The following is a 258,355-nucleotide window of genomic DNA, read 5'->3' on the forward strand; positions in this document are numbered from 1 at the left end:
CATGAATATACGAACACGTGAATTCTTACGCACGCTCTGTAATGCATGTTATCACCATCTTATGAATCAATATCAATAAATGAATCGATTAATAATTGACCTGTAATGCACAACCCTTTATCAATACGCTGCTGGGTGAGAAGCTTCCCCTCATGCCTTTCAGTCATGGAGGTTGTCAGATCATACTTCACCACACTGGTCACTGCGGGTGCCGTTAAACAGGTTCATATATCGCTTGGGGTAGCAGGGTTCATGGCGCAGTGTGTGACGTCCTCCATGAGCTTAAGAATTGGTGTTAAAGAAATGACGCATCATTACACCCCGTAAATAAGGCCAATTATTTACACAGGAAAGTGTCACTGAGTCTCAATGCCATCTTTCAGAGGAGGGTCCTGCAATCTGATGTTGGGCCAAATTGACATTGAGGAAGCGTTTGGCTTGAAGGAGAGAAACGGAGGAAACCCGGAGCAAAACCTCACACGAGTGGGAGTGACACTCACCATTGCCATCCCCTGGCTATTTCCAAGTCCTGTAGTCACGCGATGAACCCACACATGCAGAGGCAAGCTTCTCTGCATGTATTCATGCATCCTAGGCAACCGAAACGACTTTGAAGCAATGGAGAAGACCACTGGTAGAGAGTAGATGGACATCATTCACCGCATTTGGCACTGCATACGTACGTAGAGGGGATAAGGAGATTCGGAACGCAGAGATTCAGACGGGTGGCTAGATAAGATGGAGAGAGAGAACAGAATTTATTCAAAGCGACGGCACCAACACAAGACGGCAGACAGTGGAAGCCGTTCAAGTCAGCGCTATCGTCGCTGCTGAGCGGACGAAACGGAGTTTAAGATGCGACTCTTACTGGTAGCAACCTCCTGGTTACACCAGCCCACAGGGGATTATTGTGTCCGTCGTGCAGGGAGGGGCTGGGTGGGGAGGGAGGGGGGGCTGGGTGGGGAGGGAGGGAGGGGAGGGTGGGGAGGGGCTGGGTGGGGAGGGGAGGGTGGGGAGGGGAGGGTGGGTGAGGGGCTGGGTGGGAGGGGTGGGGCTGGGTGGGGAGGGGAGGGGCTGGTCATCCCGTGGTCCCCTTATAAAACTCAACGTTTAACCTACTCACGCCGGCTTGTGCCCGCCCTCACAGTCCGGCATATTTGCGGAATACACCACGCCGCCGTTGACCCTGGCCATTGACCGAGAAACCCAACGTTCCTACCAGCTCCCTCCGCAGGAATGTGTTTCGACTGGGTCACGCGTGGTGGATTTTATCCAAGCAATGAGAGAGCAATTACCACCTTGCTAAATGCTCCTCTAAGACATTCCGGTCAACGATAAGAGTGGATGTTTTACCGGCTCAAACAAGCAAACGCGTTTGGTGATGAACTCCAGTGGTGGCGCTACGGCAAAGCGAAGCAAGCAATCGCTTGGGCCCAAGTAGCTCAGTCGGCTCTTAGTTCGTGAATAAAGTCGGGGTGAACCAAATTACAGCTCACATTTTAATCCGAATAATCATTAAAAAAGAGAAAAACTACCATTTAAAAAGGGTTGCTTGTGTTGCAATCGAAACGTCATATTCCATCATTCCATTTATTTTCTTTCTACGTGATTTTACCGAAAGAACCAAAAAGTATCTCATCTCTCTCTTCTAAACCTCCGTTATTGTGTCTCTACATCTGTAAATCCACGTCTGTGTATGTGTTCTCCCATTTGACTGAATGTCCATCTCGCTCACGACTCGTTTGTCACCTCACCCGGAGTTGACAGCACAACGTGGGGAGCCTCCACACCGAGCTCAATGCACTTTACCTGGTAAGATACACAAACATGTTGTGTTGTTTCATTTGCATATTGTTCTTAAATGATTTATTTACATTTCCTATACTCGGCGCTCCGATCGTGTTGCTGTATTGTTTGTAGTTGTAACGTTCTAACATTTTGTGAAAAAAGGGCATTCTAGCTCATCGGATTTCTCCAGCATGAACACACATTCTGATTCTGTCTCCTTAAGGGCGCCCGATGCACCAGCACCACCGCCTGGGAACGAACTCACATTCGGCAATAATACCGCTTTTAAAAGTGAAACAAATATATATACATCGGCAACGTCTCGTGTAATGTGGTCCTTCTTCACAGCACAATGAGGACCAGTCCAGTCAATAAAATCACGAGCCGTGGTGCTGGCTGGGTTCTGGGACGCGACTTGGAGTGAGTAATGCGTGTTGGGTTCCATTTCCTGGCGAACTGACACCGAGCTCGCAGTAAACTCAACACCGCACTGCGCACTCCGCCTACTGAAGTGGCTTGCTTTCTTCTCATGTCGCAGGCTTAGAGGGCATTCATTATTCACGCCGCCACACCCGTCGTGATGTCAGGATCGAGGTGGGGCGAGTGCCGTGAAGTTCAAGGCGGGCGGACGCCTTGAACCTGCGAGCGGATTGTATTCCGCGTTGAAGAGCAGGAGCGATGCACGCCAATGGGTGAATCGTGAGCAAAAAAGTCAGGGGTAGAGTTGTGGGGCGAAGTATGCTAACCAAGCCGGCCTACAACCCAGGCGTCGGCAAGCAAAATAACAAATAGAGACAATTTTTTTCGAATTTGGTAAAAAACAACCTTAGTATTTCAAGAGCCGCAATGCAATTTGAATACGAGACCTGTGGTCTTTCATGAATAACGTCTACAAGCAGTCCTTAAAGTGCCGCAGTTTGCCGACCCCTGGTCATGGTAACTCTGGACTCATGGTTAACTGGACTTCCATGGTAAACTGAACTTCCATGGTAAACTGGACTTCCATGGTAAACTGGACTCCCGTGGTAAACTGGACTAACATGGGGATCTGAATTCCCATGGTAAAATGTTCTTTTTTGTTAATGGACTTCCATGGTAAACTGGATTCCCATGATGAACTGGTCTTCCATGGTAAACTGAACTTCCATGGTAAACTGTATTCCCATGATGAACTGGTCTTCCATGGTAAACTGGACTTCCATGGTAAACTGTATTCCCATGATGAACTGGTCTTCCATGGTAAACTGGACTCTCGTGGTAAACTGGACTAACATGTGGATCTGAATTTCCATGGTAAAATGTTCTTTTTTTGTAAATGGACTCCCACGGTAAACTGGACTCCCATTTTCTTGGTTCTTGCGGTAAAGTCACGTAGAAGGGAAGTAATAAAATAATAAAAATAAAACATAATAAAATCAAATAATTCTATTATGTTTTATTTTTATTATTTTATTAATAATTCTCAGAATTATTTGATTTTATTATGTTTTATTTTTATTATTTTATTAATTCTCAGAATTATTTGATTTTATTATGTTTTATTTTTATTATTTTATTACTTCGCTTTTACGTGACTTTACCGAAAGAACCAAGAAGATGAATCCCTGCAGTCACGAAAGCTTTAAATCAAAATTTGGACTCCCATTATCAACTGGACTCCAATGATGAATTGGACTCCCGTTGTAAATTGCACGAGATATTTTTTTCCACAGCATTATTCACGAATGTGTTGAGTTTTTATTGTCATTCGCGAATGACATTGGTAATGACGTCACGTGTAAATGTCTGAAAAGCTCTGATGAAGTCATGATCGCGTCACTAACAAACACGTTAGATGACGTCATATCAGGAGCGTGCATGGCTGACGTCACGCACTCGACGACGTCACGACCACCCCCCCGTTAACATCAACGTCCGCTGGGAGAGAAAGAGAGAGCACCGTGCGTGATGACGTCACGAGCCGACGTCTCCCCACCGCCCCTCCCGACGTGATGGCGTCACCGGCGGTACAGTAAGGTCGGCGCGACGCGGTGACGTAACCGCGTCACGCCGTGTTGTGACGGGTGACGTCATCGGGCAGCATGGCGGCGCGCTTGGCCGCACGTGTGGCGGTCACGGGCCTGAGCCGGGCGGGAGGAGGTCGCAGCCTCCTGGGGCCCGCGGCGCTCCCCGTCCGCCGCCTCTGCAGGTGCGAGCCCCGAGCTCATTGGGGGGCCCCAGTGTCGATTGTGGGGGGGCCCAGTGTCGATTATGGGGGGCAGGAACGAGGCAAAACCTAGCCCCAGAACGCTCCCACACTCATTGACATTTGTTTTGTTTTGTTATTTCCCGAGTTAAGGGCCCACTGAACTGTGTAGCTATTTTTTTTAGAAGCGACCTGGCAGTCACGAGTGATATAGCTCAGCGAAGTGGCTTATCGTGTGGACATGTGTCGCAGCCACATACTGTACTCTTAAGCGGATGTTTTTGTTAAATGTGGAGGGGGAGAAAACACAGGAGGACCTGGAGAGAAAAAATCTCCACGGGGATCACAGAGAGAGAGACACGCAAACTCCAAATATACAACAGGCATCGTCAGGGTTGGGATCTAACCCAAGCCCTCCTGTATACCGGGCGAGGTAGTTAACATCTCGACACCATGAATCTCGCTCAATGTTGAACTGAGAAGGTATCTCGGTCGCCAAGTGAATGCACCCCCCCCCACCTCCCCCCGTGGTCTAAGCTATTGGTGGAAACTCCACATTCATGTGGCGGGCGACACCGTCTGTGCAGGGTAATCACGAGTGATTTGCCACACAATGGTGGTCGTTTTTCAGGGTGCTTCAAAAATGTTTTAACACTTCGGAGATTTTGCAACAATACCACGAAGAAATGTGCCGCCTCCGGGCTCTGTAGACCACCTGGAGAAGATTCCAGGCACGTTGTTGACAATGATGGCGAACAAGTGGAGACTGACTTTTTGAAGCTATTAACTATACATTTGTTATCATGTTACAGTGTATTATGCGTTCTTCCATTAAAAACGATAGTCGCATATAAGTGTTAACACTTTTTTGAAGCAACCTGTATAGACAATTTCGCGCGATGATGAGATGAGTCTTTATACCCACGTTGAAATCTCCGCAAGTGCCCGGCTCATTACGCCCTGGTGGCGTGGAGAGATATCAGGCACGTCAGGTCTGTGCCGGCCTTCATTCGGTGCTTGCAAACGGCATTTGCCCCCATCAAGTCCAACAAGGCCATACGGTGAAACGTCTCTGGTTAAGGGGTTGTGTATCCTGTAGATGTGCAGTGTTTGGTCTGTGTACGGGTCTTCAGTACGAGATCTTCGGGAAGGTGTACGTATGTGCAGCTACTCAGCTCAATGGGCTTCACTCGGGAAATCAACTTCTGATTGTGTGCACAGGTCCTGGAGTAAGGAGGAGTCGGTGTGCGTATCTGTATACATCTAAGTCTAGATTGAAAACTAATTTCCGTAGAACTGATTTTTTATGTTTAGCTTGTCCTCCGCATCTCCGATTAGCACGGTTGGCTATGTACGGTGCGAAAGAAGTTCCTACAGTACATACAAGGTTCTGTATGCGCGTGCATGTGCGTACACGTCCCCTGGGCGAGGGCTTGTGGTTTCAGAGTCTGCCGTGCGCCGTCTCTCGTCACCCACAGGCCGTTGAGCGGCGCCAGCCCGTCGGACGACGACCTCTACGAGAAGACGACGGTGACGATGCTGCAGCGAGACTCGCCCAACACGATGTTCGTGGACAGCTACGGCCTGCACGGGTTCACCGTGAACGGCAATCGCGTGATCGGTCCGTGCGCCATCATCCCCCATGCCATCATCCAGTGGAACGTGAGCACGCACCCCCCCAGCCGTGTCTGTGAAAAAGAGCTTTATAGCTCATCGGATTCCTCCAGATAAATGTTCTGATTCTGACAAAATTTTGCAGGGGATTTCTTCTCGCCCTTTGGTTTCTCGCCACCACAGAACATTCCAGAAAATCGAACTGGTCAAGTGTCCCAATCCAGGTCCCGAGTCTTGTCAGTCAGAATGCAATGGATTAATAATATATTTGATATTTCCTCTTCTGCATTGGTGGAGAGCCCCCGTGAGTAACACGAACATTTTGGTTTCTTCACTCAGGTTGGAAGCTGGAAGGATATCAGTGAAGAAAGCTTATCATTGTTTTACCTTCTGGAGCCCCGAATAGGTGAGGATTCAACAAGTGAATAAAGAAGTCGCTCGCACGCTTCCTTGCATTTACCTTAAGTCGTGATGCCTGCTGTTTATTACATTTTGCCGTCAAGTGTTTCTCCGCTGAAATGAGCATTGAGGTGGGGTGCACATCTCTGTTGGTGGTTCAGAGCCAGTAAAGTAAATTCTACATTCTTAAAATGGCAAACGATCTTTAGGGAGGACCACTGTTGACTCTCCACGAAGTGGCACTCATTTTATGAACTCGGACGGTAAGCTGGGAGATTCAATCCACAGCCAGAGTTTAGCATTCCGCCAACAGCTCCACCTGGCCACAGTCCAGATATCAGAGCAATGTTTGTTAAAGTCAAGAGCCTCACTTTAGACACTCAGCATCATCACCACCAATGGCAGCTCCGATTTGCAGATCCCATTTACACTTTCGTGCTCCATTCTACTTCCAAGTCTCTTGCCCGGTCTTGGCACGGAATGCCCAGCGTAGTGTCTCGTGTCGCGCGGGTGAGCAGAAATCCTCGTGTTGGGGACGGGCGACCGAGTGGAGCGTCTGGACCCGCAGCTGCTGCGCTTCATGACGCGGCAGGGAGTCGCCGTGGAGGTGCAGGACACGGTAAGTGCTCGTGCCGGCTTTCCCTCCGACTACCAAAAAATTTACGATGCATTTTTCAACTCGTGCGGCTACGCTGTCAGATCATATCGTACGGTTTTGGATTTCGGTGGTTGTAGGATGTCCAGCGACTAGTGTTACCAATCCACTACGCACTCCACACCATTCCCCCCGCATGTGCCTTGCAACACTTTGTAGAGTTTGACAGCAGGTTCAGCTCAACTCAGATCACGAAAACTATCCCCTACGCAGAGCGCCCCTTCCTCAGCCACTCGATAGCGACGGTAGCTCCTCCACCACCCAAGAGTCGCTCATCCACAGTGCCGCTACAGGTTGAGAAGAGGAAGGCTGATTGGGCCTGTGCTTGGGATTTGCGGGCATTGGGAATGGCTCCACTAAAAAAAAAACCACCCCTTCATCCATCGTCACGGTGTCCCCCACGGAACTCCCCTGAAATGCACGCCGATGCTGCCATCAGCACCACGAGGATTTCCCCACTTCAATAAAAATAGCTAACACTCACAGCCGGTTGACGGGATCGAGCCCACGGCTGTATGTACGTGCTTATCGGGAGCGGAGGCTGGACTGTTCCACTTTCTCCGAAGCTGCGTTCCTCCATCTCCTGCTGCGTCGTCCCTGCATTGAGCTGCCCACCTGGGGTGCAGTCTCGCACTCTAAGCCCCCAGTCTCCGTGCTGCTTTTATAGTGCTGCCCCCCCTTAGTGCTAACCCCCCTTACCCAGTGACAGTCCCCCTGTCTCATGGGTAATTGGGACTTGACAGTCATTGGCTCACCTTGTGGGATGACGGTCCATTTAATGAGAACCGAATGCCCGTTGGATTGCATGGCGTGCTTTTCCAATCACCATTTAACTGGAGCCTCTCGTACCCATTGAGTCTGTGACAGTCAAGCATCAGTCGCCGGTTCTCTGGCTGCCCTCTAGAAGCTTGTCAATTTTTTGTTTTTGTCTCTTACATTGAACTACGTTAAATGTGGCTAAGGACGGGCATTCGCGCACCGTGTAACTTTCGTAATCGCGTTATGGAAGACGTCCCGATTATAAAATAGATTTTTTTTATTCCCCCCCCCTCCCCCCGATGTTTGGAACCGCTAATTAATTTCCGGGACGTTTTGTAACCCAGTCGATATGGTAGTGCCTCCATCAGCCCAGAGATGATTAGATAATGTATGTTTGGGTTGGCTCGCGTAAATATAAATGTGTCATTAAACCCGCCACCACCCGTCACAGCCAAAAAGGTTTGTCACATAATAAAACATGCCATTACATTACCAGTCCAGCACACGGGTGTGTTGGAGAGTAAATCCATTGTAATTTATGACCACGTTAACCCTTCCCCCCCACCTCTGATCTTCACATGTGATTGGATCACAAGTGATGGCATCACATTTACCCCCTACATTTAAGACCAAAACAGGAGGATGTATCCACAAATCTGCCTGTCGCCTGATGATACTGGTTGTGATTACTGGCGAAACGTCGTAATCAAATTGTAATTGTGGGTTTACTCTCCAACACACCCGTGTGCTGTACCGGTACCGAATTGGCACGTTCTGTTTACGTGACAACCCTTACTAATTGGCTGTGTCGGGTGGTGGCGTGTTCAACGACACATTTATACATTTACGCGATCTAACCCAAAAAAACCTCTAATATGGTTGATATTGGTTGCGAAAGCCTTCGTGTTTAAAGCGATGATTCTGTGACTGGCTGATGGCGCCCCCTGCTGCCCCCCCCACCCCCGCACCGTGCCGTGTGCTGCTTCCAGGGCCACGCGTGCTCCACATTCAACTTCCTCGTCAACGATCGCCGCCTGGTGGCTGCTGGACTCATCCCGCCCACGCAGTTGGCGTGACCCGCGGTCGACGTGCGGCAAGGAGGGGGGGAGGCCATGGGGAACCGCGGTGGCTAGGAGATGTTAACTCTAGATTTGAAGCTTTCGTGACTGCAAGGATTCATTCTCTTTATTTTTTCGGTAAAGTCACGTAGGTAAAAAAAACTAAAAATTAATAAAAATAAAATAATAAAAATCACGACGTTTTGGAGTCAACACAAGTCTCCGTCATCACGTGGGACCGTCACAGCCAGATTTGCTGTATCAATTTTAATTTAATTTTTTTACCTACGTGGCTTTACCGAAAAACTAAGAGTAGGAGATGTTAACTCCCTCGCCTGATATGCAGGCGGTCGTGGGTTCCATCTGGGGGACCCTGCTGACGCCTGCGGTGTATTTGGAGTTTGCGTGCATTTCTCTCCCAGTGGCCACGTTGATTTTCCTCCCGGTCCTCTGGTTTTTCCCCTCCACATTTAGAATCAATGTTGCGTTTAGAGGATTTGGCTGCTATACATTTCCACATGATGATAAGCCGCTTCGTTGAGCTATCATTTGTGGCAACCAGGTCGTGTTTGAAATAGAGCTGTATAGCCATTTGGGCCTTACCTGTTAATTTTTATATATATATATATAGAACGCTGCATCACGCTGTTGGTCTGAGCCAGGTTAAGTTTAATTTTGGGGGGGGGGCAGGGCTATTTATGGTGTACGGGGCCCCCCCTCTTTGTATTTTAAGTTAATTCCCTTGACTGTTTTACCAACACCCATACCCCGGTGCCACACGGTTATTTCAGTTCCGGTTTTTAAACATTCATGTACAAATTGTTAACCTAAATCAATCAACGGTAAAAGGAACAAAACTATTTAAAGTTTGGAAAATAACTTGGAGTAACACATTGTGATACTTTGGCTCAAATAACAAAATTACACAACAATAATTTTTCTATGTATATTTTTTTGGGGTCTCTCAAAAGCGGAGGGCCCGGGTTGCAGCCTCGAATGGCCAGGACTGCGATAATCTGGCCCTGGCTGTGGTATCCAACCTGGGCTTCATTGTAAAGGAAACTATCCTTGTGTGGAATGCGGGTTAATACAACTGTCGATTATCCGGATTAAACAATAACACGGATACATTGCAAACACACGTGTGAGTTAGGCTATGAGGAGGTATTCGTTGGTTACCTCTGTATAATGGGGGGGGGGGGGCGAAGACATAATGCATCGTCTCAATTTATTGCTTCTCAAAGTGAATCGGTTCACTTGTTTGCTGTCACGTGGGCACCGAGTCGCTGACGACCCCCGACGAGTGTGGAGCGGCTGGCAGGTCAATCGGTGTGCGCGCAAAAGAAATATGTTTCACAAGCAGCACGGTTCATTCACAACCCGGATAGTCTGCCTGCGGAGTAATCGACAAGTTGACCGTGCGTGCTACAAGCATGCGTGCGGGACGTCGCGTTCATGAAAATGTGCGGCGTGTCGATTTGAGCCGTCGAAACGCTGCGCGGTACCGTGTGCCCAATGTTTACGACCCTAAAAAAAGCGACAACTGAACGGCGGTGCAGGAGTCTCGGGGAGTTTTGCGGTTTATGGATGGAACGAGTCAAGGAGCTCATCTCTGGCCGATGTTTGACTTTGAAACGAGGAGGAAATGGAGGTGATTAAAATATCTCACGCCACACGATCACCTGTTATGCATTTTTGGTGAGGCGACGGTGTGTTGGATTGTATTCGTGTTTGGCAAGATCTTAACGTATGATCACTTGGCGTATGTATGTTGAACTTCTTTCACACCGTACATAGCCAACCGTGCGAATCGGAGGTGCATATACAGTATGTGTGCGTTATGGAGGATGTTTACTTTGTGTCCTTGCCATGCTCAGCAAACTCGGGGGTGGGGTGGGCCCACACATTGACATCTTACCCACGCGGTCTCCCGCAAAGATGCGTGTTTTGAGTGTTATTTTTTTACATTTGTGTTGTGTCGAGCGTGAACATTTAGACTCGTGGTTGCCATCTGGGTTTATGAATTAATTAGAACATTCTTGAGTTGTGAGCACGTGAAGTTTCAGCCGGTGGCGGCTCGTGGCTATGGTTTGAGGAGGCTCGGGTTACCCGTTGGTAGGGTGATTCATTCGCAGGTGTAACGTGAAGGCATCTCGTGAGATGGTGCTGCATCAGTGCCGGGCTCCCACCACGCCAGTTCTCCAGAAAGAGTTTGTAATCGGCATTGTGGCGGTAATGCTGAGCACGCAACTGCAGCTTTCCCGATTCCAGTTACTCGGTACCCTTAAAAGAAAACAACAACATTAGACAAGGTCTTATTTGCAATATTCGGTCTGGGGTTAAATCCAAGTTTGACTTCAAAATTGTACGGGGAAAAAAACCCCCATTAATAACAACTTTGGATAACAAAAGCTAACAAGGTGAAATTGCACTTAAGATCTGAGTGAATAATATAATCAATTCTCCAGAATCAGTATTAAGTAGTCCCCAAATATTAAATTCGTCATAGATACAAGCACAGTTTCGACAATGTTAACGTTTCAGCAACTCGCACATTCTGAATGCACGTGCGGCAGCTGTGTTGGCCCAGTGGCACAAGAGCAGCTGGTAGGAGCATTCGTGGATTAAACTGCTTCTTGTGTTTAGTTTGTTGCGCGGTTGGCTACGTACGGTGGTGCGAAAGCAGTTCAACACATGTATGTATAATCAGATAGTCCGGCTGTAGACACCCGTGGACAAACCTCGCTGGGTAGCATGACCCCTCACTCTAACCCTAGCACCCACGAATTGTATCCCGTCCGTGCCTCCTTGGGTGAATTGGGCCCAGTCACCCACAGCCCTGAGCTGGCGGGGCTCCGGCTGCAAACCTGGGAGTGGGAGGTGGTGGGAGGAGGAGGTGGTGGGAGGAGGTGGTGGTGGGAGGAGGTGGTGGTGGGAGGAGGTGGTGGTGGTGGTGGCAGGTGGTGGTGGTGGTGGGAGGAGGTGGTGGTGGGAGGAGGAGGTGGTGGTGGTGGGAGGAGGTGGTGGGAGGAGGTGGTGGTGGGAGGAGGAGGTGGTGGTGGTGGGAGGAGGAGGAGGTGGTGGTGGTAGTGGTGGGAGGAGGTGGTGGTGGGAGGAGGTGGTGGTGGTGGTGGGAGGAGGTGGTGGTGGTGGGAGGAGGTGGTGGGAGGAGGAGGTGGTGGTGGTGGTAGGAGGAGGAGGTGGTGGTGGTGGTGGGAGCAGGAGGTGGTGGTGGGAGGAGGAGGAGGAGGTGGTGGTGGTGGGAGGAGGTGGTGGGAGGAGGAGGAGGTGGTGGTGGGAGGAGGAGGTGGTGGTGGTGGGAGGTGGTGGTGGTGGGAGGAGGTGGTGGTGGTGGTGGGAGGAGGTGGTGGGAGGAGGAGGTGGTGGTGGGAGGAAGTGGTGGGAGGAGGTGGTGGTGGCAGGAGGAGGTGGTGGTGGAGGGAGGAGGAGGAGGTTGTGCGCTCCGTGGATAAATCAAACGGCAGCCCCCGCGGCCACAACAAAAGCCACAAACACCGTGGCCACGAAATCCAATCGGCAAGCGGCACCGGGCCCCCACCAAGGTGATGCGGCCGTGAATTATTAAGCCCCCCCCCCCATCCTCACAACAAGCCTTGGTGCCTTGGTGCCAGGAGAAAGTGAGCTGATTACCAAGCCGTGCGCAGTGGAGTGGAGGGTGGTGGGGGGGGGCATTGTGACCGTGTCCGGTCGTGGGTGCCAAGCCAGAGAACAGACCTCGCAGTGTGATTCTCTCTTCTCCGTGCGGCATTCCAGTTGCCTTCCACACGCAACAAAGACAAACAAACAAAAACCCATCCTTTATAAAAGGCGATTGGACAAAACAGCCCTCTTCCCACCCCCCTCGTGAATCACTTTGAATGCACGGTTGGATTGAAGGCCTCATCGGCGGGGGTTGACTGAGCCGTGGCCGCATTGTTTGGGGCAGCGGAGGAGAGAAGGGGGTTTCGGGGTGACCTTCCCGCTTGTTGAGCGAAGGTCGTCGGACTGGAAGCGTCGACGGAACAGCCTCGGGGCTTGTAGAGTGGTCGAGACCCACTGATGTTATAGTACTCGCCCCAGGGGTCGGCAGACCTGCGGCTCCTTAAGGGGCCGTCCATAAATGACGTCACGCACCTGGGGGGGGGGGGGGGGGTCAGACATTTGTGACGATGTGTAACGAGGGGGGGGGTTTGAGAAATGTGACGTCACATCAAAATGCGCAACTTTAAATTAATATAGACAACACGTTTTACTTAATTAAATATACTTTTTAATACATGTTTTATCCTATAACATCAGAGTGCAGCGCCACATTAAATACGCACTACAATGACAATAGTTTAAATCGATTTGAAGCATGTTTTTTTTGGGGGGGGGCAGATCTTTGTGACGTCATATTTGAGGGAGGGGGGGTCTGACTTTTTGTGACGCCGTGTAACGAGAGGGGGGGGGGGGGGGGTCAAAAATCGTCCAAAATCGCGTGACGTCATTTATGGACGGCCCCATGAGGACCGCTTCGGTTCTCGTCTAATAATTTACTCTTCTTCGCTCCCTGTGGAGCATCATGCCGCAACGAGACCAAGCCGGACGGTCTTTAGCAGCGTCCCCTTGGGGCTGCTTCGTGACGTTCTTCATCAAGGACCCATCGTCTCGTATCCACCACCACCACGGCACATTGCGGCTCTTGAAATGTAGATTTGCTTTTACCGAATAACGACAAAAATGTCTTATTCTTTTTCCGACCCCTGTACTGGCCCCACTGAGGTTACTTAGCAAACACTCCCAATAATTAGCCTTAGAAAAGACCAACACGAGTGAGACTAGAAACAATAACATCATGAAATTAAACTTATAATTAGATGAAACCTAAGGGGTAGGGACATTATAGTTAACTTTGGCAGGCAATACTACCTCAGCCGGCATCTTCATTAATAATGAAGATGATTGAAGGGCATATTGGTTAAGGGACATCAATAATATGGTTAAAAGACATTAATAATGCATTTCAGTCAAAAAAGGATAATTAGGAAATAATATAGTTAAGTAAAATAACATGAATTAATAATAAATCTCAATGCACTCTTAAATGGTTGCAATTATGACGTTGATTATTATCCACAGTTCCATCCAGTGGAGGCCCTTCCACGCGCAGTGGCGTGAGCGAGCGATTGCAGGGCTGCACCTTGACCACCGTAATTCACCTTCAGTAAAGATTTATATTTCGTTAGCAGTTACTCTGAATAATGCCTTAAACTCGGAAACATCCGCTTTAGAGTTTTTGGCTGCTATAAATGTGCACGTGATTAGCCACTTCGTTTGGCTTTTATTTGCGGCCAGGTCGCTTCTGAAAAAGAGAACTTCAGTGGGCATTACCTGATAAAATAAAAAAATATATATAAACTAGTTCAGTTTTAGTTTAGATGCTCAGTTGAGCAAAGGAGGCCCGTGTGTTGCGATAGCCAGCTGCCTTCTATAACGACGCACGGCATCTCCGTTGGTGCTAAGATGCGGGTTGGGGGGGGGGGGTGGAAACTGAAGGAATAAGGCGACGAGTCCGTATCAATTTCTCTCAACCTGGGGGATGGCGGGGTAGGTGGGGGCATCACCGCGTGTGGTGTCACATCCTCCGTGCACCGTCAGTCTCCCCCGCGGCATCCACGCGGCACCCGGCGACTCAGAACCAGCGGTGGATCGTGCATCCACGTGGTGCGCCACCCGGCCCGACCTCTCCAGCCTGCCGGCCCGCGCTGCGCGAACGGAGAGGACACGAGAGGACCATGGAGGCTGCTCCCTCGTCCGGCAGGGGAATTCGCGACGGCAAAAACGCAGGTGACACCGCGGTGCTCGACGCGAGCGGTGACGGAAACGCATTCCGGTATACGTGCGTGTGGTTGTGTGTGTGCGTATGTCGAATTGTTGTTGACTCGTCACACGCCCGCCGTCCAGGTCTGGCAAACCGAGCTCCGCACATCTCCCGAGGGAGGCGGCCCTCTCTCGGCGTGCCCCGAAAGCGCGACCGCACCGCCGCCTGCGACCTGACCCCCTGGCCGGTAGACGCGCGGCACGAAGAGGAGGCTGCTGCTGCCGCCGAGGTGCCGTTCGCCAACGCCGCCGCAGCCGCCTGCGACCTGACCCCCTGGCCAGGAGACACGCGACACGAAGAGGCTGACGCCGCCGAGGTGCCGTTCGCCAACGCAGCCGCCGGAGACGCGCCCGCGGAGACGCGAGGCGAGGAGAGCAGCGCGGAGCGGCTGTGCGTGTTCTCACCGTACCTCCATCGCGCGCGATATTTGCCCCAATTATTTTTTATTGTACGTACGTCCGTTGAACTTCTTTCGCACCGTACGTAGCCGTCCGTGATAGTCGGAGGCGCGTGTGGGGGTGAAGGTAAACAAACTAAACGCAAAACACAGTTCCAAATAAATGAGTTTTCAATCTGCGCATTGCTCCACATGGCTTCCTAATATCGGGAGGAAGAGCGTTCCAGACGGCCGCAGAAGCGCATCAGAAAGCGCGCGATGCGGTGACCGCCTTTGTCCGATGGACACCCACAAACTGCTGCTGCTGCTGCGAGGATGACCACCAGAGTTTTTGTGGTTTATGCTCCTTGACGAGATCAGCACGGTATTGTGGTTCATTTGTGGCAAGCACTTTGTGTGTAATGAGTGCGACCTTACAATGTAAATGTTTATCCTGACCTGCCTTCAAACACATTCCTGCGGAGGGAGCTGGTAGGAAAGTTGGGTTGCTCGGTCAATGGCCAGGGTCAACGGCGGCGTGGTGTATTCCGCAAATATGGCCGACTGTGAGGGCGGGCACAAGCCGGCGTGAGTAGATTAAACGTTGAGTTTTATAAGGGCACCACGGGGTGACCAGCCCCTCCCCACCCAGCCCCACCCCTCCCACCCTCCCCACCCAGCCCCTCCCCACCCTCCCCTCTCCACCCAGCCCGACCCCTCCCATTTTTGGATGCACGACGGACGGACGGACACAATAATCCCCTGTGGGCTGGTGGAACCAGGTGGTTCCTACCAGTATAATTGGCCTAGGTAAACATAAACTTGCGTTCAGTTTATTGTCCTTCTCCCACACCTCCGGTACGGCTGGCTATGTACGGTGAAAAAGAAATTCAACACGCACGCATACATAATCTACTGTTGATAATTGGTTCTTTACCCTTCTATCTGGCAACAAAACTGACACCTTTTTGCAAGGAGTCATGTTTGCATAGACCGCAATACCTGCAGTCATAATACAAACAAAAGAACATAACTCTGATAATGTGCACTGTCCCTGAAGTTGATTGGTCCACACCCGAGACAGCTTTCCTTCGAGCCTAGTCTCATATGGGTTGGACCAGATGACGCCAAAAGGCACACAACTCAAGGACAATGCACCATCAGAGTATGAGAGCTCGGGGCAAGCATCTACACTATGGGGACCTCATTTGCCAGTAAAAATATGATAATTGGTTCTTTACCCTTCTATCTGGCAACAAAACTGACACCTTTTTGCAAGGAGTCATGTTTGCATAGACCGCAATACCTGCAGTCATAATACAAACAAAAGAACATAACTCTGATAATGTGCACTGTCCCTGAAGTTGATTGGTCCACACCCGAGACAGCTTTCCTTCGAGCCTAGTCTCATATGGGTTGGACCAGATGACGCCAAAAGGCACACAACTCAAGGACAATGCACCATCAGAGTATGAGAGCTCGGGGCTAGCATCTACACTATGGGGACCTCATTTGCCAGTAAAAATATGATAATTGGTTCTTTACCCTTCTATCTGGCAACAAAACTGACACCTTTTTGCAAGGAGTCATGTTTGCATAGACCGCAATACCTGCAGTCATAATACAAACAAAAGAACATAACTCTGATAATGTGCACTGTCCCTGAAGTTGATTGGTCCACACCCGAGACAGCTTTCCTTCGAGCCTAGTCTCATATGGGTTGGACCAGATGACGCCAAAAGGCACACAACTCAAGGACAATGCACCATCAGAGTATGAGAGCTCGAGGCAAGCATCTACACTATGGGGACCTCATTTGCCAGTAAAAATATGATAATTGGTTCTTTACCCTTCTATCTGGCAACAAAACTGACACCTTTTTGCAAGGAGTCATGTTTGCATAGACCGCAATACCTGCAGTCATAATACAAACAAAAGAACATAACTCTGATAATGTGCACTGTCCCTGAAGTTGATTGGTCCACACCCGAGACAGCTTTCCTTCGAGCCTAGTCTCATATGGGTTGAACCAGATGACGCCAAAAGGCACACAACTCAAGGACAATGCACCATCAGAGTATGAGAGCTCGGGGCAAGCATCTACACTATGGGGACCTCATTTGCCAGTAAAAATATGATAATTGGTTCTTTACCCTTCTATCTGGCAACAAAACTGACACCTTTTTGCAAGGAGTCATGTTTGCATAGACCGCAATACCTGCAGTCATAATACAAACAAAAGAACATAACTCTGATAATGTGCACTGTCCCTGAAGTTGATTGGTCCACACCCGAGACAGCTTTCCTTCGAGCCTAGTCTCATATGGGTTGGACCAGATGACGCCAAAAGGCACACAACTCAAGGACAATGCACCATCAGAGTATGAGAGCTCGGGGCTAGCATCTACACTATGGGGACCTCATTTGCCAGTAAAAATATGATAATTGGTTCTTTACCCTTCTATCTGGCAACAAAACTGACACCTTTTTGCAAGGAGTCATGTTTGCATAGACCGCAATACCTGCAGTCATAATACAAACAAAAAAACATAACTCTGATAATGTGCACTGTCCCTGAAGTTGATTGGTCCACACCCGAGACAGCTTTCCTTCGAGCCTAGTCTCATATGGGTTGGACCAGATGACGCCAAAAGGCACACAACTCAAGGACAATGCACCATCAGAGTATGAGAGCTCGAGGCAAGCATCTACACTATGGGGACCTCATTTGCCAGTAAAAATATGATAATTGGTTCTTTACCCTTCTATCTGGCAACAAAACTGACACCTTTTTGCAAGGAGTCATGTTTGCATAGACCGCAATACCTGCAGTCATAATACAAACAAAAGAACATAACTCTGATAATGTGCACTGTCCCTGAAGTTGATTGGTCCACACCCGAGACAGCTTTCCTTCGAGCCTAGTCTCATATGGGTTGGACCAGATGACGCCAAAAGGCACACAACTCAAGGACAATGCACCATCAGAGTATGAGAGCTCGGGGCAAGCATCTACACTATGGGGACCTCATTTGCCAGTAAAAATATGATAATTGGTTCTTTACCCTTCTATCTGGCAACAAAACTGACACCTTTTTGCAAGGAGTCATGTTTGCATAGACCGCAATACCTGCAGTCATAATACAAACAAAAGAACATAACTCTGATAATGTGCACTGTCCCTGAAGTTGATTGGTCCACACCCGAGACAGCTTTCCTTCGAGCCTAGTCTCATATGGGTTGGACCAGATGACGCCAAAAGGCACACAACTCAAGGACAATGCACCATCAGAGTATGAGAGCTCGGGGCAAGCATCTACACTATGGGGACCTCATTTGCCAGTAAAAATATGATAATTGGTTCTTTACCCTTCTATCTGGCAACAAAACTGACACCTTTTTGCAAGGAGTCATGTTTGCATAGACCGCAATACCTGCAGTCATAATACAAACAAAAGAACATAACTCTGATAATGTGCACTGTCCCTGAAGTTGATTGGTCCACACCCGAGACAGCTTTCCTTCGAGCCTAGTCTCATATGGGTTGGACCAGATGACGCCAAAAGGCACACAACTCAAGGACAATGCACCATCAGAGTATGAGAGCTCGGGGCAAGCATCTACACTATGGGGACCTCATTTGCCAGTAAAAATATGATAATTGGTTCTTTACCCTTCTATCTGGCAACAAAACTGACACCTTTTTGCAAGGAGTCATGTTTGCATAGACCGCAATACCTGCAGTCATAATACAAACAAAAGAACATAACTCTGATAATGTGCACTGTCCCTGAAGTTGATTGGTCCACACCCGAGACAGCTTTCCTTCGAGCCTAGTCTCATATGGGTTGGACCAGATGACGCCAAAAGGCACACAACTCAAGGACAATGCACCATCAGAGTATGAGAGCTCGGGGCAAGCATCTACACTATGGGGACCTCATTTGCCAGTAAAAATATGATAATTGGTTCTTTACCCTTCTATCTGGCAACAAAACTGACACCTTTTTGCAAGGAGTCAACTTCAGGGACAGTGCACATTATCAGAGTTATGTTCTTTTGTTTGTATTATGACTGCAGGTATTGCGGTCTATGCAAACATGCCAGATAGAAGGGTAAAGAACCAATTATCATATTTTTACTGGCAAATGAGGTCCCCATAGTGTAGATGCTTGCCCCGAGCTCTCATACTCTGATGGTGCATTGTCCTTGAGTTGTGTGCCTTTTGGCGTCATCTGGTCCAACCCATATGAGACTAGGCTCGAAGGAAAGCTGTCTCGGGTGTGGACCAATCAACTTCAGGGACAGTGCACATTATCAGAGTTATGTTCTTTTGTTTGTATTATGACTGCAGGTATTGCGGTCTATGCAAACATGACTCCTTGCAAAAAGGTGTCAGTTTTGTTGCCAGATAGAAGGGTAAAGAACCAATTATCATATTTTTACTGGCAAATGAGGTCCCCATAGTGTAGATGCTTGCCCCGAGCTCTCATACTCTGATGGTGCATTGTCCTTGAGTTGTGTGCCTTTTGGCGTCATCTGGTCCAACCCATATGAGACTAGGCTCGAAGGAAAGCTGTCTCGGGTGTGGACCAATCAACTTCAGGGACAGTGCACATTATCAGAGTTATGTTCTTTTGTTTGTATTATGACTGCAGGTATTGCGGTCTATGCAAACATGACTCCTTGCAAAAAGGTGTCAGTTTTGTTGCCAGATAGAAGGGTAAAGAACCAATTATCATATTTTTACTGGCAAATGAGGTCCCCATAGTATAATCTACTGTTGTTTGTGATGGTAACCCTTCCACAATGACTTTTGCTAGATTACAAACTTGTTATTTACCTACCTGCTTGGCATACATCGTCTACGCATGCTCCAGCGAGATGTAATGCCATCTTATTATGCTTATCCATGGATATGTAGCATGCACACCTGTTAACCCACACGGTTTACTCCGTACGCTTATGCAGGGAAATTGAGTGTTCAGGTCCATACGGCGTACAGCCGTTTCAATACGGGCAAAAAAAGTGTATGTTTGTGTTTCTCCCTTGTGATGGGACTTTATAGGATGAACGTTGAGATGTATAAGGGGCACGGGGTGACCAATACGGTCTGAATTGGTCTGTAGCAAGCTCGGCACTGATCAGGGGTTGACAGCTATGAGCATGTATGTGGTCATTGTCTCAATATATCTTCATTATGTTTTGCCTGCTTATTGACATTCCTTCATATATTGATGAGCGATTGCAAGGACAATGCATACGTTATCAAAGCATGTTCGTCTGCATGTTTTATCAAAAGCACGTGTGGTTCACGCAGACGTGATGCCTTGTGATAATTTATATGATAGGTGTCTATTTGGCGTTTGAACATCTCAAAAGCTCCTGTATTCTGGAGCGGGCAGCGTCAAGCGTGTCCTTCATTCCATCTGCATTTGCGAGATGGCACGGTGCAGGAGCCCGCTTAAAAACGACGCTCCGTCATCTCGGCGCACGGGAAGTCCTCATCGTGCACACACACGAGTGTGCACCAGTGCCGGATGAAGCTAGTGCGAGGCCTGTAGCATATGTTGTAAAGGGGCCCAAAAAAAACCACGTAAATATTAAAACACAACATTGTTTACTTGCACAGTAAAATAATTGTAGTTTTTCATTTGCTATAGAGCAACAGATAATACGACAAATCGCTAACCTTAAACACCCAGTTGTTCATAAAGTTGAAGGCAGTATAGTACTATAGCAATAGAGCAAGTGCAGAATCACTGAACCCGAATTGATAACTTGAAAGCATTTAGCGCGGGGCCCTTGAAAGTGCGGGGCCCGTAGCTACTACACGTGTAGTAGCTACTACACGTGTAGTAGCTACTACACGTGTAGTAGCTACTACACGTGTAGCAGCTACTACACGTGTTGTAGCTACTTTTACTACTAGGATCATCCGGCACTGGTCTGCACGTATCACCCTCCACTCCGTTCCCTCCTCCTCCTCACAGGGGTACAACACAGACAGCTGCCTCCACGCGTCCACGGCAGACGGAGCCGTCCGCCAAACCTCGGCCGCTGCCGGGTCCGGACCCTCCCACGTGCTGCGAGCCCGGCGCCATCTCCAGCCTGCGCTTCAGTCGCAACTTCACCTTCTCGTTCTTCGAGCTGCCCTACGAGCCCGGCTTGCGGCGCGAAGCTCGACGCAGCCGCGAAGTGCGGGTGCTCATGAACCGGGTGTTGCACTAGGGAGCTGTGGGGCAGATCTGTGGACGCTACCACAGGTCGCTTTGTTCGTCGCGTGTGACTTTGCTCGTTTTATGGAATCCCGATTGTGGCATCGTGGGGTCCACCTGTTCGCGTGTGACTTTGCTCGTTAGTTCCACGATTTTGAAAAATCCCGATTGTGGCATCGTGGGTCACTTTGTTCATCGCGTGTGACTTTGCTGGTTCGTTCCTCGATTTCTTGAATCCCGATTGTGGCATCGTGGGGCCCACCTGTTCGCTTGTGACTTTGCTCGTTAGTTCCTGATTTTTAAAAATCCCGATTGTGGCATCGTGGGTCACTTTGTTCGTCGCGTGTGACTTTGCTGGTTCGTTCGATTTCTTGAATCCCGATTGTGGCATCGTGGGTCCACCTGTTCGCTTGTGACTTTGCTTGTTAGTTCCTCGATTTTTTTAAAATCCCGATTGTTGCATCGTGGGTCGCTTTGTTCGTCGCGTGTGACTTTGCTCGTTTTCTTGAATCCCGATGGTGGCATCGTGGGGCAACTCGTTGGCTTATGACTTTACTCGTTCGTTCCTCGATTATTTTCTTGAATCTCGATTGTGGAATCTGGAGCAACGGAGAAAAGCAAACGGCGCGAAGGAGATGGGCAAAAATGAGAGACGTAAACGAGATAAAAATTAAGACTACAAAAAATAGGAAGCTGAATCATTACGTGTGAAAGAAGAGTCTGGCCCTTTTATTTATGCACAAGGTTAAGGTCTTTATTTCACGGCACGGGTCCACACCTTCATCTTCGCTTTCTCCCGCAACGCCACGAACTCCGCCTCCCACTCACTCTTTTAACATCTTCCTGACTCTGCCGCTCGTCGCACTCCATCTCCACCAAATCATTGCCTCTCTTACCCTCAACTGGCCTCACCCTCTCACCTGACGCTCACCCAACCCTCCAGCTCTTTTCCCTTTTAAATTCTCCCCCCAATTATCTTGCTCCCCGCGCCCTAACCGATCAGAGCGTAGTGTTTACTCCCGCCTTCTTAATATCTCGCAGGGATTGTGTGGGGCAATCGCTACACATGCTTACTGGTTACGATGGAACCATCTTCGATTAGCACGGTTGGCTACGTACGGTGCGAGACACGTTCAACATATATCAATAAATAATTCCTGTCTTGTACATGCTTCGGTTGTTTTCTGGATTGTTGAACATGAGTTTAAAACTTTGTTAAAGACTCAACCCAAATTTTAACTTTTATTTTGTACGTAACTATGCCGTGAATCCTAGGGTGTCGGCCATCCATGTAAACATTTGTTAATTTAAAAAAAAGTCCTCATAAGATCATTACAACACTGAAGTGACATCACTTTCATATGTATTGATAATCAGTACAATGACAGCAGAGATATGCAGCAGGGTCCCTGTGAATGTATTGGGTTTGTCACTGAGAAATATTTAAGCTCATGTTACAGCCCAGAATACAGCAATGTCTGTACCTATTAATCAACCCACACCTCTAAAATAATTACTAAAATGTTGCTTTAATATACTCGATCAATAAGTAGTAATCCTAGTCAAACTCAAGGCTATACCATTGCAATTAAAATATCATAAAGACGCCTAATACAGTACATACAAGATCAATGTTTAAACTACCATTGCAAGCCAGTGTACTCTAGTACAATGTTGACATTTAAACAATATATTCATTTGTGAATGTATTAGTGTATTGTACCGAATGCCTAAATGTACGCAGTTTATCGCCGATAGGGTCAATGAATTAGTTTAAATCTCACAAAGTTAAACATTTGCGCCACCAATCCCTTAAATAAACTACTTAAGAGGATGCAATCCAAAACAATAACAACGATGGTAAAGAACACACTTACTCTATCCTGGCCTCTTGACGAAGTTTGAAGCACCCAAAGTGAGACAATATTAGAATTTCAGATGCCCTCTGATGATGTCAGTGGTGCGACTGCGATACGGTTTTTTTCCCTTTTCATGTCATAAGATAAAGCATCCATTCGGATATTTTGCACAGCAGTGTGACTGTTAGAAAATGGCTCACTGAAGCAAATATTAAATAACTACTTGTGAAATCCTACGTGACCTCTCATCCACACAATAGGTGGCAGCACTTTCCCAATCTACTCTGTTACAGAGCAGTGTTCATCACACGACAATCAAACCGATTACTTTCATTCTCCGAGATAGAATTTAGCCAAATTAAGTGCAGAACCAAATTTAATGTAATGTCCTTTTGTGGAGTCACTGGTGACCAGGCTGAAGATATGAACTCACTACACTTGAGAGCCTGGTTTGTATGCATGTTGAACTTCGGGGGGTTCGGGAAAGGACAAATAAACACAAAAGCAGTTCTTAATCACAAGTAGCTGCCGAAATTTAACCCTGGTTTTCAGCAGTGACAGCTTGGCACTCTTAACCTCTGAACCACCCAGGCTTCTTGGCTGTTATATTTAGAATACATCACTCGAGAGCCCGAATGAAGGTTTCTTTAGTTGTTCTATTATGAATGAAGCTTCAACTCACAAAGACACGTGAATGGAGACGCATGAATACCTAACTAGATCTGTTTGTGCTTATGGATCCATCTTGTCTTAAGCACAATACCTAACAACACCCTGAGCTTACAACCACTCAGTGTATTGAGCTAAAGATTTAAAAAACAATGAATGCCAGAACAAAACACTTTAAATACGCACAAAATCAATTTATTCTTTACACCACGCATGAATTGTTAAAATATAAAAACAAAAACTGAAAAAAATCACTCATTCACATTGCGCGACCTGCTTGTTCACCGTGTGGACATCAAAACAATTTGCATTTGTACAAAACTCGGCACCCGGCCACATACTATACACTTTACAATTAGTCACATGCTCTTTGCTTAGACACTGAGCTGGGCCAACACAAACGTGGGTCTTGTTACGCAGTGGTGTGCTGCAGAGTGGAATTCTGTAAATGTCAGACTGGGTTGAGTCAGAATGGACACATCCTGTCATCCAGTTCGGTCAAAATCTATCAGCGTGAACATTTCACACTTTCAGGACTTTAACTAATATTTGTAGAGTCCACAGTTATGGAGCAAGTACTTTGTGTGATGCATTACAATCACAGCAAGGAATGTGTCCACAACTGTGAATACAATTTCAACCAATACCTATGACTTTACTGACACCATACAGCCGAGCAGTGTAATTAGTGGTCTGACCAATACGACAGCATGAACATGTCGTGCGTTTGGAATTGGTGTGAATTGGAATGCAGAGGATCATTCTGTAAACAGCCTTCATGTGTCCGGGGGAGGAATGAAAAACCATTAATAAAATAATGGTACATTTGCCACAACATACACACATACATTAAAAACACTGCTGACTTGTGTACCATGGTTAGGTCACGTATTCAGAGACAATGACCCTGTTTGTACCTGTGGGCTTTTTTGTGTGCAACATTTACCAACAACACTTTTACAAAACCACTTTGACAAAACCACTTGAAGCACTGAAACTGGCATGTGAGTGATGAAGAAGGCAAATCATTCAGACCCGACACTGAGCTTCAGCAGCCAACCGTTGCAAGGAATGTAATGACATTTTCACCATACAACATACAGCAAACACGACAATTGCTAAATCACATCAAAGCACCATGGGCCAGAATTGGCTTCAACTCCAGCAACCTCTGTAAAGAAAGCGCATGGAACCTTGAGCCTGCCTCCTGGGCACTCTTGACAACGCTACGAGTAAAATTAAAACTGAAAAATATCTTATGCAAATAAAAATGTCCCTATTTTCACACCTATAGCTTGAGAAACTTCCAATTCTGAGAATGGAATTATTTATGAGGCCTACTGAAGTCGTGCACTGTGATTTAAGCATGCTAATTACAGTGCACTTCCTTATTAGAAGTTTCTATAATTGGATGAATTGCATCATATTTAGCTTATTCACTGCATCTGATGTGCACATATTTAAAAATCTATATAAAGGACATACGTTTTTATCCTGGCTACGAGTAGGGCAAATTGTTTTGGAACGACAAATAAATTTGAAGCCATACCAAATCTGAAAGGACATTAACTTTGTATCCTTCATCAAATCCCTAAATAATTTTGAAATGAACAAATAACAATTATTTGAACAAAAAGTGAAATGGAAACCTTGTACTATATACTGATCTGTAAAAAAAGCATTTTATAATGACCGCTGACCAACGTGTACTTGTATTTATCAAACACTCAATCCGCGCTGTCACAGTGCCAAGATACTTTCTTTTCAGCTGGCAATTGGTTGGGCAGGCCTTCCACCTGGAGGCCGTGGTGCAGTTGAGGCTCGTTATCGACCTTGCTCAACACAGAATGGCCGAAAATGTAAATGCCTTGCACGTGCAAGCGTGTAGTATGAAGTATGTGTTCTTACTACAGGTGATGAGGGTTGCAGCGTCAATACTGGCGGGGCGCGGTTTTCTCTGCTTAAATCACCCGGAATACATCCAATCTCATCAGACCTTGGAAGCTAAGCAGGCTTGAGAGCCTGAAGAGTGCTTGGGTGACCAACACGCATGAACCGGGTGTTATACGCTGCTATGGGGCTACAATATGGGCAGAAGAGGACAAAGCAGCAAAATCAACTGCTATGCCGTACAACGCTCCCACAATTAGGCTTCCCACCTTCACGAACCGGCACTGACCGGCGTGATAAAAGTATGGTCAAATAACCCCAAGATTTGCAAGGGGTGGAGGCCCACATGCAGCATAGGACAGACATGGACACGGTGTGTCCACCGCCTGGCATGTTGAGCAGGCGCCGTCACTTCCACGGCTTGACGGTGCCCGCGGAGCTGATCATTGACCGTGCGCTGATACTGCCGGCCGTCGAGGGGGCCTTGGAGGAGGCGGCGCTGCCCAGGGACCTTGAGGTGGATGCGCGACTGAACTGGCCTGCAAGCACGCACACACGCCACGAAAACGGACACCCACAGCTTCGCGCGGTTGCCTTGGCAGGGCCAGACTAAATAATTTTGCGGGCCTTATACGGCCCGCGGGCCGGACGTTCCCCACCCCTGGTACTCTAGAACTACCAATGTCCCCCAGCTATCCGTGCTGTTGAGTCCCTACCACTGTTGAAGTAGAGGCTCAGGAGCCTCCATTTATTCTCATTATTTCTGTAAAAATATCGTAAGCCTAACAATTAACGTAAAATACGCAAGAGACTTACTGCTGGTGTCGGACAAGGTGAAGCCGTCATCCAGGTAGTGTCGGATGCGCTCCAGGTCATCGTATCCAAAGCGCTGCTTGTTTCCAGCAGGCACTGGGCTGTCCGGCACGACAGGGGTCACCGGGGAAGTGTAGGAATTGGAGGGGCGGGGCGGTCTCGCTTTCCGGTTGGGTGGCGCCAGCAGTTGGGGCGGAAGGGAGCCGGTCGTCAGGCCTGTAGGAAACTTCTGTGCTAGCACCTTTAGACCTGTGACGAGGGGAAAAGTGAAAGGGGAACCAAGGTTCGTTACCTAAGGGAGACGTGTCCGTGACTAAATCCTCCGGTATGCACCCAATTTTCTAATATTTCGGAAGATAAGCATGCCCGAGAGCCTTGGATAGTGCTTGGATGGGCGACCAGCATGCATACAAGTGTGTAGTAGGCTTGCTTTTCGTTGTCAGCAGGGGGCAGTACAGCAAAAACACATTCCTGCGGAGGGAGCTGGTAGGAACGTTGGGTTGCTCGGTCAATGGCCAGAGTCAACGGCGGCGTGGTGTATTCCGCAAATATGCCCGACTGTGAGGGCGGGCACAAGCCGGCGTTGAGTTTTATAAGGGCACCACGGGGTGACCAGCCCCTCCCCACTCAGCCCCACCCCCCCCACCCAGCCCCTCCCCACCCAGCCCCTCCCTCCCCACCCAGCCCCTCCCTCCAAACCCAGCACCTCCATGCAACGACGTACACAATAATCCCCTGTGGGCTGGTATAACCAGGAGGTTCCTACCAGTATTAACTGTTACGTTAGCATATACTTCAACATCTATATGGTATTCATAGGCCATCTAAAACATGACCTGTTTAAGGCAATGTTTAGAGTAAAACCAGTACATATATCCATATTTTACATCTAAACTGAAAAAACATTTCGGACTGCTTTTTGTGTTTAGTCTGTTCCCTCCCCCGCACCTCCAATTAGCATGGTTGGCTACATACGTTGCAAAATTAGTTCAACTTACACATTCGTGAGATAACTAGAATGGCAGTCATGCCACTGTGACATTGCTATAGCATGCTGGTAAGCATAGGGGCATGACCACACACGAGAATTGTAAAAAAAAATTGGCTGCATTTTTTGTTTGATATCAGCAACACCTATTAAATGAAAAAAAAATAAACCGGTTAGGCGAAACCAATTCCGATTAAACATTCATGTACAAAGCAGTTTAAATCTACACCTAAACTCGTTCGAAATCATAACCTCAAAGCAGCGTTTAGCATGATTTAGTTTTACGTTTGAGTAAAAATGAATTGTGGCGAAGCCTCACCTCCGGAAAGAACGTAGAGGTTTTCAAAACCTCTTTCACACATTGTCGTGGCTGCCACCGTCGCAATCCTCTCATCTTCATCATAAACAATGATGATTTTTCCCGTAACATTTTTCTGGAAAGAAAACGTTTAAGGAAACTGCAAGTCGCTACTTGCCTGTTTTTATTATTACCACTTCGTTTTAACAAGGCACACAACACTTAAAGGCTATGTTTTCTGATTTGAAGGTGGTTAAATAACTCCCGCAGAAGGACATGCATTTAAGGTATGCCGAATGGACCTGAAAACTCTATTTTCCAGTATAATACGAGTAAGCCGTATGGGTTGACAGGTATGCAGTAATATATTCGTGATCAATGCAATGGTAAACGGTTGTGTTGTTGAGCGCTTAACTGCAAATTTGCAGTCAATAATGATGCGATATATTTTTGTTAGTTTCTTGAATTCAAGAAAATGAAAAATGTAAAACATGAGAAGATTGTTATAAAATGGCGATAAAATAAAAAAGGTACACACAAGGCACACATCGTGAATAGATTTTAGGGGCTTTAATGACCACTACGAAAGGGCCCGCTCAATGTAGACGTTGCATAGCAACAAAAGGATACATATTCAAGCATCTCCTTGGTGTATTGATTAAAACTCCGGGACAGCATGGCACTTGGGTAGCTGGCCGCTGAAATGGCAGGAGGCAGAGGGAAGACAATTTAAACACACACATACGGCGTTGTGAAAAGCACAGCTAACAACTTGTTGTATTTGTCATGAGAGTTCAAGCTATAAAGGCAACAGGCACACGTTGTCACGGCTTTCAGTCCTTCTGTCATGGCTCAAAGAACCAGTCACATGGCACTGCTACTATAGAGCTGCATACAATTCTACCACTAGATTTGAGGTTCCATAAAGCCTCATGGTTCATGAAAGTCCTATTTGTCATTTACCCATGCTCAAATTCATTTGCTTTCACACTCCCATTATTATAACATCATATGACTTTCCTGTTGTGTTCTAATTTTGTATGTAATTCTTTTCCAAATGTAGGTGCATTGTCCATTCCAATGCTAGTTATTTCATGATGTATAGTGGTGACATCCTGTTTATATTTTTTTACTTGAGATGTAAATCTGTTTTTTTATAATGAAGCTAAATGCTACCACTTCACGAATTAGACTTTTTATGTTAACGGTCTGGTTTTATTTATATTTCATTAACTTTATTTTCTCTAAAATGATTTACGTGCAAGTAGGATTGCCCCAACCTTTTGTCAAATCCTGTGTTAAAATTTCTTCTGGCAGTAACATCCTTGACATTATGGGGTTTCCCATGAGAATGATTATCATCGTCAAAATACTATAAGAATAGGTTATACCCTTTCTGGCAATAAAACAGGTGTTAAGATCTTAAAACATCAAACATGATTTTTTTTTAAAAAGGTTTCAGTTTGGTGTTTTAACATCTTAACACCTGTTTTAGCATATTAACACCTGTTTTATTGCCAGAAAGGGTAAAACCTATTCAAATATTTTGATACTGGCAAGGGAGGTTTCCATGATCAAAATACTGATTTACCCAGGAAAATATTCCGTGTAATTTGGCAACTTCGGAGCATGACGCCATGACACAATAGCCTACACTTGCAAATTACATCACGGAAACTGTCATGTCCACTGTGAGGCAGTTAAAAACACCCGCAGTACAACCAGGGCGGCCGCTGGGTTGAACTGTGACCTTCTGCAACAAGAGGCGAATGCATTCCCTCCGCTTGGCCACGTCACTGCCCATACATTTCATTTTAACCTTTTCTACATTTGGGCTCCTCCGTGTACATTGTCTAAATGAGATCAATACACTCTATACCACAATAATGGGTGACTTCATTGCACAATTAGGTAAGTGATGAGATGAGAGGACTGGTAACTTTGGCATTGGATATCAGAACAAAAGAGAATGCCTAACTAGAGTTCACAGCCAGCAGAGACATCAAGATGAATACATGTTTCAACAGGAGCCTGACAATTGGACAAAGAGGAGCCTGGACATTGGACGCATGAATCGTATTATAGACAGCAAGTTCCCGCGAATGATGTACACTAAGCACAACGCTGCTCACCGCCTATGATGTGACACTGCTCGTAGGCATCTCTGTCACGCAGGTCCATCAGCAGGTACGGGCAGTCAGGGTAGGGTTGATCCTCGGAAGCCTCACTCCGCTTCTGCTGCCGAGACGGTGACAGTGGCTGCTGCTTCTCTGCGGAGCCGTTCGTCCCTGTCAGGTCCATCTCCCCGAGCCCACTGATCACACTGTGAATCCCACCACCACACAGGGCCCATCAGCTTGAGTCGATGACCACTCTGAATTTCTACACTGTTCATTTTTGGAGCCGCGTGTCGTATATATATATATATATATGCATGTGCGCATATCCTTTGTTTGTGCCTGAAGGGCTGTGTTAGTATTTTCTGGAAGCTATACATTCTACTGGGTACCTTTGCAAAGATTTGTACAAAATTGCTACAATATGAATTTAACTCCTGAGGTGCAGTAAAAGGAAGTTGCGATGGATGGCAGATATGCAGGATGGAGGAGGGCAGATTTACAGAAATAGATAATACAGTGGCACCCAGTGGACAGTGAGCAAGAAAAATACCTAAAAAGCCAGATGGTGGAAAACTTTAAGAGCAGACCGCCACGGTCAGATTTCAAATCTGCAACAAATGCAAGGTCTATCAGGAGCATGGCGACGATGTCAAGATGTAGTGGCATCAATAGCATTGACCATGGTGACCTCTTGACCCTATTACTAAATCCAACACTACAAATACTAACACTTGGTTCGTAACAAGAGCCTCTATTCTATCTACGTGGGCTAGTGTGGGCACACCCAGAGCGCGCAGGCAAAAGCTGACCTCTGCAGTGTGGAGCGAGCAGTGACCACAACCGCGTCGCCTGCGCTCGGCATGTCGAGGCGGTCTGTCTGAGTGCACGACGGTCCTGAGAACAAATCCCCACAAAGACCGGGCAGCGTCAACCTCCTTCATCACATTCCACAACCACAAATAGCACTGCAACACGGCGCTAAGTAAGAGACTATGCAGCAATGAAGCTTCATGTGGAAATAATTTTAACTACGTTTAATTGGTACATGTAATTTGAAATCCAACATGTAGGCATGTAACAATGTGCCTTCCCCCCAAGATTCGATGAATTGTCACAATTTAGTCTTGAGATTCAACCCGACAATCAGTTATTATATTAAACATTATGAACGTTGCACCTATAGTGGTTGCATTACATTATACAATTAAATACAACATATACGAGTTTAAAATAAATTATTTTTACACGCTCAATTCCTTACAAAAATCATGAGTCTAAAAAGTGATTTAAATAAAGAATCGAGGCATGATATTACGCCTATCGACATGTATATTTCACCTTCCATTTGCATGATCTCCTCCAATGTGGGATCTTCAGCAAGCGAAGCAACTTGCAGAACCTGCAGGAATAATCAAGTGGGTCAAACCTCATTGTTTCAAACCCTGGTAATGGAAGGTAAAATGTAAGTAAAGTCATAATTAAAAGCAGACTTAAAAAATATATTTAAATTAAAAAAGTCAACATTTACATTTTAGCACAAAAATATATATTACACTGAATTTCAATGAAATAAAAATTACACATTTCGTCTGAAATGGAAATATACTTTGACTCACAATCTGTGCAAATGTTGTGATCTTCATTCTTTTGAAAAGCTCGCCGGGGCGGTAGCGATAATCTGCACGACAAACACTGAATATTTAAATACATCATTATCACAAGAAAAAACTTTACCACAAACGTAAAATTAAGGCGTTTGTTATCAATCACATAAATTTGGAAATGCTTCGCTTATTGAACACACAATACTACCCACCATGCTATTACATTATAAATAAACCCTAAACTTGAAGGAGAAAACTGACAATGTCTAAACGTAAGTTTTCGTACGAAAGTAAATATGAACCGTTGGAAGTCTTGGCAGTATCCACATGAATCGCTGACACGCAGGTTCTCTGTGTGTATCCACGAATTAGAGATACGATTTTTGGGCCAACTCACACCCTCCTTTATACTTATAAGTGATGGCGAGGTTCAACCATGCACAATTTGATTAGTCAGATAATCCTTCCTTTTTACCCTTGGGAGTCCAATTACCCTTTCATCTTATTGTTTCTGAAATACGGTTCAGATTATTATAAAGGACATCCAACCTCCTGCAGGAATCCATTGGCCCCTTCTGTCCCTATTTATCTCACGTACAAAAACTCATGGAGTGCTGCATAGCGAGGTGTTAGTCTTGTGGATGCTGAAAAGTACCACAAAATGTTGTCTCTATGTGTGTGCTAAATCATACATTTCAGTAATGCGTGGCAGCAACCACATCCATCACTGACAAGCAGCACCCGCCAAAGCCAACACATAGAATAGTGAGTGTAGTGCGGAGCTCCCTGGACTACTCTATCTTGATAAAATTCCAAATAAGGTGGAGCACACAAGATAGCCTGTAACTAACCCTACCCAAAGATTGTAAGTTATCGGCTGCTGCTATGTGTTTTCACAATTACCAGGTGTGTCTTCAGTGTCAGGTAGCATAAGTCACAGGTGGCCAACGGCTGAAATGGGTTCTTGGTCAATTGATCTATGATCAGCAGTGGCTTCCATTGTGCCACTATCATCGCTGTAGTTGAATTGCTTGTAGGAAGTGGAAGAAATAAAGTCTTTCCCCAAGTTCACAACTTCTAATCATGTCATGAATGGCACTTGCTGCCAGATTAACACTTAAGAAATTCAACTCAGCATCCTTCTTCAAAGCCATATATATTAATCCTTAGCAACCACTGGCATCTCACAAGACACTGATGATCTTAAGTCCTGTCCACTCCTGGAGAGTTCATAGCCTGCAACTGCTTAGCAGTTCCAACAGATCCTGCACATTGTGGTTGCCAGGTTGGTCATCTTAGTCCTCTTTGAAGACAGGTACTATTTCTGTTTGGCGAGACCTGTGACAGCACACTACCACGAGCAGTAGCCTAAAAGAGTGGATTTGGCAGCTGGTGAGGAAGGAAAGGCCAGCTAGCAAGATTGCCGGGACTGCTGTTGGTGTAGGTGGTACAGGAATCACCAAACACGTAATAAATACAATAAATTACAATACATAACACATCATATAACAAGCAAAATTTTGCATATATGTGGATTCTGTAACTCTGAAACGCATGTTTGTAGGCAGTATTTAATCAGGAATAATAGTGTATGACTTACTGGTCCTCATATCTTCCAATTTCTCCATATACTTGGTGAGGCTGCTTCCTGAAATTAATAAAATATAAAACGATACGAATAAGCATGATTGTGTTTACAAAATAAGCATGAACATGATGTAACTGTTCACTACTAACCAAACCTTAGAAGTCAGATATACTTATGGATGGTTTTAGTGTCCCAATAATTTACACTCAAACATACCGTATATTGTATAATGGCAATGACATGAAATAAAATTGCGTCCATTTTAGGTGTTGGGCAATGTACCTTTCCATTCGATATTTGGTGGAGGTTTGCTGATGTATAAAGAAGAATATAGCTCATCGCCAAGTGCTGCATTTAATCAGATTTGTCAAAAAGTTACTTATAATTGCACCATATTAAAACTATTTTCACTCACCTCTCTCATTTTGCCCTCATACTTATTTTCCCTTCCAGTAACCATGGCCATATAAAAACATAGTCAAGCTTTGCTTGAGGTGTGGGGGTGGGGGATTGCATCTTCCCCTTCCATGTCTGTAATTCTCTACCCCATATGCTCCACAATGCTGAATGTTGCTGCTCTGTTTCAAGACCTTTCTCAAAGCCTAACTTTTCTACACTGCCAGATTTTGATTTGAAGCTTTCGTGACTGCAGGAATCCATACTCTTTCGTTCTTTCGGTAAAGTCACGTAGTTAAAAATAAAATACAATTAAAACAAATCACGACGTTTCGATCGCGACCGCTTGTGTTGAGATCGAAACGTCGTGATTTGTTTGAATTTTATTTTATTTCTAACTACGTGACTTTACCGAAAGAACCAAAGAGTACACTGCCAGATATTACAATTATCAAAAAAAACTACAAACATTTTTTTAATTTCACAAGGTAAGGCCCACTGAGCTATACAACTCTTTTTTCAGAAGCGACCTGGCCACAAATGACAGCTCAACGAAGTGGCTTATCATCACGTGGAAATATATATGCATGTCGATTCTAAATGTGGAGGACTCAGATAAAAATCTCTGCGACCACAGGGACAGAGACTGGGTGGGGAGGGTGGGTGGGGAGGGTGGGGCTGGGTGGAGGGTGGGTGGGGAGGGAGGGTGGGGCTGGGTGGGGGGTGGGAGAGGTGGGGCTGGGTGGGGAGGGGCTGGTCACCCCGTGGTGCCCTTATAAAACTCAACGTTTAACCTACTCACGCCGGCTTGTGCCCGCCCTCACAGTTGGGCATATTTGCGGAATACACCACGCCGCCGTTGACCGTGGCCATTGACCGAGCAACCCAACGTTCCTATCAGCTCCCTCCGCAGGAATGTGTTTAAATTTCGAGTATACGGTACTGTACTGCATTATTATCATTGATCGTAGCATAGTGTAGCTGTGCCCAGTGCACACTCCTCCACGCACACTCCACTAACGGATACTCGAGGCAGTTAAGTGTCAAGCACCACTGTGCATTTAATGAACTCGGTCATCTGTTCAAACAAAAACACACAACTCACTACTCTCGACATGATTCCTAGCTGCTGAATAGGGAAGCTGGGCATACAAAAAGATATATAATCGGTTAACGTTTGAGGCAATGGACCTTAGAGTTGAGAGCAAAGGGGCAGTGAAGACTCACAGTTGGGTATCACACTTAATATCGTGATTACTTTAGTTGTGCCTATATATGTCAATACACAAAATGCTGAGCATTTTAACATTAATATTCAAAATACAAGAGCACACTTTGTCAGAACGTTTGTATCGCAGCAATAGAACGCAACACCTAAAACACATCGTGTAACGATAGCACAGCACTGCACTGTGGTTGAAAGTGAAGCCGCTTGGAACGATGATTGAGGGATATTTAGCAAAAAAACCCACAGCGGCTCATTTGTGCAAACCATACGCTTTGGAAATTAAGTGGATTAAGCACATCATTAAATTATTGTACAAGCACATTTACAGTATTGAGTTAATTGCAAGGTAGTCTGTGAAGGCAAAATCAATTGTTTCCAATTAAGCCCGTGTTCTCTAAACGTTTACCGTATTCTCCAGATTGTAAGACGCTTCCCATATCTGTCAACCCATTATCAGTGCCCTACATTATTACTGACAATTCAGACTTTATTGGTCACCCCGTGTCCTATTAAATCTCAACGTTCATCCTACAGTCCCATCACAAGGGAGAAACACAAACAAATATATATTTTAAATGCCCCTTTTGAAACGACTGTACGCCTTGGACCTGAAAACTCAATTTACCTGTTGACAGGTTTGCGCTTCTAAAAGAAAACACCTCAAATGTTGCGTCCAGTGTCAATACGTTTTACAAACATTGGCACAACAACAACCGCCATTCGCCACGAAGGCGTCACCTCAGCTCTTGTGCCAGGCTAGGTGCACCTTTGAGGCCACAACGTGAAGTGTGGAAGGCTCTCACAGACCCAGGTGTTATTATTACTTGAAGGAGATATATGACTGCCACACATACACACTTAAAGGTGTATAAGACTCGTCCACAGACTTTTGTTTTTAAAATATAAGGGCTAGAAGTTGGTCTTATAACCCAGACAGAATACCCTACGCATATCAAAGAGAGCATTGATTCGTGTAACATGTAACAATCATCATAATTTTATAAAAATAAAAAAAACGGTGTAACTGTCACGTGTTTAAATTGTAACATGTAACAACTATCATTTGCGCAATTAGTCTTAAGGGAGAAATAACTTCATAAAAATAAAAAAACGGTGTAACTGTCACGTGTTTAAATTGATCCGGCGTGGGCTTCTACAAACTCTTATCGATTGCATAGATACGATTTTTTTTCACGACCACCAATTATAAAAAATATATAATTTTTAGGCGCAATTGACCACACAATAAACCACCTCATTTCAACGGCCCAGCACTCGAAAACTACACCAAGCCCTCTCTCGCCATGGCTAAGCAGGCATCGCACATTAACAATTTAGCCCGTGAACATAGTTCTGCCATAAGTAAGAAGGCGAGGGTGGAATAATTACGAGTTCAACGCGGTTTTATCGCGTTATTTGACGATTACAACCAACGGCTCTGGCGCTCTTACCCGTGTCCAGCTTAGACTTGACATTCTTATACTTGGGGTTCTGCGGCACTCGCTTGTTGAGGATCTGAAACGACAGGAGATGTGCCCAATCGTTGTAACTCTTGCACGTGAAAGGAAGGGGAAGAATAAGTAGAGAAACCCAAACAAACTCAACTCACGTTCGGGTTGCCGAGCGCCCGCATGGAGCCGACTCGCGACATCGTGCGGACCCTGGACGGGCTTCAAAAACCACAGCGCGGATAAGCCCCAGCCCAACCGATCCTCGCACGCCATTGGTCAAGACTCGACTCCGCCCTCGAACGCAGCGCGCGCGCCATTGGTCAACATCGGAACGCCTTCGGCGGTGCAGCCAATCGCGAGCGCTCGCACTGACGCCCCGTGCCTATGCGCACTACGGTGTCGAGAAGGAGCGGGCCGAGCCGCTCGTTGCTAGGCGCCGCGCACCTCGCAGTGAGAGCGCCGCTGATTGGTTGCGAGTTGCGAGGCATGCCGACTGGGGGCGTGACCACGCTTCCGCATAGCAACGGCACGGCGCCAAGAGGCCCGCCAGTGCTGCCCCCCCCCCACTAATACTGCCCCCTCCCCCCCACTAATACTGCCCCCTCACCCCCACCAGTGCTGCCCCCCCACCAATACTACCCCCTCCCCCCCACTAATACTGCCCCCTCACCCCCACCAGCGTTGCCCCCCCCCCACAAGTGCTGCCCCCCCCACCAATACTACCCCCTCCCCCCCACTAATACTGCCCCCTCACCCCCACTAATACTGCCCCCTCACCCCCACCAGTGCTGCCCCCCCACCAATACTACCCCCTCCCCCCCACTAATACTGCCCCCTCACCCCCACCAGCGTTGCCCCCCCCCCCACAAGTGCTGCCCCCCCCCACCAATACTACCCCCTCCCCCCCACTAATACTGCCCCCTCACCCCCACCAGTGCTGCCCCCCCCCACCAGTACTGCCCCCTCCCCCCCACAAGTGCTCCCCCCCACTAAGACTGCCCCCTCACCCCCACCAGAGTTGCCCCCCACAATGTTGGTGTACGGTGTTTTTTCTGCAATATTTTGCTGTCTTTTCTTGGATTTCTGTTTGCACTTAGTCACATATTCACTTTAAGATGTTTTTGTTCATGTTTTTGTTTTTTGTTTGTTGCGGTTGCACCCGATTCAAGAGCCGAATGGCTCACAGGGCTATATACCTAATACATGCACTTGAACTTGAAGTACTGCCCCCTCCCCCCCACAAGTGCTGCCCCCCCCCCACCAGTACTGCCCCCTCCCCCCCACCAGTACTGCCCCCTCCCCCCCACAAGTGCTGCCCCCTCCCCCCCACCAGTACAGCCCCCTCCCCCCCACAAGTGCTGCCCCCCCCCCCACCAGTACAGCCCCCTCCCCCCCACAAGTGCTGCCCCCCCCCCCCACCAGTACTGTCATGCACCTGGGGGGGGGGGGTCAGACATTTGTGACGATGTGTGACGAGGGGGGGGGAGGTTGAGAAATGTGACGTCACATCAAAATGCGAAACTTTAAATAAATATAGACAACACGTTCTACTTAATTAAATTGAAGTTTTCAATAAATGTTTTCTCTTACAACATCAGAGTGCAGCGCCACATTAAATACGCACTACAATGACAATAGTTTAAAGCGATTTGAAGCATGTTTATTTGGGGGGGGGCAAAGCTTTGTGACGTCATATTTGAGTGGGGGGGGGTCTGACTTTTTGTGACGCCATGTGACGAAGGGGGGGGGGGTCAAAAATCGTCCAAAATCGCGTGACGTCATTTATGGACGGCCTCTTACCCCCTGTGGCCCCTAGTCTCTTACCATGCTGATTCCCCTGTCGTTACCCCCTGCGACCGCTAGTGCTGTCTCTACACACGTGCATCGCCGCTGCTTCGTCTCCTTCGTATCTGTGGGATGGCGCGTTGCGTCGTCAATGACGTTCGCTTGTCACGCTCTGCTCTGGTTGTGTGTGAACACCGCAGCCGCTCGTCATTATATTATTGGCTGAACACATCTGTAGTAAAAAAACAACAACAACAACAACAACCCCCAACGGTAGGATCCTCTTGAAAATAAAACACAAAATAGTCCGACGACTCACAGTGTGGCTTCCAGGATTAAGATAGCTAAGTGCGTTATACTGGTAGGAACCTCCTGGTTACACCAGCCCACAGGGGATTATTGTGTCCGTCCGTCGTGCATCCAAAAATGGGAGGGCTGGGGCTGGGTGAAGAGGGGAGGGTGGGGAGGGGCCGGGTGGGGAGGGTGGGGAGGGGCTGGGTGGGGAGGGTGGGGCTGGGTGGGGAGAGGAGGGTGGGGAGGGGCTGGGTGGAGAGGGAGGGGCTGGGTGGGGAGGGTGGGAGGGGTGGGGCTGGGTGGGGAGGGGCTGCTCACCCCGTGGTGCCCTTATAAAACTCAACGTTTAACCTACTCACGTCCGGCTTGTGTAGCAGCTACACGTGTAGTAGCTACTACACGTGCAGCAGCTACTACACGTGCAGCAGCTGCTACACGTGCAGCAGCTACTGCACGTGTAGCAGCTACTACTACTACTACACGTGCTGTAGCTACTACACGTGTAGCAGCTACTACACGTGCAGCAGCTACTACACGTGTAGTAGCTACTACTACACGTGTAGTAGCTACTACTACACGTGCAGCAGCTACTACACGTGCAGCAGCTACTACACGTGCAGCAGCTACTACACGTGCAGCAGCTACTACTACTACACGTGTAGTAGCTACTACTACTACTACACGTGCTGTAGCTACTACACGTGCAGCAGCTACTACACGTGTAGTAGCTACTACACGTGTAGTAGCTACACAATGTAGCAGCTACTGCTACATTGTGTAGCAGTAGCAACCAGAGGTGTGGACTCGAGTCATGTGACTTGGACTCGAGTCAGACTCGAGTCATGAATTTGATGACTTGAGACTCGACTTGGACTTGCATAACAATGACTTTGTCCCACCTCTGAGGTGTGGACTCGAGTCATGTGACTTGGACTCGAGTCAGACTCGAGTCATGAATTTGATGACTTGAGACTCGACTTGGACTTGCATAACAATGACTTTGTCCCACCTCTGGTAGCAACTACACATGTAGTAGCTGCTACTACTACTACTGCACGTGCAGCAGCTGCTTTTGCTACCGGGATCACCCGGCAGTGACGCCGGCGAGCGCGGGTATCGCGTGGGAGTTAAAACTTCGCCTGCACGGGAACCCGCGCCGCGGGCGCAGCAGTATAAATAGCGCGTGACGCGGCTGCCCCCTCACATCGGAAGCAGGAACGGGGCAACAGCAGCAGCAGCAGCAACAGCAACAGCAGCAGCCACAGCAGCAGCAACAGCAGCCACAGCAGCAACAGCAGCAGCAGTAGGCGTAGCAGCAGCAGCAACAACAACAACGACGAGGACGACTGCGGCGTGTAGCGTGCCCGTACTAATCCACACTTAGCTCTCTTTCTCGCTCTACCTTTAGGGAACAGCAACCACTCGTTTTGGTTTGTTGTTTGTTTAAATAGCGGCCGCGTACGTTCGCCACATCGCTGCGTGTGTGTACATTCGACACTCCCCCACCCCCTATCCCCTAAAAGAAACCTACAGAGTCGCTGCCGAAGCGTCCGTGAAGAAGAGGAAGAAGAAGGAGGAGGAGGGGGAGGACCCTTGCGCTTGATGTCAGCTGTGCGCGGCCATGCGTCTGTGAGTGAACGCTTCCGAATTTCGCGAAAAGTTCGTCATCGATGGGACCTGGGCTACTACCCTCCCCCACCTCACACATCCCCCTCGTGTTCACGCGGTGCTGGTATCGTTGTGATTATTGCACGTAACGCGTTGGGGAGGGTGGCCTGCGTGTTACTCTTCAATCGCTACTGATCCACAGCGGGTTGTCGTGTCGTGAACTTGACTCGTTTGAGTTGTCCACCCGCGTCGAAGGGGCTCTCCGTCGGACCGACTCCTATCGTCTCGTCCGTGTCGTGCTCGAACCTCTCGATTGCAGGTGGCAATGGGAAACAACTTCACCCGAATCGCTCAACGCAATCGCCCCTGGTCTCCATTCACCCACGCTGCGTGTGTCGCAAACACTCACTGCTCTCTCTCCTCTCCTCGCTTCCTTCTTCCCACGTGTTGCTCCACGTGTTGCGGGGCCCGTAGCTACGACACGTGTAGTAGCTACGACACGTGTAGTAGCTACGACACGTGTAGTAGCTACGACACGTGTAGTAGCTACGACACGTGTAGTAGCTACGACACGTGTAGTAGCTACGACACGTGTAGTAGCTACGACACGTGTAGTAGCTACGACACGTGTAGTAGCTACGACACGTGTAGTAGCTACGACACGTGTAGCCAACACAATGAGGGGTGGGGTGGCTCCATTGGTAGCCGAGACGTTCACGACTTCACTTCGTATGCGACGAGGTCGTGGGTGCGTTTCCGACCCTGTCGTCTGCTGTAATTGTTTTAAGTTTGTAATTGTTGTAAGTTTGTAATTATGAGACATCTCCTTTACCAGTGGCAAAATATAGTAATAGGTTTTTACCCTTTCAACTGGTACAAAAACTGACACCTTTATACAAGACATTATGTTTGCAATAACCACAACACAAGCAGTCCAAAATGCAAACAAAAAGAAACAACTCTGATAATTATATGCACTGTCCTTGAATATCATCAGAGTTGTTTATTTTTGTTTTGCATTTTGACTGCTTGTGTTGTGCTTATTGCAAACACGATGCCTTGTTTAAAGGTCAGTTTTTGTACCAGTTGAAAGGGTAAAAACCTATTACTAAAGTTTGTAATTGTTGTAAGTTTGTGCGTCTGTCTCTCTCCCAGGTGGCCGCGTGGTTTTTCCTCCGGGGAGTCCCTGTGGGTTTCCCCACCTCCGCATGTAGAGACGTGCGTTTAAAGAGTTTTTGGCTGCATTAATTTCCACGTGGTGATGGACCACTTTCGCTGAGCCATCGTTTGTGATGGGAAGCTCGCTTCTGAACAAAAGCCATTAACGCTCAGTGGGTCTTACCTGGTAAAATAAACAATTGTTTTAGTTTTGTTATAGTTTGCAATCCCCCCCCCCCCCTTCGTCTCAACAGTGGCTGTTCTCAAATTCTTACAATCTAACTCGTAGTCTAGAAACGTATGAACTCGTCTTATTACCACGTTGATAGTGCTGTTTGTTGCTGGTAGCTTTGGAGTTTGGTGGCCTGTGCCTTCCGCAACCATTACTTTTTTAAAAAGCCTCGGCGTTACACGCGGTCTCGTGAAATGCAGAGAGTTTCTGCTCGGTGCCTATCCGTGGTCTCTGCGTGGATGTTTTGTGTTTAACCTTCAACCCCAGTGCCTTGACCCGTACGTACCAGCGGTCATTGTTCGTGACTTCACGTGGGCACAAAGTGCACCTTTTAGCCCGACTCAAAAGTCGCCGTGTTCCATTCCACGCCCCCCCCCCCCCCCACTATTGATGGTTATTGTTTTCACCTTTATCTTTGTCAGGGTAAACCATAAAGTTTTTTTCAGCAATAACGCCCACGAAAACTGCAGTTAAAGTGAACCTTTTAAAAACCACCATTGGTAATTCGTAGAGTGATAGAAACCCCCCCCCCCCCCCCCCCCCCGTCTAGATGGATGATCGTGTTTAGGAAAATAAAGCAGATTTTTTAAAACCCTGATAGGGCTTGGATGGGCGACAACATCATGCCGTAACAAGTGTGTTGTAGACTACGGAGCAGCTAACAAAAATCGTTATACTCTACGGATATGTTCCAGCGCCTATGCTACGCGTATTCACCAACCGGCACTGACCAGCGTGGTGAAATATGGTCAAATAAACTTTGGCTCAGCATAACTTATCCAACTGGAATGAGCGAATATAATTTATCTTCGGATTGATTAAACATGAGGTCTCGGTCAAAGGCACCTTAGCGCAATGATGTAACTTCTAGGATTGTTTAAATCTAGTTTTTCTAATGAAAAACAGGTTAAAAACCAGTTACTGGATTGCCGCACTCATTGAAATGTCAAATCACGAATCGAATAGAGTTGCCCTGGTGTAATGGTTGGCACACCGGACTTGCAATCCAGAAGTTTCCGGTCTGATTCGACCTCCTGGCACGGTTCACTACCAGGTTGACTTAAGTTATAAGCCATAAAATATACAGAATGTCCATGTACAGTCCTTTTGTTAATCTATTTTTTTCTGGACCGAGGGCTTCGTCAGGATGTGCAGTTAATTGGCCATACTTCACAACGGCAAATGCAAGCTTGTGAAAGAGGAGAGCAAAGTTGTGGTAGCATAGAAGTGCAATGCAATAATGGGTTTCGTTATACTGACTTCTACTGCACACAATGTAGGCATACAACAGCCGGGAACACCTATTTAATATAAAAAAAATCATACTTTGATGCTGGCAAAAAGGTCCCATTTTGTAGCTGCTCACCCGAGCTATGAAATGCTCCGGTGGTGCATTGTCTTTTGCCTTTTGGCGTTCTCTGGTCTCACACTGGTGAGACGAGGTCATAAAGAAGGCTGTCTCTGGTGTAGGCCAATCAGTTTCAAAGACAATGCTTATATTATTAGAGCGTGTTTGTTGGCATGCTCTCACCACAAGTACGTGTGGTTAGTGCTGACTTGATTCCGTGCAAAATGTTCTATTTGGTGTTTGAACATCTTAACACCTGTTTTATTGCCAGGATGGGTAAAACCTATTCTTATTTTTTCATATTTATTAATGCTTTTGTTGCCCATCCAAGCACTAACCAGGCTGATGAGATCGGGCACATTTCTGGTGATTTGGTCAAAGGGGCCAGCACATTTTTACCCATTTTTAGCGATTGAGTTCTGCCGCTCCTAGATCCATCTGTCCCATACTTCTCACGAGTCTCATGTGTGCCAGGCTGGGCGAATGGTGGCTGCATGTGTGCTTGCTGGCTGTGCCACTCATCGCTATCTACCTGAGCGTCCCAGCGCCGCCGCTCACACCGCCGCTCCTGCAGTGGCGTGCTGGCGGGCACGTGTATCACCACGGCACACAGCGCATCTTCTACAGAGGTGAGCCCTCGTTCTGCTCACAGTTACTACCTCTTCATCCTCTATAATCCAGCCACGCCAGGGCCACCTCGCTGAACCAAGCCCAGTGTGACTCGGGAGATGCCGGATTGTGTTTTTGTTAGAGGTGTGAGCCATGCTGGCTACGTCACATGTGATTAATGTATTGAGACGCGTTTGAATTACTGGCATCATAATGCATAATTAACTCCACCCCTGTTCCTGTTTTGCCCCAAGCCAGATTCAGATGGTGTGTGAATCACGTGCAGATACAGAAAGATTTTTAAGTCGCTGCCTATTTTTCATTATTTGTTTCATTTGTTGCTGCGGCCTGCGCAGATGACCCGGGTGTCTTGGGAGTGGATGACATTGTGATTCTTCTGCACGGATTTCCCACCTCGAGCTACGACTGGAGGAAGGTGCTTTTGCATCAAGGCATATTCCATGCATCTACATGATAAGCAGATATTCTGAACTTGTGTGTTTGTCCAGAGAACTCCTCTCGTATCACATCACCGATTTCAATGTGTCTTTTGAAAAACGATGTAAAAGGAGTAAACTGTATTCTTTAAAGTATTTACTCTTGACCCAATAGTTATGCTAATTTTACTTACTGGTTCAAGTTCGGCTTATCTGCTCGACCATTTTTAATATACTTTTTAATCACACGAACCACATTTTTAAATCGGTGAATGTGTGTGCCCGGTTTAATCTCACAGCAGCTTTCTATTAGTTATCTATGTGGGTTTATGGCAAGCTGCATTCGATGTAGTGCCCAATGAGAGATATTTTAGCACTGTCATGAATGGTGATGTTTGGTAATGCAGAAAAGCCTCACGACTCGGTCTTAATACTTTCTAAAGAGGGGTCCTGCCTTGGGAAATTTGTCCATTATTTTCAAGAGTGCATATGGGAGGAAACTGGAATACCTGGAGAGAGCCATCTACACAAAGGCAATAATACTCAAAAGATCTGCATACGTAGGTTCATGAGCCCATTTTGTGTACCGAGTTTTTCTCATGAGTGAGTTTGACAAAAGCATGAACTGCCACACCCTACATAACTTTTACATTTATTGTTATCTTTTCCCCCAATTTTATCTCGATCGTGCTATAAGCATAATGTCACGAGATGAAGTTTCCATTATGGAAACTTTCTTGCCAGTTTATAAATATAAGAATAGGTTTTACACTTTCTGGCAATAAAACAGGTGTTAAAATGTCAAAAGCACCAAACCGTTTTCTTTCTGTCTCTAGTGTGGACCAATCGGTTTCTAAGACGATGCATCTATTATCGGAGCATGTTTCTTGTTTGCATGTTCACCACAAGTACATGTGGTTAATGCAGACAGGATTCCTTGAAAAAAAGATTGTGTGTATGTGTACCTGTGTGTTTGTGTTCATGTGTACATGGGTTCATGCATGTGTGTGTTCAAGTGTGCCTGTGTGTATTCATGTGAACAGAAAAGTCTTATTTTGACGGTGAACGCCACGTTCACGGATTTAACACCAGTTTTATTGCCAGAAAGGGTAAAACCATTTTTTATGCGAAGTATCAATTCGGGTCTCTCGCAGAACGGTGCCACAATTCGTGTTCGGGAACGGCTCGCAGAAGTGGATTTCACAGAGCTACCTCTGATATTGCTTTAAGTAACCTCTGTTCCACAAGTTAGGGAGCAGAATATTCTACCTGCTCTGCAGGTGGATATAACAGTCAAACCAATATTTTACATTCTCAGAACTGAGATTTAGCCACATTAAGTTCAGAAGGAAATTTAATGTGATGCTTTCTTGTGCACCTGATGGTACTTAATGGTGTTCTATCAGTCATGATAATGAAATAGAAACTTTATCACATCCAGTCGTCGTGGAATATTCATGCACGTCGTATACGAGTCTTCTAAATTAACTTTGCTCCTGTGCATGTTGACACACACCGACATCCTACAATTGACTGTGAACGTGGACAGCAGAGGACAATGCAGCAAAATGAATTGTTGCATTGTGTATATGCTCCCTCTTCTATACTCTCCACCTTTATCGACCTGCACTGCTCATCTTGGTCAAATAACCCCCACTTCCCACACAGTGTAGGAAGCCCAGAGTCCATCAGTAGATTGACAAAGTGATTTACATGTACACTGTTTTTTACGTTGGTAAAATTGGTCACCGGGGTTGTTTGTAGGAAAGACCACGCGGACGTTAAGGGAAAGCAGTCCATTGACCAATTCGGTGCCTTGTGTCTCCCCACACCTTCGTCAGATATGGGAACCGCTGACGCAGCGATTCAGCCGTGTGATCGCTCTGGACTTCCTGGGATTTGGTTTCAGCGACAAGCCGGTATGTCACATAATTACCTGCTATGAACACATGGATCACAAACATGGACGGACATTGACAGAGCATTAATCCTCTTAATCGACGAAATCGTTCCAATTTTTGATATAAAGCCTACAAGCTCGCAAAGCCGTAGGGTCCTCACGACCACAGTCACGAGTGTGACGTGAGCCTACCCTAATTCCCGCGCTCTCCCCGCGACGCATCTCTCTCTCGCGCCACACTCTCACCCTTGCAGCGCCCGCATGCTTACACGCTGGAGGAGCAGGCCGACATTGTGCAGGGCCTCGCGGTGATGCTGGGCCTCGCCAACCGCCGCCTGCACGTCCTGGCGCACGACTACGGCATCACCGTGGCACAGGAGCTGCTGGCGAGGTGCTGACCGAAACGCACGCGTTCAGATTATGTCGATTATTTGGCCGTTGTAAATGTCCACGCGATAAGCCACTCTATTGAGCTGTCATTTGTGGCCAGGTCGCTTCTGAAAACGATGCTAGTAGCTCGGTGGGTTTTACCTGGTAAAATGAAAAGATTCGGTGATTAGCTTACCTTTCCCATACTTTGCATTCCTATTGTTTTTTTTATTGTTTGTAACTTTCTGACCCACCCCTACTGGACATCTGTGAAAAAGAACTTTATTGCTCATCGGATTCCTCTAGTATGAATAAATATTCGGATTCTGACTCGTCAGCCGATTCTCTGCCCTTCGCTGGCATTCCGTTGCTCTTCGTAGGCATGCAATGTCCCCGTGCTGAACACCACTTTCCTTTACTGGCTGCAACGTTTTCTCACCGGCTGCACCACCCCCCTCGCGTGCAGCCACTATCGAATTCTTACTAAACATGACCTCTGACCACCTGCAATCCTCCCCTCTCAAGCCCACAACCTCCGCTTGCTGGTGGCAATAACCTCTCACCGGCTGCAACTCCCCTCACATGCACCTCCAGCGTTTCCCTCCTGCCACAACGTCGTCTCAATGACTAAAACATCTCCTCACTATTTGCAATCCTTCCTTTACAAATATAACTTTTCTTGGCTTATCGAAATCTCCGCTGTTTGTTTCACCACATCCCTTCACTGCCCGACGAGTACACGTTTACTTTGTGGTCACCGGTGAGCAGTAAACCCTCGCTTTAGCTCCCTCTGGATCATTTACCCCAAGCCTGTTTCACGTCGTTTGCTCTCGGGGTTGTGCACAGTGTATGTTACATTCACACAAAAACACTTTTCTCTGTGACTGCTATTGTGGCTTTGGGGTATTTGTTAATATCAATTGTCATTTTTATTTATCCAAGAAAGCCTTGCTGAGTCTCAATACTTATTAGGAGCATTCTGCAAATTAGCCAGTTCTGTTTTAATCAATGCTTTTATCCTCATCAGCATTTTTTATTGTTTATTTAGTGTTTCACACCTGCACGCCAGTCTTCGTATTGTACCTAAAATATTAAACGTTCAAACTTCCCGATGTATAACATCATGAGAACTGTCTAAACACTCCCAGCATGCTTTCTTGGGGAAATTAAAGGCAATTTAAAAGTAACTTTTAACACGTAGATGGTATGCGTCCATGAAGTCAACAGTGGTGCAAGGGTCACAAGTCTTCCTGCCTCTGTCCACAGAGCTGTATAAATGAGCACACCACAGTTCGTCAATTGGCAGGTCGCTTGTGGTTACTTTTACCTCTTGGAAGCGGCCTGGCAGTGTTGGCGAGTAGGCAAAGTACACTCGAGCAGGGGTCCACAACCCCCTGTTAGGAACTGGGCCGCACAGCAGGAGGTGAGCGGTGAGCGAGCGAAGCTTCATCATCTGTATTGACAGCCGCTCCCCATCGCTCGCATTACCATCTGAGCTCCGCCTCCTGTCAGATCAGTGGCGGCATTAGATTCTCAACGGAGCGTGAACCATACTGTAAACTGCGTATGCGAGGGATCTAGGTTGGGCGCTCCTTATGCGAAGTCAGAATCTGACACTTATTTTAGTCCACGTGTGGCCTGCACATTATTTTATTTGCCACTTCCATCCGCGCCTATTTTCCGCACCGCGCGCTTGTCTCGGTCACAGTTTTGGTAAGCCCACAAGCTTGACCCTAGCCAAAATCAGAAAAAACAAACGTTGCTGGAGTGCTTCTTTGAAAAGGGGGAAAGACCCAATGATGACCCCCCCTCCCACCCCCCCCCCCCCCCCCCCCCCCCCGTGAAAAAAAAAAATTTGTCTTCCACGAAACCGGTCCCTGGTGCCAAAAAGGGTTGGGGACCGCTGCTTGACTAGAGTCTCTAGGGCTCCCTCTAGTGGAGGCCCATCTGCCAGCAGTGGTGTTAGCAATTGCAAGGATGCACCTTTAACTTTTTTATAATGACTTGTGTGAGAACATGCGAGGTTTAATTATAGTCTTTCATTTTAAATAAGGCATGAAGATGGAACTCCTGGACACCTACTGTTCAAAAGTGTCTGCTTTTCTAACGGAGGTAAGAGAGTACACATTTCTACCATAGCTTTTTTCTGAAATTCAAAAGCAGCATTCCGAAGTGCCTTCACTACCACGTTTTCAATCCTCTTATATTGCTAGCCATTACACAATACGGTAACATCGACACTCACAAATTAAATAGCATTTCGAGTACACAAAGTAGCAGGGAAGAGATGCATGCTTGTCACTGGCCTGAATGTGAAATTTCTGCTGGCTCTGAACCGCCCCATACTTGTGTAGAGGAGTAGTGGAGAGTGGTGGCGTCGTGTGCGCTGTCCGGTGCGGTGACCTCACGGGACGTGGGGTCGCACGCGCTGGGCAGTGCACGTGACATCACCCCTCCGAGGGTATATAAGGGAGACCCCGTAACGTAAGCGGGGTCACTATAGGAACGGGGATAGTAAACAGGGTGAAGAGGGAACCAGGGATAGTGAGAGGGAGCAAATAGGGAGTCTGGGGAGAAGCCGGTGGTAGCCGAAGAGGTGCTTCTCTCTCCGGTCGGTGGAGTCGGCAGACTCCACGATCCGACACGAGAGAGAGACCGGAGCTAGCCGGCAGGGACCCAGACTCAGAGTAGGACCCCTAGCCCCTGGGAGTTGTGTACCCTGTGTAGTTTTGACCAAGAGTAATAAATCCTGGCGGAAGCCCCTAACTTACCTCCGTCTCCGAGTACGTCCGTCGGTAACTTCTCTACACTTGTTTGAACATAAGGTCACATTGACTCTGACCTTGGTTCTGACTTTGACCTGAAGCATGGAGGGGGGGGGGATGCAGTCTTGGAATTACACTGAAACACCGAGAGAGGATCACGTGGATCAGGGAACAGACATAAATTAGAGACCTTATTGATTGTAGGGAAAATAAACTTTCAGCCGGACACATCACCAGCAGGAATGATAGCCGGGGGTCGAGACTAACGATGGCGTGGCGGTTAGAGGCACTGCGGCCGAGAGGATGGAGATGGAGTGATGAGGACACCTTATGTCCAGCGTAGGTGCATCGCAAGACCGTGAGAGATGGGGTGACAGCTTGAGTGGTGGCTAGACCATGGTTGATGATGGTGATCGATTTTAATGTCACTGGACGTATTGAAAAAGAGCTTTATAGCCTAAATTTCGATTTGAAGCTTTCGTGACTGCAGGGATTCATATTCTTGGTTCTTTCGCTTTATAGCCTCATCGTATTCCTCCAGGATAAATAAAGATTCAGATTCTGAATTGCTTCGCATAATTCCTGAAGCCACTAGAGGTGCTACATTCGCCACAGTGGTAACTTGTGGAACCTATGGAATAATTACCCCAGATGTGAATTGCTAGCTGATTTGTTCACTGTCGGTGTACAGAAAGGTACAGTGGTAACACTGCATTGTCAAGAGAGCATTACAGTGGAGTGTCTGAAAGTCACTTGAAAGTCTTTGTCTCATTAACACCGCTTCAGTCTCGTGTCGAACATCCCATGGCACACAGCCTCAGTGCGTATCGGTGTACGTACGGGAAAAGATCATTTGGTTGATTGAGTTGCGTCTTCCCCTTCTACCTCAACACGTTCGTCAATAACGTATCGTAGACGATGTTTTGGGCATCGCCAATAATTCTGCTAAACCTGAATGTCGATTTAATGCTTTCTGTTACATTTGCAACCTTTTTTTCTTAATACAGTATTTATATCGCTCCGATCTTTGCACATGTACGTGATATTTTGAAAATTGAATAAGCTAACTTCCAGATGATCTGATATAAACAATAAGAATAAACACTAAAGTAATACCAACGTAATCGGCTACTTAAATTCGTCAAATACAATCTTTGTTTTCATGATAGTGCCTAAATTGTATGATATAGTGCCTAAAATGTGACCGTATCTCTATCAACCAAGTTATTTGGTGATGTAGCTGCATTGATCAGTGGGGTGCACAAGCACAAATGACAAAATACTCAACAGTTTTACATTCTAGATTTGAAGTTTTCGTGACTGCAAGGATCCTTACTCTTTGGTTCTTTCGGTAAAGTCGCGTAGATGAAAATAAAAATAACTAAATTAAATCGCGACGTTTCGGAGGCAGCGCAAGCTTCTGTCATCAGGAGGGACAACCCACAGCAAAAGAAAACAGAATTATAATTACTGTAGTGAGTACTACAGTCATTCTGTGGTTGTCCCACCTGATGACGGAAGCTTGTGTTGCCTCCGAAACGTCGTGATTTAATTTAGTTATTTTTATTTTCACCTACGTGATTTTACCGAAAGAACCAAAGAGTACCAGTTTAATACTTTTTTTGCCCTTTGTTCACATTGCAGGCCTATTTCCGGAAACAAATCACCCCCGGCTATCGCAGGAGGTATGTCGCACACGCTCGCCACCGAGTCTCGCGAGAAGTCGTAACACTAATACTGGCACGCCGTGTCGTGTAGGGGTCACAAGCCTATTGGAGTGAGCTAAGCTGCTGTGGATGATTCTACATCAACATAGTAAAAAAAAATTCGCCCCAAAAACGTCAAATATGGCCCAGAGTGCAGAACTACATGGGAAGAACAGGAGGAGATGGGACGGACCGAGCAAAGGAAAAGGAGAGAAGGGAAAATCGGTTCAGGGAGTCTCTTAAAGCAGATTGACATTTACAATACATTTGTGTGTTTTTCTTTCTTTCTTCAGCGTATGGAAGAGCTTTATTTGATTGATGTGAGAGAAACACTCTATACGGAACATATAAAATAAAGAAGCCTATTGCAGAAACTTCAAACGTAGCTCTGGGACATCATATTCCAGGCTTTGTTCCCCAAGCACAGGGTGGTGCACTGCTTGCCGCAGTCACCGAGGACTGAAGATGTTTAGTTTGACGAGTTACAAATTGTCTATCCATCGCGTAAGAGATGCGTCGTCTGATTACGGATATGAGAGAACTCGAGACGGGACTCCAGTAAAGTGACGTTCCCTTCCAGGGTCTGTCCCGTCATATGGCGCATCGAATGACTCGCTGAGAAAATTTGCGATGGGAATGTTTCTTAATGCCATGACACAATTGCGGTAGGGTGCTCTGGAAATTCCAGGCGAATTCGGGGGTGTGAGATGCCCTGGTACGTTCCTTTTGTCAATAAAACCCCTGTTATTTAAATTTTAACCAAATATAGCCCATTTCCAGCACCTAATGATCATTTTTTGAGTACTCAAACGTTCATGTTGTCTTTAAAACATGAATCTCGTTAAACATTAAGATTCAGCGAAACATAAGAATTAATATAATCTAACATAAAGAACTTGATCCTGAGGATGTGGTGGAGCAGTACTCTCCAGTAGTTTCTGAACTATAGTACGACAGCGGGAGTAAACTGTGAATGCCATATAAGCATCGCGAGGAAACAAAGCCAGGAAACAAGACGATAAAGCTTGACACGCTCTCAATGTTTAAACAGAGTGGAACAACGTGGACGTCCAGAATGAACGCCTCCATTCGCGACCCAAACATCGCACCCTCCCGGCTCTGACACTGCTCATCGAAATCACTGCTGGAACCATCAAACGCATCAGAACACCGACAGGCCAATGCACTACATCTCTTTCATGAATGGATAATGAAAGACAAACCGCGGGAGTGAAATGTTGGACATGCAACCCAAACTGTGTGGACCATATAGTAATCCCCCCCCTCCCCATATTCTGCGCTCCTTAAACGGAGGAGGACTAGCAAAAGTTCACCAACTCTCCCCTGAAGCCCTCTCGTCTTGGCGAGCAGACCTCAACATTGCCATTTACCTCCTGAATGTATTGCTGCCATGTTCAAGTATAGAATAGAATGTTTAAACCTTATGAGTGCGATTTTCAATGTTTTCCATGTTTGGTGGTCACCATAAAAAAACCCTGTTATGTGCGGCACGCGATTTGTCCGCTCGCGTGATTCCGAAGGTAAATCTGTGCTCTGCGATCTGCGCATTTGGTTCTGTTGCAGATCTTGAACGAGGAGTTCGTGCTCTCGCCGGTGCTGATGAGGTTGATGAACTTCATCTTCTTTAAACAAGGGCGAGTTTTTTTTTATTATTATTATCCGATGACGTTGAACTATGCTGCAGGACGGTGCAGTAGTTCGCGCGCTGCCCTCTGAAAGCTGACGATCCAGAGTTCGATTCTGGGCCGCGGCTCCCAGCAGTGGCGAGCGATGTGTGTGAACTGGTGCTGTGTGGTCTTCCCCTCTTCACCAGGAGAAGGCGGTACCGCAATTGGACGAATCGCCGTCTGTTTGCAACTGTACGGGGATTGAGCGTTGCCCCCTCGCGTGCGTGGGTTTTCTCCGGGTGCTCTGGTTTTATCCCACTTTAACAAAAAAAAAGCCCATTTAACTGTTATAAAAACAGCTTAAATGTAAAACCCAATGCAGGGACCAGCCTGAAAAAAGTCCTCCAACTGGGTGTGAGCGTCCTGGGTGGTAAAAGAGTGAAGTATATCGCACTCATCCGTATCCCTTTACGCCTTAACGAGCCGCACGTCTCGGCGGGCCAGAGCTCGGTGGCCCACTTTCACAAGATCCGTTGCGGGCCGCATATGGCCCCATGGTCAGCCAGTTGCAGAATCCTGTCATTAGGCACCTTCAATTTGAGGGTTGTGATGGCAGCAGGAGTGCCGCGGTGGTAGATTTTAACTACCTCGCCTGGTATACAAGAGGTCGTGGGTTTGATCCCGACCTTAACGCCTACTGTATATTTGGAGTTTGCATGTCTCTCTCTTCCTGGTCGTGTGAATTTTTATCCAGGGTTCTCTTTTTTTTTTTTCCCCTCCGCGTTTAGAAACGTGGATTTAGAACATTTGCCTACTAAACATTTCCACGTAATAAGCCACTTCGTTGAGCTATCAATTCTGGCTCGGTCGCTTCTAAAAATGAGCTATATAGCTCGGTGGGCTTTACCTGGTAAAATGCAAATAGTGTAGTTTCGGCAGCACGGCAGCGTATTTACATTGATGTGATCTCACCCGCAGACTCCGGGAGGTGTTTAGCCCCTACACCCAGCCCACCGACCCCGAGTTCTGGGACATGTGGGTCGCCCTGCGCTTCAACGACGGGCATCTCGTCGTCAGCAGGTCGGTAGATACATCCTCCGTTTACTTTACTGTTTAATGAGGTGGGAAACCCCATTGAGATCCATGGCGAGTGCCTATTAGGTGACCTGGTGTAATGTGAGTTGAGTGTTTGGCGAGTGCGAGTGGTGTTGGGTGACTGAGTGTTTGGAGAGTGCGAGTCTCAGGCGCATCATGTCGGGAAGATGTCTGGTGAGGCTGTGGTGCATGGCAATGAGTCGTAATGGTTTCAGGTGAATGGTGTCTGTGGAGACTGAGGCATGTAGTGATTTGAGCAAAGTTGGCGTACCAAATAAAGTAAACGCTCAAATCCATGACCATATGTTTCTGTGCAGTCATTGCTGGTGGGTTGAGACCATCAACTTCACCTTTAAAACCTGTTTGAATCGCTGGCAACCAAATCCCACATTCAAACCCAAAGATCTCAACGGTTTCGGCTCGCCGTTATGATATGGGCATTAACCTCTTTAAGTAACCCGCCCCAATTGAGGCTCTTTCAAATATCGGTGTTGTGAGGCAGCGGTAACAGGCAGCAGCGGCGGCAGGTTGTACCCACCCTACCCACATTCGTGTTAAATCTGTACCCATTTATTAAAGGGGCGGGGGTGCCCAAAACTAATCTAAAAACTACGCGTTATTTTGTCGCTTAAGCAAACTAAGTAAAGTGGTTGGTCTTCAGAAGGTTAAGTCGGTTTGGGTTGTAAACATCGCTGGAAGGGGGATACTTGGCCGGTGGTCGAGACCGATGACGGAATGGCAGCCAAAGAAGAGGAACGCCGAACACCGAGATGCACAGGAGAGAAGAATTGTTGCACCACAGGACCATGAGGGATGGTGATGGCATGGGGGGAAGCCTTCATCCAGCAGTGGATAGACCATGGCTGTTGCTGCCACTGCTTTACTGCTGTTAGAATGTACAATGTCATCAACTGAATTGACCGCATCACCCCTCTGCTTCCCCCGCCCCCCCCACATATGGTCGTGCTGCCCCTACCGGTGCATTCCTAATTTTGGCACCGCTGGAAAGTGGCGATGCCGGGCGTGTGTGTGGTGAACTTTGACCTGTGTTGTGCCGTGTGCAGTCTGTTGCAGTACATCCAGCAGCGGTGGCAGAACCGGGCACGCTGGGTTGATGCCCTCATCGTCACCAGGGTGCCGTGTGAGTTGGCGATTTTCCACCGAACCCTGCCCTTCCCCCCCCCCCCCTGTTGGTGTGCACCACAGGCCACCTGTAATCCAGCACTGTTATAGGGGTGGTTGTTGGGTTGCGCAAATTTGTGAAATCCCCTCCCTACCTTACCCCCATGGGCGTCGAGGTCACCATCTCTTGGCTTTCCGGGGTAAAATGGCAATACACTGCACCTCCGATTACCGCGTTTGGCTACATACAGTGCGAAAAGAAAATCAACATACATACAAGGTTCTGTATGTGCGAGTGTGCGTACAGTTATACATACATACAGTACAGAAAATGGATTATCATCTGTATATTTGTATGGGGGAGTGTTAGCCCCCTCCCACGCGCGAGTTTTCTCCCAGGTCCTCCGGTTTTCTCCTCCCACATGTATAAACCCTCATTCCTGGAGTTGGTAAAACATCCCAATTTTGGATGGCAGAGCTCGGAAATGTTGACCGCCGGTTCTGGCTGCCCTCCCCGCTTGTCTAGTTTCCCGTGCCGCTGAATCACGATTTCTCTCAGAGCGAACAAAAACTGCGTGGTACAAAATCTAAATCGTTATTAATTATAAATTAATTGTAATTTTTACTGTTTTCTGTGCCCTCTCATCCAGTGCACTTTATTTATGGACCAGCAGACCCTGTGAATCCACACCCAGAATTCGTCAACCACTATCGGTGAGTATGGCATTGACGGAGCAATCCACCTTCCTCATGCTCACTTACTTGCATTATCATCCTCAGATTCCTCCGTATTGAAAAACTACAGCGTAACTTTGCCCTCTGCCGACAAACTAAACCCATTTGCAGGTTGGTGCTGTGGAACGCATTGTTCCACATCAGAATAGTTGTCACTTGTGGTGCACGAGACTAGATTACCCTTATGGTTATGGAATAGTCGAGATATGTGATGTAAAGTGCTTTTAAATATGTATCCCTGTTCTCTGTTTTGCTCTTCCCAATTTCATTTGTGCTGTCACGGGATGTACGTTTTAAACGGTTCACAACTCTTTTAGAGCAGTGCATCACCCCCCCATATGTTAAATAACCGGCCTCTGGAAGGAGACTTCTTAAAACTCTGCAAGATCTCTTTAAGTCGCCTTATTTATCCACAGATTAGGAGGTGCACGTTCCCACATTCCCTGCTCACAGATGAATCTTAATCACATGACGGCAAAACGGATGTTTTTATTATCAGAGCTGCAATTGTATGTGATGGGTGTTTCCACCACAGCATTGGAGACTGGGCTGAGACGTTCAACTTGTTAAAATTGAAAAACCTGTTTTCAATTAACGGTTGGCTGAAGCCCAGATTGATGGTCACGTTGGTGGTAATGATGACCGTGGTGGTGCTGATGCTGAGTGTGGTGTTAATGACTAACGCTGGTGTTGGAGAGCGGTAGTTTAGTGGTTAGCGCGCTGCGCTATGAACCCGGCAACCCGAGTTGGGTTCCCGCTCGCGGTCAACACCAGTGCCGATTATCTGAACCGGTCCTGGGCCTCCCCTAGGTCGACTCGGCCTTAAATTAGAACCTGGTGCGTGTAAACATCGCCACTGGGGAGACGAAGGCGATTGGGCGTGGTGCTGGCCACACCCACCCCCTCGTGTACCGTGCCGGCCTTCATAGGTTCTCGCTAACAGCACCAGTGGCTTCCTGATATCGGAAAGAAGACTGTTCTAGATGGCTGCAGAAATGCATCTGAAAGCGCACGATGCAGGTGACCGTCTTTGTTCAATGGCTCGCCAAAAGCCGCCGCTGCGAGGATGAACCGGAGTTTACACGACGGTTTATGCTCCGTGACGAGATTGGCAAGGTATTGGTGGTTGATTTGTGGCGAGCACTTTGTGTGTGTGTGTGTGTAACAAGCGCGACCTTGCAACATGTTCGAACTGCGGCCGTGTTGCGTGTAGCTCCATGCTGCCGGAGTCGACCGTGAACGTGCTGGGCGCTCACGTGGGCCACTACCCTCAGCTGGAGGACCCGCAGGCCTTCCTCAACGCGTACATCTCCTTCATCAACTCGTTCTGATCCTCGGCGACTCGTCCTGACCCGCATAGCTGGCTGGTGCCTGTGTGCGCGTGTGTGTGTGCGTGAGCGGACGTAATTAGGCGTGTAACGATGCATTAATTAATTAAAGAGCACTTATTTCACCCACAATGCATGCGTCAAATCGCACGTAATCGGGTGTTTTTGGTTTGTCTACGTCGTAAATAATGGGTTCATGCGACCCCCCCCCCCCCCCCCCCAAAACCACTACAGAAGTGGCTCTCAACCTTTTTGGCATAGTGGCCCCCCAAATCAAGACTGCTCCCAACCCCATACGTGCCCCCCCCCCCCCTTTCAGGTTATAAAGGCCACAATATTCAAAGCCTGCGTGTCCTTGCCATCAGTCAACGTGGTTTTAGTCAAGCCTGCGCCCCCATTAAAGGCTTTCGGACCCTTGGAGGGTTGTGAACTCGCGGTTTGAGAACTGCTGTACTAGAGACGCTACATTCAGCACAGCATTTAAAATATTGATTAACGATCGTGAATCTTGAATTTGAATATTTATAATTAATTTAAGTGAATCGCTACATGCCTAACAATTGTGTGTGTACGGACGTGTGAATGTATAGCGGAAGCGGTGACACATTGCTTTGTGAAAATTGTTTCCAACAATATGCAAACACTTTACGAAATGCGGTGGGTTGTGTGTATGACGTGTGTACATGTATGTGTGCATTGTGGGGAGAGGTAGTATAATGGTTATCATGCTGCACTACGAACCCAACGACCAGAGTGCGATTCCCGATTACGGCCAATACCATGTGACGATTATCTGAATCGGTCGTGGGCCTCCCATAGGTCGACTCGGCCTCAAATGAATACCTGGTGCGGTGCGTAAACATCGGCACTGGGGAGAAAGGCAGTAGGGCATGGTGCTGGCCACCCATCCCCTAGTGTGCTGTGCCGGCCTTCATAGGTGCTCGCTAACAGCACTTCCCCCAATAATCTGTTAAGGCTATACGGGGGATCTTTGGTTTTCTTTGCATTTGGCAGCATTTTAACAGTGGTTTGTGCACTGTACTACAATCCTGGATTTAATTACCAGCCATGGATAACATCAGTGGCAAATGTTAGCATAATAATCCATCCTGGCCCTAACAGCAGTAAACTCGGCCTGAAAATGAGTACCTGATGCAATGTGTCAGCTATCAGCCCTGGGTGAGACAAAGGTGGTTTGGTTTAGTGCTGGCCACACCATCTGCCCCCCTCCCCCCATCAGTCTTAATCGATGCTTGCCAACAGCATCTGCTCATACACGTGTAATAAGGTTTAATGTGGGTATGTATTCTTTGTGTGAAAATGATTGGTTGGGGTTGAGTTGTATTTGCATTTATGCTAAAATTACCAATAGGGTGGCATTCATCTCCACTGAGGGCCTTGAGCCAGTGGTACAAATTCCACATTCTTTTTGTACAGGCAAATCTCTCCCGACGACAACTTAATGAAATGTACAACCTCAAACAACACATAGCCTTTGTGTTCTCAGCTCTCCTTAACTCGAAAGTCACTTTAATTTCTTACGTTCTCATGAACAAAGCTTCAAGCTCGTGTGGTTACATCTCAAGATCCACCCCCGTGGGTAAGCAGCTGTAAGATAACCAACTTTGCTTTTCGAGATGCACCTGCCGTGAATGCAGAGTGGCACGTCCATCAGATAAAACGCACTGCGTGGCAGACTGAGAGGGAGCTATGGAAAAAAATCGACAAACATCTCTAACTGCCACTGCATTCAATGGCTGTGGCAAGGATTGCCCCTCAAGAATTGGCCCTTCTAGGCGCTGCAAATTTACACAGCTGACCTCGTGAGGCGCGAAAGAATGGTCTTCTGAGACAAACAGGCCTCGTCATCATCATCAACACTCCGATCAAATTCGGAAGAACCCCGATCGGGGTTATGAGTGGAGGGCTTTACCACAATACTGGCCTCTGCTCCCGGGATTTGGAACCCGGTTGAAGTCGACAGACAACACATTTGGGAAAGCTGCAGAAGGCAGCGTGACCCCTTTTTTAAGTGTGAGCATTTGCGTGAGTGACGCTATCTGTATCATGTAGGCAGAAGCTGTCCTGTGTGTGGGTATAAAGCATGGAATAATAAAAAATGGTGTCCATAAAGGTCTCATCCACGATTAAATAATTATTATTATTCTGGAGCGGTTTAAAACGTGCAATTGGAAATGTCGGCAGCATATTCCTTTACAAGACGTAGGGTTTTTGAAAAAGCGCAAAGCTTCAGTGATCCTGAACGTCTCGCACGCGAGAGGCATTCGAGACTATTGCACGCGAGGTGATGGTGAACACCTGGGGCTCTCGAATTTCTGACGCGGAGCGGGTTGCCAACGCTACGGTGAAAGTGTGGCACGTTTTAAGGGAGGGAGACGTGTGTTTTATAAAAAGTGCCTTCCGTATCGAAATATCTCGAGTGCTGTAGGTAATTTTTTTTGGTATTTCATTGACTTGGTTCAAGCTGCCGTGTACAATTCTGTAATCGTGACTTGGTGCCTTTTATGGATGCCCGTAGATGTTTGAGCACATGTTGTATACCTATTTGGGTTAGAACTGGACAAAAACAACCTCCGAGGGGTATTGCTCATCCAGTTTGCACGCGATTGTACTTGGCGGGGTAGGGGGGTACCTATGTGCATCTGCGGTTACGCGAAAAGAGTTGCAAAAGCCACTTGTGGCTAGTCAACGTAAGCAAAACTCTTTTCACGTAACCAGCATTGGCTCTCGCAACACCGGCACCAAACACAAGCGTTATAACCGAATTAAATTACTTTTTTAATGCTTAATACGAAATTACGTGATTTACTAAGCTCGGTGATGGCTGGTGAGCCACTCTCTGCGCTGCCCTTGCAGTTGCACACTCGGTCGCCCCACGGACTGCCCATTCCGAGGGCCCGTGTCTGCTCGTGCGAAACCTGAACTGGAATTCTTCCATAGTGTCGTAAAAAAACGTTCTAAACCACAACCAAACCACCCCGGGAAGCCGAGCAGGCCAGAGGGGCCCCGTTAGTTACCTGGGTGGGTGACCGCCATCAGCTCGTGTGTGGCCACGTGTTGTACGCGTGGGGTTTCGAGTTGGATTGAGAGGCTTATTGAGTGTTAACCCATTCATTGTGTGTATGCTGGGTTTTCCATTCCGGTATTCATTCTGGTTTCCTTCCACTTGCAAAAACACTCGTTCATGGAACTAACAAACATCTCGATGGTGTGATCCCTTTGAAAAAAAGGTCTGCCTCTGATGCTTTCCTCGATACAGACTGGGGATGGAAAATCGTATAAGGTTTTTTTAATGCAAGTATTTGTTCATCACGTTATGCAAAACCAAAGAGGTGTATTTTTCTGTGTACGGGGTATGGGGGGGAGGCATATGCGGAGACGATGTGTGACGTGTGACATTTGTAATAAACTCTTGGCAATTGACTGCCACTGCTGAGCTGTGCATTACCGTACACTTTGTTGTGCGAGACAGGAGGGGGCAGCACGGTCTCATTTCTTCGGCAGGCTGGACTGTGTGGTAGTTGAAGTGAGCGGTAATAGTGTGGCGGTTAGGGCGTTGCGCTACGCACATTGCGTGACCCGAGTTCGATTCCCGCTCGCGGCCAACGCCACCAACCATACCCACAGGACAATCGGGCAGTTTACTTCCCACAGAGCGCGACTAGTTTACCCACCCCCGAGTGAGAATAATTATGGCCCGAATCGGTCCTTCGTCAATTTTTACTTCCTGTTGCGAGTCGAATGCAAGCGCGCGTCCTCGTGTAAGTCCGTTCAATGTATTTGCAGAGTGGTATAACACAGACCGGTGCACTGGCCCAGATACATCGGTGAAGCCAAAAATCACGGGTCGCTTCACCAGCGTGGTCGACTCCGAATTGACCGTCGGGACAGATGGACACACGCGAGTGGGCAAATAGACCAACAATTGAAGGTGGACAGGAAGAGTAACAAAAAGACGAATGGGTAGAAAAAGGAACGGACAGACACCGACGAACGGAAAGATTGACGGACAGACAGGCGGAGTTGCAAAACGGATGGATGGACAGACGAACGGCGCTGCACGCGATCAGATAGATGGAAGGAGATGCAGACAGATGGAGATCCAGACTCGGATACAGATGGATGCAGATACACGGATGGAAATAAAGTCGTACGGGCGTACATACAAACAGGTGGATGAGCGCGCAGCCGGTTTGGGGCTGCGAAAGGCCAACCGGGATCAACAGTTGGCCCCCAGGCAGGGCTGCCCCCCCACGTGGTGCTGGTGGCTGCCAGGCTGCGTGTGTATGGGACACACGAGCGGCTTCACGCGGCCCGGGGCCCACGCTGGGGCCGCGGCCTCGGGGTGGCCGGGACGACGCTCGTGCCGGGCAGCACCGTCGCCCGCCCCCTCGCGTCCACACGTCCTGCCGGGGGTCGGCAGCAGTGGTCACTTTGTTAAGGACATTTGCGGGCAAAATGTTCTTCCCAACAGCGTGTTTTATACAGGGTGCTTAAAAAAATGTTAACACTTATATGGGACTATCATTTTATTGGAAAACGAATGGATAACATGGTAACAAATGTATGTTAATAGCTTCAAAAAGTCACCCTGTATATGCATGTGTGTATGCATGTGTTGTGATAAACCTTGACGATGATTGGGTGAAAACAATCAAGCATTGTTATGACTACGACCAACCACCGAAGACAGATGCGTGATTGACTGAGACGAGACAAAGTCTAACGAGTCTCAGTGAAGATGCTCTTCCATTCCGATGTTAGGATACTGCTGGATAAATGCGCTTTTAAATCATCTCGATTGAAAACTCATTTCTTTAAAACTGCTTTTTGTGCATAATCACCAATTGCCGTGGCGTCTGTCCCCTCCGTCGTAGTCCCCGCTGCGCTGGCACGCGCGCACCCCGGCCAGCGCCCCGGCTAGCGCCGCCGCCAGCGCCGCCGCCAGCGCCGCCGCCAGCGAGCTGCACGCCATGCCGTGCAGCAGCGGACGGAGCCTGTCGCTGAAGGAGTCTTGCGGAGGGCGCGGCGGCGGCCTCCTCACCGTGTACACCAGCTCGCCGCGTTCTGCGGGGATGTCGCGCGACGGTGTCACGCCAAATGTCACCCCACGATGTCACGCAACGATGCCATGCCATGCCATGTCACCCCACGATGTTACGCCACGATGTCACCCCACGGTGTCACCCTGTAGTTGTCACCCCACAATGTCACCCCATGATGTCACCCCACGATGTCACCCCATGATGTCACCCCACGATATGACCCCACGATGTCACCCCACGATGTCATGCCATGATGTCACCCCACGATGTCACCCCATGATGTCACCCCACGATATGACCCCACGATGTCACCCCACGATGTCACGCAACGATGTCAAGCCACCGGTGTTTTATGCACGATGGTAGTCGCCCTTCCGGGAGCTTAACCAGGTTCAAGTTTGCTGAGCTTTTCAATCATCTGACAATGTCTGCCACATTCTGTTTGATTTGGCCATAGGCCTCTGAGTGCGGCATTTTAAGTTACACGTGAGAAAACATTATTACTGCACATTAACATTTGGTAATCCACTCGATGGCGTCAGCCATTGCTTAGGGTGTAGTGTTCGCCTGTCCTCTATGAGAGTAGGTAATGAAAACTAATGTATAAGAAATACACATTGAAAAGAAATGAAATCTAATTATCGTGGATAATTGAGATGGGCGGGACACGTTAACAAGAAGGGATGTTGGACGATGGTCAAGACTAAAAGCGGTGGCTAGGAGATGTCAACTCCCGTGCCTGGTGTACAGGAGGTCGTGGGTTCCATTCCGACCCTGACGATGCCTGTTGAATATTGGGAGTTTGCGTGTTTCTCTCTCTCATCATCAGCACGGTGGCTAGGAGATGTCAACTCCCGTGCCTGGTGTACAGGAGGTCGTGGGTTCCATTCCGACCCTGACGATGCCTGTTGAATATTGGGTGTTTGCGTGTTTCTCTCTCATCATCAGCACGGTGGCTAGGATATGTCAACTACCTCGCCTGGTATACAGGAGGTCGTGGGTTCCATTCCGACCCTGATGCCTGCTGTATATTTGGAGTTTGCATGTTCTCCCCGTGGTCGCATGGATTTATCCCCGGGTCCTCTAGTTTTTCCCCTCCACATTTAGAATCAACGTGCATTTAGAGTTTTTGGCTGCTATAAATGTCCACTTGATAAGCCACATCGTTGAGCTATCATTTGTGACCACGTCGCTTCTAAAAAGCGAAATATCTCTGTGGGCCTCACCTGGTAAAATAAAAAATAGTTTAGTTTTAGTTTATAAACGCGTCCGAGAAGACGTGAATTGGGGAGATGGAGCGATGAGTTCAGCTGGTGTGCAGGCGTTGGATGGAATTGTTGCATCGCATGATCGTGAAGGGGTGGAGGCAGCCACTTGGGGACAGCCTTCACCCAGCAGTGGATTGATCGCGGCCGAAGATGATGAAGATGACGACGCGAGATGGCCTCCCGTGACTGCGAGCACGGTTCCCATGCGCGACCGTCGCTGTGACAACCACGAGGGGGGTGTGGGGGGGACGTTGCCACCTGCAGCCTCGCGTCGCAGCCTCAGAAGCCCCTTCGCCTTGATCCCCAGGTCCTCGACCTTCATGCTGGCCTTCTGCAGGTTCTGCTTGTAGTTAAGCACCACCTTGTCGAAGGCCAGTACCTTGTCCTGCCCAATGTTCTTCAGCAGCTCTGCTCAGCCAGCGAATGAACAACGGCGACAAGCGGCGGTGCGACAAAACAAACCAAGCTGGCACGCGGGACCCATCAATTATCAGGGGAGCTCCCGCACTGTTGGGGGGTTCGATTGTGCAGGCAGAGAGGGATGCGCTCGTGAAAGAAAACAATAACAATAGACAAACGCGCGCGCAAATGGGCGCTCCCCTCGGACGGACCTCGTTCCACGTGTAGTGACATAGACTCGGTCACGTGGCAGCACAGCGCTGCCTGCTGGCAGGGAAGGGGATCTGCAGCTCGCAGCAGCCAGAGAACCGCTGAACCTCGTATATTTATACCTGACGACGATTGCTTGTGTTGTGATCGAAACGTAATTTATTATAAATTTTTTCTACCTACGTGACTTTACCGAAAGAACCAAAGAGTATGGATTCCTGCAGTCACGAAAACTTCAAAACAAGATAGAGTGCCTCCTACTCTTAGTGTCTCTGAGTCAGTCGCTACACTACGAATTCGAACGCTCGCGAGCGCACGCCGCCGATCTGCGGCGCCGTGTCACCGTCCCCACAAAGATGCGACGTGGACATTTTATGTTTACATCAAGGCCGCTTAGCACAGGGCCCAAAACTCCCGAGAGGGCCTGCGACAAACAGCACCGTTACAGTTGTAATAGATAAGAGTGGAACGCGCTATTGTGAGAATTTGAGGAAAAGTGACGATGGGAGGGAATTCCAAAGTGGAGCAGTGGAGGGGTTGAAGCAGACAGAGAAGTGTGTGTGTACGCATGTTGAACTTCTTTCGCACCGTACGTAGCCAACCGTGCGAATCGGAAGTGCGGGGGAAGGACAACAAACTCAACAGAAAAAGCAGTTCTAAAGAAATGAGTTTTAAATGTAGATGATGATTTAAAAGTCGATAGCTCCCAGTGGCGTCCTAATATCGGATGGAAGAGCATTCCAGACGGCTGCAGAAGCTTATCTGAAAGCGCGCGATGCGGTGACCGCCTTTGCAAAAGTGTTGTGACCTGCAGTGTGGTGGGGTGGGTGAGTGTGTAAGTGAGGAGGTAAGGTGAGTGAGTGAGTGTTTTGCGATCGAAACGTCGTTATATTTGTATTTGTTCTTATTTTTCTATCTACGTGGCTTTTCCGAAAGACCCAAAGAATATGAATTCCTGCGGTCACAAAAGCTTTAAGTCAAGATCTGCACTATGATGGTTGAACAGTCAGGATGAGACAAAACAGTCCATCTCGATCAGCAGGTCCCTCACCATGAGTGGAGGATACGAATGAAGTTCATTGGAACGGTGACCATGGTAACAATGATGGAAGAGTGCATTAATGTAGATAAATTCCAGCTCTAAGAAGTACAATTCTCGGTTTTAGTGTCATGCGATTAACAGTTCTCCCTGCAGCGTGATGGGAGAGTAAGTGCTGTCCCCCAAGTGTCTGTGGCAGAGGTCACTGGAATGGAGCTCAGAAGCAGCTCTGTGATATCCCTTCCACGGGCTGTTCCCCAACACGGAGGGTCGCACCGCTCCAGGAGAGACCTGACGGATTGTTCCTCTTCTAACGAGACACCGCCAGCACCGTCGGGCGGGGAGGGCGGGGGGAGACGAAAACAATCAGGGGCGAGGAAGCCACTCGTGCCACTCACGGCGCCTGGGTTGCCGCGTGGAGCGAGGGGAGGGAGGGGGGAGGAAGGGGAGGTCGTGCCTATGCAGAGGTCGTGCCGCCCCACGTCACGCAGCGCCGATGACACCATCACCGTGCTCGCCTCCTCCTTGTGCTTCTCCCACCACTCAAAGAGGCGCAGGGGGCACGGCCGCTCGTCACCTGCACGACGGAGCGAGCGGCAGAGCGAGCGGGTTGGTAGCGGTTAGCGTAGTGGTTAGCGCGTTGAGCGAGTGAGTGAGCAAGTGGATGTGTGAGTGGGTCAGTGAGTGTAGGCGAGTTGGTGGGTTGGGTAGCCAGTGGTTGGATTGACATGTTGGTGAGTGGGTGACCGAGTGAATGAGTAGGCGAGCGAACAAGTGACTGGGTGGGTGAAGGGGCGGATGAGTGAGTGGATGTGTGAGTGAGCAGGTTGCTTTGGTGGGTTGGGTCGTCAGTCGTCGGATTGGTGGAGTTGGAGAGTCGGTGAGTGGGTGGCCGAGCGAACGTGTGGCGCTCTGCGACGTTTACGAACTGCGCCCCCCCCCCACCACCAAATCGTCTGGAGCTCTGGCCGCCGTCGCGTACCCGTCTCGAGCTGGGGCTCCTCCAAGCTCGGGCGCTTCCCCTCCAGGCGCTTGTCCAGTGCCCACAGCAGGTAGCGGCACTCGCTGTCCGGCAGCACCTCGCCCAGACGCACCACCTGGTGTGGACCGATGTCGTCCTTCACTGCGCACGGAGACACGAGAGGCAGAGAGACACGAGAGACTAAAAACACATTCATCCAGAATGAGTTGGTGGTGCAATGACGGGTGGGGGGGGAGGGCGATTTTAATATTGCCGCCTTATCGATGTTTCCAAAACCCCTTGTCGAGAAAAAAAAACTGAGGAATCCTAGACATTGGAGCCGGAAACTGCCAAGCACCTGGGTTGAAATCCAGGTTTTCATTTTCGACCGCCCACGTGCAAACCCGACACCTCCGGCTTCTCGCTGCGGGCGCCGATTGACTGCACCACGATTCGTCTTCTCGAGTGGTGGGCCGGCCGCGGCTCGGGGAGGTCGGAGACACTGAGCAGGCGCCATCGGGCTCACACCCTTGGTCAACGCGTGTCTCTCTCTCTCTGTGTGTGTGTCCTTCTCGGGGTGGGGGTTCGATAATGACCGTGTTAGAGCAAATAAGCCTGCACCGCAGAGATCTTGGACTCAAATCGTGCGCGTGGGCGCCGGATTTTTTCTCTTTCTCTCTCTGGGTGCTCAGAATAGCCATCTCAGAGCCACTAAAACAACGCTGCAGCATTTCTGGGTTCACATCCAGGCCAATCACTATTCAACGATGTAGTGCAGTGCGCAAGAGCACAATTAGCACACCAAAACCTCGACACTTTCGTCAACAACACGATGGCAGAATGGGGGCAGGGGGGGGGGGGCAGGGGGGGGCAGGGGGGGCAGGGGGGGCCTTCTAAAATTAATTTCTGCATCGCCCCCCCCTGCCCCGAGGGCCATCACCACCACGCACCCGTGACCCTCCACACCGGGGCTCCCACCCACGCCACGAGACCCCCTCCCATCCCACTCCCCCCACGTCCCCTCCACCCCGCTCCGCCGGACGCAGCGATCGCCGGGCGGCTCTCCAACCCCCGTGCGACAAACGAGCAGGATTATCTCTCCGCACGTGTTCCCCCCCCTCCTCCTCCCCATGAAATCCCAAGTTGATGCTAAAAGCCGCTTCGGGCCGCGAGCTCATCTTGCCCTGAAGACGACGCGTCCTGGACACGCGTGCTGGACAGAGGGCGCAAGCTGCTCAATGCCGGACAGGGTTGGAATCTCGCCCAAACTGAGTTGACTTTCGTCGCAGTCATTGATAGGCTGCTAAGCTGCGACCGTGAATTCTCACCGCACAGGGCGGCTGCCCGGATTTGAACAAAGGAATCTCAGCGGTGCGAGCTCGGCGATCTTGACATCTGGTTGGCTACGTACGGCGCGAAAGAAGTTCGGCCGCACGTACGCACAACCCTAACCCGGCCACCTCAAAAGAATGGACTGCTCGAATCAAACCAAGACCCCGAATCGCAAAATTCCATTGAATAGTCGTCGTACCGCGAGCAGCTAATGTTCATTAATGCGCGGGCAGACGAAACCATTAATTAATGGCACACACAACCTCCGGTCATATGAAGTCCGGTAACATCAACTTCAATGAATGCGCAGGCTATATTCGGGACTCTCTCATTAAAACAATTATTTACAGAATTAAACGTAGGAAAATAGCACGTGCGCATTTGCCAGAGTATGGCAGAATCCGACACGGACAGGAAACGTGGCATTGCGCAGGGCATTCAGAACACACTTGGAGCGCGTGTGCGCTCATGTTCCAAATTAATAATCACATTGGACAGAAAGTAAAAAAGAACGGATGGTATAATACAAATAGTAACATGTCGTACGTAAACTTCTATCGCACTTTGCTATCGTTGTAAGGCTGAGTTGACCTACAAACCGGCCAGCCGCTGCTGTGGTAGAGCTACTTGAATGACAATCAGGAATTGAGATTGTTGACAATAGCACTTCTTGGATGTATGCTGAACTTCTTTCGCGCCGTACGTGGCCAAGCGTGCTAATCTTAGTGGGAAGTGCACAGTGTCCCCTGCTCCATAAAACTGTGCCATGCCCACCATTGGCTCGGGTCCACAGCGGATGTGGGTGCCACAGGTACTCATTTGAGGTGGGGAAATGTGTACGACGTTTCCCTTGAGCCCACGTCACGTGGTTTGTAGTGCAACTCGTCCCACTAACGGAGCTACCATCAGTCACCGGGTTTACAATTCATTACAAGTAACATGACTCACTCATTAACATAATACATATACTCTGACTCACTGTGACCAAAATGCATTTACTTAAAACCAGAACTAATGACGTGTAAATTAATTTGCTTTCTCCTGGTATTAAGTGGGTTCCATTATTTGCGTATTTTTTTCTCCAAATTATATTTCAATTGCTCATGACCAAATCACCTGGAACGCGTCCATTTTCATCACATCTCGGAGGCTGGATGACGCCAAAATTGTCATCGGCTCTGGGGATACATTGTGAGCAGCAGAGAGCAGTGCAGTAACAACCAAAACTCCATCGTTGTAATGTACTTCTATGCTCACTCGTCTCGGGGTTGTTTAACAATAACAACAGACAAAGCTGTAACTTGGTTTTTTGTAATCAATTCCGGCGGGATGCGATCGACGAGTGAACGGATGATGCGTGAACGTACAAACGGCACGGCGGCCCAAGTCGCCACGTGGTTACGCCACGTCCCTTCTTACATCTGCGTGTCCTGTTTATGCACGTACGTTGAACTTCTTCCGCTCCGTGCGTAGCCAACCGTGCAAATCGGAGGGGCGGGGGAAGGACAACAAGCTAAACACCTGGGTCGTGACGGGAGCGCGTTACTCCACTCGCTGCGGAGGTGCGTGGGTTCCAACCCAGCGGCCGACACTCATTACTTTATACGCTTTGGTTCTTTGGGTAAAGCCACGTAGGTAGAAAACGACGTTTCGATCGCAATAACAAGCGACCGTCTTCAGGTTGCGATCGAAACGTCGTGATCTATTATTTTTTCGACCTACGTGACTTTACCGAAAGAACCAAAGAGTATGGATTCCTGCAGTCACGAAAGCTTCAAATCAAGACTGATTATTTTAGTCCTGCGGACGTAAAAAAACCTCAATAATGCCGAGTGTTCTCCGCTTCGCAGCGGACGTTAAAGATCGCGTGACGCCGCTCACGAGAGCAGGCCATCGTGTACCCGTGTCAGGGTCCAAATTTGGCAATTTCTAGAAATTACACCGCAAATTCCTCGGTTGTGGTTATACACGCAGCAATCACCGCCCCGTACTACGAGCAGACTAATGCCCCCGGACACTCTTGCAAATGAGACTCATCCTGACCTCTAGAGTTGTCACCCGGTTCAACAAAATGAGCTTGAAACTTCAATTAAAGGGACATTTCCCAAAGCCTGCCCGCAATTAGGGGGCAATGACGTGGCCGCTTTGTAGGGTGCAAAAATAAATAAAAAGAAAACGAAAATACGCCATCCGGGCTGACCTTTCACTTACAAACACTCCTAAGTGCCACGAATTGTCGAAAGGTCACATTTTCCATTAAGGCCCCATTAAAGCGACCAGCGCGGGGCCAGTGAGAAGTTGCCCATGGATGAGATCAGTGCACAGACTACAGACACATTGCCCTTTACATCCTCAATCGGACATACCGAATCATTATCTATCCTGTACCCGAGAGAGGTGGTCTTCTTTGCGGTGGGGAAATACACTCGGGAACGCCGGGAGAGATGAACGAGCTGATCGATAAGCTGCCATCTATCCACTGCTGGACGAAGGCCCTCTTCCCCATGCAGCGTCAACACCTTCCCTCGTGGTGCCGAGGTGCCGCAATTCATCTCGATCCTGCGCACGATTTGACCCCACTGGCTCCTTTTCTCCGCAGGTGGCCATCATCCTGGGCACATTTTCTCCTTTTGGATGCCATTTCATCACCAGTCCTGCCCACCGGCAATGATCCCTTCTCCGCTACCACGCATTCTGTTCAAGCCCACTGACATACCTCAAGAGTTCACATGTCTACAAATTGCATTTGTTCCCTGATCTCTGAGTTCCTATTTCTGTCTTTCGGTGTAATCCCACGCACGCAACTTTTAGATCCATATTTTGTCAGGAGCCCATGCCAAAACTCCACATGGCTGGCCATCGAACAAAGACGGTCACTGCATCGCACCCGTTCGCATGCGCTTCTGCGGCCGTCTGGAACGCTCTTCTTTCCGATATTAGGAAGCCACTGGAGCTATGCACTTTTAAATCATCTCGATTGAAAACTAATTTCTTTAGAACTGCATTTTGTGTTTAGTGTGTTGTCCTTCCCTCGCACCTCCGATTATAATCACGGTTGGCTCCGTACGGTGGGGTGAAATAAGTTCAACATACATACGTACGTACATACGTGTCATAACTGGCAAGATGCACAGATTGAAATTTACTTTTATAGGCACACTGTGAGCTGATTCTTCAACATCAAACTCCGTTAAAAAAAGACACCAAACTGCTTTTCTTTACCTTACTTGATCATTCTTGATTTGAAGCTTTCGTGACTGCAGGAATCCATACTCTTTGGTTCTTTCGGTAAAGTCACGTAGGTAGAAAAAAATAAAATCGCAACGTGTCGGGCGCAACACAAGCGTCCGTCATCTGATAACGGACGCTTGGGTTGCGCCCGAAACGTCGCGATTTATTTGATGTTTTACTTAATAATTTGTATCCTGATCCACTTTGCAATAATTTCCACACTTATACTGAAACTATATTCAGACTATAAACACATTGGACGGCGTCCATGACTTGTCGCTTATTTTGACTCAAATCGTATTCGCCGCATCCTAAATGCACCGATTGGCCAGAGCATAACGCGCACCGACAAACGAGAGTTGGTGGATGACACAAACGCGTGACACTCCCTGCCTCCCCGTGGGCATCGCCATCGTTTGGCTTTCCAGGCTACAATGGCAGCACAGCAAGTGGATGAGTTTCCATCTGTACGGAGGCTGAGTATTCACCTCCCCCCCCCCCCCCTCGCAAGCATGGCGAGGGTTTCTCCGTCTTCCTTCGCCATGCATAAACACTCGTGGACGGAGTTTGCCAAACATCCAAATATAGAACCACAGAGCTTGGGGAATAGTGGGCGCTGGCTCTGGGTTGCCTTCCCCCGCTTGGCTGCGCTTTCACGTGCCTCTGAATCATCCCCTCGCTCCCTGAATCGTTCTCTCTCACTCTCGGAATCATTCCATTTCACTCCCTGAATCATTCTCTCTCACTCCCTGAATCATTCTGTCTGACTCTCTGAATCATTCTCCCACTATCTGAATCATTCTCTCTCACTCTGAATCATTCTCTCTCACTCTGAATCATTCTCCCTCACTCCCTGAATCATTCTCTCTCACTCTGAATCATTCGCTTTCACTCCGAATCATTCCCTCGCTCCCTGAATCATTCTCTCTCACTCTGAATCATTCTGTCACTCTCTGTATCGTTCTCTTTCACTCTCCGAGTCATTATCTCCCTCTATGAGAGTGAACAAATACTGTGCACGTTACAAATGCTAAAGGAGTCATTTCTTATCGTTAGAACTTTTTTAATAAGTACAGTACGTATACACATTTATCCAGCCTACTGATTTTGCACGCAACTTTTATCCTTATCGACCACACTTATTCAGGGAGAAAATCGTAAGAAATCCAATAAATGACACCTCACAGGCCAGACCCAAGTGTTATAGGTTAACACTTGAGGTGGAACGAGTCATACATTTATATCGATTCTTGAGGCCGCCATACACACGTGGAATGATGCGTAAGAATCAATATCACGGATTTGCATGTTGCGTTGCATCGACACTTGCGTTCATATTCCTACAGACACACCACTCACACTCACTCATAGACCAACAGACACAAATCCCCGTATCGCTCAACAGACTGCTGCGACAAGTGCTGATAGCAAGCACCTACAACAACATACACTGGCACACAGATACGCACATACACACAGACGCCACACAACAAACACACCCTAACACATAACAACAACATCAACCGCCATTCGCCACTAAGTGGTCCGTGGCGTCCCCACGGCGCTCGTGCCAGGCTAGGTGCACTCTGATGCTGCCACGTGAAGTGTCGAAGGCTCGCAGTCAGCTCACGGAAGAGACCCTGCAGGTGCCACGGGTTAACAGAGACGACTAATGTCACGTGTGCACCACGTGGCTCCCGACTGTGCGCACCTGCTGCGCTTTAAATACTCAGCAGCAGCAATTAATCAGATAATTAGCAAGCAGGCATCGATCAGCCCACCATTGTATCTGCACCAGATTGAAATCATTTCCGTTACAGCCATGGACAGCTTAACGAACTACGTGGGGGGGGGGGGCGATGTTAAATCGTAGTGTGTGGGCAAGAGGACCTCATATTCTTAGGTTTTTTCGGTAAAGTCACGTAGGTAAAAAAAATAAAAATGTATCAAAGTAAAATAAAATAAAAATCACGACATTTCGGAGGCAACACAAGCTTCCGTCTTCAGGTGGAACTGTTACAGCACGATAGCTGTATCAAGTGATATATCAAGCTTGTGTTGCCTCCGAAACGTCGTGATTTTTATTTTATTTTACTTTTATTATTTTTTTATTTTTTACCTACGTGACTTTACCGAAAAAATTTAAGAATATGAATCCTTGCAGTCACGAAAGCTTCAAATCTAGAAGAGGACCTCACTTCCCTTTCGCACTTGAAGATGAACTGGGGACGTCTCTGACTCCCGGACATCGTAGCTTTTACCCGGACCTGCCCACCATCAGGAATGGCCCTTGATGATTAATAGCGGAGGGGTCCAGGGACCCTGAAAGCACGAAAAATAACCCAGAGCCCTGGCCGACTGAGGGCAGGAGATCAAGAGGATGGCAGAAGGCGAGGGCAGGGGACCCCATGTGAGTGGGACAAGCGCGTGGAAGAAGGAGACGTCTTACAATTACAAATCCTTAATAGCGGAAACACATACTAATTAAATGATTACTAATCGATTGTATAATTACAATACCCCCCCCCTCCTCCGCCTCTGATCTCTGCACCTGATGGGTTCAGTGACGGCGTCGTCCTGCTGCGTCATTACGACCTGCAACGTCTTACAGTCCGGGGAACACACGGGGCACATTGCAGACGTCTTCACGAGATCGTGCACAATCACACGTGGTATATACAATGCTTTGATTACGTGTGTAGTATAACGTCTGGGCCAACGCAGACCCCCAAATGGACTATAACGACCCACGCCAAACGTCGGCATAACGTTGGAAAGTTTGCCGGATTAATAACCTAAAAAAGACAAAATATCCACCGTATAGCCTTAAACAGACTGTTGGGGCAAGTGCTGTTAGCGAGTAGCACCTGTGAAGTCCGGCACGGCACATGAGGGGCTGGGTGGTCAGCACCACACCCGGCCGCCTTTGTCTCCCCAGTGGCGATGTTGGCACAAGCGCACCAGGTACTCATTTGAGGCTGAGTCGACCCTAAGCCGCCCCACACACACAGCTCACGCACCGCATGTATCTGGGGTCAGTTTAACATGTAGGCTTTCGCGAAGAATATTATTCATAATCAACGTTTTTGGGTTTAGATCGCGTTATTTATAAATGTGTCGTAACCCTCCACCACCCGACACGCCCAATCAGTAAAAAAGTGTCACGTTGACAAAAGACAAATAGTTCACTGCTTTAGCCCACCGCTGTGTTGAAGCGTGAAACCACAACATTTACAATTTTTGAGTACGACGTTTCGCTGGTAATTGCATCCAGCATCATCGGGCAATTCGCCAGAATGGGGGCAACTCACCTTCCCCAGCAACGAGGACGAACGTCACGGCCAGCCAGGCACAGGCTGCCGTGGCCACGAGCCTCCCCCGTCCGCCCATCGCCTCCAAACCGACGAGCGCCTCCAAACCACCGCGGACGTTGCGAAAGTGTCGGTTGGAGTCCGGTGCCAGGGCCGGTGGTTGGTGGGGGGGCGGGGGGGGTCACGTGTGGGGTGATGACCCCTCCCAGGGACCCCCCTCCCCTCTCCCAGACGGCCCATACCCTTGCAGGCTACATGTTCCAATGTACTTGAGAAACGTTCGACCCCCCGAGGCTCCAATGGGGGGGGGGGGGGTCATTCTGACCGTGCGACACCGGGCACCTTGCGAGATTGAATGTGATCGGTTTGCAACCGTTCACTTGTGAGCTACGGTTCATCAGCACCGCGACGGGGAGTGGTAAACTTCAATGGGGGGTTGTTAGCCTACCACCCTCCCCCACCCCAGCGTCCCTTGGGGGTGCTACACGAACCCAGCGGGCAGAGAGACCAGCCTCGTGCTGCGGGAGGGTTCACGGGGCTGGCGACGCGAGGCAAAGTTGCGCCTGATGAGAGAAGTTCGCTTCCTCCAGAGGCCGGTGACCGGCACGAGCGGCCCGGATTAGTGCTGTCGTCTCTGCTGAGTGCCTCGTGTCTGCTCGTACGCAGTGCCGGGTGATCCTAGTAGCAAAAGTAGCTACACCTGTAGTCGCTACACATGTAGTAGCTAATACACATGTAGTACATGTGTAGCTACTACACATGTAATTACTACACATGTAGTAGCTACACATGTAGTAGCTACACATGTAGTATCTACATATGTCGTAGCTACACATGTAGTAGTTACGGGCCCCGCACTTTCAAGGGCCCCGCGCTTAATGCTTTCAAACTATCAACTCCGGTTCAGTCATTCTGCACTTGCTCTATTACTATAGTACTATACCGCCTTCAACTTTTACGAACGACTGGGTGTTTAAGGTTAGCGATTTGTCATATTATCTGGCTCTATAGCAAATGAAAAAATACAATTACTTTCCTATGCAAGTAAAAAATGTATGTGTTTTAATATTTATGTTTATTTATTCATTTAGAGCCCCTTTATAAAATATGCTACAGGCCCCACAATAGCTTCATCCGGCACTGCTGGTGTTGGATCCCGACTCTGACGCCTGTTGTGTATTTGGAGTTTGCGGTGTCTCTCGCCCCGTGGTCGCGCGAACTTTTTTCGGGGGATCCTCCGGTTTTCCTCCCCCACATTTAGAAATCAACGTCGCACGATTAGAGCATTTGCCTGCTGCTGCTGCAGCTGCAAATGTCCACGTGGCGATAAGCCGCTCCGTTGAGCTATCATTTGCGGCCACGTCGCTTCTGAAAAGAGCTACACAGGCCAGTGGCGCCCTTACCTGGTAAAATAAAATACAAGATTTAAAGCTTTTGTGACCGCAGGGATTCATATTCTTGGTTCTTTGGTAAAGTCACGTAAAAGGGAAATATAAAATAATAAAAATAAAACATAATAAAATAAAATTCTCCCGACGTTTCGGCCACAACACAAGCAGCCGTCCTCAGGTGAAGACAGAGCTGTCTGAAAGACAGCGCTCCAATGAACACTGCTAAGCTTGGCAGCGTATTTTAAGCTGGGTGGGAGGAGAAGAATTAGTATCTGCTTCAGCACACACCGGTGTGTTGGAGAGTAAAACCCACGACATTTACAATTTGAGGACTCATGAACCTCTTCACACAAAGCACGAAAAGTTGGTTGCAATTAGGCGTTGAATGGCCGCTCCCTGTCCTCCATTGGCGCTCCTGAAGGCAGTTTGTAGGAAATTCCACGTTGCTATGGCGGGGACGTGTACACCCATCGGACGGTCACTGGTTTTTACGATTTTGCATGAAGTTTTCATGACTGCAAGGATCCATACTCGTTGGTTCTTTCGGTAAAGTCACGTAGGTGAAAATAAAAGAAAAATAACTTTTATTTTTATAAAAAATATATTAATAAAAATAGCTTTTATTTTTATTTTATTTTCACCTACGTAACTTTTAAATCCATTCCCCGTGTTTAGTGTACATGCCGTACAACATGTTTGGAATGGAGAGGAGTAGAGTTGGACATACCTCTGGAACCTAACTCGTTCGTAAGCAGATGAGTCCCTTTATACGATTATGTGAATCTTTAAGTCCGTGCTGCGGCCGGACCTGATGATGCAGCTCCTGCTGCTGATGATGACGACGGAAAGAGACAGTGTTGTACTGTACCTCTGTGTGACTCCGGCCCGGCGTACACTTAGCGTCTCATAACAGAATGCGCCGTAACATTTAACGTAACACTCGGTTTATTGGCTTCACTAAATGAGCAAAGACATATCGTGGCATGGTTTAAATTAACATAGCATATTCTTGTCATATTCATATCATAACCAGAACAGCACAATTGTACAATACGCTTAAATGTTTTGTTTTCTTCTATGTACATTTACATTCCGAACAAAAATACACATCTCGTATAATAATGTATATGTTTATATATATACAGGCTTGCGACGGGGGGGGGGGGGGAAGAGGACACGATCACGGTTGGCTACGGTACGGTGCGAAAGAAGTTCAACATAATACAAGGGACATGAGCGAGTCTGCATGTTGGTTACATTTATTTCAACAGTAAGATCGGCCTCTAGGCCGTGACGCGTGGATGTCTGTCTGTGATCATCATCTCAAACTCGGCCAGTCTATAGGAATGACCGTGATGTTATTATATTATTACATTGATATTTTCCCACGATACGATATGAAATGTCAAGGAGCTAACGATACATCGCGATGTCCGTATCGCCCACAACTTTGCGATCGTATTCGCGATGCTGTTGAACTTTGCCGTCATTGTTGTGCTTTGATGTTTTTTTTTCTTGCCGGAAGGAATGACATAGAGAATGAAGATGACTTTAGAAGTCTTGCGACTGCGGTGTTACCGCACGTGGTCTCTTCTCCGACGTGGGATGTGAAAGCTTGAGTGGAGTAACGCAAAGACCCGACAGAGCAAACGACGAGCAGTAGAAATGTGTTTGTTCTAATGATGCCGAACATGTCACGGACGGACGAGATGAATACCAACACGATGATGTATGGTGGGTATCAGCAGCGTGGTGCAAACACAAGAACGTGAATAACAATTGGGAGAAAGGCGAAGTTAGAATTCTGAAACGTGCGATGAGAAAACGAGAGACTCGACTTGGGACATCGAAGACGCCGCAAGAAGCCGGGGAAGAGAGCCAATTAAGCCGCATAAGCTACTCGAACGATTTGGATGCATCTGGGAGAATCTCAACGCGAAGTTGCTGAGCGATATCGTGGGCTAAGGCTCCATTGGCGGAATGCCACGGTCGCCGAATGGCTTTGATGAAAGGCGCTGCTGCAGTCTACTTAACAAAAGTCTAGCAAGATTTAGTGACTGCAGGGATTCATCTTCTTGGTTCTTTCGGTAAAGTCACGTAGAAGGGAAATAATAAAATAATTCTCACGACGTTTCGGCCACAACGCAAGCAGCCGTCCTCAGGTGAAGACCAGGTCTGACCTGGTGAGAATAATTTAATTGTTTCATTATTATTATTTTATTATTGCCCTTCTACGTGACTTTACCGAAAGAACCAAGAAGAAAAGTCTAGCATTGCCATGTGGAATGGTCATCGCGCACATGCTGACACGCTCTGAGTTACGATGATTTAAGCGAAACTACAAATATGATGACGTCATATTTAACTATACCATGCCGTCAATTCGTAAGTTAAAATAATAATCGCTGCTCTGCAGGAATGTTACGGTTAATGTCGATTACCGAAGACACTTTCATTGTAAAGTTTGTAATTTCGTAAATATTTTGTCAGGGAAAATGTGTCTCCATTCTTCGTTACATTTTAAGTAATGTAACACGAGCGACGGTGATCGCTGCGCTACGAACCCGGAGACCCGAGTTCGATTCCCGCTCACGGCCAACAGCGGTGACGATTATCTGAATTGGTCCTGGGCCTCCCCCGAGGTCGATTCTGGGTCCTCCGGTTTCGTTACTCCACTTTTAGAATCGTGCGTTTTAGAAAATTTGGCTGCTGTGAATGTCCACGTGATAAGCCACTTCGTTGAACTATCATTTGTGGCCAGGTCGCTTCTGAAAAAACACAGCTACACAGCTCAATGGGCCTTTTGAAAAAAGCAAAGTTTAAATAGTTTAAGCGGTGCGGTGTGTAAACATCGCCACTAGGGAGACAAAGGCGGCCGGGCGTGGTGTTGGCCACCCATCCCCTCGTGTACCGTGCCGGCCTTTATAGGTGCTCGCTAACAGCACTTGCCCCTACAAGTCTGCTAAGGCTGCACGGGGGATATTTGTCTTTGTTGCGTGGTGACGGAGCAGTTAGGACGCAGAGGTTGGAAGGCGCTCTGTACGGAACGTGAGCATGTGGCCAGCAACGTGGACTTTTTATGTCGATGTTAAAATCATTACTACTATTACCAACGAGTGCATTCACAAGTGCTGATTTGATTGATGAAGGGGGTCACCTGTTACTGGACTAGCTCCTGATAGTGTGTGGGGTGGTGGCGGGTTTATCGATGCGTTTATATTTACGCGATGTAACCCAACACAAACTCTTATTATGCGTAATGATCATCTTGGCGCCGTGCTGTAAACAAGTGATGACCATAACCAACCCATCTCTCTACATGCCTCTCCAGTTATGTGCTATGAAGTAGGGCCATTACCTGAAACGTCGACCTATCACATACCCTCTATTTTCCTTTTCAAGCAGTGCTATTAGACGAATACGTTGCGTTTTCTTTTGTATTTGTGTGTGTGTCTGCGCGCGCGTTAACTATGGAACGGGAGTATGTTCTAGCTACGGAACGTCGACGCATGTAACGCCACTCCGAGCCCGCATCACGCTCGCGTAAAGTAGACATCCCCTACGCTTTGGTTCCGAAAGAACAAAAGAGTATGGATTCCTGCATTCACGCAAGCTTCAAATCAAGACTAGACATCCCTTACCGTGCAACTGCCCTCCCACGTGTGAATTGCCATCGACATCCGAACCCCCTTGGGCCTTCAAACAACCCGGAGGTTCACCGCTCGTCCCACGTTTACCAAGTCACCGCGCCGACGAATGAGGCGGCTTACAAGCCGCACGCGCCTGATGATTGCGAACTGCGTTCGGATGATGATGACGATGGACGCGTGTAAGCATGTATGTGTCTATGTTCGCGTGTGTGTCACACGTGACGTGAGAGCATGCTGCTTCAGATGAAGACAGTGATCTGTGTGTGGGTAATGTATTATCAATGTGTTAGTCTGCATGGGGAACAGGTAGCGTAGCTGTTAGCGCGCTGCGCTATGAACCCAGCGACCCAAGTTCGATTCCCGTTCACGGCCAACACCGGTGACGATTATCTGAACCGATCATGGGTCTCCCCCTAGGTCGACTCAGCCTCAAATGAGTATCTGGTGCGGTGTGCAAAATCATCGCCACTGGGGAGACAAAGGCGGTCGGGCGTGGCCCTGGCCAACCCACCCTTTCGTGTGCCGTTCCGGCCTTCATAGGTGCTCGCTAACAGCACTTGCCCCTGCAGTCTGTTAGGGCTATACGGATGCGGGTGCCGTTGAGCAACTATGAGGCGCGTGCGGCGTGCGTCGCGTGCCCGTTTCCCTTCGCTTGCACTCGAAAGGAAGAGGGCCGACGGCCGACGGAGGGCGCGTGGCTCGTGGTCTGTCGCGAGGATACGCGGGGTTCGAGAAGGCGCCGTTCCGCGTGGTCGACGTTTGCTGCCGCCAGTGGCGACGCGTGCGGGATGATGACGCACCGCCACACCCCGAGAGGGCATCGGGATGGCCGAGTAACTTCGCCGATGAATCGCCGTGGGCGTGTGAATATTTTTTTTCCCGGAGGAGAACAGGAGATCGAAAGAGGGGGGTCACGAATTTAAAACTGTCAACGTGGTTCCATAGCATCCGAACAGACCAAAGCCGGTGTTGGAAATTCCACATTCTTATGGCAAGGCCGAGTAATTTTATTCTACAACCACAGTTGACTTCCCACAACGTAGTACTCGATGTATCGACCCTATACGCATGGACATGAACTAATCTTTATCCGTCGACGTTTTCATTCCACACTGATTCTTTTGGGAGGTGGGGGGGGGGGGTGGAGAGAGGGGGGGGGTACTCTGCTAAAACTTTCTCCGAGTACTTTAATGGACAAGGGAGACAGGAGGAGGCGGTGCACTTCTGATGAATGGGTGAACGGCTCCCTTCCCGTCAGCCCCCTGGAGTAGATGTAGGATTAGACTACTAGAGGTCAGGGGGTTGAAGGTGGACATGGATGGAAGAAGTGGTGATGACATTTTGTTTTGGGGGGGGGGGGTGGAGGGAGACCTTAGGACTCACGACTGAGGGCCGAGTAGCCAAGACAACCCAGGACCTGGAACCTGGAACCCAGGAACGAGGACCTGAAGACCCAGGCCCATGATGAGTGTAATCAAGACAGCCCATGACCCAGCGACCTGACAACCGTGTCCTAGGAAGAACCTTAAGACGATGAAAACAGGGCCCCGGGAGGCCAGGGAGCTCCCTCCCTCCACATCCACCAAGAATCTCCCTCCCCCCCCCCTCTCTCTCTCTCCGGCGTCGCGCTTATTTCCTCCGGCCGATGCGCGCCATGAGCTTGGCGTTGTGTGCCGCCTTGGAGCGCGTGTCGCTCGCCTTGGCGTGGTCGATGAGGATGCTCAGGATGTTGGTGGGGACGTCCAGGGACAGCGCGAACTTGGCGCCCTTCCCGGCCCGCTTGCCTTGCAGGTGCGCGTTGGTCCTCCGCCCCTTCCACTGCGCCGAGCGCCACGAGCCTCCCGCCCTGAGCCCCAGCTGTCGGTCTTCTACCTCGTTCACCTCTTCCTCGTCATCCTCCTCGTCATCCTCCTCCTCCTCGCCGTAGTCGCTCTCCTGGCCGCCGTCGTCGCCACCGCCATCGCCTGCCGCCGCCGCCGCCCTGGATGGCGCGCAGCTTGTGGTGGTAGCCAAACGAGGAGAGGAGGCGGCCGAGTTCCCCGGGCAGGAAGGAAGGGACCCTCCTGGCCCGGACTCACGGGACCCGAGTTCGCGCCCCGACACAGCAGCAGGAGGAGGAGGAGCCAGCGGCAGCACGTGGGAGGCATCGCGCGGGTCGTGCGTGGAGCCAGCGGCTCTCCGCCTGCACAGCGGGGGAGACGAAAGATACAAAGATCCCCCGTATAGTCTTAACAGACTGTAGGGACAAGTGCTGTTAGCGAGCACCTATGAAGGCCAGAACAATACACGAGGGGGTGGGCGGCAAGCACCACGCCCGGCCGCCTTTGTCTCCCCGGTGGCGATTTTTACGCACCGCACCGGGTCCTAATTTGAGGCTGAGTCGACCTAGGGGAGGCCCAGGACCGGTTCAGATAATCATCACCGGTGATGGCCGTGAGCGGGAATCGAACCCGGGTCGCCGGGTTCTTAGCGCAGCGTAGCGCTGACCGCTACACCACCGTTCCCCAAACACACACGCACACGCACAGACGCGTGGCCTCCGTGGGGGTCAGAGGTCCGGCCGGTGGGCGGAGGTGGTGGACGCGGGTGGCCGAGTTGTTGGTGACGTTTTGGAGAGGAGGGGAGGGCTTCAGGACACTCACAGCCCGAGGGTCCCAGGCCAGTGGCGCAGTAACCGCATTCTATCAGCTCAGGGGGTTCGGCATTCGGACAGGTGGGAGGGGAGCCCCAATATTTGATTTGCGCATTTTGCGGAAGCCAAACGTTACCGCGCTAATTGAATTTAAATAAAACGTGGAACGTAAATGAAAGCGTTTTCATAAAAAAAAAACAGACCGCGTTTTAAATGGGTGTGTTGTTCTTTTACACTGTGGAAAACATTCCTCGTGGTGGTTGTCAAGGGAGCCCCTACCCGTTGCTTTGGCCACGTAGGGAGTTGGGGTGGAATGGGGGGGGGGGGCAAGGCACCCCCTGCCCCCCAGCGAGTCACGCTACTGACCTCGGCTCTTTAATCCAGGACCCAAGACAACACAGAACCTGGTGCCTGGAACCCAGCCGCTAGGATGTTCAGACTAAGGACTCAGAAGGCAAAAAACAGGACTTGGAACTCTTCGGATCGAGTGCCCCAGACGACATACGACCTGGGACGTGCAACCCAGGTCACCTCCATAAACCAAGGTGGCCTCCGTGTACATATATACACGCGTGTACATATACACGCGTGTACATATACACGCGTATACATATACACACGCGTGTACATATACACGCGTGTGTACATATATACACACGTGTACATATGTACACGCGTGTCTATGTACACGCGTGCGATGCGCAGCGCCTTTGTCAATCCACTGCTGGACGAGGTCGTCCCTACGCCTTGCGAGCCGTGTGGGTTATTTGACGATGGTGATTAGCGCGGGTTGTGGTGAAGGTGGACAACACAGACGTGAGACGCTTAGAACTACAGTGCAGTACACTACAACAATGGGTGTTGAATGCGCTGCCCTCTGCTGCCAACAACCTGGCCACGGTGGTCGCCCACTGACCAGCGCTGTCAGGTTCAACCCTGCTTAGATTATGACAGAGCGCATCAGGTGGCCAGATGTTAACTACCTCGCCTGGTTTACACGAGGTCGTGTGCTTCAATCCCGACCCTGAAGCCTCTACGTTTTGAGTTTGCGGTGTCTCTCTCCCCGCGGATTGTTCTCCGGGTCCACCTGGTGTTTCCCTTCCACATTTAGAATCAACACGCGATTCGAGTATTTGGCTGCTCTACATTCGTGAGTGTGATTTGAGTGGCTTCCTGTTGTCCGGTGAGCGTTAAGGTGAGTTGTCCACGTCACCCCAGTTTGTAGCAAGGGAGCTGCCCTCTGATCTGACGCTGCGTTCCCACGACCACGATGATAGCGCCGCTTGCTAGGAGGGTTCGGGCACGTGGGCCGAGCTTGGAGTCTCGTGGCAAAGCTGCCGAGGTATGAACCGGGACGGGCTCGCTTTGCTGTGGGAGCTACCCCACGGACATCTGGGCAGCCCTCTAACACATGGGGGTCAAGTCTTGATGTTAACTACCTCGCCTGGTGTACAGGAGGTCGTGTACGATCCCGACTCTGACGCCTGCTGTGTATTTGGAGTTTGTGGTGTCTCTCTCTCTCTCCCCGTGGTCGCGCGGACTTTTTCCTGGGACCTCCGTTTTGTCACCTCCACATTTAGAATCAACAAAACGGGTTGAGAATATTTGGCTGCTGTGCATCTCCACGTGATGATAAGCCACTTCGTTGAGCTATCATTTGTGGCCAGGTCGCCGCTGAAAGATAGTTATTTAGCTCAGTTCGCCTTACCTGGTAAAATAAAATATGGTTAAATTTATATCTTTCTGGGAAAAAAATCTGTGTTAAGATATTCTTGTTTCTTTCGGTACAGTCACGTAGAAGGGAAATAATAAAAATACAAAACAATAACATTCTCACGACGTTTCGACTGCAACACAAGCAATCATTATCAGGTGTGAAATCCACAGCAAGAAAATTTGAAAAAAGTGGCGTTTTTTTCTTAACGTCAGCACCACGGACAGCGATTTGCCAGTTGGTCAGATGGACGAGTCCATCTATGTTCGGCAAGACATCAACTCTGCATCAAGCACACTTATTTATGGCAAAACATGCAAACATTCTCTGATAATCTATGCGCTGTCTTTGAAAATGATTGGCCTACACCAGAGCCAGCCTTCTTGATGCTTTGCAAAAGATATCTCTTTGGTGACTTTACCGACAGACCCAAAGAAAATGAATCCCTGCAGTCACGAAAGCTTTAAGTCAAGATTTATACCTCTTTGGTGTTTGAACTTTTTAACGTCTGTTTCATTTCCAGAAAGGGTAAAAACTATTCTTATTTTTCATCAGTTTAGTTTACAGTTTTACACCGGTCGAGATTGCGCGAAGTTGCGGCTCATTTGGTGATGGAGGCTGCCAGGCAGCGAACGAGGGAGACTTTCATAACGGCCGTGTCAGAGACACCAAGCCGGCACCGCTGATAAGAGCCGTGTGTTTGAACCTCACGGGTTTCTGCTCCGAGTCATGAATAACAAATCACGTCGCTTATTGAACAGCTGGTAAGTGTACAGCCCCTGGGCCAATCCACTGCTGTGGATTGAGGCTTCCCAATGAACACCTTGTTTGACCATACTTCGCCGCGCTGCTGGTCACTGCAGACTCGGCGCAATTGTCACACGCCACTGATGTTAGCCGTGGCCGGGAATTTAACTCTGGCGTCCAGATTCGTAGGGCAGTGCGGTGCTAACCACTGCGCCACGGCCCCACCACTTTGCCGCAGTTAGAGCGATTCCCCTCCGATTATTTTGCAACGGTAATCGAGAATTCCCTGTTCAGAGTGCGACATACATGTGTGTAGGGGAGCGGTGGCGCAGTGATTAGCGCTGCGCTACAAACACGGCGATCCGAGTTCGATACGCGCTCACGGAACAACATCAGTGAAGAATATCTGAACCGGTCCTGAGCCTCCCCATGGTTGACTCAGCCTCAAATGAGTAACCTTGTGCGAAGGGGCAAACATCAGTAATGGGGAGACAGAGTCGGCCGGACGTGGTGCTGGCCACACCCACAAAAGTATGTTAAGGATATACGGGGAATCTTTGTCTTTGTGCAATGGGGTCCCTTGTACAATGTATGTACACGTGTGTGTGTGTGCATATGTGGAGAGTGGTGGTTTAGTAGCGCGCTGCGCTACAAACTCGTCGACCCGAGTTCGATTCCCGCTCACGGCCAACACCGGTGACGATTATCTGAACCGGTCCTGAGCCTCCGCTTGGTCGACTCAGCTTCAAATGAGTACCTGGTGCGTAAAAACATCGCCACTGGGGAGACAAAGGCAGTCGGGTGTGGTGCTGGCCACCCACTCCCTCGTGTGCCGTTCTGGCCTTCATAGGTGCTCGCTAACAGCACCACTGACGATTATTCCGAACCGGTCCTGGGTTGACTCAGCCTCAAATGAGCACCTGGTGCGGGGGGGAGGGGGGCAAACATTGCTAGGAGGGAGACAAAGGCGGTCGGGCGTGGTGCTTGTCCACACACACACACACCCCTCGTGTAGCATGCTGGTCTTGTGTAGGTGCAACTCGCGAGAAGCGCTTTCCGCAAAAAGTGTGCGAGTGAGTGCGTCTCCTTACCTCTTCGCGGCAGTTTCTCCGGTGGCAAGTGGCAGCAGTAGCAGCAGCAGTAGCAGCAGCAGTAGCAGCAGTAGAAGCAGCAGTAGCAGCAGCAGTAGCAGCAGCAGCAGTAGCAGCAGTAACAGCAGCAGTAGCAGCTGCAGGACTCGCGTGGCGATGGGGTTGGCGAGTCGAGAAGCGCCCTGGGAAGTCGGTGGGGCTGCTCCCCCTCGCCACAATCTCTCTCCTCTCTCTCTCTCCCTTCGCTCTCGAGAGCGCTGCTTTTTAAGCTTTCGGCCCCCGTCTCGAGTGATTATGAAGAACGCGGCGAGTGGGTTGGGGGGTTTATTAGCGCCGATACATTGCACCCCCCCCCCCCCCACCATTCCTTCCCAAGGGCTATTTAAAGCTCAGCCTAGACGCGTGCTTTCATCCACCTAACTTCTGTGCCCCCCCCTCCCCCGACCACCTCTCTCTCCTCCCCTCCCTCGAACCTCTCACCTCCAGCTCCTTCCCGACTCTCCCCACTCCCCTTTCATCTCCTTTCCATCCCCTTCTATCGCTTTCCCCATGCACAGCCCCACCCAGGGATGGTGTTTTTTTTTTCCCACTCGCTATTATTCCGGAAACGCTGATGGCTGAGTGAGGTTGGCCCGGGAAGTAGGAATTATCAGCGTAAGGCACTGCTACTACTACCACCGCTAGACTGCAAGGTACACTTACCGCACCTCCGAAAGAAGCTCAACATACACACCTACAAGTTGACAACTATACTGCGTTATTGCGCCATGTGTTTCCTACGATTAGGAAACACATGGCCTGTCCATTTCATGGACAGGTTTTTAAAGTAGCGCAGATAAACTGCGGCGAGCTGGATGCGACGTGCCGACACAATATCCCGGAACGGTGTTTCTCCGCTGTTCCGGCGATAATGAAACGCGTTCTGGCAGCAACCTTCTCCAGGAGCTCAAGGCCACTGTCGAGGTCCGCTGGCCACACCGCACCGCGTCCGAGTGGCCGCATCCCCGCATGTCTCCCAAATCTGAATTCTCGGCCCTCGAAGCATTCTGCACGGCGGAAGGCATCGGGATCTCGCCGGATTTGGAAAGCGAAGCAGGACGTCGAGCCAGGCTCGCACTGCGATTGAGGAAGGGGTGGAGCGGTGAGGACATCGCTCCGTGGCCTGCGTGCACGATACGAACCTCGGCGAGCCGAGTTAGATTCACGGCGTTGTGTGTACGCACGCACGCACGCACGTGTGTTGAACTTATTTCGCACCGGTGGCGAGTGATATCTTGAGGGGTGCTGGATCTCACTCTGCCAACAACCGCCCCCCTCCGTCCCCCGTCCTCTTCACTAACCCGCACTGCCCAGCGCGGTGAAGTATGGACACTGGAGGTTGTGGGTTCGATCCTGACCCTGACCCCTGTTTATTTGGAGTTTGCAAGTTCTCCCCGTGGTGCGCGTGGATCTTTCTCCGGGTCCTCCGATTTTTCCCTCCACTTGTAGAAACATCACGCGTTTCAGAGCATTTGGCTGCTATAAATGTCCACGCGATAAGCCACTTCGTTGAGCTATCATTTGTGGCCAGGTCGCTTCTGAATATAGAGCTACATAGCTCAATGGGCCTTTTGAAAAAAGAAAAGTTTAAATAGTTTAAGCAGTGCGTTGTGTGAACATCAGCACTGGGGAGACAAAGGCGGCCAGGCGTGGTGTTGGCCACCCACTCCCTCGCGTGCTGTGCCGGGCCTTCATAGGTGCTCACTTACAGAACTTGCCCCAACAGTCTGTTTAAGACCATACGGGGGATCTCTGTATCGTTTGTTATACGTGGGTGTGCTTGGGTAGAATGATTACGCTTGCGAGATAATAATGATCAGAAGAAGCCCCTTTGTCAATCCACCGGGATGCCCGCCCTATCGACCGTGGGGTTTGTTTGACCATAACTCGCCACTCTGCACCACCACTGAATGTGCATATCTGTCGATAGCATCTCAATATACAGAGGACCCGCAGAGCTTGGGAAATTGTTGGCGCCCGCTTATCGTGCCGCTTGTCTGCGGTTCCTGGCGCCTCTGCGTCGTCATCTGTCGATACGAGAGTGAGCGAATACTGTGCCGCGTGACAATCTGAGATTTCCCTTATTATATGAGACGGGGTTTTTGAGCGTCATAGTAACGTGGAATGTCATTCAGCGGCTGAGGGGAGAGAGAGCTTGTCCATCGCAATTACAGTCAAATCATCACAAGCTCAAATTAGTATAGAGACGGTTGTCATGTATTAAGTAAAACACTCAGTTTTACATGCAGCGCCATTCATACAAAGCCTCACGGCGCTTCACAACAGGCTGCCAGTAAACAAAAAAACAACCCTTAACATTAAAACTAAGAGGCAAACAACCCACACAGACGGATACGCAAGAGAGAATAAAAGTGGTTTTCAGACGAGTCCTAAAAACCTGGAGTGACGGAGCGTCCCTCAAGGTCTGGGGCAAGGAATTCCACAAACAAGAGCCAGTGCTGGAGATTCCACATTCCTATGGCGGAGGAAAGTACATCCAACCATTTTTAAAACGTTCTCACAAAGTGGTACCTATTGTATCGACCCCGGAGCAACGATGGTGCCGAGGCAATCCCAACAACGATTTGAATTCGCAATTTTCAAAATTGCGAGCCGCGCTCTCTCTCTCTCTCTCCCACTGAGTCATCTATGGTCAGATAATTCACATTTATAGGTGTGAGCTAATCGCAGTGAAGAAGTGTGGACATAGTCTCAGGTGGGGGAGAGTAACGTCCGGCATGTGTAGATAGGAAGCAGCGTTAAACCTCATAATTCCCCAATAACCCTGCCTCTCTGGCATATTCACGGCAATAATATTGAAAGGAAATAAATGCGTTTGCTCAGGACATAGGATTTTAATAAAAATGTTAGCGGTTGTATTTCTACTTCAAATAAAGGTGAAAATATAATTCGCGTAAAATTATTAGACGACGCTATTGGTCATATGCTACGAGGCTTATACATGTATTAATTTAAATATATTTAAAATCATCCAGGATAATGCATTAAAGAGGGCTCTGAGAATGGTGATTGGGTGGGTGGGGATAACGACTCAGAAGGCTTGAGTTCAACTATAAGTTTCAGCCGCCTGTGATTAATCAGAATCAGAATCTTTATTTATACTGCAGGAATCTGATGAGCTATAAAGCTTTTTTTCACAGATGTCCAACAGGGGCACGGGGTCAGAACGCTTCAACAACAAACAATACGAAAACGCGATAGTGATACACAAACATGATCAAGCGTAGTTAGTGGCCGATCACCATTGGCTGCACACAAAATAACCCCGTCACATCCAAATGTCTTTTTTGCACGTAACTTTGGATAACATTCCAACTCTGAAAATAAACAAAAACCGTGTAGGTTGACCGTCATCTGATGAGAATTTCTCTGATCGCGGGGCGCTTGGGAAGAAGGGATTGTTCACTTCGTGGTCTGGATTATTAGTCGCTGGAATAAATCTTTAAAGTAGTTCTGTGGTCTCTGCTTCTACGGTGCCCAGGTGCGCCGCGGTATTTTCTAACTGATCAACAGAGACACGATGAAACCAATTTTTTTTAATTAACAAACACACAGACACACGGACTTCGGCGTCAACCAATTAGACAGACACAGACATTGATTCATATTCTTAGGTTTTTTCGGTAAAGTCACGTAGGTAAAAATTTTAAATTAATAAAAGTAAAATAAAAATAAAATAATTTAATTTTTCTACCTACGTGACTTTACCGAAAAAAACCTAAGAATATGAATCCTTGCAGTCACGAAAGCTTCAAATCACAGACATTGATCCATAATCGTTTTTAGGGGTTAAATCGGCTGGTTTAGATCGCGATATAACCCCAAAAAAACTCTATCATGGATGCTATTGGCCGCGAAAGCCTACGTGTTAAACAGACATCGATATGAAACGATTAGACAGACGCACGTGCGATGCGCACTGACACACAGGAGAGATACGACTCCCCGCCGTGAATGGGCTGAGCCGGGCGCCCGCCCGGGTCGGGGACTCAACCCGAGCTCTAAACAACTGCGGCTCTCATCGAGTCGCCGCGAGGAGGCCCTAGCGAGTCGAGAGTGATCGAGGGGTGAGAGGCCAAACGACGCGATTGTGGACATTCCACATTTCCGTGACGGCACCGAGTCCGCTCGTAGCGGCGCATCGGTGCATGACTTGAACATGAGACGCACACACGAAGGAAAAAAAAACACAATCCCCAGTACAGCCTGAACCGACTGTAGGTGCAAGTGCCGTCAGCCAGAATCTATGAAGGCCAGCACAGCACACGAGGGGGTGGGTGGCCAGCATACAAAGACAAAGATCCCCCGTATAGCCTTAACAGGCTGTTAGGGCAAGTGCTGTTAGCGAGCACCTATGAAGGCCGGAACGGTACACGAGGGGGTGGGTGGCCAGCACCACGCCCGACCGCCTTTGTCTCCTTAGTAGCGATGTTTTCACACAGCGCCTGGTCCTCAATTTAAGCTGGGTCGACCTAGGGGAGGCCCAGAACCGGTTCCAATAATTCTCCACTGTGGTGCATTTCTCGAGAGCAGGAATCGCACTCAAGTCGGCGGGTTCGTAGCGCAGCGCGCTGACCACTGCGCTGCACTACCGCTCCCCGATCGCCGCAACGATCACATGAACACAACCTCCACAACGACACGAGGCATCGACATCTTGCCCCTGTGTGTGTTTCGTTTCGTGCAGCGTGCGACAAGACGGCCGACGAGTTCCCCCACGTTGCCGTGACAGCTCCTTCGTCGGGAAAGAGTTGCCGCCCATCAAAGTTCAGTCGCAGAGTCCAGCCTCGACATTCACCAGCTCCACTGCCCACTCACACCACCCCCACACTCACCAGCCCCACTGCCCCACACTCACCACCCCCACACTCACCAGCTCCACTGCCCCACACTCACCACCCCCACATTCACCTGCTCCAGAGCTCGAGCTCGGTGCGCAGTGAAAGAATACACAAAACTCCACATTCCGCCCAACCAGCGCTCTTCGCTAATTACATTATCAGATGTGGATGCCACTTTCGCCGATAAGACATCGTGAGCGCTGAGGGCCACCACACATTTGAAACCATTGGGCTTTGACAGGCAGCACGATCATGGAGGGGCGGGGGGGTACATTTATATTGCTGTCGGTGGACCGCACGTCAGGGGCCTGCACTCAAGGCCACGGGGAAGGCAACACGCTCTGGACTGCCTACAGCCAGATCGTGTCCCACACACACAGCGGCGAGCCCCGCCTGTGTCTGTACGAGTGTTGAACTTCTCTCGCACCCTACGTCGTCAACCGTGCTGATCGGGGAAGGACAACGAACGCAACACGAGCAGCCGTTGCAGTGGAGATCACTGTCCCTGGGAGCTGCTCCGATCGTTGGGCACGCGGAGTGTGGCCGCGGCACGAACAGAAAAAACACAAAGCAACACCACACAGGGAACCACTTGTTTTCAGCAGCAGCAGCAGCAGCGAGAAATCTACACGACGATACCGGAACATTTGAAAATTAATGGGATTAGTTTTTTCTACATATACGTGGAGACAGTGTGTGGACTAGCGGTGACTTTGCTGTTTTTTCCAGGATGTTTCTGTTGCGTGTAGTCACTTTGAGATGTTCATGTTTTTGTTGTGTTGCGGTTGCACCCGAGTCAAGAGCCGTATGGCTCACAGGGTTATACCTAATGAATGAAAACTGAAAAAAAACTACCGGTGCGTAAACAGGATAGGATCACAACAGAGACAGTCTATACGCCTAGCGACCCAAAGGGGGAATAACCAGGCCAGGGAACTAGGAGGGGAACGATCTGGAGGCTTCGGGAACGTTGCGAAAGAGTTCGAGAAGAGGATGAAGGGGGGGGGGAGGGGCGAGAAGCGAGGTTCAGGGCTGCCGTGGGAGTCGGGGTCATCGCTGTCGTCGCTACGTCCTCAAGTCGTCTCCGCGTCATCGAGTCGACGCTGTGAAGAGATCGAGACATACACGAAGAAACCCTCGACAGTCCGTGCCTCCCAAGTCGTTACACATCTATATCGAGAGAGCCCGAGGATGCACTCATTTGTTATTGGTGACATCGGTTCACTTTTCACTGGAGGCTGAAGGCCCCCCCCCCCTGCCACGTCATGGCGTGTTGGTCGTGAGCTGGTCTGGTTCCCTCTCGTGTTTACTCCATCCCCTCTCAGTCAGTGTCACATGGCGGGGGGGGGGGCGGGGAGTCAGAATCATTTGCTCGGCCAATCTGAATGCGACTACGTTGGTCCGGCACGGCGTGCCGTTACTGATCACGTGAACAGCTCCGCAGTGGAAGTGGACCAGCAAGGTGCACGTCTCGTGGACGTGATCATACCGCACCTCCCGTTGGCGCGGGTGGCTGCGTACGATGCGAAATGAGTCTAACGTATACATAGGTGCATATACGTCCGTTCCTCCCTCCAGTCAGGCAGCCAGCAAGCAAGCAAAACTTGTTTATAATATACCGTACTGTCGTTTGAAGTATGACCGAACGGATTTATGTCAATGTATTTCATCTGTGGTGATCACTTTCTTGTTACGTGTATTTATTTTGTTTGTGTGTCATCTGTGCGAGGGACTGGAGAATTGATGCGGCAGCGTTGTGGGATGCAATTATTATTATAAAAGAACCCCTCGTTGAACGGCGGTCCTCCCTCACCTAAGTCCCACATCAAACTCGCAACACGAAGGGAGCATGAAACGGCCGTGTACAGACAGATGGCAAGACAACACGCTCTCGGCTGCCTCCCGCCAGATAGTGTCCCGTACACAGAGCTCCGTCCGTGTCTGTAGGTATGTTGGACTTCTTTAGCACCGTACGTAGCCAACCACGCGAGTCGGGGAAGGACAACAAACTCAACACAAGTCATCTTTGCGTGATGCACCAACCCCAGCCTCGGCGTTAAGGTGCGTCAATCGCCAAAGACAAAGATCCCCCGTATAGGCTGAACAGAGAGTTGGGGCAAGCGCTGTTAGCGAGTGGTACCGATGAAGGCCGACACGGCGCACGAGGGGGTGGGTGGCCAGCACCACGCCCGGCCGCCTTTGTCTCCCGCGTGGCGATATTTACACACACCCGCACCGGGTACTCATTTGAGGCTGAGTCGACCTAGGGTAGGCCCAGGACCGGTTCAGATAATCGTCACACTGGTGTTGACCTTGAGCGGGAATCGAACTCGGTTCGCCAGGTTTGTCGCGCGGCGCGCTAACCGCTACCCCACCGCTCCCAACCACCACCACCAAGCGACCCCAAACTCCAGATAAATCAGATCATAAACGGCGGACGAGAACGCGCAGCACGACAGCAGCAGCAGCAATACTAATAATCATCTTCATTATCGTCGTGAAAGGTGAACGCGCCTAGGCGCTTCATCTAAACGAGTGGCGCGACCCGCGTGCGCCTGCTGTATATTAACGGCGCGCTTGCTGCCATTAAGCAGGAATATGTCACAGGGCCGCTAAGAGACCCCCCCCCGCCGCCGCCCTCTCCTCCTTCCCCGGGGTCACCACGGTGCACAACACACGCGCAGGTGCCGCTCGCAAAAATTAATTTCTCCGTCTCGACGACGACGACGAGGAGGAGGAGGAGCGTAGTTTATCAGCGGTGGCCGGGGCGCGCCTCTTCTTGAGAGTCACGGCGCAAAGCCCCAAGGGGCGACTTCACCCGGCACCTGCCCCCCACCCCGCCGCCACAGAATATAAATATGCATTCATATAGGAAGAAATCCGATGAGCTATAAAGCTCTTCTTCACAGATGTCCAGGGGGACAGGTGAGCTGCTCCCTCCAGCAGTGGACTTGTCCGTGGGTACCTGCCCGTGGCCTCGTCATTTGCGTTGATTGTATTTGTTAAAATCAAGATCAAATCAAGATTGTATTTGTTATTATTATTGTAGCATGTTTGGATGGGGATGTTTTTTATCGGGTTTAAATCTGTGCTCTGGGGATGCTCTGTGGATTGGTCTCGAGATGTTTGGGCGTTTTCAAAATTAATAACAAAATTAAATATACATTCAACTATTTGGCTATCCACTGCTAGATGAAGGCCTCTCCCCACGCTGTACCAGGCGCAGGGACTATTTGACCATACTTCCCCACGCTGGTGAGTGTTCGTTGCTGAAGGGCTCGCTCGGGTAGAGGAGGAGTCACAGAGGCCGTTGGGATCCTAATGCACTGCGCTAATAGCTGGACCGTCGCTACCATTTGCAATGATACTAAAGTCAATACAATAACAGTAATGATGATGATTGGCTACCGCATCCACTAACGGTGGTGTCGGGGATGCAGGGTTAGGGATTTGGTCACAGCACAATTGGAAGATATAGCGAGCACAGACATCACTTAAGAGGCCGACCCATCATCATCACTTCTCTCTGGGGGTCGATAAAATGTTGGAACTTCCACCCCCAGGCTCAGAGCCACGGAGACGATCGCTTCCCAACGTCGGGTCGAGACGCCCTGGTGACTTTGTGGTGAAAGATCAAGGCGCAGCCCCTGCAATTGCCACGCTCACGCCACTGATTGTAGGAAGGGCCTCCCCCGGCTCTGCACGAGAATGAACTCCACAGGGCCTCCCTAACTAAAAGGGCACTTGGCCCACGCTTCCACGCACGCTGTCCAAACGCCTCGGAAGAGGGGTGGGTGCACCCACACTTGACCCCACCGCACGCGATCTGTCGATCGACTGTGGTGTAGCCATGGACACTGCGGGTTGAACAGAGACGCGGTGGTGGGGGGGGGGGGATGGAATGCAACTTACTCAATGTATCACCTGGGAAAATGAACCGGTGAGTTCTGTGTTCATAGCCCGGCGTGGTAACCGTTGACATCAGTGCTTGAGAGCAGTGTTCTTCACTACTTTTCAGAGGAGGGCGTGGTGTGGGTGGGGTGGCACTTTCGCATTTGTGACCATTGGGGTTTGACAGCAGCAGCATGACGATGATGGGGTGGTGGTGTTTTCACAACGAGCAGGTGGGGGGGGGGGGGGTCGAACACCAGGGACCCGCCAGTTGCACACGGGGTCTTGCAATGAAGAACGGCCGCTTCACGCAGAGTGGCTGCGCGGAGTGGCGCGTGACTTCTGTCTGGAAATTTACAAACCAGGACGTGTGTGCCAAACTTGCTCACGCGCGCATCATGTCCATACGTAGCAGACATATTCGCCTCCGTAAAGCAAAAAGAAACTGGGAAAGTTGTGTTCGTGAGCTTCCAGTAGACGGCTGTTTTAAATGTTATCAGAGTATTGGATGTTTTGAAATATATATATATGTATAAGGTCATGTCTGGTTGTTGATGAAGTGCATCCAATTACATTGCAATCATTTGAAAGGAGTCGTAATGAAGAAAAGAGGACGAACTCTGCGTCACTGTGAGCAGAGACCTGTGGGGTCGGCCCTAGGCGATGATGATGATGACGTAGGAACTACTTATGGAGTCAACCCATTAAATTAACAACACATCTCCAAACTTAATGTGATGGATGTTGTTTGTGTGTCTGTATGTGCGGAGCGATAGTGTAGAGGTTAGCGCGCTGCACTATGAACCCGACGACCCAGGTTCGATTCCCACTCACAGCCAACACCAGTGTGAAGATTATCTGAACCGGTCCTGGGCCTCCCCTGGGTCGACTCAGCCTCAAATGAATACCTGGTGCGATGTTGAAACATCGCCACTAGGGAGACAAAAGCAGCCGGACGTGGTGCTGGCCACCCACCCCCTCGTGTAGGTGCTCGCTAACAGCACTTGCCCCTACAGTTTGTTATTGCTATACGGGGATCTTTGTCTTTGTGCAGTCATTATCTACCGGGCTTGCGACCATAAAACTGTGGCTACATTCGAGAAACGCGTTTTTGTCGCAAATCTCCAAAACTCAAATTTCGACTCCCCCTCCCCTCCCCCCGCTGCAGAAGTTGGTCTTCCTTCCCCAGATCGTGGCACATCACGAGCCTCTTCGTGGGCCACGGCTGTTAACGACGCCGGCGATAAATTATTCCTAGTGCCCTCACTGCTGCCAACGGCAGCCCCCCCCCCCCACTCGCTGGAATTTTATTTGCCATTTAATCAGTGTCCGTGGCCGCGAAAAGGTCTCTGGACAAGAGCGAATTGTCAGGACTGATTGCTCTGCCACTTTCCCCTCCGCGTCACCCCCCCCCCCCCCCCCGGGCCACGCGGAGAGGCCGGCTGCCTGACGTCAAGGCGCCGTTTCTTGATTGTTATCCAATTTGGTGGCCGGGATGCGTGGAGTCGTGCGGTGCCTCTCAACTCAAGCCCGCGACCTCCGAGGGCGCCGGAGAAGAAATTCAATTTAGCCCCGTGGGTGGCCCCCCTCGCAGCGGAGGTCTGCCGGCCAGCGGCCAGCCGCCTGAGCCCGGCAAAAGCTATCAGTCAATCGTTCGAGCAGCCGAGTTCCGATGATACTTTTGCGATTGTGCACGAGAATGGGCGCGTGTGTAAGCAGAACTTTGATCTCTGTCGCCACCATATAAATAACAAATATATTCTTGCCGCCCCCCCCCCACCCCGAAAAAAAGTATATACTTATATGCACAAAAAGTGTTGCTTGCTTTTTGATATCAGGTTGATTGCTTACGTACGGTGCGAAAAAAGTTCAACATTCAAAGATTCCCCGTTTCGCATTAACAGACTGTTGGGGCAAGTGCTGTTAGCGAGCACCTATAAAGGCCGGCACGCGAGGGGGTGGGTGGCCAGCACCACGCCCGGCCGCTTTTGTCTCCCTAGTGGCGATGTTTACACATCGCACCAGGTATTCATTTGAGGCTGAGTCGACCCAGGGAAGGCCAAGGACCGGTTCAGATAATCGTCACCGGTGTTGGCCGTGAGCAGGAATCGAACTCGGGTCGCCGATGTACGACACAGACACACGCCACGACCGCCAAAAGCCTCTAAACTTCTCCATCACTTTAAAAAACAAAGTGGCAATTCCCATCATCGGTGAACCAAGTAGTTCGCCTGCTAGGGCAGCGTGCCACTGAATCCGCCGGAAAACTGGGGCCAAGCAACAACCCCCCTTTGCTAAACCCCGTCGCTTAGTCTCCGCGTACGGCACAGGAGAAGAATGATGATTATGATACATCGCGCGAGGACTGCTCACAAGCCCCGGGCGGCTCGCGGATGAACGGGCAATTGACGGGGGCCACGTGGCCGTGGAGTCCGTTCCTGGGGACACTGCCGAGGGCAGCGCCGCGGCATCGCTCAGACGGCGTCTGCGCCGTTTGGGGGTGGTGGGGGTCGTGGTGGTGAGGGTGGGGGTCGTGGTGGTGGGGGTAGTGGGGGTCGTGGTGGTGGGGGTGGTGGGGGTCGTGGTGGTGGGGGTGGTGGGGGTGGTGGGGGTCGTGGTGGTGGGGGCTGGTGGCGGTTTAGCGCTGTGCCTCGCTGCTATTCTTGCGATGCGACGAAGACGATGATGAGAGCCGCTCGCTAATGGGCTAGGTGGGTGGGGGGATAATAATACAATAATAATGAATATTAAATATGAAAAAAAAGATCATTCTGCCGCGGTGTCACGGTGAGCACGCTGGACTCGCAAATGCACAAACGTCGAAGGTTGCATTCGACCTCCCGGGGCGGCAGTTGAATCCCCCCCCCTCCCTGCCCCCCTCCACCCAGCAACGTGAATGGGTTCCCATCACAGCGAGTCCGATCGGCAGGTCGCGTGTGTGGTGGTGGTGTAAATTGTCGGCGCTCCCACCTCTTCCAAAATGTACAGACGGCGTGGAAGAGTAGGCCAAACACCCTCTAGAGCAGTGGTTCTTAACCTGAGGTGCACGCACCCTCTGGGGGTGTGAGATGCCCTTTCTGGGGGGTGCGAGAAATGCCAGATTATTTTTGGAAGGTAAATCACCTCAACACAAATTATGCATGGACACGAACGTACAACGACTTTGTTTCATCAAACCTATGTCTGTATTTACATTATACCACATTTTAACCATTGAGACGCATAGGGGTACAGGCTGCAGTAAAAAGGTTCAGAGCCACTGCTCTCGAAGGACTGTCACAGAGCGCCCTCCAGCGGAGGCCTCTTCCGCGAGCAGTGACGCGAGCTGAGCAATTGCAGGGCTGCGCCTTTGACCATCGCAAGTGCGAAAGAGCGTCCGGGCAAAATCCTCCCTCTCTCTGCCGACAGACGCGGGCTCAGAGGTTGCGACCGTCATTTGGAGCAACCCCTTTGCATCCAGAGTTCACATTTCAAAGTTGCAACTCGCGCCAGCACGGAGCCGCGGAATGTTTTGCGCGGAACTTGAATCGTGCCGACGGGACGCCCGATATTTTATGGCAATTAACAAAGCCAAGCCACCCGGCAGCGGGCGACGTTGCAAAGTTTTTATTTTTGCATCCTGCCGAAATGCGATGTGTCATAATTACGGGCACTCTCAAAAAATGGACGAGCAATTTTCTCAAATGTGCACGGTCAATTTAAGCTTTTTCGCCCGTCTGGCTGGACATTCGGGATGTAATTATTTACCATCCCAGAAATAGAAATTTGCAACGACAAAAATACAAAGAGAGAGATGAGCGGTAGGGCGTCTGCACCACGAGCTGCCAGTGCACCACCCTGTGCCTCACGATCCAACTGAGATTCGGTGCCTGGCCCGTAGCTCACTTGGTTGAGCAGAGCTCAACATTGTCATTGCCAACCTAAATCATCACCCCCATTATTGATGATGCTAATCGTGAGGATGATGATGATGATTAGCATCATCAACAGCAGCAACAGCAGCATCGGCAAAAGCAGCAGCAGTCATCATCATCAGTAGCAGTATAAACAACATCAACATCATTATTTACATCGTCATAATCTGGATCATCAATTATGTGCATCATCACAATCATGACCAGAATCGGCATCGTCACCCGATTATTCATCATCTGCACCATCAGCCAACTGAATCTGCACCATCGTGAGCTGTTTCATCATCACCTGATTTACCTCCAATTAGCACGGTCGGCTTCGTACGGTGCGAAAGTTCAACACACACACACACACGTCATCATCTTGCACAGTTATCTGCATCGACCATCTGAATCACCATCAGCACCATCAGCGCCATCACCATCAGCACCATCACCATCTGCATCGCACCCCCCCAGGCAACCCCCCTAACTCGCTCCCCCGCCCCCCCCCACCCACGGGTGGTCGGTCTTGGCACTGCGTGAAGAGGCATCGGAAGAGCGAACACATTGGCCCCGCGAGTTAAAACCCGAAGACACATTGTCGTCATCATCATCGCTTGCATTTTTGAGAACGTTCGCAAGAGAGTTTTCAGGTAAATGCGTCGTTTATTCGGTACGCGGTGAACACGTTCAAACGGGTTTTTCATGAAATTAAAATATATATGTACATTTACGTATAAAAACACACGAAAAAATACGAAATGAAAAAGATTCGTGTACATCCATAATAGAGGTTTGTTGGATTAGATTGCATAAATATATAAATGTGTCGTTAAAACCCGCCACCACCCGACACAGCCAAATAGTAACTCTTATTTTAATTACTCACTAGTTTGCTGTGTCGGGCGGTGGCGGGTTTTAACGACACATTCATATATGTGTACGCGATCTACCCCAAAAAAAAACGTTATTATGGATGATACGTGTGAAACTGTTCCGTGGACAATTTCACAACTCCCCCCCCCGCCCCCCAAATTTGGCCTCTTGCCGTATGACTCGGGGCTGGGCGCAAGGCGAGCGGCGACTCGTGGCCGCAAACTCTTTTGCCCGCATCCTCGTGGGCCGACGGTCCAAATTTCTGCGGTGGCGCCTCTGCTCGGGTGTTTCGCGCCGAACAGGAACCAGGCGAATTCTTGAAACGCCCCCAACGTGACCCGGCAATGACCCCAAGCCGCACGCGCCCCGTGTACCACCAGGCTCCTATCCCAACGGCGGCCGCGTCGCTTTGGCGATGCGGGAAGGATGGATGCGTCGCGGTCACCGTGACTGCATCAGCGATTTTATTTGCCACTAGCAGCCCTTTGGCAATCCGCTTAACAACACACCATTCCGATCACGCTGGAGCGTATGACTGTGCTTCAACACGCTGGTTCATACTATGCCACATTGGTGAAGGAGATGGGGTGGGGGGGGTGATCAGGACTGGTTCGAATGTTGCACACAGCTGATATTAGCTCCGGACAGGGTTCCTGGTGCAGTGCGCCTACCGCTGCACCGCCACTCCACCCCACTGAGGCAGCAATGAAGTTTAATCCCAAGCTGTTGACCCAGACTCGCGAAAGTAATCTCTGTTTGCAGAGCCTTAACTGGGTTGAGAATTTTTATATATTTTGAAACCTCATTGGGGAATCATTGGCAATCATGGGAGAACTTCCCGTCTTAAGAATATAGATGCAAGTTGCCGTATAAAAGTTACGTGTTAAAAATACTTCATAAACCGTACCGTGCTGTTCGCAGTGAACTTGGAGCGTTGCAATATACTTTCCATAAAAACTGTGAACGTTATTGATGCGTTTTGCCAAACGTGTGCTCTTTGAGTCTCCCTTCATACCAGAATAATAAAATCCACTCTGCGCATCTTGGCGCTTGGAACCGGGAGGAAAAAAAGAATAACTTAGTGCATTTATTGCAAATAAGGCTTCCTGCAAAATGTAAACCACAGCACAGCAAATCAAAATAAGAATAAAAAACACCGTGGCAAAAGCTCAACGTGTGCGCAACAGCATAGAGGCTCGGCGAGCGATCCAAATCTTAAAGGCGCCTTCGCAACGCTCCGCTATTCCTGAATGACGAGTGCCACGCGGGCCGTAAGGGCTGCCGATCTGGAGCTCAGACCGATTCTCACGGGCGTGGGGAATCGTCACGAGGCGTGGTCACTGCTCGGCGATAGAGACACAACAAGCGATGACATCACTGGCCTTAAGAGCAGCTGGGCACGGGTCGACTCTACGGCTGACGAAGGTCCGCAGGGTTGGTATTGGTCAGATCGGGACTGAAACTGCTCAGTTGTTAAAACAATTTCTTGTCTACGTTGCCATTCTAGAGTGGCCGTGCTGTCGGTGCCCTGCCAGTAGAGGAGGAGGAGTCAATTGTGAACTCTCACAGGGAGATGCAACCTGCCATGTGAGAGAAACGATCCACAGAAGTGGATATCAAAGAACTCCTTCTGAAATCCCTGAAGGTGACCGCTTGACACACGCACACACACACACCATCTGCCCAGCTAAAGAGTCGCGTTTGTTGCAGAGGTGCCAAGCCATTTTCTTATTTGTTAATTTTTCAGAGCTGGCATTTCACCGAATCATGGCGCGGAAGCAAGTTTGACATGAGAGAGCTTTGTGTGCAGTCACTGGTGACCGAGCTGTCCGTCAACTCCGACCTCTGACCGACCTGTGAGCCACCTGGTCATCTCCTAAACTGGCTGGGCGTTTAAATAAACATTGTGTCTGTGCCCGTGCAACACCTGAGCCCAGCACACGCGCTTCCACGTAACTCCTGAAACGAGTAGGTCTTTTTGAAGCCACGCCTTGAACCTGTTGGCACGCCTCACGGTTGTTGGACGTGCGCTGACTTCAGCAACAAAGTGCAGGTCTCCCCTTGCAAACGCGGTTGAAATTAGCACCAGAGTATAGGCCGTTACAATCACTCTTAATAGTAGACGAAAGCACCATAGTTCTTACAATGACGGCGACGACGATGATGAAGGGATGAAGAAGTTTACGAGGCAGGAGCAGCACCTGGAAGGAGAACATTTGAGGTTATAGCACAAACCACGGCATGAAGCTCATGGTTGCCACGAGCGAGTCGATGTGTACAGAGGAAGGGCAAGGCCATATTTAATGCTGTGAACTCATTATTTCTTGGCAAAGACTCGTAATCACAGCTGTGATGACAATCGCCTGATGTCTGTCTCTGTAAACATCCCTTTTTTCGTTTTCCGTACCCGTGCCAGATGTGAACATGCCCGCTTGCTCCCGGCTTCTAAGTTGTGTTTGCTGAAGCTGTAAACAATAATTATGGAACCCCCCTTTGTAAATGCGCTGCTGGGTGAAGCTAGCCCCACACCGTGCAGTTCAAGGGTAAGCGTGGGTTTGGTGAAAGCTGGGGGGGAGAGGCAGTTCTGGTTCAGATATCACGTGCCTCCATCAGTTTGAGTTATGGCCGGGAATCAAACCCAGGTCGCTGGCTCCGGTCTCCTGGTTCTCCGTACGGCTGACGTTGGTGTAGACCAACCACCGTGGCTTTCCATTGCGGCAGTTGAGCCGGACGATTGCGTCAGGAGCAGCGGAGTGCAGTGCGACTTCAAGGTGAGGATCAAAAACACTTCTATTCTAAATCTTTTAAATGTTTTTACTTTACCAGGTAAGTCCCCACTGAGCTATACAGCTCTTTTTCAGGAGCGACCTGGCCATCGCCAATGATTGCTCAACGAAGTCGCTTATCACGTGGAAATTTATAGCAGCCAAAATACTGATTCTAACTGCGGAGGGGAAATGCGGAGGGGAAAACCGGAGGGCCCGAAGAAGAAAAAACGTATTTTGGAGCTACAGGATCTAGGACCGTTGAATTTGCAGCGTTGCCTCCTCCCTTAATTAACCGAGCGGCACGGCTAAGCAACCTGGCGGCTGACCGGCCGGATGAGCGATCGCGGTTACGGGGAGCAACAGCCGGAGCCTCGGTGCCGGCACGCCGCACCAGCTGTTGCGGGCAGCGCCGCACCGAGCCCGTGGCGGCTGCTCGCGGCACCTGCCTCGGGGTGGAGGGGCGGGCATCGGCTCGGGCAGCGCACATGGCCGACTCCGGGCGCGCTCACAAACGGATTCGTCCCGCTGCGGAGAATTATCTCCCGCAGTGGGTTTGTTTATTTTTTAGGTTTTTTAAAATATATATATCGCTACAGGAGCCCCGAACTTTTAAAACTGCCACTTGGAAACGCTATTGTTTTATTCATGCAGTTTCAATGTTAACCGATGGAAAAGTTCTTCCCAACAATTTTCAAACGTTTAATGTGTGTGTGTGTGTGCACCTGTGTGTTATAGTGTGGGGAGCGGTGGTGCGCTGCGCCATGAACCCGGCGACCCGAGTTCGATTCCCGCTCACGGCCAACACCAGCGACGATTATCCGAACCGGTCCTGGGCCTCCGCTAGTTTCGATTCAGCCTCAAATGAGTACCTGTGCGTACCTGCGTGCGTGTGTGGGGGTACGTGTGTGTGTGTTTGGGTATGTGAGCTCTAGGTCAGCTCAGCCTAAAAAAATCCCCACAGGGGAGACAAAGGCGGCCCGGGCATCATGCTGGCCACCCACCACCTCGTGTACCGTGAAGGCCTTCTTAGGTGCTGCTCTCTAACAGCGCTTGCCCCGACAGTCTGTTAAAGCTACACAGGGGGTGGGGGGATCTTTGCCCTTGTTATTTTGTCTGTGCACGTGTGCACGTGCGTAGTCTCTTCCGCTACCGCCATCGTCTGGAGCCCCCTTCACCCACCGATCTGCGCCGTGTACTCCCATCTCCCCCCGACTCAGGTCCAGGCCCAAGACCGTCCCCTTTATTGCTCTGCCTGTGACCGACTGCATAACTCTGAGAAAAGAAATATTCCCAGCGCTTCCGAACGGCTTCTTGAGATGCAGTCGCATTTAGACGCTACGTAACTCCACACTGCAAGATATTGCATATTGATGTGTGGGGAGTGATGGTATTGTGAATGTGTGTGTGTAGCTGGGAGCGGTGGTGTCTTGGTTAGCGCTGCGCTACGAAACCCGGCGGCCCGAGTTCGATTCCCACTCACGGCCTACACCGGCAACAATTATATTTGATCTGAACCGGTCCTGGGCCTCCCCCTAGGTCGACTCAGCCTCAAAAGAGTACCTGGTGCGGTGTGTAAACATCGCCACTGGGGAGACAAAGGCAGCCATGCATGGTGCTGGCCACCCACCCCCTCGTGTGTCGTGACGGTCTTCATAGTTGCTCGCTAACAGCACTTGCCCAAATAGTCTGTTAAGGCTACACAGGGGATATTGTGTAATGTAGAGCGGTGGTGCAGCGGTTAGCTCACTGCGCTACGAACCGGGCCATCTCCAAACAAATAAATCAAACTTTGTTTCTTTAAGTCACCTCTTTTGAAACCAAAGCGCCTGTACATAAATTAGTAACCTCCATTAAGGCCTTAAAACCATGCAATTAAGATAGTAGCCAAGGACCGTCTTTCCAACGATGTTTCTCTTGCTGCTGCTGGTGCTCACGCAACACTGGATCATCCCACGAAAAATAACCACCCAACCAGCTTAACGGGACCATCATCCATGAAAATCTTCAAACAAACTCGACACTACAACTATTGTGTCCCTACGTATCTCTATGAGTCTCTACGCATCTCTATGCAGAGTTCTACGTTGAGATAACCGGGCAAAACCGGCTGACCGGGAACCACCATCCCGCGCAACGGAATGGAACAAACTCGACGGTTCGATCCCCCCCCCTCCCGCACCTGGCGGGGTGAAGCGGCACGCCCGGACGCAGCGCTCCTCACTGTCGAAGCGGTTCTCGTTGCCTCCGCAGCCGCCGTAGATGAACGGCTGGCACTCGTCCTCGCCAAGGTGGTAGAACCACCGCACCGCGTGCTCGTCGCAATCGCCCTCCGACATGGGCAGGCGGCATGCGTCTGCGGGGATGCGCGGGCCGGGGGGGGGGGGGGGAGGGTGGTGGTGGGGTGGGGATGGCCCCGGCGATGTTGTTAACGAGTTAACGGGAATTGGCGGCAGACGCATTTGTCGGCGAAAGCGTTTTTTTTTCTTCTTCTTTCATTCAACAATTTTTTTTTATTTTACCAAGTAATGCCCACTGAGCTGTACAGCTCTTTGAGAAGTGAGCTGGCAACGAATGATAGCTCGAGGAAGTGGCCGATATCATGACGTGGCAATGTGTAGCAGCCAAATACTCTGAGCGCGTCACGTTGATCCGCGTGAACACGGGGAGAGAGAGAGACACGCAAACTCGAAATATACAACAGGCGTCAGGGTCGGGATCGAACCCACGACCTCCTGCATACTAAGCGAGGTAGTTAACATCTCATAGCCATCCGCCTTAGTCGCCCTATGACGACGACAACCGTGGATGGACAGAGATCGTCAAACGCGGGCGCGACGAGAGGACAACAAAATTTAACGAGAGAGAGGAAAGACGCGGAAGGAGGATGGTTTGGGGGGGGGGGAAGCAAGTGCCGGCAACCGCGATTGCATCTCACCTCGCTCGCGCAGGAACTGCAGCTTCTGGGAAATCTCCGTGCTGTTCCACGTGACCTCGGTGTCCGCTGAAACGACAATCGGATCGCACTCCCTACGTCCAGGATTGTGGCGGCATGATCACACAAAAAAACTACCAGGTAAGGCATACTGAGCTTTATATATAGAGATATATAGAGATGTAAAACAATCAGAAGTAACCAGGCCACAAGTGATAGCTGAACGAAGTGGCTTATCACGTGGAAAAGTTTCGCAGCCAAATACTCTTAAACGCACGTTTCTAAATGTGGAGGGAGAAACTGGAGGAGCAGGAGAAAACATTCACGCGACCACGAGAAGAGAGACACGCAAACTCCAAATATACAGATGTCAGGGTTGGGATTGAAGCCACGACCGGATGTTAACTACCTCGCCTGGTATGCAGGCAAGAACTCGTCAAAATCTCACAAGATTTAAAGCAGCGTGGGGCACGGATGCAGGGCAAGGGCTCGTATCTCACAGAGAGGATCGTCCTTGATTTGAAGCACATGGCAGAATGACCAGCCATGGTTCAAGTCTCACTCGGCTGATTAGACACTGAAGGTTCAAAAACCATTCCAGAGCTCGCTTGCATTGACCCAACGTTGATGGAATGATGAATCCCCAGAAGGCTGATTGGGATGTCCAAAATATAAATGTTTGGAGGGACAGACATGTGAAGGAAGCATATTATGGGCTCAGTCATTTTGTTTCAATGCATGACAATCATTCTTGTTGTCCTTCCCACGCACCTCCGATGAGCATGGTTGGCTACGTACGGTGGTGCGAATGGAGCCCAAGGTAAGTACATGCAGCAGAGGGAAAGCACAGCCAGTGGGCTGACTTATAAACCTGAATACGCGCCAGAGAGCGATGGCACTGTGATATGAAAAGAAGCTTGTCACTCAGTAGGCTTTACCTGATAAGATAAAAATACTGTAGATATTTCTTTTGTTAGTTAGTTGCTTATCTTTCCTATACTTTTCACTCCTATTGTGTTGTTGTATTGTTTGCTGTTGTAACGTTCTTGACCTGCTCCAACTGGACATCTGTGAGAGAAAAAAAAGAGGCTCATAGCTCATCGGATTCAAGACGGCCGAGTTGACGGCAACGCCAGAGCCGTCGTGCGGCCCTCCGCGTTCAAACACCTTGCGGCCGGTGGGCTCCCAGCGCCGGCTGGGCCTCCGCCCCGCCCCTGTGCGCCACCACCTCGGTTCGGAAGTGCGCGCCGCCCTCGCTGCCAGCGCCGTCGTCGTTGCCGCCGCCCATGCCCATCACCCGCCCGCGCCGGTAGTCCCCGTCCTGGTCACGCGCGCCAAGACGCCAGCCGCCTCCTCCGCCGTCTTCTCCTGGTGAAGGGAGCCGATGTCAACGGGAAGTTCTTGGCGCACTCTCCCGGTGCCCTGACCACCACAGAGCAAGCTGCTTCCACAGCGGAGACTCTAGCAACAATTACATTTGTCATAATAATGATGAAAATAATAATAAGCTACAGTCCCTGGTCTCTCCGCTGCCGGATGAAGGTCTCTCCACGCCATGACGGGCATGGGCGTGGTTTGATCGTACTTCTCGTGACCGCAGGAACGATACTCAAAGAGTCAACTTGGAGTTTTCTCAACGATTAACGAGCAAGAGGCGACGCTCATTATCCAATCGCGGCCCGAAGCCGGTGGTGGAAACTCCACATTCCTATGGCGGTGGCCTGTTAATCCGTGGGACGAGCAGTGGTGACTTACCGCCGAAAAGCGTTTTTTTATTTTATCGACCCCTCTAGTGAAGCCCCTCTTCCGCCAGGCATCGGCAAACGGCCGCAGCGGCTGCACCTTGAACGTTTTACTATCGCGTATACCGTTCACGTTAAATCAATGACGTGATGAAAAGGTCCGACGTTCATTAAATACATTTTTCGAATGTACATTTTATTCCGTCAGGAATTGTAGCTTCTGGACACGCGTCCCATTTCCCCCCCTCCCGTCCCCTCCTTCTCCTGCCCACTCCCCCGGAGTCTTAAGTCCGTCTCTGGCTGCGGTGAGTCATGGTTCATTATCTCCGTGGCTGTCGCGGTGTGCCGTCGCCACGAGCAGAGGCCGGTGCGCTGAACGTAACGGCAGCGCCGCACTCCCCGTACCTCCGCAAGCTGCAAGACACGCAGGCAGAGAAACGCAACAACGGCCGTGACTCAACCCCAGCGGCGATATTTACGTCCGCCTCATTCATCTCAATCGTTTCATTCAACGGGAATGGCGTACACAGTTTTAAAAATACCATCGCAGCCCGTCACTTACATTTTAAAATGGAATAAAGGGTATTTATGCAACCTGAATGTTCCGAAAGCGTTAGTTCTATAAATAACTATGGGACCCTTTCGTCCGTATCAAGATATTGAATGATGAAAAACAAGGCTTTAGCCTCGAAGCATATTTGTTGGCTTTTTTTTACCACAAGTATGCAAGGTTGCGCAGATGGGACAACCTTTGTAATTGGTGTCTATTTGGCATAAAACATCGCCCGTAATTACCTCAGAAAGGGGTAAAGGTCTTTTTTTCTATCAGTTTATTTTTTCTGTTAATTTACAAAACTGTGAATAAGAAAAAATCTCCTCACACAAGCGCACGGCTGAGATAATTTTTCAATGCTGCGATTCCCGTGAGCGGTCCGTGTGCATCTGTTGCGCGAGTAAATTGTTGATCGCGGTGACGTCGATGGTAATGATGGTGATGTTGTCCATGGATTTAGCCAAACATCCCAATTCTGGAAGCCTTGATACTAAGCATTCATATTAACACCACTACCAGCAGATGCCAACAGTCCCCAATCAAAAGTGGCAAGCCCCAACAATTCAATGCCCCAAAACTATGACAAAGATAAAGATCCCCCGTATAGCCTTAACAGACTGTAGGGGCAAGTGCTGTTAGCGAGCACCTATGAAGGCCGGCATGGCACGAAGGGGCTGGTGGCCAGCACCACGCCCAGCCACCTTTGTCTTCCTAGTGCCGATGTTTACACACCACACCAGGTACTCATTTGAGGCTGAATCGACCTATGGGAGGCCCTAGATCGATTCAGATAATTATCACTGGTGTTGGCCATGAGTGGGAATTGAACTCGAGTTTGCCGGGTTCGTAGCGTAATGTGCTAGCCGCTACACGATCGCTCCCCACACAACAATAACAACAACCGCCATTCGCCACTAAGTGGTGGTGACGTCACCACGACGCTTGTGCCAGGATATGTGCACGTTGAGGCCACACACACGTACACATAGACACATGACTCTCTAGAAAAATACACTCGTGGTCCCGATTGGCTGCCACTTGCTTTAAAAAAAAAAACGTGATCCATCTCTCTACAATTTCAAACCTTTTACAAATACAGATATTTCGATTTAAAGCATTTCGATGTAAAGCTTTCGTGACTGCAGGGATTCATATTCTTGGTTCTTTCGGTAAAGTCACGTAGAAGGGAAATAATAAAATAATAAAAACAAACAAACAAAAATCTCGTTTCGCCAATTCATTTGGTGCTAACAAGTGAAACGCTCATATAATGCACGGACACTAACCCTCGCAGCAGCAGCAGCAGTGACATGTCGACCACGTTGAAGCTCGCGCTCAACGCCGATATCGCGCTTCTCCCGTGCGTCGCACGCCCGGCCACTGCAGAGTGAGAACCCTTCACCTACCCCTCTTCACCCCCCGGCCTTCCTTCCCCCCCCCCCACGCGCGGCATTAACTTTGGCCGTGAACGAAAACCGGGGCCCTGTAATCGGCGTGCAATAGAAGTCATTAGTCAGGGTCTCCCCCTCCGGACACATTAGGGCGCTAATTGGATGATATTTAGCGAGCGGCACTCACGCATCAGTCGCTAATGGTGCCAGAGCGGGGCGGGCGCCTCTCGCGTCTCGGTCCCCGCGAGCATCTCAAACAGCCGCGCAAATTAACCCCCAACCCCCGCGCCCCCCCCCCCCCCAGCGGGGAGAGCCGATGTCTAAAAGCCAAAACAATTAGGGGCACGCGCCCCTGTGGCCCACGAGCCCGGGCCACGCGCCGCGACACGCACGTGCCCGTGCGCGTCAAGGTGGGGGGGGGGGAGCGGCGGAAGGGGGGGGGCTGCTGCCTGCGCGCGCGCGTGAGCACGTGCATCACGCGTGCATCACGCGTGATGCACGTGCGTGCTATGTGTCTGTGTGTACGTGTGTGTGTGCGCGCGTGTGTGGGGGTGTATGTATGTTTGTGTGTGGGGGTGTGTGCGCTCGAGGTTGACTCGGCCTCAAAAATGAGCCACTAGGGAGACAAAGGCGGCCGGGGTGTGGGGCTGGCCTACCCACCCCCCCGCGTGTCGTGCCGGCCTTCACAGGTGCTCGCTCGCAGCACTTGCCCTGACAGTCTGTTAAAGGCTATATGGGGATCTTTGTCTTTGTGATGTATGTCCGTGCTATGTGTCTGTGTATACCTGTGCGTGTGTGTGGGGATATGTGGGTGTGTGTTTGGGTATGTGTGCTCAGGTATGTGTGCGTGAGTTCAGCTGTGTGTGGGTATGTGGGGGGTGGGAGTGTAGGTTCATAGCGCAGCGCGCTATCAACCTACACCCGTCACCCGAGTTCGATTCCCGCTCACGGCCAACACTCGTGAAAAATATATAAACTGGTCCTGGGGCTCTCCGAGGTCAACTCAGCCTCAAATGAGTCCCACTACGGAGACAAAGGCGTGTGGTCCTGGCCATCCACCGCCTCTTGTGCCGTGTCGGCCTTCATAGGAACTCGCGAACAGCACTTGCCCCAACAGTCTATAGAGGAGCTCTTTGTGTAGGTGCCCGTACGTGTACATGCCAGTGTGCTTGTGAACGGTGTGTGTGTGTGCTGCATGTTGCCAGGGTGTATGCAGGGGGTGTGCGCGAGCTCGCGTACGTACTGCAGCGTCCGCTCATCTCTTCACGGAGAATGGAGCGAATCGCCTCCTTCTGCAAAGAGCCAAAGCAAAGAGCAGCAGCAGCAGCATCACACACGGGGGGATTCTCAAAGCGGGCAAAATAAACACGGCGAGCAAATTGAATCCCGCATCACAACAACTACAAATCTTAGGGATTTGTTGGAGGTCAGAGCCGAGGGAGTCGAGTGGGCGGGCGTAAGAGCGCGACGTGAGCGGCACTAACCGGCAGCAGAGGGCTCGAGAGGTGGGCGCCAAACGGCACCTCGACCTCATCGTGGCTCATGGCATCATTTGTGTCGGCACCGGGACAAAACCCCGGGGAGCTTTTTGCACCACACCCGCAGAACTCTCGGTCCGACGGCCGTTGAATGTTTCACATTGGACACGCGACGAATGCCGCGTTGACGAGCGAGGCCGTCTCGCGGACACCGATCGCGCGCGCGCACTCACCGTGATCCCCACTTCTCCTTTGTAGCCGCGATTTCCCACCTTGCCCGAGCTCCCCTTGCATTTGCAACGAGGGAAGAAGGGAGAGGGAGAGAGAGGCGACAAGCAATCGGCAGCTGTGCTCGTTACGAGTCGAAGGCAAATCGCCTCCCGGCTCAAACGGGCGGTTGTACGGCGACCCTGGGACCGGCGAATGGGAATTCCACATTCCTATGGCGGGTGGGGGGGGGTCGGTCGGTCTTCCCACACGACGACCAAGCGGGAAGTTTTTTTCGACACGAATCTGCAGCTGTTTATTTATTTATTATAAACGTTTTTGGGTTAGACCGCGTTATTTATAAATGTGTCTTAACCCTCCACCACCCGACACGGCCAATCAGCAAAAAAGTGTCACGATGACAAAAGACAAATAGTTCACTACTTTAGCCAACCGGTGTGTTGAAGCGTGAAACCACAACATTTAAAATTTTTGAGTACGATGTTTCGCTGGTAATTACATCCAGCATCATCGGGCAATTCGCCAGAATGGTCAGAATGGCGAATTGCCCGATGATGCTGGATGTAATTACCAGCGAAACGTCGTACTCAAACATTTTAAATGTTGTGGTTTCACGCTTCAACACACCGGTGGGCTAAAGTAGTGAACTATTTGTCTTTTTTTAAGGTGACACTTGTTTTACTGATTGGCCGTGTCGGGTGGTGGAGGGTTACGACACATTTATAAATAACGCAATCTAACCCAAAAACGCTTATTATGAATAATATTGGTCGCGAAAGCCTACGTGTTTATTTATTTGTATTTATTCATACCTCACCTCCCCTGTAGCGGATGTCTAGCCACCGTGACAAAAGGGTGTTCAAGATAATTACTCAGTCAGGAAGCGATTGCAGAACGAATATGAATGTCCGACAAATGCGCCGTAGATGATATACACGACAAACGGGAATAAATTAACGCTCACGAGAAAGCTCACTGATGAATGAAGACATGATAATTAATGGTTATTCATGGGTGATCAATTATTGTTGATTGAAGATAATGGCAATTGATTATGATGAATAATTAACAGCAGCAATGTCAAAATTCGTAATCATACCAATTCTCATCCTCACCATCATCATGAGACAATGCATATACTACCAAAGAATGTTTTTTGTTTACATGATCACCACAAGTATATGTGGTTAATGCAGACATGATTCCTTGCAAAAGGTTTCAATTTGGAGTTTTAACATCTTAACACAACTGTTTTATTGCCAGAAAGGGTAAAACCTATTCTTATATACAAGAGAGTGATGTTCACAATAACGATGATGACGACGACGATGATGATTATGATGACAACGATGATGACACTGGTCAACAAAAAAAAAATTCTGGCCTGGACTTTAGCAGCTGTTTTAGACTAATTTCAGGGTGCTGATTCCAAATCTGATCTCAGATTTGCTCTATCACATCATTTTTATGCTATCGGCATACCACATTTTCATTGATTTTACCCGAAATTAACTCTGTCATTCATGATTGAAAGTTGTTGCGAGTCAGTGACTGCTTTAGTGTTAAAATATGGTGCTTTATTTTTAGGATAGTGTGTTTATAATATCATTTTTTATAGATATCCACATTTATTTAATATTTTTCTTCAGCAGTTTTTATTGAAAATGCAATATTTGATATCTGATAGACAAAAACTGATGCCAGATTTGGAATCAGCACCCCAAAATTGCATTAAAACCGTTGGAAAACCTTATGCCAGAAAAGTGTGTTGACCAGTTTGATGATTACGATGATAACTGATGACCATTCTGTTGATTCTTGACGGCTGATGACGATGGTGATGACGACGACGACAATGATCACAATGATGACTGATGATCATTCTGTTGATTGTAGACGGCTGATGACTACAACGGTGATGACGACGACAGGAGTGGACCTCGTGCTCACCTGTTCTCCCTTGCTGCCAGGTTCACCCGGAAGGCCGCTAGCTCCGGTCACGTCCATCCCGGGGGGCCCCACTTTGCCCTGCAGGCAGCGACGTACATCAGGATTGACACCACCGTGCGCAGCACGAAACCAGCAAACAAAATAAGCACAAAGACAAAGATCGTATAGCCTTAACGGACTGTTGGGGCAAGTGCTGTTAGCGAGCACCTACGAAGGCCGGCACGGCACACGGAGGGGTGGGTGTGGTCAGCACCACGCCCTACCGCCTCTGTCTTCACGGTGACAAAGTTTTTACACACCGCACCAGATACTCATTCGAGCCTGAGTCGACCTAGGGGAGGCCCAGGACCGGTTTAGATCATCGCCACTGGCGTTGGCCGTGAACGGGAATCGAACTCGGGTCGCCGGAGGAATCCGATGAGCTATGAAGAACGTTATAACAACAAACAGGATGGCAAAACGACATTTATCGCAGCCAAAATAAAAAAAATCCAATCTCTATGCGTGTTTCTCAACGCGCAGAGACGTCCCCACGTGTAAGTTGCATGCAACCCGGTTGCACAACTTATCGCGGGAGCTGTGCCCCTCCAAGCGGCCGTGTAGAGGCCCTCACCTTCTTGCCCTTGGGGCCTTCCTTCCCGGGCGGCCCCTCGAGCCCCCTCTCTCCGACGCGGCCGACCTCTCCGACTGGCCCTGATGGCCCCGGAGGGCCTGGCAAGCCCGGGTGGCCCTGCAACAGAGAAGGCCGGTGAGGGCCGGACCGTAGCACACATTAGACTCGGGGGAACACTTTTGTTGCGTCCTCCGTTCTCCGTATTCATCGATCCACTGCTGGATGAAGGCCCCGTCCAGCCGCCACTGTGCCACCTATCACGGCCCCACGATGTAATAGCAATTCACGTTGCACCTGAGCTGACTTTCATTGCTCCGTAATAATTTATTCTTGACCACCATCTGCCGTCGTGCCCTCGTAGTGATGTGCCCTGTCCAAGCCCACTCGCCCTTTCTCAAGAGTTCTGAACCATGTCTCTCGATGTAGTAATTCCAAGCATAAGCCATGCATCTCTCCATGCTTCTAAGCCAGGAGGTAGCCGGGCTGCTCGTAATTAGCAATGTAATTATGCATCATCGGTTAATCGGTGAAAATAAAACATAAGACAAATATGTTCTACTCAACGTGTGCCCCGGCACGGAGCGTCGATCACAAAACAAGAATGGGGGGGAGGGGGGGTGGGGGAAGGGGGGGGGGGCAAAAATTCCGCAAGCAAAGGCGAGATCGACGCCGCAGGCAGGGCTTGTGGTGACGAAGGGGGTGGGTTGGGCCTCACTGCTACCAACCAGGTGGAGAGGCTCCAGCGGAGAAGTGAAAGTTTATATGGGGGGGGGGGGGGGGGGGGGATCGGATCGGTAAGGGGGAAGGTAATTAACTTGCAAGTGGAGAAGGGGGATGGGAAAGAGCGGGCGGGGGGGGGGTACAAAGGGGGGGATTTTTTTTTATTGCCTTTGTCCCACATTCACCGCGATTGTGCTAATGGCGTCATAGCGATGACTTTTCCATTCGGATCTATAGCGGAGATTTAGTTGCGACGCTTTGTGTGAAGATAATTCCCTAAAACAAAGTAGGGCATCACAGAGCTACCACCTGATATCCCTTTTGCACCCAGGACTTTTCACGGCCCACCCAGCTACAAACAGTGATATTCGTGGCACGTGCACAGTCAAACGGTTGTGACTCCCACAGAGCCACGCACTTTCTCCGATCGTCTTTTCTTGTGAGCACTCATTCAGCGACGCAGCTGAAGTCCATCAACTCACAACACTGGAGAACCCGGTTTAATCAGAGACGGCCGAAACCTGGATTCTAATCTGCGCTGTCACCTCGGAGCTCTCACCTCCGAGTCACCCAGCCACCTTTAAAACCGATCTCCCACGTGATACACGAATCAAACCACGCACGCACGTGAGATTCGAGTCTTTTTTTGTTATGGTTTGTGCACGTCGCATGGAATTAGTTTCATGTGGCAATAGCAGTCAAGAGATGCACTACAACGCATCACGTTCAAGAAAACAAAAACCTCACAGATTCATGGCATTTCATCGAACTGTGGCATGGAGAAATCGTTGGATGCCTAACATTTAGCGCACTGGTTGCTTGTGGCGTAAGGCATACGAGAATGCCACCTTAGTTTAACAAGTAGGCTTTCGCGGCCAATATTATCCATAAGGGGTTATACTGGGGGTTACACCGCGGAAGTGTAAATGTGACCGCTTTCGAGTGGGCGAGTGGGAAGGGGAGGGTGCGGAGGGGCTGGGTGGGGAGGGTGGGGGAGGGGTGGGGCTGGGTGGGGAGGGGCTGGTCACCCCGTGGTGCCTTTATAAAACTCAACGTTTAACCTACTCACGCCGGCTTGTGCCCGCCCTCACAGTCGGGCATATTTGCGGAATGCACCACGCCGCCGTTGACCCTGGCCATTGACCGAGCAACCCAACGTTCCTACCAGCTCCCTCCGCAGGAATGTGTTATGTGCCTCATGGGCAAACCGCAGCCAATCGCCACCGCCCTGCACCGCATAGACCCCCCGCCTCGAAATCCAACCACAGTGCACGCCACGGAACCGAGCGACTCGCAACACCCGTGGCAGATGCAGCCACCATCGATTTGAGCGGGCAAACGGTGGCGTGTGGCTGTGTGGATAATCATTTAGCAGGCCGTGGACGGCATCGTGAGGCATTGGGAACCTCGGTTGTGTTCAGCGGAGGCACTTAAGACGCCATCCGTTTAGCTTCCCCCTTGAGGAGGCTGTGCTTTTGGCCGTCGGAGCAAAACCCACGAAACCGATGAGTTGCCACACACATATTGGTACAGAGGAAGAAGAAGAAGGGGTGGTGTAGGTTGCTGGTGCCACTTTCTTTGCACACAGTGCCGCAGAGAGCAGCTGACATATATATTAAAAAAGAATCCCGGTAAATATTTAAGCACTATAAATGGACTCGAGGTGGGGCGGGGGGTGGTGGCGGGCGGGGGGGGCGGGAGAGAAGCGAGAAACGTCCGGATCGTTTTAATGAGCGCTCAGCGGTGGTGGCGATGGTGGGCGATGACGCTCGCAGCACCGGCACGCTGCTCGTACTGCAGCGAGACTCGGGGCCCGCGTTTAAAACGGAAAAAACCATTAAAAGAACATCTGCCGACCGGAAAACGCGCTCCGAAGCCCGCAACCGCCCGTGCCCGGAAAAAGAACACCGGCCACAAATTGCTCATCGCCACGAGCCTTCATTTCGTTTCAACGCAACCCCTTTCAACCACAAGTTCAGGAGATTTAAGCGAATGACCTGAATTGAGCGAAAGAAGCCCTCGCAGTCCTTGCGGGCCCTGCGCCGCTCCCTTCCGTGGCGTCGCCGCCTCTGCCGCCGCGTCGTCGTGACGGGCGAGGTGCCAGCTCTTTATTCCGCAAGTAGATTAACAAAAACTTAAACGTTTTTTTATTTATTTAACCAGGTTAAGGCCCACTGAGTTCTTAGCTTATATTCTTTTTTTAAGAAGCGACCTTGCTGCCATCACAAATGATAGCACAGGGAAGCAGCTTATCGTCGCGTGGAAATTCATCGCAGCCAAATACTCGGAACGCACGTTGATTCTAAATGTGTACGGAAAAACCGGAGGACCCCGATTAAAACAAATCCAACGTGACCACGGGGAGAAAGAGAAAAAGACACGCAAACACCAAATATAGAGCAGGCATCGCCAGGGTCGGGATAAAACCCACGGCCACCTGTATGCCACAGCGGCACCCCGTTTGTGTCGGGGGTGGCTGGTAACGTTATCATCGCAGCTCAGATTGCTTATGTACAGGGAGGCCCAAAAGTCAAGACATGGTTCCAATATATTTTGACATCACAAATAGGGTTATTTAATCAATATTTTAACAAACGTTTAAACTGACTACTATTAACATTCACGCGCGCGTGAATTCTCTCTTGAAATTAATTTAGGATAAAACTAAATATTTGACCGCCCTGTGGACCAGGCGAGGGAGGTCACATCTCCTAGCCACCGCAGCACCCCTCGTTAGAGCGGGACCCCCCCCCCCCCCCCCCCCCACGGAGCGGGGCTAGTCCCTCGGCCTGCTCCCGTCGTCCCACCGAGCCAAGTTATGATGCATGTAGATTACGGCCCCCGTGATCCCCTATCACCCCCGCAAAAATGTTGAAGCGTGAGATCTATGAACAATTCCCCCTCCGTACGCACGCACCTTCTCCTCACCCCCCCCCCCCCGGGTGGAATCTATTTTTCGTAATGAACGACACCTGCGTACGTCGGTGAGGGCGGGCGGCTGTGTTTAACCATCAAGCTGCCGGCAGGAAGTACATTTTTAACAAGGACCCCTGTACAGGAAACATATCGGCGGCGGAGACCTTCACGTGCGCCGCCTTCTACTCCGCGAAGGAGCGTGCGGTGTCGTGTCCATCTCTGTCTCCTTGCTGCTGCTGCTGCTGCGGCTGGGGCTCACACCGCACCGCAGATCTCCGGCGTAGAAGGGCCCCACAAAGGGCTACACGGGACCACTGTCCGTCGGACGAATTAAAACTCGAACAATTCACACTCCCCGGTTCAGATTTTGTGTTTTTTTTTGTTCTTAGACTCTGGCCCAGGGCAAACGGCGTCGGCGAGTACGTGGAGGGGAACGCGTGGACTCCAAATATACAGGGATCAAGTGTTGGGATCGAAGCCACGACCTCCTGCATACCAGGCAAAGTAGTTAACATCTCACCGCCACAAGTGCTGATGGCCGGCACGGGACATGAGTAGGCGGGTGACCAACACCACACCTGGCCGCCTCTGTCTCCCCAGAGCTGATGTTTACACACTGCACCAGCTACTCATTTAAGGCTGAGTCGACCTAGAGGAGACCCAGGACCAGTTCAGATGTTCTCCACTGTTATTGACTGTGAAGCGGAAATGAAACCAGGGTCATGGGTTCGTAGGGCAACGCGCTAACCGCTGCACCGCCGCTCCCCGCTATGCACGCGGCACACGCGGACAGGCTCACTGTTGAGTGTGCCCCACGATTCCCTCCGCAGTCAAAGCAGCGCTCCGCCACACCGCGACGCGGTCTAAGTATGCCGTCCTGGCTGCGGCTTACGGTCGTGGCTACGTAATGAGCACACGTGGAAAAAAAAAGTTAAATCTGGCGCAGGCTAAAACAACAAAACGAAAAAAAGAAGCGCACAGCGCAGAGAGAATGAGCGCACACGACAAGGGACGCGGATCTGCGTGCAGGTTTCTTTGGCGAGACCGTCTATAAGAGAAAGAAAAAATAATCACGCCTCTTGCGCCCATTCCGCAAGGCGTCGTCGGTTCCTTGCGGCACTGCCTGCCTTGAAACTAAAGCTCATTATCCGGCAGGCGGGCCAACAGACCCGGCATTATTCTTTCGCGGACACCGAGATACGTAACGACCGAGGACTTAAACAACTATCGGCACGCGGTGCCTGTCGCTGTGGAACCGAATCGGAGTTGAGCGTAACGGCGATCGGAAGCAAATGAGAGAGAGAAAGAGAGCGAGCGAGAAAGTGCGAGAACGAGCGAGCCCCTACGGCAAGATAAGTGCACGGTGACAAATGAAGGGTGGGGGGGAGGGCACGACTTGCACGCGCGACAAAGGAGAGGCGACAGAAATGATGACGAAAATTAAATCTCGACGATGCTGCGGACCCCCACCGCCTCGGACGGCTTAACCCTAGTGGCGACGCTCGCGCTCTTCCGGTTTGTAAAGAAACCTGTGGCTCTCCCGTTCTTGAATTTAAAACGAACAAACAACAACAACAAAACTGATTCGAATTCGAGGTCCGCGGGGGGCCAGAAACATAACAGTTGGGTTCCATTCAACGTTTGCGGGGGCGGGATGAAAATAAACAGCCGCTCTCAACTACGACGCTTCCCCGAATGCCGACCACCCACATCAACGCAGGTTAAGAAACTTACAAAAAAGAAACCAGTCTTGGATCGGAGACGCCAGGGAAATTACGGCGGCTGTCCGTTCGGCGTAATTATCGCGCTTTGCCACGGTGTCCCGCAACGCGATTAATGGGACGAAATGACTGGAGCTCGACTCCCCCCACCACTAACGAGAGGGAGCGGGGGCACGTGGGACACAGCCGTGTCTGGAAATGGCAGAAGGGGCCGCTGCTGCTGCTGCAAGTGTCACTTACCCTTTGTTAAACAGCGGAGAGAGTTATTTCATTCGCTTAATGAAGTTTGGGTCGCACACGAGGTTGGGGAAATGGCGAGAGGCTGGACGGAAATAACGCTTTTAATATAATGTGATGAAATTGTACGTTTAAAAAAAAAGACTTCTTTCATTGACTTAATCGAGGAGTTTGGATCGTGAGGTTGAGACTGTTGAAATATTCAACTGTCAGTGTCTGGATGGTCATTAATTAATTACCCTTTAATTGCCACCGATCTTTTTTTTTTGACACGACTGAGTCCAACTTAAAGTTCAGTTATTAAAAGCGCCACCTTCATGGCCTGCCATTCTAGTGGTCCGTAGCGGCACACCAGTCACTTATTTTCATTATTCTATACGTTTATTTAATTAAAAACAGTGCTCGTGATTAAACCGATTTGAACACTTTCCATATTGCGATGGCAAACTCAGACAGAAGCGTGCGTGCAAGGGCCGCTGTCTCGAATAATATGACCACAACGCTTACCCTTTTCAGACGAGTCTGCCTTGAGCATTGTCTGCGTGCATTATTATAATGATGATTATATTTAGCCGTGTGTCCCGGGTGGCAATCGCTACGTACGTAACACAACATGTAATGACGCGTTTACAGACTATTTCAATTTGACAAAAGGGCTTAGTTCCTCATGGAATTCTCTCCAGAGGCACTGCCCCCCCACCCACCAAATCGTGATCCTCCCTCCCCCCATCCCTACCCTCTGACAGCAGGAGGAGAGGAGGGGGTCCGGGATATTTTTTTCCGGAGTTCATGCGCAAACAGCACCAACTAAAATGAAGCCTTGGTTATACGTGTGTAGAGAAGTTACCGACGGACGTACTCGGAGACGGAGGTATGGTTAGGGGCTTCCGCCAGGGTTTATTACTCTTGGTCAATACTACACAGGGTGCACAACTCCCAGGGGCTAGGGGTCCTACTCTGAGTCTGGGTCCCTGCCGGCTAGCTCCGGTCTCTCTCTCTCGTGTCGGATCGTGGAGTCTGCCGACTCCACCGACCGGAGAGAGAAGCACCTCTTCGGCTACCACCGGCTTCTCCCCAGACTCCCTATTTGATCCCTCTCACTATCCCTGGTTCCCTCTTCACCCTGTTTACTTCCCCCGTTCCTATAGTGACCCCGCTTACGTTACGGGGTCTCCCTTATATACCCTCGGAGGGGTGATGTCACGTGCACTGCCCAGCGCGTGCGACCCCACGTCCCGTGAGGTCACCGCACCGGACAGCGCACACGACGCCACCACTCTCCACTACTCCTCTACATCACCCCCCCCTGTGAAAAAAATTCAGCCGACTCGGCTGTAAACAATATAAAAGTAGAGGAGTCCCAGAACCACAAACCAACATATTCACAACCAACCGACAACATCCAGGCAGCATGACAACAATCAATCAAATTTCAAAACTTTGAAACTCTCATCACGCGCTGCCATCAATACAAAGGCGGAATCCCGATGGCCCAGACAACACACACCAACAAACAACAATTGAACAATTGAGCAGCCCAGACAAAACACACCAAAACGGACAATTGGGCAGTCTTAGACAAAACACGCCAACATAACACAATTGAGCGATGAGGGCTGGAGGCCGACGGCAGCGTTTCCACAGGCCATCAACAGAGCGCACGCCTCCCCATGTGGCACGAATCGCCAGGGCAGGCACCGTGCCAGCTAGTGACAGGCCCCGGGAGAGCCGCAGCAGCCCAGCAGCCCAACGCAGCTCCTGCCAGGCGCGCGCCGGCCCGAGCGGCGGCTCCTGCTGCCCATGCCGCGGCAAGATGCAGAGCCGCGGCGTCGGCATGGCAACGCCCAGGCACCGCGAGGTGCGGGGCCGCGTCGTCGCCGGCGGCCCCCACCGCGATCGCTGCAGGCAAAATAGCAGCCTGGTGCGGCGTCGCCGGCGGCAAAACCCGCATGCACAGCGAGGTGCGGTGCCCCGGCGTGACCCTCGGCCCACCCCGCGGCCGCGGCAACTATAGCAGCCGCGGTGGCGGGCGCGCCAAACCCCGCAGGCACGGCGATGCTCGGAACCGCGGCAACTTCCGCGGCGCGGCATCGTGAGGAGCCGCGGCAGCGATGCACGGGGCCACGGCGACACCCGCAGCGTACCCCGCCAGCGCGGCGATGGCCGGAACCACGGCGGCACCCTCGGCAACTCCCGTGGTGCGGCGAGGTGTGGAGCCCCGGACGTACCTGGGGCTCCCCCGGCGGGCGCAGCATGGTGCGGAGCTGTGGCATCGCCGCTGGCAGACCCCGCGCGCGCGGTGTGGCACGAAGTCGCGGCGGCCCCCACGGTGGACAACGGCGTCGCAGTTGCCATGGCAGCCATGGCGCCGACGTGCGGCGTCGCATGAACAATGGCCGCCACCTGCAGCGTCGCAGTTAAAATGGCGGCCGCCTGAGGCGCCCCAACCAACATGGCCGCCGCTGGCGACGTCGCAGGCAAAATAACCAGCTGGGGCGTCGCGGCGAAGATGGCGGCCGCCTCTCGCGGCGTCCCGGCAGTTGACAGTTGCTCCCATCCCGAGTGCGGACCGGGAGGACCCAACTTCGCCTCCGCGATGTCGAGACGGGCGCAGAGCTGCGCGATCGCCTGCAGGAGCTGCCTCAGCAGGTCTGCAGGGGTGCTCCCCGTCTCCAGCGGTGGTGGCGGCGAGCTGGCACCCCCGCCCGTCGTCTTCTCGGGGCCTGTCACCGGAGCCCCGGACTCCGGGGTCACTGCCGAAGCCTCCTCCCCGCCGTCTTCATCCTCTGATCGTCCCGTCGCTGGGTTCTTGCGCTCCGCTCCCGATGTAAACATTGTAGCAGCAGTGCAGACACTCTGACACCAGTTGTAGAGATGGTTACCGACGGACGTACTCGGAGACGGAGGTATGGTTAGGGGCTTCCGCCAGGGTTTATTACTCTTGGTCAATACTACACAGGGTGCACAACTCCCAGGGGCTAGGGGTCCTACTCTGAGTCTGGGTCCCTGCCGGCTAGCTCCGGTCTCTCTCTCTCGTGTCGGATCGTGGAGTCTGCCGACTCCACCGACCGGAGAGAGAAGCACCTCTTCGGCTACCACCGGCTTCTCCCCAGACTCCCTATTTGATCCCTCTCACTATCCCTGGTTCCCTCTTCACCCTGTTTACTTCCCCCGTTCCTATAGTGACCCCGCTTACGTTACGGGGTCTCCCTTATATACCCTCGGAGGGGTGATGTCACGTGCACTGCCCAGCGCGTGCGACCCCACGTCCCGTGAGGTCACCGCACCGGACAGCGCACACGACGCCACCACTCTCCACTACTCCTCTACACGTGCAATTTTGGTGACGCCATTCGACACGGTCGCAATCAGATCTCCATGGCCACAATTATCTGTCCAGAAAAGTCGCCCTTCGGGTGCACGACTACTCTATTTGTGAATGACGGGCTTACGCGAGCGCTCACAATTCGTGGCCGTGCCACCCCCTCTGCCAACGCGACGGGCAGCCAAACTCAACGCGGGTGATTTTCAGACAAAACCTGCTGCCACTGCGTTTGAACTGCCGTGGCGGCGAGTCCAAATTGAACCGGCCAGAATCCTGGATTTGCAAGCCCAGCGAACCGCGACGGCGATGTCGCCGCCGCCACGTGGCAGCGTCCGTCGTCTGAGCGGGTGACCGAAAAAGAGATCTGGGGGGGGGGGCAGGGTTGGAGGGGGCTCACGCGGACGTGCGAGAGGTAGCTCTCACCTGCAGCCCCTTGTCTCCGAAGGATCCCTTCCTCCCGTCCACTCCCGCGGCGCCCGCCTCTCCCTGCCGATGAACAAAATGGAAATTGACGAGCGGCACGCGCGACCCGCGGCTCCGGACAGCGCGAGACGCACCACCGAAACTTGAGCCCGGTGTCAATAAAGTAAAATAAAATCTTGTCAACAACAACAATAACGTTTGTATGTTTAACTTCTTTCGCACTGTACATAGCCAACCGTGCTAATCGGAGGTGCTATGCTACAATAACGCCCGAATACGGTGCGGAGTTGGAGCCGTTGGGGTCTTAAAATATCTGCAACATTTCCTCCCGTGTTGAAATATTTGAACGATTGTTTCTGAAATATATTTAAACTATTCGTGCAAGGCTGCTGACGTGTATGCCGGTTCGTCATAAACTCCTAGGCTTATACTTTATAATTGTTACAACATTTTTTATTTATTTAACACAAAATCCGACTATTTTAAATTAGACAGTTACTTATGGCCCACCCTGTATAGGTGGCTATGCTGAATGCTGTTTACACGTACGTGTGTGTATGTTTGTCCAGAAAAGTCCTTCTAGGCCGCTTAATCATTTGCAATGAATGAGGAGTTGCTTGAAAGCTTACGATACGCTATTTATCAAAACATGGTTTGCACATCCGAGTAGGATGGTTGGCTACGTACGGTGTGCAAGAATTTCAACATACATACGTACTCGAAGAAACTGATTATTTGGCTTATTCAGCCAATAGGCTCCGATGCTGTTAATCACATCTTGTTGTTTATAAATATTTTCATTCAGTGCAAACCGCGTTTCAGAACCATACAGCAGATAGGAGTAACCCAGCACAATTGAATCTGAACAGGCTTCGAACTGTGTTAATCTTTCCAGCTGTTGTTGATGCGGTGAGCGTTTTGACAGAGTTGTGTTAATAAAATAAATCAACTTCAATCTATGAACCTCTTGACCTCTCACCTTTGGTCCTGATGCCCCTTGTTGCCCGGGTGTTCCCGGAGTACCCAGCATGCCTCGCTCACCCTGCCAAAACACACACACACACACAACCATAAAGATCCCCCATATAGCCTCTCACATACTGACTGTTGGGGCAAGTGCAGTTCGTGAGCACCTATCACAAGCTGTCACGACACCCGAGGGGGTAGTGCGGCCAGCACCACGCCCGGCCGCCTTTGTCTCCCCAGTGTTGATGTTTCCTGGGCCGCAAGGGGCTTGGCTCGGCACGGCTCGGCCGTACGGGTGGGTGAGGGGTTTCGGTGACTCACCGTAATCGGCCTGGCAGTTTAATTGTCTTCTGTTGATGCGACGGTTCGTTTATCTGGCCGTTACGACGATTTGTCAGACTCCACGCGGCATGCATGCGTGCGTGCGTGAGACCGTGAAATGCCCGTTGGCACGCGGCTTAACCGGCAGCGACGGCAATCGCTCGTGGCCACGGCTGCTGGGGGGATGCACGGCAAGGCTGGTGGCAAGAGGCGCGATAAGACGACGAAGCTGGTATTTAGAATGCACGCCGTGTACCCCCCGAAACACCGAGGGGGGCACCCACCCGGCACAATCCGCTCTGTCAACGGAACCCCCCGTTATTTTTCATGAAGAGCAAATTTAACCCGTGTGTGTTGAACTTCTTTCGTGCCGTACGTATCCAGCCGTGCTCATCGGAGGTGCGGGAGGAAGCACAACAAACTCAAAACAAAAAGCAGATCTAAGAAATTCGTTTTCAATCTAGATTTAAATGCGCATAAGCTCCAGTGGCTTCCTAATATGAGCAAAAAGAGCGTTCCAGACGGCCGCAGAAGCGCATCTGAAAGTGCTCGATGCAGTGGCCATCTTTGTTCGAGGGCCAGCCTAAAACTGCTGCCGCGAGGATGACCGAAGTTCGCGTGACGGTTTATCCTCCTTGACGAGACCAGCAAGGTACTGCGGTTTGTCTTTGGCAAGCGCTCTGTGTGTAACAACTGCGAACGCATGGGAAGGTGCAGCCGGGCAATTGCCTGCCTATGCTACTCCTGGCAGAAGAGCTCCATTAGACGGAGCCCTGGAGAGGATCTCTACAGCCTCGAGAGTAATTTTGGCTTCCTCTTCACCACGCGCAACCTACAAATAGACTAATCATGGAGAATCAATTTACACCACTGCTGGGTGGACAGGGGCGCGGGGCGACGTGGGGCGGATTGGAAAAGACTCGCGCCGCTGTTTCCACCGCCGCGCCGGGAGATCAAATCGAACCGGCCACCTCTGGCCTGCGAGTACCAAAGCCTCACCCTCTCTCCTCTCTCCCCCGGCGATCCGCGGCCTCCGGGAAGTCCAGGGTCTCCCTGCACGCAGAACGAGATGGTGGGGGGGCAGGGGGGTGAGTGGGGTGGGACCGGGTGGGGTGGGTGGGGTGGGGGGGGACCGGGGGGTGGGTGGGGGGGACACGGCCGGTTTAACGGACCTCGCCGGAAGCTCCTCCGTGGAGAGAGCGTGCGCCCGGCAGTGGCTGTGCGGTGAGGTGCGGTGCCGGTGCCAGTCACGACAGTGAGGCGGCTACAAACCTTGGCTCCCTTCGCTCCATCCTCGCCGCACCGCCCTTTCATGCCCACGTCGCCCTGCCGGCAAAGATCGCAGATGGTCAGCTCCCGTTGCCGGCGACCCGAACGTATGCCGCAGCAAGATTATTACTCGAGTACAAAATCACCACGTGTGACGATGACAGCAAGCGGATCACTGGTCACAACCCCAGCCCCCACGAACACGGGCAACGTCATCGAGGCCCATTTAATTTAAAAAACTAATTTTTCTACAACTGCTTTTTTGCGTTTAGTTTGTTGTCCTTCCCCATCGCCCCCCTCCACGCCGCCGATTATCGCGGTTGGCTACGTGACGGCGCGAAAGAAGTTCAACGTACGCACGTGCAACATTCAACAATTAAGACAGACACACACGCACCGACACACACAGAAACACCCAACCCCCTACCGGGTGAGTGACGTAGGTATGTCACGTACGTATGGACAAGGCCACGCGGCAGAATGAGATCGCAGGTCCACGCCTCCAGTCCACGCGGTGTCACGAGCGAGGCGGCGTGAGTTTCACGTCGTGCGTCCGTGCAGTGCCGTGTTTGACGTTTCCCGTTGCGTGCATAAAATAAATATACAAATCGTACTGCACGGCATCCACGCCACATCCTGCCAAGTTGCTCGGCACGAGGTGCGACGTTTCACTACACGCGCTTTCTTGCGGACGACGCACGCCGGAGTGCCGAGCGGCGTTTTGTCTTCGTGTGCGAATTTGCGTTTTGCCACTCACATTTTCACCCTTTTCACTGTACATTCCACGCTCCCCCTTCATGCCCTTAAATCCGCTTCGTCCTCGGAGGCCTGGGGTTCCCTGGGGAGCGAAGTGGAGGGAAGCAGGGCACACAGGAGGGGAGGTGACGTGCATCAACGGAGAGTGATTTTTTTTCTCAAAAAAATGTCATCACGTTTCCCCAGGGATGTGTGGTACGTACGGAGTGTGTGGTGCACGTGGTGCGTGTGGTGCGTGCGGTGCGCGAGGTGGGTGACATCGTGACTGTGAATATGAAAACTCACAGCAGTGCCCGGCATTCCCAGCTCTCCTGGTTCACCCTGTCGAAAATCAAGAAGAAGGATGTGAGCAGTCGATCCTCCTTCCAAAATAACCCGGATTAGCATCAATGTCATTTCAGGCAGTCGCCTGAATTCTCTGGGTCAATGTCACCTCTCTAGACCGAGTGGAAACAGGTCACCGCGGTACAGGCCGATAAAAAATGTTATGGACGGCAGGTACATTTAAAGTAACACGCACCTTTGCAAACAATGCAGTTTTGGTCTATTACTCACAAGCATTCGCATCGTACATGGCCAACCGTGCTAACTTGAGGTGCAGTCTCACACGGAAGTATTTCTGAGAAAGGCCTGCCCTGACCCGCATCACGAATGGAGCAAAAGCCCGGAAAGCCACGGAAAGGCCCGCTCCTTAAACCGCCTCAAGTCGTCCGTCAACCCTGGGACGGTGCGAGTGAGGCCACCTCAGGCCGAGCAGTGCCGGCTGCCCTGCGGAAGCGAGTCCTTGAGGTGGCGTTTACCTTGGGACCGCCAACCCCCGCGAGGCCGGGGATTCCTCGTGCTCCCTTGTCTCCATCCTGCCCCTTGCTTCCCTGTGGGCAAAGTTCACGTCAGTTCGGCTATTGAGCATTTACAACTACAAACGTAATTTTTTTTTATACAGGGACTCCTCTACTTACGAACGTTCGACTCACAAACTTTCATAGATACGAACAAACCTGTCCGAACAGTCGCAATAAATGGCGGTGGTGGCATCTAGATCTGCAGAAAAATGAAGAACCCAGTGGCATCTACAACTACAGGAGATGATACAACTTTAAAGCCATGCCGTACAACACGTGTGGAATCGACAGCAGTAAACTCGGACTTACGAACAGACCTCTGGAATTTTTCAATTTAAAGCTTTCGTGACTGCAGGGATTCATCTTCTTGGTTCTTTCGGTAAAGTCACGTAGAAGGGAAGTAATAAAATAATAAAAATAAAACATAATAAAATAATTCTCACGACGTTTCGGCCACAACACAAGCAGCCGAAACGTCGTGAGAATGATTTTATTATGTTTTATTTTTATTATTATTTTATTACTTCCCTTCTACGTGACTTTACCGAGAACCAAGAAGAAGACCTCTGGAACCCAACTCGTTTGTAAGTAGAGGACGACGACCCACCCACCTGCGGTGCCATGGCTCCATGCTCGCCCTTCTCTCCCTTCTTCCCGTCCAGACCTTCGGGGCCGTGGTCGCCCTGCGGCATTTAGAGGCAGAACCGAGGGGACAACGACTGGGGTGAGTGAATGAGCTGAACGAATGCATCCAGTGAATGAGATGAGTAGACAATGAATGAGCCGAGCGAATGAGCTGAACGAATGCATCCAGTGAATGAGATGAGTAGCCAATGAATGAGCCGAGTGAATTAGCTGAACGGATGTGTCCAGTGAATGAGCCCGAGTGGAGCGAATGGATGAGCGAACATTGTAGGCGAGTGAGATAGGTGGGTAAATGGTGAAGGTGAAACGAGGTGAGCAGGCGGGGAGTGAAAGAGGTGAGTGAGGTGAGTTGGGGGGGTGGGGGGGGGGCGCTGACCCTGTCCCCCTTGGCTCCTCTCCTGCCGGGCGGCCCAACCCCAACGCCGTCTCCCTGTCCACACGGAGACGGGGGGGGGGGGGAGTGGGGGGGGGTGAAGGGAGGGGGTGGGGGGAGGGATGGGATGGCAGGGAGGGAGGGAGGCAGGGAGGCAGGGAGGGAGGGAGAGTGGGGGGGAGGGGTGAAGAGAGGGGGTGGGGGGATGAGATGGCAGGGAGGGAGGCAGGGAGGGAGAGTGGGGGGGGGTGAAGGGAGGGGGTTGGGGGGAGGGATGGGAAGGCAGGGAGGGAGGGAGGCAGGCAGGATTACTTTGCGTTGTGCACAACCCAGACTAACACCGACTTCCATCAACGTGGCATTGTCCCGTGGGGTGCGCGCTTTCTTCGCTGTGGGTATCAATCCACCCCCACCGCCATCTCGTTTGCATAGTTTCAATTTATATCCAGAATCCTCCATAATTAGCGTAAATTGTGACTACTCAATTTAAATTTTGAAAACAACAGACTTAAAATGATGTTTTGACTTGGACAATAATAGGTATAACAAGTGCTGTGGAAGACAGCGAATTAAGTTAGATATGCAATTTATCCAATTGGATGTATGTAACTGGAATTAATAAGCACCAGTTAACTTAACTCAGCGATTCCTCCACCCATGGTGTGCACTGGGCCGACCAGACCATGCCATCACACTGTGTTCTATCAGCACACTGCAGTTCAACACTCACCCAAGCACCCACCCACCCTCTCACCCACCCTCTCACTCACCCACCCACCCTCTCACTCACCCACCCACCCTCTCACTCACCCACCCACCCACCCTCTCACTCACCCACCCACCCTCTCACTCACCCTCTCACCCACCCACCCTCTCACTCACCCACCCACCCTCTCACTCACTCATTCACCCTCTCACTCACTCACCCTTTCACTCACCCACCCACCCTCTCACTCACCCACCCACCCTCTCACTCACCCACCCACCCTCTCACTCACCCACCCTCTCACTCACCCACCCTCTCACTCGCTCACTCGCCACACTTCTCCATCTTCTTCCGCCCTCTCACTGAAGAGCGGCACGTAAGTGGCCAGCTCACCGCGCACGAGCAAACATCGAGAGGGTGCGCGGAGAGACGTGGCTACGGGATAACGACCCGGAGATGACGTGGTAACGAGGAGGTGCAGGAGGGACTCACGTCGTCACCCTTGGGTCCAGGACTCCCAGAGTTGCCCTGCCAGGAGAGGGAACAGAAATGTTTGACGACCAGGGAAGTAATACAATTATAAAAATAAAACATAATAAAATAATTATCATGACGTTTCGGCCACAACGCAAGCAGCCGTCCTCAGGTGAAGACCAGATCTGTCTCCCCGACAGACCTGGTCTTCATGTTTTATTTTTATTATTTTATTACTTCCCTTCTATGTGACTTTACCGAAAGAACCAAGAAGATGAATCTCTGCAGTCACGAAAGCTTTAAATCGAAAAATTTTGACGACGTCAAAGGAGCAGTCGCAGAGAAAACGAAACGACCCGACCACACGCCGGAGAGCCGGACAGCAGCGCGGGAAGTTGCTTCGGGAATTCCGATTGTCTTCAATGCGGGACGAGGAGAACAATGATGATGGTGATGATCGAGGTGGTGATGATGATGATGATGAGAAACCCACCTTCTCTCCCCGGTAACCCTTGCTTCCAGACAGGCCCTGCACGCGACACAAGAGCACAGCCCTCTCATCGAGCTCACACGCCCGGGGGAATGACAACGACTAGAAACTAAATGTTGAGGGTATGAGCAAGGATCAGCCGGCGGACGTCGTCGCTGAAACTCACCGGCTCTCCCGCTGGCCCAGGCAGCCCGGGCGTTCCTGGTGCACCCTGGGAAAAGAAAACGAGGGGAGTTGAACAGGTTAAAAAATAAGTTTCCTCTCACACTCTTTTGATTTCACGGGATATGTGAAGTTCATCATTAGCGTGGGCAGAATGAGGTAAACTTTAGGAAATGTTGTGCGTACTAATTGGAATGAAGTGAATGTTATTCGGCTCAGAATTAGGAAAATAACAGGATTTAAATAATGAATTACCCGAGCTCCGCTCAGACCCGTGTCACCCGGAGGTCCCAGGGGACCTGCTCCACTCTCGCCCTGCGATGATGACGCGCACACATTGAGCAACAGGACAAAGACAAAGATCCCGGTATATAGCCTTAACAGACTGTTGGGGCAAGTGCTGTTAGCGAGCAACTACGAAGGCCGCCACGGCACACGAGAGGGTGGGTGGCCAGCACCACGCCCGGCCGCCTTTGTCTCCCCAATGGCGATGTCTTACACACCACACCAGGTACTCATTTAAGGCTGAGTCGACCTAGGGAAGGCCCAGGACAGGTTCAGATAAACGTCACTGGTGGTGGCCGTGAGCTAGAATCGAACGCGTGTCGCCAGGTTTGTAGCGTAGCTCGCTAACCGCTACACTACTGCACCAGTCACACACACGCACACACGTGCAATGCACGCACACAGGCACACATGCACGCACACACACAATCCCATCAGCCTACACGGGTCTAACGAAGTCCCGAACGCGACTGGAGAGGCCTGTCATGCCCAGCTGATTGGATGGTTTCAGTATCGTGCTGGGGACTTGCCTTGACACCTCTCTCCCCAGGGCCTCCCCTTGAGCCCTGTCAGAAGACAAAAAAACACACGAGAAAGATAAACCTCACCTTAACGTTTAAAATGACAAGACAAATTACTACTAATAATGATGAGCATGCAGCGTAAATCATTTTATATAATAACAATAATATAATAAGAGTGTGAAAACTTTGGTAGGGGGTAGGGATTTGGATAGTAATTGTGAAAAATATCATTGTTAACAGAGCGGATAGCAATGATTGCCTGTGTGACAAAATCAGCGGTAATGCGCCCGATGTGTGAGATGAACTTGGATCCACGACGGACAGAGAGTGTCCTTGCCTACAAACATCGGGCCGTTTGCCAGCATTGATTCAAGCAAGCCGATGATGAGCCACTGAATTTCCAATCCGGTCCTGAATTTTGCTCGTGTTAAACCGCCGCTGTTGCAGAGACGCACTCCCAGAAGGCCGTGCGGGCCAATTGGACGTCGGAAAGATATATTATTTATTTTCTCCGTGGAGAGACCAAACGTAAGAAAAATGGCGTCTATGTGTCCGCTGATTGATTTTGTTACGTTTTTGACGAGATGTGTTGCCTCGTCAAACAGAGTCTCTTGAAATGAAAGCAGGTGCTCACCGGACGCCCCGACTGCCCTCGCACTCCGGCCTGCCCCGGGCTTCCATTCTTACCCTGGGGTCCTGGCTCACCCTAAAGAACGTCACACACACACACAAAGACAAAGATCCCTCATATAGTCTTTTCAGGTTGTTGGGCCAAGTGCTGTGAGTGTGTACCGATGATGGCTGGCATGGCAAAACCATCACAGGGTGGCTCAGTGGTCGGATCCAGGATCTTGGCACAGACGAGATCCTGGATAGTATGTATGTATGTTGAACTTCTTTCGCACCGTATGTAGCCAACTGTGCGGGGGTAGGACAACAAACTAAACCCAAAAAGCAGTTCTAAAGAAATGAGTTTTCAATCGAGATGATTTAAAAGTGCGTAGCTGCAGTGGCATCCTAATATTGGAAGGAAGAGCGTTCCACACGGCCGCGGAAGCGCATCTAAAAGCGGGGCGAGAACGACCAGAGATCGCGTCATGGTTTATGCTCCCTGACGAGAACAGCAAGGTATGATGGTTCATTTGTGGCAAGCACTTTGTGCGTAATTAGTGCGACCTTGTAACGTGTTCGTTTGGCAACCGGCAGCCAATGCAGCTCGGCGAGCACTGGACGGACACGGTCGGATCGAGCCGGGTTCCCAAGCGTAATGAGCTGACGGTCTCAGCCCGGTCATCAATGACAGTCGCACACCAACCATCGCCACACCAACCATCGCCACACCAACCATCGCCACACCAACCATCGCCACACCAACCATCGCCACACCAACTCAGATTCATCGTCACCGAGAGGGCCTCACCCGCTCGCCCGGGGTTCCCCGGGGTCCTGGGTTTCCGCCGAAACCTCGCGATCCCGGTGTCCCCACGGGGCCCGGCTTGCCCGGCTGCCCCTCCTCGCCGGTGGGGCCCGGCAGGCCAGCGCCGCCCTGTCCGAGGGGTCACGGTGGGGCGGCACACAGAGCGACAAACGCACGGCTCGCCTGCGCACTCACTCGCTAATTTACTCACTCGCCTGCTCAATGTCTTCATTCACTTACTCGCTTGCTAGCTTCACTCACCACTTCACTAAATCACTTCATGACTCACTCACCGCTTCACTCACTTGCTAGATCACTCACCACTTTACTCACTCACTTCCTCATTCATATGGTCACTCACCGCCTCCATTCACTTGGCCAATTCACTCATTCACTCTCACATTTTCTCATTATTCACTTGCTTTACTTGCGAGCTCTCACGCTTACTCATTTGCTCATTCCTGCACTCACTCATTCACTTGTCTGCCCATCGCCGAATTCGCCTACTTCACTCACTCACACGTTGACTCATTTCACCACACGAACTCACTCACTCACCAACCATCACACCAACCACCCGTTAACTCAGTCACTCACTCACCAAACATCACTCACTCAGTCAATCGCTCCTGCAAACGTGCCTAGAATGATTATCATTATCCGTCGAGGCTTATCCCCGGGGCAAACACGTGCCCGTCTCGTGAATTTGAGGGCCCTGTTGTGAACCTCACCTTAAAGCCAGCAGGGCCAGGGAGGCCATCCGGCCCAGGTTTCCCCACGGTTGCGTCGCCCTGTTTAAAAAAAAAAGAATGCGAAAGAGTCGGGTTGCATTCCATACGCGGGCTCCCAACCCGCCCGTATTGCAATCGATAACTGGTGTCTTTTTTTGGGTGACATCGTCACGTCGGTGTAATGTCAATTATTTGTTGTTGTTGTTGATCGTAACCGTCCACGACCCGACGGCACCAATCAATTCGAGTTGTCACGTCACGTGGGCAAATGCACCAACTTGATTTGGTTCATGAGCAGGACCGCAATATCAAAGGTGAGCACGATTTGACAATTTTGTACGACAAGCAAAATGTGACAACATTTGGAGGGACATATACGCAGTGCCTGAATATATTCCGGAGCTCAGTCCCATAAAATCTCCAGCTGAAATGAAGCCTTGCCTCCACCCCTTGTTGAGGACTTGGGTCATGCAGGCTGAATTGTTTAGACTCAACAGCACCACGGCTCAACCACACTGCAGGTCGCAACACTCCAGCGCTTCTTACCTCGCACCCTTCCACTTTGTAACTCCCTCCTGTCGTCTTTTCCCCCCCCTCCCCCCCGAATCAAAAATCAACAAACTTGTATCGATTAATTATCCCATCAAGAGTGCTGATTGTTGCTCGCCGCTTGGACCTGCGCCCAGACGGTCAGGCTCGGCGCAAAGCGGACTGCGACGTCGCGCCCAAGGTCATCGCGACCAACAACAAGGTCATCGCGACCAACTCCGCCGGCCCCCGCCACAATGCCGCGTCACTTCCACCCTTGTGTAAGATCTCGCGGGTGCGGAGTCAATTCCTGCCCTCCAAGGTGTGCTCATTCCGCTGTGCCACCGTCTGCATGCGTGGCTGACACGTCCTTCTCAGGGCCGCATCGTTTCGATCTCCTGGGCGACTTCATCTTCCGGATTGAGGTCTTCCTCCCGGGGTCACACACCTCTGGCGTGGCCACACCCCACGGTGCCTATCTCTTGTTGACGTGCTCCTCTCTCCTCCACCCTTGCGCAAGTGTCCGGCCCGTTGCAACTCTCCCCTCTCTTGCCACAATTTAGATTTTTACTTTGCGGGCGGCTTTAATGATGGCACCGTGAGTTTCCTAGATGGCCGCTGAGGCCTTTGATTAAGGTAGGCCTCGGGAGTTAGTTGAGCAGTCAACGCAAGGGGGGTGGTTGTGTGTGGGTGAACGTACCCTCTGTCCCCTCTCCCCGTGGCTTCCTTTGGGGCCCTGGAAAGAGACAAAATATTCAGGGGATCTTTAATCGTCGCAGGCTGGAGGTTGGTATTTCCAGGCAAAGTTTGAAAAGGTTCAGAAACACAGTTCGTGAACCAATAATTAGTGACCACAAGAAGAATAGTAACAAAATGTACGTTAGAAAATAAAAACACGCACACGCTAACATCATCATCATCATCATTAAAACTGCCTTCCGTAATAAAGATATGTAACAGACGAATGTGTCGGGCAATGACCCTCAATGATTTATATCGCACTTACCACCGGCCCCGTAAGCCCGGGTTTTCCAAACTCGCCCTGTGACACAGACGAGGATGACGACAAAGATCAGAATGCGTGCGGCGTCTCGTGCCAACAAATACACGTGAGAGTGGGGCGAACGAAAACGGCACCAGAAATCCAGAAAACCTCAAATTCTCAGAACAAACCTCCTCGCCTTTCTTCCCCGGAGGGCCCCGGCTGCCTCTCTCCCCCTGTCGAGAGGAGGAGGGAGGAGGGAGGAGAAAAGTTAGAAAAATAAAACCATGCCGCAACAATCAGAATAATCATCGCGGGAGTGCTTAGCAGATAAAGCGGAAACCCACGGCATTTCACACTCACACCACAGCTCGCAGAAGAGCCTATTCCACCGGGGGTATCAAGCTCGCCCAGAGGATTATGTGAGCCTACTTTGCCCATGCCGGCCAAATGTCACCTAACAAGTGGTAGCATCCACAATTGATATTTGTTTTTTACCCTTTTATCTGGCAACAAAACTGACACCTTTTTATACAAGGAGTCATGTTTGCATTGACCACAATACCTGCGGCCGGAATGCAAACAAAAAACACAACTCTGATAATGTATGCACTGTCCTTGAAATTGATTGGTCCACACCCGAGACAGATTTTCTTAGAGCCCAGTCTCACATGGTGTTGGACCAGATGACGCCACACTTTGCCCCACCGTACGCGAACCTGCCGATCGACCGCGGCGAACACGTTCCGCAGAGAACGCCAAGTTCGCCAGACTCTGCTCGTGCCCAGAATGCTGCTGCGGCAGGAAGACTCCCCGATGACTCACCTTGTCCCCTGGCACCCCCTTGATGCCCGTGCCACCTCCTTCAATCTCAGCCGGCTCTCCCTGAACAAGAAAACAAACATTGCACACTACATCACCGCACGTAGCCTTGTACATCACACACTGCACACTATGTCACCACACGTCACGCACCACACATTCCCACTACCACAACACTGAGCTACATCGCAACTGAAGCAGGTGTGCAGGCATGCGTCTCTGATCCAGAATGATCTGGACACTCGTAAAGTGGGATCTAGTAAATTTTACGAACCCATGAACCTGCTAGGCTGGATGACTTCACAGCGAGTGGGTCTATAAACCTCCGTGGACCTTTGAGTGTTATCCTCCTCGATATGTGTAGGTTTCTCCAGCTACTCCAGTTTCTCATATCCTTAGAATGGAATTACCCAAACATCCCAATACGGTCCCTTACCTGAAAGAGTGAGAAACTCAACGAGGCTGTCATTTATAATTGACATTATTATTGCACGACACATTAAGTCACCACATTCTCGCACAACATTGCATCATTATGACAGTTAGACCTGTGCCTTAGCCCATCACCATCCCGCCGGGGTCAGAGTGACACTTTGGAGCGATGCTAACGAGGGTTGTACTACAGATGAATGGTCTCTGCCACAGGAACATGGAATTTACAACCACTGGTTCAGGGCCACCGGTAGAGATGAGCACCGTCTTTTTAAAAATCAGTCATGATCTGTACCCTGCTGGATGAAGGACTCTCTGAGCTGTCGCCATCTCTCGTTGTGTCATGTATATGTGCCGTGTGTTGAAGGTCTTTCGCATCGTATGTAGCCAATCGTACTAATAGGAGGTGTGGGGGAAGGACAGCAAACTACACGCAAAAAGCAGTTCTAAAGAAATCCGTTTTCAATCTACATTTAAAAGTGCATAGCTCCAGTGACTTCCTAATATCGACAGAAAGAGCATTCCAGACGACCGCAGTAGCGCATCTGAAAGAACGAGCGATGCGCTGACTGTCTTTTGTTCGATGGCCATCCAAAAACACAAAGTGAGTTTTCAATCGAGACGCAGCAATCCATCCAGCTCCTGGCCACAAGCTGGTGTCGTCGTTCCATCTCTTGGGGCCGTGTCCCTCGCCGGCTGCTCCCTCCGTCGTTCGTCTCGACCACCGGCCATCAACCCTTCAGGTGAAGTGCCCGACCCAAGCCCACTCACACTCCGACTAATGCTCCTGCTGCTGTTGTGGAGTGACTCATGCAGCCAGCTATGGCTGCATGAGTTTGGTAGTACATGTTGTTTATGTCGTTTATTGCGAAAATTCGGTCACAGCTCCTATGACCACTGTTTCATTACTTTTATGGCTTTATTTTGGTGATTTTCGAAAAGTTTTTTGCTTTGGCCATGTTTGTTTGTTGTAGTAGAGAGTTAGACTGATGGCCTTAATCTAAGTTGTCTTGTGGTTGTTGTTGTTGTTTGACTTGCATCCCACTGGGATATTTGCACACAGCGTTGGTGTACGGTGATTTTTTCTGCAATATTTTGCTGTCTTTTCTTGGATTTTCTGTTTGCACTCAGTCACATATTCACTTTAAGATGTTTTCTTGTTCATGTTTTTGTTTTTTGTTTGTTGCGGTTGCACCCGATTCAAGAGCCGATTGGCTCACAGGGCTATACCTAATAATTGAACTTTGAACTCACACTTTTACGAACGGCCAATACGATGTCTCTAAACTTGCGCACGTTCCATCGTCAAATGTGGCTCCTCTTCCCGTCACTTGGTGCCATTTCAAGTAGGCATCCGTCTCCATGCTTCTTTGCGCACTTTTTCACCGTTGATTGTTGGGGGTTTTTTCCATTTGCTTTGTCAATGTCCCTGCGTGTATCCGAGCCACGTCATATCAGGTGGCACAACCTGTGACAAGCACCACACCCCTGGCGTAAACTGGACTAAAGCGGAGTGATTTCCGAATGGGGTTGAATCGTAGACTCACGATGACTGCGATTAACGAAATATGAAATTCACAAGCGAACGTGTGTGATGTGAAATGCGAAGTTGTATTTTTACCTTCTCACCCCTGGGGCCTTTTTTTCCAGGTTGTGACTGTAAAAGCAAAAATAAATGCTCAGCTTACAGTGAATATAATAATTACAACTCACAATGAACACGCACATGCGCCGTTACGTCAGCGTGCTTTGGCTAACAATGCCACGTGCATTAAATCACCGTGCAGAAGAAGCATTTAAAAAAAAGCCACGTGAAGAAAACGATAATTTAAAACATCTGAACTAAAATTACTTTTTTTTAAAACGCAGATGCTGGGGCGGTTCGTGTTTTTTTTACGTGCGTGCAAAACTCGCATCCAATTATGAGCCCCTCATTATCGCACACGTGAGGACAGCGACTAACAAATGTTATCGCGCTAATTACAAATAATTTTTGCGGGCGGGCGGACGGAAGGACGGGCGAGCGGGCGGGTGGGACGAGAATGGAGTGGAGCGAGGTCATGGCACTGCCTCTGGGAACGCGATGGGATTGTTGTAGATTTTGTTGTTGTTTGTTAGCCCAATACCCCCCCCCCACCACCCCCGTCCGCCGCCAACTCGGTTAGAGACGCCGGTAGATTTCGTCAAAGAGACAGCGAGGGGGTCGGTAGCTTAACTCGAGGTCACCTGTTGGTGCAGTCCCCCCCCCCCCTCCTCAAGATCCCGAGGGTACGCTAAGGAGCGATCAATAATGCGGCCATCCAGAGCACACTCGTCCAAACAAAAGCAGGCAATTTAACGAAGTTCGCGATCGAACGGCGCGCCCGTGCTCACACACGGCGCCTTCTCTGCAAATGAACTGCACCGTGTCCATATGATTAAGTTAGAGAGAAAAATAATTGTGTTTTTTATTTCTAATGTTTTATGCGCCACGACTACAACTCGGAAGTAATGAGCGGTGGCCAACTTCGTAATTATAGTCACGGTATCTTGCGACTTTTAAAAAAAAGTCAATTTTAGCTACCGCAAGAAGGTCGGGCAAGACAGCGAATAAAGTATAAGAGCAATTTTTAAGATTATTATGCTTCTCGGAGGGAGCATCCAATGCTAAATTGGTGAGAAAATATCACGGACAAGAGCTAAACAGAAGCACAGGTGACAATGTTGTGCAGCTTCAGGAGCAGCTCCAAGTTTGTACTCAGCATCCTGCGTCAGTTTGCGATGTGCAGTAATACTGACGGCTTGAGGTCCACCTGGCAACTCGCTTGAGGCACGCTTGCCAACGCTCCACTTGAAGGCGTTGGCAGCGTTGGAATGTAACGTCCCTGCGGTGTGAGTGGCCACTGTGGATAATGAGGTGTGTGGGCCTATGTTGCCGTGCAGCGAAAGACTGAAACTCACAAAGCCAGCGTCACGGCTTCCCTTGCACTCAAGAGGGATTAAGGCAGTTGGGCGAGGGTTGGCCACGTTGCTGGCATCCCTTAAATGTTTGATGGATGCTCCAAAAAAGTTTATGCCTCCAATTTTCTTTTCGCAATAACTTTTTATGGGACTGATATATAAAATATATAGACAAAAAGTGTAATATTTATTCATGGGAATATCACAACAGTTTTTGCTGTTTTTCCAACACAGTCTCCAGCCACTGTGGGCGTCGCTAGTTACTCGGTAGGCATCTGGACATCTTCAAAACTATAATTATGAGGCCAAGAGACACCCGCTAAAATGTGGACGAAATCCGTCGCATATTGGAGTCCGAATTTTCTTCCTTTGAAGATGGTTACACGCGTGCCGATTAGGCTGACGACGGAACATTTAAATACTTTACACAGAAGGACACTAACAGGCGGCTCAGCATCGCCAATAATTGTGCAACTTAATATAATCACAGTGCTGTAGAGCTTATTTGATTAATGATGAATCGGGAGGCAAACTAAGCGAATCCTATCTGCATTCTGACCAATAGCCACCGGGAAACCTAATCTAAACTAAACTATTTTTATTTTACCAGGTAAGGGCCCACTGAGTTAATTGGTTCTTTTTCAGAAGCGACCTGACCACAAACAAGAGCTAAAATAAGTTGCTCATCGTGTGGAAATTTGCAGCAGCCAAATACTCTAAAACGCGTGATGTCGACTCTAAAATGCGGAGGGAAAAACCGTAGGACCCGGAGAAAAATCCAGACGACCACGGGGAGAACATGCAAATTCCAAATATACAGCAGGCGTCAGGGTCTGGATCATATCCACGACCTCCTGCACACCAAGCGAGAGAGTTATCATCTCACCACCGCAGAAGCCACCCAGCGAATGAATTTCGCCACCGTGGCAAACCATTCGCTAGATGGGCCCCCAACAGCTTCCACGGTGAGGCTGTGCCCTCTGCGTGGGAGATAACGGAACGGCGCGGGGAATGTGCGTACCACGCCGGGTGATCCGATGGGGCCCATGTCTCCCTTGGGTCCTCGTAGTCCAGTAGGCCCTGGCATGCCCTGAAAGAGAGATGACCGGTACAGTGAAAACAACAAAAACAAATAAAAGTCGACAAGTATTTCCCGTGAATGTGGCCGCCTGGCTTAGGGGGTCAGAACCATGAGTTGGCAGCGCTGGGAAGTTGGGTTCAAATCCGCGGTTCGGCTGTGCCCCTGATAATACCGGGTTCTCAAGTGCATTGAGTTGATTGTCTCAGCTCTGTCACTAATAAGGCCACAGAGGTGATGGTCTTAGCCCGGTTACTACTACTGACTGCATACACACAAAAAGGTCACCATGTAAAGTGAAGTTGCTCAAATTGATTTGTTCGCCAAATTTGGCAAACTAATTATTATCTAACGCTGAGAATACAATGATATAAATGGTGGTTCGGCTGCCGTTTGGCAAACACTTGTACAGCAGGGCACGTGGGCGAGTGTATTGTCCCTAGTGTGTGGATATGAAAAAAAGACACTCAAATGAATCTCAGCAGTACTCCTGTGATATCATCTTCCACGGGCTGTTCTCTACCGCACAGGGCTGCTGCTGCCCTGCCAAAAATATTCAAATGGAAGCATCTTCCGAATCCTGACACAAGAAGCCCGTGGCACAATTGTAAAAAAAAAAAGACGGGAAACAATTTCGTTGATGTCACAATTCACAGACAATTTACTTTCAAATAAATCTACATCTGCTTCCGATGTCGCTGGTTGGCGGTGTGTCCGGTGACACCAACAAAAACCTCGGAGTCCATCGCCCGCCCCCCCCTCCCCCCCACGATGATACGAGAGAACTGCTAATTACGCGGCATTAACATCTGCCCCCCAGCGTAAGAACAATTCCTCCTGTCTTTCTGTGACAAGTGAAAACAAAAGTAGAATCTTTAAAAGGTCCTCGTGTGGTCACGCAAATGGCAAAGAACCGGGAGGTGGGGGGGGGCGTCGGGTCGTAAAAAGACTGCGTATTGAACGTTCTGTTACAGGGCATTACGATCATTAGCAGGACAATCTCTGCTCCGCGTGGGAATAAAGTCTGAACTCATTGAACTGGGATCTGGGCCTCTAAGATTGAGCTTTGGCCTCTCCGTCATCATCTGCGCCACGAATTTGAATGCCAGCTGAAGCTGCAATCACGGGAAATGGTCCACGCATTCAACGAATTAAGTAAACGCGATTGCCGCGTAGTGTTCTTAATGCTCTACGTTGTACAGAATGGAACACATGGCTGAAACTCGATGTAGATTTCCCACTTGAGCTCCGGTTAACCGTCGGGAGCTGGCGCTGACATTTCTGCACGAAGCAATTCCACACACGCAGGGCTGCACTTTCTCACTGCGCTCTCTCCGGCTCGCCGGTAGACTGATGCAGGCAAGTGACTCGTAGCCACAGCCATGCAGAGCGAGAGAGGCATAATCGACGTTGTGTGCCGGATTGCGGAAATATATATTGCGGGTCTCTGATCCGGACAGGTCCAGCTGAAATTAAGCGCTGCACACAGTATATCATTACTTTATGAATATGGTCAGGCTGTAACAATGTGCCGGCCAGAATGGGAGCTCACGAGTAGCACTATCCCCCGATAGTTTGTGACAGTCTATTTGGAGAATCTATGTCTTTTTTCCATATGTACACATACGCATGCTTCTATACGAGCGTGTACGAGTGTGCGGGGAGCGGGAGTGTCGCGGAGAGCGCACTGCGCTATGAACTCGGCGACTCGAGTTCGATTCCTGCTCACGGTCAACAGCGGTGGCGATTATTTGAACCGGTCCTGGGCCTCCCCTAGGTCGACTCAGCCACAAATGTGTACCTGGTGCGGTGTATAAACATCGCCGCTGGCCACCACCTCCCTCGTTCACAGCGCTTACCCCTAAAGTCTGTTCAGGCTTCATGGAGAGTGTATCTGAGCTTGTGCGCGAGTGTATATGTGAATATGTGTGCGTGAGCATCTTCGTTTGTGTCAGAGTGTATGTGTGTGTGTGCGCCATGCATCACCATTCGGCCTGGTATCCCATCCAACCCTCTCAGTCCGGGGCTGCCATCCCTTCCCGGAACTCCTGGCTGTCCCGGTTTCCCCTGACACACAAAAACACACACGGAAAACACATGGCACTCAAGAAAGACAAAGATCCCCCATGTAGCCTTAACAGACTGTTGGGGCAAGTGCTTTTCGTGAGCACCTATAAAGGCCGGCACGCCACACGAGGGGGTGGGTGGCCAACACCACGCCCGGCCGCCTTTGTCTCTCTAGTGGCGATGTTTGCACACCGCACCAAGTACTCATTTAAGGCTGAGTCGACCTAGGGGAGGCCCAGGACCGATTCAGATTATCGTCACCGGTGTTGGCCGTGAGCGGGAATCGAGCCCGGGTCGCCAGGTTCATAGCACAGCGTAGCGCTAACCGCTACACTACCGCTCCCCACACAACGCACACACTTACACACGCACACTTACACACGTACACACACACGCACACCCAAGCAGCCTTCAATCTGCCCCGCTCGTAATTGGGTCTGGCCTCTGCTCCCGCTCGTTTAGCCAAGAGCGCTCGCCCTAAGTGTTCCCTAGGAAGCTCCCGTCCGCCTGAAAAATACTCGGCGGGGCCGGACCGCGGAATGAGTTTCGATGGGATTAGCGTCCCAGCGCTCGCCTCATGATGTTCCCGACAACGCCAACGTGCTGGTGTGCGGCTTCGGTGCTGGCGCGAGGCCAGAAGGAACAAGACATGCGCGATGATCAGATGGCCGAGGATTCTTTTAAACGTCATCTATCTTCGGCTTATATTTGTTTAGTCGCGCATTTATTTATTTATTTACTTTTTTAAATCTCGCTTGCACTGCCGAGTCATCTCGTACAACGACTGATTTGATGGGTTAGTGCAATGCTCCCTTTGTGGCGGAGAATGGCCCACGGAAGCGGACATCGCAGAATCAGATTTGAAGTTTTCGTGACTGCAAGGATTCATACTCTTTGGTTTTTTCGGTAAAGTCACGTAGGTAACATTTTTTAAAATAAATTAAATCACGACGTTTCGGGCGCAACAAAAGCATCCTTCTTCAGGTGGGGACAACTTAGCGAAAGCACATCGCTTAATTTATTTAGCGAAAGCACACCGCTAAGTGTGACACACTTAAGCGTCGTGATTTAATTTATTTAAATTTTTTACCTACGTGACTTTACTGACAAAACCAAAGAGTATCGCAGAATCACTTCTGAGATCCCTTCTCGCAGTGACCTCTGATCCACACAATCAGCGGCAGCACTTTTACAACTCCCTCGGCCGCTGGAGAGTAGTGTTGTTGTTGTTGTTGCATGACACCCAAACTGATATTTGCTGTATATCTGCCAAATTAAGTGCGTAACCGACTGAACGGGATTTCCTTTGACGCGGTCATTGGTGACTAGGGTGAGACCATCAATTTACGACACTTATCGTACTCCCACATGATCCGATTTCATCACTCGATCTCCACCGGGGACATTATCTCAGGCGCCTGTTACTTATTCTGGCTGCCATCATCCGCCCTCGCGATGTGTCACACCCAAGCACAATATTTTTCCCCTTAGCGGTTCGTCACGATGATCATCATGATCATCAGCAGCAATGTTTACTACACACCGCATCATGATCATCAGCAGCAATGTTTACTACACACCGCATCCAGTACTAATTTTGAGGCTGAATCGACCTAGGGGAGGCCCTGGACCGGTTCAGATAATCGACACCGGTGTTGGTCGCCGGGTTAGTATTGCGCGGCGCGCTAACCGCTAGCAATCCACACACACACACGCGCGTACGCTGACCTAGTAGAGCTGGGTCATTGTTCTAACATGGCCAATATGTGTCATTTGAGCAACTCAGTCACCTCCGACCTTTGCTCAATGCACGGACGGGTAATCTTTGCATCGCGAGCCTCCGCCCTTCCGTTGGGGTGTTCAACAGGCCTGGGGGTCGAGTCGAGGTAAGGCCCATTTGAGCGCAAAGGCCAATCGCCATCAAAGCCACGGCGGCCTGGCCGGTGAGACAAAGTTGGCTCCTCAGAAGTGTTGGCTCAACGATGCGTTGTCAGGTTTTGCTGGACAACGAAGCGCTGTGCTTTGCTGCACAAGGTGAAGTCAGATCGCACGTGACCAAGAGGCCTTTTTTTTTTTGTTTAAATACGTACGTATCATAAGAAATCTAGGCACATATATTTCTTATAATAGCTCGTGGATATTTTGGTCCCAACATAATTCAAAGCCTAGAGGCAAGACGTTGCAAAAGGAAGGCTGTTAGTCGCGAAAGAAGGCAGGAAGCATCATAATCAGACAAGGCAACAACAAAAAACAAAAATAATATCAGAGGCCAAAGAATAAAATGACAAGAATAGGGGAAGGAGAGACCTAACAAGCCCGCTCAGATTTACAAAAAGCAAAATTCGTAGTGACCTTTGCTCCAGGCGCACCGCTTTCACCGCTGGGTCCCTGCGGCAAGAGAGAAACAAAATTAAGACAACAAAACCGATACGTGTCGCGGCGAGGCCACGCCATCGCTAACATGTAACGAAGGAAGCGTTTTCGCCGATGATCAGTAACGGAACGCGTGGCGGCGGTGGCGGCGACGCCGCGGTGGCTCGTGTGGGACCTACGGGCTGCCCCAGCATCCCTGCCGCGCCGGGGAGGCCTTTGGGTCCCTGGGCCCCAGGAGGGCCCTGCCGCCAAGGGGAGAGAAAAGAAAGCGTTAACGGATCCATGCACGCCGCTTGCACAGAGAGCACCCGCCAGGGTTAGCGAGCGGTGCAGTGCGCGAAGGAGGTGATGTGAACAATTGAAACATTGTTTTCTTTTACCAGGTAAGGCCCACTGAGCTATATAGCTCTTTTTCAGAGGCTACCTGGCCACAAATGATCTGCCAAATACTCTAAACGCATGTTTATAAATGCCGGAGGAAAAAAACAGAGGACCCAGAGAAAAATACACACAACCACGGGGAGAACTTGCAAACTACAAATATACAGTAGCAGGAGTCAGGGTTGGGATCGAACCCACGACCTCCTGTACACCAGGCGAGGTAGTTAACATCTCGCCACCGCGGCGTGGAATGTATCACACCCAGTTGCCCTTATCTCCCCCCCTCCCTTGCCGATGTTTACACTGCACCAAGGCCAAATTGGCCTCGGGGTCAAAACCATGTTACTCGGTTTGTAGTGCAGTCCATTATCCCACGGCAACACCACAAGCCACACAAAAGACTGCCCCCCACGTAGCCTTGCCCACATTGTGTTATCACGTGCTGTTAGCAAGCAACTGTTAAACTAAACTCTTTTTTTAATTTTACCAGGTAAGGCCCACTGAACGATACAGCTCTTTTTCAGAAGCGACCTGGCTACAAATAATAGCTCAACGAAGTGGCTTATCATGTGGACATTTATAGCAGCTAAATACTCTAAACGCATATTTCTAAATATGGAAGGACAAACCAGAGGACCCGGAGAAAACCCCCTCGACCACAGGGATAACACGCCAGCTCCAGACATACAGTAATCGTCAGGGACGGGATCGAGCCCACGAACTCCTGTATATCAGGCGAGGGAGTTAACATCTCCCACCGTGGCACCAGGGCCGCATGACTCATGATGCGGTAGCGTGGCGGGCAACCGCCCAGACCTGGGTGCCTTCATCCTCCGTGTTTTCGCGCTGACGCAACGCGCTGGGGACACGTTTATGAAGATAAATTTGCCCAGGACGAGTTCAGACTCCCACTGGCCCTAAGGTCAAATTGCTAGACTCGATAGAATAAAAACAGGAATACAATTGGTGGTTTGGCCCAGTGGCTATCAGGCAGGGGAGAAGAGGAAGATTTTCAGCCTGGACCTGAATAGAGGGAAGGGAGTTCCAGACCAGAGGAGAGAGCAACCCGCACCCTCCCCCCCTCCCACCCCCAACTAAGCAAAGGTAGACTGGGGGCTTCGACAGAAACAGGACATTTCCCCTTGTGCCAAGTAGTCTCTTGAAAGGATAATTTACTCAATAAATAAATAACATCGGCAAGCCAAAGTTATTTCCAAGTCAAAGTGAATTCTTGTTGAGATGCGCTTCGGGACACTGCTGATCTCTTGTTTGTAGCCATTGGGAGGCAGTGGTGGAAGTTCCACATTGCTATGCCGAGGGCAAGTCTCCCCCACAGGACAACATACTGTTGACCTATTGTATCAATCCTCGCAAACCTTCAGATTGCGAACCGCTCGCTCCACCACTGGAGCACACGTGCGTGGATCTCATTTACTCATGTACGAGCGGAAGACGCTAATGTGGGCTCAGATGCAGGCAGAGGGCAGAGGGTGGCAACGGCAGCACGCCGCTCACGTCTGCCAAGTTGGCACCTACCGGGATCGCCGGTCCAGCCAAGCCTTCATCTCCCTGCACACGTCACGGGAAGCAACGGCGGGTTTTGTTAACGAGCTTACAGTCACGTCTGTCTGCGAAACTAGTTAGGGGATTTTGTTTTTCGTTATCAATTTTTATTCCGCCCTGAGACAAAGTGTCCAGTCGGAAACTCTTGCAGAGCAGTGCATCCGCCTCCCCCCCCCACCACCACCCCACTCACCCCACCGTGTGTTTGAGAACGGCCTGCGGAAAGAGATATTATTACACATCTCCATCTGAGTTGCCTAGAATTGGCTCGTATACGAAAGAGGCCATGGCACCTTCCCACGTAAAACTAAACTTTTTATTTTACCAGGTAAAACCCACTGAGCTATTAGCTTCTTTCAGAAGCGACTGTGGCCACAAATGATAGCTCAACGAAACGGCTCATCACGTAGAAATGTAAATCAGCCAAATAATCTACATGGCCCTGCAGTTGCCTGTAACACCTGTTTCATTAACGGTGGGCACCCATTCAACGACGATCAAGCCTGCTTAGCTTCTGAGATCTGACGACATCGGGTGAAGTTGCTTCTAAATGCGGAGGGAAAACCCGAAGGACCCACAGAAAAATCCACACGACCACAGGGAGAACGTGCAAACTCCAAATATACAGCAGGCGTCAGGGTCTGGATCGAACCCACGACTTCCTGCATGCAGTAGAGATGTCTGTCGCATGGCAGTCGGAAAAAGGTCGATTTCTCAAAACCAGAATTTCTGCCAAATGAAACTGAAAACTCAAATAAAACCGTATGGTATTTGTGTGCAGTCACTGGCCACTACCCAGGGTTGAACCCAAGATTGTAGCGGTGCCAGTGGCTAATCCACCGGGTTGGGGGGCAAACGTTACTGTTATCATTCACGTTACCTTAGAACAGTGGCTCTTAACCTTCACTGCAGCCTGAACCCCTTTGGTTCTCAGATAGGGCCTCTCGCACCCCCAGGGGGTGTGTGCACCCCAGGTTAAGAACCACCGCCTTAGAACAAGAACATTCATAGGCTCATGTAATGTTCTGGGCAATAGCCCTTCTTCCTGGTCTGAAGAGAGGCCACTGGCAATCAATGTTATGCGATGAAGCTATTTCCATTCAAATTTCTTTCAGGAAAATAGCTCTGAAAGCTAGAGTTGCAAAGCCCATACCTAAAGGCATCTTTGCCACAATGAGGGCAAGCACTTTAAATGCCCTGCAAAGAGCATCTGTCGCATGGCGATGTCTACCCATCAGAGCCGAGGCCATTAATCCGCGATGATTGAGAACGCACTTTATTCGTGCGTGGCTGTAACACTGCCGTAGCAGAGGCGCTGCTGCCTGAATGTGAAGCCGAATTATTTGGAATGAAGCAAACAGTGGCGGCCGTTGGCTCGAAGGCTTTGGTGCCGTAACCGTGGCAAAACGTGTAGTAGCCACGGCTCTGGGATGAAACCCTAGGCCTGAGTTTGGACCCAAAATCTCCACCGTTTGTGCCGTGGTCCCTCTTCAGAGGGCAAAGCATGCAGGGTTCCAGTTCATCACCTTTGCTCCAGGAGGTCCCTGAGGTCCTTTAGTTCCTTGGGGGCCCTGAAAACAAAACATAAGAAATGTTATTCAAATATGAAAATTGTACACAGACAGCCCTTTTGCCGGTCTGCTGCCACCCCTAGCCGTGTGGGTCTTGGTCGGTTATTTGAGCATACTTCACCATGCTGGTGAAGGCACGGAGCAAAGTACAGCACGACAATTGATTTCTCTACTGCCTTGCCCCCTAGCTATGCAGCAGCCTCCACAAGCCCTATCAAGCACGGTGGTCGCCCAAGCCAGCACTTGTCAGGCTGCTTAGCGATTGGAGATGCGACAAAATCGGCACACTCCGGGCGTTTTAGTTATCGGCAATGAAAATAAGAATTGCTATCTAATTATCCAACGAAGAGGCCCTACTCTTTAGACTGCTAGGCCAATCCCCCCCCCCCCCCCACCTGAGCACAAGCCTTTTCTTTCCCACATGAAGCCAGGCCGCTAATTTATTTGGAGTTTGCATGTTCTGTCTCTCCCCGTGGTCGCGTGGATATTTTTCCAGGTCCGCCAGTTTTCCCCTCCCCATTTAGAATCGATGTGCGTTTAGAGTATTTAGCCGCTAAAAATGTCTACGTGATAAGCCACTTCGTTGAGCTATCATTCGTGACCAAAGGTCGCTCGCTTCTGAAAAAAAGCTATGCAGCTGAGTGGGCCCTAAAAAGTTGTTTAGTTTTAAGATAAGTTTAAGGAATTGGCGAAAAAAATCGTCATGGTAGCGGGACACCTCGTGAAAAAAAAAGCCTTGCGAGACTTGGTGAGGTTTTTTCGCGCGTATATAAATTAAAAGCCACGTTATTCCTGCCTTTGCATGGTGCCAGTAATAGCCCTGTAGAGCGCATACATCTCCAGCGGTAGGCGTAGTGGAACGGAAAATCAATGCTTCCACATTACGGTGTAAATGTATTAATCAGCGGCAGGTACAATTGACGCGTGTTTTGCTCGTACCGGGATGCCCGAGGCTCCGGGATCTCCCTGGGCTCCCTGCGAACAAACACCGACCGCAAATCACGCGCGTTAAAGGACACCCATTCCGGCCCATCCGCCCACTCAAGCGCGAGCACCGGCGTCACTGAGAATCCAACTCGTGGGTGGGTGGGTGCGTGCGTGCGCGCACAGAGCCAGGCCAGACGAGAGGATGAGGAGGGAGGGGGATAAAACTTTACTGGGCCCTAAGCTCAGAGGAAAGGGTAAAAATAACAAAGAAAGTTCAATGCTATTTATTTGGGGATGGCCTCCCCCTCCCCCCCAATTAAAGTTACGTAGCAGGACCCCCACAATTCTCTAGACATGGCCCGCCCACAATGCAGTGCGTCACCGAGGCATTGGTGTCTCTGATGTAGCCACTGCTGGATGAGGGCCCACAACACCCCACACCACCCCACAAGTTGTCGACCCAACATCTCGCTGCATCTCCGCCTCGGACATCCTCTCCGGCGCGTTCCCTTCCTTGGGCTGCCACTCATTTGCAAGTCCTATCCTTCGTCCAGAATCCCTCCTATAATTATTGACCATGTCCTGGCCAAATCCTTTTAGTTTCCTCAACAACTGAATACGATGTCTCCACATCCGTGTTTGTTCTCGAATCCACGTGCCCATATTTCCGTCTCCAAGTAAAAATTGCACGTACGCTACGTCCCCACACATCTTTGGTAACTTTTAATCGGCTTGAGCTGGCTGACAGCAGGTCTGAAATGCCTTGGGGGAAAAACTGAGCTTTGCTATTGGGAAGCGTTGTAACAATTTGCGTGCGACAAGAACGTGTTTAATCAGGTTATATTACCTGCTCTGTCGACAAGTTGTAGCAACCGGCTTCTGAAAAGCCACAACAACCTAAAGTTGGAATTATGCCTCATTAATTTATGCGAATGTATTTAACTACTCTCAGAAATACTTTAATAAAAAAACTAATTTCGAAGAATACAAAGCCACTACTGTCACCGCAAACTTCTGGATAATTTGTTTACACAATTACGGAAAGAGCACAACGCCAGAAAGAAAAACGCAAAACCCACCCGAGACGACTCAGCAACAGCAATGCACTATGAGCAAAAAAAAAAATCGCAAAACACTCTTCCCATTTCCGTTAAAGTTGGCCCTAATAAGCTTTGTCCTGCAAGCCCTTAGCGTCCACGGGAGACCAATTGCTTCCGTTCCACCTCATCCTATTTCCTGACGCCCACGAAGCCTCGCATTGCTCGCGACTGCGGCTCTAAAGACCTCTGGGGCTGCAGGCCGCAGCGGCTGATTTGAAGACGGAAATCCGACGAGCGACGCAGGGAGGTGAGGAGGCAGCCTCCTTTGGATGTTTGTGCCCACAACAATCCCTCTCTGTGTGGGGAGGCGGGCGGCGTTCTCACGTCGGACGCCCAGCCCATTCCACGGAGATCACCCGTGGCCCGGTGAGCCAAGCGGTAGTTTTTTTTAGAGGTCCGTCGCTTTCGTTGAGCGTGCGATCCATAAATAATCATGATTCCCAGCAGGGAGGGAGGTGGGGGGGATGTGTTTGGTGGTTAAGAGGAAGGGGACGACTAGAGCTATTCTCCGAGGATATTGGCAGACAGAGCCTTGCTGGATGGCCCGGCAGGCTGGCAGGAGACCCCCCAAGGGCGCATACCGTTCACCTGCTTCTGCTTGATGCCTTCTGACACTTTGCTCGGGCGGTGGCGAAGTGGGGGGGGGAGGGTCGGGGAAACCGGGAATCAAATGCCACTCCTGTGGTTGGCTGCTCCCTTCCACGCACCGTGGCACCGCGACCCAGTTGCGCTCCTCGCTTCAAGCCGATCCACCTGGTGCGAAGCTGCGAGGTTGTATACTACAATTTCAGCGGCAGCTGGGAAGGAATGTTTAATGGCTTTTTTGGGATTGTTTAGGCTCGAGGTAGGCAAGTAGCCGCAGGGGGTCCCCGTGTTGAACGGAGAAGGGGGCATCCTTGTGAAGTTGTTTGTTATTAACAGAAGCAGACAGCATACGGCTCGACCCCTGTGTGTGTCAAAAAGTTTGGGATGCAGCTGGCCCACTCGCCTCACGAGTGTCCACTCTCACGATTCAAACGCTGCATACTTCTCTTTGCCACAGATCGGCTGGGAGGAGGGAGCGGTACTCACGGCAATTCCTTGCAGGCCCCTTTCCCCGCGTGCACCCTGGGGTTTGTGGAGTAAAATGAGAAATCAGAACAACAAAAAGCACACACGCGCAGACGCACATATACGGATGCACAAAGACAAAGATCTCCCCCGTATAGCCTTAACAGACTGTTGGGGCAAGTGCTGTTAGCGAGTAGCACCTATGAAGGCCGGCACGGCACACGAGGGGGTGGGTGGCCAGCACCACGCCCGACCGCCTTCGTCTCACCAGTGGCGATGTTTACTACACACCGCATCAGGTACTCATTTAAGTCTGAGTCGACCTAGGAGAGGCCCAGGATTGGTTCAGATAACCGTCACCGGTGCTGCCCGCGTGCGGGAATCGAACTCGGGTCGCCGGTTTCGTAGCGCAACGCGCTAACCGCTGCACCGCCGCTCCCCATTCGCGCCGCACGCACACCCGCACGCGCATTTGCACCAAACATTTCAACTGCATCAAATGAAATGGCTCAATTAGATCACATCAGCGTTTGTGAAAATTTGATCCAATTTCCCAATTGTCGCGTGTCGTCGCGAAGACAACAGACGGTAGCGATTTTACAAAATAACAATTACGGAGCGGCGCGTCGACGAGGCTGCAATTATCCCCGTCGCCCCGCGCCTGACGCGACACCCACAGGGGCCGCCGTGACGCAAGGGGACGGAGGGGGGGGGGGAGGCAAGGGGGGGAGGCGGGCACCAACTCGGACGATGATTTTACAATTTTATAAATAATTAATCTCCCAGCCGCTCGCAGCAGTAGCAGCAGCATCAGCAGGTGTTTGTTGGTGCGAAGCTGCGAACGATGAGCCGAGGCGCAATGCTCATCGCTCACTCGCAGCGCCGAAGAGCAGAGAAGGCGAGAAAGCGAGATGTTTACCGCCTCGCCTGGAATGCACGAGGTCGTGGTTTGATCCCAACCCTGACGCCTGCTGTATAGTTGGAGTTGACGTGTTCTCTCTCCCCGTGGTCGCGTGGATTTTTCTCCGGGTCCTTCCAGTTTGTCCCTCCACGTGTAGAATCAACGTGCGTTGCGAGGGTATTGCTGCTATAGATTTACACGCGATAAGCCACTTCGTTGAGCTATCATTTGTGGCCAGGACGCTTCTGAAAAAAGAGCTATGCAGCTCAGTGGGCCTTAGCTGGTAAAATAAAAAATAGTTTAGTTCATAATTTAACTCTCACCGATCCACCCCCCAGCCCGCCCCTCTCTCTCTCTCTGCTTTCAAGTTCCTCCTCCAAACTTTCGATGTCATCCACGTTGCGATCGGACGCCCTGAAACCTCTCCGTTTCACTCCTTCTCTCGCTCGGTTCGCTCCCGTGTGTCCCTGCGCTCCGAGACGCTCGTCGCTGTAGTGATCTACGTGGGCGAGGTTCAACTCCTGTGCCAGTGCGGTGGCGAGGCTGCCCCGTGCCCAGGCGGATGCAAGCAAGGGAATCAGCAAGCAGCGTGCGAGGTGAATTCATAATGAACGATGAACGGTCGAATTAATGAAAGCTCCTGAGGGAATGAACACGGAACACAAACATCAAATGTACACATACACACTCGCACACGAGGTCACGTGCACTCCCCGTGTGGCCTGTAACGGACTGTTGGGGCAAGTGTTGTTATAGCAAGTAACTATGAAGGCCGGCAGGGCACACGAGGGGATGGGTAGTCAACCATCACCGCACGAGTCAACATCCGGGAGGCCCGGGACCAGCTAAAATATCCGCCACCATTATTGGTCTTGAGCGGGAGCAGAACTCGGGTCGCCGGGTCCGTAACGCAGTACGCGGAACCACTACACTACGGCTATCATCATATACACACACACGGAGAAAATGTGGGATCACAGCAAATACACTGAACAGCGCCAAACGTCGGCTGCGGCTCTTTCGAAGCGAGGGCGGCGGCGGCGGTGCGCCAGTCCACACCACGGGCAGGCTGCGACCTGACCCACGGCCCGCGGGACCGTCGTCAAGCGCAGGCGGGAACAAGCGGCCGTTCGTCCAGCTCACTTGAGCCGGAGCCGGAGCCAAGCGTGAGCCGAGCCGTGGCTATGAGAACGGGCGTAAGGATGGCACGAGCGGCACACGAATGAATTTGATCTGAGGTGAGTGTCCCGCGGTGGCTCACCGGGGCTCCATCCTTCCCTGGGGTTCCCGGGGCTCCTGGGCTCCCCTGAAAGCACAAAAATGCGATCGTTCAGAGGTGACGATTAAGGTGAGAAGCACAGATGTGGCAGCATAGAACTACAGTACAACGAGGGATTTTGTCAGCATTGCCAATCGAAGGCAGGAGGTCGAGCGCATTTCAGGTGATTTGGTCAGTGTGCTAACCGCTGCGCCACCACTCTATAAGTTATGTTAAGGGAGCACCGATTAATGTGAGAATGGTGGGCAAGGGATAGACATCTGTGAAAAGAGCTTTATAGTTCATCGGATTCCCCCAGTATGAATAAATATTCTGATTCTGAAAATAACACCTGGTCTCCTTCATCTCCCCAAGCGCTGACATTCACACAACGCACACTCATTTAAGGCTGAGTCCACCTAGGGGAGTTACCAGGATTGGTTCAGATATCACGCAGCCACCAATATTAGCCATGGCCGGGAATCGAACTCAGTTGACCGGGTTCGTGGCACGACGTGCTCACCACCGCACCATCACCGCACCACCAACCACCAGCACGCGTGGAGCACCGGGGCACCCACACTCACTGCCTGGCCGTTGCGTCCTCGTGTTCCCGGGTCGCCTCTCTCCCCTCTGTCTCCCTTCGCGCCTGCGTCTCCCTGTGGCCAACACAGAGCGGGAGACAAACGCAACGATGCCGCCGCGTGGCCTGTGAACAGGCTGTTGGGGCGATGTGCCGTTCGCGAGCCGCTACGACCGCCGCACGACAGGGGTGGCCATCGCCACGCCTGACCGCCTTTGTCTGCCCAGTGCTGATGTTGATACACTTCCCCAGGCACTCATTTTTAGGCTGGGTCGACCGACCTAAGGGAGGCCCAGAACCGTTTCAGATAATCATCGCTGGCGTTTGCCGTGAGCGGGAATCGAACTCGGAGCGCCCACATTAAAAACCCGCCCGGAATCTAATCAAGTTAACGGGTACATGTTTGTCAATGGAGTCTTTCGGGGCACGGAGCGCGGAATCTGTAAACCCGTAATGGTGGCATTCCCTTATTATAGCCAGCAGCCAGGGTTTCAAATGCGAATTCGACCGTACCTTGTCTCCTCTCGGCCCGTAGTCCCCAGTGCGACCACGATCTCCCTGGGCAAAGAGACACAAAAGGGGGGGGGGAGGTGGGGGGTGGGCGTCAGTCGAGCGCGTGGTTACCGTTCACACTTCGCTGGGCACTCACTTTGCGAAGTCGCCCCCTCATTTGCACCGGGTCGCGTGCAGGGTCGCGTTAAGTTTTGACTCTGCAGAGCAGATGGGAAACTTTCCTTCTTGTTGTTGTTACGCTGGGCAGCGACCGACTGGCTCGGAGTTATTTCTTAGCGCGCGGACGCACGCACTGTGCACGGACGAAACAGGAATTTAAATTAAACGAGCCCCACGTCTGTAACGATGCCCGTTAGGCACGGGGCCCTGAAATGCGGTCGTTATCTCGGCCGAGCCTCGCGGGATTTGAGGTGCCGGCATCCGGAGAAACGGACGTGCTGACCGGCAGCAAGGCAAAGTGACGTTTCCACCGCACCAAAGGCAATGATTTTGTTAATCTCCAATTGTATTTCTGCTTGCGCGATTGGCGCCATGCCACAAGAACCCTAACGATCAGCAGTGTATCACGGTGTCTCAAGAAACAGCCCCCTTGCAACGTGATGTCACGGATTTTTTTTACAATTTCAATACAATTTGTCCTATAAGCATCACTCATCGCTCCGTGTTAAAGAATGGCCTGCAAGAAAGTGATATTACCCGATACACTTCTGAGATTGCTTCAAAGTGATCTCTATCCACACTCACTCTCTCACGTGCCCTGCTGTGTACGTGTTTGTCGCATGGCGGCCAAACTGAAAGTCCGAATTACTAAGAACCAGAGATTTGGCAAGTCAAGTGAAGTAATTGAACGTGGATTTTTAATTATTTTTGTGTTCCATCATTGGTGACCAGGCTAACACCATCCACTCGGAAAACTTAATCATGTGCTACTGAACTCCAGATTTGAATCCAGCCATCCTAAGCTGTTGGTAGGCAGGCAACGATGCAACATAATGAAGGTTTTTTTGGGGTTAAATCGCGTAAATATAAATGTGTCGTTATACCCATCAACACCCGACAAGTCGTACTGTTTTTCATGTAAACAAAACATGCCAATTAGTTACTAGTTCAGCACACCCGTGTGTTGGAGTAAACCCACGACATTTACAATTAAGAATACGGCGTTTCGCCGGTAATTACAACCAGCCTCATCAGGCGACAGCCAGAATTGTGAATATATCTTCCTGTTTCTATTATGGATAACATTATGGATAATATTGGTAGTGAAAGCCTACATATTAAACTAACAATGCAACCATTCACGGATGAAAACACATTTTCACACTCAAGCTCGCCACACATCCACAAAATCTCGTGCAAGAGAACTGGCTGTTATAATGTTATTCAAAATGACATAACGCTACATCCAGGCTCGTGAAGCAAATGCAACTGTGCAAAACGAGACAGAGGAGGTCAAGGTGAATGTCTCGCTCGTGCCACTGATGACTAGAAGGGCCTCCACCAGAGTGAGCTCTGGAGAGCCCCTCTGAAGCGGTGGGCAGAAAAAAAGGCAAGCTTCGATACAGACTGAGAGAAAAAGACAATCGAGTTCATGGAGCGAATCGCGTCTGGCTCTGACGACACGGCGATTAAAGAGCCGGCCGAGCGGCTCCTCGGGCGGCAACCGCAAGCGTCCGGCGGGCCGAGGGGTGTCTCACCCGCACGCCAGGTCGTCCCGGCGGTCCAACCTCTCCCCCCTTGGCGCCTCCGGGGTCGACCGTGCCCTGGAGGGACGACACGCCGCCAGCGCCGCTCTTGAGACACTCTCTCGAGACGCCGGCGCTGCGCAAGACAACTTGAACGGCGTGGAGCACGGACTGACGGTAACCAGTGGCACCACGCGCTTTGTGCAGTACCAGCCCTACAGGATAAGGTACGGGGGGTGCCGGCCCTGGAACGGGGTTTCAAGGGGCCATGGCACTCTGGTTGACCCCGGAGGTCACGTGACCGGAGGTGTCTAGCCGGGGATCCCCAAAGGGGGGCTGGGGGCACCACGTGTGTAGTTTGGAGATCCTCCTCAAGAATTCGAGAAGGTGGTTGTGGCTAGGGGCGGAGCAAGCCCCGCCACACAGAATAAAAAGCCGGGTCCCCAGTGGGACCGGCTGCTGTTGTGATCCTCAATAACCTACGTTCTATGCCCTACGTCCGAAGACAAGACCAACATGGGACCCGGACCCAAGCTGGGGTCCCGTCCATCGTAGCTACTCCCAGTGTAGTTAGTGTAGTTAGCCTGGTGGACCACCACCATAGGTTATTATATGGTAAAGGGGCAGCTACCCCTTTGTGTTAGTGCGTTGGTATTAATAAATGCGTTGCCTCCAAACAGTACGTCTGAGTCTCTGTTTGAGCCCACTACACATACGTAGCGTAAACACAACCATTGTTGCAGGGAGTTCTTCGGACGCCCTCACCTTTCGGCCGGATGTCCCACGGGGTCCTGGTGGTCCTGGTGACCCAATGGGCCCAGGAATTCCGTTCCTGCCCTGAGCGCACAGAGCGGAGAGAGGCCTTGACCGCGAGACAGAGATGCCAGCAGCGGAAAGAAGCAGCTCGGTGCACAGCAAAGGTGAACCAACGCATCGGGTTCCCTCATTGATAGCAAATGTTCCTTAAGCTCACGGGTGCATGCATCGCGTTGCTTGTGTCAAAACATACGATATTGTATTGGATGTGATGAGTTCAGATGACCCCTTGCAGCCACTAGAGGCCACAATGTTGAAAAAACAAACAAACGAATTGAGAAAATGCATCGAATTGCCAGAGGTGAATAATTAATCAATAGCCATGATCATTCCACTGCTGGATGATGGCCTTCCCAAGCCACCGCCATTTCTCACGATGCAACGATTGTAACAACGAAGTGGCAGCCAAGGAGTTGAATGCACCCGATAGGACGTCCGTCCGTCCACTCAGCAGACTGAGCAACGAAATCAGTTTGCATGCAGGTGCTCGGTAGATTATCACATTGCAGGAGCGTGAGAGGTGGTAGTGGTCTGGGGAGGCCTTCATTACCGAGTACGCAGCACGCGTATTCTGCTACGCCGACCAAGTCGCCTGCAGCCGTCCTCAGAAACAAGGACATTGCCCCCTGCCCTCTGACACTACCCACACACGACGGCGTTACTAACCAGAGTTCAACAAATCCCGGCCATCGCGATAAATCGCAACCGATTTGGTACTGCAGAGACGGCGCGGAGCGAAACCGCTCGTTGACGATTTACTCACGGCGAAGCCTTTGGCTCCTCTGACGCCTTGATCACCCTGCGCAATGAAAAAAAAACACAATTAGAAAGTTTCTTTTTGATGATTTAGCATCGCTGAGAATCCACAGTAATTTTCGGGGGGGGAGCCATTCTTGGAACGTTTAGCAAACGACTGTGATTGCGAGTTTAATTTTGACCAAAATACATTTTGCGCACCAACGTCGCACGGAGTATGGCATTCGACATTGACTAAATTGCTTTGGTGAAGGATTCCACTCTTAGTAGCCGTGAGTCACTCTTTTAGCATTACTTTAAAAACAAGTTCCAGCGATTTTATTTTCTACAAAGTCACAACTTTTAAACTTGTATTAAGCGTTCACTTTAAAAGAAACAGTTTAGTTGAACACACGGTGATTCATTTTTGTTGCAGTTTGAGCTTCTTAACTTTAGTTAAAGCGGTTCATTAGCGGTGCTGAATGACGCATTCATACGCTCACGACGATTGCGTCTGTTACTAAAAATAATACACAAACATTCAGTGCAAATTATGTTGACAGTATGAGTGGGCTAACGAAACAAATCTTTACAAACGAGAGGGGAATAAAAATGAGAAGCTTTGCAAGCTGGGAATTAAAAACAACACGAAATTATTTGTGTTGTTTCTTACGCCATTTATCCACAATATATGTATGTTGCACTTCTTTCGCACCGTACGTAGCCAACCGTGCTAATCGGAGGTGCATGGTAAGGACAACGAACTAATCCCCATTGTGCCGAAGCAGACGGCGAGTAACGCGTTACGGCCACTACGCCCGCCGCAGTATTAACCGGGGCGGTCGCGGGGCTTGAAGCAGCCAGGGCCTCACCTTCCCTCCCGGGCTGCCCCTCTCGCCTTGCTCGCCGTCCCGGCCGGACACGCCGAGCTTGCCCGCCTCTCCGGCGTCGCCGCTCTTCCCCCTGGGCCCACGTGGGCCTCGAACCACCCGGACAGGACCCGGGATCCCTGGGGGGCCCGTCTCCCCCACCATTCCAAGCTCCCCCTTGTCGCCCCGTGGCCCAGGAAGGCCCTGGACCCCCTAGAGAAAGGCACAAGTGCGGAACTGAAAGAAAGATCTGAGACCGGTGGGGGAAGAAGCCACGAAGTTCACAAATAGTTTGATGATGAAAGCCGCGACGACTTCCATAAAGTTGGCCCATCAACTAAAAATTGTAATCGAATTTTTTTTGTTTGCGATGGATTACTCGGGCCTGGTGAATGCGGGGAGCGTAGACGTGCAAGAGCAGGATGGGAAAACTGCACAGAAACAGAATCTTTATATATATATACTGGGGGAATCCGATGAACTATCAAGCTCTTTTTTCACAGATGTCCAGTAGGGGCAGGTCAGAAAGTTACAACAACAAACGATACAAAAACACGGCACGAGTGCAAAGTATAGGAAATGTAAGCAAATCACTAACAAAAAACTTTTAACAATTTGAATTTTACCAGGCAAGGCCCACTGAGCTATTAGCTTCTTTTTGTAGAAGCGACTGTGGCCACAAATGATAGCTCAACGAAACAGCTCATCACGTGGAAATGTAAAGCAGCCAAATATTGTACATAGCCCTGCAGTTGCCTATGACACCTGTTTTACGAACGGTGGGCACCCCTCTATTGACGATCCATCCTGCTTAGCTTCTGAGCTCTAATGACATCGGGTGCATTCTAGGGGACTTGATCAGAGGTAATGGGGTTCTCTCTCACCTACACAAAAAATGAATGAGTCTACCTCCCTCTCTCCTCCCCAAAGTGGTAAGACTTCACATTGATTAATTACAAGATAGGTGGTAAGACAGTGGGGTTATAGGGGCTTTTACATTAGCAATCAAGGTGTGTGTTATACAAAAAAAAAACATACTAATAACCAAAATATTTCTCTTACCATAATAAGACACCATTTAACGACCGGGAGGTCGTACATGATGGGGTAAAGTGTGGGCACTACCACCTCTTCCAAGATTCCTGGCCAGCGTGGAAGAGTAGGCCAAACATCCCCTCCGGCGGGGCTCTCCCAAGCCACTCGCTGAAGCGGAGGCCCTTTGGCGGGCGACGGCGGCGCAAGCAAGCGAAGTTGCGGGGCCTGCACCTTCGCCCCCGTACGTCCGGTGCGTCCGTTGAACTTCTTTCGCACCGTACGTAGCCAACCGCGCTGATCGGTGGTGTGGGCCGGGAGAGAGGGGGGAGGGGGTAGGGTGGACCGCGTACCTCCCTGCCGGGAGTTCCGACTTCGCCAGGGAGTCCGCGGTCTCCGCCGATGCCCTTGGGGCCTCGTCTCCCGGTGAGCGGCCGCCCCCCGTCGCCGGTGCCGACGAAGCTCTGCTCGATGAGACGCCGCAGGGCGCCGATCTGGCGCGGGGGGTGGCGGTAGCGACGGGGCAGAATGCGCTCGCATTACCGACCGCCACCAGCATCACGTAGGTCGGTCACAAGTTGCCAGTTAAGCGCGCGGCGTGTAACTTAGACGAAGATTACCAGTTACCTTCTTGGTTCTTTCGGTAAAGTCACGTAGAAGGGAAATAATAAAATAATAAAAATAAACCATAATAAAATACAATTCTCACGACGTTTCGGCCACAACGCAAGCAGCCATCCTCAGGTGAAGAACAGGTCTGTCAGAAAGGCAGCGTCTGAATGAAACAGGTCTGTCTTTCCGACAGACCCGTTCTTCACCTGAGGACGGCTGCTTGCGTTGTGGCCGAAACGTCGTGAGAATTGTATTTTATTATGTAGAATTTTTATAATTTTATTTTATTATTTATTATTATTTCATTATTTCCCTTCTACGTGACTTTCCCGAAAGAACCAAGAAGATGAATCCCTGCTGTCACGAAAGCTTTAAATCGAAAATTACCAGTTACTTTGAGGTGTGTCACTGAGATACCAATTTACAAAATGTAGTGAAGTTACAACAATATCAAGTACGTGTGATTTAGACACCACCTATCTCGCTGTCAGTGGGGGGCACTAGATGCAAAAATATAAATATCACAGTCGCTCAGTACAGGACCCATTCAGGAAAATCACCGCCGACGTTGACCGTGGCTGCGAATGGAACTCGGGTAGCCGGGTTCACAACATAATGCGCTAACCAAAGAAAAAGATCCGTCGTATAGCCTGAACAGACTGTTTGCTGTTTGTGAGCACCTATGAAGCCCGGCACAGCACACGAGGGGGTGGGTGGCCAGCACCACGCCCGTGCCGCTTTAATATCCCTTGTGGCGATGTTTATACACTGCACCATTTGAGGCTGAGTCAACGTAGGGGAGGCCGAGGACCGGTTCAGATAATCGTCACCGGTGTTAGCCATGAGCGGGAATCAAACCCGGGTCGCCAGGTTCGTAGCGCGGCGCGCTAATCGCTACACTGCGGCTACCCGCTACACTACCGCGACACACACACACACACACAACAAGCAACAAGTGAACCAAGCAGGTTTGTATGTTTTACGTAGATACAGGAAAATTAGTTACTAAATCTCACCCGGATCCCGTACTGGTCGAGGATTTTCAACATATTCTGCACCGTGAGAAGAAACAAACAAACACACACAAACACACACGAATCATTCAAATTCGCAAGAGAAAAACGTCACATTGACAAACACGAATAAATATAACTTGTAATAAAACCAGGGGGTTAAGAAATGGGCCGATGTAGCGCTGGTGAAGCAGCCACACCAACACTACGTAGCGGCACGTCTCGTAGCGGTCGACACCTAAATGGGCCACGGGCCCAGAGTAGACACCTCACCTGTCGGCACCAACTCAGGTGGCATCTCTTGGGCCGGTCCAATGTCTCGATGTGGCCGTCGTTGTTGTTGTTGTGTACAGTTTGTTGTTGTGTGCACTGTTTGTTGTTGTGTGCACTGTTTGTTGTTGTAACGTTCTGACCGCGAGCCCCGACTGGACATCTGTGAAAACGAGCTTTATAGCTCGTGGGATTCTTCCGGTACGAATACAAATTCTGATTCTGATGAGCGATTCATCCGATAAGCACTTGAAATGAGTGGCATCAAGTAATTCACTCTGTCTTCTTGGTTCTTTCGGTAAAGTCACGTAGAAGGGAAATGATAAAATAATAAAAATAAAACATAATAGAATACAATTCTCACGACGTTTCGGCCACAATGCAAGCAACCGTCCTCAGGTGAAGAACAGGGCTGTCAGAAAGACAGCTGTCTTTTATTTGTATTATTTCCCTTGGAAGGTGGTATGATGCAAGCCTGAAGGACAAAGACCAGGTGCAACAGCTGCGCAAAGACATCAGTAGTAGCCTACAGTCCATCGACAACACCCAGCTACCTGGAAAGTTAAAGGCCTGGTGTCTGCAGTTTGGTCTCCTACCCCGGGTGTTGTGGCCCCTAGCAGTGTATGAGGTTCCAATCTCAACAGTGGAGAAGATGGAAAGAGGAGCCACGAGCTACTTAAAGAAGTGGCTCGGAGTTCCACGATGCCTTACCACCATAGGCCTCTATGGAGATGGTGTCCTCAAGCTGCCCCTCACCAGTCTAACCGAGGAATTCAAGTGTGCAAAAACCAGGCTCCAGATGACACTGAATGAATCTCGAGACCCAGTGGTGAGCAACAACGCGCCGACCTTGGCAACTGGGCGCAAATGGAGGCCGGGAAAAGCAGTCCAGGAGGCAACAGCAGCCCTCAGACATGCTGACATTGTGGGTCATGTTCAGCAAGGGAGAGGAGGCCTTGGGCTAACTAGCCGTGCTGCTTGGAGTAAGGCCACTGCACCAGAGCGGCGGAAGATGGTAGTGCAGGAAGTACGCCATCAGGAGGAGGCTGCAAGGTGGGCCAAGGCAGTCTCTCTTGCCAAACAAGGACAGTGGACTCGATGGGACAGTGTGGAGAAGAGGAAGATCAGCTGGAAGGATCTGTGGGCCACGGAAGCGAGGCGGTTGAGCTTCTCCATCAGAGCAACATATGACATCCTTCCAACACCAGTTAATCTTCACCAATGGTATGGTGAAGATCCGGACTGTGCCCTCTGTTCCATGCCAGCCAACCTCAGGCACATTCTCACAGGGTGTAAAACAAGCCTCACCCAAGGACGCTACACTTGGCGTCACAACCAAGTCCTTAAAAACCTTGCGTCCGCCCTGGAGGACAAGCGAGCTGCCACCAACTCCCTACCACCCCCAGCAGCATCACACCCCTTACGGACGACCTTTGTCCGCGAAGGGGCTAAACCACCGAAGAGCGGCTCTACACCAATAGAGCGAGACCAGCTGCGCTTGGCCCGCGACTGGAAAATGCTAGCTGACATTGGCCGGCAACTTGTGTTTCCTCCGGAGATCGCAACCACCACCCTAAGACCTGACGTGGTGCTCTGGTCCCGTTCGCTCAAGAAGGTCTTCATCATTGAGCTCACAGTACCCTGGGAGGACTCAGTAGATGAGGCTTATGAGCAAAAACATCTGCGCTATGCCGATCTAGCTGCCGAAGCACGGCATCATGGCTGGAACACAGAAGTCCGACCAGTGGAGGTGGGCTGCAGAGGTTTTGTGGCAACATCTACAACCAGACTGCTTAGAGACCTGGGAATTAAGGGCCAGAGCCAGCGTTCGGCAATCAAAGCTGTATCGGAGGCGGCAGAAGGCAGCAGTCAGTGGCTCTGGATGAAGAGGAAAGACCCCAGCTGGGCCCCAAAGTGAGAGGGCCAGGAGGTATGCAGTCAACAATGCTTGACTCAGGGAGGAGGACGCCCCTGCCATGCTTAGTCCCATGGGATGTTGGCTACCAACAACAAGGCAACTCCTATGACTAATTGGGAATGGGACGCAAGCGTAGGATTGATCACCCTGTCGCTGGCCGCCTTTGAGGAGGGTGTATAGTATGAAAGGCCGAAACACCCTAGGAACCAAAAGGTCACTACTGACGATGCGCTCCCCAAATTTCACCAGGCTCACTGTTCATTAACTCTTGGAAGTGCTTGCACAAAGGATAGTAACATCTCATCCTGTGTTCTTTGGAACCTTCTACGTGACTTTACCGAAAGAACCAAGAAGATGAATCCCTGCAGTCACGAAAGCTTTAAATCGAAATTTGATTCACTCTGGTTGGCCACGTATATAAATTGGTGCCACTTAAAGCCGTGCTTCCTCGGGCGGTACCGATGTTTTCCTCCTGGGTATTTACTTGGCCATACGGCAGTGAATGTGCGCTGCAGGATTCATGTATGTACGTTGAACTTCTTTCGCACCATAAGTAGCGAACAGTGTTAATCGAATAGGATGAATACCGCTACTCCTGCATCACCATTTATAAGTAATAATAGAATTTTATCAGCAGGAAAATAAAATTAATCAAATACATACAGAGTTCAAGTAGGAATGGCTCTCAGCGAGTCTCAAGACTCGTTATTGAGAGGATCCTGTTGGGAATGTTTGATCAATCTCTTGGGGTATTTTTTGCTCTAAACGTGTCTTTGTTTTCTGTTATACATACCATATGGCAATTGTCTTTGTGCCATGAAAATAAAAAAAATCCACTTGGAATTTTCAACTTATCAGTGTGCTGCCCTGCGTAAAAGCACTGCCCCAGAAGATGATGTCGCAAAACTACTTGTGAGGCACTTCAACAGACCTCTTAGTGCCTTGCAAGAATTGTTCATCACGTGCCAATTAAATTGATGTTTCAATTGATCATCCTCAGAGCTGGAATTCCAACACATTGCACGCGATTTAAGTTTGTGCAGCCATTGGAGACCGGACTGAGACTCTGAACTCGCCCTACTTGTGGACACGGAATAACCACCGACTGAAACCCGGACTCACACCCAGGAATTCTGCGCCACTGCCTCCGTGTCTCTGGTTTATTGTTTCTCACCACTTTGGCTCCAGGGTCTCCGGGCTTCCCAGAATCCCCCGCAAACCCCTGAGATCAGAACCAAAACGGCCACAAAGAAATGTTAGTCTCGGACAGGAAACGGCGTACATAATAACAACAATGATTCACGTTTGTAAGGCGCATTTCATCCGTAGATCCCCAATGCGCAGGAAATAAACCACAGAACCTGTGGGTTAAATGGCCAGAACTAGTTGGGGGTAAAGAAGAGATGAGTTTTCAAGATGGGACTTAAATATATCTCACGGTTCTGAATGCCTTATTAGCGAAGGCAAAGCATTGCAAAGCGTGTGGGCTGCACTGGCAAAAGCCCGATCACACCAGGGTACTTTAACATAATCACAGGTACTCGACTGTCGCTGTGGGGAAACACTATCTAGGCATCGATGTCTGAAGAAATCCTGTTCTGGACAAAACATTGAGACATTCCTTCCCTCTCGATGACGATGAGGAACTCCAACGCACTCAAGCGCGACTTCGTCTAAAGTGGAGGGGGGTCAATAAAGTGGAGCACGACACGACCAACGTTGAACCAATTCGCCGAGGAGTGGAGCGACGTGAGAGGTTAGCAGAGTGCGTGGAGGGGACTGGATTAGGACGATGGAGAGATAGGCAGGGGGGTGAGTTCCACATTCCTCTGGTAGGGCCCAGCCTATCAGCGTGCTGACCCAGCAGTTAACTCCTGACGAGGAGCCTAGCGCCAGGCCGTGACGCAATCGGCACGAGCAAATTCGCCGGGCAACAAACGACTCGGCAGTTGACTCGAGCGCCGATGCCGAGTCAGAGGCGGCGACTTTTGACTCCGGGGCGAATTCCCCTGCCGTAGGTGCCTCTTGGAAACGTCTTTCACACGTCGGCGGAGGCGCGACTTTTACTCCGACGAGGGTCTGCACGCGGCTCAAAGCCCTCGACCGATCACTCACTCACCCTGGCGCCCTTGTATCCCGTGCCACCCTTCAGTCCCTGCGCGAGACACAAACGGGGGGGGGGGGGCACATCGCGAGAGTAAAGGTCGATGCATCGGCAACGGTGTGGCGTTCACGCCGACCTTCCAGCGCGAGGGCATCACGAAGGCGCGATGCTTCGCAGACGAGTCGAGTCCAGGACGCGGCTTCACCCAGTTGGGTAACTTGCGAGTAATTTCACATCCAACAGATTTTGACCGTGACACCAGGGTGGCCCACTCTTTCTTCATCTCTGAACGTCCACTGTGACGTGACGCAGTGTTAACCAGGGCGGCCGCTGGGGGCTCCAATTGCTCGAAATGCAACGAGTTTAAAACGCACGCTCGACCACGCCAGGCAGCGCTGGATCGCCACCAGCAACACAGGCGAACAGCGGTCATCGGGCAATGCCTGCCAAATCACCTCTCCACCTCGACTCAATGTCACTTCGTCCTGCTGCAGAGGAGTTCGTCGCATGGCAATCGAATCAAACATTCATTTTACGGCTTCAAAGGTGTGAATATATCAAATCGGAACATAACGGAAGTGGGTTTTTTTTTTTGCCCAGTCCAATGGAGGCATCATCACTGCAGCGACACACCACTGCCACTCCGCTTACTGCCGACGCAATTGTCTGGCTCGACCACCTCCACGTGAAGTTCCCAGGCCGAGAGCGTCAGCTTATCGTGCCCGAGCTCCAGGTTTAATCAACGGTGTCGCGCCGATTGCAATCCGAGGTCTCGGTGACGCTGGGCCAGTATTAGCGCTCAGCTGAGTCACCCCGGGGCCATTTCTATTCTGGTGCTCGATGCGACGGGTCATCTTTACACGCCGACGACGATAGGTCAGCCCCCCCCTTCCCCCGGTGTTAAGGTCAGTAGGGTCAGCGAGGGCTTTGTATGGATGTCACCGCCACGGCCGGGCTCTCTCTGTTGGTTGAACGCCGGTGGGTTGCGCACCCCCCCCCCCCGGGGTCATCCCATCTCTCTGTGTATCTGGCGCCGACGAAACTGCAAATTGCGTGCGCCGTGTACCTGCTCCCCCATCGGACCGGGAACTCCGGGCAGCCCCTGCAAAGACAAAGCTGGCGCAACTCACTTCTCTGGTCAGAGCAAACCACGGCAACGAGCTCCTACGGGGGTGAGATCACTGTGAGACCTGCAACCTCGTTAATGTGGTTTGACATCTGGGCGAGGGGGGGGGCGGAGGGGTGAATCTTGATTATGATGATGAACATAGGCGGAGTTTCACTTCTCTATTTGTGCGGTGGGGGGGGGTTCGATTAGGATTCGTGAGGTGCATATAATTAATCAATAGTTGTTTTTTTATCTTAATGATAAACTACTGATAATAAATTAATAAAGGTGTCCAGTTTGGGAGGGGCTTCCCCCCGCCCCCTGTTGCCCCCCCCCCCCCCCCACAAACTCCGCCCACGATGATGATATGTCCAGCACCGCACGTTTGGGTCCGTCAGTCACCGTCTGAGAGTCGTGGTCTACCCACTGCTGGGCGAAGGCCTCTCCGTGCCGTCACGGCCGCGTGACGCCGCGACCCGCCTCGCTACCACGCGGCCACTGATCCCGCCGCTCCGCCCCTGCGGTGGACATGGCCCAATCCCTCCTTTGGCTTCCGCTCCATCTCTCTGCTCGAGCGTCAGCCCCGCCGTTGCCCCTCTGGCCACGACGCGCCCTGCCTGAGCTCCCCGTATCTTTCCCAACATTAAAACCCCTGCGCTACGGTCCCTCCGTCCGCGCGCGTTCCTCTCTCCGCGGCTCCTCGCGACTAATTCTAAGCAAGCATCCGTCCGTGCTTCCTGCGCGCCACTTCCACTTGCGGAGGAAGAAAAAGAAAAAACGAACCGCCATCTGCCTTCCCTTCGCAATTAAACCACATCGATGGCTTTCGGAAATAAACACAGTCTTATTAAGGCTGCAGGGGGGTTTCTACTCAGAATAGAATGCTTAAAGACCTGGGTAAGTAGTTATCGCTCAGCCCCAGGGGTCCAGCCGCACTGTGGAAGTTGGAGGAGTGGGTGCCCTGAGAGGGAACAGCTCCCAGTGGTTATCGGTTAAATTACAGACGCGCAGTGCCTCTTACTTGCTCGTGCTCCCGTTACTTACTGTTGCCCCGCTCTGTGCCGTACGTACAAACCATCCAGTATAAATAAACATTCGGATTCTGAAGTTGTTGGTGTCTCTTAGCTACATCTAAATGCTTTGTGGGTGTCACCATCACACTGTCGTCGTCATCAGCCATGATCAATCCACTGCTGGATGAAGGCCTCCCCAAGCCGTCACCATCTCTCACGGTCCTGCGATGCAACAATCCGCCCAGCACCCGCACACGAACTGATTCCATCGCTCCATCTCCTCAATGGACGTTCACTATCGAACGCGTTGCATTCCTCGGCTGCTCTTGAGCATTGTCCATCGTCCCTTCGAGCTACATGTCCTGCCCAAGCCCACGCTGACCTTTCTTCATAGTTTCGATGAGGTCATTAACCTGAGCGTGTGCTCTCGAAAGCCACGCATTCCTCTTCGCAAGTTTGTAACTTTTATGTGAAAAAGTTTTTATTTGTCATGAATGACCTCGGTGTTTCTGACCCCCGGTGTCAAAGCAGGTTGTCCGTTACGCTTCAACATGAAGTTCGTCTGCTGCCACGTCCATTGCCACCGCTCGTCAAGCGGCCCCAAGTTTAATCACCAAACAGTGCCCAATTCAACCAACGAGATTGTCGGTTTCACCGTGACGACACCGCGAGGAAGTTACCGGCAGACCGGAGGGGCCAGGAATTCCGGTGATCCGTCCACCGCCGGTCGGTTGATATTCAGCCGGCTGCCAAAACAACAACAACAATCACTGAGAGATGTTTTTATGGGTTAGATCGCGTAAATAGAAATGTGTCGTTAAACCCGCCACCACCCGACAAAGCCAATTAGTTAGGTTTGTGACATAAACAAAACATGCCAATTCGTTGCTAATTCAGTAGTGTGTTGGAGAGTGAACCCATAACGTTTACAATTTCAGTACAATTATGGAAAACATTCACGGTGCCACCCATTCTTCAGTGTCAAAGCACAATTATTTTGTTTTCACTTTTCACAATCTCGTGTCAGTTGTGCTTCTAAGCATTGCCATGACAAAGAAGTGTCGCAGAACATTGCACTGTGTCTTAGAGAATGGCCTGTAGAAACATACTTCATAGAACTACTTCTGATATCTGTTCAAATGGGCTTCTTTTATCCGCATTACAAAGCGCGCTTTGCCACGCCGTGCTGCGTAGAAATATTCACCGCATGGCAATGAAACTGATTTTAGTTTTAATTCTCAGAGCTGGGATTTAACCAAATTACGTGAGAAACTAAATTTAATGTGGTCAGGTTTATTTGGTGGAGTTATTGTTGATTGGGCTGATGCTATCAACTCGCATGCACTCGAGAACCCGGCTTATTAATGGGAAACCCGGATTTGAACCCAGGTTGTGAGCGTTGTCAGCTCAGAACCACCTGTCCAGCAAGAAAAACTCTCATTAAAAAAAGGTCATTACAAAATATCATCGTAACCTAAACACACACACACTCACCTTCATTCATATACAACACTCTTTGCACGTATCGTTTTAATTAAAAAAATATATCAATATTTTTTCTCCCACAGGGTATTTGAAATGCGATGGAGATCGTGTTTCTCAAGGCCTAATCATGAAAAGGCTCTGCGAGTTTCATGAAAGCAATATTGCTGTGCGATACATCAAAAGTCACTTTCATTTTCAAGCAAAACGCTGACCTTTGACCTGTACTAACGCCCACATTTATTTACCGTAATTCCCAATCCTTGCCTCAAGCCAGACTCATAATTCTCGTGTGCATGCGCAGAAGGCATCATTATGTAATGCGCTATTTACGTAGTTTATACTCACCACTTTCTCCTGCTCGTACTTATTTCCGACATAGCGATGACTGTCGCTTATAAGACTAAAAACTGGATTTTTTTCCAAGATATATTCAGACGTGAATTTTGCATTGTTTTATATTTGTATTCTTAGCAAAAACTACCAATTATACTAAAAAACATTTCGACTTTCAAAATTGCACGAATGATACGCTGCAGTTACAATTTTTATGCGACCGAAGATTGATTAGCACCTCCGATTAGCACGGTTGGCTACGTACGGCGCGAAAGAGGTTCAACGTAAAGAGAGCGAGATGCACATTATGGAGCTGGACAATGCTTACTCTTCAGCATCGCAGGGTGGTGGCAGGTTTAACGACAAATTTAAACATTTACGCGATCTAACCCACACCCCCTGTATTATGGATGATATTGGTCGCGAAAGCCTGCCGCGTGTTCAAACAACAAAACTGCGGCCATACTCACTGCTCCGGCGGGGCCTCGAGCTCCCAGGGAGCCTTGCTTCCCGGGCAAGCCGTGCTCCCCCCGGTCTCCCTTGGCTCCGTCCCTGCCCTGCCATCGACACGAGCAATAACATCGCCCCATCGTCACTTGGGAAGAATCAAAGTGCAGCACCGGAGCCCCCGTGGCAAGGTCAGGGAGCACCACGTCTGTGCGGTCAATTAGAGAGAGGGGTCAAAAATCGGAATATTTGGTTTTACTGGAGAAATCCGCTGAGCGATAATGCTCCTTTCTTCCCACAGATGTCCAGCATCTCAATCTGTTTCGCACAGGATGATGCAAGGACGTTGACTGAACACGTCCACGTTGATCTCAGTTGTACTCAGCATTTTCAACAAACAACGATGGGTTTAGAGTCTACACCGTGCCCACTAAACCGCTGTGGTTTGTGACTTTTGTAGCACCCAGTCCAATGTCTGCTGCCACACAGCCATAGGCAGCCATGTAGTGCTGGATGTGCCGACAATGCGTGGTTCGCACCTTGCTAACCGGTCATTAAGCACCTCTCGACTCCATGTGTTGACGGGACAACCTCAGTGCCGGCTTTAGCCAAGGAGCCTGCTGCCACCTTGTGGAGACTCAGGCAGTGGTTGCGCAAGGCATAAACACACCAAGCAAGAGCCTGGGGGCCACGAGCAGCCAGATGGGCCTCGAATGAATGAACAATACACATTCCTGCGGAGGGAGCTGGTAGGAACGTTGGGTTGCTCGGTCAATGGCCAGGGTCAACGGCGGCGTGGTGTGTTCCGCAAATATGGCCGACTGTGAGGGCGGGCACAAGCCGGCGTGAGTAGGTTAAACGTTGAGTTTTATAAGGGCACCACGGGGTGAGCAGCCCCTCCCCACCCAGCCCCTTCCCACCCAGCCCCACCCCTCCCACCCGGCCCCACCCTCCCCACCCAGCCCCTCCCCTCCCCTCTCCATCCAGCCCCACCCCTCCCATTTTTTGATGCACGACGGACGGACGGACACAATAATCCCCTGTGGGCTGGTGGAACCAGGTGGTTCCTACCAGTAATAGGGGTGCACTAAATCTCAGCTCGAGTTCAGGTCACCGCGTCGCACACTTTCAGGCGCTCTTCTGCTGCCGTCCGGAGCACGCCTCTTCCTTCTGATGTTAGGAAGCCGCTGAGAGCTACGCACTTTTAAAACATCGTCGTCTAGATTGAAAACTAATTTCTTGAGAACTGCTTTTTGTGCTTAGTTTGTTGTTCTTCACCCGCACCTCCAAATAGCACAGTTGGCTACGTACGGTGCGAAAGAAGTTCAACATACATACAATGAGTGAGTCAACACAGCAAGCCAATTCATCTCTCTCATCTCGATCTTGTCAGCATCTGTCGTCTCTTCATCTCACTACGGGTCTATGTCGTCCACATTTCTATAAGGATAAGAATCTCTGTTAAAGGCCTGCCATGGGCCTCATGAGCAGCCTCTGCTTTCCCAAGCGGAGCTCGTGACGCGTGCGGCTGTCATGGGTCGTACTCACATCTCGACCGGACCGGCCCGGGTCCCCGGCTGAACCCTGCACGAGATCGCAAAAGGCAACGTCGCTCATCAGCACCGAACGGCACGACGCAGCCTGACCAACACGCCACCAAAACGAGCAACATTTACAAATAATAACAATATTTTTTTTTATGTGGAAAAGGCGCAGCCCTGCAATTGCTTGCTTAGGCCACTGCTGGCGGAAGGGTCTGCACTCAAGCGAGCTCTGGAGAGCCCCTCGAAAGGGAGCTTTGGTTTAGTGGCTGATTCACTCTTCCACGGTGGCCAAATGTCTTGGAGAGAGGTTGGGGATCATCCACCTTCTGATTGACGAACTGCTGTCGTGCGGACAGAGGCTGGGAGGGTTTACAAAACCTGCGAACATTGTGTCCACGGCCTAGAAATGTTCACTGCATGGCAGTGAAAACAATATTTCCCTTGATGGTTTAGCCATTGCAGCGATTTGTCACTGGGTTGAGATCATCAACTCGCGACAACTTCACACCTCTGATTAGCACGGTCGGCTACATACGGTGCAGAAGAAGTGCAACATACATACACACATACACTGGAGGACCTGAATTCAATCGTTGTTTGTTATCCCAGGGTTTCACCAGTGCCGACTCTCTGACCCCTTAGTCACCCGGCCCCCGCACACAACCATTCAGTCAAACAGCGCCTATGGGGGGGAGGGGGGGTGTGCCAGGCGACGTGGCCACGTGGGTGGGCCGTGGTTGTGCCTGTGGCCGCACCTTGATGCCGTCTTCTCCCGGCACTCCGGTCTCGCCCTGAACGCCACCGACAGAGGAGGGCGCTTTAGACGCCGCGACTCGTATGGCGGAACAAAATAAATCAACGGCGAGCTCGCAATAAAAAAACCTGGCTGTGGTGTCGGGCAGCCCAGGGTCGCGGCAGCCAATGGTGTTGGTTATCCACGCTCCTCTCTACCACCGACTTCTGATAACCACCATTGCTGCCACACCGTCAACACGCAGCCTGGAAGGTCTGCTCTTTACCAAGTGCCATCACCACCGGAATGGCTTCACATCCTCCCGCTTGATGCAACGGAATTATCTTGGGGTAACGATGAGCGGCGTGTGAGCTGTTGATCCGTTTTCACGTTGTGTAACAAAAAAATATCTCGGAAAAGAATGACAGTGCCGGTGAAGTTTACGGACAAACCTTTCTTCCTGAAAGGCCTGGTTTTCCATCTGTGCCTGGCTTGCCCTGCGAACACACAAACGCGCAAAAGTGTTACACTCCACAACGATTACTGATGATGGATGTGAAAATTACACATTTTTATTGTAATTTTTTGAATTATAAAATAACTGAAAATTAAAACAATAAGACGACTATATCTGCATCTGCAGCACTATCTCGGAGTGCGTCAGTGTCAATTTTTTGCTCATTTATTCGTCCATATATTTACGCAAATCACACATCGTTGACACGGTTTGATCAGCTGGCGCGACGGTTAGTGCGCGAAGAAGCGATGAACCCGGCAACTCGAGTTCGATTCCCGGCCACAGCTGAAATGAGCGGTGAACAATATCCCCCTTCCCCATTCCCCCAGCCTGCACTGACAGGCGTGGTGAAGTATGGTCAAACAACCCCACGACCATTATCCAGCAGTGGATTAAGAATTGGCTGCAAAATTTTTAAAATAGTCTTTCTATATTATTTACATTCATTTAAGCATTCACAGCGTTCACATTAATAATTAATACTTTCAATTGTATTATTATATTTAAAGACTCTGCTCGTATGGGTATCAAGCACACGTTTGCCTATCTGACCATATTCTGTCGGTGGTGACGTTGCTGTTGCATTGGCAGTGGTGCGAAAGCACCGTCAACAACAACAAAAACTCAACACGCTTCCAGTAAATAACACTTTGTGGCCTTGACTCGAAAAGTATATGATAGGTGATGTTTCAGGCAATGGCCTTTTTTCACAGCCCATGAATAGCGAGGCCCAGAGCGGTCCGGCCAGGTAGCACATCGGCCAATAGCGCGCGACTCACGGTCAAAACGATGAAAGGTCAAATGTCACGTTTACGAGCGTGTGTTCTACCGGGGTGCCGGGGTTTCCGGGTGGCCCAACGGGACCCCTGAGGCCCGAGTCTCCGCGTGCTCCTGCCTTGGCCTAGAGGAATGAGACGAGGCCAGAATCACGCACAGAGCGCGTCACAACAACGACAACAACAACAACCACAAGAACGAAAACAACAAGCGTCATCGACAAAACGGGTGGCAAGAGTGAAGTGACTATCACTGCATTGATAATAGATGTCAGAGCAGTAACTCAAGATGATTAAAAATGGAAATGTTATTTGCGCGAGTCGAGTAACTCATCACTCACGGTTGAGTTTTGGGTTAGAACCACGGGAGTAACGATCTGGGCCAAATTTTCCATCGTAAGACCCTCCCCACCATCACTCGACACAGCCAAACGGATGAAAGCGTCTTGGTTCGCACGAGTTTAACGATGCGCCAGCTACCGTTGTTTCCGCTCAACGGTGAGCCGAAAAATAATTCTCACAACCACATTCAGCGATTGCCGTGCTGTGGATACGCATGATGTGCGCACGTGACAGTTTAATACGTTTGGCTATGTCCGGCGGTGGATGGCCTTACGACTGAAATTCAACCGGATCATTGTTACGGCCTAACCTAAACATCTATTAAAAACCGACGTGTCGAGCCACGTACCGTTACCCTAAACAGAATCGTTTCTACATAATGGCAGCTCATGGGCTCGTGTGCTGTAGTTGATGCATCGCTCTTACAGCGACATTCCGATTAGAACAGTCCCGTCATCGGATCGAGTCTTTCACGTGTAGATTATTCGCAGCTCAAAATGTATTCACTGCACCCTAAATGTATTTTTTCACCAGAGTATAAGGGAAGTTCTATTAAAACATTTTTTTATTTTACCAGGTAAGGCCCACTGAGCTCTAGAGCTTTTTTTCAGAAGCGACCTGGCCACAGATGATACCTCAACGAAGTGGCTTATCACGTGGAAATTTATAGCAGCCATAAGACTCTTAAACGCGTGATGTTGATTCTAAATGTGGAGGGCAAAAACCGGGGGACCCGGAGAAAAATCCATGCAACTACGGGGAGAGAGACACGCACACTCCAAATATACAGCAGGCGTCAGGGTCGGGGTCGAACCCACGACCTCCTGTACACCAGGCAAGGCAGTTAACATCTCGCCACCATGTGGGACGCATAATCAGGGAGAAAGTTTATATTATTGTCCATCCTCTAGATTTACGTTAAAAAACGATTTCATGTTAAATACATGACAGATATTTGAACGAAAAAAGTCAATTGCAACATCTGGTAATTAGTGGGTAAAAACATTGAAAAGCCAATGGTAACATAAAAAAATTCTCCCTGCCAAGCCCTCTTCTCAAAGGGCCTGTGCACTTGTTAATTTCCTTGACATTAACTCACATTTAGACAAGTCACAACTTCCACATTTTACTCTCAAGCATGGCCTCAAAAGCACGTCTCGGTCACTTTGTTCATTTGTTGAAAAAGTCCTGGCCCAGTCATCTGTCGAATCAGGCCGCAGTTGTATTTCTAAAAATCATTGTACGTGAAACAAAAGAACACTTACGTCTCTTCCTGGTTCGCCGGCCTTTCCCGCTTCACCCTGAAACGAGCCGGAAACAAAAGCGACGAAATTAAGTCGCAAATAGTGATGGGTGATGTGGATGAAATGTGTGAATGGTGTGGGTGTGAGTGATGGAGAGATGGGTGGTGTGGGTGACGTGTACATGGTGTGGGTGTGAGTGATGGAGAGATGGGTGGTGTGGGTGACACGTGTTGATGGTGTGGGTGTGAGTGATGGAGAGATGGGTGGTGTGAGTGACACGTTTACATGGTGTGGGTGTGAGTGATGGAGAGATGGGTGGTGTGGGTGACATGTCTACATGGTGTGGGTGTGAGTGATGGAGAGATGGGTGGTGTGGGTGACATGTCTACATGGTGTGGGTGTGAGTGATGGAGAGATGGGTGGTGTGGGTGACATGTACATGGTGTGGGTGTGAGTGATGGAGAGATGGGTGGTGTGGGTGACATGTCTACATGGTGTGGGTGTGAGTGATGGAGAGATGGGTGGTGTGGGTGACGTGTACATGGTGTGGGTGTGAGTGATGGAGAGATGGGTGGTGTGGGTGACACGTGTTGATGGTGTGGGTGTGAGTGATGGAGAGATGGGTGGTGTGAGTGACACGTTTACATGGTGTGGGTGTGAGTGATGGAGAGATGGGTGGTGTGGGTGACATGTCTACATGGTGTGGGTGTGAGTGATGGAGAGATGGGTGGTGTGGGTGACATGTCTACATGGTGTGGGTGTGAGTGATGGAGAGATGGGTGGTGTGGGTGACATGTACATGGTGTGGGTGTGAGTGATGGAGAGATGGGTGGTGTGGGTGACGTGAACATGGTGTGGGTGTGAGTGATGGAGAGATGGGTGGGGTGGGTGACGTGTACATGATGTGGGTGTGAGTGATGGAGAGATGGGTGGTGTGGGTGACGTGAACATGGTGTGGGTGTGAGTGATGGAGAGATGGGTGGTGTGGGTGACGTGTACGTGGTGTGAGTGATGGAGAGATGGGTGGGTGACGTGTACATGGTGTGGGTGTGAGTGATGGAGAGATGGGTGGTGTGAGTGACGTGTTTCTGGTGTGGGTGTGAGTGATGGAGAGATGGGTGGTGTGGGTGACGTGAACATGGTGTGGGTGTGAGTGATGGAGAGATGGGTGGTATGGGTGACGTGTACATGGTCTGGGTGTGAGTGACAGTGGCATGGGAGGTGTGGATGTCATGTAGACACAATGTAGTTGTGGCCCTAAGATGGGCGGTGTTCGCATGGTGTCAGACCCGGGCTCCTGGGCTGCCGGATAATCCCATCTTTCCATCCTTCCCGTTGACTCCGTCTCTCCCTGCGTAACCTCGATCTCCCTGCAGGCACCACCACCCATGGACATCCGCGTGAGCTCATTGCGATCAAAGTCGTCGCCATCAATGTCACGCACAATACCTTTTGGAAATATCATTTAATGATGGGAGTGCTACATTTCGTAATGTTTACAGTCTTAAGCATATCTTTGTAACAAATAGATTGTGAATAAAGCTACCAGATGTCCTGATCTGGTGGGATTAGTCTCTGCTTCAGAATGTCTGTCCCAGTGTCCCCCCCAAAGCATTTGTACAAATCTGCATTTCATCAACCGGATCATGCGGGCAAAGGGCGGTCTACCTGTGGAGTGGGTGGGGCCTATGATCAGTGGGTGGGGCTACCTGTGGAGTGGGTGGGGCCTATGATCAGTGGGTGGGGCTACCTGTGGAGTGGGTGGGGCCTATGATCAGTGGGTGGGGCTACCTGTGGAGTGGGTGGGGCCTATGATCAGTGGGTGGGGCTACCTGTGGAGTGGGTGGGGTCTATGATCAGTGGGTGGGGCTACCTGTGGAGTGGGTGGGGCCTATGATCAGTGGGTGGGGCTACCTGTGGAGTGGGTGGGGTCTATGATCAGTGGGTGGGGCTACCTGTGAAGTGGGTGGGGTCTATGATCAGTGGGTGGGGCTACCTGTGGAGTGGGTGGGGTCTATGATCAGTGGGTGGGGCTACCTGTGGAGTGGGTGGGGTCTATGATCAGTGGGTGGGGCTACCTGTGGAGTGGGTGGGGCCTATGATCAGTGGGTGGGGCTACCTGTGGAGTGGATGGGGCTACCTGAACAGTGGGTGGGGCTACCTGTGGAGTGGGTGGGGTCTATGATCAGTGGGTGGGGCTACCTGAACAATGGGTGGGGCTACCTGTGGAGTGGGTGGGCCTACCTGTTGAGTGGGTGGGGTCTATGATCAGTGGGTGGGGCTACCTGTGGAGTGGGTGGGGTCTATGATCAGTGGGTGGGGCTACCTGAACAGTGGGTGGGGCTACCTGTGGAGTGGGTGGGGTCTATGATCAGTGGGTGGGGCTACCTGAACAGTGGGTGGGGCTACCTGAACAGTGGGTGGGGCTACCTGTGGAGTGGGTGGGGTCCATGATCAGTGGGTGGGGCTACCTGTGGAGGGGTGGGGCTACCTGTGGAGGGGTGGGCCTACCTGTGGAGTGGGTGGGGTCCATGATCAGTGGGTGGGGCTACCTGTGGAGTGGGTGGGCCTACCTGTGGAGTGGGTGGGGTCTGTGATCAGTGGGTGGGGCTACCTGTGGAGTGGGTGGGGTCTGTGATCAGTAGGTGGGGCTACCTGTGGGGTGGGTGGGGTCTATGATCAGTGGGTGGGGCTACCTGAACAGTGGGTGGGGCTACCTGTGGAGTGGGTGGGGCCAAACATCAGTGGGTGGGGCTACCTGAACAGTGGGTGGGGCTACCTGTGGAGTGGGTGGGGTCTATGATCAGTGGGTGGGGCTACCTGTGGAGTGGGTGGGGCTACCTGTGGAGTGGGTGGGGCCAATCATCAGTGGGTGGGGCCCGGCATAAGAAAGAGGCAATTCGCTGTACAGGCGGACGGAAATGTTGGATGAGTGGGCATGGCTATATAAAAGTAGGTGGGGCTGCTCGAGAGAGGGGCATCCACCTCTCCGTGTGTCCCAGACACATGCAACTTCACGTGCGTGTTTCTTTCTTCGGATTTAACTCTACAGTATCAACATTAACGAGCTCGTGCCACGACAGCCTCCCCCGCCTCTCCCTCCCCGGTGTCTCGACGAGCATCGTGTCGACACTCCAGCGCAGCGTGCACGGTGCCTGGTGGACTTCATCCGACCGGAATCTGGCGTGGGCCTTGCGTGAACAGACTCCGGTGGAATGAAGGGCAACAGAGCTCACCGGAAACCTCTCGGGAGAAGGCGGCAATCTTCTTCGAGTGGGCTGGCCACCAGTTCACGTGGCTCACTCCCCGCACTCATTTCACTACGTTTTGTTGTTTTTTACTAAAAACTAAACTTTTTACTTTGCCAAGTAAGGCGCACTGAGCTCCGTCGCTCTTTTTCAGATGCGACTGTGGCCACAAATGACAGCTCAACGAAGTGGCTCATCACGTGGACATTTATAGCAGCCAAATACTGTAAACGCATATTTATCAATGTCGAGGGAAACCCAGAGAAAAATCCACGCGACCACGGGGAAAGAGAGACACGCAAACTCCAAATATACAGTAGCAGGCGTCAGGGTCGGGATTGAACCCACAACCTCCTGTATACCAGGTGAAGTAGTTAACATCCCCTAGCCACCGTGGCGCCCACAGTTGCACACAGTTGCAAAGCTCACAGGACACAAAGGTCTAAAAACACCAAGCGGTCAGCAACAAAAAGCACTTATGAAAGTTGTAATCGATAAGCGCGAACGCGTTCATGAATTGAGTGATGTATAAAGAGTTTTGGGAAGAGTGTAAAGGTTCAGCCCTGCAATTGCTTGGTCACACCACTGCTGGCAGAAGGGCTCCCCCCAATGCACGGGGCCCGGGGCGGTCGCCCCGATTCGCCGTGTGCTCCTAGGGAGGGCTCTGTGTGTGGGTTTTCTCTGCGTTCCCCGGTCTCCTCTCACACAAAACTAAACGCTCGTTCATAATTAAATCGGCCACAGACACTAACCAGTGCGAGGCCCTCGTGAAAGAGAGTCTTTAGACGAAGGAAGGCGTTAGATAGATATATAGATACATAAATCACATAATTACGGTCAATGCTATGAAATAAATGCCTATAATGCACGTAAATAAAAGACACACAAACTCACAAAATGGATGTGAATCACATCACTGCTACAACAGATTTCAGGAAACCTACCTTCGGCCCTGCAGTACCCTTGACTCCTGGGTTTCCCTAGGGGGGAAAAAATAAGAAAATGTAACATTTTTGCATAATCCCATCGAGTTCCGTGGCATTTCTCCAGCAATTGCTGAAATGTTCAAGCAGGACTTCAGCTGACAACTAGATCAGGACTCTCATTGAGTCTTAGAGAGATACAGAGATATTGTACACACATGGGAAATTGTGGAGCTGTAGCTGTGCAGAAACAAACTTAGCATTTATAGGGGTGCAATTTTGCTAACTTTTTTCTCCCTCTATCTTATTTTATTCCTCTTTGTCGTTTTGGTGAGCCAAGTGACCTCTGCACTCTGCCTTGGTCTCGTGAGTTCTCACCGAGTTGAACAAAGAGACACTCAAAGCCACTGAAATGCCTCAGCAAAGTCCAGAGCACCTCACATTCCCTCTCATCTCAACCATTCCAATGCACTGCTGCGGGCGAGCCAACGGGACTCCCCCTCCCACCGCCCAGGGGTAGCTGTCCCTCAGGCCTACGCAGTGCCCGGGCTGCAAAGGCGGCACGTCTGCCAGTAGGGGGTGGTGTTGCTACACGTACACAGTAGGTAAAAAATTAAAATCAATAAAAGTAAAATAAAAATAAAATAATTTTATTTTATTTTTATTTTACTTTAATTAAAATGTTTTACCTACGTGACTTTACCGAAAAAACCTAAGAATATGAATGCTTGCAGTCACGAAAGCTTTAAATCTATAAAAAAAAATGTACACAGTACTCACTCGCTGGCCGTATGAGCCGGGTGCGCCCACAGTCCCCTAAAGCAGAGAGAAAAACGACAAATCTCAAGTGGAGCATTTCGCGAGGAGGCGTCAACCGTTATCGAACGAAATTTTAGATTTTTGTGCGCCATCATCATAAATCCTTGACTGCCAATATATATGTTGTAGCATTTATATAGAAATATATTTGTATAAATATATAAATATGCGTGTGACCATTCACGACCCAGCCTTGCCCTTCACATGCCCCTCCATAATCACTCGACGAGTTTATCACAATCCGGGGCCGTCACTTTAGTCTATCGTCTGTTCTTTGTCCGTATTCGCGGTCTCACTTTGTACCGTTCATTTTATTTTTCAATCTCACGTATACGGTCTCTCTTTTTGTTTCTCATTAGCCTCAACAAAAAATGAGCGCGTCGAAAGACATCAACAATCGACGCTTAAGACGCACGATCCGGCGCGTTTATCGCCGGGCGGAAGAATGGCACGCCACAACACGACGGGTGGAGTACGCCGCAGACGGACGTGCAGCTGGGCAAGCTGTGCGAGGTCACGCACCCCCCGGTGCACTTGTGTGGCACGTGGTGTCAGTTAGGAGTCAGAAGAAAGCCCCCTGATAAAATACTCACCAGGATGCTATTGGCTGATCAGGATAACGCTCAGGCACAATCCCTCCTGCCCTCTCACCCCTGATTTTGGGCAAGAAACCAACATCACGATTCACAGCAGCGATGTTGCTAAGGCAGTGAGGCAGTGAGAAATGGGCTTAATTAGAAAGTCCTACTTCTCGTGTACAGGAGCTCAGGGTTCGAGCTGGAGTCCCAGATTAAATGAAACCCACCTGCAAGAAGTCTCCACGTGCATTGGTGTGCTCCCGTTGACATCAGAATTCACAGATTTTCTCTATTTTCAAACAACTAACGTGCAGCCACCGAACTGGACATACGCTCTACATTGTGTAAGTGCCACACTTGCACCACCCGCGCACTCGACGCCACCGGCCAGGAGCGTGTACCGCCGCACGCAGCGGCCCAGCGCCGCCTCCACGGGCCCAGCGCTGTGCGAGGAATGAAACGTGGGGCCTTAAACTACCCCCCCGCCCCCCCCCCCTTGCCCAAGTTCAGCCCTCTCCCTCGCGGCCCGGGAACGTCGGGGCCGCTCCCAGGAGCCACGGTCCCCGGTTGCAGCTGCGCCGCCTGCGCTCGCAAAATCGCCACGCCACCGGCCAGACGACTCGACGAGGCCCCCGCCGCACCCCCCACGGGCGCACGCGGCGACCGTTAGGCCGGGCAAGACGGAGGGATGCGTGCGCACGCGGTACGGCCCCGAGGTGACGTGCCGTGGTGGCGGGTGCCGTGGTGGCGGGTGCCGTGGTGGCGACCACTCACCCGTACTCCGATGAGACCAGGGACTCCGACTTCCCCGGTCGACCCGGGTTTTCCGTTCGTGCCGGCGCGCCCCTTTGCCCCCTACGTGGCCGAGAAGGAAAGAGGGGCGACGACGGTCATCGACAAAACGACAGCGGCAGCGGCGGCGGTGCATAACGGGGGCCCCCCCCCGCACGATGTCGGCAGTTCGTGCTTGTGCGTAGAGGCCTTGCCTTGACTCCTCTGCGCAGAGTCCCTCTGTCCGTATCGGGCACCTGCAGGTGAAGGGAGGGGAGTGGGGGCACATCGTCGAGAGTGACCGCGATTGCACGCCGACTAACAACGGCGCTCACGGGCCCACCCACGCTCTGTTGCAGCAGCAGTGGCTGCCGAGTGAGGTGCAGGCTGTGGCTTGTACGGTGCAGCTGCACTCACGTATTGGGCGGGACGACCGGGGGATCCTGGTGGGCCCTGAAAGAACCCAGCATCATGTCCTCATTACGTCACGTTATGTCACAGAGCAGACAAACACACAGTGCACGGCAATTTGTACGCAACGCCTTTAATAGTCACGTGACACGCGTGTCTTTGCAGTGAATGTTACGATTCATGATTGATTGGTGGGTTAGGGTCACATATCGATCTGGCCAAATTTCCACCATTAAAAACCCTCCACGTCCACACTTAAATGGCATTCAGTGGGACTTACCTAGTAAACCAAAAAAGTTTAGCCTCATAATAATAATAAAAAAATAATCGTGTGTTTAGTTGGCAACTGTTTTGCAATAATTGTCGAATTTGTTTTAAGTGTCGAAGGGCAGCCGTGAGGTTGTGAGATGAAATGCCGCGACACCGTGCCAGGGCGGTGTATCCCTGGGACGTGAGAACACTTGGCCCGGCGGGATTGTGGGCGGCTTCGCACTCCCTTACCGTGTCTCCCTTGGAACCCCTCGGCCCAGGCACGCCCGGTGTTCCCTGGATGCAAACACAAAGATCGCCCACGGGTCACGTGCACCGTCAGGGCGAGCACCCACGAAGCGTAAACCATGACCACGCAAACTCTGGTCACCCTCACAGCAGCAGCAGCGGATTTTGGGTCGTCGTTGAACAAAGGCGGTCACCGCATCGCGCGCTTTCAGATGCGCTTCTGCGGCCGTCTCTAACGCGATATTAGCTATGCACTTTTAATTATAGATTGAAAACCCTTTTCTTTAGAACTGCTTTTTGTCTTTAGTTTGTTGTCCTTCCCCCGCACCTCCGATTAGCATGGTTGGATGCGTACGGTTCGAAAGAAATTCAACATGCATACATAAATCACGGATTACAGGCGTGCGCCACCGCAGGCCGGCTAATGATTACCCCCCGAATGGCTCTGTGTGAATGTTCACAGTTCAGAGTCACGACTCATTACAAAAATGGTTTCGTTCGTCAATTTCTCCGACCCATTTTTACCCTTTCCCATTCAGAAAAAAATAAAACTGCATCGGTACTGAGGCTCCCACAAGGCCATGCGGGAGGGCGTGTGGCACAGTTTGGCGCCAGCTATCGTAGAGCGTGGTCGTGTCGCTACACTTCTCTGCGGTGAGTACAATGTTTTTAAAAAAACAGCGGCGCCTACGCCTCTCTGAATGAAATTAACGCTGAGCGGCAAGCGTGTTCAGAGATTCAGCAATGAACGGGACACCCACCCTGCAACTTGCAGACGTCTTGTAACGGTAAACGGTTAACTGTGGTTGTAGCCTAAGAGGTGAATGTCATCATCAGCCATGATCAATCCACTCCCCAAGCTGTCACCCTCACGGCATCTAATAATGCGGACACTCTAAATCAGTTCGACAAATGCATTTGTGTGCCACTGTGTAATTTATGACATTAATATGCATATTTGTGCACATACGACGCGTGAATTCTGAGCATAAGAATCAATTTCAATGGGCGCATCATTGTTTAACCAGTGTACCATGGTTCACAGTTTGTTAAGATTATCACATTTAATGAATGGCCTCAAGATCACTTAATTGGGGAAATCCACAGAGCAACATCGATCGCCCCCCCCCCCCCCCCTGATGGCAGACCAATGCCCCCACTTGCAGGCCGGTGCGTGACACACCCACGGTTTGAAGCTAATTTTAATTTGTCGCACAGACGATCCCATTTAGCCAGCACAGTGAACATCGATAAACCAAACGTCAACGATGCAGGGAGCAGGGACAGCTGCCACTGCGGGTCCCCTTGGCTGCACTGCAGCAGGGCTCAGGGATGATTCGGATTATGGTTTCTAGGAGATGTGATGCAAATCGCTCTTTGCTGCCGGGGTATTTAAGCGCCCTAGAATTGCAGATTAATTATCCTTACAATGTCAGTAACGTAAGGCGGGTCGGGGTGGCGGCAGGGGGGGGGCGTTTGGTTTGTGTATTTGGTGAAACGATCCAAGCGGCACCTGTTTCCCAGATCTGCCGGAGTTTCCCCTGTCGCCGGGGTCACCGCGGTCCCCGTCCATTCCCGACGGACCCTGCAAGAAAAAAAGGCATCGCAGCCGACCGCCGTTAAAAACACGCGGCAGGCGTGCTGATGTGTTGGTGTGCTGACGTGCGGGTGTGTGTGCTGGCAGGCGTGTGGGTGTGCTGGCGGGCGGTTTGCTAACAACGCCTGTTGCCAACGACGTTTGTCGGTGGCGAAGTTTTTTTTTTTTCTCGCAAAAAAAAATTGCCGATTAAAATAACACCAGGGTGGGAGGGGGGTGGTGCGTAAAACGATCGTGGCGCAACGTTTACCGATGCTCCTCGCTCGCCGGCAGCGCCCGGAGTCCCTGGCTCCCCCTGGTGACACGAGGAGCACAGAGGAACGACGCTCAGACACTCCGGTCAACGCGGTCAGCGCTCGCGACGAGTGCGGGCTCACGTTGGCACGGCAGCGAGAAAACCCAGCACGCTCAGCCACCACGCAGGGAGGCCATTCATTCGCCACGTTCTGTTGCGATCATCATTACTCTCGTCACGCTGTTCACTCTAGGGGTGGCTCTCTAGGGCTCCCTCGCGGCGCCGGTGGGGTTCTGTTCGAATCGCCCCCGGTGTGACCGGGGCAGGGCGGCGTGCCCGCTTGCGAACATCGACAGGGCATCGTAGCTACTGCGCGACAGCCCCGCTGGGTGAGTGCGGGGAGCCAGGAGACCGCGGCCGCACATCGTCTCCGGCTGCGAGGTCCGTCAGGGCGTGCCGGGCCGACTGGATGCCCTGCACGTGCTGGAGGTCACTTGGCTCTGTGGCCACGTGACGTCCACTCATATGTAACATCGATATACATGAGTGTTAATTTCATTCTTATATCTATATTTTTGATTGTGTATCTGGTGCTCTGTGTAAAAGCAATCGCTCAATAAACAAGTGGAGGCCCTTGCCCCAGCTGCGGCGTGCGTGGGAGGTTTCCCGGGGAGCACCTTGACCTCGTGACTGCAGTGGAATGTTTCTTACCCTCTTTGATGTTGATGTTGATGGAGGGCGCCGACACACTTCAACTTCGGACCGCGTCGCCGGCTTTTCATATTAATGTCTACGGAACCCTAAATGGGCGTGCAGACTCTTTCTCCAGGCGCGTTCGAGTTGGCAAGTTCCAAGTCGATTTTTGTGGAACCAGCTGAGGACTCAGGAGGCCTGGGTGAGTCTCACTTTTTCGAGAGTGACCCTGGATCCTTCGCCCGCTGCCAGTGAAGGGGCCATGATTACCGCCGTGTGTATAATCACAATTGTGTCATTTGCGGTGTGATTGTTCGAGCTTGTCAAAATTTGGACCCTGATGCCGGCATACGATGACCCACTCCCGCGAATGACGGCATGGGAACTTTAACATCCGCTGTGAGGCCGTCGGCGTATCGGTGTTGTCGTGGTTAGTACACACCGCGCAGTAATAACCGGGGCGGCCGCTGGATTTTGAACGCGCGACGGCGAGACTACGTCACCGCCCGTGGCCACGTGACCACGGGGGGGGGGGGGGTGACGCGTGGGGAATGTATCGTCGAGTCCAATGGCCAAGACGTGCAAATGGAAAAAAATCCACGGATGAAATTTAAACTTCACCAAAAGGGCAAATGTCTACAAAGTTCCCCCATGCCCCCCCCCCTCCCCACCCTTATGTGCAGACAATTCCCAGCGCCTAACGCATGCCACGAAGCACGAAGAGCTGAATGCGAGTAATTACACTGAGTGACGGGAACATGAACGCAAGGGTTTGCGAACGTGAGAAAGTTTGGACGCAAGATGTTGACCGTCGAAGAGAGGTGAGTGGCGTGAAGCAGAACGACGTCACTCAAATGGACGATGGCCGGTGGCACAGACAAATGGCTGAGTGGCAGCCACAAGGAGGGAGCGCACATAAGCGTGGAGATGGAGCAATGCAATTATCTCGTGTCGAGGAGCCAGATGGATCGTTAGTTTGCGAGCTAGTGAAGGGCAGGCCTTCATCCAGCAGTGGATAGATGATGGCCAGTGATGATGAACGCCGTTGACAGGACCGTGGCGTCTCGCGTGTGTGCAGCGAGAGGGGGCATACTCGACTTGTCCAGGGGGTGTTTCGAAGGCGGGGGACTCACCAGGGGTCCAATCCTTCCTCTGCTGCCTCGGATGCCCTGCCGTGAGCACACAACAGCATTGTGACCACGACCACGTCCGTATATCACGCCCACTGCCGTTCAGTGCGCTCGTCTCCTGCCAACCTCCGGCTCGCGTGGTTGGCTACGTACGGTGCGAAAGAAGTTCAACATACGGCCGTGCAGCCCAGTAGGTTACGGAGTTTAGGATATCCCACAACCCTCACCTCCACTGTGCTGGATCGCGAACGTTACGTGATGGTCGAGACGGTCGCTTTTTGGAAGCCACCGGAGCTATGCACTTTTAAATATAGATTGAAAAACGAATTTCTCTAGAACTGCTTTTTGTGTTTGGTGTTTTCCCCCTGCACCTCCGATTACGTACGGTGCAAAAGAAGTTCAACGTACATACTTACATGCCCGTTCACATCGCTTATCCTAGGATAGCTACGCACGCCTGCGGCAGTGCAGCAGGGGGCTCCATGGATTTGTGTGGCCAGTGGCTTGGCTACTGGGAGTGCAGACGGTGCAAACTGAAACCGGGGACCATGTATGTATGAACTTCTTTCGCACCGTACGTAGCCAACCATGCTAATTGGAGGTGCGGGGATAGAACAACAAACTTAAACGCAAAAAACTGTTCTAAAGACATATGTTTTCAATTTTGATTTAAAAGTCCATAGCTCCAATGGCTTCCTAATATCAGAAGAGCGTTCCAGACGGCCACAGAAGCGATTCTGAAAGCATACAATGCAGTGACCCAGGTTCCGGGCCACCAAGGAGAAGGGTGGAATTTGGACAGCGGGTAGGTAAGGCCCCGTTTCAGCCCGTGCACCACAGGGCCCACGGCGACGGCGCTTAGGCCGCTCCTGGCCGTGCCGTTGCCACCACGTCGAGTTCGGACCGGGGGCGTGCGGTGACTTGCGCCGAAGCGCGCTGCTTACGTTATCTCCGGTGGGACCTTGTGGACCCGCCAATCCTGGTGGCCCGTCGTTCCCGCGGTCCCCGCGTCGCCCTGAGTCTCCCTGGAAAGCACAGCAAGGGCAACTCAAGACTCGGTAACGCCTCCTCTGTAAGGGAAACGCAATGCTGTCACTGTCAAGCAGCAGTAAATTGCAGGGGCAATTTAGTTGTTAATCTGCGTTATTTCTCCTTACCCTGTCTCCCTGGTTTCCGACGGCCCCCACGGCTCCCTGTAGATACATGCAAACAAATAACCAACCAAGTTCTTTTAACTCGGAAAACATGTTCAGGAAGTTAAATCATCACTTTCGTCTTATTAATTGAAACATCTGCAAAAAATATGTAGCCACAAAAATCATAATACCTCTTTTCTTCTATGCTCATGAGTTCAAAACATTGGAAATAATTTCTTGACATAATTATATATTCTGAAATCACACTCCATAGTTGAAGCGATTCTTGGGTTACTTTCATAAACGACAGCAAAATTCGCAATGCAACTCTAAAAGCAACCATAACGCATATTGCGTTAAACGAGTGGGGCAGCACCAGTGTAGAGTTCTAAGGTCACCTTTGGCCCAGAGTCGCCTCGTGGTCCTGGAGGCCCAGGAGGTCCCATCCCCGGGGATCCCTGAGGGGGTCGGTGGGGGCGGAGTGGGGGGGGAGTGGGGGGACGTGGGGGGGAGGGAGTGGGTAGGGGGCAGAGTGGGGTGGGGGGACGTGGGTGGGAGGGGGTGGGTGGGGGGCGGAGTGGGGTGAGAGAAGTGGGGGGACGTGGGGAGGAGGGGGTGGGTGGGGGGCAGAGTGGGGTGGGGGGTAGGGGGGCATTACGAGGACACAATGGTGCCCGGGTCGGTTTGCAGTCTGAGAGGGCCCTGGATTTGATCGACGAAAGAATCCGCGATGACGGAACGCGAGCGTGATCTGAGCACCGCGTAAATTGCAAAAGGCAAGTGCGGTTTGCGTGGCGACGCAATTCAATCGCTCTTATTTTTGCCGACTTTGCATTTCTCAAGCAGTGATTTGACTGATGAGTCTACGGCTTTATCTATAATTCGGCTTGGATTTAAGCAGCGTCTAAACGTTGACTTAAACAGAGGTTTGGAGGCAGGGATGCAGACAAGGAGAGGATATTTGAGGCAACTGGGGTCAGCAGATGAGAAGGAGCGATCCCCTCGTGAGCTGCGCTCGACAAGTGAGTTCATCGGGAGGCACTGGTCGATGGAGTCAGGGGGCCTCTATAAGGGGGGAGAGTGAATTAGGGGGGCGGGAGGGGGGAGGCTGGAGGAAGACCGTGATCCTAATTACGGCGAGGATGCGGTGGCCGGGCGACTCAGGGGTCACGGTGCCGGGCTGGCACAGCTGAGATCCTGGGTTTGAATCGAGGCTTCAGCCACCCACGATCAAACCGTGCTCTCAAGCGCAGCGAGACGATGGGAGTCAGCCCATTCGCACCTCCGATCAGCACCGTTGGCTACGTGCGGTGCGAAAGAAGTTTTCAATAAACATGCAGCCACCAATGACCGAGCACAAAACCATCACATTAGAGATGTGATACTGCACAAGTTGCACAATTGACGGTTGTGGGAACGAAAGCCCTTGGTTTGGCTGTCACACAGACGAACGTTGCTCTCTGTCGCAGGATCAGTGGGAAGAGTGCTGCCCTCTACTGTGGGGAACACGGCTTGCTCAGATGTAGCTCTGCAATATCCACCTCCCTGGGCCTTTCTCCAATACGCAGAGGGTTACACTGCTTCTTCGTGAGATCCGAATGGACACCTCGTCTCATTCCATGATGCCGACAGCACCATCAGGGTAAATGTGGAGGGGGGGGGGGGAAACCGAAAGGAAAAGCGGAAGGAAATGATCTTCAACTGGATGAAGGGTCACATGTTGAGACCTGAGGATCAGAGCGATACAATCCTGTTCACGTGTGCTGGATTCTCACGGGAGAAACCCGAATCACCCGGAGGTTTACGGAGAGGGAGCTTGGGGAAGCAAGAGTTTGGCGTGATGCAGGTCCCCGTCAGGTGAGCGTTTAGCGGGCTGGATCGACTCTCACCTTGATGCCCTTCTCGCCAGCGCTACCTCTGTCACCCTTCTTCCCGGCCAGGCCACGGTACCCAGCATCGCCCTGCGGGTGGACAAACGGCACATCTGACACGTGTGAAGAAGAGCTTTGTAGCCCATCGGATTCCTCCTCCAGTCCGAATAAAGATTCTGATTCATCTTTTTGGTTCTTTCGGTAAAGTCACGTTGAAGGGAAATAATAAAAAAATAAAACATAATAAAATACAATTATCACGACGTTTCGGCCACAACACAAGCAGCCGTCCTCAGGTGAAGACAGAGCTGTCTGAAAGACATCGCTCCTGAGGACGGCTGCTTGTGTTGTGGCCGAAACGTCGTGAGAATTTTATTATGTTTCATTTTATTATTTTATTATTATTTTATTTCCATTCAACGTGACGTTACTGAAAGAACCAAGAAGATGAATCCCTGCAGTCACGAAAGCTTTAAATTGAAAGATTCTGATTGTGACACGTGCGTTCGTCACTTGAACAAGGACACCGATTGCGCACCCAGCAAGACCTCCACTCGGACTGCGTGGGCGTTCACGCTAGAAGCTCTCCGACGCGCGTTTGGGTCGTGCCGTGTGGAGTTGTTTGTCCGACGTTTCACTCGTAAGCCCCCCCCCCACCCCCCTTCCTGAAGAAGCTCCCAGAGCGAGGTGTGTGCGTCATATCATCATTATTATTATACATTTTTCTGGCCCAAATAACCTCTGCCCGAGTCTCAAAACTATATTTTTTTCAGAAGCGTCCTGCCAAGATTTCCGCAAGAGGAGGGTGGGGGGCGGTGGCGGCGATGTTGCTGTGCATAAACCCCAATGAGTAATTTTCAGATAATCTTACAGCATTGGGATGTGTGAGCAATACCAGTTGCGTTGTGAGGGTTTCCCCGCACGCACGTGCACGCATCGTGAACGCTCGAACGCAGCGCGAGTTTCGGAGTGACGCTGATGGTTGGTACTCACCGCCTCGCCGCGGTATCCTGGCTCCCCGGGACTCTGCATCGCAATCGACAACGACAAAAAATCAAAGTCATTCGCGTCGGGGGGTAGAAAAATAGAATGCTGTAAGTTTTCCCAGGGTATATATATCGCGGAATTGTACGCACGACGTCGAATCGTGCATTGCGAGCTTGGCAATTATTTGACGAGAGCGGATCGCGCCCCGGGCGAGCGCGTTCCACCGCGGAGATGGAGCGACGAAATCGGGCCCGCGTGCAGCCGATAAGACGGACTGCTCGCGGTCGCAGGACTGTGAGGAGATGGTATTGACGGCTTGGGGAGACCTTCATCAAACAATGGATCCATCACAGCAGACGAAGTTGATCAATGGACTCAAGGCGTGTGCTCTAACGCGCGACCGCGCGTCGCGTCTCCCTACCGAAGGCAGAGTCCCGCCGGGGGGTCCAGCATCTCCCTAGGGGACACGACACCAGAATCCCAGCAGTGCGATGTTAAAAACGCAGCATTCACCACTCCACCACACACACGGGTCCAGCTTTAGCGGTGGGCAGTCAAGGCAGCCGCCCAGGATGCAAAGCTGAAAGGGGCGCCGAAATGTACAAGAACTGCGAATGGGACCGCTTCTAACACATTTTACGTATGTGGGCAAAATGACAAATATCCCCCGGATAGCCTTAACAGACTGTTGGGGCAAGTGCTGTTCGCGAGCAGCAGCTATGAAGGCCGGCAACGGCACACGAGAGGGTGGGTGGACAACACCACGGCCGGCCGCCTTTTTTTCTCCAGTGCTGATGTTGACACACTGCACCAGGTACTCATTTGAGGCTGAGTTGACCTCCTAGGGGCGGCCCAGGACCGGTTTAGCTATTCGTCACCAATGTTGGCCGAGAAAGAACTCGGGTGGCTGGGTTCAAAGTTCAACGCTTTAACCACCGCACCGCCACTCCCGACATACCGAATAGCACACATATGGGTCGCACAATTGATCAAGAAATTACAACAAATGTTAGGACTAATTTAGCAGAGACTTATTTTTAAGGGGCGATACATTGATAGGCTTCCCCAGGGTGCCGTTAATGTTAAGGCTGGGCCTGCACGTACAAATACACAGCAACGAAGTGCCACAGTTGCTGTCTTGTTTACAGGCATCACGTGGCACAAATAGCGATGCATGTGTTCTTACCCTTTGACCTCTGGGGCCAATTGGTCCAACAGTCCCCTGGAAGAGACAAGAAGCGCACGTCATTGAAATATATCGTCTGTGGTATAAGCGACTGTCTTTTGTCTGCAGAATTTTTCATTCTCATCAGGCCCCAATGTGTAAAGTGCAGACTCCAACTCTGATAGTCCACTCTGTCTGGCCTCTCTAATCAAGTACGATACAGAGGGGCCACTGCCCCCAGGACCAACGCCTATGATATACTTTCCTTATTACGGCCACGGTGTCATTGACGAATGTGTTGACATATGTTTTAGTTATTTCTCTTATGTTTTTGTTGCTACTGGCGCTCGTGCACCATTGCCAACGCAGCGGGGCAGCGTCACCACATGACGCGTGTGTACGGTGGGCAGGTGCGCGCTGTGGGAGTGAAGTGTGTGCGGGCCGCACAGCGAGCCGCTGAATCCTGACGGGCCCTCCCCCCCCCGACGAGTGTGACGTACGTACGTACGTTGACCTTCCTTCGCACCGCACGTAGCTAACCGTGCCAATCGGAGGTGCGGAGGGGGGTGGGAAGGCACGTTCGTAGCGAGGGGGAGCGAGGGGGCGTGCGTTTGTAAGGGAGCTGCAGAAGGTTGAAGCTGGTGGCAGAAAATGCACGAGCGAGTAGTCCCGTGCGGAGTAGGCAGGGGATGGCACCGAGAAGGAGGTCGGAGCAGTGCGGAACGGTCGCTGACGCCACTCACCGGCACGCCCTGAAGCCCTGGCGTTCCGGACGCACCCGGGCTTCCCTGCGTGAAGACAAAACGTATGGGGAGCGTCGCGTTATGTGCACAGCGTTGACTGGGGCTCTACGAGACGCTGCCGGGAAGGACCGGGGGAACGCAACAACACGATTCAACGGTCGCGTGACGTGGAACTGTGAGCAGTGTGTGCGCGCGTGTGAGCTCGTTACATTTGGGCCTGGGTAGCCGCTCGATCCTCTCTCGCCCTGCAACACAAAGCACGCGGGAGAATTGATGAATGAGTGAAGGGCCTGTTTCATCGCAGCGTTCGTTTAAGGCAAGTGAGGGGTTCTCATCCCTTCTGAGATAGTGCCCCCCAGCTCCCCCCCCCCCGCCCTCCCTTGATCAAGACCACCGGTACCAAACACCCTCCCACCCAAAAACACAACGAAGGCTACTCAGGCCACGATACAGAGTAAAGACCCCTCCACACCTCGAAGCGGTGTTGGTGAGGAATTTATTTTTATTGTTGCATATTGGCGTTTGTTTATTTTTTGCGCACACCTCCTCCTCTGCAAGTGGAGAATTAAAGACAACCCACGGTGCGACTGCGGCCACGCGAACCACACGATGCACCACATCGCAAACAACCGCATCCTACACCGCTCTCCGGCGGACTGAGCAGCATTAGTCGTGCTACTCCCGAAGCTATCGCGTGGCACACAGACTTAAACTTGGACGTGTGATTTGCACACATACTTGCCATGCGCTAGAGTGAGAGAGTTATTGGCGTGTTTTGTTTTTGTCGCCGCAACGTCGCTCGTGCAACATTACTCCTGCACGGTAGCCACGCAGCAGCCTGTGCCTCACCCCGTGAGGATTTCACGGCTACCTCCCACTGCCCCCTACCCACCAATCCTGTAGGGCACGCCCCACAGGCTGAGTAGCGCTGCTTCAAGGAGCCATATTCTTCAGTCCAACTGCCAGGGTCTGGCTCGTGTAACGTCACAAGGTGTGGCCTGGCAAACGGGGCACGCTCTGCTGACGACACCCAAGAGGTCAAAGCCAGCGCAGAGTTTTCCTGCTTGACAAATGCTACAAACAGCGTCTCGCAGCGGTATTTGATTAAGTACGGAAAAGCCATCGATTGACCTCAGAGCGTTTACGTTGGGTGTGGAGGTGCGGAATTGGAGGGGCAGAGCCCACAGGAGCCATGCGGCTCTTGAAAGCACTGGGGCCAAACGGTGAGCTTGTCATGGCCATTCTTGCGATGGTCCAGCACGGCTTGCGTCGGCATTCTAGTGGTTGTAGAAACGTCGCTTAAAAGACACTGTCAGGAGAGGCCTCTGTGCTACGCAGGGTAAGGCCATTTTGTTACTTGCGGGCCACAGTGTTATTGACGAACGCGTTGCGTTTTCGTTATTTGTGCACCACTGTCAATGCAGCCATATTTTACTTTCTAATTTTATTTTGCCAAGATCTACCCTCCCACTCACTCTCCTGCTCGCTTACTCACTTACTCACCAACTCATTCACTCGCTCACTTGCCCATCCATCGAACCATCAAACCACTTACTCAATTACTAACTCACCCTCCCACTCACTCTCCCACCCACTTGTTGTGTTTTATCATCATCATTATAACTACGACTACTGCAGTACTGCAATTGTGTTGTCAATGCCTTACCGCCTCTCCCTTGGTTCCTGGTTTTCCCGGAACTCCTCTGTCACCCTGTCCACAAATGCACAGAGAGTATTTGCACAACACACGAATATCGACTGCATACCTGTTAAGTGTCATTAACAAGTACAGTATTCCCTCCTTCTTCGCGAACTTGCTATCTGTGATTTTGGCTATCCCGCAAATTGCATCTAGAACTCTGCACGACTGCATCAAGACAGAGAGATAAAGTGATAATTAGCAGCAGCATAATTTAAGGGAAGTTAATTTGTAAACTATTCTTTAATACATTAATGTTTATTATTATTTACTCTTTTTTTATTATAGCCAATTCAATTTTTTGTAATATGATAGTTTTCATGTATTGAATAGCTTAATTATGCCTTTATTTACGGAATTCATTTTCAAAGGCCAATATCATTATCCGCGAAATCTGCTGTTCACGAGCATCTCAGGAGCGTGTCGCTCGCGATTAACGAGGGAACACTTTGCACGCGAACCGCGAAAAACACGAAGCAAGAAGAGCTAAAATCGAGGTCCCTATACTTTGCACTCCTATCGTTGTTTTGTATTGTTTGATGTTGTAACTTACTGACCCCGTGCTCCTACTGGACATCTGTGAAAAATTGGCACGTTCTGCTTGCGTGACAACCCTTACTAGTTGGCTGTGTCGGGTGGTGGCGGGTTTTAACGACGCATTTATACATTTACGCGATCTAACTCAAAAAATCCTATATTGTGGAAAAAGAGTCTCATAAGCTCATTGGATTTCTCCAGGATAAATAACCAGACACTGGTGGCGAGTCATCCGACCGAGAGTGCCGTTCACAGGCGATGCGTGCGGTGTACTTACGTGCAGGCCAGTCTCCCCAGAGGGGCCCCTCTCCCCCTGCGAAACGCAGCACACGTCGGTCGGTTGGCTACGTACGGCGCGAAAGGAGTTCAGCGCACGTGCACACAGACATTGCTTCGGCGTTATTTTAAATCCGTCCGTCCCTCGCGATGTTATACTGGTTGTGCGACGGGGAGTCGCGTCGCGGGAGGAGCGGCGGCAGTGCAATAAGTTCGCCACTTTCACCAGTGATTGTTTTTGAATGCGGGAGGAAGCTCGCGCACCAGCGAAAGAAAGTCCGCACGTACACAAACTATTAAACTAAACAAGTGGTTCTTAACCTTTACTGCAGCCTTGCAACCCTTTTGGTTCTCAATCGTTCAAAAAATGTTTTATGTTAATAAATACATTGGGGTTTGATGAAACAAAGTAGTTGTACTCATGTGCCCGTGCTTAATTTGTGTTTCGATGATTGACCTTCTAAAAAAATCTGGCCACGTCTCGCGCTCCCAGAAAGGGCATCCCGCACCCCCTGGGAGTGCGTGCACCCCAGGCTAAGAACCACTGAACTAAACGATTGAACAATTTTTTTATTCTACTAGTTAAATCGCACTGAGCTTTCTAGCTCTTTTTTCAGAAGCGACCTGGCCACAAACTAGAGGCCAACGAAGTGGCTTATCGCAATGTAGAAATGTATAGCAGCCAAATACTCTAAACGCGTGACGTCGATTCCAAATGTGGAGGGAAGCACCGGAGGTCCCGGAGGAAAAAAAAACACGCGGCCACGAGGTGACAGAGAGAGAGAACACGCAGACTCGAAATACACAGAGCACCTTACCGCACATGTGAGCCACCAAACCCGGCATACAGAACTTTGGGACAAACCGAATGCGATTCCCAGGCGGATGCGACAGTGGGATTCAGCTGAAGGTGGCATCAACAACGATTACCTGGTCTCCCGGAATCCCCGGCTTCCCCGATTGCCCGGCTTTGCCACGTACCGAGTCGCCCTGCATATGGGCAAAGGCACATGGTCAGCGGGGAAGAAAACTAACGGTGTTCGTGAACGTTACTTGGCGATGAACAGGTTGTACGGTGGAATTAATGCTCCCCCGCCATGCTAACATGGAATTTCAACTGCTCGCTCAGGGTTGTAAATCGACCTCGATGGCGGACACTCACCCTCTCGCCCCTCGTTCCTGGCGGCCCAGGATCCCCGGCTGGGCCCCGAGGGCCGATCGGGCCTTGCAATCCCTGCAATGAGAACGCACCTCGTCAACAAACTCACCCGCTCGCTCGCTCATCTAATCACTCACTCGCTCATTGCTCAATCACTTGCCCATCCATCGACCCACTCACTCACTTAATTACTAACTTACCCTCCCACTCACTCATCCACCCATTTACTAAATTACAAACTCACCCTCCCACTCACTCTCCCACCAACTTACTCAATTACTAATTCACCCTCCCACTCACTCACTCTCTCACTCACCCACTCACTTATTCAATAACTAACTGACCCTCCCGGTCACTCACCGTATCTCCAGGTTCTCCTCTCTGTGCCTCTCCTCCACCGGACCCTGAAACTCCCTGACACAGAAGACGCACAACGTCACAACTGCATCGAGGCTCGTTGGTCACTCCGTGAATTTATTGACTCTGACCCGTACAGGAGACAAGATGACGCATTAACATCTCAATATCTCAACAATTTGGACCAAGTAATCATTAAGTATTTTGTCACGCATTCATTAATTGATATTGAAGTGAATCAACCAATGGACGTAATATTTGATCACAGTTTGTTTGCTTTGTCAATGTCACAATTTGTTTGCTTTGTCAATCATTTTATAAGTGCTGCAGAATATTATGTATACAGTACAGTATGTGTAAATACTCATCCATACTGTTCAACAACGACATCCATCGCAGGTAAAAACAACACTCACCCACCCACTCACCACACTGCAGATCACAAAAACACTCACCCTCCCACTCACCACACTGCAGATCACAACAACACTCACCCACCCACCCACTCACCACACTGCAGATCACAACAATAATCACCCTTCCACTCACCACTCTCACCACACTGCAAATCATAATAACACTCACCCACCCACTCACCACACTGCAGATCACTCACCCACCCACTCACCACACTGCAGATCACAACAACACTCACCCACGCACTCACCACACTGCAGATTACAACACACACCCACCCACTCACCCACCCCCTCTCCCACTCACCACACTGCAGATGACAACAACACTCACCTTCTCACCTATTCACCCACTCACCACACCGCAGGTCACCTCACAGCTCTTGCTGCTTCTTCCCTCGCACTGCTCCACTTCGGAATTCCCTCCCATTACCTCTTTCTTATAATTATGATAATATGACTCTGACAATACAATAACCTTGTTCAGTTCAACAAAAACGTGACTCTCTCATCCATTACACCTACAATCGTGCTGTCTGTTGCTGGCCGTTTGGCATTTTGGGCCTTTAGGCCTCGTGATTTAGGAAAAGAGAAAAAGATAAATCAATTAACAACGAGTTCACTCACTCGAAGTCCACGGTCTCCCTTGTCTCCCTGCAGTCGCCGCACGCAGAGACAAATTAACACAGGAGAGAGAGAGAGACGGATCAGTGTGTAAACAACATCACAAGGCAGAGGCGACAGTGGAGGAGGATGAGGAGGAGGTGATTTGAGAATTTTGCCTCCACTGTTTCACCTGCCGAGCCAGGAAGTGGAATTGAACGTTAAAGAGACGGACTTTTTTCCGCTTATTTATATTTTAGAAAATGTCCACGAAAGAAATATAACGTCGAGCAAGGCCTTCGCGACCAATATTCTGATTCACAATTGGATGCCGTGTCAGATTGCGTACGTAAAATGTTGCGTCGTATACCCTCCTCCACCCGACACAACGAGTTCATAAATGTGTCACGTGATGAACACACGTGCCAGTTTATTGCTGCTGCGGTTTCAGCACCACCCTTGTGCTGGACAGCAATCTCGCAACATTTCAAGTTTCGCTGGTAGTCCCAACCAGCATCATCACGCAGTTGCCAGATTTCAAGTATATCCGAAGAATGTTCAAGATTTAAATCTCCCCCCCTTCCAAGGACTCAATTTGACCCTCACACTTCCCGCATTTTTGCTAATTTTACAAAACTATTTCCAAGCGTCCACTCAAAACAAAAATAGGAAAGGGGAGGAAAAATGTTTAATATTTTAAATCCCCATAATATTAGCATCATGAACAACTTCAGTTGTGTGTTTTTTATCCAGGTGAAAGGTGAGAGGTTGTACATAGCTCATAATGTCTAAATGCCATTGGGGTCTTCTTCCTTATGGTCGGAATGAAGCCTCAATAAACTCTGTCCAGTGGGAATTTCTCGAGTGAGTCCTGTGACTGACAGATTGACCCGCAGAAAGTAAAATACAGAACGTTTCCTACCATGTGGATTTTATCACCCATAATCCTCCACAGGAAGTGCAGAGCTCAAGGAGAAATGGGAGGAGGCATGCGGTGGAAGGAGGGACGGGGGGAAAAGTGGCAAGAGGACCTGGAAAGTGGAAGGAGGGGTTGTCGGCCTCACCTTGATGGCAATGCCGGGAAGTCCGGGCAACCCTGGGCGTCCGCGAGGACCCATGTCGCCCGCAAAACCCTTGGGCCCCATGGCCCCTTGTAGACCCTGAGAAACGGAAGATTAGAAAGAATCTCGGCATCGCAATGGTAGACTGGAGAACAATGTCCTCCTGAAGTGCGTCCTCAAAATACGGGGGTCCACTTGCAGGCCGGTGCTGCGTACAGCCTGTACCACCACGCAGGGACAGCTGCCACTGGGATCTCCTTTGGCTAAGACTGCAGCAGGGGCATCGGAGTGGCTGAGGGATATACGTGCCCTGTAAACGCGAATCTGTACCCTAAAAATGGGGCTGGGTTACTTTGGTGCATCCGTTCCCTCAACAAAACCTCATTATGTCTGTAAGAACAAATGTAGTCAATTTATAGATCGTAAATGTTATTTCTACGGTTTTTTTTCACCAGGTATTTACACAGCAATGGGAAAACAGGTGAACAAAAAATTCCACTGAATCCACCGAAAACCACAGGCGACAATTCTGGGATGGCACCAAACCGGTGCTTGGCGACGGTTGGACGCAGCGCAGAGACCCAGCGACTCGAGTTCGAGTTATACTCACGGCCATCAACACACCCGTGACGATTATCTGAACCCGGTCCCGGGCGTCTCCTAGGCCGACTCAGCCTCAAATGAGCAACCGGTGCAGTGTGCGAACATCGGCAGCAGCCTACAACACGTGTTGTATGTGCGGTGATCGCCCATCTGAGCATTATCCAGGGCTCAACCCGGCTTAGTTACGGAGGTCTGATGAGGTTGGGTGTATTCTGGGTAATTTGTTCACAGGCAGTCATGTCTCTTACCGATCTCCCACGCTCCCCGGACTGCCCAGGCAAGCCGAGACCATCCGTGATGTAACCGGGCTCCCCCTGAAAACAAAAACAAAAAATACCCCGCGTTTAGCAAACACAGCCTGCTAATACAACACCGTACCAGGAGGGGGAATCGATCCCCTTAACCTCTCGATTGCAAGTCCAGGGGGCTCACCATTGCACGACGGCAGTTGCCTTTGTGTCTCAGCTTCAAAGGTAACGATGTCATGCTTATTGATCTTCATATGCGGCAAGCTGGTCGCTGGATGTTTACAGTTTCGTCCACGTGGCTACCGCTAAATCTGACTTTTAACAAACCCAAGAAAGAAAAAAACCCTCACACTCATGGTGGAGAGAAAACTCACACCACACCCGAAAGCCTCCCGGCAACCTACTTGCTCTCCTGCCTCTTGCCGGCACCACCTCATTTCCCAACCGGTGGGCGCCCCGCTCCCTGCGGCGTTCTCCATCTCTATGTGACCCACCCACCCCAGCTCCACGTGACCGGATTATCTCAGGCGTGCGACCACCACGCCGCCCCTAGCGCCACGCCTGCCGGCCGCTTGCAGGGCCCAACTCTGCGTGCGCTCTGCTAATCGCCGACTGCGGCGGTTCTGTGGCGAGGTGCAGGCGACGTACCCTGTCGCCTCTCATCCCAGGGCCACCGTCTCTCCCGGGGAACCCCTGCGGGAACACGCAGAGACACGTTTCCAATGCAGAGAATCGCAGACTTCATCAGCATCAGCCATGCTCAACCTACTGCTGGATGAAGGCCAACTGCCACAAAGGTGCTGCCACCATCTCTCACAATCTCCGTGATGTAACAATCCAAACGGAACCTGCACACAAGCCCATTATTGTTTCTAGATTTGAAGCTTTCGTGACTGCAAGGATTCATACTCTTAGTTTTTTCGGTAAAGTCACGTGGGTAAAAAAATTTAAATTAAGAAAGTAACATAAAAATAAAATAAAAATCACGACATTTCGGAGGCAACACAAGCTTCCGTCTTCAGGTGGAACCGTCACAGCACGATTGCTGTATCAAGTGAGAAAAATTACAAGAACAAAGGCTCATTCCTAACAGCGTGCTTCAGCCGCACCGAACCTCACAACAATAATATTCAGGGCCTACCTTGGCTCCTCCCACCCTCAACCAGTATATATACAAATACTGTGTTCTTGGAATTTCTCTCACTTGATACAGCTATCGTGCTGTGACGGTTCCACCTGAAGACGGAAGCTTGTGTTGCCTCCGAAACGTCGTGATTTTTGTTCTTTTATTTTTATTAATTTTTATTTCATTCCATTATTATTAATTTGTATGTTGAACTTCTTTCGCGCCATACGTAGCCAACTGTGCTAATCGGAGGTGCAATTAGCACGGTCGGCTATAAATAGATATCCACATGCTATAGGTGTTCTGTGTCGTGAAGTGAATGCTGATTTACTTACAGGCTGTCCTGGGGGTCCCGTTAAGCCTTCAAGGCCCTAAAAAAAGGACGAAGACAAAGATTATCCGTTGAGCCTCTTCAACTGTGGGGTCGGGCGCTGTGAGCGAGCACCGAAATTCGGAACTCTCCCACCCAATTATAGCACGGAAGCCGGCTCAAACTCCTGTTTAGCCTGCGACATCGATTGTGTTGGGCGGCATCGCGCCCTGCAGCGCCTCCCCAGCACCGGCTCGTCAGCATGGACAGCGGTGGCTAGGGCGAGTGAGGCTGCACTTACGGGAGGGCCACGGGGACCGGGCTGGCCAGGCTGTCCGGGCTGCCCCGGTGAGCCTGGGATGCCGTCCCGCCCAGAGAAGCCCTGAAATCACAAGCGGGTACCAGCAGCGACATCATCGCCACCACCACCACCACCACGAACATCATCGTCACGTGATAATCACCGTCAAATCATTCACACATTCGGTATTTGCGTGATTCTCATAGGCTTTGTGTGGTGAACGCGCTACGTTTTTTAGGACATTGTCTGTAGCGGCGGCAACGATTGCGATGTTTTTCCCAATTGGGAAATTTGTACGACAAGTTTTTTTTTAATTAGGGAAATGTCTTAAATTAGGGAAAATGACAATACTAAAGCGGGCCTATTTTTTTTTGCGAGTAGCGTCACGGGATCTTTAACGTGCACGATCCACTGGTTAATGCGCCCGCAGCGTGGACTCACCTTGTCGCCTCTTGCTCCTTTCTCGACGACCACAAACCTCCCATCCACAGAGGCCCCGGGGTTGCCGGGCGGGCCCTGGCAAGGCACGAGGCGAGCGTCACACAGGGGACAGACAGGGTGGCCACCTTCTGAGGCTCAACAACACCAGCAGCATATCATGGACAGAAGAAGAAGAAGATGATGAATCCCAGATGAGAGGAGAACTCCAAGATATTTTCGTCACCTTTGAGGCACATATATCCAAGGTGGTTACAATTTCCTTTTTCCACCGAAGAAATATTGGCAGAATGCATCGCTTCCTGTCACCTGCTGACTTGGAGAGACTGGTCCATTGTGTAATCTCGACTCCACTACCGCAACGCCTCACTGGTTGGGATTCCGAGCAAAGTCCTGGGTAGACTCCAGCTTGTTCAGAATGCATCTGCTAGAGTGCTTACACCGCGTACACCGTTACGTGAGCAACATTACACCAGTCCTCTTATGCTGCTATTAACCTATAAGGCTTTAAAAGGGCTCACCCCACATTACTTGCAGGAACTAATACATGCATATATTCCATCAAGGTCCTTAAAATCTTCTGACCTCTAATTGTCCAGCACTCCCCAGGTCTAGGTTGCGCTCTTTTGGCGATTGGGCTTTTGTTAGCATGGCACCCACGCTATGGAACGCCTTGCCACTTGAAATCAGGAAATCGGAGTCAGTAGATAGATTTAAGTCTGTTTCGAAACCCCATCTCTTGTAAGTGGCCTTCACTCTCTCGTTTGGTCGCTCGCCCCCTAGTTCTGTTTTTGTTTCACTGCTTTTCATGCATTGCGCATTGGAATCCTGGAATGGAATGCGCATGATACATTTGCAACTGTTATTTATTGTGACACAACTGACAAACATATGGACGTTTAATCCCGAAATCTTCTTGTAGCTTCGGCTTAAAAAAAAAAAGATTCCAGCAAATGCACCGCATGTAATTCTTTGCCTGGACACAGACGGCCAGCGTATCCCGCTCCGTTTGGGTTAAGTCGGCGAAGCACATGGCGATCGCCGTCAAAGAGTGCTAATCCTATCCGTGGCCTTCACCTGTCTGAGCTGACACGTGACAAGCATAGTTGCCACCTCTGAGGTACAAATAAGAGACACATCATGAAGGGGGGGGGGGGGAGAAGAAGGGTATCCCACAACACCAGGGGAGAACTCCACACGAAAGCATCAAGTCGAGCGATGTATTATCCCGCAAGTGACAAAGCCCCGTGAAATTACTGCCCTGTGAAGACAACGAGCGTCACTGAGCCGTGCTCTTGAGAGCTACTGTCGTGGCAGGCAGTAGCAGCCTGAAGATGCCTCCACGTCGCGAAGGAGAGAGTGGCGGCTCTCCCCACGGCTCTCCTGAAGGAACATTTCTCATCCATCGAGCCGTGATCGTCTACAATCACTGCAATGCCTATTACTGTCCTGGGGAGATAACAACCAAGTCCCTTGAGTCACACAGGGGAGACCGACCTGCGGCCCCTGCTCTCCCTTGTCTCCCGGGTATCCTGGCGGACCCTGTGGCAGAGAGAGGAAGGGGTTTAATATCTGCGCGAGTCGTCGCTATCCGACCACGTGGTACCGTGACAGATGATACGATACGATATAATGCAATGCAACACGATGTGGATTCGCAATCGCATCATCTCTCAGCTGTGCCGAAACTGTGGACGTTGTTTATTTTGAGAAAGAGAGAGAGAGATGGTCAATCAATCAAGATTGAAAACTCATTTCTTTTTAACTTTATTTTTGTGTTTAGTTTGTTGTCCTTGGCCCCGCACCTCCGATAAGCACGGTTGGCTACGTACGGTGCAGCAGAAGTTCAACTTACATACACACAAACACACATAGACATACACACATACACACATAGACATACACACATACACACATAGACATGCACACATACACACATAGACATACACACATACACACATAGACATACACACATACACACATAGACATACACACATACACACATAGACATACACACATAGACATACACACATAAACATACACACATACACACATAGACATACACACATAGACATACACACATAGACATACACACATAAACATACACACATACACACATAGACATACACACATAGACATACACACATAGACATACACACATAGCATACACACATACACAGCATAGACATACACACATAGACATACACACATAGACATAAACACATAGACATACACACATACACACATAGACATACACACATAGACATACACACATAGACATACACACATAGACATACACACATAGACATACACACATAGACATATCACAGGCACAGGTAACAAGGGAGGTCTTGGGCCTAAACTTGAAACACGGGCAGGGAGTTCCAAAGGTAACGTTTGCAAGCGTTGCTGACCTCAAAATCGATTTTAATCGATGCATAAGTAAGCCATTTCATTGCACATGAACACTGCACAACAGAATAAAGTTTGTAAGTAGGACAATTTAAGGAACGCGGTTATCGAGCATTTCCTGTTGAATGTACGTTTCGCCTTAACGTTAGCTGTGGCTTAACTGCTGCGTCACTGTTTCGGTACTTACAGGATCTCCCTCCTCTCCCTGCAAAGGAAAAAGGGGAATTGAGATGTATGAATGGCTCAGGATATAGACATTTGTACGAGTTGAAGGAGCGTTCGTGTGTGCGAGCAGACAAGCGCGTGTGCGTGCACCTGTGGTGATTTACACAGGTGCACGCATAGTGTGCCTGTGTGTGCGCCTGTGTGTGCGCCTGTGTGTGTGCGCCTGTGGTAATTTACACAGGTGCACGCATAGTGTGCCTGTGTGTGCGCCTGTGTGTGTGCCTGTGTGTGTGCCTGTGCATGCACCTGTGGTGATTTACACAGGTGCACGCATAGTGTGCATGTGTGGTGCGCCTGTGTGTACGCCTGTGTGTGTGCCTGTGTGTGCACCTGTGTGTGTGCCTGTGTGTGTGCCTGTGTGTGCACCTGTGTGTGTGCCTGTGTGTGTGCCTGTGTGTGTGCCTGTGTGTGCACCTGTGTGTGCGCCTGTGTGTGCGCATGCTGGCGTGTGCGCACGTGCGTATGCGTGCATGCGCGTGTGTTTAAAAAGTTGCCTTATTGGTTAGTGAATTGCAATAAAGCCCAGCTACCAACCAAGGGGTATAATTCCCGATAATTCACGATACCAGATGCAGCAGGTTGTCTGAATCGCACTCATGACACACAAAGTGCTTGCCACAGATGAACCACAATATCCTGCTGAGGATGACCTCGAACTCCGGTCATCCTTCGCAGCAGCAGCTTTTGGATAGTCATCGGATAAAGAGGGTCACCGCATCGCGCGCTTTCAGATGTGCTTCAGTGGCCGTCTGGAATGATCTTCCTTCCGATATTAGGAAGCCAGTGGAGCTATGCAATTTTAAATCATCTATATTGCCAAAGTCCTTTCTTCAAAACTGCTTTTGTGTATGGTTTGTTGTTCTTTCCAGGCACCTGGTTGGCTACGTATGGTGCGAAAGAAGTTCAACATACATACATAGTAGGACAAGTAGTACCTCTGTTCTGTGTCTTCACATATAAATAAAACCTAGTTTTAGTCCATCAGCCTATTGGCTATGCCAGACATACTGTCAAGCAGCATTTGCTTAAGAAAACAAATTCTTGACCCATTTTAATTAACTTGTGGATCTCATCAGCAGAGTCCAGCTTGTTAAACCAAACATTTATGGATTACCAGATGCAATTGGCAAGAAGACTCCAAATAAAATGCGGGTACCCCTAAAAGCGAGTCCGCGGCTCGCTTATATTTCACGTCAGCCGCAATGCGATCGATGAGTCTGTGTACGCGTCCCCTAGGTCAACTCGGCCCAAAACGCGCACCCTGGGCGACGAGCCCAACATCGGCAATGGGGGAGACAAAAGGCAGCCGGGCTGCAGTGTCACTGTCACTGGCGACACCACCCCCTTCTCGTGTGGCTTCACAGGCGCTCACTGAACATATTCTTAGGTTTTTTTCGGTAAAGTCACGTAGGTAAAACATTAAAACTAATAAAAGTAAAATAAAATAAAAATCACGACGTTTCGGAGGCAACACAAGCCTCCGTCTTCAGGTGGAACCGTCACAGCCACGACAGCTGTATCAAGTAAATATGAGATTTCAGGAGCTACCACTCCGTTTATATAATGGTTGGAGAGGGGGGAAGGGGCAAGTGCAGCACACTTTTTATTCATATGGTAAGGTGAGGCTTAAGAGGGGTGAGCCTTTGTTATGAACATCATCGCCTGTTGCCACTGCCGATGCGGGATGGGTGATGGATTCACGTCGCTGAGCGGCGGTCTTACCGGCAAGCAGGCGGCGCACTCGCCCGGGTCTGGGTTCACAGGAGGCTTCAAAACAACAACAACAAACGCAATGCAATTATTGTAAATAGCGTGCTTTCTGGGTTATAAGACGTACTTTCCCTCCCCTCTCCATGCCCCCCCTCACTCATATTTTTCAGCAAGAGTTGGGGCTGCATCTTGTAATGTGCTAGGTGTGTGTGTGATGGTGCGCGAGACCGGATTTGTATAAGCTTATTGCCACCAGGCACAAGGTTTGGGATGAGTCTCACTTCTCCGGAGCGTCTTGTACACCGGAGAGAATACGGTATTGCCGTTTTGATACGGCACCTTCACACTCACGGGCCTCAAAAGTGCTTTGCTTAAGTGATGTAATTAGCCGACCGCGTGGTGAACCGAAAGCGCTGGGGCATTGGGGGTGGCCCGGTGGCTGAGAGGTCACAGCGCTGAGTTGGCGCTGCTGATAATCCCAGATTCAAATCCAGGTGGCCGCCTCAAATTAAACTGGGCTCTCAGGTGCAGGTAATGCATCACCAGTGACACATTACCTCCGACTTCTTTGGCAAGTCTCAAATGCCGCACAAAAATGCGTAAAGGGCACAAGTGTGCTCGTGAAAATCCATCAGCATTTCCAGAAGTAGTGCATTGTGGTCCTTTCGTCTAAGGCCACCATCAGCAAATATCTGAGCAAATATGACTGACTTATAGCAGCAGTTGAACACACAGGCTTTCCCGACCAATATTATCCATAACGGGTTTTTTTTTTATTCGATCGCGTAAATATAAATGTGTCGTTTACCCATCACCACCCGACGCAGCCAAATTAGTAAGGTTTGTCACGTAAACAGCAGCAACTATGAAGGTGACCAGTTGACACGGGGGTTCCCCCTCGGCAGAAAAACTACAACCGGGCATCGGAGCAATGGCAACGAGCTGCCGATTTACGGCCGGGTGCAGGACAACAGTGGGGGCATCTAAAGTAAAAACTCAAACTAAATAATTCTTTATTTTACCAGGTAAGGCCCACTGACCTCTTTAGCTCTTTGTCAGAAGCGACCTGGCAGCCACATATGATCGCTCAACGAAGTGGCTTATCATCACGTGGAAATTATAGCAGACAAACAAACAGGAGGACCCGGAGAAAAATCCATGCGACCACGGTGAGTAAGAGAGACAGAACGCGCAAGCTCCAAATATACAGCAGGCATCAGGGTCAGGATCGAACCCACGTCCTCCTGCATACCAGGTGCGGTAGTTAACATATCCTAGCCAATGTGATGATGATGAGCGAGAGAGCCACGCAAACTCCAAATATACAACAGGCGTCAGGGTCGGGATCGAACCCAAGACCTCCTGCATACCAGGTGCGGTAGTTAACATCTCCTAGCCACCGTGGCGCCCCACCTGCGGGGGGTCGACAGGGCCCGGCCCGACGGTGGCGACGGCGCACATGGTGTCCACCAGGTCCTCCTCGATGGAGCGGAAGGCCTCCAGCGTGTCGAGGTAGAAGATGCGGCTGCGGCCTGGCTCCGTGCTGGGCTGCCTGCCGGCGATGAGCTCCAGCTGCCGGCGGTCGGCGTCCGCCGTGCCCACCGCGAACACCTGCACGCCTGTCGTCGTCATCGTCGTCGTTAACGTCGTCATCGTCGTCGTCAATGTCATCGTCATTGTCATCATCGTCGTCGTCAATGTCATCGTCGTCATCATCGTCGTCATTGTCATCATCATCGGCATCATCGTCATCATCAGTCGCTACGATCGATCCGCTGCATGGTGCGCGGTGATACTGGTGGTGGTTAGCCCAGGCTGAAGCTCGGATTAATGCGAGAGCTATGGCTAAGGTTTGGACTATAGCGAGGCCTAGGGCGAATGGGTTAAGAAGACTAGGACTAAGTTTAACACGCAGGCTTTCGCGACCAATATTTCCCATAATAGCCTGAAACGTCGTGCTCGAATTGTTGTAAATGTTGTGGGTTTTACTCTCCAACACACTGGTGTGCTGAAGAGGTAACTAATTGGCACGCTTTGTTTACGTCACAAACCTCACTAATTGGCTGTGTCGGGTGGTGGCGGGTTTAACAACAGATTTATAATCGCGCAATCTAACCCGAAAAAAACCTTTATTATGTTCTATGACTAAGGCTTTGGGTATAGCTAGGGTTAGGGCTATAGCAAGGGCTAGGGCTATAGCTTGGGCTACATCTCAGGCTGTGGCTAATTCCCCGGCTGGAGCCAAGGCCGTGACTGGGAGTCGAACCCTGCGCGACGGCGTAGGCGGCTGGGCCCGAGAGGTCGTCCTGCGAGCGCCCGTCGGTGATGACGACGAGGATGCGTGGCACGCCGGCACGGGTGCCGCCCCCCGGTTGCAGCACCGACTGCAGCGCGTACTGGATGGCGCGGCCTGGACATCGCACAGAGACAAAGATACCCCGGGCAGCCTTCGACCAGGCAGCTTGGGACAAGTGCTGTTAGCGAGCACCTACGAAGACCGGCACGGCACACGACAGGGAACGGGTGGTAAAAACACCGCACCAGGATGCTCTTTTTAAGGTCGAGTTGACCTAGGGGAGCCCGAGGACCGGTTTCAAATATTTGTCACTGTTATTGGTCATGTGTGAGAATCGAACTCAGGTCACCAGGTTCCTAGCGCAGTGCACTGACCCCAAAAGTCTAAGAAAAAAATCCCCCATTTAGCCTTAACAGACTATTGGGGGCATGTGCTGTTAGCGAGCACCTATGAAGGCTGCCTTTGTCTCCCTAGTGGCGATGTTTACACACCACACCAGGTACTCATTTGAAGCTGAATCAACCTAGGGGGAGGCCCAGGACCAGTTGAGATAATTGTCACCGGTGTTGGCCATGAGCGGGAATCGAACTCGGGTCGCCGGATTCACCAGCGCTCCCCATACGCACGCACACACACTCACAGGCACACGCATGCGCGTACCTGTGTAAGTGTTTCCACCAAGGAACGGGATGGCTCTCAGCGTCTGCAGCAGGGAGTTGCGGTCCCTGAAACGCGTCAGTGGAATCTCCGTCTGTGGGCTGTCGCTGTATTTCACCACCGCCATCTGCACGCGCACACAAACAAGAGATGGTCTTTAAAAAAAAAAACATGTTTCCGCCCCCCTCCTCATTTTTATCGCGATTGTGCTATCGACGGCGTCTCACAAGACGAAGCATTCTTTCACATCCCTCGTAGAGCAATGCAACCCGTCTTGTCAGAGGACGGCCCACCGAAGCGGATATCACAGAGCTACCTCTGAGATCCCTGCAAGTGACCTCTGGTCCGCGCAGCAGAGGGCAGCTCTTTTCACTCGCGCTCAATGTACGAGTCAGGTTCAGTTCACGTCAGTAAAACCGATACTTTGAATTCTCAGAGCTGGAATTTAGCCGACTCCAGCGCGGAACCAAATTTATTTCGTGTGACGGTATTTTGCGTGAGCAAAATGCACTGCACTTGAACACCCGGTGTGATCACAGGCGGCTGTCTGGATACGACCCCAGGACCTCAGCCGCTCTGACCACTGAGCCACCTCCGCAGAGGGTTCCAAAACAAGCGGAGAGTATTGGGTGTCCCATGCGGTGTCACCCCCCACCCCGTCCCCTCCCTGCCCCCCGTCACACCACATCACCTGTGTGGAGTCTGGCCCAATGCGGGGAAAGTAGGACACCACGCGGAACACAAACTCCTTGATGCGGTTGAACTTTCGGCCGATGCTCCCGGACCCGTCCAGGAGGAACACCATGTCCGCCCGGGCGCGGTTGCACACTGCAGGGAAATCGCACGTGACCACGGTCTGGTTTTCCCAGGGTCGTCCCCTTTTCGAGGCTTCCCCAGACATTAAGAGTCCAGATTTGTTTCGTTCAGTTACACAATAATGATTCAGCCGCTCAAGGCAACGGCGTTTCAGAATCTTTATTTGAGAATGTTTTATTTGTCCTGCGGAAGCTTTTTTTCGTAGACGAGAATTCGGCAGAGGGCTTCTCAGCGCTTCGTGCCATGCTCATCGCCACCACTGATATCCTCTTCTCCCCCCACCCCCCACCCCCGAATGTGTGCAGATACTACTGGCTTGTACCTCGAAGTTCATTAGATATATTTTATTTCACCCTCCATCCATGACTGCAACTATCAAAACTCTAAATAAATTCTCAAGAAGTGGAAAATTGTGTATTTTGGATAATGGATGGAACAACAATTGATGAACAATAATTAGATTCATCATACTGGTTCAGAAGGCTCTCATAATTTAGTTGATGGACAAACAGACAAATGGATAAATGGAAAAATGGAACGCTGGGGTTATTTTTTATCATAGATGTCCAGCAGGGGTGGGTCAGAATTTACATGGATTTCTCTCCTCTTCCGGTGTTATATTCTCCTTCCCATTTAATGTGCCCGTTTTTTGTACCTCAGGAGGTGGCAACTCTACTTGTCACGTGCCAGCTCGGACAAGCCAAGGCTATAATACATCTGGACAAATGTATGGTACAATCATCACAATCATGCGTTTTCTTGGATTGCGCAACGTGCGTTTGTCCTTACGTATCGACATCATCTGGAGATTGTAACGGAAGGGTTGCCCATTCCTTTCTCAATAATTTTGGCACTGGGTTTCACCCCCAGGTGTCGGACAACCCCTTTGCTCAATTTGTCCAGCTTTTCTACAGAGATGGTCCTGAAGATCGAAGCAAAACCTCACTCTGACGTTTGGTACGTCACGAATCTTCCACATGAAATCCACCGTGACCCCTGTATTACGGACAGACCGACCGAGCGAATGCATTCAAACGCTGTCAACCTCAGTTTGAGAGAGCGCTGACAATTCGAGTCGCCCAAACGTGGGCAGCGTTGTTGCGGCGGAGAGACGGCGGTTCCGCCGGCGTACCGGTTCTCTCGGTGACGGCGGTGGCTGGGCCTTGGCGCTGCCCAAAGAAGGGCTTGATGGTGAAGAGGTAGGCGCGGCCGGCCTGCAGGGAGCCCGCCTGGTACGACTCCACCTCGGGGGGCAAGCGAACCTCCCTCTGCCCGTTGACGCCAGCGCTCACTACAAACGGCACGGTCGGTGGCGGCGGTGGCGGCGGTCAATGGCGGCGGTTGTCGCCAAGTTGGATAAGATTCAACGAGATAGAGTAGAGCGGACTAAGCGAACAAAACGTGGGCTAAAACGCGAAAAAAACGACGACGTCATGGGCGGCGGTCACCTGACATGGGGCGCCAGCTGAGCAGGTAGCCCGTGGCCCCGGGCAGGGAGCTCCACGTGACGCGCACCGCCTCGTCCGTCACGTCCGACGTCTGCAGGAAGCGCACCTTGGGCAGGTCCACTGCGACGGGAGGACGCCAGGGGGTGAGACGCGTGGGAGTGAGTGAGGGGAAGCGTGAGGGGGGGGGGCGAGGGGGAGTGGGAGCTCGAGACTCACGTGTGCGCAGCGTGACGCTGGCGGCGCGTCCCTCGCGCTCCTCGAGCAGCGCCGCCACCTTGACGACGTAGTCGGTGCTCTCGCGCAGCTCCTCGATGGCGTACGTGCTCACGTCCGCACGCACGTTACGCGTGATCTCCACCCCGCCTGCCACAGCACCGCGTTACTTCACACGCTCAACCCGCACCGCACCACGCCACAAGCAAAACAGCACCACACACCGCACCACACCACGCTCCACACAGCACCACACCACACGGCGTCACACCACACCATACCACACTACACTACACCGCGTTACATCACACTCCACACCGCATTACACCACACTCCACACCACACTACACCACACTCCAAACCGCACCGCGTTACACCACACTACGCTCCGCACCAAGCTCTATGACACCACACCGCACCGCGTTACACCACACCCCTTAAATGCGAGTCGGACTCACGGATCATTCACTCGTTACGCGGAGAGACGGACAGAAAGGGAAGGGTGGAACGATGGTTGTGAGTAACGGAACAGTAACAAGTCGGTGCAGGATTTGTTTCATCACCATAAATTAAAATGACATTTAGGCCCCATCAGTCATGAACTTGTGCGAGCAACGTTTTCCTCCTGGAATATACTGACCCACATTTTCTTGACGGCACGTCACGCGGATCTTAAAACTTGCACAACGTATAGCCCTTTGTCAATCCACCGCTGGATGGAAGCCTCTCCACAAATCTGTCAGTTATGACGGTTGGATGACCAGACTAGGGCGGCTACAATTAAACTCGCGAGCGTGAGCATTGAGCCGAGTTTCCACCACATGCTTCGTCGTGAGCTGATGGTCTCAGCCCAGTCAGCAATGACTACACACACAGCAACAACAACGTACGTACGTTGAACTTCTTTCGCGCCGTACGTAGCCAACCGTGCTGAAGTGCGGGGGCGAAGGGCAACAAACTAAACACACTAAAGCAGTTCTCCAGAAATTACTTTGTCGACCTATATTTCAAAGCGCATAGCTCCAGTGGCTTCCTAATATCGCAAGTAAGAGAGAGCGTTCCAGACGGCCGCAGAATCGTCACACTAAATCTGCTTTGCCACTCAACACCTTCGATGACTGACAAACGAATTTCTTTAGGAACTGCTTTTTTGTGTTTAGCTTGTTGACCTCCCTCCCGCACCTCCGATTCGCGCGGTTGGCTACGCACGGTGCGAAAATAACTTCAACGCACGTGCATGCTGCGAGAAATGACGAACACCGCGGCGTGCGGGCAACAACAACAACAACAAATAAACATGGCCTCTCACCGGCGACGGGCACCCAGGTGACGGCGTAGCCGCGGACGCGGGGAGAGCCGGCCCAGGTGACGCGAGCGCTGTCCCGCGACACGTCCGACACGCGCAGGTCCCGCACCACCTCCTCGTCCCCCTCAAACGAGCCCGACGCTGCCAAAGTGGACGTCGGTCATCGTCGGCGGCGAGATGTTGACTACCTCGCCTGGCATGCAGGAGGTCGGGCGTGGGTTCCATCCCGACCCTGACGCCAGCTGTATATTTGGAGTTTGGGGTGTCTCTCTACCAGTGGTCGCGTGGATTTTTGTCTGCGGATCCTCCGATTATTCCCTCCACATTTAGAAACAGGCGTTTTAGAGTGTCTGGCTGCTATAAATTTCCACGTGATAAGCCACTTCATTGAGCTTTAATTTGTGGCCAGGCTGCTTCTGAAAAAGACCTATATAGTAGTTCAGTGGGCATTACTTGGTAGAATAAAACATCATGGGACCTCCTTTGCCAGTACCAAGAATAGGTTTTCCCCTTTTTCTGGCAACAAAACAGGTGTTAAGATGTTAAAACACCAAACTGAAACCTTTTACTAGGAAATATGTCTGCATATATTATCAGAGTACGTTTTTTTGTTTGACCACAAGTATTGTGATTAATGCAGACATGAATCCTTGTAAAAGGTTTCAGTTTGGTGTTTTAACATCTAAACACAGCTGTTTTGTCGCCAGAAAAGAAGTGGAAAACCTATTCTCAAAATCAAATCGTTTTAATAGTTTTAGTCATCATCATTACAATAACCATCGTCAGCAGCTGTAACAAACACACTGCTGGATGAAGACCACCCCACGACATTGCCGCAGTTTGTCTCGCACACGCGAGCCTATCTCGTCCAGTGGGTTATTTTTATTTGTAGAGATGCTTTGACGCAGGCACTCATAGAGATACAGTGAAGACGTGAGCCACGGCGGTGCGACCGTGGTCGTGCAACCCAAACTGTGGACCCGAGAAGTAAAGCCACGGGGAGGACGGCTCACTCTGGGGCTCAGGGGTCACATGCTGGCTCTTTAAGGGCTGCCTCGTGACGTTATTTACGAAGGACCATAGTGTCATATTCACCGTCTCGGATTCACCGTCTCGTATTCACCATATCATATTCACCGTATTGTATTCACCGTCTCGTATTCTCCGTATCGTATTCACCGTATCGTATTCACCGTACCGTATTCACTGTCTCGCATTCACTGTCTCCGAATTCACCGTCTCGTATTCACCATATTCACCCACAGTGCATTGCGGCTCTTGAAACGTAGACTTTTTTATTTTACCAAATTCGAAACAAAAAATTTCTGCTCCTTGTTATTTTCGTTGCTGACTCCCCTGATCGAGCTCCTTCCAACAACAGAGGAGTCGGAGGAGTAAGCGAGACGATACGAACTCTCTCCCTCACGCTCTCTGCTCAAGGACCCCACGTCGTGGCCAGCCGGATTCTCACCGGTGGACTGAGTGATGACGAATGAGGGCCCGTCCAGGCGGCCATAGATGCCCAGCAGGCTGATGGTGTAGAGCGTGCCCTCCCGCAGGCCGGGGATCCGGAACGACGTCGCACTCCTCTCCAGCAGCACACTGTCCTCTGGGCCCATCTCTGCGGAGTGGACGGACCGCCAATATCATCGTCATCATCGTCGTCATCATCGATGATCGTCGATATTGCCGCGATGAATGCCATGATTGGTCAGTGCCGTGATCATTACCAATGTCGCAATGATTATTGTGGTGTGCGGCACATCCAGAAGACGCAACGCAGACGCCACTGGCCACACTCACCATTCCTCACTCACCAGATGCACGTCGCCCGTGGTGCTGCCACCCCCCCCCCCCTGTGTACCTGTGCCCCCCCCCGTGTACCTATGCCCCCCCCGTGTACCTTTTCCCACCCCCCCCCCCCCCCGTGTACCTGTGCGTCCCCAGATGAGGCGGTACCCCGTGACCCCGGCAGCACGGCTCCAGGCGAGGCCGATGGAGTTGCGAGCGGTGTCCACGACGCGCACGTCCGGGACGTACAGGAACCCCGCTGCCGGGAACACGCGACGGCAACGAAGACGAAGATGACGACAACGACGACGATAGTGATGACGACGATGATGACGACGATGACGACAACAATGACGACGACGATGATGACGACGACAATGATGACGATGATGACGACGACGACGACGACAACAATGACGACGACGACGATGACAACGAGGTTCGAATACGAACACGGGCATCGAGATGCCTGGCATACAACGTTGAGATTGTCGTCGGCTTTACCCTCCTGAGTGAGTACGCAAGTGTGTAAGTCGAACTGCTTTCGCGCCGTACGTAGCCAACTGCGACGTATGGGGTGACATTTTTTTTTTTATAATTCAATTTCTATTCTTGGGTATGATGGCAGCAATGTTGTTCAGGAGCTCGATGGCAGCGTTGAGGTCTGCTGGCCACGCCGTGAGGGCTTCAGGGAAGAGAGTTGGTGAAGTGTCGCTGTTCCTCCTCCTCCGCCGTTGAAGACGCGCAGACCACAGAGGGTTTTACTCCGTGGCCCACAATCGAGGTTGCATGGCCACAGCAGCATTACTGTGGCTTGTGTAATGCAGCTCTATGGGTCTCCGTGTCTCCATGTATCTTTCTGAACAGTGACCGACTGTGACCAAAAAAATCGGCCAAGGCATTTGTAAACACACCGGCCCAAAGTCGTGACCTGGAATAGCTGCTCGATGTTGCGATGTGACGACGTGTGAGTGCGATTTTTGCCGTGTGATCTCATTGGCCCATTTGGGCTGGATCCAAAAAACAAATGGGCTGGAGAGGATGAATATTTTTTTTTTTTTAACACTGATCACATTTTCAATTTCCCCCACAAGGACCGGCCCACCAGCCCTCGGAATGGACCGGACCACCGGGCATTTGCTCCATGGTGGTGAGATGTCATCTGCCAGCATCATCAGGCGATGGCCAGAATTGTCGTCTGTCTCTTCCCCCCCCACATCCTCACCCTCCCCCCCTCTCCCCACTCCCCCCCTCCCCCTGCTCCCCACCCGCCCCCGCTGCCCCCAGCTCACCGGTGGTGACGATGTTGGTGACTGAGACGCCCTGGAAGCCGTCGTAGATGGGGTAGAGCGACACGGCATACTCCGTGTCGTGCACCAGGCTCGTGATCTCGTACGAGGTGGTGCCCAGTGCCAGCGTCACCTCGCGCGCCTGGTCCCGGCCCTCGAACTCTGCGGCACGCGGGCGCGCAAACACAAACATTCCCCCGTTCAGCCTCTCCACAAACAGATGGCGATGAAAAAAAAACTGGGCTTTACCCTATTCTTTGGTTCTTTCGGTAAAGTCACGTAGGTAGAAAAAATAATAATGAAGTGAATAGAAATACCACGACGTTTTTGTTCACTTTATTTTTATTACAATTTTTATTACATAGGTGCTCACTAACAGCACTTGCCCCAAAAGTCTGTGAAAGCTATACGGGGGGCGGGGGGGGAATCTTTGTCTTTGTTACCTGGCGTGGGTGCCCAGATGAGTCTGTAGCTCGTAGCCCCTGGCACCGCGTTCCAGGACACGCGCACGCTGCTGGCCGTCGCGTCGAAGAGCAGCAGACGAGCAATCTCCCGCAAGGACACTGCCCCACGCGCACGCACAACAAACAACAACAACAAAAACGACGGCCGCCATTCGCCGCGTAAGTTCCGGCGACATCACCACCACAGCTGGGAGCACTTCGATGCCACGTGAAATGTCGAAGGCTCCCTGTAGTCAGGAGGTCACGGGACAGAACCAGGTGTTATTGGTTGATCGCCTGAGATGACTGACGGATGGACCACCTGTCCTCCTAACTGTGCCCACACAAGCGCACACTCCCCTGTATAGCCTGAACAGACTGTTGGGGCAAGTGCTGTTAGCAGCACGCCCGGCCGCTTTTGTCTCCCCGGTGGCGACATTTACACAATGCACCGGGTACTCATTTGCGGCTGAGTCGACCTAGGTGAGTGCTGAGGCCGATTCAGATAATCGTCACCGGTGTTGGGTGTCCGTGAGTAGGGATCGAACTCGGCTCGCCGGGTTAGCTGCCTGTCCCCGCACAAATACAATGATCCCCCGTATAGCCTTAACAAACTCTTGGGGCAAGTGCTATTCGCGAGCACCTATGAAGGCCGGAACGGTACACGAGGGGGTGGTTGGCCAGCACCACGCCCGACCGCCTTTGTCTCCCCAGTGGCGATGTTTACACACCACCCCAGGTGCTCATTTGAGGCTGAGTCGACTTAGGGGGAGGCCCTGGACCGGTTCAAATATTCGCCACTGGTGCTATTCATGAGCGTGAATTGACCTCGAGTGACCGGGTTCGTAGCGCAGAGCGCCGACCACTACACTACCGCTCCCCACCCTGCCAACGCCCTCACCGACACACAGGCGGAAACACACCGCACACACACGATTGATTAGGATGTTGACAAACACTCAGACAGAAACCCTCGAAAACCAGCACCACCACCAGCACCAGTACTACCAGCATCACCACCACTACCATCACCACCACCAGTACCACCATTTATACCACCGCCATCACCACCACCACCAGCAACATCAATACCATCATTACCACCATCACCACCATCACCACCAGCACCACCAGCACCACCACCACCAGCAGCACCACCACCACCAGCAGCACCACCTACCCGATCCCCCGACATCAAACGTCTGGACGTCGCTCTGCGTGGGGTCCTCGGCCCTGTCGGCCACGTGGGCCCCCTGCCGCTCCATCCTCCCCGTGGCTCCGTCGTCCCGAGCGCCGTCGCTTTGCTCTGCAAGGGAAGCCGGCGGCGGTGGAAGCGGTCAGAGCGCGGTGGCGCGGTGGCTGCGCTCGGCACGAGCTCAACCGAGCAAGAGCGCAGGGCCCACCCCCCCCCCCCCCCCGCCGGATTCATGACCAAAATAAGGGTGCATCAAACATCATCTCGAAGTAAAATTGTCATCAACATCACATTGCAAGATAATTACCATCAACAGGCCAATTCATATTTTCCTTTTGTCGACAATCACTCTTCTACACTATGAGACCTCCTTTACCAGTGGCAAAATATAGTGATAGGTTTTTACCCTTTCAACTGGTACAAATATAAAGGTGTCAGTTTTTGTACCAGTTGAAAGGGTAGAACCTATCACTAATCCCTTATTTGCTCGCTACCGTTGTACCCCGATTATAAGTTGCACTTTTATGGGGGTGGCGGTGGGATTGGTGGGGGGGGGGGCATGCGTCTTTCAATCCGGTCTGTGTGGTGCACGTGTGTCCGTGCGTCCGTGCACGGTTTCTGTGAGCGGGCACGCGTTTGGGGTGTTGCCCTACTCGCCGGGGTAGGAGGATCATTGGGGGCAGGGGGTGGGCGGCAGAGGGGGGGGCAGGGGGGGGGCGGGGGACCGGCTGACTCACCGGATAAGGCGGCGTGCAGCGACCCGCCGAGGTGCATGCAGACGCGCCGCAGCAGCGCCGGGACGATGGCCTGCAGCGCCGCCGCGTCCCTCCGGTAGAACGCGTCCTTGTGGCCCGATGCCACCGAGTCCAGGACGTCCTTCTGCGCCTTGCGTGCTCCTGTGGTGGCGAACCCGAGTCATTTTGCCGACCGCCCGCTCGCACTCAACCGTCAACGGTCGCTCGCCACAACAACAACAGCAACGACAACGACAGCCGCCGTTCGCCAATAAGTGGCGGCGATGTCACAACGGCGCTTGCGCCATGCCAGCTGCACTTTGAAGTGTCGAAGGCTCGCTGGTAGGTCACGGGACAAATCCAGGTGCCATGAGTTGACTGACTGAGACGACTGGCAGATGCACCATCTGTCTCTCCCACTGTGCCAACTTGCTGTGTTTTAGCCGCCCGGTCCTCTCCGCTCGATGTTGTGAGCGTTGCTCCTCTGCGCTCCGTTGTTGTTGGAGGGCGACTGCTTCCGCCTGCCCAGTAGCAGCGTCCTTCACGAAAGCAGCAACCCGTGCACGCACACACGCCATGCCTTGCGTGCGCGTCACGTAACCGCCACGTAGAGTGATCGATGCTCTCAGCTTTGTCATTGGCAGATGCCGTTGGACTTCCATCAAATCAGACCGTGAGGACATTTGGTACTTCGCGCCATAATCAGGGTGCAAGGCGACGGCGTAGGAGCCGCGCTTCACACGCGAGTAGAGTCTCCAGTGCACAAAGACACTTTTTCAAACCCGTTTGCTGTACCACCATCTCCAGGTCACCTTGCAGAGGTCTTGGGATTTCCTCCAATCTCTGTTGTGTGATCCACTGACCTTTGACCCCACAGAGTGAGGCCACAGGCGCGCGCTACCATTCTCATTCTCAACGGAGAAAACCTCCCACATGGGTAACCGAGCTTGCCCGCTCTGGGTAGCGAATCCACGCGCGTGCCCTCATCGCCGCAGCACAGCGGCTCCCCCGGGGTCCTCACTGCGCCACGGATCGACCCCACGGTGTCCCGTTCTGCTCTCTTCTCGCGCGTGATGGCAGCAGCAGCAGCAGCAATACGTTTCGGGAGCTCGATGCCGATGTCGAGGTCTGCTGCTGCTGGCCACGAGGAGAGGACTTCAGGAGAGGGAGTGTCGTTTGTTGTTTCTCCTCCGTTGAAGGAGCGTAGACTGCAGTGAGTTTACCGTGTGGAGCCGCAGCAGGCAGGGATAACGGCGGAGAGAGCGGGAGGAGATGTCCAACCCAACGGCGATTAACCCCAAGCCGGTCACCACACGACAGCGACCGCTTGCTCGGCTCGCAGCGGGGTCAGATCCCCGCACCTCCGATTAGGCACGGTTGGCTACGTACAGTGCAAGAGAAGTTCAACGTACGGACGTACGCACGTACAGGAACTCTTCATCTTCCCAGCCAATAAGTCCCAACATTTGACGGGGTCGGCTGCTCGCAGGATATTTCTCCACTCGCTGCTATTCTGTGTCCAATCGCTTTCCAAAAACCTCCTTCCGATGGTTCCTCCCATCTCACACCCTCGGTCTCGCTCTACTGCTCCTTCTGACCTTCACAGGTATCATCTTCACCGCTCCTTTAACTGCATATTATTTCCCTCCTCTCAACCCATGCCAGGCACTTCTAATTCTCGCCTCCCTTACCTTCCCTTGAACACTCGCACCCCCGGCTCTTGCTCTGATTCATTCCTCGTCCTCCTCCTCGCTGAGATGCATTCCCTATCATCCACCTTGGAATTCTCATCCCTCGCCCTTGCAGCACCCTCCCGCCCTCTCTCTCTCCTTCCGTCCTGAGTGGCCAATCATGACTCTGGCCCCCGCACGACAGGATCGAGAACGAGGAGACGATAATAAGAAAAGAAACCGGAGGGGAAAAAAATTGGGCGCGGGACTCCTTGGGTGGAGCACAATTTATGTCCCATGTGGTTCTCATCGGCTTTGAAGCGGAGATGAAACCGGCACGCGCAGGCACGCAGCGCAAATGGGGACCGCCTGCGTGCATCGACGCTGCTGCGCGTACAGCGATTGAAGCAAAAGCTTGGGTCCATCCACCCCACACCGCCCCCCCCCCCAAGTAGCTCAAGGGGGCCTGGATTAATGAAAAAGAGAGGAGACGCACCAAATATCAGCTCGAATTCTGAGGCTGTTTGTTTTTGTTGTTGTGTTTTTGAGCTGGCGAGGATTCGGCAAAAGGATGTCGGCTCCCTGTTCACGCAGAGCGGCCAGCGAGGCTTATCGCTCTCACAATAAACAATTACAGATTATGTCAGGATGTACAACTTAAAACAAATGTAACAAATGTTCAATTAAGCAGAAGAATACAAATATTATTTCGTTCAAAATTAAAATCTAATCAATGATTCTCTTACACTAGTAAACCAAAGCAATTAACATGTAAATATTATTTATCTCTGTCACCCCTAGTCCGGTCTGTATCTCTCATCTCACTACATCTCTTTATCTCCTCTGTCATCTCACTACATCTCTTTATCTCCTCTGAGAAATTAAAAGTGCGAGTGGTTGGAGCCAAAATCATTTCTGCCGAGGGATCCCTTTGGGCCCCACTCCCCCACTGCGCGCTAAAGACGAAGATCTATCCCCCCCCCCCCGTAGCCTGAACAGACGTGTTGGGGGACAAGTGTTGTTAGCAACCACCGATGAAGGCCGGATGAAGTTTGCCTGTCGCTGACTCGGCCAAGAGGGCCGCAGGAGAGAGAGAGCAGCACCTCGTGACCCACAGCGCCGATACTTCCACTCAATGGCCAGGCTCTCAGGGGTGGTGGGGGGTGAGGGGGTGGGGGGGTGGTGGGGGGTGGTGGGGGGGGGGTGAGGATGGGGGTGAGGGGTGGTGGGGTGGGGGAGTGAGGGGTGGTGTGGGGGTGGGGGGGTGAGGGGTGGTGGGGGTGGTGGGGGGGTGAGAGGTGGGGGGTGAGGGGTGGTAGGGGGGGTGCTACGGTTTGAACCCCGCCGGGATGCTTGAGGCACGCGCGGCGCTTCAGACCCCGGCGTGGCCTCTCTGACCCGACGCAGCGACGCGCGGGGTTCCCATGAACCGCACTCTCGTCCACCTACCTCCTGGTTCCCATGAACCGCACTCTCGTCCACATCACCTCCTGGTTCCCATGAACCGCACTCTCGTCCACCAGCGGTGGGTGGGGGGGGGCGAGGCCACGAGAGCAAGGGACTGGGGGAGTAACGAGTACTTTTTATTTAGCCAGGTAAGGCCCACTGAGCTATATAGATCTTTGTTTCAGAAGCGACCTGGCCACAAATGATAGATTATCATGTGGACAATTATAGCAGTGAAATACTCCAAACGCGTGACGTTGATTCTATATGTGGGTGGGGGGAGGGGAAGCCGCAGGACCCGGAGAAAAATCCACGCGACCACAGGGAGAGCACGCAAACTCCAAATACGCAAGGCGCCGGGGTCGGGATCGAACCCACGTACTTCCTGCATAGCAGGCGAGGTAGCTAACGTCTCGCCGCCGCGGTGCGTGACGTGTCCCCGCACGGATGTGCACAGTCATGTCGTCGATCCGCCGCCGACCCGCACGGCGTGGTGGAGCTTTATCCACTCGAACTGTATCACGCTGGTCAGCGCTGGGTGGTGAAGGCGGGCAGCATAGACGTGAGGGCATGGTATAGTACAACGGAGTTTGCTGCACTCCGCTCGACGTAGCACCTTGGATGGTGCTGACAATATATCCTAGGAAGTGCATTCAGTGGCCTGCCAGCTCCGTTAACAAGAACACAAGGAACGGAAAGAGGCACCTGAGCAGCAAACTTTAACGCAAACCAGTCGAGTATACTCCTGCTGCCCAACTGAGCGCGGGGCCAGTGGCGTCGCGATCGAGTGCACAGGCGGTGCAACTGCACTGGGGCCCATAGAGTGGATGGGCCGAGGCGTCGGACTATGAAGGAGGGGTGGGGGTGGGGGGGTGTGTAATTGGACACAGGCAGTGTGGGAAGGATGGTGGGGGTCCATTTAATTCCTTGCACCAGGGCCCCATGCCCCACCACGCTGACGCCGCTGCTGCTCAACTCGTTTGGCAGCCCCTTGAGCCGGCGGTGGAAATTCCCCGTTGCCACGGCAGGGGAGAGTCTCGCCACAGCGCGACCACCGCGGGACGGCCATTGAGCAACCGTGCGGTGTGCTTGGTACGGCGGCGGAGAGACAGCGAGTCGACCCCACGCTGAGATCTCGACGAATAGCGACCGCAGAGCGGTACCCATTTCAATCGACCGTTAAAAGAAGCGATGGGCCGAAGTTGTCGACCTCCCAACCGGGGTTTGAACTTTTGACCTTTCGGCTGCGGGTAGAGCGCTCTCACCACCGCATCGCTGGCCGCGTAACGGACACCGACGGAGCGTTCCCTACCTACGGCGATGATGGCGACTCCGGACTCCTTCAGTTGCCCGGCAACGGCCGCCACGTCGTCACGGAGCTTCACATCCGTGAGCATGACAACCACCTGCGAAAACAACGGGCCCAAAAAAACATCAGCGCGTTGCTCTTCACGTCCGGCAACGTCGGTTCCAGCCATCCATCCCTGCACGCTTCTTTGCGCACTTTTCAGCTACTTTGCTCCATTTACCTTCCCAGCGACCGCGTGCCCGCTCCGCACGTGATACCACAGCTGGCAGGCTTTTCCTTTTTGAAAATATTCCCGGGGGCCTCACAGTACCTGTAGCTCAGGGGCCTACAAAATCTGAATCTGGCCCTGGGTGCATCGCCTAATGTGTTACACGTGTTACGTGTGTTACGTGTGTGTGTGTGTGCGTTTAACGCGTAAAGGACGCCGAGAGGTGATGCCGATTATTTAATGAATTCACGTCGACGCTCACGGCGTGGGTCACCGGCTCCGCCCTTCAAACGCGGCGCGGTGGAGACACTCATTGGCTCAGCGGCGAGCTGGCTGGTCGAGTGAAGTAGCCAAGGAGACTGAAAGGATGTGACACTCGGGTCGCCGGATCGGCGAGCGGCCCTGGGATTGGTGGGACGTGGTGGTGGTGGTGGTGGGATTCGAACCAAAGAAGGCGGGAGGATGATGTGAACCTGGGTCAACGGAGGGGAGAAGATTCGGGTGAACGCTGCCGTGCGGGGCACACGAGGCCACGAGAGAGTGAATAAAGCAGCTGACTCACGACACGGCCACACGCGTGTGCTGGACGTCTTCTGTTGCGGCTCTACGTACTGTATCCATGTGACCAAGTCGCTTGGCATAACGATCAGAATCATCTACTTATCCAGCAGGGCCACAATGGGTCATGGGACTCGTTTTTTGCAGGAGGGGCCTGTATTGGGTTTTTACCTTAAAGATGTTTTCATCTATTTTAATGAGCAGGTGCACGGCTAGAGTTCCCAACGGGCCCTTCTTCACCCCGCGAAGTGACGCTGATGGCTCAGCTGGAATAACCTAAACTACTCAACTCAACTATTTACCAGGTGAGGCCCACTGAGCTGTATAGCTCTATTTCAGAAGCGGCTTGGCCACAAATGATAGCTCAACAAAGTGGCTTATCATTGGGACATTTATTGTCGCAGGCTAATACTCTAAACGCACGTCAATTCTAAATGTGGAGGAAAAAAACCCGGAGGCCCCGGAGAAAAATCCACGCGACCGCGGGGAGAGAAACACGCAAACTCCAAAGATACAGCAGGCATCAGGGTCGGGATCAAACCAACGACCTCCCGTACACCAGGCGAGGTATTTAACATCTCCGAGCCACCGTGATGATGATGACAGTGAGAGGCATGCAAACTCCAAAGATACAGGCGTCGTCAGGGTCGGGATCAAACCCACCACCTCCTGTACACCAGGCGAGGTATTTAACATCTCCTAGCCACCGTGATGATGATGACAGTGAGAAACACGCAAACTCCAAAGATACAGGCGTCGTCAGGGTCGGGATCAAACCCACCACCTCGTACACCAGGCGAGGTATTTAACAGCAGCCCGTGTGCCACAACGAACCGCTCTTGGCGCGTGCGCGCGCGCGGATCACTCACCCTCCCGGCGCTCGCGGCCTTGGGGGGCGTCGTCTTCTTCGAGGGCCTCTTCTTGGCTCCTCTGTGGGCGAACTCGGGGGCGTTGCGGAGGAACGCGAGGGCCCTGGACGTCGACACGGAGCCCGGGGCGCCCGGCGGAGACCCGTCGCGGGCGCCCGCGCCGTCCGGCAGCTCCAGCAGGCGCAGGCGGGACCTGCGCACGCGAGAAGACGAGCGGCGGGCAGGCCCGGGGCAAGCTGTCCGCGTCACTCCAAGCAAAGACAAAGATCCCACCCAATAGCATTTAAGGGGCTGTTGGGGCAAGTGCTGTTAGCCGACCCTGGCACGCGAGGGGGTGGGTGGTTAGCACCACGCCCCGGCTGTCTCCTCGGTGGTGATGTTTCCACATCGCGACCAGGGTACTCGTTTTGAGGACTGAGCTGACCGGTTCAGACGTTCGTCACCGGTGTCGGGCAGGAGGGAGAATCGAACTCGGGTAGCTGGGTTCGTAGCGTCCGATGCACTCACCGCTGCACCACCGCTTCCCAACACACTGCGCACCACTCACGCACCACTCACGCCGCTCACAGCACCAGCCTGCGCGTCTGTACCGTAACATCCAGTGCCGGATTATATTTTATCCTAGTAGCAAAAGTAGCTACACGTGTAGCTATGGGCCCCGCACTTTCAAGGGCCCCGCGCTAAATTATTTCAAGCTATCAACTCCGGTTGAGTGATTCTGCACTTGCTCTATTACTATAGTACTCTACCGCCTTCAAATTTTATGAGCGACTGGGTGTTTAAGGTTAGCGATTTGTCGTATTATCTGGCTGTATAGCAAATGAAAAAAATACAATTACTGTGCAAGTAAAAAAATTGTGTTTTAACATTTACGTGTTTTTTTTTATTTAGGGCCTCTTAATAACATCATGCTACAGGCCCCGCACTAGCTTCATCCGGCACTGGTAACATCTCATGCCACTCGTAAGCCATCGCTTACAACACTCACGTCACACACATCACTCACGTCACACATCACTCACGCCACACTCAACACATTCACGCCACACAAACACACACGTACAGCACGACACCTTTTACCCCACCGCCCCACGCACCTCCCGCACATTTACCGAGACACCACCCGCACATTCACCGCATCCACTGGCACGATCAGCGCTCGCTCGGCACGCACACACACGCTCACACACGCGCACACACACGCGCACGCATACACACACACGCACACACTCGCCGCCCTGGGTGCCTGGCACGGCACGCTTCGCTAGGCCCGGCATACTTTCAGTTTTTGTGTGTTGTTGTTGGGTTAACTCCCTCCGATGCGACGTGTCCGAGATGTGAAAAAATTCAGCCGTGCGCCTTCGTTCGAGGGCGTTGGCACGGGGACGCGCGCACACAAAAGACAAAGATCCCCCCTATATAGCCTTTAACAGGCTGTTGGGGCAAGTGCCGTTCGCGAGTAACACCTATGAAGGTCGGGACGGCACACGAGGGGGGGGGGGCGTAGGCCGGCAGCACACCCGGCCGCTTTTGTCTCCCCGGTGGCGACATTTACACAACGCACCGGGTACTCATTTGCGGCTGAGTCGACCTAGGTGAGTGCTGAGGCCGATTCAGATAATCGTCACCGGTGTTGGGTGTCCGTGAGTAGGGATCGAACTCGGCTCGCCGGGTTAGCTGCCGCTCCCCGCACAAATACAATGATCCCTCGTATAGCCTTAACAAACTCTTGGGGCAAGTGCTATTCGCGAGCACCTATGAAGGCCGGAATGGCACGCCAGGGGGTGGGTAGCCGGCACCACGCCCGGACGCCTTTGTCTCCCCAGTGACGCCGGTTTACACACCGCACACGGGTACACATCTGCGGCTGGGTCGACCTAGGGGAAACCCAGGACCGGTTCAGATTATCGCCGCTGTTGTCGGCCGTGAGCGGGCCGCTGGGTTTCGTAGCGCGGCGTAGCGCGGCGCCGCTCCAACGCACGCACGCGCAGGAGGTGGTGGCGGCGGTAGGCGGAGGTAGGTGGAGGTCGGCACCTGTGCTCGGCGCTGGGCTGCAGCAGAGAGCACCGCACGCCCGCCTCTCCCGCTCGGACGCCGCAGCCGACGGCCACCGTTAGCGCCTCCACGAGCGCGCGGAGCTGCGCGGCGCCCTGCGCGGCGCCCTTGGAGGTGTCGAGCACGAAGGCCACGTGGCCCGCAGCGGGGGCGTTCGTCCTGCACACTGCGGCGGATCGGAGCGCGGAGACGCGCCGAGTTTGACGGAGGCTTGCTGCCGTTTCGCGTCGTTCGCCCAATGCTTTTCGGGCGCTAAGTAGCGGCAAGCGCGGTAAGGGTGACGCGGTGGCTAGAAGATGTTTACTACCTCGCCTGGTATGCAGGAGGTCGTGGGTTCGATCCCGACTCTGACGATGCCTGCTGTATATTTGGAGTTTGCGTGTCTCTCTCTCTCCCAGTGGTCGCGTGGATTTTTATCCGGGTCGTCCGGTTTTCCCTCCACATATAGAAACGTGCTCTACATTTCCACGTGATAGGCCACTTCGTTGGGCTATCATTTGTGATAGCCAGGTCGCTTCTGAAAAGGAGCTGTACAGCTCAGTGAGCCTCACTTGGTCAAATATTTTAGTTTAGTTTTTCATTAAAAAAAGTTTTTTGTCTCAATTGGATTTTTTTCAAATGTCATATTTTTCACGTTATTTACGTATGTTTGTTGTTTAATTCTCAGGGAACCTGGCGGACAAACCCCCAATTTGAGCTTTCACCGAGTCCAGCATCAATTGGGGATGGCTGGAGCCAAGCGATGTGCCGCCGAGATTCAGACTCATTCAGAAAATCTAAAATACACCGCGCCGAGATACAGAATGTGATGCAACAGGATTTTACTTTGCTCACGTGACCTCACACCCCAACAAAAGTGGCCTCGCGTGCCATCACGTGACACGATTGTAATGATTCGTGAATGTAACAAAAATAGCTGAAATTGTCCTTAACATTGTTTTTTTAATTCAAAACACATTCTTACTGTTACCATATTATTATGTTTTTAAACACGCAAGGGTTACCTTTTACAGCCACGTAATTGAATTGCTCTCCCCATATGAGTCGGCAAAGTAAAATAACAAGAAGGGACAATTTTTTGGGGGGGGAATGCTGTCGTAAGAAGAAAAAGAAAAACCACAACTCAATATTTCAATCGCCGCGCAACGCACGCACGTGGCGAATACGAGACGCCGCTCCTCGATCAACGACGTCGCGAATGAGTTCCTTCTGCGAAGAGCCGCGGCTTCTGACGACCGCGTGGCAACCGTGTCCGTCCGCTCACCTTGCACCGACGGAACGAGCCCCGCGGCCCGAACGAGCAGCAGACACAGGCACAGCGCCGCCGGGAGGACTCGGCGTCGTCCCTCTCGTGCAGCCATCGCCTCCCCGGGGATGATGACTCTTCCCCCACCACCACCACCAGCTTGCTTCTGTCACCTCGGACGCCTCGGCACGACGTCCTGCTGCGGGACAAGAGCCAAGGTCCACTGCCATCGCCGCGCAGAAAACGCCGAGGGGAAAGCAGTCGGTCGGTTGCCCCCAGGGGTTTGTGTTTTCTTTGCGGTAACTTAGAACGCTAATTGGATTTATGTTATAGCCCGAATGGTGGCTTTCATCTCCCTTAACTGGATATACCCTTGGTGTTTAACACACGTATGTATGTTGAACTTCTTTCACACCATACGTAGCCAACCGTGCTAATTAGAGGTGTGGGGGAAGGACAACAAACACGTCAACACAAACACGTCAACACAAATGCGTCAACACAAACGCGTCAACACAAACATCAACACGTCAACACCAACGCGTCAACACAAACGCGTCAACACAAACATCGACACAAACATCAACACCAACACGTCAACACCATCACATCGTTCCCAACGCTTTACGCCATCCTCTTTTCTGACGATTTTGTCCCAACCCGTGCCTGGTAATTGATGTATTTATTTAGTTTAGCCTCTGATACAGCCATGCATTGACAACTCCACTGCTGTGCTGCAATGCTCCCACATCTAAACGCCCTTTTGTAGAGAGAGAGAGGCAATTGCTTAGAGGCAGAGAAGGAATGGCAACTCTTGAACCTGGGCTGGAACAAACTTGCACCTCCGCATTAAACGGTCACCTTGGCTCACCAGTTTTCCCTAACTCACTCAAAAAACTAACTTTTTGCTAACCCCTCAATCCCCCCCTCGTAACCGCCACCGTTACTATTTCCCTCTTCATAGTCTCATCATATCGCGATCACTCATTCCCCGTTCATTCGGTCATTCGTCCGTCATCGTTTACTGTCATCAGTTTCGCTTTCGCCGAATTCACGCGTCGCAGAATCGCCACCCACTGCTTCCTCTCATCCATTTCATTCATCTCCCACCTCCACCAGTACATTCTTATGTTGTGCCGCTGTTAATTCTCTGTCAAGCGCCTTGCTTCAGGCGCTATATAAATTACGTTAAGATAAGATAAGAAGGCACAGATGGCCGGTGAGGAATCAAATTCTAGACGATGTTGGCAGCTTCGGAGAACCAGCGACCTCCCACTGCTTACTCGCGTGAAGAGAGAGAGAGGAAGTAGGGTGAGATGGGAGCAAGTAGTCAGTCCAAGAGCTATCTTGCAGACGGTGAGTGTGATCTGAACACTTTGCCGTTCCAAGACATCTGCAAGTTGCAGGGTGGGTCCCGTTCACCGCTGGATCTCGGAACGGGCGAGTGGCTCAGCGTCAATTTTATTTAGAGAGGCATAGCACCGTTGTATTTAAAGACGTTGTACTCACTGCAGAGAACTGTAGCGACATGACCGCACTCTCCGATAGTTGATGCCAAATTGTGCCGTACGATCTCCCACAATGCCTTGTGGGAGTCTCCGTTATTTTTATTCCAGTTCCGTTCCGATGCCGTATGTGTACGGAAGAAAATCTGATGACGTACACGTACATCATTGGAACGGGAAAGGATAAAAGAAACCCGAGGTTGGATTATAACTCGGTGTTAAATTGATGAATTGTGGCTGCATTGATAACATTACGCAATACTAGTGCCGTAACGCCAGACTACCAGCACAACGTAAGTACGTAAGTTGAACTTCTTTCACACCGTACTTAGCCAACCGCACTAATCGGAGGGAGGTACGGAGTGCTGAGCGGAGGCGCGATCCGCAACCCCCCCCCCCCTGCCCACGTGCAAAGCGCCATCATCCCACTCCCCGTCTCTCTGCGAACACGAACTCGCTCTCGCCGAGCGACTCATCGCCATCGAGTCCAAAGTCGATCGCGAAGTCGCTCAGCAAGCGCGCGTCTCCCGCGCACAGGAACGAAGTTTCGACGCCAGCTGCTTCCACTTACGGCGGGCCGGGTGGCTCCACCGCATTTCAGTTCGGCCCGGACGCTCCGGCGGCGTTCCAATGACTCGACTTCGTTCCGCTGATTCTCAGCGGTAGCACCTGAGCCGAGCGGGCAGCCCCCCCCCCGCTCCCCTTCACTCGGACGGAATGAAATACCAGCGCCCCTGCTTTCGTTTTTGTTTCAAGTCGGGCTCAGGCTGGCAGCGTTGACGATAAATTCACTCGGCGGCCTTGAGATTTGTAGATAACGCAAACCGTGTGCACTGTTGCGTGGATTTTGTAGTTTGCAAAAATGTCACAGAATGCGCCCAATTTTCGCCGAGAGACGGACCGACCGACTCAAATAGACCCCAGGGAGGGATAAACGAATGCATTCACACCAGAGTTAATGTTGCACTATTTTACAATCCACTGATAGGCACAGAGTGATATCCAGCTGGTTCTGGCCATGACATCAGTTCCACGTTGTGTAAAGTTGCGACATGTCTGGGAGGCTCAAGCGAAACACGTGGTGAGCACGGCAGCTCCTTCATCTGCCAGCCCCTCCCACTACTCAGGTAGCCCCTCCCACGACTCAGGTAGCGCCTCCCACTACTCAGGTAGCTCCTCCCACTACCCAGGTAGCCCTTCCCACGACTCAGGTAGCGCCTCCCACTACTCGGGAAGCTCCTCCCACTACTCAGGTAGCTCCTCCCACTACCCAGGTAGCCCCTCCCACGACTCAGGTAGCCCCTCCCACGACTCAGGTAGCTCCTCCCACTACTACTGTAGTGGGAGGGGCTGAACCAGCTGGTTCAGCAGTTCCACTGCTGGATTATTTTTTCCCCCTGAGGACGACCGCTTGTCTTGCGATCGAAACGTCGTGATTTATTCTTTTTTTGTTTTATTTTTCTACCTCCGTGACTTTACCGAAAGAACCAAAGAGTATGGATTCCTGCAGTCACGAAAGCTTCAAATCAATCAGCACCACGATTCGCCCGTGACGTGAATGGAGCACGACGCCAACAATATTTAAACAGAGGACAACATCCAGAATTTTCTCAAATGCTTTTAGGACACCGGGATAACCTTCTTGAAACCACCCAGGACCGTTCCGGTCAAAGCAAGACATTTGGTAGCTTTAACTTGGTGTGAAGTCAAGTGTGGTGTACCTACAGTATGATTTTATGACTATAGCCACATGAATGTGTAACTTCCACCACTAACTGGGTTTTTAACAGCGATAAGTACAGCCCTGTGGTTGCTTTAGCACAGAGAATTGCTTTGGCCCCAATTCCTGTGTCAGCTGCATGTGACATTTCGCCTGATATTCTGCTAAAAAAGGTTTGAATGGTTCCACCAAAAACGACGTGGAAAATTGACAAAAAAAAACAACGTGTTTAGGCCATTTAAAAATATTTGCCTTGTGTAAAATAATATTTTAAAATATAACCAAGCACAAATAATGGCCATCCTGCAGGGTTATCTTGCCACCGCATGTAGCGGCTGGAGAATCTAAACAACTTACACCAAGTCAATCGGACAAAAAAGCACGTTTAGTCTTGAGAGGTCACCGGGCGGCTCAGAGGTCAGAGCGCCGATCAGCTGGCATTGCTGAGATGCTGGGTCCCAATGCAAGTTTTATCCGCCTGCGTTGAGTTGACCGTCTCAGCCCTCTCTCCAATTGCGATACAAAAAAGAGCATATCGCGTTAAACGTCTCTGCACTTAAGTTTGGAGAAATTCCATCTTTTAGAATGAATAAAATACATGCCGTATAGAAATTGATTTGACGATCAGGCGCCAAACGTTACTTTAACAGGGTGTATGGGGAAATTATGTCGCCCAGTGCAGATAAGAGATTCGCTTGTAGGTATCTCAGAACTCTATGGTTTTTTCGGAAAAGTCACGTAGTTAAAAATAAAACACAAATCAATGCAAAAACAACTAAATTAAATCACGACGTTTCGGAGGCAACACAAGCTTCCATCTTCAGGTGGAACCGTCACAGCAAAATTAGTTCCACCTGAAGACGGAAGCTTGTGTTGCCTCCAAAACGTCGTGATTTAATTTGGTTGTTCTTCATTTATTTAATTTTTAACTACGTGACTTTACCGAAAAACCCATAGAGTATGAATCCTTGCAGTCACGAACACTTCAAATCTGGTATTTCAGAAGTCGTTCTGATATATCCGCTTCCGTGTGCCATTCTCTACCATGGGAGGTAGCCCTGCTCGGCAAGAGTTCTGAATGGATTTTCCGTTTCATTAAACGGCACCGTTAACACAATCAGGATGCAATTTGGGTGGTTGTACAAAGTAAGTAAATAAACCAATTTCTCAAAGAAAATCATCCTTCGCGGCATGCGTGCGATCTCGCGCCTTTGCCCTGCGTAGCCTCTGCCGGCCACGTGTTCTTTGTAATAGAAGCAAGATGCCGCGGCATGCGAGCGCGGCGCAGATGAGAGAGAAGCGGGGCCAGGGAGGGGAAGGGGATGGAGCAATGAGTATTTGAGGGTGTATTTTTGTTGTTGTGTCTGTGAACACAGTCCACAATGGGGGTCTGTTGCACGGGAAAAAATTGTGTCAATGTAAAAAAAAATCGTATTAAAACAAACAAAAACCGACACGATGAACACAAACAAAGTGCCGAACAAGCGAGCATTTTTGTGTTTCTTCTGATCTAAAAAACTACGAATAATACAAAAGAGTGCGGTCACATCAAGGAGACTCGCCGCTGCAGAGACCACGGAGCTCGCCGGGAGGACGGCGTGCGGTCACCGCAGCCGTCGCACCGACCGCGGTTCAACCCAACGAGGTCCAGGCCTCAACGGGGGCTGCCAACTCCATCGAGGGGATCAGGCCCCAACGGAGGCTGCCAACTGCACTGAGAGTCAGGCCCCAACGAACGCTCCCAACTCCACCGAGGGTCAAGCCTCAACGAGGGCTCCCAACTCCACTGAGGTTCAGGCCTCAACGGGGGCTCCCAACTCCACTGAGGGTCAAGCCTCAACGAGGGCTCCCAACTCCACTGAGGGTCAGGCCCCAACGGAGGCTACCAACTCCACCCAGAGTCAGGCCTCAACGGGGGCTCCCGGCACCACGCGGGAGGAGCACAATGGGTCTACTCCGAGCCACGTGCGACTGCCCGTCTGATGTTGGGTTTGTTGTTGTGCTTCGTCTGCCTCTGCGGGAAGTGGGTGTGGTTGCTTTGACACCATTGTCGCGGTGGGTGGGGGGGATTTGTTGCTGCAGAGTCTTTGCAACAAACCCGGGTCTTTCATTGCATTGTATTTTTCACTTACACGCGTTAAATACGCATAAATGAACATGGTGGATTTTTGGTTTGTTTTAGAATGCAATCGTAAACAAATCAAATCGGAAATGAGGATTCGCTGGTGGCGGCCACCGAGGAGATGGAGTAATGAAATCAGTTCATGAGCGGGTCCTGGGTGGAATGTTACATCGCAGGAGGCGTCATAGAGAGGAGGCGTCTTAGAGAGGAGGCCTTCATCCAGCAGTGGATTAACCAGAGCTGACGATGCCCACCGTTTGTGTGCCGCACGACGAATCCGGCGGGCCTGTGTTCGATTCCCAGCTGGGGCTCACATCAGTGGCGAAATCGGGCTCCATCCTCGTTCCCCAAATCTTCACCAGCCGATGTTGAGCAGCGGTGGTTTTGAAGTGTGGTCAACAGGATCGTCAAAATGCAAACAAAAAGAAACAACTCTGAGAATGATAAGTGCATATCATTATCATTATCAGAGTTGTTTCTTTTTGTTTGCATTTTGACTGCTTGTGTTGTGGTTATTGCAAACATGCTCCCTTGTATAAAGGTGTCAGTTTTTGTACCAGTTGAAAGGGTAAAAATAAGGTCTCATAGTGTAATACGATTTAACTATTTTTTAATTTTACCAGCTAAGGCCCACTGAGCTGTATAGCTCTTTTTCAGAAGTGAACTGGCCTCAAATGATAGCTCAACGAAGTGACTTACCATCTCGTGTGAATGTATCGCGGCCAAACACTCAAAAACGCCACGTTGTTGAAGCGAAATTTGGAGGGAAAAACCGGAGGACCCGGAGGAAAATCCACGCGGCCACGGAGAGAGAGAGAGTCATGCAAACTTTAAATATTCAGGCTGTCAGGGTCGGTATAGAACTCACGACCTCCTGTATACCAAGGGAGGTAGTTAACATCTCGCCACCGTGGCACCCCTAACCCCACGGCGTGAAGGGCACGGGGCCCGTTGTGTGAATGCCCTCTCCTTGCATGACGGTGCCGGCTCTCACACTCGAGCACAATCACCGAGGAATTGTTTCTTTTTTGTTAAAGAGGCAAGCTGGCACGGTGGGGCCTTTTTAACCGCGAGAATGCGAAAGGCTTTTTTGTCCGACTTGAACGCTCCCCTATACAGTACGTCTGCCCGTCTTCCTGTCGCTAACGTATGCCTGTCCGTACGCAAGTGTGTGTATGTGTGTGGCCTTCTGCCAGTACATCTCTGTGCCTGTCGGCCTGCTCACTTGCGCACCTCTCTACCGGGATCGCCTGCCTCTCGTTCCTCCCTGCCCGCATCCCCGGTCACCTGCCACTCCCAGATTTGTGATTTAAAAAAAAAGGTTTACTTCACGACCGATGGAATTTTACCGGAAATCTGGACAGGCTGCAGATCGCAAAGTGCCCACCCTGGAGTTTATGGGCTGTGGGAGCTTCAGAGAGGAATTCAAAATGACAGGGGGTGCTGCAATCACTCCGACACCGAGGGCGTGTGAGGAGGTTGCAGCCCCACCTCGTGTGAACGAGAGGCAATTAAAGGGGACCTCAGCAGTAGTTCTGCGATATCATGTTCCACGGGCTGCTCTCTAACGTGGGGTGATGTTACACTGCTCTCTGCGCGAGCTACGAATTGGCATTCCTTAGCCCCGTGACGTGACGCCGATAGCCCGAGAGGAATGCGATTGGAAAAGAAAAGATCGTTTAGAAGTTTAACAGCGTTTTACAAAACGGGCACACGCGCGCGTGTCTGTGTGTGCGTGTGTACGGCATTTCATGCGTGAGCTCGGCGGTTGAGAGAGGTCAGAGGTGACTCTAATCCCGCTCGCTCGCTCGTTTGCCGCCTGGGCTGCGCTCATGAAAACGACGCCGCCTCGAGTGTCGGCCGCTCGGTCATCCATGGAGCCGCACGAAATCATCCCGGGCGACGCTTGGGCCGCGGGGTCACGGGCGACTCTGGCACGAGCCGGGCATGGAAGGACCATCAGCGGCAGGGGGAGCACCGATCCGATAAGCAACCGAGTAGTCGCCCATGCGGTCTCGCTCGCTGCGCAGGTTCGGAAGTTTGTAAGTTCAGAAGTTCACAAATTAGCAAATTCGCGGGTTCCAAGGTTCGCAGGTGCTCGTGCTCGAATCTCCCTGTTTTGCAAATTGCAGCTGTTCGACGCGAACTAGAACCGGGGCTTAACATTTTCTCGCTCGATGTTTTTCCGGAACGCTTCTAAGCTGGTTTGTAGTAGGGATCATCGACACAAGGCACTACCACTCCAGTGCAAGGTATGCCTGTCTATCATAATCCTGTATTATTGTACCCGATTCTGCTGAATACTCAGGGCATTCAGGACATCTGGTGAGCCGAAGCACTATTCTCACGTGTGTTTTTGCACTCCACACACACACACTACCACAGAGACAAAGATCCCGCGTGTAGCCTTAACAGACTGTTAGGACAAGTGCTGTAAGCGAGCACCTATGAAGGCTGTAACGGCAAATGAGGGGGTGGGTGGGCAACACCACGCCCGGCCGCCTTTGTCTCCCTAGTTGTAATATTTAAACACCGCACAAGGTACTCATTCGAGGCTGAGTCGACCTAGCGGAGGCCCAGGACCGGTTCAGATAATCGTCACCGCTGTTCGACGCGAGCGGCAATCGAACTCGCGTCGCCGAGTTCGTAGCGCAGCGCGGCGCTAACCGCGGCACCACCGCTCCCCAAACACCGCCAAAGACAATCATCCCCGCGTGCAGCCTCCACGGACTGTTGGCGTAAGTGCTGTAAGCGAGCAACCACCACCAGGCATACCGCTGCGGCATCAGGATGATAAAACAAGGCGAGGTGGAGGCTGCGTGCCAAAATAAATGTCCGGAACGGTGCCCGCGACTGTTCGGGGTGAAACGAAGCGATGCCTCTTCTTGGTTCTTTCGGTAAAGTCACGTAGAATGGAAATAATCTAATTATAAAAATAAAACATAATAAAATAATTCTCACGACGTTTCGGCCACAACGCAGGCAGCCGTCCTCAGGTGAAGAACAGGTCTTTCGAGAAGACAGCGATGCCTGTGAAGTTTGTTTACTTATTTTGGTGGTCGCCGTTGCCCCCGTCCCATTGCAGCACTCGGTTACTTCGCTTGGCTGACCTCTTGTGCGTTACCTTCGGGTGATTTAACGACGGTGCTACACACGGTGGAGATGGGGCGAAGGAAATGGATGACAAGAGGCAATGGGTGGCGAGTCTGCGACGCGTGAACTCGGCGAAAGTGAAATTGATGACAGTAAATTATGACGAATGGATTGAATGAATGGGGAATGAGTGACAGCCATATCATGAGAATATGAAGAGGAATGGTGGTGGTTACGAGGGAGAGATTAAAGAGGTCGTGGGGTTAGTGAGAGACAGTAAGTGAGTTTTGAGTGTGGAGCATGAAAACTAGCGAGCGTAGGTGCCTGTTTAATGTGGAGGGGAAGTTTGTTCCAGTGAAGGGGTCCCAGAAGAGAGAAAGAGCGAACGCGTGGATTGAGCTCAAGGAGGAGGAGGAGGAACAGAGAGCGAGAGAGCAAAGACTGAGAACGTAGAGGACGAGGAGGCGACACGTAGAGAGAGGCAAGCGTGGCGAGTCACGGTGGAGGCGAGTCCAGGAAGGGATTTGTAGACCCCAAGGGGGAGTGAACTTCTCTTAATCAAGCTCCAAGCAAGCGACGCTAAGCACCGCACCACAGCCTCGTTTCACTTGCGCCGACGTTACTACCTCAACACACAACGGACTCTTGGCAAGATGAGAAAGAGTCGCAGAGTGATTGACGATGAACAATCGGGATGGAGCGGCGGTTCAATTGGTAACGCGCCTCTCCACCTGACGATCTGAGTTCGGTCACGATTATTCGAAACCGCTCCTGGGTGCTTCCAGCCCCCTCCTCCCCCGGCCCCCCTACCTTCACCAATAGGCACTAAACCAAAGTGGTGAAGTATGGTCAAACAATGACCAATGACCGACACGGCATGCGGAGGAGGCCTTCATCCAGCGACGAGTTTACTAACTTCGTCATTATTATTTTATCCAAATATTCATCGCCCTTTCTGTCAAGTCTGCAGTGCCCTTGTGGTAATTACGTGGCTGACAGGCCAAATTGCGTGCAATAACATTGGCGTTGTGGGTTTAAAATGCCCAGTCCTGGGGGAAAGCGGAGTCCCTTGCACGGTTATTTAAAACCTGGGCAGGTGAACTGTTGTTTCTACTCGTACTACTTTCGCGAATTATCTTAAAATCGCAACATGGAACATCATCCAAACCTGTCAATCCATACGGTTTGCCCGTATTCTTGTACAGGGAAATTTCGTTTTCAGGTCCATAAGGCGTACGTACAGCCGTCTCAATACGGGCAAAAATATGTATACGGCCAAATAAAAGCAAGCAGCAGCATCAGCATGCAAGATCTCAGACAGTAGCATGATAAGTCGCATCATTGACACCAATCATTCAAATTAATTCATAAAACTGTCTTTGTTTCGTAACATATTTTTTATCTATTTGTTTGTGTTTCTCCCTTGTGATGGGACTTTGCAGGATGAACGTTGAGATGTATAATGGTACGGGGTGACCAATTGGTCTGTAATAAAGTAGGACACTGATAAGGGGTTGGCAGGTATGCATGAACATCACAATCATCATTATTGCTGCCATTATATTATTTAACATTTATATTGGCGCCTATCACAATTTTCATACGACGTTAATCCTAAGCGTCAAAGAGCCAATGCTGTGTATCGTATTACATCTAGTTAGGTAAGCTCTGGTTTCTTTATAATCGGGGGTGCGTGTTTCTATCTGCAATTGACACTTGGTTGAGAAACACCGCCTAAGCATAACATATTGTGCAAAGAAGCAGAGGGATATATAGAGATGCATGCTTGCAACGACTGCACATCTTGTGACAAAGAGCAGCAAAGCTCATCGGATTCCTCCAGTCGAAGCCAAGATTCTGATGCTGAATTCCACCGAGAGCCATAGAAGAGGAACGCGTGGGTTGGAGAAAACGTGCGGGTCAATGCCGTCAACAAAACTCCGGATTCTGCATCCAGCAAAGTGTGCGGGATTGGGCAGCACACGTGGCTAGGCAGGGGGGGTGGTTGCTGATTTCATGCAGGATAGGCAGGAGAAAGCGAGTGACTGAGTTAGCCTCCAAGGGACGGAACGCTCTGTGGCGCTCCATCTCCCCACGTCCAACGGGGGAGATGGAGCGGGTAAGTCAGTTTGTGTGCAGGTGCTAGCAGGCTCGTAGAGAGATTGCGGGCAGTGGCTTGGGGAGGCCTTCATCCAGCAGTGGATCAGCCATGGCCGATGATGATGATGAAGATAATTACATTCCGATGCTGCTGCTGCTGGTGATGATGCTGCTGCTGATGATGATGCTGCTGCTGATGATGATGCTGCTGATGATGATGATGATGCTGCTGATGATGATGATGATGCTGATGATGATGATGCTGATGATGATGCTGCTGCTGCTGCTGATGATGATGATGCTGCTGCTGCTGATGATGATGATGCTGCTGATGATGATGATGCTGCTGATGATGATGCTGCTGATGATGATGACAGCAAGACGGAGCTTCACAACTCACGCGTCTTCCTTTCGCAAACAACGTAAGACACACTTCACTCGCTGCCAACAACCGCACGAACCCGACGACGAAGTCTCTCCCGCGTGCTCCTTGGCGATGATTACGCAGCACGCGCCGGTAACGTAAACGCACAAAAAAAAAACCTCCACACACAAAGCAAGAGGCTAAACTGAAAGGGGCTGCGGACAAGTCCTGTTGCAAACTCTCTAGAGGGGGGGACGGGGGCTCGGGGGGGGGGCGCTCACCATGCGAAGGGACAACAGCTAGGGACGAAGCCGGCAGGAGGAGGAGGATGAAGAGGAGGAGGCGGTGGGGATCGAGCTGATCTCGCAGTCCGCGCGGTGCCGAGCGAGCGGCGCTCCTCCCGCTCCCCTCTCGTTGCTGTTTGCCGAGTTGGAGTCGCGGCTTCCGAAGGGAACAACCCCAGAAATGTTGAAAGCGCCCGGGGCTGCTGCTGCTGCACCTCCCCCCACCGCGAGCGAGAGACGGAGTCGGCGCACCCCGCACGCCCTCGGCAGAGCCCTCAAGGCGCGGCCGCGGTTCCAGCAACAGAGCGCTCAGCTCACTAAATCCGTGGCCTCCGCCGCTGCTGCTTCTGCTTCTCCTTCTACCCGCGGGGCGTCTCTCGCTCTGCCGAGCCCGCCCGGTTCCACGTTTCCCGTTGCTGCCCCAATTAGGGCGCGCGCGGGTCCGCAAGTGACCTGAAGCCCCCCGCTGCACCCCACGCCCCCAACCGCCCCCCTCCTCCCTCCAGCGGCAAGCGCAGTCGTGCTGGGATTGCTGCTCCACATGCGGCCAATACGGAGACGCTCCAACCCCCACCACCACCACCACCTAGACCCGGCGGCTTCCAACTGACGGGAGAATCCCGTCTCGCACTCACTCCACCAGGCACGCACATTCACCCACTCACTCACCAACCCACTCACTCACTCACCAACCCACTCACTCGTTCACCAACCCACTCACTCACTCACCAACCCACTCACTCATTCACCAACCCACTCACTCACCAACCCACTCACTCACTCACCAACCCACTCACTCATTCACCAACCCACTCACTCGCTCAGCAACCCACTCACTCACCAACTCACTCACTCATTCACCAACCCACTCACTCATTCACCAACCCGCTCACTCACTCACCAACCCATTCACTCACTCACCAACTCACTCACCAACTCACTCACTCATTCACCAACCCACTCACCAACCCACTCACTCACCAACCCACTCACTCGCCAACCCACTCACTCATTCACCAACTCACTCACCAAATCACTCACTCACTCACCAACCCACTCACTCACTCACCAACTCACTCACTCATTCATCAACCCACTCACCAACCCACTCACTCACCAACCCACTCACTCAACAACCCACTCACTCACTCACCAACCCACTCACTCATTCACCAACCCACTCACTCACCAACCTACTCACCAACCCACTCACTCACCAACACACTCACTCACTCACCAACCCACTCACTCACCGCACGCACGCACATTCACCAACCCACTCACCCGCATGTACACCCGTTCAACCAACCCACCCACCCACGCACTCACACGCACACTCGGAATCACCGATGCATCCCCGGAAGGAGCTGAGAGGCGGGATCTGGCATACCGGGGTGATGGGAGTGCTTTTGAAGTTTGCTGGCTGGCTTGCCCGTGTACGCGTGTGTGCGTGCGTGTGTGTGGGGAGCGGTAGAATTCGCTAGCAAGCACTTGCCCCGACAGTCTGTTACAGGCAGGGTTTATCGTTTTGACATTTCTAGCAGTAAAATCATCTTAATAGTCTAAACGCATGTTTTGTAAATGTGGAGGGAAAAACCGGGAGGACCCCGAGACAAATCCACGCGACCACGGGGAGAGAGACACGCACACTCCAAATACCCAACAGGCATCTTCAGACACGGGATCGAACCCACGACCTCCTGTATACCAGGCGAGGTAGTTAACATCTCCTTACCACCGTGATGATGATGAGATAGAGACACGCAAACTACAAATACACAACAGGCATTTTCAGGGTCGGGATCGAACCCACGACCTCCTGTATACCAGGCGAGGTAGTTAACATATCGTTGCCACCGTGCTGATGATGATGAGAGAGAGACACGCAAACTCCAAATACACAACAGGCATCTTCAGGCTCGGGATCGAATCCACGAACCTCCCGCATACCAGGCGAGATATGTGGCGCCTGCTGTGTGTTTGGAGTAGGATGAGGAAGGGGGTGGGTTGCGATCTGCCGCTGCCCTCCAATAAAGAAACCCGAACCTGCCTTGCTCATTCCATTCACGATCTCGTCGCTGGTGCCACACGGGAGCTCAGCCCGCGAGATTTGGCGATGTATCGGGGATGCGTCCATTGATCACGGAGTGTGCCTCTGTTATAGCCTGGACGTGCACGCGTGAATGGCGCTTGTTGCAAGTTTGAGAGAACGATCATTTAATAGTGCGCAGACGTTTGCCTCGAACTGACATCATTTCCAGTCCCTATTGACACTTGTGCCATTAGACAGGCATCACGTGACGGTGTGTGGATGAAGGTGACGTGTTGCAAATGCGATTCAATTGTAGAGATTATCTGTGTGCGTGTGTGTGTGTGTTTCACTTGCAAACTGAGCATGTTTGTAAACACAACGATTCAATCTTGATTTGAAGCTTTCGTGACTGCAGGAATCCATATTCTCTGGTTCTTTCGGTAAAGTCACGTAATGTTTATAGAAAAAATGATATAATAAAAAACACATCTACTTTGGCTCAAATTCTCTATGCGAGGGAGACGCTAATAGTTGAAGTTGTCCCAGCGACAATTGTATCGCAGATGGAAGAGTTAAAACACATCAAAGACAAAGATCCCCCGTGTAGCTTTAACGGACTGTTGGGGCAAGTGCTGTTAGCGAGCACCTATGAAGGTCGTCACGGCACCTCAGGAGGTGGGTTGCCATCACCACGCCTGGCCACCTTTGGCTCCCCAGGTGGCGATGTTTACACATCGCACCAGGTGCTCATTTGAGGCTGAGTCGACATAGGGGAGGCCCAGGACCGGTTCAAATAATCGTCACCGGTGTTGGCCGTGAGCGGGAATCGAACCCGGGTTGCCAGGTTCATAGCGCAGCTTAGCGCTAACCGCTACACTACCGCTATACAGCCACACACACACAGACATACACAGACACACACAGACACACATAGCGCTGGGATCCATTCAAAGAATGGCACGTAACATCCAGGAAGGGACATTTTAAAATGTTTTTATTAGAAACTGTATTTGCCACTTGGAACAGAACAAAAACATATCTAGATTTGCTTTATGATCAAATGTTCCTATGAATAGCAAGTACAGTCACGCTGCTTTGGACGCTCATCAAATAAATATCTGTCCGGCGAGTGCGCGCGCGCGTACGCTCATTATACAATGCCCGGGACTTGCGTTCCGAAGTTTCACCGCAACACATGGACCACGTCTGGGATGTGGCCACCTCGATCGTGCTGTGACTTGGCTGCTCGACCTCACAGAAGCTCCCCATTCCCTCTATAAAGGTCTCCTTCGACTCGGAAAGTTTTCTCGATGCCAACGGGGGAACCGATCTCTCTTGCACCCACACCCCTCCCCCCCACGACGGCTCGCGCTGCGCAGGGAAAACGGAGGCACCTCGCCCTTCGGTTGAACGCGTTGGCTTTCGCGACCCAAATATTGTCCCTAATTTACGATGGGGTTTTTACTCTCCGACACGCCGGCGCGTCGCTGTACCGCTGACCAATTGGCGTGTTCTGTTTACGTGACACACCTCACTCATTTGGCCGTGTCGGGTGGCGGTGGGTTTAACGACACATTGATATATTTTACGCCATCTATTTTTTTTGCGGGAAGCCTCGACCGTGTCCGTTGTCGCAGTCCTGTAAGCGCGCGTCGCGTTGGCACGGGACGGGTCCGACGTTTCTCTCCCGCGTGGCTGGTAGCGTCTTTCGTGGGACACACGGACACATTCCCGACAAGAAAATGGCGAAGCCTCACGTGGTGGCCGTGCCATGCGGGCGTCACCCCCAAGGCGACGTCGCCGTTCGCTCAACAACAACAACAAACCGAAGCCCAGCAGCGTGAAGACTGAATCAGAATTTTGTTGAGACTTGCGAGAGGACGATGAGGAGGAGGAATCCGATGAGACGTGAAGCTCTTTTGCTGTTTTTGTTGCACAGATGTCCAGCGAGGACGGGTGAGCGAGTCGAACACGACACACTCACGGTCGCTGTGACTTCAGTCGACACTCGGCATCGAAGCCGGAGCGGTGGTGGCTACGCCATGGTCGATCCACTGCTGGATGAAGGCCACCCGAAATCCGCCACAACATTCTCACACTCCTAACATTGCACAATACACAGAGCGCCTGCACACAAACTGATTCTGTCAGTCTGTCTCCTCAGTGGCGGATATCCTCGATGTGTTGCCATTCCTTGCCTCCCATGCAGTCCGTTATTAGTATGAGTATGCCTTCTATAATGTATATAAATATAAATAATAACCAACCAAATATTATCTCAAAGTGTGTGATGCTGTAAATCGCTGCTGCAGTTGCGGCCTTTTGCGAGTTTCGCTGTTGCTCTCACAAAATGTATTCAATCGCAGAATTTGGTAAACAGGGGCGATACTCGAGACGAAGTAATGAATGCGAGTGACCTTTGGCTCGTCGGCGACCGACTTATTCCTTTGGCCGTGAATCTATTTCCTCCAAATGTGGAAATACCTGCGACACCGTCGCCAATTTTTCGCTGTCAAAATGTTCACGACGAAGGCGGCGCTCGCAGTGAGAAACGCAAGCGGCTTTCCCCTCCTTGGCGTGTGGCGAGTATGCGTGCAAGTCACGCGTCCAAGCTCAACTTCTGTGAGCCATTCGATAGCATTCGGGAGTCAGCCGCGACTAATCCCGCTAGGTGCGCCGGAGAGAGCGCGCCAGTCGGATGCGGTCGCCTGGTCCCGGTGGGCCGCATGCCGCACCGCGTGGGTTGCCTTCAATCCCACACGCGTGCCGTAGGGGGGATGCGTGCGTGGCGCGGTGATGAGTTGCCGTCCTGAAGCGGTGGATGGAAGCTCCGTTAGGTTTTCTCGAGAGGTCAAAGTCGCAGTGGTGGGGGTCATCGATGAGAACTCCACGGTGTTCGCCAGCGGTCTCCGTTTGACCCCGCGCGCAAGCAGCAGGGAGGCACGACGCCCACGTCAAGCCTCGCACGCAAGTCAGGTGGCCACCAGATTTTACACGCGCGGTGCTCTCAGCATTGCCGTGACCACCAACTCGGCAGAGCTGAACGTGTGGCCGGGTTGTCGTAGCGGCTTCTTTGGCTGGCCATCGGACTAAGACGGGCAGCCGCGATGGCGCTTCTGCGGCCCGTCTGGAACGCTCTTCGCTTCCGATATCGGGAAAGCCACTGGAGTTATGTGCTTTTAAATCAACATTGAAAACAGATTTTTTTTTTGTGCTTATTGCGTTTAGTTTGTTGTCCTTCCCCCCCCCCGCACCTCCGATGAGCACTGTCGGCTACGTACGGCGCGAAAGAAGTTCAACGTGCGTACAGACGGTATCATCGTTTAACGAGGCCACCGAGCCAAAAACAACAACTCGGGTCATCCCATCAGACCGTCGGGGCCTACAAAGACGCAGCAGCGTGGCGGCCGCATGGCCACGCACGCGCTATGCCCTCCTGCCGTCTGTGAGCAACACGCACGCGCTAAATTATACACTTTTAGTTGTTGTTGTTCTTGTAGAGCTCTTTTTCTGAAGCGACCTGGCCGCAAATGATAGCTCAACGAAGTAGCTTTTCATGACGTGGAAATGCGTAGCAGCCAAAATAGCTCTAAACTCTAAACGCGTGATGTTGATTCTGAACGCGGAGGGAAGAACCGGAGAAAACAATCCAAGTGGCCACGGGGAGAAAGAGACGCACACAAACCCCAAATGTACAGCAGGCGTCAGAGTCGGGATTGAACCCACGACCTCCTGTAAAACAGGCGAGATAGTTAACATCTCCTAGCCACCGGGATCGAAGAATGCTGAAAATCCCATGGACAGCCAAAACCACCAATACACAAGTTCTGCAAGATATGGGCACTGACAGGCAACTGCTGAAGACCATCATTAGCAGGAAGTGTTACTACCTAGGCCACATTGCCCGAAACGACCACAAATACCAGCTATTAAAGCAAATCCTGGAAGGAAAAATCGAAGGGAAAAAACGACCAGGACGGCCAAAAACCACATGGCTCAGTAACATCAAAACATGGCTACAATTAACAACAGCACAAACTCTACACGCCGTGCTAGACCGGGACCAATATCATCGTGAAGTCGCACACGCCGTTAGGCAGCACTAAAGAAGAAGAAGCCACCGGGATGATGATGAGAGAAAGACACGCAAACCCCGAATGTACAGCAAGCGTCAGGGTCGGGATCGAACCCACGACCTCCTGTAGACCAGCCGAGGTAGTTAACATCTCCTAGACACCGTGATGATGATGAGAGAGAGAGACACGCAAACCCTAAATCTACAGCAGGCGTCAGGGTCGGGATCGAACCCACGACCTCCTGTATACCAGGCGAGGTAGTTAACATCTCCTAGCCACCGTGATGATGATGAGAGAGAGGCACGCAAAACCCAAATATACAGCAGGCGTCAGGGTCGGGATCGAACCCACGCACGACCTCCTGTATACCAGACGAGGGAGATAGCACACACGCGCACACACGCACACGCCGTTGCGTGCTGCTATGTAAACGTGTCCCCAGTCTGCCAACGCGTTTCCCAGTGGCGGTGGACGACTTTGTTGTCGTCAGCGAGGGCAAGGCGGCGTCGGACTTGAAGGAGTCGCCGCTCACGCGACCCCCGCAGCTCACGCGAACCCCGCCGCTCACGCGAACCCCGCCGCTCACGCGAACCCCGCAGCTCACGCGAACCCCGGCGGGCGTGGCGCTTTTGGCTCGGCGCTGCGCGGCAAACGTGGCCGGGGAGGATGAGGATGAGGAGGAGGGGCAATCGGCTGACATCTGCAAGCCATTATGTCCCCGGGGTCTTGTTTACCCTTCCGAGTGGCAGTCGATCCGAGGCGAGGCCACGTGAAGCAAGGCAGAGTGTGGCCTGGTCGCCGGCTACGAGTGCAAGGGGAGTGTCAAACGCGTGACATGGGGATACTACGACTACTACTGTGCGTAGCTTGGCATGTTGCTGCATGTCAAGCAGCTGATGTTATGATCTGGCACGAGCATCGTCACGATGATCGGCAGCTGCAGCAGCAGCAGCCGTGATGTATCTTCTGTTAGATGGAGGAGTCCCGTAGCCGTCGCCATCTCTCGTGGTGTTGAGATGAAGCGATCCGTCTGGCTCTTGGTGATTTTTATTGCTCCGTCTCTGCGGGAGGGGGAGACTTTCTCGAGCGGGTCGTTCCTCCGTGGGCTGCCACTCTATCGTGCTGTGACGGTGCCACCTGAAGACGGAAGCTTGCGTTGCCTCCGAAACGTCGTGATTTTTATTTTACTTTTATTAATTTTAGTTTATATTTTTTTACCTACGTGACTTTACCGAAAAAACACCCATTCCTTGTTTGTAAAAAAACAACATTTTATCTTTTGTTCTGCCTCCCTCATATTTATTCCATTGGCCATAAGCCACCCCAACAACAACAGCACTTTAACTTGTTACAAAACAAATAACCGCACGAACAATTTTCTTTAATGAATTAGCCATCGTTGTCTTCCTATAGTAGAGGTAATAGACATACAGCGCGTTGTCAATTCATTGCTGGATGAAGGCTTCCCCATGCCGCGTGAATCACGGGGGTGACGTGACCACACCTCGCCACGTTGGTGATTTAGATTATGGTTTGGATATCCATCTCCACCGACGTGAACTGTGGCTGGGAATCAACTCTGGTTCGCCGGGTGTCACGGCACTGTGTGCTAACTACGGCGGCACCACTGCACCCCCTAACAGCCCAGGGTGCCACGAGCACCCGACGGCTGTCACCATCGCTTCACCGCAGCACCGAAACACTTGAGATAAATTGATCAAAGCATCTGCTTGGTTCTTTCGGTAAAGTCACGTAGAAGGGAAGTAATAAAATAACAAAAATAAAACATAATAAAATATAATCATAAAATAAAATATACTAAAATATAATATTTTATTATGTTTTATTTTTATTATTTTATTACTTCCCTTCTACGCGACTTTACCGAAAGAACCAAGAAGATGAATCCCTGCAGTCACGAAAGCTTTAAATCGAAATATATCAAAGCAGATGATGCATTCGCGCATTTTTAATCCGAGTTTTCCATTCGCGTTCTAAAAACTTTTGCGGGGGAGAGAGAGAAAAATAAATGTTAAGGGGGTAGCGGTGACGGTTGCTTTGGCGAAAAACGGCCACTCACGCACCAGACACACGAGAGAGAGAGCGAGGCAATTCACTTCTCGAACAAAATTGGGATGTTGAATAATAGAGAGAGGTGAGAACAAAGAGGTAGCATTTGGCTCAGCTTTTGGCCAAAACATGAATAATTCGACGCGCCACAAATATTTCATTCCAGTGGGGGCGATGCATTATTTACGAGGGGCTTCCCAAGGAGATTCAATTTCTCACATCCGCCTCGCTCAGGCGCTCTGCGGAACAACAGCCAAGGCGGTAAAGAATTCTAGATTTGAAGCTTTCGTGACTGCAAGGATTCATACTCTTAGTTCTTTCGGTAAAGTCACATAAGTAAAAAATTAAATACAAATTAATAAAAATAAAACAATAAAATCACGACGTTTCGGAGGCAACACAAGTCTCCGACGGTCCCACCTGATGACGGAGACTTGTGTTGCCTCCGAAACGTCGTGATTTTATTCTTTTATTTTTATTAATTTTTATTTCATGTTTTACCTACGTGACTTTACCGAAATAACTAATAGTATAAGGCGGTGAAGACCTGGACGGTGAAGACCCGAACGGTGAAGACCCGCACGGTCAAGACCTGCAAGCAAGGGGCAGTGGAGGAGGAGAAGGAGCGGCGGGGCGCGGCGATACCCAGCCACCCTTGCGTGGCCTCTAACATCCTTGAGATTTCTAAAGAGATTGACTGCGGTCGTGCCGGGCTCACTCCCCAGATTCGAGCGGGCGAACCTGGACCCCGGGGGTGATCGCTCTGAGCCGGTGCCCGTTCGCCCGCGACGCGCTTCGCGTCTCGAGCGAGCGAGCGAGGAAGTTGCGGCTGGAGGCGGGGAGGGGGGTAGGTGCAGGGCCGGATGATCTTCGTAGCAAAAGCAGCTGCTACATGTGTAGTAGCTGCTACATGTGTAGTAGCTGCTACATGTGTAGTAGCTGCTGCATGTGTAGTAGCTGCTACATGTGTAGCAGCTGCGGGCCCCGCACTTTCAAGGGCCCCGCGCTGAATGCTTTCAAGCTATCAATTCCGGTTCAGTGATTATGGGTTCGATCCCGGCCCTGACGCCTGCTGTACATTAGGAGCTTGTGTGTCTCTCTCTCTCCCATCATCATCGCGGTGGCTAGGAAATGTTAACTGCCTCGCCTGGTATACAGGAGGTTGTGGGTTCGATCCCGACCCTGACGCCTGCTGTACATTAGGAGCTTGTGTGTCTCTCTCTCTCCCATCATCATCGCGGTGGCTAGGATATGTTAACTGCCTCGCCTGGTATACAGGAGGTTGTGGGTTCGATCCCGGCCCTGACGCCTGCTGTACATTAGGAGCTTGTGTGTCTCTCTCTCTCCCATCATCATCGCGGTGGCTAGGAAATGTTAACTGCCTCGCCTGGTATACAGGAGGTTGTGGGTTCGATCCCGACCCTGACGCCTGCTGTATATTTGGAGTTTGTGTGTCTCTCTCCCTGTGGTCGCGTGGATTTGTCTCCGGGTCCTCCGCATTTTTCCTTCACATTTGGAATAACCATCACGCGTTTAGAGTATTTGGCTGCTATAAATTTCCACACGACGACAATCCACTTTGTTGAGCTATCATTTGTGGCCAGGTCGCTTTTGAAAAAGAGCTACATAGCTCGGTGGGCCTTACCTGCTGCAATAAAACAAATTGTTGTTCTCGTTTAATAGTACATGAATGGCCAGCAAACCACGGCTAATGAAATTTACAGAGGGAACAATGTGATAGAGAGAAAAAAGAGAAAATATATAAAACTTAGCAAACTTAGAAATGTAATGCAACTCAGAGAGTCGGCCAACACAACAGTTATCACTACACCTGGTTGATAAACGTCCTTCCAAACGTTGCTACAATTTCAGCATCCAAGTTTGCTAAGTACGATTTCTTTTCTCTCTCTCTCTCTCTCACCTTGTTCCCTCTGTAAATTCCATTAGCCGACGTTTACTAACCTTACATTTGCTGGCCTTACATTTACTTGCAAATTCCATCCCTAGCCCCGCCCACTTACCCTTGGGTTGTGCCCACCACAAATGTCTGTAACATCTGACTGCAGCAGCTCTCTCGCTACATTCCCTCCTGCCTCAGCAGTCCGCCTGCTTGTGTTGTTTCACCTGAAGACAATGGCTTGTGTTGCTATCGAAACGTCGTGATTTTTTGCAAATTTTCTACCTTGCGTGACTTTACCGAAAGAACCAAAGGGTATCGTTTAATAGTGTCAATCTGCTTATTACAGCCGCGCCAATAATCAGGACGGCCACTGGGTTCGAACCGCGAACCTCCGCAACAACAAGAGGCGAGCGCGCTACTGCGAGGCCACGTGATTGCCCCACTGAGCGTGTGGAGCGAAACGTCAGACAACACGCGGCGGGTACAACCCCAAAAGTCCACACACGCAGACACACAGACACACGCACACACACACGCAAGCACACACGCACGCACACACACGCACGCACATCACACGCACGCACGCACACGCACGCACACACACGCACGCACACACACACAAGAAGGACTTGTGTGTTATTACTACGACTGCTACAACCACCCACGGACTCATGGGGTTGGGGACAGATGAGACGGCGCGAGCTGTCAGACGGCATTCATTCCGCTTGACACGGAAGCCGTGGGTCTTTCCTCTCTCTCTCAATAGCCCCGTTACTGTGGACCAAGTGAGGACATGTCTCCTTCTTGCAGAGACACCTGTGGGTCACGTGGGGACATGTCACGTGCCTTGCAGAGACACCTGTGGGTCACGTGGGGACATGTCACGTGGCCTGCAGACACATGTGGGTCACGTGAGGACACGTCACGTGGCCTGCAGAGACACCTGTGGGTCACGTGGGGACATGTCACGTGGCTTACAGAGACACCTGTGGGTCACGTGAGGACATGTCACGTGGCTTACAGAGACACCTGTGGGTCACGTGGGGACATGTCACGTGGCCTACAGAGACACCTGTGGTTCACAGGGGGACATGTCACGTGGCCTGCAGAGACACCTGTGGGTCACGTGAGGACACGTCACGTGGCCTGCAGAGACACCTGTGGGTCACGTGGGGACACGTCACGTGGCTTGCAGAGACACCTGTGGGTCACGTGGGGACACGTCACGTGGCTTGTAGAGACACCTGTGGGTCACGTGGGGACATGTCACGTGGCTTGTAGAGACACCTGTGGGTCACGTGGGGACACGTCACGTGGCCTGCAGAGACACCTGTGAGTCACGTGGGGACACGTGACGTGGCTTCCTCGCTCCCTCCACGCGCCACCGGTCTAAACCGATCGTGCCCTGCTTGCCTGTACCTACAGCACGGCCCAGCCCCCTCCCGGAAGAAATGTTGTTATTGTTGTTGTTGGGGGCCTCCATAAATGACGTCACGCACCTAGGGGGGGTCAGACATTTTGACGGTGTGTTACGAGGCGGGGGGAGTTTGAGAAATGTGATGTCACATCAAAATGCGCAACTTTAAATAGATATAGACAACACGTTCTACTTAATTAAGTAGACTTTATAATAAATGTTTTATCCTACAACATCAGAGTGCAGCGCCACATTAAATAGTTTAAAGCGATTTGAAGCATGTTTTATTGGGGGGGGGGGGCAGAGCTTTGTGACGTCATATTTGAGGGGGGGGTCTGACTTTGTGTGATGCCGTGTGACGAAGGGGGGGGGGTCAAAAATATTCCAAAATCGCGTGACGTCATTTATGGACGGCCCTCTATGGCTCCCCACCTCCGCGCGCTCTCTCCTCTCCGCCTTCCCACCTGTGCGCGTGCTGACCAGCGTGGTGAAGTATGGTCGAACGAGACCCCCACGACTCACGCGAGGTGTGGTGGGTAGGGCGCTCATCCGCAGTGGATCGACAAACGTTGTACTTGTACCCCAAGTTGAACGAATTCAATATTCTCCGAATTATAAGAGGCACTCTTCCCCCCTGGGTGTGTCTTACAATCCGGTAGCGGTGTGCACACGTGTGTGAGAGCGTCTTACAATCCGGTAGGGGTGTGCACACGTGTGTGAGAGTGTCTTACAATCTGATAGGGGTGTGCACACGTGTGTGAGAGCGTCTTACAATCCGGTAGGGGCGTGCACACGTGTGTGTGTGTGTGTGCGTCTTACAATCCGGTAGGGGTGTGCGCGCGTGTGTGAGAGCGTCTTACAATCCGGTAGGGGTGTGCACACGTGTGTGTGTGCGTCTTACAATCCGGTAGGGGTGTGCGCGCGTGTGTGAGAGCGTCTTACAATCCGGTAGGGGAGTGCACACGTGTGTGTGTGCGTCTTACAATCCGGTAGGGGTGTGCGCGCGAGTGTGTGTGTGCGTCTTACAATCCGGTAGGGGTGTGCACACGTGTGTGAGAGCGTCTTACAATCCGGTAGGGGTGTGCACGCGTGTGTAGGGGTGTGCGCGTGACCAGATTTGTATAACTTCGTGTGACACGAGGCACACACGTGGGAAGCTAAGGTCGCACTTTGCGGGCCGTCTCGCAGTGTGTCCTCCCCACCAGCGCACATCCGCTCTGGCGCAGGGATTAGGGGCATTTGCTTTGTTTCGTAAAACACAAGGGGCAGAGGGTCCAGCATCGCCACATTCTTAGTTCCTACTAGGGCGGGAGAGGAGAGGAGTTGGAGGAGGGGGCGGGGTGGTGATTCAGTCTTCGCTTCCTGGAGGGACACAACAGTCGCTCGCCTCTGTCCGACCGACGGACCGATGCCAAGGGGGGAGTTCGTGAATTTTTTTTCTCCAAAAAAATCATCCTGCCAATGTCAAAAACGACACCAGGACAAGGTGTGAGTTTTTGCGATTTAAAGCTTTCGTGACTGCAGAGATTCATCTTCTTGGTTCTTTCGGTAAAGTCACGTAGAAGGGGAATAATAAAGTAATAAAAATAAAATATAATAAAATAATTATCACGACGTTTCGGCCACAATGCGTTGTGGCCAAAACGTCGTGAGAATTACACAATGCGTTGTGGCCAAAACGTCGTGAGAATTACACAATGCGTTGTGGCCGAAACGTCGTGAGAATTATTTTATTATTTTTATTATTTTATTATTTCCCTTCTACGTGACTTTACCGAAAGCACCAAGAAGGTGTGAGGCTTCTTCTTCACAGCGGCACGAGCCGGGCGAGCGTGGACACGCCGCCTGGACAGTGGTGCCGAGTGCGTGTCGGGAACGCGCCCTCTGCAGCTCCACGAAGCGGGCGTTGTGGAGTGGCAGGATGGGGGGGGGTCGACTTCAAATGAGCAAGGGGGAGGGAAAGAAGTCGCGGTCTAAATTTCGATTTAAAGCTTTCGTAACTGCAGGGATTCATCGTCTTGGTTCTTTCGGTAAAGTCACGTAGAAGAGAAAAAATAAAATAATAAAAATAAAACATAATAAAATAATTCTCACGACGTTTCGGCCACAACGCAAGCAGCCGTCCCCAGGTGAAGAACAGGTCTGTCGATAAGACAGAGTCTGAATGACACGTCCTAGGCTTGGAGCGTCTATTTAAGCTGGGAGGGAGGAGGAACAGCGCCTTGACAAAAACATTTGCATATCAAGAGGAATTTTAGCATATTTACGTAATATTACACTATGTATTATTCTACCCACCCTACTGCACACCACACTGCTGCATATTCACCATACAACTACGAATTTTAGCATATTTATGGGAAATGCAGATATGCAACTCGTACTACTTGTGAAATGCGTAGTCGCGGTCTATTCGAGTTAGAACGCTTCATTCCGTGGACGTCGAGTACGGCGACCGTGGCCGAACGGGTCCCGGCCCGAGCGTGTGGTTCAGACATCACTCCGCTTCTTCTTGGTTCTTTCGGTAAAGTCACGTAGAAGGGAAATAATAAAATAATAAAAATAAAACATAATAAAATAATTCGCAAGTTTGTAACTGCTTTTCAATCAAGGCTACGTCCCTCACAGCAACATACTAAACTAGTTTTATTTCATCAGGAAAGGCCCACATAGCTTTAGGGGCCGTCCATAAATGACGTCACACACCTAGCGGGGGGGGGAGAGTAAGACATTTGTGACGATGTGTTGAAGAGGGGCGGGGGGGGGGGTTTGAGAAATGTGACGTCACATCAAAATTCGCAACTTTAATAAATATAGACACGTTCTGCTTAATTAAATAGACGTTTTAATTAATGTTTTCTCCTACAACATCAGAGTGTAGCGGCACATTAAATACGCACTACAATGACAATAGTTTAAAGCGATTTGAAGCATATTTTATTTTTTTGGGGGGGCAGAGCTTTGTGACATCATATTTGAGGGGGGGGTCTGACTTTTTGTGACGATGGGGGGGAGGGGTCAAAAATTGTCAAAATCGCGTGACGTCATTTATGGACGGCCCCTTATCCTACACCTTACATACGAACAGAGGCAATGCATACACACTTGCAACCTTAATTAGAAAGCACGAATGACAATACGTTTGCCCATGACCAATTATCTCGAGTTGTGCACCCACTCCCATTTGACCTTGGAACCTGAGCGGGGGATTTGAGGCTGGCTGGGAATACCAAACGGGGTATGGGGTGGGAGTATTACAAGATGGACAGGAGATGGAACGAGGGCAATTAATTATTGAATACGTTTTAACACGTAGGCTTTCGCGACCAAAATCATTCATAATTTAGTTTTTTTTGGGTTATATCGCGTAATTACTGGCGAGACGTCGTACTCAGATTGTAAATGTTGTGGCTTGGCTCTCCAACACACCGGTGTGCTGTACTAGTGACGAATTGGCCACGTTCTGTTTACGTGACAACCCTTACTAGTTGGCTGTGTCGGGTGGTGGCGGGTTTAACGACACATTTATACATTTACGCGATCTAACCCCAACAAAACCTCTTGAATCCATTTTTGTGGAGTTTTACTAACAATGCATTGTCGAATCGATTCATCTCAATCGCCGCAGGGAGGGAGAGAATCGGTGCCCCCTCGGATCCAGGCCTCGTCTCCACCGGTGCCATCGCACTCCGGGGTATAAGACGGCGGCAACCTTCACGTGTTCCACCCTGCCATGTATGTACCGTACGCTGAACTTCTTTCGCACCAGTACGTAGCCAACCGTGCCAATCGGCAGGTGCCCGGCGGGAGGACAGGTGAGACGTCAAGACCGAAGCCATCACGAACCCGGCGAACGAACATCGATCAAAGGATCTCAACCCCCTGTGTCCTCCTCCAGCAGCAGCAGCAACAGGTCAAGCCAAAACTAAAGGAAGCGTAGCATCCCACCTACGTTGGCCATGCGCGAGACGCCCGCTGTGCGTTCGAGTTGTAACCACCGCGTCGTGCCGCTGGTGTTCGTTCCGCATCGTCGGCGGCGGTGCGCTCGCTCGCATTCGAGTCCATCTGCCCGGAAGATGACGGCGTGTGACATGTGCCGTGGCCCTGCACAAACAACGTCTGCCGCTCGTGGGCAACCCTCTCCCCCACCACCCCACCCCCGTCTCAAGCGCCACCGTCGTCCGTCTGATGTCGTCCGTCGCCACCGCCCAACACGAATTCCTCGCCGCTGCCGCCGCCGCCACCCCTCTACGCTCGCGTCGCATGACTTAGTCATCGCTGAGCAAATAACGTGGGGGGGGGGGGTCGTGGTGGTGGTGGAGGGGGGTGTGCACGAGCGTGGAGACTTGGCGCGCGCGTTGCGCCAAACTTCTCGCCGGGAACATTTTCATCAAACGGCCCCCGGAACGCCGCGCTCGCAAGGGGGGGGGGGGGGGCACCCAGCAAGCAAAACAAACCGAACAAAGAGACACCGCAGCGACACGCGCCCACGTCTGGGACAATGACCGACCGTCGCGAAGCACGCGGTTTGAGAAGACCCAGGTTGGCCCGTCGCGGGCGTTTCGGACGGTGCCGTGTTCTTACTTCGGCGTGGCCAGCTGCGCCGGATGATCTTAGTAGCAAAAGTAGCTACACGTGTAGTAGCTGCTACGCGTGTAGGAGCTACTACGCGTAGTAGCTACATGTGTAGCTGCTACACATGTAGTAGCTACACATGTAGTAGCTACACGTGTAGGAGCTACTACACATGTAGTAGCTACACATGTGTAGTAGCTGTGTAGTAGCTGCTACACGTGTAGTAGCTACACATGTAGCTACACATGTAGTAGCTACGGGCCCCGCACTTTCAAGGGCCCCGCGCTAAATGCTTTCAAGCTATCAATTCCGGTTAAGTGATTATACACTTGCTCTATTACTATAGTACTATACCGCCTTCAACTTTCATGAACGACTGGGTGTTTAAGGTTAGCGATTTGTCGTATTATCTGGCTGCATAGCAAATGAACAAATACAATAACTTTAATATGCAAGCAAAAATGTGTTTTAATATTCACGTGTTATTTTATTTAAGGCCCCTTTATAACATCATGCTAAAGGCCCCGGGCTAGCTTCATCTGGCACTGGTAGCCAGCTGTCCGCCTTGGCCACACCGCTGCATCGGGCATTTACTTGACGGCTGAGCTGATCGAGGGAATGCCCAGCACCGTGTTTGGATAATCGTCACTGATGTTAGTCGCAGGTGGGTGCGTGTAGGGGAGGGGGGGGGGTCTAACACGGCTTGCTGGGTTCGTTGAGAGCAGTGCGCGAGCCACTGATCTGCTGAGCCGCACACCAACAAATGAACGCTAAGAACACGCGCGTCGAACAGGATTTGGGCTTCGAATCTGGATCTGGCCTCTCTAATCCAAACATTCGCCCCGTACGATGCCGCCCGGCTGTGTTGGCACACGCGAGACCCGGGAATGTCTCTTGAAAGGGCTCATTGCAGCGAGTGCGAGGCAGACGATGCGGGTACGTGATGCACACATCGAAACCTGATGCACGTATCGATACGTGATGCACGCATCGATACGTGATGCCCGTATTGATACGTGATGTACACATCGATACATCGATACGTGATGCACGTATCGATACGTGATGCACAAATCGATATCTGATGCACGTATCGATACGTGATGCATGCATCGATACGTGATGCACACATTGAACATTAAAAACTCTCCACGAGTGAGCGACTGTGGTCACCCAGAAGAGACCGCACAACCGTGGAGCCACGCGATGCCCCGACCCACAAATACGAAGGAGACGTCGCAGCGATACACCACGACCGCTGCTCCCTGGCACCAACGTGGACGTGACATTGTGGATGTCGCCCTGCCGTCTACATCAGCCGCACCACAACGGGAAGAAGACGAACAACGGGTGTCCATCGAGCAGCGGTGGCCAGCGTCTCTGCACGGCGTGGGGAGTGACGGAATAAGGCGGCAGAGCGTGAGCGGCCACCTTCATTGAGTCGAGACGCACCTCGCTCCTCCACCACCAGCAGCAGCAGCAGCACCAGCAGCACCACCAGCAGCAGCAGCAGCACCACCACCAGCACCACCACCACCAGCACCACCACCAGTAGCAGCAGCAACCACGAAGCAGAACCAACCCCTCGCGTGAGCAGCAGTGACGTCGTGGCGACAATCGGTCAGGTGGGGCCCCAATGCTGCCGTTGAAAACAAATCTCGTGGTGGTTGTCGATGGGGGCCCCAACTCGTAGCTTTGGCCACGAAGGGCATGGGGGGCTGGGGTCAAGGCCCCCCCCCTGCCCCCCACCCGCCCGTGGCCTTACCAGACTGTTGGGGCAAGTGGCACCCGTGAAGGTCAGCACGAAACACAAAACACACAAGGGGTGGGTGGCCAGCAACCACGCACGGGCTGCCTTTCTGTCCCCAGCGATGTGATGTGTGACACACGCACAATGTACAGTACTGCACTCATTTCAGGTCGCGTCGACCTAGGGGGGGCCCACCAGAACCGGTTCAAATATTGGCTGACATTGATAGTGGTCGTGAGCGGGAATTTAATCTCGGGTGACCGGGTTTGTCGTGCACTGTGCTAAACCATCCATTACACTACTACCGCTCAACACCTGTGCTGAACAAAGACAAAGATCCCCCGTATCGCCTGAGCATACTTTTGGGGCAAGTGCTGTTAGCGAGCACATATGAAGGCCAGCAAGGCACCACCACGCCCGGCCGCCTTTGTCTCCCTAGTGGCGATGTTTACTACACATCGCACCAGGTGCTCATTTGAGGCTGAGTCGACCTAGGGGAGGTCCAGGACTGGTTAAAATAATCGTCATCGGTGTTGGCCGTGAGCGGGAATCGAACCCGGGTCGCCAGGTTCGTAGCGCAGCGTAGCGCTCACCGCTACACCACCGCTCCCCACACACACGCGTACACACAGACGCGTACACACGTGTCAATAATCAGACTGGGGCGAGGGATGCCTGCATTGTACAGACTCAATCACCGGGCTGGGCCCGGATTTTTTTAGGGATTACCACGTGAACACCGTGGGCGGACAGCACATTTTATTTTTTATTAAACTATTTTTTTTTATTTCAGCAGGTAAGGGCCACTGAGCTATGTAGCTCTTTTCAGAAGCGACCTGGCTGCCACAAATGATGGCTCAACAAAGTAGTTTTTTTTTATCACGTGGACATTTATAGCAGGCCAAACACTCGAAACGCATGTTTCTAACTGTAGGGGGGAAAACCGGAGGACCCGGAGATAAATCCACGCGACCACGGATAAACACGCAAACTTCAAATATAAAGCAGGCATTGTCAAGGTCGGGATCGACCCCACGACCTCCTGTATACTAGGCGAGGTAGTAAACATCTCCCAGCCACCGTTATGCTCACACACGGCCCAATGCTTCAGGCCACGATGATGTCTCTCTCTCTCAGAGTAGTGTGGAGGAAGAGCCAAGGGCCTTCCTCTAGCAAGCCCCTGGGTGGCCTCTCTGGACTAAACACATTCCTGCAGAGGGAGCTGGTATGAACGTTGGGTTGCTCGGTCAATGGCTAGGGTCAACGGCGGCGTGGTGTATTCCGCAAATATGCCCGACTGTGAGGGCGGGCACAAGCCGGCGTGAGTAGGTTAAACGTTGAGTTTTATAAGGGCACCACGGGGTGACCAGCCCTTCCCCACCCAGCCCCACCCCTCCCACCCCCCACCCAGCCCCTCCCCACCCAGCCCCTCCCCACCCTCCCCTCTCCACCCAGCCCCTCCCCATGGCCAGCCGCAGACACGGCCGAGCAGGTGACACACACACACACCTGTGTGCAGACAAAGGCGCGGCGGACACACCTATTGTGCACACACAGCGAAGGGCTGCCTGGCACCGCCAGACTAATTGCCTATTTGAGCTCGCCCCCCCCCCCCATCTAAAAGCGCCGTCTTGCCGTCTGGCATGTCAAGGGCCGAGACAGAGAAGGGGGCGGTTGCAATGCAAAGTGGCGTGGGAGCACAAATCAAACGACACACTCAGCAGCACGTTCGAAGCAAAGTTTGGTTTACAACAAGAACGCGTGTTTGTGTGTGACAAAGACAAAGTATAGCCTGTAACAGACTGTAATAGACTGAAACAGACTTTACCGAAAGAACCAAAGAGTATGGATTCCTGCAGTCACGAATGCTTCAAATCAAGACTGTAATGCCTGTAACAGACTGTTGGGGCAAGTGCTGTTAGCGAGCACCTACGAAGGCCAGGACGGCACACGAGGGGGTGGGTGGCCAGCACCACGCCCGGCCGCCTTTGTCTCTCCCAGTGGCGATGTTTTTACACAGCGCACCGGGTACTCATTTGAGGCTGAGTCGACCTAGGGGAGGCCCAGGACCGGTTCAGATAATAGTCACCGGTGTTGTCCGTGAACGGGAATCGAACTCGGACCGCCAGGTTCGTTGCGCAGCGCAACACATTCACCGCTATACCACCGCTCCCCTCTGCCGCCCTGAAAGTTGACAAATAATTTTTTGTGTTGGCAAAAGTTCGATCGCGTAAATATAAATGTGTCGTAACCCTCCACCACCCGACACAGCCAATTTATAAGGGATTTGTCACTTAAACAAAACGCCAATTAGTTACTACTTCAACACACCAGTGGGCTAAAGTAGTAACTATTTGGCGTAAACAAAACGCCAATTTTGCTTACGTGACAAATCCCTTACTAATTGGCTGTGTCGGGTGGTGGAGGGTTATGACACATTTATACTTACGCGATCTAACCCACAAACCTTTATTATGACGTCAGTCTAAGTTTCACGTGTTTCTGTTACCGTATGCGGCGGTGTTAATGACTGAATGTCGAGAGTTCTAGCGGCTTGTACAGTCCTGTGCCTTAGACTCGCCATCTCACCCAGTCGCACCTCCCCATGCCCATCACTGTGGCTGTCATTGGACATGAATAACACCGCACGTGCACTTTCCCGGATGAAGCTAGTGCGGGGCCTGTAGCATATGTTATAAAGAGGCCCTAAATAAAAAAAAACACATACATATTAAAACACATATTTTACTTGCATCGTAAAGTAATTGTATGTTTAATTTGCTATACGGCCAGATAATACGACAAATCGCATACCTTAAACACCCAGTCGTTCGTAAAAGTTGAAGGCGGTAGAGTACTATAGTAATAGAGCAAGTGCAGAATCACTGAACCGGAGTTGATAGCTTGAAATAATTTAGCGCGGGGCCCTTGAAAGTGCGGGGCCCGTAGCTACTACATATGTAGCTACTACATGTGTAGCTGCTACATGTGTAGCTGCTACATGTGTCGTAGCTACTACATGTGTAGTAGCTACTACATGTGTAGCTGCTACATGTGTAGCTGCTACATGTGTAGCTACTACATGTATAGCTACTACATGTGTAGTGCTACTACATGTGTAGCTACAGGACCACTGCACGTGCAGTGTTATTCATGTCGACAGCGCTGTGTTAATACGCTCTCTGCTGGTGCGTATTGATAGGTAATGAGGGATGAATACTAGGGTTTGGGGGGGAAGAGTGAAGAGGACTTCGGTTTGGGTATCACTCGCCACTGATGTCAGCAGTGGCTGAGAAATGACCTCGGTTTGGTTGGGTTCACATCGCAACTGCGCCGTCACTCATCCCAGTGTCTGCATTGAGCAGGCACACACACAACAATGACAAGGGCATGATGACAATTAGGCAATACATTATCAGCACTTATAAAATAAGGCGCATTTGGCTATTATGGTATGTGATGAGTAAATGTGACCGAACTAAAATAAGCAAATGGAATTGTCAGGACAGTAGTTGTCTAACAACAGTGGGTGGTTAATGCGTGTACGCAGCTGGAAACAGAGTTGTGGCCTTGAATGTGAACACAGGGGACGTTTACTACCCTAAGCCCTGCTCTTTGGATAATCCAGATTACTCCATGCATTCAGACTTAGTGAATTCCTAGACACAACAGGGTACAAGACGGGGTGGGGTGGAGTGTGTTACAATATTAAGTTTGGTCCTAAAGCACGCAGTTTATTATTGCGTGTGTTGACCCAGTAAAGCCTCGCTGAGTTTCACGACTCTTTTATCGTTTTTGCAGTCGGCGGTCGATGATTGCTATGTAAACCAATATAATGAATTTATGGCACGCAATGACCCACTCGAATGACGTCGTGGGATCTCTGACATCTACTGCGAAACAGACGGTAGCAAATACTCCAGCGGTTTGAATCGCTCGCTGGGACCGAACCGTGAACCACTGAAAAAATCAGCAGCGCACACTGCCACCGCTGAGGGGCATCACCACACCACGCACGCCACTCACACGGATCACACCACGCTTACATGTTTTATTAATTTAATATACGGTAGACTCTCGATTATCCACGTGCGGTTTTTCCGATGTGCGGATTAAATGCGCACCTGAGATTTTGACATAAATTAATAACTCATAGATTGTCCCTTAAGCCCAAATGAATAGTCTAAAACAGTTATACATTAATCATCATCATTTCACACCTGATGATGATTGCTTGTGTTGCAGTCAAAACGTCGTGAGAATTTGATTGTTTAATATTTTTATTATTTTATTATTTCCCTTCGACGTGACTTTACTGAAACAATCTAGAATATTAATCGCTGCAGTCACGAAAGCTTTAAATCCAAACAGTTTTCCATTGTTACTCTTAGAAATGTTTATTCCAAGTCAGGTGCTTAAACCGAAAAAATGTTCTCCGGTTATTCCGAAATCCACGTAATTGCCTCTACAGTACAGTAGTTGCAATATCATTACACCAGTGGGCGGAGTTTGATCGATGTTGATTGGCGTGCCTCTGCTGTCCACTTAATGGGCCGAGTCGTCTGCGTGGCAGCAGGAAAGTGTCATCACTGAGCACGCCCAAAATGTCTATTCATTTTGATTATCCGCAATTGTTAATTATCTGCGGCCGTCTTCCCCGTCATTTGCGCGGATAATCGAGAGTCTATACCTGAACATTGCTTTGTGCTAAAGTGTCATGTCATTGCACGTGGTGAATACGAGAAGGTGGTCCTTCATCAATAAATAACATCACGCAAACAGTCCTTCGCACGCGGCTCCCGCAGGCACACCTGTCAACCCATACGGTGTGCCCGTATTCTTGTACAGCGTAAATTGGGTGAAACAAAGGTGTCTATTTGTTTGTGTTTCTCCCTTGCGATGGGACTTTGTAGGGGCACGGGGTGACCAATACGGTGTGAATTGGTCTGTAAAAAGGTAAGGGCACTCGTGATAAGGGACCGTCCATAAATGACGTCATGCTCCTGGGGAGGGGGGGTTCAGACATTTGTGACGATGTGTGGCGAGAGGGGGGGGGGGTGAGAAATGTGACGTCACATCAAAATGCGCAACTTTAAATAAATATAGACAACACGTTCTACTTAATTAAATATACTTTTTAACAAATGTTTTCTCCTACAACATCAGAGTGCAGCGCCCCATTGAATTCGCACTACAATGACAATAGTTTAAAGCGATTTTAAGCATGCTTTTTAGGGAGGGAGGGCAGAGCTTTGTGACGTCATATTTGAGGGGGGTCTGACTTTTTGTGACGCCGTGTGACGAAGGGGGGGGGGGTCATAAATCGTGCAAAACCGCCTGACGTC

At 51.0% G+C, this 258,355-nt stretch overlaps 7 protein-coding genes across 7 annotated transcripts; 2 read left to right on the top strand and 5 right to left on the bottom strand.

Moving 5' to 3' along the window:
• Positions 1-3,815: 3,815 nt before the first annotated feature.
• On the top strand, positions 3,816-10,131 carry NDUFAF3 (NADH:ubiquinone oxidoreductase complex assembly factor 3). Its single transcript, XM_061574439.1, has 5 exons — positions 3,816-3,976; positions 5,452-5,635; positions 5,927-5,993; positions 6,505-6,605; positions 8,390-10,131. Exons 1-5 carry the CDS (start codon positions 3,870-3,872, stop codon positions 8,474-8,476), a joined length of 546 nt encoding a protein of 181 aa, XP_061430423.1. The 5' UTR covers positions 3,816-3,869; the 3' UTR covers positions 8,477-10,131.
• A 14,359-nt stretch (positions 10,132-24,490) lies between these two features.
• Positions 24,491-36,099, bottom strand: CEP41 (centrosomal protein 41). Its single transcript, XM_061574428.1, has 11 exons — positions 35,978-36,099; positions 35,820-35,883; positions 32,757-32,804; positions 31,169-31,230; positions 30,891-30,951; positions 30,362-30,446; positions 29,565-29,755; positions 28,063-28,130; positions 27,454-27,568; positions 26,150-26,395; positions 24,491-25,872 (listed from the first exon to the last, which is right to left on the bottom strand). Exons 1-11 carry the CDS (start codon positions 36,017-36,019, stop codon positions 25,742-25,744), a joined length of 1,113 nt encoding a protein of 370 aa, XP_061430412.1. The 5' UTR covers positions 36,020-36,099; the 3' UTR covers positions 24,491-25,741.
• A 3,017-nt stretch (positions 36,100-39,116) lies between these two features.
• Positions 39,117-59,395, top strand: MEST (mesoderm specific transcript). The gene is made up of 12 exons (XM_061574429.1): positions 39,117-39,527; positions 42,719-42,873; positions 43,210-43,289; positions 45,132-45,209; positions 45,445-45,581; positions 47,613-47,671; positions 49,969-50,009; positions 51,615-51,685; positions 52,637-52,738; positions 53,818-53,894; positions 54,526-54,589; positions 55,824-59,395. The coding sequence occupies exons 1-12, from the start codon at positions 39,520-39,522 to the stop codon at positions 55,939-55,941; spliced, it is 990 nt and encodes a 329-aa protein (XP_061430413.1). The 5' UTR covers positions 39,117-39,519; the 3' UTR covers positions 55,942-59,395.
• LOC133356769 (uncharacterized) lies at positions 59,234-72,893 on the bottom strand. Its single transcript, XM_061574435.1, has 6 exons — positions 72,756-72,893; positions 64,903-65,043; positions 64,378-64,497; positions 62,531-62,680; positions 60,804-61,026; positions 59,234-60,365 (listed from the first exon to the last, which is right to left on the bottom strand). Exons 1-6 carry the CDS (start codon positions 72,832-72,834, stop codon positions 60,179-60,181), a joined length of 900 nt encoding a protein of 299 aa, XP_061430419.1. The 5' UTR covers positions 72,835-72,893; the 3' UTR covers positions 59,234-60,178.
• Positions 72,894-75,129: 2,236 nt separating this feature from the next.
• On the bottom strand, positions 75,130-85,044 carry UCN3 (urocortin 3). The gene is made up of 3 exons (XM_061574317.1): positions 84,964-85,044; positions 83,981-84,249; positions 75,130-79,978 (listed from the first exon to the last, which is right to left on the bottom strand). The coding sequence occupies exons 1-3, from the start codon at positions 85,042-85,044 to the stop codon at positions 79,426-79,428; spliced, it is 903 nt and encodes a 300-aa protein (XP_061430301.1). The 3' UTR covers positions 75,130-79,425.
• A 12,264-nt stretch (positions 85,045-97,308) lies between these two features.
• LOC133356774 (chelonianin-like) lies at positions 97,309-105,213 on the bottom strand. Its single transcript, XM_061574444.1, has 4 exons — positions 104,412-105,213; positions 103,248-103,313; positions 102,492-102,665; positions 97,309-99,745 (listed from the first exon to the last, which is right to left on the bottom strand). Exons 1-4 carry the CDS (start codon positions 104,536-104,538, stop codon positions 99,726-99,728), a joined length of 387 nt encoding a protein of 128 aa, XP_061430428.1. The 5' UTR covers positions 104,539-105,213; the 3' UTR covers positions 97,309-99,725.
• A 47-nt stretch (positions 105,214-105,260) lies between these two features.
• On the bottom strand, positions 105,261-235,597 carry LOC133356752 (collagen alpha-5(IV) chain-like). The gene is made up of 107 exons (XM_061574409.1): positions 235,188-235,597; positions 224,021-224,201; positions 222,736-222,922; positions 220,702-220,894; positions 219,070-219,163; positions 214,645-214,803; positions 213,893-214,018; positions 212,713-212,832; positions 212,273-212,431; positions 211,123-211,239; positions 210,661-210,810; positions 209,193-209,330; positions 207,887-208,033; positions 207,671-207,790; positions 207,355-207,513; positions 206,098-206,234; positions 205,410-205,533; positions 204,720-204,863; positions 203,867-204,072; positions 202,466-202,510; positions 200,706-200,723; positions 199,604-199,648; positions 198,110-198,184; positions 197,669-197,749; positions 197,393-197,428; positions 196,580-196,624; positions 195,932-195,997; positions 195,084-195,179; positions 194,044-194,070; positions 193,004-193,057; positions 192,647-192,718; positions 192,415-192,474; positions 191,486-191,521; positions 190,639-190,683; positions 189,182-189,217; positions 188,973-189,017; positions 188,251-188,286; positions 187,486-187,521; positions 187,071-187,103; positions 186,096-186,167; positions 184,605-184,664; positions 184,228-184,263; positions 184,015-184,095; positions 183,074-183,109; positions 181,263-181,307; positions 180,929-181,000; positions 179,419-179,463; positions 178,924-178,959; positions 178,722-178,763; positions 178,510-178,590; positions 177,119-177,154; positions 176,360-176,395; positions 173,457-173,537; positions 172,189-172,224; positions 170,635-170,706; positions 169,741-169,785; positions 169,311-169,346; positions 168,560-168,595; positions 167,035-167,121; positions 165,427-165,492; positions 163,692-163,727; positions 162,641-162,676; positions 161,696-161,743; positions 158,337-158,372; positions 157,062-157,202; positions 155,680-155,889; positions 154,836-154,871; positions 154,022-154,093; positions 153,269-153,334; positions 151,572-151,616; positions 151,063-151,134; positions 150,479-150,523; positions 148,338-148,373; positions 146,179-146,214; positions 145,195-145,239; positions 143,642-143,674; positions 141,904-141,966; positions 141,704-141,739; positions 139,271-139,351; positions 137,228-137,296; positions 134,888-134,923; positions 132,838-132,897; positions 132,204-132,248; positions 132,037-132,072; positions 131,731-131,766; positions 130,503-130,562; positions 129,775-129,900; positions 128,989-129,060; positions 128,361-128,396; positions 127,801-127,860; positions 127,550-127,594; positions 127,387-127,422; positions 126,912-126,947; positions 125,717-125,770; positions 125,307-125,378; positions 124,654-124,725; positions 124,139-124,174; positions 123,855-123,935; positions 123,101-123,154; positions 122,828-122,881; positions 121,521-121,583; positions 120,542-120,604; positions 111,200-111,316; positions 110,587-110,664; positions 108,642-108,695; positions 108,174-108,222; positions 105,261-105,400 (listed from the first exon to the last, which is right to left on the bottom strand). Exons 2-107 carry the CDS (start codon positions 224,115-224,117, stop codon positions 105,297-105,299), a joined length of 7,578 nt encoding a protein of 2,525 aa, XP_061430393.1. The 5' UTR covers positions 224,118-224,201; positions 235,188-235,597; the 3' UTR covers positions 105,261-105,296.
• Between the last annotated feature and the right edge of the window lie 22,758 nt (positions 235,598-258,355).

Source organism: Lethenteron reissneri, chromosome 55 (genome assembly GCF_015708825.2).
Source record: "Lethenteron reissneri isolate LAM-NWPU_2019-01 chromosome 55, ASM1570882v1, whole genome shotgun sequence".
In the NCBI taxonomy this organism is placed as follows: domain Eukaryota; kingdom Metazoa; phylum Chordata; class Hyperoartia; order Petromyzontiformes; family Petromyzontidae; genus Lethenteron; species Lethenteron reissneri.

What these genes read in the sequence shown, in the direction of transcription:
- NDUFAF3 (XM_061574439.1), top strand. Translation starts at nt 3,870, where the DNA reads ATGGCGGCGCGCTTGGCCGCACGTGTGGCGGTCACGGGCCTGAGCCGG. An exon ending in CCCGTCCGCCGCCTCTGCAG is followed by an intron (nt 3,977 to 5,451) that starts GTGCGAGCCCCG and finishes CGTCACCCACAG; the next exon opens with GCCGTTGAGCGGCGCCAGCC. An exon ending in CCTTCTGGAGCCCCGAATAG is followed by an intron (nt 5,994 to 6,504) that starts GTGAGGATTCAA and finishes GCGGGTGAGCAG; the next exon opens with AAATCCTCGTGTTGGGGACG.
- UCN3 (XM_061574317.1), bottom strand. Translation starts at nt 85,044, where the DNA reads ATGCCTTCCGCCGTGCAGAATGCTTCGAGGGCCGAGAATTCAGATTTG. An exon ending in GATGCGGCCACTCGGACGCG is followed by an intron (nt 84,250 to 84,963) that starts GTGCGGTGTGGC and finishes GGGGGCCGAAAG; the next exon opens with CTTAAAAAGCAGCGCTCTCG. An exon ending in GGAGAAACTGCCGCGAAGAG is followed by an intron (nt 79,979 to 83,980) that starts GTAAGGAGACGC and finishes CCCGCTGTGCAG; the next exon opens with GCGGAGAGCCGCTGGCTCCA.
- LOC133356769 (XM_061574435.1), bottom strand. Translation starts at nt 72,834, where the DNA reads ATGGGCGGACGGGGGAGGCTCGTGGCCACGGCAGCCTGTGCCTGGCTG. An exon ending in GCTGCGACGCGAGGCTGCAG is followed by an intron (nt 61,027 to 62,530) that starts GTGGCAACGTCC and finishes ACATCCCCGCAG; the next exon opens with AACGCGGCGAGCTGGTGTAC. An exon ending in GACAGACGCCACGGCAATTG is followed by an intron (nt 60,366 to 60,803) that starts GTGATTATGCAC and finishes GACCCCCGGCAG; the next exon opens with GACGTGTGGACGCGAGGGGG.
- LOC133356774 (XM_061574444.1), bottom strand. Translation starts at nt 104,538, where the DNA reads ATGGGCATGGGCGGCGGCAACGACGACGGCGCTGGCAGCGAGGGCGGC. An exon ending in GGGAGCCCACCGGCCGCAAG is followed by an intron (nt 103,314 to 104,411) that starts GTGTTTGAACGC and finishes TTGTCGTTTCAG; the next exon opens with CGGACACCGAGGTCACGTGG. An exon ending in GTGCCGCTTCACCCCGCCAG is followed by an intron (nt 99,746 to 102,491) that starts GTGCGGGAGGGG and finishes TTCTCCTTCCAG; the next exon opens with GTGCTGCTCCTGCCTCGTAA.
- CEP41 (XM_061574428.1), bottom strand. Translation starts at nt 36,019, where the DNA reads ATGTCGCGAGTCGGCTCCATGCGGGCGCTCGGCAACCCGAAC. An exon ending in CAAGTCTAAGCTGGACACGG is followed by an intron (nt 32,805 to 35,819) that starts GTAAGAGCGCCA and finishes TATTAATTTCAG; the next exon opens with GAAGCAGCCTCACCAAGTAT. An exon ending in GCTCGCTCCACACTGCAGAG is followed by an intron (nt 29,756 to 30,361) that starts GTCAGCTTTTGC and finishes TGGGATTCACAG; the next exon opens with TGTGATCAGTGGGCTCGGGG.
- LOC133356752 (XM_061574409.1), bottom strand. Translation starts at nt 224,117, where the DNA reads ATGGCTGCACGAGAGGGACGACGCCGAGTCCTCCCGGCGGCGCTGTGC. An exon ending in GCCCTGTCGACCCCCCGCAG is followed by an intron (nt 202,511 to 203,866) that starts GTGGGGCGCCAC and finishes GTTGTTTTGAAG; the next exon opens with CCTCCTGTGAACCCAGACCC. An exon ending in AAGGCCCCAAGGGCAAGAAG is followed by an intron (nt 110,665 to 111,199) that starts GTGAGGGCCTCT and finishes CGCTGCCTGCAG; the next exon opens with GGCAAAGTGGGGCCCCCCGG.
- MEST (XM_061574429.1), top strand. An exon ending in GCACAGGAGCTGCTGGCGAG is followed by an intron (nt 45,582 to 47,612) that starts GTGCTGACCGAA and finishes ATTTTAAATAAG; the next exon opens with GCATGAAGATGGAACTCCTG. An exon ending in TTCATCTTCTTTAAACAAGG is followed by an intron (nt 51,686 to 52,636) that starts GCGAGTTTTTTT and finishes TCTCACCCGCAG; the next exon opens with ACTCCGGGAGGTGTTTAGCC.